At 43.2% G+C, this 268,028-nt stretch overlaps 18 protein-coding genes and 1 long non-coding RNA gene across 22 annotated transcripts; 9 read left to right on the top strand and 10 right to left on the bottom strand.

The window, feature by feature from the left end:
• Positions 1-6,313: 6,313 nt before the first annotated feature.
• Positions 6,314-8,399, bottom strand: rpe (ribulose-5-phosphate-3-epimerase). Its single transcript, XM_079277630.1, has 6 exons — positions 8,253-8,399; positions 7,815-7,894; positions 7,577-7,716; positions 7,303-7,437; positions 7,034-7,120; positions 6,314-6,940 (listed from the first exon to the last, which is right to left on the bottom strand). The coding sequence occupies exons 1-6, from the start codon at positions 8,372-8,374 to the stop codon at positions 6,818-6,820; spliced, it is 687 nt and encodes a 228-aa protein (XP_079133756.1). The 5' UTR covers positions 8,375-8,399; the 3' UTR covers positions 6,314-6,817.
• A 20,059-nt stretch (positions 8,400-28,458) lies between these two features.
• LOC306783233 (atypical chemokine receptor 3-like) lies at positions 28,459-34,268 on the bottom strand. The gene is made up of 2 exons (XM_079276802.1): positions 34,143-34,268; positions 28,459-31,415 (listed from the first exon to the last, which is right to left on the bottom strand). Exon 2 carries the CDS (start codon positions 31,344-31,346, stop codon positions 30,207-30,209), a length of 1,140 nt encoding a protein of 379 aa, XP_079132928.1. The 5' UTR covers positions 31,347-31,415; positions 34,143-34,268; the 3' UTR covers positions 28,459-30,206.
• A 10,479-nt stretch (positions 34,269-44,747) lies between these two features.
• LOC306783091 (NAD(P)H dehydrogenase [quinone] 1-like) lies at positions 44,748-46,234 on the bottom strand (the record flags this gene model as incomplete). The annotated part of the gene is made up of 6 exons (XM_079276618.1): positions 44,748-45,047; positions 45,331-45,432; positions 45,509-45,622; positions 45,700-45,830; positions 45,915-46,082; positions 46,231-46,234. The coding sequence occupies 6 exons, from the start codon at positions 46,232-46,234 to the stop codon at positions 44,748-44,750; spliced, it is 819 nt and encodes a 272-aa protein (XP_079132744.1).
• Positions 46,235-49,341: 3,107 nt separating this feature from the next.
• LOC306783089 (NAD(P)H dehydrogenase [quinone] 1-like) lies at positions 49,342-54,031 on the bottom strand (the record flags this gene model as incomplete). Its single annotated transcript, XM_079276616.1, has 6 exons — positions 49,342-49,641; positions 49,992-50,093; positions 50,176-50,289; positions 50,367-50,497; positions 50,582-50,749; positions 53,989-54,031. 6 exons carry the CDS (start codon positions 54,029-54,031, stop codon positions 49,342-49,344), a joined length of 858 nt encoding a protein of 285 aa, XP_079132742.1.
• Positions 54,032-56,082: 2,051 nt separating this feature from the next.
• Positions 56,083-56,457, top strand: LOC306783088 (helix-loop-helix protein 2-like; the record flags this gene model as incomplete). Its single annotated transcript, XM_079276615.1, has 1 exon — positions 56,083-56,457. The coding sequence occupies one exon, from the start codon at positions 56,083-56,085 to the stop codon at positions 56,455-56,457; it is 375 nt and encodes a 124-aa protein (XP_079132741.1).
• A 6,933-nt stretch (positions 56,458-63,390) lies between these two features.
• LOC306783795 (vang-like protein 1) lies at positions 63,391-81,238 on the top strand (the record flags this gene model as incomplete). Its single annotated transcript, XM_079277609.1, has 9 exons — positions 63,391-63,461; positions 64,187-64,358; positions 68,800-69,228; positions 69,608-69,783; positions 77,364-77,497; positions 78,153-78,188; positions 79,586-79,736; positions 80,383-80,617; positions 80,978-81,238. The coding sequence occupies 9 exons, from the start codon at positions 63,391-63,393 to the stop codon at positions 81,236-81,238; spliced, it is 1,665 nt and encodes a 554-aa protein (XP_079133735.1).
• Positions 81,239-83,927: 2,689 nt separating this feature from the next.
• On the bottom strand, positions 83,928-89,970 carry casq2 (calsequestrin 2). Its single transcript, XM_079276890.1, has 11 exons — positions 89,463-89,970; positions 87,618-87,702; positions 87,365-87,465; positions 87,149-87,260; positions 86,632-86,705; positions 86,428-86,558; positions 86,270-86,315; positions 86,115-86,169; positions 85,264-85,364; positions 85,099-85,173; positions 83,928-85,020 (listed from the first exon to the last, which is right to left on the bottom strand). Exons 1-11 carry the CDS (start codon positions 89,697-89,699, stop codon positions 84,748-84,750), a joined length of 1,290 nt encoding a protein of 429 aa, XP_079133016.1. The 5' UTR covers positions 89,700-89,970; the 3' UTR covers positions 83,928-84,747.
• A 1,467-nt stretch (positions 89,971-91,437) lies between these two features.
• On the bottom strand, positions 91,438-92,440 carry LOC306783255 (potassium voltage-gated channel subfamily E member 2-like; the record flags this gene model as incomplete). The annotated part of the gene is made up of 2 exons (XM_079276828.1): positions 91,438-91,770; positions 92,411-92,440. 2 exons carry the CDS (start codon positions 92,438-92,440, stop codon positions 91,438-91,440), a joined length of 363 nt encoding a protein of 120 aa, XP_079132954.1.
• A 5,194-nt stretch (positions 92,441-97,634) lies between these two features.
• On the bottom strand, positions 97,635-104,262 carry slc5a3b (solute carrier family 5 member 3b). The gene is made up of 3 exons (XM_079276555.1): positions 104,060-104,262; positions 102,236-102,291; positions 97,635-101,442 (listed from the first exon to the last, which is right to left on the bottom strand). The coding sequence occupies exon 3, from the start codon at positions 101,150-101,152 to the stop codon at positions 99,020-99,022; it is 2,133 nt and encodes a 710-aa protein (XP_079132681.1). The 5' UTR covers positions 101,153-101,442; positions 102,236-102,291; positions 104,060-104,262; the 3' UTR covers positions 97,635-99,019.
• Positions 104,263-111,083: 6,821 nt separating this feature from the next.
• dop1b (DOP1 leucine zipper like protein B) lies at positions 111,084-130,659 on the top strand. The gene is made up of 38 exons (XM_079276779.1): positions 111,084-111,137; positions 113,390-113,567; positions 113,963-114,144; positions 114,243-114,413; positions 115,101-115,290; positions 115,456-115,554; positions 115,881-116,004; positions 116,097-116,206; positions 116,918-117,029; positions 117,137-117,257; positions 117,384-117,503; positions 117,762-117,870; positions 118,214-118,450; positions 118,544-118,851; positions 118,945-119,348; positions 119,431-119,702; positions 119,792-119,944; positions 120,094-120,194; positions 120,688-120,878; positions 120,984-122,574; positions 122,871-122,970; positions 123,057-123,248; positions 123,429-123,551; positions 123,651-123,785; positions 123,906-123,961; positions 124,053-124,157; positions 124,828-124,894; positions 124,999-125,146; positions 125,859-125,941; positions 126,023-126,132; positions 126,213-126,362; positions 126,736-126,797; positions 127,326-127,454; positions 127,572-127,708; positions 127,809-127,864; positions 127,956-128,099; positions 128,234-128,366; positions 129,426-130,659. Exons 2-38 carry the CDS (start codon positions 113,430-113,432, stop codon positions 129,681-129,683), a joined length of 6,921 nt encoding a protein of 2,306 aa, XP_079132905.1. The 5' UTR covers positions 111,084-111,137; positions 113,390-113,429; the 3' UTR covers positions 129,684-130,659.
• A 1,418-nt stretch (positions 130,660-132,077) lies between these two features.
• On the top strand, positions 132,078-140,997 carry morc3a (MORC family CW-type zinc finger 3a). Its single transcript, XM_079276552.1, has 19 exons — positions 132,078-132,288; positions 133,812-133,884; positions 134,560-134,692; positions 134,868-135,085; positions 135,215-135,371; positions 135,807-135,972; positions 136,438-136,566; positions 136,656-136,775; positions 136,887-136,984; positions 137,164-137,271; positions 137,375-137,503; positions 137,761-137,835; positions 138,005-138,047; positions 138,217-138,297; positions 138,430-138,541; positions 138,624-138,693; positions 138,781-139,918; positions 140,287-140,489; positions 140,625-140,997. The coding sequence occupies exons 1-19, from the start codon at positions 132,250-132,252 to the stop codon at positions 140,800-140,802; spliced, it is 3,270 nt and encodes a 1,089-aa protein (XP_079132678.1). The 5' UTR covers positions 132,078-132,249; the 3' UTR covers positions 140,803-140,997.
• Positions 140,998-142,578: 1,581 nt separating this feature from the next.
• chaf1b (chromatin assembly factor 1, subunit B) lies at positions 142,579-150,049 on the top strand. The gene is made up of 13 exons (XM_079277616.1): positions 142,579-142,712; positions 142,863-142,995; positions 143,136-143,256; positions 144,064-144,167; positions 144,290-144,386; positions 144,518-144,602; positions 144,813-144,906; positions 145,042-145,111; positions 145,198-145,289; positions 145,394-145,553; positions 145,738-147,366; positions 148,488-148,576; positions 149,418-150,049. Exons 1-13 carry the CDS (start codon positions 142,587-142,589, stop codon positions 149,516-149,518), a joined length of 2,901 nt encoding a protein of 966 aa, XP_079133742.1. The 5' UTR covers positions 142,579-142,586; the 3' UTR covers positions 149,519-150,049.
• A 1,134-nt stretch (positions 150,050-151,183) lies between these two features.
• LOC306783020 (uncharacterized protein) lies at positions 151,184-158,118 on the top strand. 2 transcript variants are annotated; one of them, XM_079276550.1, is made up of 7 exons: positions 151,184-152,542; positions 152,803-152,870; positions 153,046-153,274; positions 154,030-155,927; positions 156,111-156,314; positions 156,932-157,062; positions 157,195-158,118. In XM_079276550.1, exons 1-6 carry the CDS (start codon positions 152,203-152,205, stop codon positions 157,034-157,036), a joined length of 2,844 nt encoding a protein of 947 aa, XP_079132676.1. In that variant the 5' UTR covers positions 151,184-152,202; the 3' UTR covers positions 157,037-157,062; positions 157,195-158,118. The 2 variants fall into 2 exon arrangements, with proteins under 2 accessions (XP_079132676.1, XP_079132675.1); XM_079276549.1 differs by having other exon boundaries at positions 156,108-156,314.
• A 15,061-nt stretch (positions 158,119-173,179) lies between these two features.
• bcl9 (BCL9 transcription coactivator) lies at positions 173,180-196,993 on the top strand. Of its 2 annotated transcripts, none has more exons than XM_079277407.1 (10): positions 173,180-173,313; positions 175,272-175,441; positions 187,366-187,815; positions 189,397-189,713; positions 190,085-190,192; positions 190,339-190,525; positions 191,272-191,368; positions 191,470-193,687; positions 194,156-194,428; positions 194,538-196,993. In XM_079277407.1, exons 3-10 carry the CDS (start codon positions 187,529-187,531, stop codon positions 195,635-195,637), a joined length of 4,587 nt encoding a protein of 1,528 aa, XP_079133533.1. In that variant the 5' UTR covers positions 173,180-173,313; positions 175,272-175,441; positions 187,366-187,528; the 3' UTR covers positions 195,638-196,993. The 2 variants fall into 2 exon arrangements, with proteins under 2 accessions (XP_079133533.1, XP_079133534.1); XM_079277408.1 differs by lacking the exon at positions 173,180-173,313 and adding an exon at positions 173,591-173,701.
• Positions 196,994-197,236: 243 nt separating this feature from the next.
• acp6 (acid phosphatase 6, lysophosphatidic) lies at positions 197,237-203,854 on the bottom strand. Its single transcript, XM_079276936.1, has 11 exons — positions 203,716-203,854; positions 202,173-202,398; positions 201,952-202,080; positions 201,156-201,286; positions 200,912-200,991; positions 200,734-200,821; positions 200,445-200,577; positions 199,834-199,934; positions 199,655-199,750; positions 199,385-199,550; positions 197,237-199,296 (listed from the first exon to the last, which is right to left on the bottom strand). Exons 2-11 carry the CDS (start codon positions 202,389-202,391, stop codon positions 199,162-199,164), a joined length of 1,278 nt encoding a protein of 425 aa, XP_079133062.1. The 5' UTR covers positions 202,392-202,398; positions 203,716-203,854; the 3' UTR covers positions 197,237-199,161.
• Positions 203,855-204,910: 1,056 nt separating this feature from the next.
• On the bottom strand, positions 204,911-207,226 carry LOC306783341 (gap junction alpha-5 protein-like; the record flags this gene model as incomplete). Its single annotated transcript, XM_079276938.1, has 1 exon — positions 204,911-207,226. One exon carries the CDS (start codon positions 207,224-207,226, stop codon positions 206,078-206,080), a length of 1,149 nt encoding a protein of 382 aa, XP_079133064.1. The 3' UTR covers positions 204,911-206,077.
• Positions 207,227-222,995: 15,769 nt separating this feature from the next.
• Positions 222,996-264,447, bottom strand: LOC306783340 (nectin-1-like). Of its 2 annotated transcripts, XR_013772291.1 has the most exons (9): positions 264,054-264,447; positions 261,849-262,178; positions 261,445-261,747; positions 258,170-258,263; positions 251,045-251,199; positions 249,755-249,857; positions 249,564-249,636; positions 249,103-249,270; positions 222,996-223,130 (listed from the first exon to the last, which is right to left on the bottom strand). XR_013772291.1 is itself a non-coding variant. In XM_079276937.1 (8 exons), exons 1-7 carry the CDS (start codon positions 264,169-264,171, stop codon positions 249,570-249,572), a joined length of 1,170 nt encoding a protein of 389 aa, XP_079133063.1. In that variant the 5' UTR covers positions 264,172-264,447; the 3' UTR covers positions 246,531-249,270; positions 249,564-249,569. The 2 variants fall into 2 exon arrangements, 1 of the variants encoding a protein (XP_079133063.1); XM_079276937.1 differs by lacking the exon at positions 222,996-223,130 and having other exon boundaries at positions 246,531-249,270.
• LOC306783087 (gap junction alpha-8 protein-like) lies at positions 232,232-233,512 on the top strand (the record flags this gene model as incomplete). The annotated part of the gene is made up of 1 exon (XM_079276614.1): positions 232,232-233,512. The coding sequence occupies exon 1, from the start codon at positions 232,241-232,243 to the stop codon at positions 233,510-233,512; it is 1,272 nt and encodes a 423-aa protein (XP_079132740.1). The 5' UTR covers positions 232,232-232,240.
• Positions 242,265-243,293, top strand: LOC306783355. Its single transcript, XR_013772292.1, has 4 exons — positions 242,265-242,392; positions 242,749-242,872; positions 242,979-243,003; positions 243,202-243,293. It is a non-coding gene; the product is annotated as an uncharacterized lncRNA (long non-coding RNA).
• Positions 264,448-268,028: the final 3,581 nt, after the last annotated feature.

Below are 268,028 nucleotides of genomic sequence, written 5' to 3'. Positions count from 1 at the left end.
CAGCTGCTTCGGCCTCTGTGTTTTAATCACATATTCCTACACGCTTAAAATCATGGAAATCATGTCGCCGCACATCATTGGGGATGTACAGCTGAACTCTGAATGGTGTTTTTTTTGGGGGGGGGGGGTTGTATTAATATTAACACCATCCATAGCTGCCTCCCAAGTTTCTTCCGAACGTGACAGTGTTGTAGCTGCGTTGTGAGGGCTGCATGTATTGGCTGTGTGCTGGCTCCAGATTTAGGTGTAACATAGTTTGTGGTGATGTTTTCAGTTCAGCCAGTGGTGCTTTATTTTCAGTGATGTATTTTTTTTTATATGACCACGGTTTGTTTATTTTTTCATTTGCTATTCAAATAGTTGCCAGCGTGGCCATTAAAAAGGGCACTTTGCTATTGTCAGTTTATTGCAATAAAATACATTCAGTGCTTCTTCCTGGTTTCCTTCCATCTATATGCGTTTTTGCATTTCTATTTGGATATTGACATTTAAATACTACCAGCATCCTTCCCACTCATCTAGTTCTGCTTTAACCATGAACTCCAGGTTAATGCCCTGCAGGCAGCAGGGTCTTTTTGAGTCGATGTTGGATTTGGACCTTTGAGCCCCTCAACGCGAGAGTTTGTGTGTGTGTGTGGGAGAGAGAAGGATTGGGTCAGCATGTCAGGGGATAAATAATGCTTAGAAGGCCTCCTGCAAGTTAACCAGGCACTTTTTTGACAACCTCACCAAATCACATCTCGCCACTCATAACTCATCCAATGCAGATGGACTTGCTCACTCTTCCTGCCTCTCTTTTAAACACACACGTAGCCACATAACTCCACAGCATTAAGCTGCAGTCTTCCACCACTCCATGGCATTCATAAACTGCTTTTTGACTCCTTCTCCCCATGAATTCATATTAACTCATGTCGATGCACGCATACCCAATGAAGCCAAGAACAAATGCTGCCAACCATTCAATAAATCACCGTGCCACAAAAGGGAAAGACTGCATTCACTGGAAGAAACATCTGTTTGATGTGTGCTCGTGGAGCTACTGGATTGTTTTCTGGGTTGTGATGCATACAGGTTCCGCTGAAGGAGCTTTTGGTAGATTCTTGACAAAACAATCTGTCCTGACTGAAACCGCTGATGTTATTGTCAGTCAGATCCGTCACAACTTCACAGGATGCAAAAAGAAATACCGAATCCTCGAGCTGTGAGCACTGTCCCACTTTCCCCGCCGATGTCTGTTCTCTGTCTCCCCATGTTCTCAAGCGCACACCCTATGAGGAAAGATCTGTTTTGCATAGAAGTAAGCAACACTCACAAATCTGTGGTCCTCGCTGATGCGGACGCAGACACCAGAGGGCACACATGGGCAGACAGTATAGTTAACGATCCAGAGCAGCAGGGCAGCAGTCAGGCAAATAGATTATGATTTATCGCCAGTGAGAGAGGAAGCGCCGACGACAATGCAAGGACAGGACACGTCGCCTCCGGCTTTCACTGTGGTGAGCTTGGATGCATGACATCAAGGACACAGAGAAGAATCCATGAAGATTGGTATCCAGATGAACAGCATGCAGGTGTGAATAGCGCTTGTGTACAAAAAAACAAGTTGGCCTGCAAACACACAATGCTCAGCATCCACTATGTATTAACAGGGTAAGTTCTTCGAGTTAAAAAGATACGGGAGGCAGGGCTACAAAATGACCGGCTTGTGGAGTGTGACTAGTCTTTTGAGGCCTGCGCGCAGCTTGTTGCACTCACCTTCGTGGGATTTCACATTGCTTTGTGTGGTATGACTCACTGTGATGTAAGTGTGAGTCAATGAGAACAGCGAGCCATCTTGTTCGTACACAAACTGTAACGTCGCATCTTGAGTAGCGCACTGGTTTGCCTCTACATGATATAAGTAAAGTAGAGAGAAACAGATGTACCACCTGTACTGATGCAAATGGAACTGCAATTTGCTCTTGATGTGTTCGCAGCAGTCGGTAATCTCGAGGGCAGTGTGATTTGTATAAATAATGCAGGGGGGGGGGGGGGGGAATCAATAGTTGTATTATGGGCATGTTAGATAAGGTTGTTCATTGGAAAAAACGTAAAAGAGTTTGGTGTTGATTATCATAGGAAGGGAATCACATGATTCACGTGGAGGACAAAACACACAAGACACCTACTGACATAAAAAGAACACAAATACTGGTGGTCCCACACATCATTCATTATTGATTAAAAACATGCACAAATGTAAACACACAAACTGATACACGCACACTGGAATATTCTCCATTCATCCATAATTGATAAACACTAAAATTGTGTGTGCACTTCCGCTGGCTCTTCATTGGTTTATTTGTTTTCGTGAGAATTTAAATGAACATTTAAATACCTGATAGGTAGGATGACCTTGCTAAAATGTACAATTTATGAGGGGAAATTTGCCAAGGCCGGTTTGTCCTGACCGCTCTCACTAAAGCTGATCTCCAGCTTGGTCAATGCATGAAGGACTTTTCACGATCTAAGAGTGGGTTTACCAGAGGAAGCTTCAGCGAACAGCAGCAGATGAAACTATCCCATAAGTAAACAGCCATGCTAACAGTGTGCTGTGGTAACAATGCTAACATTCTTATGTTTAGCAGTTATGTTTTCTACATCCACCAAATACGTGTTGTTTTTTGTGTTGTTTTGCTAATTAACACCGAGCACAAAGTCCAGCGGAGGTTGATGGGGATGAGATTGAGTTTAGCAGGTATCATAAATCAGACTATTGAACCAATCTAGATGTTGACCCGATAGTTGAGTTTAATAAACAGTTCGGGGATTAACAAAGATTCGGGTACATGATTGTTCGAAGATATCTTAGAAATCAAATAGTTGTGAAGACATTTTACTCGAAACCACAACTGTCAACATCACGGTGGTGCTGGAGGAGGAGTCAGAGAATCAAGCTTCAAAGTAACATCTACGTTATGGGGAGCGTTAATATCTGCATAGATGTTGAGATATTTAAGTCTGGAAGGAAGTGGTGGACCGACCGACATTTCCATCCCTACAGCCACGTCGTTAAGAACCTGCCTTTGATATATTGTACATCTAAGAGGATGGAGTACTGACTTTAATTACCTTGAACTCATCCTGGACCCAACGCAGAGTTGAGCTGTATAGTAAGAGATCCATACAAGCAAAGGAATAATTATCATCTGTAGGAAAAGAGAAGTTCATAGCGTCACACAGCATATGCCTTGAGGCATTTTACACAGCAGAGAAGCATGCAGCAGGGCTGATAGCTGCCCTTTGACACTGGCCCCCTTCTTTAAACCACAGCTCAGTTATCCATCATATACAGTATAGTCTGTACAGTAGGCCCTCTTGCTGCAGGGCAAAGCAAAGAGATCTTCTGTTATGTTATTCTAAGAAAGTTGTTTTTTAATTGTGAATAAGACAATAGGATGAGGCCTTTATGCATAAGTAAAGCTGGTAACAACAGCGAGCTAATCCGTGATGTGCATCTTGTTCTCCTGTGGGAAGCCAAGTAATTATGAATGAGCATGAGAGGGCGAAGCGACGTCACTAATGTGCCTTTAGTGCTGAAGATGAGGTGTGAAGTACAAAGATATAATTCTGCTATATAATGATCCCGGAGAGAGGGAAGGATGAGTCATGGAGGCAAAGAGAACACAGAAGGGAACACAAGGACCAAAATGAACGGCAGCGGGAGAAGAAATAAATAAGGGAGTAAATGTAAAAACCACGTTCCTCTGGGAAAAACAGCTCCTTCAAACAGCATATTTGGATGATTCCATTGAATATTTGACAGCTTCTTTTATACAAGGGTTCCTCATTCAGTGATTTGACGCTCATGATCGTGAATATTCCGGTATCAGAACGGTGGTGCGAAATGTCTTCTTGTGGATTTTTACACCATCTCAAACCAGGCGTAGCTGTTCCCTGTCGTGGTTGGTGTTCCTGTGAGTGAGTAGTAGCTCCTGCGGTCCATCAAGGGACCTGCTGTTTGGTGATCTGACTGCCGTCACTGTGGGGTTGTTCAACCTGCGGTACTCTGTTGAAGTATCCACACTGAGACATTCCCTCACAGCCCTGCTCTGAAGATCAAAAGCTCCACATGATGGCTGTCTGACTCATTTTTGGTCTAAAATCTTTTATGGACTTTCAAAAACTGCTCTCTCTTTCTCGCTCAATCTCTCTCTCTCTCCCCTTCCCTGTGTGTGTGTGTGTGTGTGTGTGTGTGTGTGTGTGTGTGTGTGTGTGTGTGTGTGTGTGTGTGTGTGTGTGTGTGTGTGTGTGTGTGTGCGTGCTGTGAAAGACGTCAGGATTCACACAGGCGATCGGGCGGAAAGGACAAGTGCTGATGGTTATCTGATCATTCTTCTCTCCGTCCCTGCCATCCCCAAGCTATTACTGCTTTTAAATGACAGCACCTGTGGATGTAGTTGCCATGGCACCACAGCCTCTCGCGAGTGACTTTGATGTATAAGTTAGGGCCATGTCCGTGCCTCGCACTGTATGAACACCCTCCATGCACTTGACTCTTTCATTTGTCCCCACGCTGCTCATATTTCCCTCTCTGCAGATGTAGTCTGATAATAAATCAACGAGCAGGCGCGTAAACAGCGCAAGGTGATCTGGAGAGAGAAACTGTCAATTAACTGATGATGAGACTACGACATGGCTTAAGGATGCGCGGTGCGTGTGTCGGTGCCGACTGCTGCCTCGCATTGAATTGTGTCCCTGTCTTTGCGAGGCGGCAGTGACACCGGCATACAAAACGCCTGTCATCACTTATTAGAACACGAGTCTGTCACAGGACGTTCCCTCATGGTGCCACAAACACATGTATTATTACACAAACTCCCTCGTCACATGCACAAACCCCGTGTGCGCCTCTCTAACGCATGATCGGATGAGCAACAAATGATGACATTATCTGCCATTATATGTGACGTTGAAATGAAAATACAGATTTCAGGCATCAATATTTCAACTGGTCCGTGGATTGCCTCCAGGACATATGGTGCATTATTAAGAGCGAGCTGCTTGCAGTAAGTCATGGGTGATTCTCGATGACAGAGATGAGGATGCTGCACACATGTCTGTGTTGTTTCTGGGTGTCCTCCGGAAAAAGGCTTCTATGTCTCAGTCTGGCTCAACAAATGCAATATAACATATTGATTCTTGGAAACTCACGAAATTGCATCGATTTCTATTCCAATTAAATGGTCAGTGGCAGCGCTACTGCACAAGATTCACTTGTGATGATTTTGATTGAGGAAAACGGGCAAAAGTTGTCCGACGTACTGGAGTCGGACAACACACTTAAGGTTCAAATCATTTTGCCAAACGACCCAACAGTGGCACTCATGCTGGAGCCGTTAGTGCCGCCGTTCCCACTACGGAATTGAATGCATTATAGATTACAGCTTCTGCGTTTCTAATCTAGAACTGTGTACAAATATTTGTCTATGCTTACAAATGAATAATATATGCTTACACTTTAATCAAATGATTTCTTACATTGACATGGAGCCCCCCAGGTGCTAGAGCTATGCTTTTTGTCCAGACTCGCCATCTAGTGTATGGAAAAGGAGTTAAAGTCAGTAACGCAGCTTGGTTCATGTATATTTCAAGTTATAGCCGACATTCAAGTTGTAAGTAAAATACTGAAGAGCATCATTTACTTATCATTAAAAGATCTCTGTGTAAGATCTCATTTTGCTATGTAGCTCGTAACTTTAGCTGTCAATGAAATGCAGTGGAGTAAAAAGTACAATTTCCCCCTCAAGTTCAATACTTAAGTAAATGTAGGTAGTTACTAGTTTTACATCTATTGCACTTCTGTTCATCCTGGGAGAGGAAGCACTCCTCGATAGTGTTTCCCCTGTTCAAGGTTTCTTGGGGGAGTTGTTCCTTCCCCGATGTGATGGTCCAATGACAGAGGATTTCCTCTGAGGCAAATTCGTGATATGGGGCGATATAAAAACAATTTAATTTAATCTTCTGGTTTCACTTCAGATTGTCATTCATTGTCACAGATTGTGCGCCTCCTTTTCTAAACACATTACAAGGGATATATTCTGAGGATTCTTTTTTTAAACTCAAAATATAGACTGTACCATAGGTGCACCATCACATCAGTGATAATGTGTAAATGTGTACTGCGTTTCCCAGAATGTAAACATCAGTGGGTTATTTCATTGAACAGGCCAGCAAACACTATTTTCTTTTACAATTTGGTAGTAATTCAAATTTATAAGAATCCATCACTTCATTGTCTTTTTAATTTGAAAAAGCATTTCTCTTTGAATTTACAAGTGTACAACATGTAAGCTGAGCAGTTTAGCAAGTTGTGAATGGTTCATTTCAACCAAACTGCAAAAGATGGAAGTCAGAAAATGACTCGCGAAACTGAAGATTTTCTAAACACAGTGCTCCTTGGACCATTTTATTTCCATAATATCAATTTAAAACAGTGTCAAACTATATTCTAGAATGCTTACATATGTGAAAGAAGCATAACCTCAGCTCCGGTCTTCAAATGGATGTCCCGCATGCTGAGATGAGACTCGAATTCAGTTAACTGTTCAGAGAGGCGACTGTGGTCGGACAGGATGGAATTCAAAATGTTTTGTAGAGGCACGGTGCAGCGTCACTCACATCGAAGTGATTTGGATTAGGCCATCAGTGCCCTGCTCTGACCCTATAACCCCTGACCTCAACCCCAGAAATGTTTGTTTTGAGTCTGTTCCCCTGGCTGTCGTGTTGTATTGCTGGGATGGGCTGGTAGCTTCGTCACAAGGAGGACACCTCAGCGGTCCAGCGAACGTTTCTGGATTGCTTCAGCCACCACGGTGCGCAGGAGAGCGATGACAGAGCGAGGGTCGTCGCTGCCCACGACAGCGCTGCCTGACACGATCATGTTGGCTCCTGCCTGCAGCAGAAATGAGCGCAAATTTACTTTAAAACAAACCACACAAAACTGGATCGGAATTTTAGGTGAGCGATATGTGCTTGAATCCCTTACCTCTGCACACTTGTGAATAGTGTCAGGGCCGACTCCTCCGTCTACTTCAATGTCTAATGACGGGAACTGACTCCTCAACCAGCTCACCTGGACACACGCACAGAAATAACACAAAGAGCTTGAAACATGCATAACACCATATCTACAACACAATTATAAAAATTGACAGTGCTACAGTTTAAATCAAAAACATCCTATGGACTAAATGTATGTTGGTGTGGTGTGGATGGTTCCTGTTTTTCCTTCCTCTGCCTGTGGTTTGACTTTACCTTGGGCATCATGTCCTCCATGAACTTCTGGCCTCCAAAGCCAGGTTCAACAGTCATGACCAGAGCCATGTCGATCTGGTTAGCCCAAGGTGCTAGCTCTTCAACAGTAGTCCCAGGCTTCAAGGCCAAACCCACCTACAAAGCTCACACAGCGTTAGTATGACGACATAGAAAATACAGTCGCCTGAGCACTTTTGTATGTAGCTGATCAATGCTAATATTTCAACATGCAGCACTGATGCTAATGCCTCATTCTGCAGAGTGATGTTCTCACCTTCATGCCACTCTCTCTGATCTCTTTGATGAGGTTACCAGGGTTGGTGGTGGACTCTATGTGGAATGTGTATTGGTTGGCTCCTGCTGCAGCCATGGGCTTCACCCACTGCTCGGGCCGAGACACCATCATGTGCATGTCTGCAACATGATCACTGTCACAATACTGCACAAGGCACAGCAGATGCATTCAGGATTCAGTTCAATGGGGTTGTTAGGTTAAAGTAAGTCTCGCTCACCAAAGAAAGGGTCTTGGCCTACTGACTTCCTTAGGCACTCTACCATGGGATGTCCAAATGTGAGGTTGGGGACAAAGTGCCTTAAAAGGGAAACAAAAGCAGATGTGATGAAATCCTCTCGTCTTGCGTGAACAGTTGCAAACAAACGCAGAGGTGAAGAGGAAGGTAGCTAAACAATGACGAAAGCAGGAGGAGGAAGTATGTTGCAAGACATTATAATGTTTGACACCATGAGGGTTTGAAAGCCTCATTATCGACAGAGTTAAGCCATTTAAATCCAGTTCCATAAATATTGGCTTTCCCGGCTTAACTTCTTGGCAAGCTAGTTTAGCTTGTTGGTGTTAGCCAACTTTAGCTCTCACGCACTGAACTTCCAATCGGCTCGCTAGTTAGCGTGCTAGCTTGTCTTAACTAACGTTAACCAACTGACAAACCAACCCGTCCATAACATCGAGGTGCAGGTAATCTGCCCCGCAGTCCATCATCCGCACGCACTCGCTGCCCAGACAGGACAGGTCGCTGCTCAGGATGGACGGACCGATCTTCGCACTGTAAGCCATGCTGTTGCTGCTGTTACTGTCTGCATGCAGCCAGCCAGCGAACACCAGGTAACAACATGAAGCACAACTTCCGCTGATGCCCTTCAAAATAAAACAAAGGAATAAGGGTAAAAAGGAAACAGGAACAAAGTAAATAATTCAAGTTTTGCTTTGTCAATACATTTGCAGCTACTATCTTTCAGGTCAAACAAGTCATCATTCTAAAATTACTTTAATCAAATATAATTTTTCTTGCTGTGTCGAATAGTTATTTTATATGCAATACATCCTCACTTCCGGTTTTACACTAGTGTCAGTTGTTAACTTGATGCACCTGTGGTGTCAAACTTCCGCCTTCAAAATAGACGTTTCCCCCTTCTTGGCTCTAGATGGCGCAAAGCTCATATGGGCAAGGAACTGTCACAACAAGAAGTTATGTGAACACAACCTAAAAACCAAACAGGGTTCTTTGTTGGGTAATACAGGACACTGTTTGGTCATAACCAGTGTATTGTATCATGTGGAACACATTAACAAGGCCTAATGTGGGACACACCGTTTGCGTAATGGTGTAAAAGGCATAAATTGCCAAACCCTTTGAATCCCTTCAAATTATCCCAACATACCCTTTGCTTCTATTTTCTCTCTGTATTTGGCCACATGGTTTCACAATTTAACGTCTCTCTGAGATTTCACAGATTTCTTGTCGACCTTCAATTTGTCTCTCTCTGCTGTCCCATCACTGTAAATATAAGTTACATGTGAGTATGACCGGATAGATATAGTTTGATGGCCCCTTAGAAGAAACTTTTTGTCAAGCTTGGTGCTGCAAGGACACAGGCATTCAATGATATAAAGTTGTCTGTGCTTTAGAAAAATTGATTTTATTGAATCAAGCCGTCGGCTGGATGGGGAGCAGGTTAGCCTGCAAAATCACTATTGTCTGCCAGATACCTGTAATGAAGAAAGAAAAGGTCAGTAGCACTCGTACCTTTGGAAAAGCCTTCATTGTCCCACGTTACCTGACACCAACTTAGAAATGAACAAACGACAAAACAGACAAAACAAGCCAATAGGTTTCCATGAAAACTAAATCTTACTGCAGGTGTATAAAATGTTTGGAAACAAAACACTTCAGTCGTGAATAATTCAATTGAATAAATAAAATCTCATATTATTTGCGCGTTTATCTCCTACAGTTTGGTGTCTCTATAACTCGTCAGGGTTCAGTACTGGCACATTTATATGTATATATTCTTCTTGATTTGATTTATTTGTCATCATCATCTTGCCACTGAAATGGTATGATTCTTTTCAGATGGGATGTGTAAGTTGTTGTGATTTATAAGAAGCAGATGGCTGAGGTCTTAAAAAGCCTCTGCAGCGCACTGCTCAGCCGACAAAGAGCCACACTCTATTTCCAGATTGGCTAAACAGAATCTGACATTTACGAGTTTTACCCACTGTTTGCATTTACTGCAGCAATGATGGAAACACTGGTGGCACGGTGTACGCTGGCAGACAGGAAGATGATATATTAAATTTTTGAGTCGGGCTGATGTAGAGTAAGATGGCTTCATAAAGACCTGGGGCCTCCAGAGTCTCAGAGGAAGGTAGTAAAACAGCTTCTGGCTTTGACAGTCATTTTGTGGACCAGTGCCTGCAAGGGTTTTTTATCCCATAAGTCTGTTCATGCAGTCTGTCCATTCCAGTCCTTCATGGTGTCTTGAGAGCAGAGTTGATGTGGGAGTCCAAGGAAGATTCACTGCAGCTCAATAAGTGACAATTATCTTTTTAACTAAGACAATAACACAAGGTTGATTTATGGCACTTATCTGGTTGATGTATTTCTGCTTTGTCTTTAAGAGGGTTCATTCTTTCTCTTGCAGCTGACACAAAGACACATTCTTCACGTTTACCGTAAACAGGTCCAAGACCAAGCACATCACTTAAGTCTATAGGCCTCTGCTCACTGGAGGTCCCCATTAAAGACACCTTCTTTGGTTAAGTGCAGCTCAGGAATGTGACTTTCGGGATGCTGTCAAGCTGTTCTTTATTGGTCATTGTTGACATATTCATCTTAACAACACTCCAGAATAACCAGTGCTACCAGTACTGTACTCCATTACTGCTTTAAAGATGATTCACAGCCTTAAGTTGTCGATTGAGCTTTAAGACTTGCTTTTCTGTAATACCATCTCATCTTACTGGGCGTAGAGTGGGCCCCTCCACATTTAATGGCTGAAACTTACAGAATTTATTTGGATGATCAAAATGCACTGTACATATTCCACTTCTTCGTGGCCTGTATGGTCTGTATGGTCTGTATGGTCTGTATGGCCTGCGGTCCTCGTTACATGCATTCCTGCATCTCAGCCATCTGTGAAGACAATTTAAAAATATATTTGGTTGAAAAGTTGAAGACTAATCAATTCCATTCCCGGCTGCTAAATTGGTGTGTGTTCATTTTTATATGAGCTAGTCGTTGCCAGTTTCTAATTAATGTGTTTTTTTCGGTCAGACTATTCTTTAATTAAATTAATATTTGTTTTTCAGAGTGTTCACACAAGGTTTTACTCTTTCTCTAAGGTGGCATATGGCTTCATCAGCACTTTCAAATGTGTCCCTGCAGGTTAAGATTTAGCCGTTGCAGGTAGCTAATTAACAGCCATACAGCAGCGTGAATTAAACATGTTTGAACTTGTTTAACGGTCTTTTGAAGTGCATAATTTACCGACTACGAATTAATTAACCGGTAAACCAACGGCGAGCTCAGTTCCAATGAACAACCCACTGAAAATCAGCCTCCTACATTACAATTGCTAATCTGCAGGGGAAATGGTATGCTAATTCCACGTAGAAGAGAATTCCTGTGTGTACGCTTTAAGTGCACTTCAAGACATGCACATTTGCTTGGAACAATATGTGAGCTGTAACCTTTAATGAACTGGGTTTATGTGACCTTTAACCTTTGTTATAGAAGGCAGGAACAGGAAGTGAGACTGTTTTTCCTCTGACGTGGTTAATTATCAAGGACTTGGTACAGCTCCAAACTTTCATGTATTATCGTGATTGAAACCTTCCTGCAGCTTCCTCCCAGCAGTTGACTCTAGACTCCTGAGCAAACAGATAGCGATACACTAGTTTCTTGTGATGGTCGGAAGGAACGTGTGGAACATGTGTCCTTGCAGCCTCTCCCTTCCTGGGCTTTATGCCGCTCTGTCGGGGTCCATAACTGTAAAGGGAAGGGTGGGGTGGGTGCTGCCTCCCTTCGCTAGGTTAATGCTCCCAATCAAGTTTGTTTTCCTGCAAAAGGGTGCTCTTTAGATGTTGTAGAAGGCCTTCATATTATGATGATGCACTCGCAGGGAATGCAGTAGCTACAAAGACTCGCTGTGGGCCCCAGACCTGTAATCATTAACCACATTGAACTCAGACTTTGGATACAGGAAAACAAAGTCTTTATTTGTGCTGCTTGACCTGTGATTGCAGGATTTATTTTCGTGTTTATCACACCATTAGAATGTAAGAAATTTAAATCAGCGAAATGGTCCTTCAACATTCATGTGCTTAGATGTTGTCTTGCTACATGTCCAAATCTGTTAGTGTCATCAAAAATAGTTAGCTTTGGCCATTAGCATTTAATCAATTTATGTCACGGTGCGTATTCTCTGACATGACCTCAACTGTATGTACCCTGACCACAGAACACTTCAGAGCAGGAGTGGTCAGCATACAACAGTAATTGCATGTGAAAACGCCCTCTAGGGAGAAATGGACCTTTCCAAATGTCATAATTTAGTGCTTTATGGTTGACAAAGTGTCACTTGAAAGGGCCAGAAATGTGACCACGGGGGCACCGGTGACATTTCAAAATGACAACATGAGCTTGTGAAGAATTAAAATAAGATTTATTCGGAATTTGTTTTTTGTGATTTAATAGCAGTAGCCCCCGAGTAGGTTTATGGGAGCGAAGCTTTCCTCCCGACTTCATAAAACATCTAATCCACCTGATTTAATCTTTAATATTTGAAGATTGTGGATGTGAGGAGGCTGCTGAGAAAACACAGCAGGGTTTTAATATTTTCTCACAACATGAACTCTTAGAGTACAGGAGTTTGCTTTATGAAAACAGAAAATCCAGTTCTAATTAAATTGCCCAATGAGATCACACAGAGAGAGTTGTATTGATCATCTATTTTATTATTACTTTATTTTCTTCAAACTGGTGTAATCCTGAATTGCTTTAAACTTTAAACTTGTTTTTAGATAGCTAGTATCAGCCAAACAAAATCTAAAGTTTCTCTGATGCTTTTTTTTTTTGCTTTAATATATTCAAACACATATACACAGACGTGATATACAGTCATACATTCTTACAAAGCTAAACCAAACCTGGAAACAAACGAGATCATTTGTCCAAACTCTTCAGAGAGCAGCCTGGTCGATATCCATGTGCAGGCTGAACTGTGAATCATAAGGATTCCCTCATCTGCTGGGAAGAGTGAACGCGCTGTCAGTGCTAAGAACACAACACAAACATCAGCTGCACAGCATTACTCAGCTGTGGAAAAAAAATAACATTTTGCAAACTCTTTGGCACTGAGCATTGATCGCATTTGGAAATAACTTTATTTTGAAATAAAATAAGTGAGAAATATCACCATCACATGTTCCAAGTGGAAATCGGAACCCTGACCCCATCTGGTGTTTCCAACAGCTGTTGGACCCACCGTCGAGAGTGCTTCAGAGTCGAGCAGTATCAAGAAATTCTCCAAAATCCTTCTCCTCAGTGAAGAGGCGTTTAGGGATTTCAACACCAGGACGCTGGTATCTGGGATGCACACAGATGCAGTTACTTACATAGAAGTTGAACAAACAAAATAACTCTTTGTGACATTCACTCTTCCTGGCTTTGACACAGTTAAATAGCAAAGCAGTTGCTGACAAAATCAGACAATTTTACAATACTTGAAGATCAAATAAATAGTTACACAGGATTGTCATTACTGATGATGAACACAACTAAAAGCTCAAACCTCCTACAGCTCATTAAATGTATTCATCATTTGTTAAATATGCCAGTGTGTGTCTGTGTGTAATCATTTATCACAACAATGTTCTGCATGTTGGGGTAGCATCGTAATCCACAAGTGAGTGAGTAAATGCAGATGTATTGGTTGTGCAGCTAAAAGGCGGGTGTATAAGGAAGTCTGAAAAAATCCAGGAAAAATCCTGCAGGTCCCCAAAAAATATGCTGTAAAGTAGCTGATAATGAACCTCACTCTTTCTAATCCTGTTGTTTTGTGGTGCATTTTTCTGAGATGACAGATGACTCACCATACGAGGATAACGGGGTATTTCTGATGCATCAAATGCTTCGGCACTTCAGTCATTTTTCAAAATAAAAGGGCAGTGGCTTTCTCTCCAGATTCACCTTTGTATGTTATAATCTTTAATTAATCAGGTACTCTCTTTAAGATCAAGATCTCTTTTGAAAGAGAAGCCTTGGTATAGCAACAACACAAAAGTCAACAAAGAAAATCCACGTCATTCCAAAAACACTCAAGGCTCAATATTTTGAAATGCAATCAAGCCACAGCTTGCATGTGAGTTATTGTGTACTCTCTTTGTTTGCACAGAAGGACAGTTATTGCAAATGTCAGAAAATAACTCTGACATTTGCAATGCTCTGGAGACACACAGACCTACGAGAGCACTTCACCGATCCGACCATCTGAGAGTTTTCATTCAGGCTTTAGGTATCCTTTCAGGTATTTTTTGCTTGTGGTATTCTGCTTGTTCCTGCTGCTTGGCTACATTAAAGCCTAATATTGACTTTAGGGATGTGTTTTTGTTTGGCATGGGAACGCTTCAGGCTTCGGCTGGTGCTGGCCTCTTTGAGTGGCTTTCTACATGGTTCTGGCAGATCGCCAGCATGAGAAGCAGCTAATAATGGACTCCGCTATACAGTAACGCAAATACTGCTCTGCTCATCAGATGAGAGGAGATGGAGTGGAAAGAAACAGCTTTATTGGTACAAGCCACTGTAATTTGGGTTCGGGTACTGCTTATGCATTGCATTAAATGTGACACAGTTACAGTGTTATCCACAGTGGTATCCATCAATGGCAAAGAAAAGAGTTCAACAGATTTCAGAGATAAATAGAGCATTTAACCTGTCCCCTGATAGTTTCCTAAAGCCGGAGCAGCTCCAACGAGGAAGGTACTTATGTTTTATCGTCTTTACCAGGAAACACCCCACGGCATTGAGAGAGAAGAAGAGAACACAGAAAATATGGATCACAATTGAGGAGCAAGGATCAATGGGCCCTCCGCCAACAGATTTCACGAGCTACTCCATCAACGGGAATGGAGGCCCGATAGGGAGTTGTGCAGCACACAAAGTAAACCACAAATCCACACCAGCCATGACAAATCTTTTTCTCACTAATTTAGAAACTATTTGAGAGATAAATAGAAACGCTGGCAGTATTGAATGTGATCCACCCAGCAATAAAGTACAGCAATGGAACAAATCAATGTTGTTGTTCAGGCTGTGACAGTGTGTTCCCTCACTGGGTTATGTAAGGCCTAGCACTGGGGAGCTGAAAACCTGTTAGCTTGCTTTATTGTTTATTCTACTCAGAATTGGACCATCCTTCACTAAATGATCATCATGCTGCATTGAAGAAGACTTGGAACTAGTGATTGAGACCATAAACTCATGTTTACAATGTTTGTTGAGGTACTAAGTCAAGTGCAAAGTAAGGTCATTTTCTCGTAGACTTCTCGTAGACAGAATGCAAGTTTTAGGCACTTCCACATTCATTTGCTTCACTTTTCAGACCCAGAGGTTGCCACCTGGATGCAACCAACAGCTTAGCTTAGCTTAGCATGAAGACTGGAAACCGGGGGAAACAGCAGGCCTGCCTCTCTTTCCAGAGGTAACAGAATTTGCCATCCAGCACTTCTAAAGCTCACTAATTTGCTCTCATTATGTTCCATTTGTCTCTAACTAACTCTCTAACCATCTGCAAGAAAGTATATTTCCCAAAATGTCAAACTATTATCCTATATAAATTAAAGGTAGACGTGCCAAATTTGCATTATAATATGTAGCACTAATATTATTCATGTTTGAACTTAAAGGCCTGGAATATTCCAAATGGAATAAAGTTTGTTATCTAAAGAAATACGTTTGAGGAAGATACTTTTTTTGCTGTCTTAAATTAGACGATAAAATCCATTATTTTAATTTTGTTCTGATGTTTCTACATATGTCAACATAATCTTGTTACAAGACCACACACATTCTGTGATGATTCATTAAAAGCTTGATCGCTGTAAACAAACAACATTCATGAGTTTAAGTTTTTAATCTAACAATGCGATAAAGCTGAAAACAAACACAATGTGCTGATGTGTCTGCAGCTAGCAGCAGCAACAGCAGCAATAACAACCTGCTTGGGATGGCCAAGGCTTATCTCACTGCGTATCTGTAGTTGTCATGACAGTCATGTAGATTGCACTTGTGCATTCCTGTGGTATTAAGACACTAGTGCATCCCTGGTAGGAATTTCCCCTGGCCCGCTCTCTGTTGTTTCTGCTGTGTCCCTGCCCTGCTTCTGGAGGTGAGGGAAAGTTCAACCACACCAAATCTGGAATCTGAAAGGGCATCTTTATTTTTATTTTGAGAGTTTCTCTGCACTATTTAAGGCAAACATTCCACCTCACTGTGAGATTCTAAGACTTAAGATTTATTCGGGCAGGTTCCTTAATTCCTAATGAAAGTTTAAATAATGTGTGTGTGTGTGTGTTTTTCAGTGTGCCTCCATGTGTGGATGTGTTTCACGGTGTACTCAGATCCATATCAAATCCTCTGTAGAACAACCCATAATGTTCAACAAACCCATGAATACATAAAGGAATAGGATGATTGTTGCAATGATTATGCTAGTGACCGGTGGGAGGATCACATTACTTGCAGACAAAGGATACGAGACACCCGTGAACAGCATCTTAAAATAAGACCAGAAAAACAAGAAGTGATTCATGTCATTGCCTTGGCAACATCCCAGTGTTCTGCGGAGGAAGTTTTGTTTTTTTTAGCAGCAGCAGCAGTTTGATGCCATGAGGGTTTGCAGCTTATAGTGGACACTGGGACATTTCCTCTCTTTGCTTAACAACTTTCCTGCTCTCTGTGCAGACAAATTGATTCATTTGATAACAAAAGATAAAACGATCTTTAAAGCTGCTATGAGGAATATTTCTTCCAATAACAAAGGATTAAATGAGGATGTGTACTGTGAATGTGTACTGTGAAAGGTGTCGCTTGTGACAAACCGGCATGCGACTTTACTTTTGTGGTTCACTCTCACTGTGTGAATCTCGTGCTTACATTCATCAGGTGTCCAGATGCATAACTCCAATTGAATGCTAATATTTCTCCGTGTCTCCTGAATGTGTAAAAAGGCTGCTATCTAAAAGGTGATCAAATATCAGTGAAATGTCAGTGAACTGTCAGCAGCTTGTATCCGCTGCACCCAAGTAGCCAAAATATTATTAAGGGATTTAACAATGCCAAGACAGCTGTCCAGGTATTGGCAGATGGCACAAATCAAGGAATATACATTTCACATGTGAAATCCTCTGTGAGGCCTGCACGTGTGGCCATGGCTTTATCCTGCTCCAGAGGCCTATTCAGCTTATTTTCACAGTTCTGCTTCTGTTTCTATTTTTTCAGTATTGTGTCCCAGCAGAACGACCACCGCCAGCACCACCATTCCTTGACACCACTTCCATCACCACAGCATTCAAGTGAAGACCCATTTATAGCTGCAACTGTCACTTCCTGACTCGACTCTGACTCATGATGGAAAACTACACCAACTAAATCATGATGTAACCACGCAAAAATGTACTCATCCTCAACAGTGACGTTTATGTGATAAATTCTTATTCGTAAAACCATGATACTCGTATTTTACTGCTCAGAGGAGGGAGTTTTTCTTCAAGCAGCATATGGCAGGAGCTTGCTGACTCCCTGACTGTAAATTAAATGAGGTAATACTGAAAACATAATCGTGCCTTATTCCTGAACCAAAACTGTCAACCACTTTATCTCACCGTCACCATGCTGACACCGAAACAGGGACACTCTTAGATACAATCATCCACCCATCCATTTTCTTCTTAACAAACCCTGGAAGAGAAATAAGAGACAGAACCCGAACACAATGTTGTAAAAGACTTGGTTGAAAGGGGAGAGCTGGCCTGGTAAGTGAACATGGCTGCATTTTACTGACTGGTTTCATCTTGGCTGTGGGCTTGATGGGCGCTATTATTCCCTAGAATGCTCTCTAACAATTTTACAGCACAACAAAGAACATGGTGAACCACAAGAACAGTAAATCAACATTGTAAAATGTTCACGCCGATGAAGCAAACAGAAAATCAATAGAAGAGTATATGTACTAAATACATTTTGGTTAATATAAACTTAAGTTTGTCCTTCAGAGCAAATCGGATCTTTAAAACAAAAACGTTCATGACGATATTAAGAGAAACCGAGGCTGTTTTCTCAGCAAGATAAGACCATGCACTTTGCCATTTGAGAAGAACCACGTCATGGGAATAGGATGAGGAAAGAGGGACCCAATGTACACTGAAGCACACTCAGCGTCTCATGACTGACGCTAATGGAAGAGCAGAGTTGATAATGTTTCTCAGGACTGTATGTCATGAACACCGTTACCTCTGTACTTGCATTCTCATTTCTTTCAGTCGCTACACCTCAGCTTGTGAATGAAGCAGGCTAAAGATGTTGCATGGAAGCACACATCTTCATTGAGCTATTTGCTTCAACATCGTTAAGCCCACCCGAGGCTTTCACTGAGCCTGCACGTTGGCATGACATGCACGGGTGCACACTGCACATTTGTAGCCGCATGTGCTTAGAAACATCTGTTGAACAGAAGTCTTGATTCATGTGTTCAGAATTTGAAAGAAGGGGACTGAACCTTTGATATCTGTATATCTGTGTTTCCATTACGCGGCCACCTACTCAGCACTATTTATACACAGCACTGCAAACATAATCCGCTCAGCGGGAGAAGCAGGAGGAGGGTAAGAGCCTGGCGAGAATGGGTGGAAAGTCGTGAAAAAAGGAGGATTTAATTAAGAATGTTGATTAAGGATTGAAAATAATCACTCAGCGGAATGACAGAGAGGGAGTTGAAGTGTTAGTAGAGCTTGGAGCAATGTAAAAGGGCACCTGTGTGCGCGGTCGTGGGTGACCTGTGTTTTATGTGTGTTTGCATTTGTCCATCCCCAGAGGAAGGTCTGTGTGTGACCAGTCTGTGGCCTGGTGTGGATCAGGTTCGCTGCCTGTGTGTGTCCCTGCCATGGACCCCCTCTGGTGGGCCGAGGTGATGGATGATGCCTGGAAGCTCCGGAGCTGCCGAGTGTTCTTATGAGTGCCTGTCTGAGCAGCTACCAGACATATATGGATGATAGATGCTTTTTGAGTTTGTGTGCATGTGTGGATAAGTTCAGGTGTGAATGAGTGACAGGTTACGGATGGCTGTTGTGTTCCGGGTGTTATTCTAGCATTATTGATTACACGGTGACAGGTATGTGAAGGGAAGCTATTTAATACTGTAGCAGAGAGTGGTGAAACACACACCTACGCACGCCTCCTCCCAAAAACTTGTGTTTGTTCAAATCCCCCACTTCTCCTATAGAATTACAACCCATATACCAAGTGGAAGGCTAGGATGGAGAGCCCAGTTTGGGTTGCAGCCTTTACTTGTGACATATTGACCTCAATGAAAATGTTCATCCATCAATCTACAACACAGTCCGGAGTTTACAGACCAGACTAAAAATCACCTGTTGAAATACGTGCATGATGGAAGGTGATACTCCTGCATAAAGCTTAACAATTAGCCATTGTTTTATACAGGTCTTGACCATTGTTTTATTGATATTCTTCCTCTTCTTCTGTACAGCCCAGTCTAGAAGAATTGAAGAATATTTGGTAACTTTTAAGAAGTAACTTCAAACCCATCTGAGAGCAATGTTGAAACTAGCCTTATAGTTGTGAGGTTATACTCTCAGGCACAGCGGCCCTTTGAGCTAAATGCTAACATCTAAATGCTACAGATAAAAGATGAACATGGTTAATTATCTTATTTTGCACCTGTACGTTTTGAAGTTTGAATCTGTATTTGGATTGTTGTCCAGTGTGTAAGATTGGCGTGCCTGTTGCATGTGATCACGTTAAGACCTCCAACTGAAAGTGCACAAAAATAAATAATGTTCCTCAGTATTTTTCCTTCCTTTCATGTTCTTTGACTTCTTTCAAAGGGTCTTCATTTTAATTGAGGGAGTTCCCACTTAAATTAGAAAATCTGGCACAAAGGACTTACATTCCATCTTTTGCTCACTCCACCTCTCCTGTCATCTTTCTGCCATTTGTTGGCCCAAAGCCCAAAATGATAGTTCTTTGATTTTCCAGGTAACTATGGTAACTTAATTGGACACTGCTGCGAATGATCAAATGATCATTTTGTTTCATGAGACAAGATGCTACAAAAGAATCTCCGCCGCAGTGTTGTTTTTCCATGTCTTCCATGCCGTTGAGTGAATCTCTTTCCTGTACTCTGCTGCCGATGCTAATGATTACTTTTGAGCAAACATTGAACTTGTTGATCCACTGCACCTCATTTCTGGACAATCACCAAATTAAACATACACAGTGAAAAAAGGAGGTCTTTATACTGTACATAGAATCAATCTGAGTTACCACCACTTCAGATCAATGGCCTAAAGTGGTGCTAGGTGGTGCTAATTGCTACATTGTGTATTTTAACATTTCAAAATCTTTGTTTTTGACAAACAACTAAATAGCTGCAGCTGTGACAACATGACGACTTGAAGACAATAAAACTGGAAGTAATTGATACATGAGAGCGACTCAAAACCACTGCCGGGATGAAAAGGGGACAGAAGAGGACAAACTGTTCACAACTAAAGGCCAGAGGGGAAATACAATCCGTGGCATGTTTTCATTTTGTCAATTGTGAGGGTGAATGTTGAGATTTGGTGTCACACACACAGACATTGGGCGTGTCAGCTCTCAGCTTCCCCGCCCAAAATACCCTCATCCACACCCGGAAACTACAACTTCCTCCCCCATTCATCTCGCTGTGATTTTGTTTTATTTCTCACGAGCTGTTTTACAAACTCACTTGTCAAGCCACACAAAAGTTTGTTGAGCACTCTGAAACCAAGCTTAGGAAAACAGTGGCAAGGAAACTCTCCTTTGTATACACAGAGAAGGATTTCAGAAACCTCAATCAGAAAGGTTTTGGGGTTATTGTATTGAGGCCAACTGCAACAAACCTCGTCCACAATGAGATACATCAGTTTGACTTTCAGGTTCAAAGATGGTTTGAATTGGAAACAGTCAAATGCAATTCATCTTGTTTGTGTGGGTGTTTGTTCTGCACGCTCATTATGAATTCCTTCTTACATCAGGGTAGAGTGAACCTGCAACCAAGGCAGCATGATGGAAGAAGAGTTGAGTGAGTTCCAGGGAAGCAGTTGACGTTTCACGCCTACGGGGGGGGGGGGGGGGGAGTAAGTAAGTGGGGTGTTATGGAGGATGACGAGTACCTCTTGTTAAAGCCAACATGCTATCGGTGATTGCTGAATGACAGACATTCGTTTTCACCTCGGGGTGTGAATTGTGTGTGTGTTATGGTGAGAGAAACTCCCTGAAAACTGATACCGTGGAGAACTCTATCTGTCCTGCTATCCAGAAAAGAAGAAAAATAAAGCGGAGGAGAGAGTCAGAGATGCTTTCTCTTCATTGACAGACAGACATAGACGCTGACACATCAGTGGTGACAATAATTGTTGATACTCACTGCCAACATTTAGTATGTAGTGTTAGAGTCTGTGACCAACAATGTGAATTGCCGATGGGTAATGTGTTGGATAAATGCAATTTAACCACAACTCCAGCTGTAATGTTTAAACACAAAAAGGTTTTGTTTGTTTAGTAAGAACATATTAATTTCCCACACATTATATCTGCTCTTACAATACAATACCCATTTGTAGAAAAGCATGAATCAATCTTTTTATGGTTATCTTTAGGCAAACGTTCTTGGTTAAAGTTAGGGAAAGATCATCTTAGATCTTGAAATAGTCAAATGTAATTTGAAATTCAGAGCACTACTAGGGCAGCAAACAACTATTATCAATGGAAAGATTTAGTCTACCTGAGCGGAGAATAAAGCCGCTCTCCCTCTCTGTGTGTTGCTTCTCTGTGCTTTGTTTACATAGCCGGGCTGGCCGGTTGTGCATTATAGTGCACGTGAGTCTCTGATGTGCCCCGCTGGACAGCGAATGGTCGCTACTCTGCACTGCCTCCGGTTCCCCCTCAGGTAAACACTGTTAGCACTGTTAGCAGCTAGCCGCCAGTTCAGCCGTCTCCATGTTGAGAGCAGTGTGGAGGCAATAAATATCCTCTGAGTTCAGTGTAGAGAACCTTCAATAAAAATGCTTCTGTCATTAGTCACCTTTCACACAGTGTTCTGCGCACATTGCTGCACCCAAGCAGCGCGCTCCACCCATGCTTTGCTCACCACAGCAAAAAGCTGTTGTGACCCCGTGCAAGCCATTGAAAATAATGGGTGTCAGAGTGCAGTGGTGTCGCCTTTTGTGTGAAAGGCCCTTAAGGCTTCCCACACTAGAATAAAAAATAACATAGTCCGGGCAGAAATGATGTTTCCCTATACGTAAATTGAGAAAACAAATTCATAGGAGGCATGTATTGTTATTGCTATAGACCGTTGGCAAGAGGTTATTTTTGTATGAACTGAAAATCACTGTCACGAAGCATTGTACAAGAATAGTGTATGCTCAGCCCTATGACCCTGTAATGGAGTCAGCAGGTGTAGAGAATGAGCATATACAGTCAAATTACAATTATTAATTCATGCCATCTCTTTTTCTTTGTTTCCCTCATGATTTCGTTGGGAGCATGCTGACCGGGGGATATTGCTTTACATGGAGTAATCACTTTCAGAATTCCCAGGTTCTGATGACATTTAATAATTTCCAGGCAAAACCCGAATGAGATGAATTACATCTTTGGCAACGTGCAGTATGCTCTGTGCAATTTTGTATGCTATGGTGAATAAGAAGGCGTTGGCATGTGTTCAAATTGTGCATCAGTGATGGTAATGAGAATATCAGAAGGGAGAAATACAGAATTTCTATTGCGTGTGCTGCATTCATTTGTGAAGGTAAAGCCAGCTAATTCTAGTTTTGGGGATTTCCATGTTTTGATCTTAGGTGTAGAGTTTCATGCTGCATTGTTGAACAAAGCCTATTTTTCAGGACACATCTTGTGAATGTGGCATGTCTTGGAAAGAAGGAAGACTGAGGAGGCAACTGAAAGTTTATGAAGCTTATTAAACTGGGTGCTGGTGCAGTGATGTCACGTTGGCTTGACTGGGACGCCCTGCTTCGGTTTGAGTAAACAGGCTTGTTTTTTCAGCCGAATGCCAGAGTCTGACCCCAGACAGGAACCAAAGGAGGACATTCATCTGCTCAAACACCATCACAGACAAAACATCACACGCAGCCAAAAGCTGTTTTTTTGGTCACTTTAGAGGAGCACATAAATCCTACTTTTGATTCGAGTTGTCCCTGTTATGACACTCTGTTGAGATGAAAGTGTGTCAACAGTTTCATTCTATCATTCTCCCCCAGGAACCAAAATAAGCTATCATTACCTCCAGCCAGTCTCAAAGTGCTCTGGGTAAGTCATTCATTATCCCTCTGCGGGAAAGGAGTGATTTGACAGAGTGATACACTATGATACACATAACCAGACTGTGTACTAGAGCAAGAGTTGTGAACACATCATAGCTCTTTGGGTGTAGTGTAGGTTCTCTGTGTAATGATGTTATGTCTATAATCCATTCTCATTATCCACACTAGAAACATAAAATACTTAATATGAAAAGATAAGAAGACCGATTAGTTGAATAAACAATGGCTGAATATAAGTAAAGTGATACTTCCACATGAAGTTATAATCGACGCCCTCCTGACTCCAAACACATTACTGGTTGCTTATAAAATGTATGACAGATATTTTAACAATAATTCAGGCAAATGGTCTACATGGATTTGTGTGCCTTCATACGCCGTAAAGCAGCTGCCTTCTCTTCTTTGACACGTCATCGAAGTTTCGTCAGCGGCTCTGACACAAGCGTGCTGCTGAGCTGATGGAGTGGAGGGTGAACTTAAAGTTGCACATCAGGCTGAGCTCTTAAAAGCCGACAGGATGGTGATGTCTAAACACCGGATCCGTAGCTTGGGCACGGAGTGCGGTATAAATCAGGCCCCCGAAATATCAAGCCATCACAGCCATATGTGTCCGGGCCTATACAGTTACATTTGTGGATCTGGAAGAGATTAGAGCTTTCACTCTAACAATAAGCGTAGGATGGTTTATGAAGGGCTGAGCCTTATCGGGCATGTGGTGGAACAGGAGAGAACGTCACACGCCATTATCCATTGTACATGTGAAGCTCATTTTGGTGCACTCTGTCTGATCTGTTTTTGACTTTAAATAAGACAGTCCACAGCCAACCCACTATGATGGATATTTTAGCCCTCTGACTATAAGAAACATATACTCAGCTTTTATGTTTTTTAATCAATCAAAGTTATGTTTTATAAATGGATTGCTCAGGTGAAACTTCATTGTATCATTGTACAAACGCCATATTATCTTTAAAGCGGCACTAATCTACATATAATATGTTTGTAACATCTGTGGAAAAAATGACTGTATAATGTGCAAGTGATGAACCAACTCAATTGTTAGTTATTGCCAAACTCAGCCACCAAGTGTCCTTCTCGAGTTTGTTTGCCATGAAAAGAGTTTCGATTTTCTTTGCCCTTCATGAGATAACCTTCTTTGATGTTTCCACACCAAAACAAATGATGCAAGAGGAATGTTGCTTTTGGTGCTAGCACTAATGCAGATCAGATATCTCAGAGACAGACAGCTCAAAACCTGGATAAATAAAACGTAAACTCGATGGCAAAATACCAATAAACATAAGTGAAGAAATGTGTTGTTTTTTTTAAATCCCCTTCTTAGTCATTCAGCTGTAGAACGTTTTGCTCTGTTTCTCTTTGTCTGAAACAGAAAATATATTGTGCCTGGTTCATTTGCTCTAAAAGACCCGAACTGTATCACCATTAGTCCTGAACACAGCAGCATCTCTGTTTCTCTTGATGTGTTCCAGTGCACACAAAGAATCTGCTGTAAACGTAATGTTATCAGGCCCTGAGCTTGGAAGGTTAAATAAGCCGTGACTTTGTAAATTGACATGTGCCGTCACTTTTGTTTGATCCAAACTCAGGATGGTCTTTCAACTCAAATTTCTCATTTCCCCTTTGACTGAACATCTGTCTGACATCTGGCCGTCGCACTTGTCCTCCTCTCCTGACGGGAGTGGAGTCATGAAGTGCTTAACTAACCCTATCCTCTGACTTTTTTTTTATATTCACACCAAAAACTCCCTCTGAGCAAAAGCAGCTGCTGCCTTCCTCTTCATTTATAATTCAAGACCCATTATTCGCCATGCATGAGTCCTCATGTGGAATTCCTGCCAGACCGAGCGAAACAAGTAAAGACTTGATTGGGAATTGAACTTATTGTAAATGCTTGGAAATGGACCAGAAATAATTACAACTACACATGCATGCAGAGTATGTGTAAATATAGCCTGCAATGTGAGTTGCAGGCTATATTGATTTTATATATTTGATTGTTGCTCCGTACATGTTGAAAGTGTGCTCCTCAAGTAGATAACATAAAAAGTCCAGTTGCTCTAAATTACTCTCCACCTACCCGCTCCCTGTTACATCATTCATTAATGTTATCTCTACTCAGCATAAGGTAGAGATTATCATTGTGCTGTAAAACAACACTAATCGACTTCATCTCTGGCCCATTTCCTACGCTTTTTACATCAAACTAAAACAGATAGCCCCATTTAGAAAGCACTGTAACTCGTGCACGAAAAGCCAGGACTGAGCTGGATGTTGGATGATTTCAATATCTGGTTTGGTACCACTGAGCTTTTATGAATCTCTCAAAATCTTTCCTTGTACAAATTTATATTTCCGTATGCCTTCCAGGTAGTGACAACAGAAAACAGTAAGGACTGCGAAGCTTTCAGAGTTCGCACCTGTGCAGCCAGTTTTAGATTTTACACCAAGTGGAGTGTTTGGGTTTGAGTAGAAGATTGGCTCCTAAGTGTGTTTGACACGTTGTGTATAAGCAACTCATAACGGGAACAGAGGAGAATCATAAGTGGCAAACTGTAAAAGGAAGCGAGGCACTTTACAGCATTATGTGCGTGCCAAGTAAATCACACCCGTTCAGTCGCGGAGCAGCAGAAGTGTGTGTTACACGTTCACCCTGTGAGTATTCAGACGTGCCTGCAGCACCTGAGCATCTATGGGTGGAAAAGTTTGAAATCATGGTCTGATGTCAAGATATAATTAAAACTGCTATTGACTCCCGTCTAAACCTGCATCTTCAGTGTGTGTGTGTACCGTCTGTATGTAGCCGATATAACCACCGCTTTAGGGTGTTTGTATTCTCGTAGCATGAAAAATTAAACAAGTGCTGTCTGAGGCTGCATGGATTACCCATTGGAAGCTGGCAAAATGCTCCAAGGACCCAGACTCTCAAGGGCCCCAAAGCCCTTAGGTTGGCAATTATTTTGTGGTACCTTGATCTATTGATTAATACAAACTGGAATGAGGTGGGTTCAAAAGGGGAACTCTATTCATTTTACAAGTCTGTTTAAACATCCTAGGGAGTGCTACTGAATATTTGGGAACATTTGCAGCCTTTCGGTGGCTCCAGGGAGCTGCTCAAAAGCTGATATTGGAGTTGTCAGTTGGGGCTACAGAATACAGGTTTGAAAATGAGGTGGAGGTGTTGAGTTAATGAGAAGTGAGTTGACCAGACCTCTGTATGCCGCTCCTCATCTCTGCTTGAGGCTATAGCCGCTCGCGGCTACATTAGCATAACACACCCAAATCTCTGGCGGAAATGTCGGCAGTTGACGGATTTGTATTGTCGGTAAAGTAAGCACCAGGTTTTTGACAAGGAAGAAGAACGTGTGGGGAAAAACAACAACAACGATATCTGGTTGTTCTGCATTGCTGCTTTCGTCATATAGAGGGGCTGTCTCATACATTTAATTACATTCACTAGCTTAGGGCCCCACCTCGGCCGGCGACTTGGTCGGTCGGAGCGTTTTAGGGATGATTGGTGGAGGGTAGCCTGGGTGAAGCGCTTTGGGGAAAGGCTAGGTTAAGGGTCCACTGCGGCTCCCGGGCCTTGCAGACCCCCCCCCCCCCCCCCCCCGGTCCATGTGGGACAGTGGTGACTGTGGAGGAAGATGGCCTTCAGGGAGTGGTTTAAAGAGAGGGAGGGAGGGTGGGGTGCGAAAGCGTGGCAGGCCGAGCTTTAGTGGCCGTGGGTATTTGTAGGGTGTGGCCGGAAGTGGGCCAGTGGAGGTGTGGCCCTGCTCCTGAAATTCAGCTAAGATTTATCTCCAATTATTATTTAAATTATGCTTGCATGGTTCACATTCTTAAATATTCTTACATTTTAATTTTATCAACTCAAAACGTAAGGGGAACAACGAGTAGGCTTCACGGGGGCTCAGCTCACTTCTTGCCTGGGGCCTCCTTGTAATCCTGCCCTCACTTTGTCAAACCCAAAACAATCTGCATTCCACTGACTACAAAGTTGTTTCATTTGCACATGTCATCTTGTTGGTGAGTTAGTTGGTGGAGGTTCAGTGACCTGGAGAAAGCCATCAGCAGGCTGCAACATCAGGAAGAGATTGAACGGGTTTCCGGTCAAACGAGTATGTCTTGTGAGGGGGAAATAAGAAAGGAGAGGAAGTGACCGGTTGCGGCCGAGATGATCGCCGCACACCAGGAGTGCTGTGAGATCAAGGCAGTTTCACACGGGAGAAGGAAGGTTTCATCAGCAGATCAATCAATTGGTTTGACCTTTGTGAATCCCCGCACAGCTTCCTCATCAGATTAGCCAGCGACACTCCTGGCCTGCCTGCAGCAGTGGTTCAGCAAAGAGGAGGCCGGAGCTGCCCTCTCTCAACAATGCTAACCATCAACACATCCTGTCAGCAAGACTATCTCAAGGGCACCACAGCTGGTGACGTGTGCAGATAGTGAAATAGGAGGCCAAAACTCTGGGGAAATGTAGGTAAGAGGTGAAAAATAAGGAGAAGAAGAAGGCGGTGTATGCATGTCAAAAGTGTTTTCAGACTTTAGTGTGATAAGGCAGACATTTTTAATTTGTATTTTACGAGGAGGACACAAAATGTATCTATTTCCTCAGGATAGGAAGGAACACTGGATTGAGCTGCAGCTACACTCAGGGGCAAAACAAAACAAAAGATAGTTGACCTTGGTTAGGGAGATCTCCCAGGGAGATCACCACATCCCTCCGCCCAGACATAGTGGTGTGGTCCTTCGCCACCAAGGTGGTCTTTCTCATTGAGCTCATCCTCCCATAGAAGGAGAGGGGGGGGAGGCTGCCTGAAGACGCTGAAGGATTCACAAATGGCAGTTGATTGCAAGGAGGCATTGTGGATTGCCGTCACTAATCCTGAGTATAACAGTGGCAGGGTGGTGTCCATCCCACAGGACAGTAGGTCAAGCACTGGGGTTAACGGAGGAAAACACTGATGGATGAGTTTGTTTGTTTGTTATTCAGTGCTTCAAATGACATGGCAGTAAAAAATGGCAGTAAAAGCATTTCCAAAACCAATGTCATTGGAGCTTCTCAGTTGAAACCCTTTATTTTAGGAATCTCGGGGCATGATTGTTAAATTGTAAGCTTAATTTGACAAGAGCCAAAGAAACTGAGACACGGAGGAAAACATTTTCTCTGTATTTAATTTAATATATAACAAAACACATGTTACACATTACAATACCAAAAGAATGCCTCTGTTCTTCTCGACGCATGTTCGTGTCCCCACTCTTTTCTGATTGCAAAATGAAATCTTCTCAGTGTAAAAGCATGTGTAACCAATCACATGACACAATGTGCTCTATGTCAGCGCATCAAAGGAATATGTTGCTTCCTCCAACAGACAGTGAGTAAACTGTATAACTGTATAATATTTATGATACATAAAACGTCATTTCTGGGAGTCAAGCTGTGGCACACAAACACACATACACACACACACAACTCTAAAGTAAATATGCTTTTTTTGTTCTTTGGTCCCTAATAAACACCTGGTTGTTACACACCACAGCTGCTGCTTACATAAAGGTAGTTAGGCTATTATTTTGTGTTATTTGGTCATAAAGTGTTCAGCCATCTGTGGCCTGTGTGCTGGCACAGCAGGATTAACACCACATGGATGTGCACATGTGCCACAATTAGCACTGATGCAAAATATAGCAACCATACAGTATTGTACATAATACTGTACGTTTCAGAATACAAAAGGAGCTACATCTATCTGCTCTTGAAGCGCAGTAGTCCCAGTTGAAGCATCCAGACACTGGAAATATTTAGAACCAAAAGAAAACAGACAAGTTAAGGATTTGCCGTGTATGTAACGTGCAAGAGCTCATATTTTGATGTTTCTTTGCTTTCTCGCAGAGAGAGTAGCATTAGATGAGAGGGTCGATACAGTGCCACTCTTATGTCTGTGCGCCAAATAGAAAGCTAAAGCCAGCATGAGATTTCCTCAGCTCAGCTTGCCACAAAGACTGAAAGACAACAGAGAGTCACTACCTCCAGCAAAGAAATAGTCCAGCACATAACCCTCCCCCGAGCGTTGCTTTTAGTACGAATCAAACAAACAAATATAACATGTTAATTGGTCAACTTTGGAGGTGCTGGTAAGAAATTCTTGGGATTTGTTTTTTCCTTCGGACTGAGCCGGGCGAGCTGTTTCCACTGTTTCTAGTTCTTATACTAAGCTAAGCTTAACAGCAGCTGGCTGTAGCTTCATTTAGTGCACGGACATCTACATTTCCTACACGTCGAATTATTCCTCGAACGATGCAACTCAGAACACACATGGATTAGATCATTTACAAACCTTAGTTGCGGGGAAATGAATTTCAGTTTTTTTGTGTCTGAAGGATTCAACTGATGTGACATGAGGTTATGATTAACAGAGACAGCAGCCAGTCAGCTCGACTAAAATGATGAAGCAGCGTTGCATGAAGTGGAGAACTGAGCATCCATCAGGGTGTGATGTCTTTGATTTACAGGAGGGATGCAAAACATTTAAAATGTACAGAATATAAATACAAATTTATATAAAAAAAAGATTAACAATATTACTCTGCTGATAGTATCGGTATTCAATGCCTGTCAGATTATACACACACACAAACACACACGCACACACACACACACACACACACAGTACAATCCTACATCAACAGTACAAGCAATGATTTTACACATTTACGGCCAGTGTATTGGCTTTACAAATGAGTGACAATGGGTGAAATATATGCTTTCAGTATCAGCTGTTATAATAAAACTGCTTTGTAAGTGCTTTGAAATTGATCCATCAGCGTTGATATTAGCCTGTCTTCAAGCTTTTCTACATGACTCAAGCAGATTTCTGTACAAAGGATGCTGTCTGTGAACAGATCCTGATAAGAACAAATCAGTTGTAACATACGCATATATTGCATTTGTAGTCATTTGGATTTTCAAACCATCTCAGATCTGTGGTGGGTTGTCTACAGCTACAGCAGAGTACTCAGTCTCAGACATGTTGGAAGTATCAATGAGGCGTGCCAAACCCGTCCTCGTGGAGTATTTAAAGATGAAGGCCTTCATGAGGTCATAGCGGTAGTTTCTGTTAATGAAGTTGTAGAGGATGGGGTTGAAACAGCAGTGGAGCAAGGACAGGCACTGGGTGAGGTGCAAGGCCACGTAGATCACATTCTCCAGGCCACAGGTCAGAGGCACCAGGCCCAGCTGAGACAGGGAATCAACCAGGAGGACGCCATGGTAGGGCCCCCAGCAGCCCAGAAACACCACAATGTAGGCCAGGATCACCCTGCGGCTCACACGACGCTCTTGCTCCACTGTGGAAGATGATGAAGAAGAAGAGGAGGAGCGAGAAAAAGCGCGGGCTAGCAGCACGTAAAACACTGCAATGACGGGGAAGGGGAGCGCAAAGCCCAGCAGGATGAAGCTCAGCTGCACGCCCACCATCCACTCCCTGGGGTTTCCCTCTGGGTACACAGGCCTGCACAGTATGGTGTCCCCATGCGTTGCCTTCACAGTGCGCAGGAAGTAGGTGTCTGGTATGGAGGCGACCAGAGCAAGAAGCCACACCCCTACACACACTCCGCTGCGGATTAGCTTCCTGCGTGCGCCTCTCTCGTGGTCCCCGTGCTTCGTCACAGTCAGGTAGCGGTCCACGCTCATGCAGGCCAGGAAGAAGATGCTGCCGAAGAGGTTGACAGAGAACAGCAGGTGTGTGAGTTTACACGCTACCTCACCTAAGGGCCAGTGGCCGTGCTGGGCCAGCGAGCTCACCCACACGGGCAGAGTGGCGCACACACATAGGTCTGCCACTGCCAGGTGGGTGATGTACATGTGTGTCTCGTGGCGAGGGGTGGAGTCTCTTTGGGCACGAATGTTTACCCAGAGGACCAGAGCGTTAGCAGCAAGACCGACGATGAAGATAAACGTGTAGAGGACACACATGGAGTAGAGCAGAGCGTTGCGGTTGAAAGCCGTGGCACACACCGTTGCATCCACACTCGATATGTTGCTAAAGGCTTCGGAGAAGTTGAGGTCCCCCAACGACTCCCACAGGTCCTCCAGCTCACTGGTGCTCAGACTCATTTTTCAGCACTGGGAGACGACCACAGACCACTGGGAGGGAATACACAGCACTTCTGACTGGGATGGATCCTGTAAAAACAAGACGAAATGCTACCTTCTGTTATCATGTTTAAGAAGCAATTTTCTGTTCATAAAGCATGGCTCATTTTCCCGTTGTGGACTCAAAGTGCATGAGCTAATAAAACATAAAGCCTGGTGTGCCACCAGATCCTGAGGAATCTTAATGCGGTTAACTTGTCAAAATACTGCTTTCATGAGTTAATAGAAGCTCTCTGCCGTGTCAAAAACATATTAGTTCCCTGTGATTGATGTGCAGTCAGGGGGCAGTACAATAAATGTTTACATTAGCTCCGCTAGCACATAGTGCAGATTAGACATGAGGAAGTGGGTTCGAGAAATCCAAACACGGTGTATTTCCGGAGCGTTCCGGGCATTCCGAGATAAAGCATTGGTCAGGGTGGGAAACCTGATGCCATGTTTTCCTTTAACATGCTTGTTATAGCAAGAAATAAATCTGATGTTTCTCTTCTGCTCGTCAAGGAGAGGGTGAGAGAGGAGCTGTCACCACCCAGATGATCAAAGAGAAGACTGCCTATAACCTTGAATACGTCATTTTACTACATCTGAGTCTGATAACTGAAGAACACATGCACACAATTTCAAATACAGGATACATTAAATCTATGAGTAAGATGACTGAAGCAATATGCAAGATCACAGAGGTCTGGCATGATTGCTTTGAGCCTAAAGGACCACTGAAACCCTGACGTTTCTGCTGTGATGTCTTTCTTAGCTCCCCTAACTGGCAGCCTGCCACAGTGTGAAAGATCAGAGGTGAGAGGTAGTAGATCAAAACCAGAACACGAGAGGCTTAACCCCGCTGTTGCCCCTGAATGACTTGTACGCCCACGGAGTGAATTGTGTGCAGAAATCAGCGGGAGTCTCGACGCCTGCAAAATGGTCCATCCAGGGTTAAAACGAGGGTCACCGACCACTGGGTGACACAGCACGGCGGAAAACAGTGAAATGTGACCGCTGCACACATCTGCCTTTGTAGGAGACGTGTGCTGCACGCAGGATAATCGGCACAAAGTGTGTGATAAAAGAAAAAGGTAAAGTAAAAATGCTCACAAGGACACCTGGAACTTATTAAGATGTGCAGCTGTCTAGCGTGTGTTATGTCTGATTTTGTTATATGTTATCAGTTCACTTTTGTATTTACATTTAGTGCTACTTTATACGTCTACTCCGCTGCCTTTCAGGGGCAAATGTACTTTTTAAACCACAACATGTATTTGACAGCTACATTTGCTTTGCAGGTTAAAAAATGTTGTATATACAAAACATAATAATCTTCTTGTAGAATATGGTAAAATGACACATATTGAAATACCCAAAAGTACTATATGCACAGTGTAAAAAAGAGCTCCACCAGCTGCAACATCAAAATGAATATTTTTTTAATATTGAGTTGGACTGCTGTAAAGGAATATTAGATTTGTATGAGTTTAGAGTCACTGGATTAGCCCCAAACATACGCATCTGGTTTTTGATCCATTAAAATTGAACTGCAATATAGATTACATACATGTGATGGAAGATATTTGTCACCCACTCCTAACATTGGAACAATGAAGAATTTGAATTTGACTGCATCCATTTGATTAAAAAAAACTGCATTTGTTTTTCAATGCAGGACCTTTTTCTGTAATGGATTATTCAGCTCATTTTTCACATACTTAATAAATGAGTATTGCTACCTCGGCTTAGTAACGGCTCTCCCACTGCTTTTGATAAAGCACTTTCTCAAGAAATGTCAGAAATCTGACATTTAATTCCACTTTCAATTATTTTGCGACACTGGAAAGTGCTTTTCATTCCAATAGAGGGATTTTCTATGCTGAGATAATCCCTCACAATGGCCTCTGTCTAATTCCCTGATATTATATGGAAAATACCTGGAGGTGCCAGGTAGCCCCAGAGGCTTCAAGCTAATTAACCTCTTAACACCCACACCGTCAGATAACAGAGACGGCACATGTAGCCCATGATCTCTCTCTCTCTCTCTCTCTCTCTCTCTCTCTCTCTCTCTCTCTCTCTCTCTCTCTCTCTCTCTCTCTCTCTCTCTCTCTCGCTCTCTCCTCTTTTCAGCTCGACAGCATCCAGTTACAAATTAGCTGAAAACGTCTTTTGTTCCTCAATACACAGAAAATAAAAGCAATGGAAGGCGATTTTCATGTGCTAATGCTGCCGACATGAATGGATGGTGCAGGTGCAACGTGGTTGTCAGACGTTTCTCCAGGCTTTAGTTTGGAGGGATACAATCTTTGCATTTGGGTTTTCGCGTATAGAGTTGCCTTGTGCGTCATTACGAGATTGCTGTTGACGGCGAACACATACAATGTCATTGTTGCCATTGTTGATTTATATCAGGCTGGAAACGAACTCTTATCAGATGCAGCTTAGTATACAGTAGCCTCAATCCGCGGTTGAGCGTCGAGGCAAATAAACAGCGGAGGTACGCTGGGAAGATGGAGAACTACAAAAAAAGTCACTTAAATGTGATAAATGATGGTATATTACTATTCATTTCAATAACAAAATTGAGCATCTATGTTTATGTCTGTAATAATATGAGTCAATACAGTTATTGAATGGAAACAAATGAAGTATATTTGTATGTATGCAGTACGCACAGATGATCGTAGGTATCGAGCATCTCTGGGGGTATTTTTTTAAGTGTTAGAAAGCCGAGAAACCACCTGTACTGTAAATGAGCTCATATAGGCAGCTTACCCGTTTTGATTCCTGATCCCTCGCTGAAATCTTCTCTTCTGAAGAACAGATTTGTTTTTGTTTAGCTTTGGTGCTGAGGGGAAACTTCAACTCCACTGGGGTAATCGTGTGTGCGCTACCCTCCGCGTCCTTCAATGAATATGAGCCTGTTCCTTGTTCTGCACTTGCTGAAACTCAGAGGAGAAACGCCTCCAAGGCTGGTCCTAGCTGCTTTGCGTATTGACATGGCATCGCTTCGGACCTTCAATAAACAGCAAGCAGTCTGGCGAGTTTCGGCCAAGAAGGAAATAAAAAAGAGCACGTGGAATTTCCTGTTTACAACTCTCCTGAAATACAACTTAAAACCACATTTTCACATTGCTGAACAGTATGTGTTTCTTACTTCATGCAAGTGTTTTTATGGAATGCAAAAATATGCAAAAATTTGACCATTTTAGGAAAAAGCTACAAAGTGAGAAAAATGCAACAACCTAATATTGTGCAAATTTAGAAAACATTTTAAATGACACTCACCTGTTTAGATGCTTCACAAATGTTCTGCAGCAGTGGTCTTTTAAAACCAGGTGTATTATGATGTACTCGCTACAGGCACACACAATAAAAGATTTAAAGAGTTTCATTTCATCATGCTACACGTTTTAATCTGGCATGCATACATTATCATTCCTTTTAAATGTATGGCATAATATTTTTTATTATTACTGATTTATTAATTGAAATCATGCACTGGAGTGCTTTGTGTCTGTTGTGATATCTTTTGTTAAAATTTAGTGACTGATTGGTAAAATGTAACTGTATATTTCCATATTCCAGTGTTATACTGTATGCAGGTCTATGCTGTATAATTCATGTAAAGCATGAAATCAGTAGAAAGGGGGCTATAATCATGTTATGATGTATTGAGACACTGTACATTTTACCTCAAAGCTTATAGCTTTATAAATTGCATAGGATTTATATTATGATCGAGCAACTGCTATAAAATAATTTCAAGCTTTGAACCACAATATATGTGATAAATGCATCATAAATATGATGCACAATACACATTAACCATATTCAACCATATTACAAGGGCACCTCCTTGTGCCCCGCCCCAGTTACCGAAATATGAAACCAGAGATGCAGACAGACAGTAAACCACATCTGTTTTCTGCTTCCGCCCAAAACCACCAAACAGGTTAAACCCAACACCAAGCCCTACCGAGATGACGGAAAAGACACCCTGAATAACGAACTACACCAACAGCTATATTCAGGTTTGAGTCTATATGTTAATCCCATGACAGTCTGTGTTATTTAGAATCATTTTGACCAAATTAAGGGGTTAATGTGGTATATATTTTTTTACTTATTTTATTGATGCAATACTTGTCTTGAAACTATGAACAACAACATCAGCTGCTGAAGACTTTTTGTTTTATTGTCGTTTGAGCCTTATTCAGTCTCATTTCAGACACATCCTCTGGAAGCAGCACAATGCATTGTGGGAGGCTCGTGTGTTTACTGAAAGTCGTTGAAAGCTCACCTGCAACTCTGGTGGCCTCACAGCTGCTCCAGGGCAATTAACCCCAAGTTCAATACAAAGACAGAATCACAAAAGGAAGGCCCGGTGGAATTTATAAAAATATACACATTCATATGTTTGATTTGTTGATAATATACTTTGATCGAACTCATACGTGAAAGTAACTATTTTGATGTCATGTACAATGATTGAAGTTTTGACTTGCAGGTACAGTATTTTCCAGCATGTTTTCATAGGAAAACTATATTGTGTACTCGTACAGCTCACCCCACTGAAGTTTATTATGACTGCATGCCCTGTATTCAGTGATGAAATGCAGCCAGCGGGCCATACTCTGACCTCATTAAAGAGCTGAGTATGAAGTCAGTTTCAATGAGGCTTTAAAGAGAGCTCCCACTACGCACGCATACCCATTGTCCTCTATATCAGGAGCATCAGGGGGGATTTGTAAGCCTTTCTGATAAGCATCCGTAGCGCTGTAGACCGCTGCCAACCTCTGTTCTGCAGTTCTCATTCACAGGGAGGCCGGACTGGGAACAGCAGGGGTGTGTGTGTGTCTGTGTGTGTGTGTGTGTGTTGTCTGGGTCTGTGTATGTGTATGTGTGTGTGTGTGTTGTAGAAAAGGCCAGCCGGCCACCATACACCTTCTGGTAGTATATCTTCTTAGTAAGGAATCTAGTTAGAATTGGAGGAAACAGGATAACTCAGAAGCATTTCGAATTATGCAATAGATCTATAAAAAACATGAACATACGACAATAATTAAACATCAAATAATCTTTCAACTCCAAACACCGTCACACTTCTGCCTGAATCTGTTCAAAGTAAATTTTCATTAGAAATCGTATGCGACATACTTTATATTCTTGATCATTCTTATTGCTTAAATGTTTTGGTTTTGTGGCGTTTTTTTACCGGTTCACTATCATCGCTCTAATCAGAGCTGTTTCCAGAAGCAGCAGGCAGCTGTTTTCAGTTAAACAGCTCTAATAAATTCATGCTACCTGCAGCTCTGAGCAGCAGATAAAGACTGGCCTAAAGAGACAGAGTTTCTTTTCCACAGTTTGTGGAGAATAAAAACAGAGCGAAAAGAGAGATCTGTTGGCCAGAAACATGACTCCAAATGAATGACAATGTCTCTCTGTGTCTGCTGGATGTGTAGGCAAATGTTTGCTGAAACGTTCGCCAGTGCAACTTAAAAGGTCAAAGGTTAATGTTGATTTGACAGCTTGTTTCCCGAAAATTGCCCCCCCCCCAAAAAACAAACAAACAATTAATGCAGGTTCTATCATTTAAATTACATTTTCAATACTGTAATTCTACTACTTGTGTCCAAGTTGTACATTGACACCTACAGTTTTGCTCTACATGTGTTCCTGCTCAAAACAACATCCAGAGTTTTATTTGTCAAACATTGGAACATTGGAGAGTGCATTTCAACAGTATGGCCCCTTTCAACTAGTCCTGCAGGACCAAGGCCAAGTTCGTCATACACATTTTCACACTGAGGACAAACAGAACGATAAGAAGATAAGGAGATGGAAAAGGGTCGGTGACTGCAAGAGAGGAGAAAGGGTGCAAAGACGTAAAACAATTAAGAGAGGGGGATGGGGCTGTGGGAGAAAAGTTGAGGAACACAGAGGAAGAAAGATTGAGAGTTATTCCCAATGACTGCCGTTTCTATTGTAGTCTAGCCCTGCGTCACGGTGGGGGGTCTGACAGACGCATTCTATTTTGTTGCAAATCTCCATTCAGAGGGTCCTTCCCAACCTCATTCTCAACCACATCTTTACCATCTTTACTGTCGCCCTCCCTCCCGCTCTGAGGCGCCCTCTTGCGTTTCTCTACTCCCTCACATTCCTCCTTATCCCTTGCTCTTCTAACCTCACTCATCTTTCACTTAATTACAATAATATATTATAATTATATAATTATCTTTTAGTTGGATGAGGGCCTGTGTGAGTGAAGCTGAAAGCAGTGCTCACAAGGAGAGGATGGAGCTTGTGATGGAGTGTCTGACAACCAGGAAGTGAAATAAATTCAAAGGACAAAAGACTGGCAGCTACTTGTTCCGTTGGGCTTTGTCTTGGTGTTTCTGAGCCAGTGTTTTGTCACTGTAGATTTTCTACGAGCTTGTGATGAGGTGATCTTTTGTTTCTCTGAGGAATATGTTCATGCAGGTGCATGTTTGGCAGAAAGAGCGCTTCCATGTCGGGGAATGTAGTAACCAAGGCATTCCTCACATTGACAGAGCATCCCTCACACTAACAATGTCAGTGAAACCTGAGAACTGCTCAAATGTCAAACACGAAAAGAAGTGAGAATATACCAAGAAGCTTTGTGTTAAACAGGAATGTGAAATAAAATATTTCTTAAACCAGATCTTTTGGCCACATGGGGGCAAAATAAACAAGGTGTACTGACATATCACCAGCTTTTAAATTGATATGGCGAACTATGGTGAAACAAATTTAAGTCCAATATTCACTCTCCATTAAGATCAGCGTTGTTTGTTCAATACCAACTCCTAAAGGGAAATATCGGACATTGCTAAATGATGCACTATGTTCAGCTAGTTGCTGTGTCTTTCTGCCGTTTGGTGCTGTGCGGGTAGCAGTGGGCTTTTAAGATTTGCAACACCTTTGTAATCATTTGATCCATGGTTATCAACCAAGAGTCTACAGCCATGCTAAGAGCTCTGTGAGGCTGTAGTGAAGCCTAATGCTAACATTAGCATGCTAACATGCTCACAAGGCGGGACCCCTGATTGCCACCGGGTATTTCGTACACTAGAGGCACGAGATGAAAAGTCAGGGAATTCAGATTTCTGTTCAATAAAGATCTAAAGTCAACCTCACTGTGGCGCTCGAGGAAAATTCAGGGAATCACTAAAAATCAGGATACATTAGCCGTTTCCATTCAATTGTCAATTTTAACTTTTGAAATGTTTTAACAAAAGAAATGTGCGTTTCCATCAACTGTGGCTGGTATGTAAACTCAGCTACAGCATAGTTTGGTCAGAAGTTGGCAGCATAGGTTATGCATGACTGTAATCCGCCTGTTTTAACAGAGTAGAAGAAGTAGAGGTTGCAGATCGTAAATAAAACAAGTCGCCTTGGTCATCTAATCCATCTATGGGAGAAAAATGGTGAGAGGTCTTCAGGAATTTGTTTCAGTTGGGCAAGTTTCAATTGTTCTTTAATGTTTGCACATTATGGAAATATCCAGGAAGACACAGTCAACAGAAACGGCACATAAGTGATGTGAGTTAAATGTCGTTGGTCAGACTTTATTTGGCAAAGGCATTTCCATAATCCGTTAAGTGCATCAACTACTTTTTGACAAAGTAAAAAAGAAAACTCAACCGTATTTCACTCACAACCACAACTGTCAACTTCATGGTAGTGCTGAAGTATTCATCCATTGGTGATCTTGAACAGTTATAGCAATCCAGAGATATTCCAGTCTGGACCAATGTGGTGGACTGACCGACAGATATTGCCATCCCCAAAAATATTTCTCCCGCTGCCTTGCAGAGCTCCATCTCTCTTTGCTCTTTTCTTTTCCCCTTCTGTTTCGCTGACTGCACTGAATCTGCCAGTGGATTCATGCTTAGCTGTTGACCATGACCGGCTGTGTCTCATACAGTCCATTAACTTCAGTTCACCCCCACCCGTTCAGCACTCTTGCACACAAAAACACACCATATTCATGCTGACAGGTCATTGGGATTATATAAAATGGGTAAAAGATGAAGAAACATCTTGCTCCAGGGGACAGTGAGTGTCCACTATGGATGACAGAATCTGTCCACAGGCTGCACGAGAAGGTGTCCATCTCATTGTGTTCCCTGGGGGCTGTAGCGCTAATCTAGTAATCCTATCCTGACAATCCTGATGTATGCTTCACAACATGCTGCCTGTCCATGCTACTGACATGGAGTTCATAGATAAGGTGGCTAACTTTCACCCCTATTGTCCTGTCACGCTAAATGAAAAATGGACCATCAGCACTTCTGGAATGTGTTTTGGAAGAGCCTGCAGCCACGGCTTCACCGTCTACATTACCTTTAGGTGTTGCCTTGCTAGCCCATGGCGAGTGTTGATGCACTGTCACTGGGATCAAGTTCATGGTTTCACTTGAGCTTGAAGGTTTGCATCGATGGTAAACAAGCCGGTTTAACGTAGACAAAGTGACGTTCCATTTGCAAACAAGGAATGTCAAGTTTTATAAGAGCGTGAGCACTGAGGGGGAAACTAAACACTGCAGGCTTTATTGGACATAAACACGACTCCACACCACTCAAACAAGATGAAGGAATAAATGATGTAGATAAACAGCAGAATGAAGCATGTCTCACTTTAATGGGAAAATATCTAAATGGCGATACACTGTAAATATCATGTCCTTTAGAACTGACCCTGCGGCAAAAAGTGATCAAAATCAACAGAGCAACATGTGATGGAAAATTACCTCAAGCCATGTTTCTCTATCCTGGGTGGTTCCCATTCACGGTTTTCCCATCGATTGCATACACTTACACACAAATACGCGAATGTGGCACTTCAGGGGGATTACGAGCAGGATGTGGCAACCCAGGCAGCATCTGGAGTTGAGCCCTGCGTGCCTGGAGCTCCGAGTGAGGGGCACTCGCTTTCCCATTCATCTAGTCTTTCCTCATCGTCTCATCTGTAACCCTGAACTTCAGCTACATCTATTACTCACAGACAAAAACATAACAGGCCATTTGTAGTCTTTCATTGTTCATACCGATGTGTGACAGTGGGAGGAATATCCAAAGGAGATGCATGAAACAAAAGCCAGAAAGAAGATTGGATCGGAGGTAGCAGGGGAAGAGGAGTCAACATGGGGAGCAGGGGATCAATCAGAAGTGAGGTACAGGATGTGCTGTGGTCACCATGTGTCTGTTTCTCCTCTCCCTAGGCTGTGGAGATAGCAGAGATCTGCTTCTCATTACAATATAGAAAAGGATTTAGAGAGGGGCATAATGGCTGACTTCAGTCTTAACCCTGTCACTCTGAAGCCCCAAACCACCAAGAGCCTTCCCCGAACCTCCCAGCCACACGCAAGCCTCGTAAATACAAAGCAGCTTTGCTCGCTCACGTCATCTTTCCCAGCACCAGGCACTCCATACTTCAGATCCTGAATGGAGGCCAAATAGCCTGATGTCCGTTCATTCATCAAAACCACGATGGCAGGCCTTCCGTGTGAGTGTTAGTGAAGTAGAACAGCGTTTACTGGCTTGCCGGGGCCCTGTCACTGCCAGGCGGGCGGAGTGAAGTGCGCGTCAGGAGCCTGATTTGTCAAGTCACGTTTATTTATAGAGCACATATAAAAAACAACAAACGTTGACCAAAGTGCTTTACAAAATCGATCATGTCTTTGTGATGATAATTAAGATGCTAACGGAGATAGATGGGTCTTAGGATGGTGATAAAGGCATCAATGGAGGGGGAAGATCATCGTTAGTGGCAAGCTATTCCTCAATTCATGGCCAACAAGTGAAAATGCTTATTTGTTAGCAGATTATTTCTATTGCAGATGATTTGTGAAAGTGTTTTCTTGTATTCTTGTATGGGGTGAAATACATTCCGTTTCCCCAGAGGAATACATCTCCAGTGAACGTTCAAATCCCTAATGAGCAAAAGATCTGTGCAAAGTCCCATTGTGATAAAGGTTTCCTGTGCATTTCCACAGTGGTGAGAGGAGAGGACGAACACAAAAGAAGGATGGAGATGAGAATGAAAAGGCCAAGGCATGAAAGACACATCCTGCAGAGGTTCATAAAAAGAGGAAGGAGGCGGTGATTGTTATTATTTTTTCCCCCGTGTTTTTCTATCCTTTTTTGGACCTTGTGTAAAGAGCTCCTTGGCTCTATTCGTGGTCGTGTTCCTCCACAGCTGTTTTAGTCCACCCTTTTTTATCATTTTATCTCACCAGCTGTTCAGGCTGTGATCGCCAACATAGGGCCGTGGGAGATTTATCTTTGATTCACACACACACACACACACACATTTTCCCATACTCCTGCAAGTAGTTTAAACTCTGAATTTATGAGAAAACAAAAACTAAATCGCTAAAAGATATGTTGTATAATGTCTCAGGTAAGTTACTCCCTGAAGTAAAACTATTTAAAAAATGTTTCAGGAATGAAAATGTAAAGAGGTGTTTTATTGGACTATCAATCTTTTCATCTTTCTCCTTAACAAAGATTGTGGGAACTTATCTACAAAGCATATGCCGCGAGAATAACTTGATTTAAGAGGCTACTCTAATTGGTTTGGGGGATGATTGTGCTCAGATGTCAGAGTGAATTCCTTGGTTTCGTAATGATGAGAGAACGTACAATGGGCACTCTGTGATACGAAAAAAGGGTAAAGGTAAAGGGGGGCAGTTAGAACTTCAGTTACGCATAAAGGGAAACGCGAGTGTAGTTCTTCATTAAAAAAAAAGAAAAACCTTTCCTGCTGCCAATCTAACTGCCTTGAACTGTGTCTCACTTTCCTCACGTGCACATATGGGTTCACTCTCTCACCCACTCTCATGCGCACTCACACAGCAGGCAAAGTTCAACAAGCTGTTTCGTTGAGTTATAATTGATTGGATTTTAATGCAGCCTCTGAAAGAGTGAGAGCATGGTTGATGTAAATTATTTGCCTCATTTCTCAGTTTAGCTCGCTTTCTCCTGCACTTTTTCATCTCTCTCTCTCCCTCACACACACACACTCTCTCTCTCTCTCTCTCTCTCTCTCTCTCTCTCTCTCTCTCTCTCTCTCTCTCTCTGTAGTGTTTAATGGCTGGCCTGTTGTTAACACTATGACATCTGGTGCAAACACAGGGACCCATTTACGGCCGATAATCAAAACACCCAAAAGTCAACGTAGAATAATCAGTCACATCTGGCCCCGCACGGCCAACATCAGGTTGAAGGAATAATGCCGTTATGCATATGATTTTCATATCTGGATTTTAAACTTTATTACAGTCTTTGAAAGGAATAGTTTGACATTTTGTGAAAAAAAAAAAAATTTTCTTTCTTGCCAAGAGTTAGAGGAGAAGATGCCTGAACGGTAGCCGAAATATTAAGCAACCGTTGGCTTAGATATTTTTAGAGCGGGCTAGTTTTTCCCCCGTTTCCAGTTTTAGATATTCTCATCTAAAGGTGCTTTTCGTCTTGGAGCAACTCATCTTTAAAGTTGGATTAAGATTAAAGATTGTTAACACAAATATCCAGGTCCACTCAACCTGAAGGCTTAGCCTGAATTACATAACTATTTTTTTTTTTATCTGAATGAACGTGTGTAGCTTTCAGTGTAGCAGGACTGCTTTTCCGGTGACTCTGTTCCGTATCTGGTTTAAAACGGTGCCCACTTCCTCCCATTGAACCGGACAAAAATGGCCTTCTCTGCAGCCAGGGTGGGAGAACTGGGATGGACAATGGGAAAGCCGGATGGACAGCAGATCAGAGACTGTGGTAAAAGCCTAACATACATAAACACTCAATGCCCCAAAACCCAGCAATACAAACACAAACTATGGTTTTCTGTCTGGGTCAATGATGCATAAAGCAAACTCCAAACACGTCATACTGACAATAAAAGGGATGTGTAGATGTGTAGATCCACAGATGCAGAGTTTGTGTTTTAATTATGAGGATGAAGCTAATTGCTGCATCTTGAGTCATACGTTTCAAACACTTCACACTTGAAAGCATGATTTAACCGCGCTGTTGTCTGGACTTCTCTCATGTGGGACCAGAGTGTTCAGCTGAAAGGGCTCAGCACAATATGAAATGTCTTATTTTGGTTACTGGCTAACTCAAGATCACTGAATTTGTTCTGCTTTTTGACAGCAAAATAAGGAAAAGATCTTAACACGGCTCAACTGCAGGGACAGGTGATTATGAAATGGGACCCAACTGAACACAAACAAACATAGTGACCTTATGAAACCTCAGCTGTGCAATATGCACACTGCTGAGTTTCTGCATGTCACAGGCTGTGGTCTGGACATCAGAGTGCAAGGCCATTTCCTTAAGTGTGTTCCCCCTCCCCTCCCCGATCTCATTTCCTCCATACCCAAACAAAAGCTGCTTCTCTGGGAAAAGTGCTCGGCCACTTGTGTAGAGCTCAAACCTGTTTGCAGACTCTTGTCGTCAGCATGTCTGTATACAAGGTACAGAGCACTTCAGCCAGACTGTATCCGAGACGATTGATTCAAAATATGCAGTCCAAAACAAAAGTGCAGAGGGGACCCAATGCACACCCAAATCAAACTTTCCACAGGAATCTGCAAGACATTAAGCTTTGTTGCATGTGCAGCACTAATAGTGTTCATCACTATCCTCTAGCTTTGATCTGGCTTTTTGGTTGGAGAGGTTTCCCCAGTTGGGTTCCCACTGACAGGAGAAATTATTTTAATCATGTTTCAGATGAACTTCAGCTGGAAACTTGTTCCCATCAAACAAGTCAGAGGGGAAAGAAACAGGGCGTTTCTCCCCAGAGGCCCATCAAGAGAGCAACCAGGCACTATAAAAGACTGAAATGCAGAATTGTCACACAACTAAAAAGTATAGGGCGATTGGTTTAAAATAGTTTACAAGGGGAGGATTTGATTGAGCCAACATGAGGTCAAGAGCTGGGACACAACCGAAATCATAATCTTGTGCCCAATAAGAGCGACTCGATCGTAAAACGGTTAAGAGAAGATCCCAGCAGGAGCTTGATGGACATCATGGCCCAATTACAATTTGTTGAGAAAATGGCCCATAAACACTTCTGGTTGCCAGAGTAACAGTTAGTGCAGCACCATTAAAGCTGACAACCGAGTGGTGAATCACTTTGCAAGATGGAAAAACTGGCACGCAAGAGTCCTTTACATTATTTATTGGCTCTGCCACTTGTACATTTAAAGAAAACCCAGTACAAGAACCCTGCCCTTCATATTTGAACCATGACATTGTATATGCACCAACAACTCATGTAATAGACACCAATATAAGTCAAGTCAGCCTTTATTTTTCTGTCATGCAAGGAAATACAGAAGGGCCAATGTCTTCAGACCCCAGCCTTCATCTGGTTGTTGGGTGGTAGTGACTTTCCCAGGTGGGTCCCGACCGTCAGTCCATACTCCTCGGTGGCATTTTCCTCATGGACCTCAGGCTTCAGCTGGAAACCCTTCTCCCCATCAAAGCAGTCCATGGGAGTGAAGGAAAGTGGTTTTTCGCCCAGGACACCTTGCAGTCGGGTACGCCAGCCCTCCAGCATGGTGCTGCGCTCCTCAGAGGGAACGTGAGACGGAGCCCAGAAGATCTGAGGAGCAAGAACCTGGAAGCCACAGTAGTGCAGGATGCCATTCTGGAGAGACACACGCACGATTTAGTGGTAGCCATCAGTACAGTTAGTACTGATTGTCACCTCTAGCATCTGTGTTAGATTTGTCCCTTCTGGGCTACAGTATAAACAAAGGAAACTCAAAGGCCCAACTATCTTTAGATATGAAGGTCTCAAACTATTTAGTTTGAAGTTATTATAGACAGAAAAACAAAAAAAGAATTATATATGGTCCATGCAATTAAACTCCCAAATCCTACACTCTGGATCTTTAATGCCGAGTTGAAGCAATATTCTGATTCAGTACCTGTAGTGGCCACAGTGTGACATTCATGTCTCCATTAATACCATCTGCACTAAACATGGACTCAGGAGACCCAGTGGTGAAGGACAGCATTGCTCTCTTGTACTGTGCAGAAAGAAATAGAAAAACAGATGAAACAGTTTCAGACTAGTAATGCAAACTACTTGATTTGAGCCTTTACCTTGAAGATTCCCTGGCTGTATCTCTTTTCTTCAGAGTAGGCATAACCCAGTGTGAGCACCCGGTCGATCCAGCCCTTCATGATGGCAGGAACAGTGAACCAGTACATGGGGAACTGAGAAGTAAGGCAAAGTGTTAGCTTTGAGCAAAGAGAAGCTTAACGAACAAGCATTACTGTCACCAAGCCTCTACCTGAAAGATGATGAGGTCCGCCTCAGTGAGTTTGCGTTGTTCCTCAGTGATTTCAGCACACAGTTTTCCTTCCTCCCATGCCAGTTTGGTCTCCTCTGCATAACGGAAGTGATCGGCATTCTTGACTTCTCCTGCAGAGACAAACACATTAATTTTAATTCTGAAGTTCAATTAAAAGCTAAACGTCTTCTAATGCCAGGGAGATATTGATGTACCGGTGATGTCTTCAGCAGTAGCAGTGGCTTTAAACTTCATGGCGTACAGGTCCGATCCTTCTACTGTGCAGCCCTGACCTGCTAAAACCGCCACAGCAGCATCTTTGGCTGCAGCGTTGAATGAGCCAGTGCTCTGGTGGGCATACACGATAAACACTTTCTTCGCAGCTAAACCAACGATTAGAGATCAGAAATGAGCACACATCAGATCAGAAATCTCACAAATGAAACATTACAGTTCATGAGATCCAACATTACTCAGAACACGACACATAAATCCCTCAGCAAATACAAGAACACATAGTTCATAACTCACCCATTCTGAATACAGATGTCAGCTGCAACTTCACAGACCGCTACTGTGTCGAATGAGAGAGCAGGTCAGTCTAGAACAACAGTCAAGATGCTGTTTTATACACCACAAGACTCAACACACAGCCTCCTCACAGGTGCTGTCAATCAGCAATCAAGGTCATCAACCAATCACCTGGCATCTCTCAGAACTCTCATCAGCAACATATCTTTTATTGAGCCTGGACAGCAATTTTAAATGAGTGGAATTTATGAACCACTAAAAGCCAAGAAATATGGAGGTTTTCATCAGTGAAACTAGCTACAGATTTAGCCTGTTTTAAACACAGGACAAACATACAATAATACTCTTCGACATACATCTTCTACTTCAAGGCAGTGTGTGTTTTCCCCATTTCAGCCTATCAGAAAGAGACGGAGCGTAGGTTTGTTAATGTCTTTGTTTTTGTGTCTTTTACACGGTAACCGTGTGGATATTTGAGAGCGTGCATGTCTGCCTTTGTCTGTCTGTGTTTAAGATGTTTAAAAATTGTGTGCCAGTCCTGATGTCTTCGAACCACATGAAGCAGATGTGGCTCAGTGATCCTCTCACTCTACTGTTTCCAGCTCTGTTATCCTTAACATTACTTTCCTCTAAAGAAAAAGTTGCCTGCGGTGGAGCGCACCCACCAATGTTGCCCCGTTAAAAAAAAAAGACTCAGCGATGGATATCAAAGGCATGAGCTGGCACACATCTGGGACCAAAATCAGCCCTGAGTTTCAACCACTTTGAGGATGAGGGGTTAATGGACAACTGCTACATATTAGCATATAGCGTCCATGCGTCCATGCGTGCAAGCATGCCGCATGAGTGAGACATATGGATACTCATTGTCAGCTGACTTTCTTCCCATTGTCTCTCATTTTTCTGTCTTATTGAAATTTAGGTGTAAGGGTTGGTAGGTGTTTGCCACATCAATGGAGGCATTTTTTTCAAACATAACATTTTGAAGCATTCTGAATTTTTAAGAGGCCTTCTCATTTTGTCTCTGTGGCTTCTCTATTTTTTGTTTTACCATCACCACACTAGTTGAGTTTAATATTGAACATCCGGCCGTATTCTCTCTGTTGTGACGGGAAGGGATAATGTCATTTTGCCATGAGGTTTGTTTTCAAGGTTTGCGATCTGTCGAGCAACATGATCCCAGAGCTATTTGTCGCAACATTGCATGAAGTATTCCCAAGTATGTTTCAAACTTTCTGTTTGTGTGTCAGCTATTTGGTGTGTGCTACTAAAGGTTTGACAGAACATCTGCAGCCCACCTTTTTAGGCTGGCGTTTGAGTAAAAACCCATGTCCTAGACCTGATCTTAAAATATGTTTTAATTTTTATTATTTTATTATTTTATTTATTATTTTTTTTTATTTTTTATTCTGTGTATGTAATTTATAGACCCTTGGGTCACTTTGTGGTTTTTTATGCTTTTAAATTTCTGCTGTCATGTCTGTGAAAAGCGCTCTATAAATAAATTTCATTTCATTTCATTTAGCAGCTCCTTCACACAAAACCACAACAATCGCAGCTATAGAGTACGTAGGGACATTAAAAAGGTGCATTCACATACTGGCTTTTAGCTTGTTTATAATTATGATAAATGCTGGGTAATGACTTGAAAATGTAGCCTACAGTGCCATCTCATGGCCAATGTGAGAAAATACAATTATTTGATCCTTTATATATGTGGACACATTTTAAACAGAATGCTTATATGTACTGCACCTTCGGATATGTTGCAACAGTACGCAGATGCTACGGAAGGAAAATAATACATTGTTTATCGTAACATTGACAAGGACAACACTAACATGCCCACAGAGGGATTTCCAATGGCCTACCAGGGGCCTAATGGGTCAAGAGGCCCCTTTGCCAGTGTCCGTTGTGACTCTTGTGAACATTTGTTGATGGAAATACACTGGGCTCATTCAAAAGTAGGGATATCCCATTCTTGTCTTTTTTGTTCCTCATCTGGAGAGTCCTTTCATACTAAGAATCTAAGTTGAGTAAGGATACCACATCTGATCCAGTTTGCATTTTCATTGTTTTTGTTCAAGCAGCTGCTTTATGCAGACTTAAGATGCCAAAGACCTATATCAAAATACATTCAAATATTGTAGGCAGAACAGACGTATAACTGAACAGAAATAAGCATAACAGGTTTCCTGAGATGGTTCTTTTCCAAAAGTTTGTACAGCATCCTAGTTTCTTGCGTAACACCATGTGAGAATGGTTCTCTTCATCTTCAGCATGGACAGAACACTGAACTTGAAGTGCAGCATTTGGTTGACCTGAAATAAGTCACTGAAAAGATGCAAGGTGGCGATGGGGTGCATGCCGAGTGCCTTCGTGGCATCTGTGCCGAGGAGCCTTTTGAAAGTCAATCCATTTTCCTACTAGAGGGTAACTGTGCCCAGTATCATTTCCCAGAAAGAGATTGATTTGATGCAGTTTATTGTTTTGTCAGTTTTTGAATATCTGCCAGAGCTTGAGGGGGAAAGTGAGCAATAGCTATCCAGATGGTGAGTCATGAATTGTGGCAGTTTATTGGCAGAGCACAATCGTTGTAAAAGTATGCAAACTGCAGCCTTTAACAGCTTAATGTCACCGATGTAATCACGCGAATGACCAAATGTAAACAGAGCACCGGGATTTACTGCGATACTTCTGGCGCACTCTCAGCACTGCTGCCTGACAGGGTTACAAATTAAAAAGGCATTCAAGTTGTTCAGCAGCTGGAGGAAGATCGTGCAGAGACCAAAGAGTTTTTGAAATACATACCAGGCATTTGTCAGGTAACTATCACTCAGTGAAAAAACAGAAATCTGCTTTCATCAGAAATTCTAAAGACAGATTTTTATCACTTTGCAAGGTGGAAAACCTGGCACTAAAGAGTCCTTTACATAATTTCTTGACTCTGCCACTTTTATATGCAAAGAAAACCCAGTACAAGAACCCGGCCCTTCATATTTGAACCATGACATTGTATATGCATCAAAAACTCATGTAATAGACGCCAATATAAGTCAAGTCAGCCTTTATTTTTCTGTCATGCGAGGAAATACAGAAGGGCCAATGTCTTCAGACCCCAGCCTTCATCTGGTTGTTGGGTGGTAGTGACTTTCCCAGGTGGGTCCCGACCGTCAGTCCATACTCCTCAGTGGCATTTTCCTCATGGACCTCAGGCTTCAGCTGGAAACCCTTCTCCCCATCAAAGCAGTCCATGGGAGTGAAGGAAAGTGGTTTTTCGCCCAGGACACCTTGCAGTCGGGTACGCCAGCCCTCCAGCATGGTGCTGCGCTCCTCAGAGGGAACGTGAGACGGAGCCCAGAAGATCTGAGGAGCAAGAACCTGGAAGCCACAGTAGTGCAGGATGCCATTCTGGAGAGAGAGAGAGAAACTGGTTGAAGTAAAATGTTACGTTGAACTCCTCATTTATTTTTGCATACAAAAACAAAACAACAAAGGGTTGATTTAGGGGTAACCATCAGTAAAGTTACAAATTGCAACCTGTAGGATCGGTGTTAGATTTGTCCCTTCTGGGCTACAGTATAAACAAAGAACTCAAAGGCCCGACTCCCTCTTGAGATATGAAGGTCTCATTCTACACGAGCCAAAACAATTTAGTTTTAGATTATAGACGAATAAAACATCAGGATTAATATATACACAGACAAATCCTACACTCTGGATCTTTAATGCAGAGTTGAAGCAATATTCTGATTCAGTACCTGTAGTGGCCACAGTGTGACATTCATGTCTCCATTAATACCATCTGCACTAAACATGGACTCAGGAGACCCAGTGGTGAAGGACAGCATTGCTTTCTTGTCCTGTGCAGAAAGAAAGCAAGTTAGAAAAACAGATGTAACAGTTTCAGACTAGTAATGCAAACCACTTTATTTGAGCCTTTACCTTGAAGATTCCCTGGCTGTATCTCTTTTCTTCAGAGTAGGCATAACCCAGTGTGAGCACCCGGTCGATCCAGCCCTTCATGATGGCAGGAACAGTGAACCAGTACATGGGGAACTGAGAAGTAAGGCAAAGTGTTAGCTTTGAGCAAAGAGAAGCTTAACGAACGAGCATTACTGTCACCAAGCCTCTACCTGAAAGATGATGAGGTCCGCCTCAGTGAGTTTGCGTTGTTCCTCAGTGATTTCAGCACACAGTTTTCCTTCCTCCCATGCCAGTTTGGTCTCCTCTGCATAACGGAAGTGATCGGCATTCTTGACTTCTCCTGCCGAGACAAACACATTAATTTTAATTCTGAAGTTCAATTAAAAGCTAAACGTCTTCTAATGCCAGGGAGATATTGATGTACCGGTGATGTCCTCAGCAGTAGCAGTGGCTTTAAACTTCATGGCGTACAGGTCCGATACTACCACTGTGCAGCCCTGACCTGCTAAAACTTCCACAGCAGCATCTTTGGCTGCAGCGTTGAATGAGCCAGTGCTCTGGTGGGCATACACGATAAACACTTTCTTCGCAGCTAAACCAACGATTAGAGATCAGAAATGAGCACACATCAGATCAGAAATCTCACAAATTAAACATTACAGTTCATGAGATCCAACATTACTCAGAACACGACACATAAATCCCTCAGCAAATACAAGAACACATAGTTGATAACGCACCCATTCTGAATACAGATATCAGCTGCAACTTCACAGCTCGCTACTGTGTCGAATGAGAGAGCAGGTCAGTCTAGAACAACAGTCAAGATGCTGTTTTATACACCACAAGACTCAACGCACAGCCTCCTCACAGGTGCTGTCAATCAGCAATCAAGGTCATCAACCAATCACCTGGCATCTCTCAGAACTCTCATCAGCAACATATCTTTTATTGAGCCTGGACAGCATTTTTAAATGAGTGGAATTTATGAACCACTAAAAGTCAAGAAATATGGAGGTTTTCATCAGTGAAACCAGCTACAGATTTTGCCTGTTTTAAACACAGGACAAACATACAATAGTACTCTTAGACATACATCTTCTACTTCAAGGCAGTGTGTGTTTTCCCCATTTCAGCCTATCAGAAAGAGACGGAGTGTAGGCTTGTTAATGTCTTTCAGAAAATATCACTCTCCTTGACCCCATTTTCAATGTTAACACCAGCCCTGAAGCCGAGACATATCACCTGAAACTCAGAAATTGTACTTGCCTCTCAACAACAGTTCATAATCACAAGTTAAATTGTGTGTGACTTAGATTGAATTACAAAAAAAGAACTCCCATGAAATGACCTTTCTTGAGTAAAGTGGTTACACAGTATGTACTAGTCCAGCAGAGAGCAGCATGCACCAGCAAGTGTCATGTTGTATCACCCGCAGCCAGGAAATCATCATTTCTCATGACATTGGCATGGTAGCAGGTGCGCCATTGTTCGATTTGAAGGTGTAATAAAAATGTGTGATTCTCAGCGATACAATACTAGTGGAAGTAGACTATGGATGGAGTATAATTGGATCACAGTTCCTGCCAGGGGACAAACTTTATGTTGCTGTAACTTCAGTTTTCTTTTGACTTTCAGTGAAACTGGATGCTCACAAAAATGCTCACAAGCAAGTGTGTGTCACTTTTATGCATCATAAAAACACTGCATGTATCTAATCATTTGCAACTTTTAATTGTAGATTGCTTTAACATCACATTATAAGTGGGCTGATTCATCCGCGTTGAACTGTTTCATATTCTGACTGAAGAGAACAGAAAGTAATAAGAGGCCTCTTTATGTTTTGGTTCCTAATGAATTGAAAACATCTGAGCCTGCTTGTACAAAACAAGTTATGCAACATCAGGCATAGCGTACAGATCTCAAGATGGATTATTCTCATTTTCTGTTAATGTTCATGCAACAAATAGCCATGTGATCGGTGGAAACCTGTGAAATCTCCAATGAAAGAGTTCTCAAAATAATATAGTAAATTAAAATAAATTGGGAAAAAACTGATCAAAACATTTTCTTTCCATATCAAGGGATTCAACAATGAAATCCTTGAGAGGAAAGTGCAGTGTAGACTCACCTTCAGTTCCACTTTTGGATGAATGTTAACGTCACACAATACTTTCCTTATTACTGTGGATGCTTTCAGGTCAGCGGCAAAATCACTTTCATAAAACGATATTCCCGTACATCTTGCATCTGGCCTGACTTGTGACCAGGTATATTAATCAGTTTGCCTTTAATACATGGTATGCTAGCTGCTTTCCATTAAAAAAAAAAGAAGCTAAATATTATAATCCCATATTCCTCATGCTCACTTTTTCTTCTCTTCTGTCCTCGTCGGTATAATAAGTCACTTATAATATTTTGTCAGCCAAGGAGGGTTTCCTGAGCACAAGCCCCTGAAGGCAACGTGGTGAAGTGATGTTCACTGAACTGTGACAGCGTCTAGCAGCAAAACACGGAGTTGCATCGTTAACAGAGTGGACGACAGACAGACCTTGTGCATATCTATTTAATGTCACAGCAGAGGCATGCACCGAGATACGAGCCACTGCTTCCAGAGTAAACTCTCTGACTGAATGAAAGTCTCCCTCTTTATCGTTAACATGTCTTACGCCTCTCCACTGTCCATTAACTGCCCCTGAGGAGTTAGAAACAGGTGTCCTCTGTAATGTCTCTTACTGAATTGGCGGAAGATAACACTTCAATTTTAACTCACATAAAACCTCATGCAGGCATTTCCCTGCTATTCTCAGGTGTGAAACAAATCCATCTACTTTTCCATTTAAGCTTCTCTACAATCAATTATATTTTGTAAATGGTCTTTTTTCTGCCTCATCCTGCTCCTCTGGGAAGCGCTTCCTCTTAATTTACAGTTGGGAATTTTGTGCTCAGGCCTAATAAAACAAACAGAACTAAGTGCCTGGTTGGAAGTAAAACTTTATGAAAACTTGCTACGGTCGTTTGTTATGTTGTCAACAAACAGAACGGCAGGATACAACTCCATTTAAATTACAGCACAGCTCTTACCTTTACTTTACCTTTGCAAAGTGCATGGCACAAACTTGGTACGACGTCATTCAATTTCCTTGAAAGAACAACTCTATTTAAACCATGTAAATATGTATTAATCATTCATTTCGTGTATTATTTGAAATTGTATTATTTACGTGTGTTGTATGCTTGCCTGTAGACAACGTGCACAATGGTTAGCTGACGAAAATAAAGTGTTTCTGCAAACTGCAATCATTTATTTGACCTGCTAGTTGAATCGTAGACTACAGTATCGTACCTCTCCTTACCTTCCGTACCTTTAATGTGTTGCCATGAACAGCACATCATCACCCTGTTCACCCAATTGAAACATTGGCCATTATGTGTTTTCCTCTTCCAATCAGATGCCTTTAATTTTAGTCCTGTATTCCCAACTGACACACAGTCTAGGGCTGAAACTATTCAATTAGTCAATATGAACTGCTTATTAACTGATTATTAATTGAGGCAAACATGATTTAACATTCCTGTCTCCGGCTTTTTAAATACAGGGATTTGTTGCCTTTCTTTGTTTTGTATCATTGTTCAATGAGTACCTTTTTTCATCCTTGATTAGACAAAACAAACTCATGATGTGCATTTATTTGTTATTCTTTTATTTTTTCAATGGATCACCCAAATAATCAACAGTGTAAATATTTGTTTGCAGTTTGCTAAATGTGTCTGATGTGTCTCATCTTACTTCAGTGCTGAATGAGAAAAGATGATGTGCTTTAAGCTCACCTCTCTCCTCCTCCAGCCTCTTCCTCCTGACTGCTGTAGCCATGGTGATGAAGCTGATTGATTAGATGTCATCTGATTCCAAATCAGCAGAAACAATATATGACAGCAGATGGTAACCAGACAGATTGGAGAGCTGAGGGAGGGAGGGGTAGAATTAAGATTAAACTACGTCAGCTTGTTTGCATGCACAAATGTGTTGGTTACACAAGAGGGTTGCATCTGGCAAACGGACATGAAAGAAGGTAAAAGTAATGAAACTTAATGTACGCAAACACAAACAGTTGGTCAACACAAACGTTTTCACCACTAAATTACAGTCATCTAGATTAGATGATTAAATCCACAATGAGGTTCGTGCACAAAACCAAACTTCCTATATGTTGCATTCTCCTGAATAACGGCATGAGAGCGGGGTTGGTTGGGACAGAGGGATATTGTATTTTCAAGCAAGTTAGAAAGCAACTATGCCTATTTTATTCAGCATGTTCATAGTCAGCATCAGCCTCTTCACTTCTAACCTTAAGACAATTTGACCATCAATTTTGTGTTCATCATTTTGAACTCTACAGGGTGTAAGTACATTTTTGGCTCATTTGTTCCATTTCTTCTTCCATACATTACTTCTATTTGTATTTATGCTACATACAAAGACATATTGTTGGAAAGCTTATTTTATGATCTATCACTTGATGCTCATGTTAGCTGTCCGATTTTTTGTTGCTCATAAAAAACATTGTTTTCAGACTATTAGCGGGACGTTGTTTTCCTAACGTTCACAGAACGTTTTATTTCCCAACCATCTGCACAGGGGTCTTCACCCCTGTGCAGATGGTTGGGAAATAAAACGTGAATAAAACGCCCTTTAGTGATTCATTCACAACTATTATGTTGTGATTAGGACTGACATTTTCCTCCAAGAGATAAGGTGGTCAATAACAAAATGCCAGAACCTCAGTACCAGCCTACGAGTAACTGAACCACAATATCAGAATTTATTCTTCTGTGGTGCAAATAGGTTGTAATAAAAAGCACCAAACTGAGTCGCCTTTATTAAACTCGGTTCCCATTTTCTTGCTTGGATACATGAGCTGTTTTGATATACAGCCCTCATACCCTCACCCTCCTTCTCCAAAACCCTCTAATCAGCACTGGGCCCATTGTGATTGTGATATCTTGCGCACAACCAGGCGAGGTTGGATGGGAGAAACAGGCAGATATTTTACTGAAGGATGAGATGTGCGCCTGACAATATGACGGACAGGGAGGAGGACAGGAGGGACTGCGGAGTTTTTTTTCACCCACGCACTGTTACCAGCATTTTCACTCGACTCAACATCATAAAAAACTAAATAAAAACAGCATGGAGGCTGGTGAGGAGATCACTTTACGTGTTGCTGCTGCACTGACTCTTTATTGGGTTAGCGATGCTGCTTTAATATGTGAGACTCTTGAATCAGTTGGCTCTGTTGTTTTTGAATGTGCAGTAAGTTAAAATGGCATGTATACTGCACTTCTACAAAACCTTTGCTCTGCAGCGCAGTTTCAGAGGTTTGAGCTGTTCTTAATATCGGCTCAGCTGATCTCATTAGCTTACTAAATGGCTTTATAAGTCGCGTTTGATTTTGCAGTCTCGATATTGTTTCAGCACCTCGGACAGCGCTGGTCTCTGCAAGCAAATGTGCAGTCCTCCACTAGGGGACACCACCAGTCCCTCATATTTCAGGGTCCTTTGTCTCTTATCTCTAGCCAAGTTTTACAATTTGACTGTAACAATATCATAAGAATAATATAATTATATTGTTGATTATAGTTTGTAGGTAATCTGAATCTAGTAGTTTAATGTATGTTTTGGAATTGTAGTTAATGTAGAAATGGAAATAATCAAATAAATTCGTACCGTACCTCAAAATTGACGAAGAGCACGAGAGTTTTTGTGTATGAAATACCGCCCCATGCCTAATATGTGGACATTGTATTTGTCTCAGTTCCTGACTATTAGTCGTTGAAACAGAACATCATCCAATCATCCCTAGATGTAATTTCTACTGACTTCTACTATTTTCTTCAGGATAATTCCAATGTGAGGACAGAAGCATGATCCTCAGTCCTGGCCGGCCCGAGTCCGACCCGTCCTGGGGACAAACGGACACGGTGACCCTTCTGGACACTTTCAATGCGCAGTGTGGTTCCGTGCCAGCCGAACTCGACGATGGTAATGGCAAGGCGCGCTCCGTGCACGTGCCCGCCCTCAGCAGGGAGGAGAAGAGGCGGAAGAGGCGCGCGACGGCTAAGTATCGATCTGCGCACGCCACCAGAGAGCGCGTCCGCGTCGTGGCCTTCAACGTGGCCTTTGCAGAACTGAGACAGCTGCTCCCAACGCTCCCACCAGACAAGAAGTTGTCCAAGATTGAGATCCTGCGACTTGCGATTTGTTACATCTCCTACCTTAACCACGTGCTGGATGTTTAGGAGGACCAACAGGAGGATGGAGTGAGACAGGATGACTGTTCACACCACAGATGAAGGATTTCTGTAGATTGATACCCGTAGATATGGGGAATGATGGGGTTATAAGGTCATATTAAACTAATGGCACGCTGTAGTAGACTGTCATGCATCTTAATTATGGTAACATCACATGAGTAATTCATCATAGGAAATAGTTGCCGGACTGCAGGCTTACTGTCATCAACAGGATGAAAAGAATGGACATATTTTGAAAGGTGCTGTATATTATATTGTTGTCGCCAAACTACTGAAACATTGCAACGCTTGACTTCAAATTTGTTGCCAGTTAAGTGACTTTTCTGTGTGCACTAATTTATAAATATATTTATTTCAGTTACACAAAAGATATTCTACTGGACGTTTGTATAAAATATAAAAGAAACATTTTAGATGCTGTTTTTCCCCGTTACCTTTCAATATTTCTGACCAAAGAAGTTTCTTATTTGAAGGCCTTACTATTAGATTTCATCTTACGACGTGTCTTCTGAAAGCTTTTTATGTTGTAGCTCTATTCATTTCAAGTAAAGCCATGAAGGGACGCTATTACAGCTGTTCTTCTACCACATGGGTGAGGTCTTGGTTTTTGTTGGGGTTTCTCTCCCTCTGGATGCGGCAGGTGTTTCTCCAGACAAACCAAAACAACCATACCACAACCATCTGTCTCCTTCCTCTCTGGGGACACACACACAGGTGGACATACATACAAATGATTGAGTAAAGTGAACGTATACCAAGACAAGAGAGAAAGAAGTGGTAACTCTTTGCTCAATGTTTTGGGATGAATGCCAACATGATTTGATTAAGGCTTGGATTTTTCTAACTTTAGCCCAGAATATCAAAGCAAAACAGTCTGTTAGACTGTTATTTGAGATTATTCTGAGTGTTTTTTACATTATGCCCTGGCTTTGCAAATTCCCAAAATACAGCTTTTATGTTTTCTTATGAGATCAGGCCGTGGATACAAACTCTTGCACGTCCCTTTGACTTTTCTCTCCATTAGTCAGAAGCCGTCTGTGCTCCCTCTCTCATCCCTTTATGTGAGTCTCTGGTGTAATGTGGCCCGAGGGGCTTGAGGTATTGTTCATGTCCATTCCAGCAGTACGAGTGACAGCCCTTTGTCTGAACACTGCACAGTTCACACACTACACACTTGGACTACACACTGCATACAATAGGTATGTTGGGAGGCGAGGGGGACAGACCAAGCCTAACATCAGATTTTAAGATAGATGAGGCAGTGGAAGCTGTACAGGCCATACATAGATGGTTATTTATATTCTGTAGTTTTTGCCAAAGTGGGTCGAATACTAAAACTAGGCAAGAACTATAAGCTATTTAAGTCTGCATACAGCTCTAACACACGACACAGACTGTTTGGAAGGAGCAGCACTGCCCTCTGATGGAGATAGGGGGAGATTTAACTGTTACAAGTTCATATTCTATTCTGAACAGGCCTTAAAATGTTTTGATGATATTCAAAATTATAGCTATTTGTGTTTGGTTTATGCCTTGAGCCATTGAAACCCCTGCTTTATTTGCTTTTAGCTGTTCTGGACCTTTCGGTCATATCACATGAGATTCATCAGCAGATGGAGTTCAGTTGTCATGAGATTGTAGTTGTTCAAATTGTTCATGTTAGCTAGTTATAAGTAAAATAAGAAATCAAAGTATTTTTTTTCAGTGTACTTTACTGAAAAGTCCATCCTCAGCGTATGTGAACTGTGGTTTCATCTTACCACATTAAACTTTATTGGACCACATTGGCCTCCAGTAGATGCGATCATCTAAATCAGAGTTTAGGTTCAGTACAGTGAAACTGCTCCCCTTCAGCAGATAAATGACCCTTTAGAGTCAAACATTGTGCACACATCATTCTGCACAGTGAAGCTCAAACATCAAAGAGAAGTAACACATTTTTGAATGGAGGGTGATTTAAAAAAATGTCACCACATGCACTAACTTCCTGCTAAGTCTCTCGTAAAGGACGACCTCTTGTGGGCTACAGCTGAAAATACAGATTTTAGTGCACTTGAAGTGTGTTGCACCTCCATGCTGCTGCCTCCCTCTCTGGTACTGATAACCACAATGGCCAGGACCGTGTGAGGGAGCTGCCCTGTCAGTGCGGTACAGCAGCAGCGCAGGAGCGCAGGAGCGCAGGAGCGCCAGATTCTTACCGGAACACTGATACCGAGACGCACGGCAGGAATATGGCACACGTCTGAGACCGTAAAAAAAGGTAGGTAAACGAATTGATTGTCGCGACGCTGCCGTTCATTTCACTGGGTATATCCTTGCCAAACGCCTGAGACACACGCAACCCCTCGCAGGAATTACTGATGAAGTTCAATGATGCCGTCGTGGGGGAAAAAATGGTTTCCTTCTCATCAGACAGCCTTTAGTCCTCCTTACCCATATTTATGTTGAGCCAACATCGCAGGCTACATGTGCCTTTCATTTAGACACTGCCCAGTGCCTCCAACGCATCAGGAGCCAACATAACCAATGTGCTCGTTTATAATCTGCTGTGGTTAATGGTGTTCAGAATGTGACTGAAACCAGATCTGTTGTAAACCGAAACCGCATCTGTGTAATAGAAGAAGTAACATCACATCCTTAGCTCTCCCTTTCAGACCCAGGAGCCTGTAACATAAAGGGCGTATTAAGCTTCCGCTGCAGGGTGATGGTGTGTATCGCCATCACCAGCAGCTGCCCGAAGAGCACACTGTGCACAGCTGGATGAGGCGTTACTATGACTGAAGCCGCCTCACGTGCCTCCTCTGACACCGTCGGCGCTGTCTCTCCCAGTATCTCAGAGTCATGATGCTGCAGTGAAACTGTGCTGCACCTGCAGCCATTTATTATTGATCAAGTGCTGATGGGTCCTGAGCAGAGAGGCATACGGGCACGTTGAGGTATGGGAACCCCTTGAATAGGTGACTCATCTCATGGAAGCCATTCTTGCCATGAACGATCAAAAGAAAGTGTTGTCAGCAAGGCTTTTGTCATTGCTCTCTTTTGAACCATGTTTTTTTTTCTTTTTTCTGGCCGGCAGGGCAGACTGCCACAAGTGTAATGAGAAGAGGAGCTATACCTTTAGGCTACTCAGGAGTGTTAGGATCCAGCAAAAGCTTGGCTAGCACGCTGTAACGCATGGTGCATTTTAGAGCAGTGTACAGAAGTGTATTAGGCACAAAAGCACTTTTCTTTGGGTAGGAATGTACTGAGTTATCTCTCTCACCGCCTCACTCCCTCTCCTTCTACTGTACTTTTATTTAGTTCCACATGAGCAGACCAGGGGGGGACTAAGTTTGCATTCCAGAGTACTGTGTCAGCTCTTAACGTTCTCCTTTTACTGTGATGTGCGTGTGTGTGTGTGTGTGTGTGTGTGTGTGTGTGTGTTTGTGTAAGAACAGCAGGGTGGGAGTGGCTGAGACTCTCTCCAGTCACTCAAAGGTCACAGGTTTGCTCTCTTCACATATCTGACGAATACCTTTGTGCCAAGAATCAAATGTCAGAGTCGTACAGCAAACAATGGAAGGGAAATACCAACGAAATAAGTTCCTAATGACATCATATGTCCCGTCGGTGAGGCCCACACAATCATTTCCATGGGACTTTCATGTCTCCGGATCTTTGGCTCCGTTTGTGTGATTTTAGTCAGTTAACAGCGATGTGTGTTAACCAGCAGCTGTTCCTCTGGGTTATCCGAAGTCCATGGAGGGATTGGAGATTGTTATCACTATAAATAACACTGGCACACACTGTGTCCCATTGTTTGATTTGAAAGAGGTCTTACCCAGCTTACTTGACTGTGTTGCTCACATGTGTGTGTGTGTGTGTGTGTTTTATTTGCCACTTTCAAAGAACGTGTTTTACTCCACTAAAATAATATTCAGCTGAAAGGATTTGTCAAAATGTCAACAATTGCGTGACTTTTTTTTGTCTAACGTGACAGTAAATTGAGTACTGTTGGTTGGACAAGCTGTCCCCTTGTGCTCCGTCACTATAAATGACATTGTATGGTTACCAGTTAATAACAACGAATAAATGAAAAAGGAAATAAACGAACACAGCAGACTGCGCCGGCTGCTGCATCTGCAGATTATGGCATAATGCCACCAGTGCAGGGCGCACTGGAAGGAAGGCACGAGGGCTAATGGGTGTGAAGGAGGGCACAGATGCCATGGTAACCAGGCCTCATCATGTGCTCCAGATGAGCTACGAGGCTGATCTGTGCCGTTTAGGGTGCCAGCATTGCATCGGGTATTTAATGAAATCTCAAATTCCACACCTCTCTTTCTCTGCCCGTTTTGGAGGCCAAAGTCCGTGAGACCAAGAACAATAAACAAAATAATCTGTCATTTCTATGTGTTATTATTCATCGATGAGTTGGATCAGTGGGGAAAATGCCACAAAAAAACGAATCTTTTAGATGTTACCGGTCTCCCCGTGGACTCCCACGCATATTTGTTGCAATAGTGCAGTCTGATTCTCTCTTTAGGATTGAAATTAAAAACCAGTCCATTCCACCACATGTGTCTGTACCTCTGAGCCTATGTAGTTACAGTAGCCCCCACTGTGCAACAGTCTCCATCCACTAAACAAACACATTAATGAGTGTTCGTTTTACATTAGTGTCACTCTCTGCCCTCGTGAACCTTTTCTCGGTGCAGCCAACCAGAATGGTCTGCAGCGAAGCAGCAACTACGCCTCAATAGAGAATCTCCTCACAGAGGACCACTGCTGGACCGCACATTGTTATGCTTTATTCATAGTTATCCGTTGGTTTGTAACTGATAGTTTTTCTTACCCCGTGGCTGCGATTTTCCACATGGCCTGGTTCACTATGGCTCTTCGGGCTCGTCTCGCGGATGAGTGGCTTCTCAGAGGATCATCCTGGCCCACATACCACTGCCACACGCTCAGAGATCAGCACTCAGGGGGTTAACGGCTTTTATTGAAATCATTGCCTTATTCATTTAACCATATGGGCGCTGGCTGCGATGAGAGGCCATTGTTTGCTCTTTGTGCCCTCTCACTGTGCCACCACCCCCCCCCCCTCCACCCTCACTCTCTCATAGACGCATAACACAAATTTACTTTGATTGATTATTGCTCCTAGATGGGGCCTCCTGCCTCCGGTGTTGCCACGGCAACAGCGGACGCTCCAGATGTGGGATGGAGATGAGAGATGTGACTTTCCTCTGTCGAAACTCGGGTTTGCTTTTTTTTAAATTGATGCTGCGACATCAGCTTTGATGTTGTGAGTGGTATGTTCAAGTGGAATATTGTATGGAAGTCCTGCATACGCAGCTCTGCCTTGTTCAGCATATGCTCCCCTGCTTTCAATCGCATACGCGTCCGTACCAGTGGAAACCGATGCTCTATTCAGTGAAACTATATTTGTTTTGTCACCGCACCATCATTTGCTAATTCTAGCTTTTGTCTGGCACATGTAATCCGGACAATGGTCAAAATAATTTATGCATTGCGTGACAGTCCTTAATGGAAAATCAGTGGTTCCTCGTGTGCACCGTCCACATTTCCCATGATGGGTTATGGAAAGAGAGGAAAAAACGTTCAACCTCAACTGTGTCATCTTAATGGAAATCAGCTAAAATTGCAGCTACATTTTTCTAACCATCATCTTATTTTCAGAGCATGAGCTCCATGGATTCACATACTAATATGCTGAATGGGCTGTTTTTACTCTTTATATTCACTATTAGCTACAGAGACGACAAATAGCCTGTAAATGACTGGGGGGGCGGGGGAGGGTCAGTAAAATGAGACTGGGCTGGAGATGGTGATTGGCACATGATTATGGAGACAGACATTAGATTGAGGTCTAAATGAATGGTCGTGCATGGTGAAGCCCTGAGACAGCCTCATGCATCACACAGCAGGCATTCAGGCCCAGGAAGTGAGTCTGAGCCTCGTAATGACTTGAACAGGAACGACAGAATGGAGAGTTATAGTTCACATATACTGAGAATTTATTATTCGGAAAAAGGACAACATTTTGTTTATGCTTTCAGCAGGGCCATATAGCTACAGTATTATATTATATTATATATAAGGGTTATATCCTTGTTTTATTTATTCATCTAGTTATTTTCTGGTGGATTTATTGTATTTATTTGACTATTCTACAATACACTAAGATTACTTGTCATTCTGAAACTCTCCATTTTCTCCCTAAAGCTCTTGCAGTATGTTTGTCGGATTATGATGTCATTGTTTATTTAATCTATATTTAACCAGGAAGTCTCCCGAGATGCGTTATTTCTTGACCTGGTCAAAATGGCATCATTAAGACACACACACAAAACACACACACACCCACACACACACACACACACACACTTGAGTTGCGAGGCATGAGGGAGCGAGCTCGGCTGTATAAAACAGCTACATTCTTCATAAGACATGTTGTGAATGTGGCATTTGAATGCCTGGTTTTGCCTGTTTCCAAATAAAGTTTGTCTTGTAAATGATTCTAAAGTTCCCAGTGTGAATAGTACAAGCATGTAGTTTTTGAAGTTCAGAACAGATTCTGAAGACCTGTCGTTCTGCTCTCATTTAAAATGCATTGAATGAGTATCAGTACAAGCCCGTATGGCCTGGCTGACACATTTAATCCATTGTTTGTTGAACATTGCAAGTTTTGATGCAAGCCTCACACCCTCTATCTCTCCATCTCGCAGGTCAATGTGGCTACTAACGCAGCTATCCGGGGTAGTTGTCAGTCGCTGTGGATTCCTGAGGCCCGTCTCTATAGCAACCCATTCCTCCTCCTGAGCGTTGCTGCCAACTCACCCTCTCTGCTACACAACAATCACTCCCCCCCGACCCCACCCCCCTGGCCAATTGCCGGCTCTGAACCGCGTTGGAATGGACACTGAGTCGACCCACTCGGGCTACTCCTATCACTCCAGCCGCTCGGGGAGATCAAACCGACATGGGTATGTCTCCTGTCTGGCCGCCTTTCCATCTGACTGTCTTCTTCTCCACTGTATCCATCTACCTCCCCCTGCCTGTTACATGGGTTTCTGCTAAATCACAAGCTGACTCTCTCACAGCATGCTTTTGCTACATTGTATTGCATGTAATTACTTTAGGCTTTGTTGTGTTTGTCTTCAGTTCGGTTGTGTTGTGTTGGTTGAAGCCAAATGAATGTGACTGAGAGAGAGAGAGACAGAAAAGTAACGAGCTGGAGATTGAGACAGACAGAGCTTGTGGATTAGGGTCGTCACAGCTGAGTGAATCGAACCTATTTCACAAATTCACAAGGTCTATCCCGCAAATGAGAGAATCATTCGATTCCTGTGCTGTCCATTCCTCAGTATTTCTCTCTATCCCTTTCCACCAGCTTTCTGTTTTGTGTGTGTATTTGTGTATTTTCGCTTGTATGCATGAATTTAGACCTGAATAATGAGTTGATTCATATTTTTTGATCGATAAAAAAATGGATGTGCAGATATTTGAATGATTGATTCTTTTGGTCATATTAAGCAAACATTTGGTGGTTCGAGCTTTGTAAGGATTGTTGTTATGGACAAAACGATTAATCAAGGAAATAATCTCCAGATGTATCAATAATAAGTATATAAGCACATGAGAATATGTTTGAATGATCTTAACTTCCTGCGTCTATATATTCCTCTTGTGTTTGTTTCTTCAACTCCAGCGATCGAAGCCGCGAGCGGCACAAGGCCAGCGGCAGTAAAGACAGCGTTCGCTCTGAGAGGTCCGTGGTCATCAACCCCCCTGACTCGCCCTCCCAGGACTCCCCCGTTCACAACGGAGAGCCGCTGCCAGGAGAACCCACACCGACAGCAGATGAGGGAGATGAGGCCCAGGTATTCTACATGGAAGTGTACCACAACACTGATCACGCATCAAAATAGAGCTGTTTCTTTTAGAGAAGTCATTTAATCCTTCAGAAAAAATCAGAAGGCCCAGTCATCCATCTACACTATGAACTCGGCACCGTGATGGTGGCCATTATTTAAAGTAGTTGTTATTTTGAGTTTGATAAGAAGATCAACTAGACCTTTTTAGCTTAGCTCAAAGACTGGAAACAGGAGGAAACTAGCTAGCCTGGCTCCATCCAAGAGGAAAAAAATAAATCCTCATACCAGCACCTACAAAACCCACTAATGATTTCTTGTTCATAATCTGCACAGTTGTAGTTTTACAGGGGGTTATGTGCCAGACGTTTTCTTTTGCCACGAGCTGGACTTCCTGGAGTCACTGTGAGATTTCTTGGCACAACCCACAATAAAACAGCAACTTGCTTGTAGTTACATTTCAGCTTTTTTGTGCGTATTAAACAAACAGAATACAACATGTTGATTAGTGAGCTTTAGAGGCACTTGTAGGTGATGTAGGACAGAGCCAGGCCTTTTCCAGTTTGTATGGGAAGCTAACTGTCTCCCGACTCTCTTCTCATCTAACTAAGGCTTATGTCCTCATTCCTTTAAAAGAAAATAAGCAAGTACATTACAATGAAAGTTGAAGAAAACTGGATGAGAAGCAAAAAACAACAACCAAATGTAGGGAAAAGTAGTTATTGCTCTTTGGAAAGAACTCTGCCTTGGGCTACCTTCGCTGACCTACTTGAAATCTACAGTAAAAAGAGAGCATTTTGTCATTGTGTGTGTGCTGTTGGTTTGTGTGTAAGAGAAACAAGGAGAAAATGCGTGTGTGTATGTGGAGAAGCTGAGGTCTGAAGCTGCCTGGAATAGTATAGCAACAGAGTATTATTTAATGTGATTACAATATGGACATGCCTTCAGCCAGACTTTCTGAATTTTGGAGAGGTCTGACCTATTTTGCCGTCTCTGCTCTTGCATTCCCTTCCGGCTGGGCAGCCACATTCCACGATGTCATGTGATTGTCAGCTTGTAGCTTACGTCCATTGTCCGCAGTGTAAGGTAATCTGCCATTGTATTGCATTAGCCCTTCAGACAAATATGTCCAAATGGCACAGCGGCAGCGCCATCATTTCCACCGCCAAAGTCCGCCCTAGCCAGTGCTTTTTTTTGGGGGGCAGCTCTGTTCGATGGCAGAGCCGCTGTAACACTAACAGGCTCCAGTGCAGAGAGACATTCTCACAGACTGAGCTTAGCTTTAGCACACAGCCAAACGCCACTTTGAGGAAAGCTGATATGAATAATCCTCCGCATGTTTACACGGATGCCTATGACATAAGGATACGGTCTTGGACCACAGCTTCTGTGTGTGTGTGTGTGTGTGTGTGTGTGCGTGTGTGTGTGTGTCTGTGTGTGTGTGTGTGTGTGTGTGTGTGTGAGTCATAGCGAGAGCAACAAGGCTGTCACTGTGACTGTCCATGCTGCTTTGTGAGACGTTGTGACTTTTTGCCAGAAGGCAGTGAATTCAAATCACAACGTTAGCTCTAGAAATACCAAAGCGTATGGGGAGAAGCACGCGCTTTTGTTTTTGTCATACTTTGCTTCTTTGTCCTTTTCAATGATTAGCTATACGCACACACCTACTCATAGCTACTACGCGTGCAGCTTTTTATGTAATAAAGAAATCACACAGCGTCACTAATACGCTCGCAAACACACCAATGTGTAAATGTCATTTTGACCTCCGCAACTGGGGCTCTGCTGTTGTGTTTTGTAGCGGGCAGACTGTTTGGTGTGTGTGTTTTTGTGTGTGAGTCTGTGTGAACGGTGATAATCAGTATGTTGTTGTGTTGTTGTGCTTTGGGCCGGTGGAACAGGCCTAACCATGATCCATATTCACCCTCTGCCAGATGAAAGGACTGCCAAGCTCTCTCCTCTGTAACCCGTCTCTGTTTCACTCTCTCTCAGTTACTCTTTCTCCTCGCTTTGCTGTACGAAGAGATCAGGCCTGATTAGTGAAGCGTTAATCTTTGGGGATTAATCCGCTGAGACTTAATGGCTGGTTTTAACAGTGTATTAGCTCGGTAAGTGATACACTGTTTCTCTCACGAGAGGAGACATGAGCATGAAAGCTTGTCCGTATTAAACAGTGTCACAGTAGCAAAAGTGCTGGTGTTGCCACTAGCACTGACAATGACTCTTTTCTATTCAAGCGTCTTGAATAACCGTGTCAGTGAGCCAGCAATGCACAACAGCGGGATGTTCATTTTATTATTTACACCGGTGCTTTTCCTACTGTGACGTGTCAAAGTGACTTCCTTGAAAAAACCCTATTGCACTTAGTTTAGCCCACGGCACCAAACCAGGTGTCAATTTCTGTGTCATTTTTGTAAAATACAGGAAAATAAAATAAGCAATCAGCCGGGAAAAAGCAAATCTGTGCCTCAGAGCTGACATCTGGTGCTGAGCGACACAAACATTCTGGTTTCTCTGTTGACTCTCAGCTTCTCTTGAGCTCTATAATCACCCCCACTGTGTTTAAGTACAGACAAACTCAAGGTTTAGTCACTTATATGCATATTGTTCTGCTTATGTTGTCAGACAACCGAACAGGTACACAGTTCTGATCTGATATTGGGTCATTAATACAACCCGTTAAAACAACAAAAAATAATTCCAGCTCCAATCAGAGAGTCCAATAGCAACGTGTCCACATTATTACATGCAGCAGGAGCTTTATTGAGTTTTATTTTATTGTAAAATCGAGCGAAAAAGACAAATTAAGCCCACTTTGCTTAATCTAACAGTATCAACAGCGTCAACTGAGCAAACTTTATCTGCTGATGATATTTCATGCAGTCAAAAGCAGCTCCAGAACAGATGAATAAGTGGACCTGAAGTGGAGATTGTCGAGTCAACTGTTGTTTCCACTGTTAAGAATGAACTGTCAAGCTTAGTGGGATATTGTTTTTATATTCCCACTTGTTCCCTTGGACCCTGGTAAAAGACAGAGTGAAAGAGGTGAGATGTGAGAGGACTATAAATGAGATTGGCTACTAAACGGAGTTGACACTGCACTTACATAGCCGACCTCTGGCCTCACACATTAGTCTGGTAGGCAGATACCCAGAATGAAATGCTGCTTCTGGATCCTCCCCCACCTTAAACCACTGCCGCCCTCCCTCTCCTCCTCTCCTCCTCTCCTCCTCTCATGCTCATTCATCTTCTGGCTCCTGTTGGCATCCCCTCCTCCAGCACGGCGGGCGGAGTTAATTAGCTGTGAACAGCAATGGATGACAGAATTCATATTTATGCACCATGTGCATCATGCTGCATTTTCCTGATTGGAAATATGCAAACGCCATGTCAATTCCATATGTTTCACATTCCACATATAGCAGCAGGGTTCACTTAATCTGCAATAGTTATATTAACTTCTTAATAGGCACAATTTACAGGGGAATACACACTCTAGACCGGTGAGATTCAATGCGACCGTCTTCTGTCTGCAGCTTGTCTGGTTTCCCAGCAGCTTGATCAGGCCCATATGGCTCTCGATTTGGGCTGTGCAGACTGTTTGATGTGATAGGTGTGTGTCTGTTCAGCTTCTCTTTTTTTCAAGCCCTCTTCCCTGCCCCTGCAGCTGCTGTTCCTGTCATTGGTTGTAGTTGGAGAGATGTACAATGCAGTGACACTCTGGGGAACAATGAATGGCTAATTACCTGCATTAATGACAGGCACGCAAAAAGAGAAATGCTTCTTTAGAGCAGACTTGTCATGAATTTATACTCCCTGTCACTCTTTCTTGGAAATGTTTATGGAGAAAATGACCCTGCTGGCTAAAAGAAAAAGATGACTCTAATTTGCAATGATGGGCCTGGAAAGCTTCAGCTTCTGTGTGTGTGTGTGTGTGTGTGTGTGTGTGTGTACACGCATATGTTGGCATCTTCTTGCCAACGTGAACGCTACAGCCCTCCCCAACCTGTCATTTTACATTACTTCAAAGGGACTTTGAAGGCCTGTCATAATGAGGCAAAACTCCAAGAAAATGAAACATCTCTAAGTGGCATGAAGGATGTGCTGTGGGAACGGTGCATAAAGTCCATGATTGCTCGTGCATAGACCGGAGTAAGATAGGATAATGGAGGAATTGTTGCATGTCAGACACAGGTTTATATTTTTATCAGTTCATTTGCCAGTTTCTCACTCTGCTTTGTCTATTTTGTCAGGGGGCATATTTTAAAATGACAAAGAAACACATCTCTCTTGCCTTTAGGGGTATTTAGGAATGCAGATAGTTTTGGTTGCCGTTGCCCGTGCTATAAGATATCTCTCTGAGATTTTCCTCCCTACCCCAATACCTCTAAATATACATCCATTGCTTGTAACATAGGCTTCCTTGGCCTTTGTTTCTTTCCTCCCTCAGGATGATAACTGGGGGGAAACCACCACCGCAGTGACAGGCACCTCAGAGCTGAGTATTTCCCAGGAGGAAGTGGTCGGACTTGGGAAGGAAATGTATGATCGGACCGAAAGCTTCCGACGTTATCTTCCCCTGGCTGTGGGCTCATGTGTGGGGCTGCTGGTGCTGGCCACTCCCCTGGCCTTCCTGCTTCTTCCGGCTGTAATGTGGCCGGACAGGCTGCAGGCTTGTGGCGCAGCCTGTGAGGGCCTATTCCTCTCCATCGCCTTCAAGCTCCTCATCCTCCTCATGGCCATGTGGGCCTTGTTTCTCAAGCCGGGCCGTGCAAGCCTGCCCAGAGTGTGTGTGTACCGCGCCTTCCTCACCACACTCACACTCCTGCTCACCATGTCTTATTGGCTCTTCTATGGGGTCCGAATCCTTGATGCACAGGTGGGTCACAAAGTGTGCCATTAGAGCAATAGAAGTATTTATATGGCTTCAAAGATAATAAGTGCGCTCTATCATTTAGTCACAAATATGTGCCTAATGTTAGTCCTTCAAGGTAAGTGGGAAATTGATGTTGAAGGGGTTAATGTTAGGCTTTTATTGTTGAGGCTCATGCATCAGAGCTGTTTGGTTATCTGACAATAATCGGACTTGGTTTGATTATTCATTTGTGGTATTTTATTCGTCTCTAACTTGTCGTTGCTGCCAATCTTGCTGTTGAAAACAAGATGCTTAATTTTAAATGGAGGTGGAATACGATGACAGAATTGTTTTTCATCCTGCAGTAAATGTTTTCAGTAAACCGGTCATGTGGTCTAAGCAGGACGAGGACTACCATGGGATCGTCCAGTTTGCTGTGTCCCTCGTGGACTCCCAGCTGTTTGTCCACTACCTGGCCGTGGTGCTGCTGGAGCTCCGCCACCTCCAGCCCTGCTACAGCGCGTCTGTCATGCGCTCCACAGACGGAGAGACACGTCAATACAACATAGGACAGCTTAGGTACGTCTATAGTTCCAAATGAAACAGGAGGATTGAAGAAGAATATATGAATACGAGCATATCAGAGTTGTACATTTGAATATGACCCATCCGTACAGTACACATTTAGACACACACACACGGGCACTTGGTCACAGTCATACACTGTTGAGGTGTAACTTTCAAGGTTGAAACCTTGAAAGGAGGCAGAAGCAGACTTAGGATACATTTTGTATTAATAGTGTTGTGGAAGAATTTTACCTCACAACAAGAGAGAAGGCCGGAGCACATGTGTCCGGCTGCCTTGTGCCGTCGTCACACGCTACAATAATAACTACCAAAACTGGTTTACAATTATAAGGAATTTAATTCCACTGATGTAAGCACGATTACAGTTATACATTGGAGTATGTACTCCTATGACATATTAAAACAATAAAACCCCATTTGCAAAAAACTCTACTCAGCTCCTCAGATATAAAAAACACGTCTGTTCTCTGCGAGCATCCAGGTGAGAGAGAAAAAGACTTCAATTAAACCTCCCACCCCTGTTTGACACACCTCCCCTTCCGTCTATCTCAATTGCTATTGGCTACCTTCCAGAAGTGTATTCTGCAACTTGGCAGAAGCTTCATGCTTCTGCATGTTTATGTTTATGCTTATGCTTATCTTAATTATGCATTCTCAAAACCCTTATGATTATGACTAACTATGAATTATTAATTATGAATTATTAAACACTTTTATTATATCTTCTAACTACAGTTTTTTACTCAAATTTCTTACAATTCCCCCCTAACTCACAGTTCACTGTGAGTTAGCTACTCAAATGTAGTTAGTTATTCAAATGTCCCTGGAGACCTCCCCCCTACTCAATCCAGGGAGAGGCTTCCTATCTATCTAAACAGAGGCAAACAATTCATGCACACAGATATCAATTCAAGTATTTCTGTTCAGTTCGTTTCAAGATAGAGTGCGTTGGAAGTCACTGCCTTCCACGTCTTGGGGCTGGCAGGATCAGGATACAGCCTGTAGGCTAGAGAACACATACTGAGAAGCCTTGACTGTTCTTTCACACGTGACAAAATTACATTTCTTAATCTTTTCACCCTAAAATCCCTTTATAACCCAATTAAACAAAAAATGTAATCTCCAAATACTCATCCAAAACAATCCGTCTATTTTCCAAACTTCCAACATCTCACTGGATGTTTTAGAAGTCCATCTGGATGGTCAGGAACCGCTCGTGAAGTCCCTCTGGTGGCCTCATCTAGACTGTGGCCATCAGAAGCTCCAATTCGTCCTCATCCTCGTCACATAACTGGTTGCCTGGACTGGTGTCTGGCTCATCGGTGAAGCAACAAACCCCTGTAGAGGTCCACGGATGCACGGGAACCCCCATCCACAGACAACTAGGCGGTCTATGATGACAGCACACAGAATAATTACGATTGCCAAAAATGTATGTTTTCACTGGCTAAGCATACTTCCCAACCAGTCGGTGAACGGATTCGTGACACCAGAGTTGTCTGCTAGCTCTTGGCTGAGTGCTGTCAGTCCCTCCAGAGCCCTGGTCACCGATCCATCAGGAGCTGTGTTATTTGGAATGAAAGTACAGCACGCAGACCCAAACATCTGGCACACGCCACTTTTCTCTGCTAAATCATATCTAATGCCATTCTGTTCTGCAAGGTCATTAAACTAGTCTTCGCCAGCTGTGCATGCAGTCCTGATATGGCGTCACTGGTGAAGTTTACTAAACGCTGTTGGTTATAGTAAATGTAGTTGATCCAATCGACATTTTTATTAATCATCACCCTCTGAGAGAAAACAGATTCTAAATCTGCTGCTATTTGATTTCTGGCTTGAAAGTCATTAGACACCCCCCTTGGCAGTCTTATGACATCTTATGTACACTTGGTCATCAAAAGCTCCCTTCGGGCCGCCGGCATCTCTTTTGGATCTTCTGTTAGCATGTGGGCGTGGAGAGATGAGTTCTCCATAAGTTGCATCAGTGACAGGCAGGATATAGAATGACAATACAAGTTGCATCAACGCACCTGTCCAATCTTTAGGCAGGATTGGATGTATGGTTCTTCCTCCACACCACCACCATAAATCAGCTCTAGGTGCTGTCTGTCTTAACACACTGTTATATAGATAGTCGCTAGCGTTGTGACTGTGGCTACAATTTGCAATAATACTACCTACATTGGGCCCCATAGCTGTATCTGAGACTATACAATCAAATGGACCCTCTGTAACCTTGAACAGAGGTGGGGTATTATATTATACAGGTGGGTAATCTCAGACAAGTGTGTTGGAGGGGCAAAGTGTCATCAGTAAACAGAGTTAAAATACAACTAATTCAGGACTTAGGAGTCTGAATCTTGAAGGAACTGGTGTTGCTAGGGGTCTAGATCCTAAACCCACAATACAATCTGTACTACTGGCTTGAAGCCGTATATTGTACCCACCATAAATTCCCATCTGCCATTCCAGTTTCCACCCCTTACCTCATTCTCTGCGTCAGTCGTATGTCGAACCTGGTCTTTTTACAGGCTTAACAATAATCCTAATGAGCCCTTGTGGGGCAGGACTATCAGTAGCCTTTCCCTGTACTACGTAAAGTCCTCAGTCAGTCAATTTAGGTAAGTCTTAAAGGATTACATCTACCCACCCCCTTTGTACACATCACAGGCATAATATGATAACAGCTTCCCATACTTATGTGTGGCAGGCCCACACTCGTCAGTTATGATGCACACGGTTTTGGTCATCCACCCGTAGATGTGTTCATACCTGGGACCGGAAACGACTTCACAGAAGTCGAACTGGACCGTTGATGTTGTACCTTCTTTGAACATAAGAGTGAGAGTTACATTTTCATAGGTGAGTGTCGTCAGAGAAGCCTCTCTACGTGGTCTAAGATCGGTTTGATTAGCTACTGAGGCTAAATGTCGAATCCTGATGTAGTCATGCATGTGATCTGGTTCCTGTCTGTGGTTAATTCCACATACTAAGAGGGAAGCTACTGAAATCAGGAAGAAAGCAACTACAGACTTCCATAACCTACTGAAGCTAGAGTCTCCCAATGGAAGGCCTCGCTTAAACTGTGGGGGAAACGTCATTGTCAGTACTGTCTAAACCCTCTTTTGAGGTGTCTTTAACTTCAAATTTTCCTGTCTGATGTTCACTCCTGTCTCTGCGAGTGTCACACTCGTTACCTTCGCTGCTGCACAGTGAGTGAGGTTGCCAATACTACCTCCCATGGACCGGTCCACCTTGGTTCACTCCACCTGCGCTCATGGACTCTTATCCACACCAGACTGCCTGGTGACACATCAGCCTGCTTCCTTTCGTCAGCTGCTGCTTCTGCGTTTGTCACCTGAGGAAACAACACTCGGCTCATGTTAGTTAGAGCTCCCGTATATTTCTCAATTTCTAGAGTTAGCAAGTCTAGTTGTGGTTTATCATGACGTTATTAAATCTCAAAATTTGTGAGTAGCACCTTTACTGAAAACGATTCTAAATGTGGATCTACAAAAAACGTTTGACACCTTACCATAAATGTTTGACACCTTACCATATCCCCCCTTCACCTCGATATCTCTGCTGTAAGGGATCACATGGCAACCATCTATGTATCTTGCTATACACTGAACCTCCTCATGGTCCTGGTGACAGCATGGGCATCTGTTGATGTCTCATGGGAGGAGGTCCAGCTGGACCTGGTCGTAGGTGCTGCTGATGTTGTGGTGGGAACGGAGCATGTTGTGGTGCTGCATTGATCGGTCCTCCTGCTCTTTTATGAGGGCAATCCCTCACCCAATGACCTTCTCTCCCACATACGTAGCACACTCCTTTACTTACAAGACCCCCACGCCCCCCTTTATCGTTACCTCTCCCTCTGTTGGATGCACCACTTCTGCATCGTGGTGGGGGCTGATTGTACACCACCGTGGGGGCTGGTACTGCTGGATTTTGTTGCTGCTGGGCTTCTGCTGCTATCATCTGTTTCTTGGCCTGAACTTTTCTATTTAATTCTCTGTCGACCTCTGCTACTTGCAGTTTCAGCAGTCGCCGCTGCATTCTCTCTATGTCTTCCTGTCCTTTTGTCTTCTCAGTTAGCTGTCGCTGGTTGTAGTGAGTTAGGTGTTTCCTCCACATGGCATCTTTCATGTTGCTCAAGCCTACTACTTCTCCCAGCGCTGTCCGTACCGGTGGAGGCAGGCCCATCTGCACAGTGTGTCGCCATACTACAGTGGTGGCTTCATTGCCGTCATGTCTCCCCCCTGTTGCCCTCTGCCACTCTTCTTCAGCTCTCCTCAGGTACTGATGGGTTTCTTCTTCTGGTTTTATCTTCAGTCCCGAAAGAGAGTTCGTTTTTGTTTTTTTGGCCCAGATTCTCCGCATTGCTGACCAGAAAACACCTCGAAAGTTGTCAAATGGGGTTTCATCCCCCCTGTTGGTCGTTCCTGTACTTACCTCCAAAATGTTCAATTTGGCTGTTCCTTCGGTGTGGATCATCACGGCACGGATGTCTCCCAATGCCAATTTATCAGCTGCTGTGAGTTTTTCAAAGACACGGATCCACGGATTGGCTCCACCTGCCAGCGGTGGCAACGCCTTTTCCAGTGCGTCCATGTCTCGATGTCCCCATGGCACAAACTCAGCTTGTCCGTTGGATTTTACCAGCTCTCCTACTTCCTTACTCTGCTTCTTTAATGTAAACATTATGCAGCCTAGGAGTATTCAAATGTGTGTATTAAATGTGCATGCTTGTCATCACATGAATCAAAGTCAACTCACCCTCTGTGCTGTATGGCGTGTGGCCGCTGACTCCAAAACTGGGATCCGCTGCTCCACTTCCCAGATCTGGACCCACTCAGCCACGCACCTTGACTAAAACGAACACAGAACTGCCAAAAGTTCAGCAGTAAATGTTAGCATACGTCTGTAGTGTAAGAGAGGTCAACGATCTCTCAAATATGTTGCGCCGTCTGTGTCAAAATTGATTCTTAGGAACTGTGTAAATTAGTAAATGTACCAAAATTAGTCAATACTGGATATGTGAAGGAATCTCGAATCCAAAATTGAAGCTAGAATTCCGAAATCAAACTCAACATCTAAATCAGAATCACAATCACAATCCAGTTCCAAATCAGAATTCGAAAGGTTTAAAATTGGAAGTAAAATGAAATTAAAAAACAATGAATAATTAATCAATTAAATATTAAATTCAACTTTAAAATCAATAACTGTGTTCAAAGATATTCAATCAGAGATACCAATGCAAGTCAAACTGTTGAACTGCACTTACACTCTGGTCTGCACAAGAACGAGTCACAATTAAGTTCAAGAATTGAAGAACAACTGTAATCATTAATCTTTGTTAAAATGCTGAATTAAAACCAAAGTCAACGACTAAAGTTATAATGCTTAATTAAAACTAAGGTCAGGATATAAGCTCACAGCTCTTAGACAATGAATCTTTAATTGTTTTTAAATCTCCTTTTCTTTTGCCTTATGTTTTGATGCTTTTAATGGTTTTATGTGAAGCACTTTGAAATGTGCCATACAAATAAACTTGCCTTGCCGTCTGCGCCGAACCGGAAGTTGTTCTGCGCCAAACCGGAAGTTGTCATGAAACCGGCTTTTTTGTAACAGATATGCTAACCGCTATGCTAACGACAAAAACGGAGCTTCGAATAAAGCGTACGCACACCCAAGTATCACCAAAATCCCACACTTTAATTCCACTCATACGCCTTCTGTCTCCTCTCTCAATCCAGCCGTTATTTTATTTTATAAGCACTTATTTTACATACAGGGTACCGCAACGCCGGAGCTACACGTAGCTAGCGTTAGCTCCTCACAGCGCGGTCATGCAATATCAATCATTTTAAACGTATTTCCACGCTGCTAAAACACAGACTAGTCACACGTATTATTGGACTTATTTAGTCATCATTTTAAACGTATTTCCACGCTGCTAAAACACAGACTAGTCACACGTATTATCGGACTTATCGTCCGGTTTTTTCCTTAAACCCTCTGGTTTAACCAGACCCTACGATCGTCGTATATAACCCTTCACCCAGTGTGTTCTCACAATCGTATCGCCAACACGGCAACCACGCACATGACAAGACACAATTGTTACCGGACTTATTTATCTTTTACCCACCCGAACGTCCTTTAATATCTTGCATTCAAACGCCTCCCAGCACCCCGCGGCAATCTTACCTTTTGCAGACTCGATTCCCGGCAGCAGTGCCTGGTTGCTTCCAAAGCTACCGAAGCTGTCCTGGCTCACCAGCTCCTTCTTGTCAGTGTCTTTATTCCATTTTGAACCACACCATCCAAAACTCAAACTCTAGGTAAGGCCGGCGAGGTAATCCGCGGACATCGGGCTCTTACCTATACCGAGCAGTGTTGGTCCGCCACTCCCAAAGAACACGCAGTTCGGCCTATCAGGGCTGCCGCCCATCAACGCTTATCGATTCAGCGCTCCCAGTCCTCGCAGTTTACCAAACGCTCTGAATCTCAGTATTCACTGAACTAGTCCCCTCTCTTCAGACTGCAAATCATAGCTTACCTCAGTGGAACGAGGCCTCCCTCGTGGAACATGGCCACCGGCAACGTAGCGTTAGCCGTTAGCAGCGCTTAGCCAAGCAGAGATTCCCCTAAGGTTCCTAATAGCTAACTCACAGATTTCATGAAACGGCTCTGCCGACCGATATTGTGGGCCCAGGATTGTCTGCTTGACTAATGCCGCCGTCAGCACACACAGCGAGGCCGGCAAGACTGTCCCATCTGGGGTTCGCCAAATTTGTTGTGGAAGAATTTTACCTCACAACAAGAGAGAAGGCCGGAGCACATGTGTCCGGCTGCCTTGTGCCGTCGTCACACGCTACAATAATAACTACCAAAACTGGTTTACAATTATAAGGAATTTAATTCCACTGATGTAAGCACGATTACAGTTATACATTGGAGTATGTACTCCTATGACATATTAAAACAATAAAACCCCATTTGCAAAAAACTCTACTCAGCTCCTCAGATATAAAAAACACGTCTGTTCTCTGCGAGCATCCAGGTGAGAGAGAAAAAGACTTCAATTAAACCTCCCACCCCTGTTTGACACACCTCCCCTTCCGTCTATCTCAATTGCTATTGGCTACCTTCCAGAAGTGTATTCTGCAACTTGGCAGAAGCTTCATGCTTCTGCATGTTTATGTTTATGCTTATGCTTATCTTAATTATGCATTCTCAAAACCCTTATGATTATGACTAACTATGAATTATTAATTATGAATTATTAAACACTTTTATTATATCTTCTAACTACAGTTTTTTACTCAAATTTCTTACAATAGCTTCCAACAACGCAAACCGGAACTCACACATCGACAAGTCGTGAACACATCCGACAGTGTTATACAAGTGCAATGCTAACTCTTTAAAATGAAGCAACAATATAATAACACAGAGATCTGTATCAGGCTTCATCAGGCTAAAAACAAGTCGTGATGTAAATTGTATTTCTTGTGTGTTCGAGTTCACCCTCTCCATCTCTTTTTCATCTCGTGCAGCATTCAAAAGGCTGCTCTGTCCATTTTGGAGTATTACTACCGAGACTTCCCGCTCCATAACCCAGCCCTTCTCTCTGCCTCCAAACACCGGGCTGCCAAACACCTGGCCGGGTTGAAGGTCTACAACGTGGATGGTGAGTCGCCTCATATTTTCAAATAAGTCCCCTCTATATTTTTATAGGAGTTCTGTTGATGTCCTTCTCAGTGTTTCATTGGTTCCCACATGGTAACAATCAGTGGCACCTGCTGACCAGCAGCACCAAAAGACGAAATAGGGGGAAAGCATGAATCATAACTTTTCTAACAATATTGCATATTGTGGAATAAGAAGGTTTGAAATATACAGCAAGTGAGGACGTCGCCAGTCGTTTCTATTTGCACAAAGAAACTATCCTGAGCCTGACTGACGAGTTAGCGGAAGTACTTGGCCCTGCCACACAAGCCACATCTCAGCTCTGCTACAGGGCCGCACTGTGTCGAGATCTTATGTTTCGTTTTGTTACGCTCTTCACTGAATTCAAATCGTCCTTGGAACATTGTTTTCTGCTGGAGGGAAGCGAGCCGAGCGGTTTGTTGTGGCTACTCTGTCACAGCAAATAAGTCTTACTTCAAATAGTCACGAGCCAGACAGTTTTGTGACATCTATCTGAAGTCTGACTGTGCGTTGGATCTAAGCCACAGTCAAAGTCTTCTCTTTGTATATCCAGTCCCTGTTTTACTACAGCTTCCGCTCCTTCTGCTTTCCTCTTGTGATCTTTCCTTTTCCATCTCCATCTCTTTCATGAGCAGCTTTTAAAAACAAACTGAGAAAATACCTTTTGGACCGTAAGTACAGACAACGTCACTCTACCCAGCACTTTATCACAGGAAGCCACTCATTTCACGGTTCAGTTCCCTCCACTTCCTTCACTACACTCTGAAGCCTCCGTCCCTGACATAATGTATATATTGCATCCGCGGCAAGCACTCCTACTACACACACACACACACACACACACTCAGACACACACAAACTCCAACTGTGACGCTGTCCCCGCACCCACATACGCACACCTTGTAATGTCACACATTGCACTCTTTCCCCTCCCTCGACACAGCACAGTGGACTTGATGATCTATGGCAGGGATGCAGTACCCCCCCCCCCCCCCCCCCCCCGATCAAAGTGCAGCGGAGAGGCCTCTAGGGGGCCGTGGAATTTCAGGCCTTAAATAATTCATCAGAGGAGCGCTCATTCCTCACATACTCCCACATCTCTCCTTCCTCCCACTCAGCCCGTCTCCAGCTCGACTCGCTCTCACTTTCTCTCCCCCCCCCCTTCTTTCTTTTCATTTTGCTTCAACCCCCACCCACCCACCCCGCTCTTTCTTATTCACTCAAAGTCGCTCTGCTCATAGCATTAATATGTATGCCAGGAACTTAAAGAGTTTTGTGCTTACCCATATTTTCAATGGACAATATTTACAATTCTTCCTGTTCAAATGTTTTCACTGCATTCTTTCCACAGTATGTGCTAGACTAGTTTGTCATCCATGTTTTCTTTCAGCATCTCTTTCTCACCTGCACACACACACATACTATAAACGCACGTATGCAGATCATATTATTAATGATTTATATCCTTACCTGACCTGCAGCGCTTACTCTCTATAACCTCCCCCAAACTGTTCTGATCTTCATTAATTAACCAGACCTTACTCCCCCACTATAAAACCCCAGGAACCCTCATGTACTAATGTACAAGCTCCATTAGCTTCATGGGTTTGTCACACTAACCAGTGAATTCACAGATCAGACGAGAACTATGGCGTTTGAAGTGTAAAATAATGAATATTTAATCGACACTGTAATATAAAGGTTTCTGCGTCAGAGAAACGTAGAGGCTTCCAGTGGAATTTTCCTCTTTTCTCAGTACTATAATTAACATTCTCTGTGACTGAGACACATGATTTGGCAGGATGCCCCAGATACGTAACAAACACTCTTTTCAAATATTTTGTCCAACCTATACAATAGAGATAACACTGAAGAGGCTGATTCATAGTTGTTGGACATCTCCAATGATGTGTAAGAGCTGAGCTACCCACCCATCTGACCTTTCCTGTCTCCGCAATTCAGTTGGAGATACAGCCCATTAATCAGAGACTCCGGTGGGGTAAGGTGCTATTTTCTCCTGCTCAAACTAGTATAACCAATTTGCCTCTGTCCTCCCCTTTCGGTGCAGCCCCGGGGAGCACTGCAGGAGCGCAGCCTGGTAATGGGAATCAGTCACGAGCCATGGTTACAGCTGCCCCCAAACGCAAAGACAGCGCCCACAATGAGCTGTACTACGAAGAGGCTGACTACGAGAGAAGAGTCCGTAAACGTAGAGCCAGGTGAGCCACAGGGAACAAATGTCTTCATGTGGGGGGGCAGCTTCCTGATCCAGAGACTCCGTCAGACATGAATGAATGAATTTTATTTCTATAGCGCTTTTCACAGACAGTAGTATCACAAAGTGCTTAACAGAGCAGACATTTAAAAGCATAAAAAACACAATGTGACCCAAGGGTCAAGGGTCGGTGCAAGCATGCAGCTCGGTACGTAAATGCGATCGGTCTGGATGCACATCTTGTTTAGCCTCCTTTAAGGATGGCATCACAATGTTTTTACATCTGTCTTAAAGCAATAGTCAGGGAAAACAAAGACACATTGTGACCTGCCAGTTTAAAGTTGTTGTCGAGATTCTTCAACTGTCAGATTACTCTTTAAAAATATGTTTTTCCTCTTATCGCAAAAGCAGTTAAGAGTTAAAACTCTTGTACGACATGCAAGTAAAACGTGTACATATAAATATCCAGTCCCAACTTTATGCCTCTTCAATGTATGCTCATGCATTGCATGGCATTCTAAAATGTACAAGTAAGAAGCGAGCATTCATCAGACTCACGTTTGTGACGATAGCGAAATGTTTTGGCTCTTTTTTTACAACAGTCCTGTCAAGTAATAAAGCTGCAAGGAACATTGTTCCCTCTTTGTCAGGCTGGTGGTGGCTGTGGAGGAGGCCTTCACACATGTCCGGCGGATGAAGAAAGAGGACGTGCATGCAACACCGTCTGACATCATGGATGTGCGTGAAGCAGCTCTGGCTATATTTCCCTCCATGGCCCGGGCCCTGCAGAAGTACCTCCGCACCACCAGGAGGCAGCACTCCCACAGCATGGAGAGCATCCAGAAGCACCTCGCTTTCTGCCTCGTCAACAACATGAGTCCTAAGGTGAGTTTGGCTTTGAACATCTCTCGAGATAACTGAAATATTTTAATGTCAGAATACAATGTGCTGTTAATATTTCAAGCCACAGACGTACATGTTTAATGAACAGGATGTAAAGGATAATCCCAGATTAGTACAATTTGGATCTTCTTTGCATAGTTCTGGAAATCATGTCCATCAGGCATGACAAACACATGTTGCCATGTATTTCCAGATCTCAACAATTAATATAGTATTTTGATGTTGTTTTTGCAATTAGAAATGGTGCTCAAAAGTATGCAAATGCAGAAATATAATTTAAATGTCCTTCACAAAGCGATTTTCTTGGTGAACATGTGTGGTTGGCTGTGTCTGTGTGTCCAGGCCTTCCTTGAGGCCTACCTGGCCCCTGGTCCGACCCTGCAGTACGGCCCCGAGCGCTGGATGGCTGACCAGTGGACGTTGGTCAGCGAGGCTTCTGTCACCGGCGGCATAAAGGAGGGGTCAGAGTTCCTACTGAAGTGTCTTGACTTTAGCTTGGCCGTAACCATCAAGGGCATCCCGTACATTCGACTGACCGAGGAGTACGTCGACCTCAAGTCTCACAAGTTTATACTGCTGCTCCAATCAGAAACCTCGGTTTAACACAGCGGACCAGTGCTGCTGATCTGGACTTACGGGACTGTTACAATTTTTTGAAGGGAATTTTTCAAAAATAACATTTTGTACTGTTTTTTTGTTTTTTTACTGATGTGTATGTAATTTGCTCACATAGAGTATCTTCGTGTCCTTGTCTGTGTCCCGGTCGACATGAAAGCAGTAAAAGATAGAAAATGGGAGAGAATATCCTTGGATTTCTTTGTCCTGACGTTTTGCAGAACACAGTTCAGGTATTCCTCTATGCACGACAGATGATCTTCACAGATGTTCGACCTTGTAATTTGCATGTGCCAGTGTGAGCCTTCATGGGGGGGGGGGGCATGATTTAGAAGGAGTGTGTTTGATTTAGGAAGAAAAGACGTGTGTGTATTGACTGTAGTGTACACTTGGAAATCTGTCTCGACCTGTCTCTTCTTTCTCCTTAGCGTCACTATAGTGACTGGGATATTTGATATAACCCGCAACCATTTTCACCAAAATGTTTCAGTCTCAGCATTATTTAAATGTCCCGTATTACAGATGTATGTACAGTATTTATATGTGAATATACTTTATCTCTCCAGACTTTTTATATCAAAATGTTGCATTGCTTGAATGATTTGTTTTTGTACCTTGTCAAAGTTCTTTTACCTTGTCTGTATTTGTGGCGATAAATAGACTGTAAATAGATGAAGACATGTTTGTAAATGTCAAAATCACTGGAATTTCTCGGACTGAATGCCAACCACAGTACAGCTGAACATAGATGGTCTAGGGAATAGATTGTCAACAAACACATGTGACTTCTTGTTATGTATGTACAGTTAAGTGTGTGTATACACTGAACTGTTTGTAGGCTCGTAGAGAGATGTTTGCACGGCTTTGAGATTCATGTGGTTGACCTTTAATATCTTGTCTCAAAACTGGCCTCTTTGTGCTGTTTCATTTCAACACATATCCCCCTTTTTTCATCTTAATTCATCATGAGGTGTGTTATTACAGCACCATCCACATAATATAAATCCTGCTGCATAAAACAATGCATAACCTGAAGGATTATTACTTCAGCAATTTCAAAAGATTCAGGACATTGAGAGATTTAAGTCTCTCCAAATGTCTCACCAAAATGAATAGTCACTTATCATGCAGGCAAATGTTTATATCAAGTGTAAATTAACTCGACCCAGCGTCAGTGTTTCTGCTTCCAGTATTTTGTCTCAGTGGCACACAGCTGCCACCTATCTACAGCTACTGGAACAGCAACACTGTCCTGAGCATCAATTCAATTTGTGTGAGTGTTTGATCTGTATTTTTAAAAGCCTTTGTATTTATGGGGGCCCGGTACGTTGTTCCATTTATACCCACACAAGTGTTACTGTGGTCACTGACGGTATAGTTTTGTTTCGGCTTTTAGAGTGTTGATGGTTGCAAATAGTTCTTGACTACACATGTGCCTCATTTATAGTTAGGATCTGCTCAGCATACATGTGCAGTCGAGTGTGTGTGTGTGTGTGTGTGTGTGTGTGTGTGTGTGTGTGTGTGTGTGTGTGTGTGTGTGTGTGTGTGTGTGTGTGTGTGTGTGTGTGTGTGAGAGAGAGAGAATGAGAAAGAAAGGGAACATAAAGAAGGAAAGAGGTTGCTTTTCCAAATGCTTTGTCCTCATCTTCTTTTATACAACGGAACATGTAAAATCACAGGAGCTGTGTCAAAGTCACATTTGTAAGAAAAATAAATATTTGTATCAACCTTTTCAAGGCATTTGACTGCTGTGTTTTTATGTAATGATTAAGTGTGTCACTTGGTATCCTTTATTGCTGCCTTTATTCGCCTTTCTAGTTGTATTTGTGATTGCCTGCTTTTGTTTTCTTGACAGTGTCTGCTGCACACTGGCCGTTGTTATCGACGGGCAGTTTATTGGAGTCTTGATTGCTCTCCAGACAACTAGGCAATGATGTGAACGTTATCTATTGTGGGTGGATATGCATCATAGGCTGTGATTAGTTCATGTAGCTTATGGTGGTGCAGCATGAGATTATTAGCAGTAATTACATTTGGGAATGGACGACTGTATTTCACCAGTTGAGCTGCTCATGGTGTTCATGCTACCGGCTTAATGCCCTTATTATGTTCTCCTTTATTGCTTCTCCACTATGTGTGTATTGCTTCTATATTTAATGAAAAAATGTGCGTGTGATGTTAACCACCAGTACAATAAAGGTGCACGAATATTTCCTGGTGGCACAGCGCAGCATCTATAGATGGATGGATGTATATCAAGAAACCTCCCCAGTTGTTTTACATTGTGTTTTTTCTCATTGTGTACACAAAGGGATCCAAGAAGAGAGCAAAGTAAAAGTGCAGGAATGTAAGAGAGGAAGAGAAACGAGAGGGATTAGCAGCGTCAATCCAGCGGTGTGATGACATCTCCCTGTGCAGCTGCTGCCTTCCTCATTAATTCAGGTGAGAAATAAAGGACAGAGGAAGTAGTGAGAGATGAAAGAAGAGATAAGATGTTTGCTGTTGTAAATGGACACTTGGCATGTGGTTTTACAATTTTAAAGCTGTAACCCCCCCCCCCCCCCCCCCGGACAGAAAACACACCAAAGAAAAAACATACATTGGATCTTAATTGTATTACCTGCAAGGAGGATGGTGAATATAAGCAAACGGGAACACAAACACATCTTTACCACCCAATTTGGTTTATTGACACGAAGGTAAAAGAGCTACAAGAATGTAATTCAACAGATTATAAATCAAAGAAATTACGTTTTGAAGTGCTGCTCTATGATGGAAGAAGTACACGGATCCTTTACTGAAGTGAAATTGCCAATACAATAAAGTAAAGATGCTCCATTTTAAATAAAAGTCCTGCATTCAACATTTCATGAAGTACAGAATTATTATAAGTTACTATTAAAACAGCTTTTTCTGACATTACATAGAGCGGTTTTTGTAGGGTCACAAACCAAAAAGATTTGGAACCTTCATTTTGAACAATACACCCCTACAAATAGAAGCATACAAGTACTGTATTAAAGTACATATACTTAGTTACTTTCCGTCGTTGGTGCTGCTTTAGTTTTAGTCTACTTGCTGTTCCACAGTTGGAGTAAGTCAGTGATGTTTCTCTTGAGGCTTGAGTTTTTCACAATGTAGAGAAGAAATGAATTAGATAGATGACAGATGGTTGACATCGACAGGCCTTTATTATTAGCAGTTATTTATCGATGACTTGGTGATTTTCATGTGTAATGTGAGGTAATGTCTGATCCGGTATACATCCAGTATACAAAACCCATTCCAGGCTTATTTACATGTAGTTCAAAAATCTTTTTTCATCTTATTTCATCAAACATTTTTGGATATTAAATAGATGTATTGTTATTATTATTATAAATAATTATATTGTTTGTCTTGTTTACAGTACAGTCGTTTGTCTGAGATTCATGTTAAACTTTAATCCTGAAGAAAAAAAACAGAAGAGTCAACATTTACTAGGATGAAGCTATGGATTACTCATCATCATCATCGTCATCGTCATCATCGTCATCATCATCGTCGTCATCATCATCATCGTCATCATCGTCATCATCATCGTCGTCATCCTCCTCCTCACCATCTTCGTCATCTTCGTCATCTTCATCATCGTCGTCATCTTCGTCGTTGTCGTCGTCATCATCCTCAGTGTTGACTTTGCCAGAGAGCACATCCTCAATCCAGTCCTCCAGCTCCTGTGCGGTGGGCAGATCCTCCTCGTCGTCCATCTCCATCCACACGCTGTCGGCCTGTCGCAGACAGAGAGGTCAAAGTCAGCACAACAGTCCTGTCACGTCAGCCAGGACGTCAGGTCGTCAGGGACTCACATCTGTAACGTTGATAACTCCAATCTGTGGTCGGAACAGGTCCACCTTGAAGGTCTTCTCCCAGTAGGGGATCAGCTGAAGGGGGTCACCGACAAAAAAAGAGATCACATTAGACCTGCAGCGTGTCCTTTATATATCCATGTTTTGTTTGTTTTGACAGCTCACCAGGGGAAAGTCATCAGGATCAATCCAGACGATGCTGAGCTCAGGTAGGTGGGTGTTGTCTCTCGCAACTTCCTTCAGGATGTCCAAGAACTCAAAACCATCTGGAAGCAATTTCACACAAAATCAATTGATACAAAGCTCTGCTGCCTTCAGTAAGTGTTTACTTGGACCAGAAGGAGAGATCAACCAATATCAAGAAACAATTAGACATTTAGGGAAAGATTCTTCATTCCTTTTTTAGTTTGAGCTAAATGATGAGATTGACACCACTCGTAAGTGTCTGTAAGTTAAATATAAAGATAAAACCAGCTGCCAGTTAGCTTAGCTTAGCATAAAGACTGGAAACAGAGGGAAACAGCTAGCCTGCTTTGTCCGAAGGTAACACAATCTGCCTATAAAGCTCACTGATAAACACTTTATATCTTGTTTGTTTTATTTGTTCAAAAAGAAGAAGTGTAAACCCAACACATGAATTGTGGCTGTCTATATATTGTCTTTCTCCCTGGTTCCAGTCTTTATGCTAAGCTAAGCTATCTCCATGATGGCTCAATATTCATATCATACAAACATGATAATGGTATCGATCGCCAAGTAAGTGAATAACTTTGCTTTTTAACTATTGCTATAACCCTTAAGTTGTATGTCAGTTTCTGTCTTAATAATTACATTTTCTTACATTTTCTTACATTTTTTATCTTCTTGTTTGAAAATGTTTTAATTGCTTTCAATCTATTTTACAAATTATTTTGTCTTTCATCTGGTTTATTATTTTATCTCATTACATTTTGATCATTGCTGTAAAACTCCAGTGTCTAAATCAAATAGTTTTACAGCATGTAGCATGCACTTACCAGGGTCTTCCTCCTCTGCAAAAGCCACGATGTGGATGCCCTTAACGTCATCCTCCTGAGGAGAAGAAGACAAATATAAGTTATTTATGTCATGTTATTGAAAACTAAATTCTAAAGTTTTTAACGTTATCTTCAGCCGGACAAACATCACTCACCCAGGTCTCAAACATATCTTCTGCACGCAGCTTTCTCAGAGTTGGTCTGATGGCACAGAAAACACATCGAATGTTAAAGTATGTGTTCATAGACCTTAAGAAAGAAGTTGGTTACATAAATACACGTTTGTCTGAGTATTTAATTCAACGTTGTTTACCGTCTGTGTTCGGTGATGAATTTCACCAGATCCTCCTCAGAGTGAGGCTTGCCCGGGATGGTGACTGGCTCCTCCATGAAGGGTTCATAGAAATCCACCCCATTCAACTTTAGGGTTAGCTCCTTGGCCACCTGAGGCAAAAAAAGACGGATCCCTCAATACTAATAATGCATCCAGTTATTTGTTTATTTGTGTGTTACTTACAGATTTCTCAAATGTGGCAAAGAACTTGATGTAGGGCTGGAACTGCTCTGCAGCTTCTTTAAATGCGTCATAGTCTGTGGATGAAACAGAACAGGGACAAAGGAGTCATTGCGAGTACACTGTGTTCTTTGATTTTATTATGTTGTGAACATCGGGGCTTTCCTAGTCACACATATGTTCTTTGGCTGTTGTATACATGACGTATGCACATTAGGGAGCGGAAATAGATGAACTTTGACCGGTCACAAGGGATGTGGCTCCAGCCCATCACCGCAAGTAAACTACTCCAGACTCAGTTCTCCCATAGCGCGTGAGATGGAAGCAGGCAGTGACAGCTGTGTGATAAAAATGGATCTGTAAATCCGTGAAGATAAGGGGGTTAAAATGCACTCATTATGAAGGGCATGAGCCACAGAGAGCCCATCGCAAACCCAGCTAACAAGAGCTGTGTTCAGACATAAAAAACAACGTACATTTTACGAACATATCATTCATGCCAACAGGCTCACACACTCACGCTCAGAGTCCTCGCTCTTGAAGAAACCAATGAGGCGGATGTCTTCCTCCATCCTATCAAAGGCTCTCAGCTCCAGAGCATTATCTATCACCTCCACGGGCTCCTCCAACAGCTAGAGACATACAGACAGAGACATACAGACAGAGAAGTAAGCTGGTAACTTTTTTTAAAGTCTGGTGTTGACTGGTGCTAGTAGCTAAGAGTCAGTCTACTCACATCCAACAAGAATTCCACCAGAATGTTTGCAGAGAGCAAGCCGTCAAACTCAATCACCCGATCGGCCTTGAATACATACACGCTGCCCTCCTCCTCCAGGCCTGTGATTGAAGGAAATTACATATCAATACATACATTTAAAGAGTGTTCCTAAAGTTATTTGGCCCTTCATTAAATCTGTGATAAAGACAATCGTCTCTCAGGACTTGCAAATATCAGTCGGATAGAGATTATGTTCTGTTTATATACCCACCCAGTTTCTTTGCCACTTTTGCATCTTTGTGCGAGTCAACCATTCCAAACCCAATGTCCTTCTCCTCCATAACCTGAGCTGCAAGCTGCAGCCAAAAGAAAGAGAGCATGAAGGAATAAACGGTAAGAACAGGACTGAACACATAAGATGTAAAGAAACAAGACAAACCAAAATCGATTGATTTTGGATTTGGAGTTCTGAGAACAAAATCGCAGTTTAGTTGAAATATTCATGGACAACAGAAATGAATGGTAGTGTGACTGCAGTGTTAGGTAATGTCTAACGGAGAAAAAAATAATACCAAAGTTGGTAATATGACAGAGGTACTCAAGCTGACCAGGGGCCACGGAGACACAATTACATCATCGTTCATGCTGCCTGGATCTAAATATAGCCAAAACTACAGTAATTGTTCTGTCAATTGTTCTGTACAGTTGAGTACAGTAGGTTAGAAAACGGAGATTCTATTTCCATACATCATTTTTTACAAAAATAGAGCAAGCATATTTAAAGTATGTATGTGGTCTTCAATGCACAGGGAAAAGCTCAAGTCGTATTAAGTTAAAGATTTAAGATGAAGGAGAGTTTTGCACAAAGACTCTCATGCACACGTGTGAGCATGCGGACAATGATATTCTATAACCTGCCATCAGTTTCAAGCCATTCCACTGACAGTTGGTGGTGGCAAGGTGCAAACAAGCGTAGCAATGCACCAACATCGGCAGTGAAGGGGAACATTTCTAGTAAGCAAACATGGATGTAAACAATGCTACCATTTATGTGTTTACAAGGAAACTCCCCAGGGCACCTTTTAAAGGAACAGTGTGTAGCACTTAGGGGGATCTATTGGCAGAAATGGAATATAATACTATTAAGCTTTTCATTTTCTTCCTGTGTTTTTAACACCTTAGAATGAGCGCTACCTACATACATGTGTCATCTTCAAGGTAGCAACAGCAGCAACCAGATCTTACACATGTTGTAAGGCTGCAAAACCTTCTGTGTGTAGATATTTGGAACAAATTAGCAAATATGTAATATCAACTTCAACTGTGACATGAGGGAATGACTGTACAGTAACATGGCCAACCTGTGCTATGTCAAAGAAACGGTGCTAATATCAGGACTGTGCGACTGGGCTCAGGTTACCCTCAACAGACCAGAGAGAACTACCAGTAACCCTCAGCCATGTGTAACATGAGACAGGACACAGTGCACACTGTTTCCTTCTGTACGGGATTCAACCAAAGAGATTCGTTTAATCTCTCAATTCGTAGCCAGTTGGTTGGCTGAGGCTGAATACAAAATAACTTCAAGTTATTTTTGCTTTGACTACCAAAGTCGACAGAAATACCTCAATAGAGGAGAAGTTAGTTATGTCCTTCACGTGTATTGCTCTGAAACGACATGAGCTCTTGGCCTATTTCTGCCAACAGAGGAAAATCAGAGTGATATAATTGTAAGAGATCGAAGCACACATTGAATTAAAGCAACAGAGGTAACCTTAAGTGACAGCTCTGCATCTCACTGGACTAATGTGCACCCATAGAGTATATGCTATACTCGTTGACCTTGAAAAAGCTCACACATACACATTAAGATGGAGTTTTGTATCTTACTAGTTGGCTGTCTGATTATTGGGGCAGTGCACTCGAAGTCTGTTGTACGGGTCCTTTCCCTCATATCACTGGCTACACAACAAACCATATTTTTTCCATTCGATTTCTGTCGTTTGTTAGCAACAACTATCTTTTTCTTTTTTGATCACTGCTTATCTCCCTTCTCCTTAAATGTGGCCCTGCACCTCTTCTCTAACCGCTTTGTTTTCCTCTTCTAATACGTTACCTCCAGCACCAACTCAGTCATCTTGTGTTGCTTTTGCCGCTCCTTGCTGTCTGATATGGGCCCGTGGTAGAACATGCATACCATGGTGTGCTTCTTCAAGGCTTTCTTGTAATTCTTGTCATTGATGTCTAGGACACGGTCTTTCCCGTCATACTGTGGGAACTCAAGGCCCTTTGCAGCCGAGGCCAAAGGCACGAGGCTCAGGCAAGGGAGCAAGAACAAGCAGAGGGAGAGCATGGTCCAGAGCAACCACACACCCCAGAAAGTCTGGTGGAGTTTGGTTTTAGATACACAGTATAAAAACTGCCCGATCGAAAAGGTCACCCGAGCCCTGTGAATAGGGAAACGTAGGAAAAGCTACAGTAAGTTTCGGAGGTAAAAGTTGGTCCGTCAATCGCAGTTCTCAAGCATCCCAAGATGTGCAGACGAATCCAAGTTCTTCAAACATCTTCAAGAACGGGCAACTGTTTCTCCCCCTGTGATCTCTCCTTCACGCCTTCTCTCTGCAGACACAAACACGAAAGAGGAGCACTGTGAGGTACTGGTGGTGGGGGGGGGGGGGGGTGGATACCATACATAGCTGCACTCCTCTACCACTACTTGTGCAGGACAGGCCCATTTTTAGGAGACCAGTTGTTTGAATGCTAAAAATAAAGCAGCAAGTGAGAAAGAGAGATAGCACGGGGGGGTTTAATAGTGAGTAGTTCTTGCTCCCAGTGATGTCGGTGATGTGGGAGGGGTTCAGTTATTTCAAGGCGTTTAATTCCGTGAGAACCTGTTTAGAGCATAAAATAATGGTGTATTTTAAGTACCGGTAACAGCTTATGAGACAATCTGCCAACAGGCGTGCAATAGACAACTCAAATAATCTGTGTGCTTGTTGTGCAGATGTGGTCCCATGACTTTAGCATGTGCAATGTGCAATCTGACCATGACCTGAATGTATTCGTATCAATATATAACAGCATATTAGTTTGATTCGTGTTTTTTTTAGTCAGAATTCAATGTGCCTTCTGGAGTTTTCACCAGTTTTCCCCATTTTGCTCTTCACAAACCTACACATTGACTGTACTCTTAAAGTGTATATGTAATCTTTACATTCACCATTATTACACTCTTGACAAAGCCGCAGCAGCTGCATCTATTTCTGCCGACCTCTTTAGTCCTCTTCATCACCACCCTCAAGTGTAATCGTTCTCTCTGGCTGCTTAGGGAGGAGCCTTGTCTGCCCTCTGCAGGCGGAAACCAAGTATGACCTGCTGAAGTTTAAGAGTCTTATGCAGTGATTCTCATCCAGAGGTACTTGTATCCGAGCAGGTATTTTCCACAGTTACCAGGGAATATATGGAAGTGTTATGGAGCAGCTCAGCTTTTGGGTGAATAACACAATATTGTAATTTTGCAAAAAAAATAAACACACAAATAGGATGAATTGGTGTCAGGCCTTTTCACAGCAGACATGTTGTCGAAGCAGTAAAATAACAGGTGTTTTCACGAATAACATTGAAGTGGTTCTGATCTATTTAAGTTTCACAGAAAGTCATGACAGCGTGACAGCAAGCCAGCATTTTTTATTTCATTATTTCCGGGTCACCATGATTTGCATGAACATATTGTAACAACATATATATTTATATAGTAACCAGTGTTGAATAACATTCTCCTCAAAATCAAATAAAATGAACACATTTGTCAGTGACGTGATACTTGACTTCATCTGACAGGGCTGTGACAAAACTGTCCGAATGCATTATTGATGTTAATGGATTAAATATCTAGAGGACTAAAAAGCAAAACCCCCAGTTAGATACACAATATCTATTAAACCGTATTACACTGATTACAAATTTGACCAGCATGAGCAAAATTCACTGAAAAAGAAACAATGTTAGACCACTGTTGTGAAAACCGGTTATGCTGCAACTGTTACTGATGATAATGATAATCTGCTGTGGGCTGAGCGTCTTTGCTTGCATTATCTAGCTGCAAAGTTGGTGACAAAGTCGCCCTGTTGTATCTGAGCAGTCCAGTCCTCCTTGATGTATTGGTGGTAGGGGTCATTAGAGTGCTCTCTCCTCTTGGATTTCACCGTGCTTACCAGGATGGCCACAACAATGAAGGCAAACAGGCCAATCATCACCACCAGGTACCAGATGACATTCTTGAAGTTCTCCTCAGCCAGAGTCTTGTCCAAAGCGTTGGCTGCAGCCGTCATGTTACGCCTCCAGTTGTCCAGGTAATTACCTAAAGCACTGGTCAGGGACACCTCCAGGTGAAGGGTCAGGTTGGAAAAAGCAGATGCACTCATCTAGAGGGAAAACAAAGGATGGTTTTCAATTCCACTTGTCTATTAAGTAAATTGAGTATGTCGTATATTCAGAAGGTAGACTTGTGCATACTCATTTCACTGGAAAAAGTCTAAAAGGAAGTGTTTTGCATTTAGGAGGATCTATTGGCGAAATTGGAATATAATATGATGAATTATGTTAATCACTTGATATTTACATCTACATACGGAGCAGGTCCTCTTTACAGAGTCGGCTGCCATGTTTCTACAGTAGCTCACACAGACAAATCTAACGCCGGCTCTATAGGGCCATTCACGTCTTTTGCATCGGCCACCGTTCTCTTACATGCGTGGCAAAACTGAGTTGTAATTTAGTGACAGGAGAAGAATTGCTGCAAAGCACATTTACATTTGAAGTCCAATAAGGAACATCAGCTATGGTCCAGAAATCAGTTCTGTGACAGGAAATGTGATTCTTTAAAGCAGCATGCTAGAATAGAGCTCTGAAAATAGCCAAATCATCAGTGTCCAAACTGATATTTCACTGCTTCAAAGTAATATAAAGAGCACGAGAAACAGGTTCAGCAGCCTACAGTCGTTTTATCATTTAAACTAAACAGAAATTAAGACTATGGTATCTTTGCAGCTTTACTGTACTTACCTTCTGCCAGGTTTTCAACGGCTGAATCATGAAATTGGTCGCGCCGGACACCTTGGAGTGCAAATGGAACAAAGCAAAGAGGCGCTGAGAGAGAGCACAGCTGGTCACAGGGAGACGCAAAGTCTTCAGCTCAGTAACACACCACTGCTCACTCTTTGTTTACTTTTTTTATCTTTTCTCCTTGGCTGAACAGTGGGTTTGAGTGTGTGTGTGTGGGGGGGGGGGGGGTGACCTTGAAAATGTAAGGCATACAAATTGTAAAAGTTATTATAACCTCACACACACACACACTCAGCAGGAAATGGAAAAAATCCAAGATTGACCCAACTGTGTGTGTGTGTGTGTGTGTGTGTGTGTGTGTGTGTGTGTGTGTGTGTGTGTGTGTGTGTGTGTGTGTGTGTGTGTGTGTGTAATTCCTCATCTGCACACACGGTAGAAGCTCCCTACAAGGGGGACATTGACTGCAAGGCGATAGTAATTTCACTGTATCTCCCCAGATGGCAGCAAAATGCAGCAGATTTTCGACTCGTATTCACACGCACTTCCTTTTCCTCCTATTCTGTAAATAGTGAAAGTGCACTATTTGATTAAATGAGGAATTGAACTGGGTTCTGAAGTAAACTACGCCATTAGTGTCAGTCACAAAGCAGCACGCTGAAGTCATTCAAGATCCATTGTGTTGCTCAAGGATACTTCAACGTGTTATCTGTTTGCTGATTAGAATGCTTGAAAGTGTGTCTTGTGTTTGAGAAGGAGGTGTGTCTCCTCCCCAGAGTCACACTGCCAGAGCAGATGACTCGCACCACTTCTGGTTCAGTCCTGGATCATTTGTTTTGCAATGCAGGGTCAGCGGATGGACGCCACAAAGACACACGAGGTGCACTACACAGAAAAGTGGAGCTAGAAATGAGTTTGTAAACAACTTGCGATAGAGTGCTGCAGGAATAAGTCCTAAAACCCAGAAATTAGTCAGCAATGGTTCCCCTATCAACCCATATTCTCCAAAGTGTATAGTGCCAGCTATCTGCGCCCGCTTGGCCTTCTCGATAGTTTCCATCAGCTCTTTCATTTCCTTTTTCACTTATTGCACAGACAAACCATAAGGTCACAGAGTGATTTATCAGCACATTTAACCCAGTACACTTTTATACTCAGTTTTGCTGTTTCTCTGTGGTGGTTTCTCTTCATGACAAGGCCTTGGATCTTCTTTTGGAGGAGAAGGATCAGGTATTTGTGACATACAGCTCAAATAATCAATGACCAGCTCTGGCTCTTCCTCCTTTTCCTCTGGCTCTCCTGTAGTGGAATGGGCAAGAAACACAAAGACACATGAGGTGCACTACACGGAAAAGTGGAGCTGGAAATGAGTTTGTAAAAAACTTGCAATAGAGTGCTGCAGGAATGAGTCCTAAAACCCAGAAATGAGTCGGCAATGGTTCCCTTGTCTCGATGTTGATGGGTTTTTGGTTAGACGCCTGGAATAAGTGTTTGTGTTTGAGCTTACAAGGGTGTAGTCCAACCCTCACGGCAATGTGGTAAAGATGAATGTGGGAAAACAGTTGTTTTGGTCGCTGGAAATGATTTGAGCTTTAATAAGTTAATCATTATTTAACTACCTAACTAGATTAGCCTTGGACAAAAACAGAGGCACACTGGCGGACATGATTAACATGGAAAGAGCACAACTGGCTGGATTAAACATCAGGGGTCAGAGACGGACCAGGACAGCAACAGAAACCCAAAGGCAGGAGAGACCAGTGCCATTTCATTCATTTCATGCGTTAAGCGTCGATGTGTGTATGTGTGTGCTTGTAATCATTGGAGTTATGTCATTCACAAAGCGTAAACATTGACCAGCGTACTGTGAGTCACAGGAGTCAGCATATAAACAGGTGAAAATAAAAATGATTGGTTGAAAGTTAGAATGACCATTGACTTCCTGTTTAATCACGTTCAATTGTCTCAGTACAGTCTGGGTGTCTGGTAGGTCTGTACAATGACTTCTTTTGTATTGATTGGTGGTGCCCTGGTGTATGATGTGTATTAAAACAGCATGGGTTACTCTTAATGGTTGCCAGTAAAGTAAACAGGGCTAGCCTTCATATTTTAATAATTCATGTTTTGCATAAAGTTGGAGCAGTAGGTTATTCAATGTTCCTTTTGATAATCAGTTACCATTAGCATTATTATGACTTATGGCATCAGCAGTTTACTCTTGACACTCCAGCAGCCGTGCTGTTCATTTGTTAATAGTCAATGTTGTCATCGGTCGGTTTGACCCAGACAAGAAAAGGCCTCGTGTACGTTTCATTGATTCTCCTTCATTATGTCGAGGCCTTGACACAGTTTTTCCGCTGTTATTACGAAGGGAGGCAAATATTTCCTTTTGCCGTTGAAGTTCTGTTCCACGGATTAATGCCATAATACCAGGCATGCCGACACAGTTTAGTCGGGGCTGTGCATTGGGAATGACAGGAATTTGATTGTGGTGTATTTGACAGGTTGTCACCCCAATAAGAAGGAATAACAGAGACATTACTCCTAATATGGCTAAATAGCTAAAAGGAAAAGCAAAATGACATTTGATGTGCGGTGAAAACAAACAAGCAAACTGATTTTTATACGCGAAATGTATTTTGCGACAACTTGCTAATACTAGCAGACAAACTCGCAGAAATCTGTCACTGTCATTTCAGTTGCAGTATGGACTCAATGACCATGATTCCATTATTTAATCGTAATGATACTCTTGAGATCATTAGTACCGTAATTCTATACAAAACAAATTCAATTGTATACAGTCAGGCTCACTCATACTACACGTCAACGTTTGCTGATCGAGCTAATGATTTTCCTAGATGCAAAGTGCTGAAGCTCTGGAAACTTGAGAACATCTTCTGCATTTCGTCTACAGACCATGAGGTCAGCAGCCATCTCTGTGCAAATGAAAGGCAATGCAGGTTTTCCTTTCACAAGGCTTCAAGAAGTGAGATCACTAGCTCCTATAGCATATGCAAGTATGCTAATCATAAAATGACCTAAAGAAGATGGAGGTTGGATCTTAAAAACATGCAGCCTGTTCTGTACATTTTGTGGAACCTGGTAAATGACTGGTAAAGAAAATAATGGATTTCAGCTGAGCTGCATGTCCATGTGCACACTGCACACCCTTGGATGCACAGAAAAGCGTATTACCATTGTAACCCTGACACAAAAACAAAAGGGAATAACTGTGTTTCAAATGCAGATATACTTACAAGAGCCCTTAACTGACCTTTCGGGGTAAAGTATTTGGTTTTGGTTTGGTTCCAAAATATTCATTAACGCAACAAGTCATGTGGGCGCGCAGGGGCATGTTTGCAGGCTCAGGCAGCCATGCCTGAATGATTTTCATGTGCTGAGTTGAACCTCTCTGGCAGCTTTAAATCTTACCAGAATTGAAAGACTTCAACCCGACCAGCTGCATCCTGATCCATTTGATTAATATGCCTCGGTATGCCTTTAACTTGTTGGAAGCAGTTGACAGCATGTCAGGAAGTGCTGCCTTCGATGATCAGTTCAGGGCATCAACAAACTATGTTTTACATCCCCTGCCAAAAGATCACCACAATAAAAGATTCCAAACAGCTATAATTCGCAAACTGAATTTAGAACTGACATGGATTACCAATAGGATGCAAGTGAAACACAAAAATAGACAATGAACAAAGCATGGCATTGATGCCAGTACTTTTCCACAAGGACAATATCATGAGAGGGGTCGCCAAAGCGGGTAAAATACGTGGAATGATAAGCGACAAAGGAAACTCAATTTTGTTTGAATCTTACAGCGATGTCAAACTCAAAGTGTGTAAAATAACAACAACACAAGAGAGCTGAGCTCCTGGCCTGCAGTTTTTATTCAATAAGAGGGGAAACACAAGCACAGGTTTTGGTGGACAGGTATCTATTAGATGATTGTTTACCTGAGAGATATCCACCTGCACAATGTAACTAAACAGTGGTGGAAGAAGTATTCAGTGTCATTTATTTAAGTGAAAGTACTTTGATGATCCTCTGACTTTTCCTTCAGCACCGCTAGCAGTTTGACACTTTTACTTCAATATCTCAACCACTATTTCATGGACTGATGCAACATCTGGTGCAGATATCCAGGGTGCCCAGAGGACGAATTGACTTTTGTGATGAACTGACTTTACCCCTAGCAACACCAGTAGGTCAAAGTTTCCACTAATCCTGTGAAATATTTTTGTCCGGGCAACTGTGATACAAACATTTAGCAAATGTCTGATAAACTGACTTATTCAGCTGCCTTGGTCAAGGTTGCCAAGGTCCATTCTGTCAGGAAAAGTATTTCTCAATTTGCTCCCATAACTGCAGCCCACACACACTCACCTTTAGATGTGCGCGCTACATTTTACTTTGTTGCAATGGGGAGTCATAGAACATCAGCGACATGACATTTCAAGGTCTTTCAATGCAACAACGGTGTTGGTTGTGTCACTCTCAAAAACAGTGTACTCGTCAACACATTATCTAACCATATGAATCACTGTGCTTTCTAACAAGTACAGCGTTACATCTTAAAGTACATGTTTGTAGGTTAACTTTCAACCCACTCGTTACAGAGGTGTAATGTTTGGTCGACTGAGGATAGAGGAATGTATGGAGCTAAACTGGTAAGAAGTAGATTTATAAACCACCGGCTTTTTGATTGGCTGAATATTGTGTGAAGAAGCCTGGATCCATCCAATGCTCTTTTGGCTCTAAGATTAATAACGTTGTGCTGGGGTTTATGTAACCCCGGTCAACAACAGAAAAACCTAAAACACTGAATGATTGTTACAGCCCACGCCCAGTATGAATTCCTTCCCACCTCTTTAGAGTTTTGAAGACATCTCAATCATCATGTAAAGGAAGAAGTTGCAGAATATCAAATAATGAATGCAGTTATACAGGAGTTGTAATGAGATTACTTCGAGGCAGCTGATAATCACAAGATCAATCATGAATATTTCAGGTGTTGTAATATTTTTTTAGTACAGCACAAGTCAACAAATCACCTGATTTGAGAAGAAATTTTAAAATATATATATATATATATATATATTTAAATGCACTTACGATATATTAGCCAGTGTTTCAAGAAAGTAAATTCTCCAACTGTTCCTCTCATTTTTGTTCTGTCGCAACATAAATAATGAATACACTTTCTTTTTGCCTCCACAGGAATTTTATTTAAGTCTCTAAAATATAAAATCCATAAAGATAACAATGTATATTCTCTCAGAGAGAAATAAATCATATTAAAGCACTTTCCCCATACATCAAATCATCACTCAATCCCCCTAATCCTAATGCACTGCCCCGACTAATTTCAGGAAGGAAAACTGACTTTATTTTTTTTTCATTTTAGCATTGCATACTAAGACACATTTGGTAAAAGAGGTTCATGAAAGGTGAGCTTGAAACAAGTTACAACAATTAATTGCACCGCAGTGTGCTAAAGGTACATTGACACACAGTAGAGACACAACAGATGGTGATCCAATGAGCCCTGAATTGTATTATACACAATGTTAACATAATATAACAGACTCAACACATTTGAACAATGTGAACCATACAATGAGATATTCATAATGTATAAATGGATACTGAATCAGTATTGGAAGTGGCTTATTGTTATGATAGAAGTTAGAATATTTCTTCTTAAGAAGAAAATAAATATAAATTGAAAAAGCCTAACAATTTCTAATATTGTGCTTCTTCTCTTAATTCCCTGTGCTGCAAAACATGTACATATTGTAAGTAACAGATATTTACTGGAAGCTTGGCAATACCCCCAGTCGGTTAAATCAAACCACATAATGGTCGTATGTAATAGCAGCAGAGGTTCTTGGCACTTAACTCATTTTACATACTTCGTAATTGTCCACTTTACAAACAGAGGGTAAGATATCATTTCTACCTATTGTCTTCAGCAAAACAACATGGATATGTATCAGGTCTTTTGCTGATAAACATGAATTGACAGTCGGGGGAACAATAAAAATATATCAAATACTTTTTTACTGAAATAATGCTGTGACAATTTAGCGTTCAGCGGCAAAAACTTGAACAAAACCGTAAAGGCTTCTCGAACCTAAAATCGTTTTTTGACTGACTACAGACATACAGGTGCGACACCAGCAACTAAGCCTACTGTCGCCATCAACTAAAATAGAAAAACAATGCATAAATCACAGAAAAAAAACAAGTGCATATGTCAAATAAGGCAAGTATCAAATTCACGTAGAAGTACAAAAAAAACAATTCTAACCCTAACCCTAAATGTAATACAAGCGCTGTACAAAAAGGATAAACACCAGCCGAAATAATAAGCTTCACAGTCATGAAGGAGCACAATTGTTTTCCCGTGTCAAAGTTGGATACATTTTTAAAAAAACCGAATTAGTGTAATCTCAGAATAGATCCTTGTTAGAGAGCTACAAAAGACAACTGTATTACAGGCAGAGCTTCTCAAATCTTTGAAAACGCAACTGTTCGTTTCCACCTCAATATAAAAAACATCCACACCGGTTCCCATTGGTTCAGTGCAGAGTTCAACTACAGCGAGAAGAAAACATACATGAAGATGGCCAAACAAACGTTGATAAACAGACCCACGTTGAGGAGAGTTTTGATTCGAGGCGGCTCGTACAGCCTCTTTGCAATGGCTCTTGCATCCTCCGGCACAACGTCTTGCTTAGAGCTCTGTGCTCCCTCCTTGTATCCCCAAAACCATTGCAGGAAACGCCTGCACCTGCGGGTCTTCCCACTAACATGGCAGCTTTCCTTTCTGATCATCTCACTCCTTGCACTACCAGATTGTTCTGGGGTTGTGGCGAGAGGAGATGTTTCCGTACTAGGGGTTTCTGGGTCACAGTCCGTGGATGGGATCAGGGGTATGACATGTGTCCCATCCAAACACTTCTCCTCTCTGACATCTAGAGGCAGTTCTTCCTGGAGACTTCCGTCTGCACTACAATGGATCTTTTCAGTCAGCCTGTAAGTGTCCTTCCTGTCCTCTGTGGGAACCTTTTTAATGTTGCGGACCCCCCAGAATGTGGTGGTACGAACATGCTCCTCATCTAGTGGAGCGGTGCAGAGGCTGACCACCACCGCCACAAACCCAGTAATCCAGAACAGCCCAGTGGCAACATACATGTAGTGAATCTTAACGATGAAGGCAGGTCTATCGTCTGGCTGGTCACAGCGAGGCTGGCGGTAGATAAAAGCTAGGATCAGTCGCGCGACACCGAGTGTGAAACCTGTCATCCCGCCGCAAAATGCACCTTTCTCATTGCACCGTTTCCAGAACACCCCCAACAGGAAAAGGGCAGCAATTGGTGGAGTGAGGTAGCCAGCAACTTCCTGGATGTAGAGGTATGTCTGTCCACCTTGCATTTCAATAATAACAGGGACCCAGGCAATGCTGATTACCACCATGATCACGACAAACAAGCGGCCCGTGATCAGCAGCTCGCGCTGAGAAGCCTTCGGTCGAGCAGTTTTGTATATGTCCAGTGTGAAGATGGTGCTCGCGCTGTTAAAGATCGAGTCGAGATCACTCATCAACGCGGCGATCATGACTGCCATCATCAAACCCCTGAGTCCCATGGGCATCACTGCCATGACCAGGCGTGGGTAGGCAAGGTTTGAGCAGCCGGCGTGAGAACCACACACAGACATGCAGTGCTCTGGCCCAATGCAGGCGAGCTCGTCCGCAAACAAGATGCGGGAGATCATTCCAGGAATGACTATTAGAAACATGGGAAGGATCTTGAGAAATCCAGCCATGAGCGTAGCGCCCTTAGCGTGAACAACGTTCTTTGCCGCAAGTACTCTCTGGACAATGACCTGGTCTGCACACCAGTACCAAATAGATGCGGGGGTCTGGCCAAGAAGGAAGCCCGGCCATGGGATGTCTTCATCCAGGGGACCTCGAAGGAGCTGCAGCGCATTTGGTTTCGGATCAATACGGCAGGAAGGAGAATAGGTGAAGTTTCCGGCGGCCATTATTGCAGTAACATTTGGAACTGCCAGCATGTACTTAGTTCTGACACCTTCTAGCCCACCAACTTTAATGAGGCTAAGGATGCTTAAGGTTAGGGCTCCACCAATCATCAACACTGCCTGAAGGGAATCCGTGTAGAGTACTGCCACCAATCCGCCAGTGACAGTGAGCAGTGCAGTCATACTAATGAGCAGGAAAATAGACAGATACAAGTTCCAACCCAGGGACTCTTGAATGAAGAGAGCTCCAGCGAATAAGTCCACAGACAGCTTGGTAAAAATATATAGCAATAAAGACAAGAAAGCGAAGTAAACCTTTAGCCTGTTGCCACCGAAGCGTTTCGACAGGTACTCCGGCATGGTGAAGACTCCCGAGTGTATATACACGGGGACAAACACCCAGCCAAGCAGCTGCAGAAGTAGAAGCGCGTTAAATTCCCATGCTCCAACAGCAAAGCCACTTGCTGCGCCTGACCCAGCCAGGCCTATGAAGTGTTCACTGCCAATGTTGCTGACGAAGAGTGACGCACCCACCACTATCCACGTCATGGAGCGTCCAGCCAGGAAGTAGCCACTCACGGTGCTGCGATTGGCTTTACGCATGGCAAAAAACCCAATGGCTAGCACCAGGACAAAATACAAGGCTACCACTGCTATGTCCACTGTCTCCATTCCAGGACCCATTGTCACCGATTAACCTAAAAGTAAACTCTTGGAAGTAGAGCTCACAACTTTACAAATTCTGATTGAAAAAATGAATACAAAATAGTGAGTTATTGATTTATCGGTTTAAAATCGGAGGAATGGAAATGCTTTGTTTTGGTTTGCTGTCTGGAAGCTGTGGTATCCACCGGTAGGTCAAAATCCCTAAGTGTGCTTCGGAGGGGTTTATCCAACGGCACTGTGGTGATTGCTCTAGTTTTGGAAGACGACGCTGTATGCCTCTGGTCTACAAAAGCCTAGAGTTCAAATGTCTGAAAAACAGCAAAGAGAAAGTAAAAAAACCTTCATTAGAGCGGTAATTTCAGAAGAGTAAAACACCAAACAGCCTCTCTGAAAACAGGATAAAAACACAAAGTAAGGTTTAGAAATGACGTCAAAGTCAAACTGAACATCATATCACAATCAGTAACATCATTTGATCCAATGAAAAGGTAAAATAGGGCATTGCGCTCCATAAAATGCATGAAGATTTTACAAAATGCAGGTTGTACTTCACTCAGTTTTGCAGTTGCAGTAAATTTCCATGTTGGTTTAGCCTGCCTGTGACTTTCTTCCCTAATCTTTTTAACATAAAGATCTCAAGGTTGTGAAGACGTGAGAGAAAGCTTAATAACACCATGCAAGAAATCAGCAGGAGTCAAGAAGGAAACAGATATGTAGCCAAAGACTATGCCGTTCTTACATTACATAACATGTGACCTGACTTATATCATCTTCTAAAATCTTGCAATTCTTTAAGATAACAAACATGCCTGTGTGTAAGTAGTCTTTAGCCTTTTTTATATAAATGATAAAGACTACCTTATAATATTAATTATTATTATTGATGCAGTAACACGTAAGATGCATTATAATGTTATAGCTTTGTAATTCAAATTCAACAGATATGTATAGTTAACGGTGAGATTGATCAAATGAAATCCATAAATCCATTGCGGTAGCAGCCGTCCATGCACGGTAGAAAGAAACCCCGTAAATTCCTCCTCACAGGCTGTATGCATAGCCCTCCGTCTCAATAAAAAGAAGTCTTTGTCTTCATCTTACCATGTCACCATCAAGGGCTGCACTCCATGTGTTCACCGAAAACTGTCCAGGAGACTCTAAAACACAGCAATGTCATTCAATAGATTAATATATTTGCTCAATTATAATATGTGATTCAAACATGTTGATCATTACATATTATCACAGATTTATCTTGCCGTCAGAGAGCTCTTTCAGCCGTCGAACTGAACTGAAACGTGTTGATGCATGCCCTATTCAAAGCCCCCAGGCCGCGTGATTATGAATCCCACTGCTTTTCTTGGCAAGCTGTGTAGCTGGTTGAGGCAGAGACGATTGGGTAACGTTAAGCATTGCCCTCGAGGGGGTTAGGGTCAGGATGGTCCGGACATAGCATCCGAACTAACCAGGTTACCTGTAACACGGCGGGCATGGACGCCTGGCCAATCCTAGCGCTTGAATGCCACGCTGGGGAGTAACAGCAAAATCAAACAATGGCACCTTGTTTGAGGCATGCCTCAGCAGCTACTGACTAACTGTGGCAGTTGTCGCTCCCTGAGTTTGCCACCGACTTGCCACGGCTCGATTCCTTTAGAATCTAGAATTACGTCAGAGAAGTTATTTCACATGACGCTCTCCAAAAAAATGTATGTGGACAGCTTAACCAAAGCCTTTCACCAATAATGGAGTCTCTTGCATCTTCATTCTTAACACGGGCAGTTTAAAACCAGTGTTTCACATGTTCAGAGACCATGCCGATTATTAAAAGTGGCAATGTGCAGTGCCACTGAGACAAAGTACACAACGTACCCACTCACATCTGAAATGAAGGCACAGAAAATAAACAATCGAAGAGCCCAATATGATCAGAATCCTAAAACTTGTATTCACCGACCAACAGTGATGTTAACAGAGAGGAAAAGAGCTGAAACAAGTGGCTTTAATAACCACAGATAAAGTCCCTGCACACTAATTCTTCTTTTTAGAAGATGAGAGGAATATAATACCGTGGTTTTCTTGGTTGACATCACTTCACACCTGAATGAACTGAATTTTAAGCTGCAGGACAATTCCCTTTTCTAAAATATAAGTACCATATTTTAAGATGCACGTTTTTCAAAAGATTTCTGTTATGTAATGTATTCTTATATGCATCCCTTATTTGACATGTATTTATTGTTAAGAGTATTTATTATTTAGAATTCATCCAGTTCAATTTGAAAACTGATGATAAATATTGTTTAGATATTATTCAATTGAAATTTCTTTATTCTAAATTTGAAAGACCGACGTCAACACAACAGCTAGGCTACTTCAACATATGGAACTAAATCATAGCGCAAGTTACACATCATTGTGATGTTCCGGATCTTTGCACGAGGACATTCTCTCGTTGAACATTCATTGAATTCGTCGAGCGTAGACCGACATGTACTGACATGTAACCGCTGTTCTCCGAATCTGCTTCCTCCTAACTGTGGGCGTACCGACTGCCCTCTACTGTAGGACACCACGGACTGCAGAATAAGACCCCACTTCAAAACAACCGAACCACTCCCGGAACCATTGCAGGTCAATCAATGGCTGACGCTATAACCTCAACCGTGTCGGACAGTTTCTGCAATTTTTGCGTGAACAGTTTCCGTCTAGACACGGGCGTAAATATAGGCCAGATGTCTCACCAGACGTATTTGTACGTACGCAGACAAGCAATGGTACATTCACCGTCGCTACAGCAAACACAGCTTCACAGCTTTTACACTGACACATGATCACGTATTTTAAAATGCATAGGTAACGCTAGTCGTTACAGTCAGACTCACTCCATTGTGTTGAACTCGGATAAATACGGAAGACGTACGCTACCTTGTTTAGCTCCCGCTAGCACCGAGCATGTACTACAATGACTCTCCATGCTGCAGAAGGTATATGTGAGTTAAGCAGTGACTCCTTCCTGGCTGTCCGTCTGCCCACAGGATAGGATCGTTTGACGTGCACGGTCCGTTTTCTCAGAACCCCAAAACCCCCAAAACAAATGATGTCTTCTTCTGCTCCTCGTGCGCACTCGTTCAGACCACATCCCACACGTGAAAACATGTGGATCACACACCCATGAGGCGTTTCGGTGCAACAAAAGCGGAGAATTGCCCAATCTATTTATTCGATCTGCATGTTGACAGACTAAGCAACAACAAAGAAAAGATGACAGTGCCCACTGAACACACCCACCTTCCACAACTTGCTTTAGTTAGGTACGAGAATTTACGACAGGTTTAATTTACTAAAGTTAATCAATTACTTCTGTACATTGAATACAACTGGTGGGGATTAAACAATGGCAGCTCTTCTGAACAGTATAGTATTTCACTGGAAATGAAGATGCCATTTCTAATCTGGGACAATCTTTTCTGAATTTCTGAAGCCTCCCTAAAACAGAATTTCAACCTGTATGCCAATTACAATTCCCAGTTGAGATAGAGAGGTAATGCACACTTATATTTGTTTTATTTATTACATATCATATATTGAAAACACACATGTATTGTTTTACAACACAAACAAAGCTACAGTATTCTTTGGAATATAGTACACATCGTATGACATAAAATGTGGGAGATAATACAAATCTCCAATACTGCAATTGAGAAAGCAACACCTCTATTAGTATTACTACCTAATAAGGATTTAGCATAACGAAACATAACACAACATGACAATAACACTGTAGTAATACACATATTTGTTGTAGTCATTAGCCATATATCCTAAGATTTATAATAATGTCAATTTAGCTTTATTTTAAACACATGAGCCTCAGCAGTCACATCCGTGTCAGCCCTGTGGTTATTTCTGCTCAGATATTTAACAAAACCATATGGCCACTTAACATAGCCAATACCTTATTCTATTTCTGGAAAAGTCTCTTTAATTGAGGACACATTTTCCCCAATCCAGCATGTAAATATGTATATGCTACATTAAAAAGTGTTGCACTTGTGCCATAACAATGATGTCTTCTAAAAGACAAAGAACTAATAGCACACAAAACAGGAGCTGATTGACTTTAGTAGCACATTGACGCACACAAAAACAGAGTTAATTAAAAAAAAAACTCTGCTGGCTTTGCCATGTTCTCAACTTACACTTGCAGGTAAAATGGGCAAGCATCATAGCAAGCCTTGGAGTGTAGCCTCCAGACAAATCAATCCAGACAGCAAGTGAGCTTACAACCCTGTCTAGGTCAAAGGGCTCCTCCAGGTCATCAACTTAAACATGCACGCCATTCTTACTCATGGATGACAACTGTGACACAGAGCAACCAGACAGCTTAATGACACAAGAGCTGTGAAGCACAGTGCGGCCTCTCCTCCTGATCAAGGCTGAAGTCGAGTCCCACAAGTGCGGAACTCAACAATTGTCTTCATTGTCATGATGAAGAAGAAACAAGTGCTGCGAGGTGAGCTTGTAGGACATTAGGAGCTTATTTTAATTAATATTAACATTACTATTCTAACTGCCTGTCTGTCTTACTGTTTAAGTGTAAAAGAAAATGTGCTTGTTCTGTTGTCAAAAGTCTGGTCAAAAGTACCAGACAGTGGAAAGTACTTGCGAACCAAACCTTTGACTTCTTGACCCCTCCTTTACATGCTCACCATGAGAAGGAGACACAGAAAGATTATTTAAGCATTTGCAATCCGTCACAAAGACATCTCTGCCATTTCTTCTTCAGTGATACACAATTCCACCACACTAGCTTTTAGCTGCGGCAAGCTGCTCCCTCGGTCGGTTTTACAAAAACTTCCCCACCCTTTGGCGGTTAAGTGTGGGTGTGAAGACGTGTGTTTGTGTTCATGCCAATTGACAAAAGGGGTGTGGTGGGGTTGACTGATAATACAAAGTTGCATAACTTTCCTTTGTTGTAGACTCTTGTTGGAAGCTTCCAGGAGGCAACCTCTGGTTCAGAAAACTGGAGGCAATGGCAATGTGTTTTCGTATTACATTTTTAACCCTTTTACGGTGTGTGTTTTGGTTCATGTAAGTTCACTGTAACCATTTTGATTTCCTTAAAATATCTTATTTAGCCTTGGGTAGTATTTGATTGCAAAAAGCCAAGATGGCAACGGCCAAAATGCAGAACCCGAGGCTTCAAAATGGCAGTCCACAAACCAATGGGTGATTACTTTCCCTTCATTGCACTCAGCAGAGTTCCTTTTTCATGAGTGATGCTTTGACCCGCCCCCTTATAACAAAAAAAAATGGCAAAACACCATCAACAGCGCTGTCTCCAACATGGACAGACACACATACGCCCGCTGCTGGAACATTATGATTGGTTACAGAAAACAGTGTTCAATTCCCGGATTGGTTGTGACGAACTATCACATGTTACATTTTAAGGTAGCTGAAATAAATTACCACATCAGCACGTATTTGCATTGGCTCCATTGATACATTGTTTGTTCTATCTGCTTATCTACTTATTCACTCACAATGTTTACACAGCTCTAAAGGGCAACATGTTTTAAAATGCTCTGCTCTGTCAAACTGTCTTCTGTCCTCTTCCATCTTACAGCTAAAAACAGAACTGAACAACAAAGCTTTGATTATTCCCTCATACCATTAATGTGTATTGTTTATGAGGTTGTGTGTGTGTGTGTGTGTGTGTGTGTGTGTGTGTGTGTGTGTGTGTGTGTGTGTGTGTGTGTGTGTGCGTGTTTGCACAGCCATCATTGTGAGGACGATGTGTGTGTGTGTGTGTGTGTGTGTGTGAATGAATTGAGTGCATGCACGCATGTGTGGTTGCAGCTTCTGCAAATATGCGCTTGTTATATCAAGATGCAGCATCGTAAAAAGTATTTTTCTTTTTGACAGAACTTACTCAGCCACATATTTCTTCGGGAACTTAAAAATGTAAGATAATGATTGCTGTGCTCTTGCTCTCATGTCACATTGTAGTCGATGCTATGTGCACAAATATTTCCTCTACTTCAAAGATAATGGGAAAGAGGAAATGGGAGAAGGGGAGAATGGGATGATAAGTCTAAGATTATGTTTACCATTGTATTATTTTTCTGTAAAATGGGGTCTTGATTCTCATCGGTAACCATCAATTGCATTTTCTATGGCTGTGACTTCTACTCAGTAGTGTTTGCCCCCAATGGCATGGTTGAAACCCACTGTGGCGCACCAGTCTTAATAAGTTTATCAATGAATGTATGCTGTCGAGGAGCAATGAAATCAAATAGCAATTGAACTGACTCTGCAAAAGCTGGACAATCTTCTACATTTTCATTTAAGAAAAAAAATATTATCTTTAACAGGATCCTTTTATTACTCCAAATAGAAATGGCATGATATTAACCCTGAGTTTTTTTTTGTACATGCATTAATCATGCAAAATTCCAGGTGAGTTGATCGATCATGTTGCTGTGGAGTCACCTGCATGCAACAGAATTTTGAAGGATCTCTTGGAAGTTTATTTGTGCCAATGTAATCTGGATTTTGTTGAAATTACACAGTGCATTTAAGAATCATGGTAGTGTTGTCAAGGAGGATGAGATATCACTTTAACTAATCGGAAAAAAGGGGAGAAAAACAACTATCTCAGAGGTTACAATAAACTCATTGAATTCCCCTCGATTTTATAGCTAGACTATCTTTGAGTTACCTGAATTCACAAACACAAACCCTGAATTTCCAAACCAGCAACATTTGTGACAAATAGTCCAGTAACGACATCATTTTGGGCAAAAAGGCCATATGCCTCCAAGAATTTATTTGAATCAGTTGTAGAAAATCAGAAGACTTTGTAATTCTAAAAACAAACTCAAATCAAATGTTCTATTCAGATGTTTTTAGTTTTTTAGCCCATCAGCCTTCCAATATTGTTACTGGAATCATTAAATCCTTTTTTATGGCATTTTCAGACAGACAAGACTGAAAACATGAACTTGTAGGTGAAAGTTAAAATAATCAATGGAAAGACGAAATAAAAGTATTATAAATAGTTACAACAGGTGAAACACATGTTGGAAAGTGATTGTGTTTTAGTTGGGAAGGCATTCGTGGAATGAATTAAAATTGTCAGAAGTTTTATCAACTGGCCTGTAGAAATGTCCCCATATGCCCCGTTTGTACAGTTCATTATTAAACAGGAAACTAACGAACACTAGTTTCCTCTTGTCACTTTGATTACACTCAACCTTGTGAAAGGGAACAGTGAAATACTGTAATGTAAGCTTATCAAAAGAAAACATCTCATACCAATTATTAGTACTGGTGCTAGTGTAGCTAAGTATAATGGACTTTTTAAAATGTACACAGAAAAACCAAGTAGTGGCACATTTTGAAGTTAAAGATGAAAGGCAAACACTGCTCACTAAAAATAGCTTGTTCTCAAATGGAACTTGTGGTCTGATCTTTGTTTGACTTCAGTCCTGTCTAACAATGTTGTCACAAGAGAAGATTGACCAGTGTTGGTCAGTTCATAATTGCCTATGTTGTACAAATACAATAGGGCAGGCCATACCAGTTGGAAATAGTGCAGTCAACGATACAAGTGTTTATTTAAAACATAGTCCCAGATTGCAATCTTTAAAATGATTCATTGCTGTTGATACTTTGAACATTAAGCACTACGTGGCCACATTGTCTTTTGACAGTTCTGGTACAGGCACGTTAAAATAATGCCGGAGCTCCACCTAGAGACGTAAACATGTATTTGACAGTCCTTGTGTGTACATGCAAAATGACATATGACTAACAACGTTATAACCAAAACCTCTGGTGAAAATTAAAAAATTTGACATTCAAATAAATTTTGTCATGATGACATTGTTATTAAGAACTAACCAGGAAAGCCAAACGAGTCCTAGAGTATTTGACAGGGACAACATGGTCATTCATTATGAGATGAGAGTGTAAGATATTGTGACAAATAATGTTCAGTCTTTCACTGAAATTAAAACTAAAAATACTGATACTTGTGTTTGATAGGTCAGATATCTGAGAGCAGGAATATCACATTTTAAATATAACTTGACATTTACAGTTAATTTCAAATTGGGAAGAACATAACTTTTAAAATGGATAATATATGCAGACATGTTGCCTTGTTGTAGCAGGAAAAAACAGATCAGGTGCAACTAATAACATTTATAAATGATCTTTCTTTGACTTGTTTAAATGTCTGCAATGAGAAAAGTTCTAAGAATCCTGACAGATGACAAAGAACATGAGAAAGAGTTGTTGCTTTCAAGGTGCAGAAAGAGTTCATATTCAAATCAGAATCAATTTAGCCAAAAAAAACAATAGAAGAAGAAATCAAGAGAGTTTTACAGTTTTTCTCATTAACTTTGGCTCATTTTTTGAAACAGTCTTAGAGTTTTCTAAACTGTACGTGCAATTATCACAACTGCTCCATGGTACATCACAGCTCCATTGCATCTCTGCAAATGGTACTAACTCACCCAAAAGATTTCATCCATATGCCTCAAAGGTGTCAGTAAATTGGCCATTGCCAAAAAAACATTGTCAGAATGTTTAGATTTGCACCATAGCAGTAAACCTGGAAATATTTATTTTACAAAGTTTTTTGCACTGTTTTTGTTGACACTGACCACTATATATTGCAAGCATGTTTAACTAGCTGAAGGCTATTGTGTATCTCACTGAGCTAAGGGAAAAGTTTACTGGGAAAAGTCAATACTGTACAATGCTAGTTCACAGAAAAGGGATTTGCACATTTATATGTGAACAGTAAATTAATTTGTGTAGTAATGTTTAACATATACTGCAAACAGAATATTCACCTTGAGCTTTCATGAAAAGTCATAGACGGTGAAAATCTATGCCAAAAAAATGCAACAATAAAAAAACAGCAATAGTTCAGTAAAAAAACTAAACAAATTGTACTTTCAGAAAGCCACGTGCAAGTTGTTATTGTGCAAAATGTGATCAAATGCGCATACTCTTTTGCACACCTAAACACAGTTTGTTTCAATTAATGAATGAACATGAACAACAAACTCAGTTTTCAGGGATTTTAAGTTATTGTTTTGAAAGAAATATTTCGAATTCAATTCGAAGAAAATTAGCCGAAGCGAAGGAAAAAAACTGTAAAATTAGTTAACTTATATCTGTTTCAATCTACATTATTAGAGATACCAGTATCAGCCCCCAAATATTGGTGTCTGCTTTTCATGCGATGGTCAACGCATGCTGTGAAAAAAGCACGTATGGAACTGATAAACCCAATTTTATATATTCCTCAAAAAATAACCCCATAATTACATATTTCACAACAAAACTGGTCAATATTAAGACATTATTTTTGTTTTATTTGCAGGGACAACAAATAAACGACAAAAATAAATGAAGTTATGGCTTAGGCTGTGTTTTGAGGTTGCAGTGTAGTGTGCTTGTCATGCAAGTATCTGACGTAAAGGTGAGAGGATTGTAAACACTGCACATCCTGGATTATACCAAAGCCTGAGGGGAAGTGCACGGTGGTGTCCATGTCTCAATTTTAAAACTGTACGTAGAGAAACTGGTTTATTTTTTGCTCCGGGCGAGAAAACAAAATAAAATTTGAGTGAATTCACTTTCTGGCGACGGTTTAAAGACAAACATCTCATCTATTGGGATGGTCCCCCTCCCCGCCACACCCCTTCTCTACCAGGAAGTGAACCTTTCCGTCCGCCTTCGGCTCTGAATCAGCTGAGTTTGACGATTCCGCCCCGCTGTGGCTGTCGCTTCGTGGTACTCTTGGGATGTTTAGTAACACACTCATTCATCCGTGGCACAAACAACAGGTCTACCACCTCGTTTCTTTGAGCTACGTACGCGTGGAGGATGCACCATGATGACCGGGCTGTCGCGTCTTTGAGTCGGACTGCTCTGAAGCGAGGGTGCCTCGGCGCATCTTGGGCTTGTTTGTTAGTTGGTGAGTCATTGATGCACCTGGTAGCTAACGTTAGCTAATTGTTGTTTACGGGGGTTGAACGAACGGTACATGGTGTCTTAACATAACCAGAATAACATATTATTTCTTCAGGAAACGCTGATGTTTAAATATTGCGTTAACGTTGCGTTGTTTTATTTGCTAGCTAGCAATATCTTATATATATTCCCCTAGTTTCAATTAATAGTATTGACGAAAATGTGCATATATGCCAGCTGCAAACATACATTTTTATATTTCACTAACTGTAAATATATCTTCCTTGTTTCCTAGTCTTGAAAGCAGCGATATTATGATGCAGTCTGAAGTCGTGCAGTTGCATAATACCCTCAACTCTAGTGATGCTGCAGTATATTCACAAGCTGCAGCAGCCAACTGTCATTTGATTTGAGCCACAGTTGATGTTGTCTTCTCCATCTGCCATGTCGCAGCGAGCAGCGTCACATTGAAGTCTGTGGGGGTGTCAGTCAGGTGACAGTCTACAGCGGGGCTCGTTGTGTGCCATAGTGCGTGGGTCCACCCTCAACGCACACACACTCCTACCCAACAACAGCTTGTAGAAATGTTTTTTTATTGCACTTTTACAATGAGGAAGTGAGAACGTGCATTTAGTTATGCTTGGCCCACACGATTTCCCTAACCCTAATGATCAATAATCCATTTAAGGCAGGCGTATTCACACCACACACTATTTCATGTACTGTTTATTCTGGTGTTATTACAGCTTTTCATCAGAAAAAATATCCTTTTCAAGCTGTGTATTGGTTTGGCTTTAGTACGAGAGTGTTGTTAGTACACAAAATGATTTTGAGAATCCCCGATGAGGTGTAGGTCTACCTGCTGACAATGTTTAAGGCTGATGAGAACTGAAACAATCTTGAGTCTTCGTCCCTCTTCATCACTTGGACATTCAATTTTCACTCTTATTTTTTTCCTACAAGAAATGAACCCACCTCCTCGTGTGACTTATTCCTGAAGGTCAAGATCTTAGTTGGCTTTTTTCACTTTTTATTTTCATTGTTGATTAACTGCAACATATTCGTTGTTTTACATATATTTATTACATATTTTAGTCAGTAAAATGTGAAAAATGGCTACTACAAGTTAACAGAGACTTAAGTGACGTCTTCACATTGCACATTATTTTGATTATTTTGATTGAGCAACAAAGAACTCTGTGTTCAGTTTTTTGGGGTCATTTTTCAACTTAAACCAACAAATGTTGGGTATTTGTATTTCATAAATGACTCTTGATGATTAATCATCAATTGAATTTCCATTGACTAATATTAATATTAGCTTTCTGTCAAGAGTTTGATACTTTCACCACGAATACAAAGTCACCCTGCACGTGTTGGTGGGTTTGTCCACGATGGTAAAGCTCCTCTCAGCTCAGGGAGTCCAGATGTCTGTGCTCCTCTAATCCTGCCTCTACTCCCCGACCCATCTCTCGATGTAGCTGAATTCAAAATCTACGACATGCACGTACACGCACACACCAGCGCCTTTGCCATGTTCTTGAAAGTGAGAAAGCTACTCTTTCTAGATCATGTATTTACTGTTGGACACTTTGTTGTGTTTTATGTTGCCTAAAATGAGATAATTTTTAAAGCCAAACAGCAGACAAAGGTAACATATGCTAGTGAACATAGTGGAGCTTTTAGCTGCTAAAGTGCCAGACAGGAGTTTGTGGAGATCAATATAGCGAGAGTGAATATTGGACTTGTATTCATCAGGTGGCCAGAAACACAGCTCAGAGTCAATGCTAATGTTGCTCTGCTGGATGTGTGCCACAACAACACCATAAGTTGATCGTATGTCAATGTTGCCCCCAAAGAGGCCAAAAAAACCCTGTAAACGGTACTTTAAATGTCACCGTGAAGACGAGAGAGAAACAAACTGTATCCCTCTGTCGCTTCGTGCCCAGTCCATAACTTGTTTTTCTCTGGAAGTGCGTGCATGACCGCACAGTTTGTGTTATCAGGAACTCCTCCCTCCTCAGACTGAGAGACAGGTCAGTCAGATAAACACTGACCGGTCATGAATGAGGACATTTGTAGTTTACGAGCCTTTATCGGTACAGAGCTAATTGGCTAATTCTATTAGAGGCAGCGGGACATCCAAGAGGCTGCAGACAGACTGATAATATCGCAGCGCTGATTGTTCTTGTGAGTTTGATAAACTTACTCTCTTGCCAATAAATAACCCTCTCGTTTGTTTCCCCTCTCCCCCAGAAATATTGTGCTGAACATGCTGGGATCAGACTGATGTATCATGGATCCTGATGAGTTGGAACTGCAGACTGACTACCGCTATCGTAGCTACGCAGCGGTCATCGAGAAGGCGCTGCGGAACTTTGAGTCTTCGAGTGAGTGGGCAGATCTGATCTCCTCCTTGGGCAAGCTCAATAAGGTACGTTATGTTGTGCTTGATGCCTGAGAAATACTGTAACATCTTCATCTGGATGCTCTTATAAAACGATAGAACTTTGGTCTATTTTTAATGGTGATTGATCTCAATTCACTGAAGCATTTGCAGGGTTATTTTGTCGTCATTTTGCGGGCGTCAACTTCACAGCTTGTGAGTTTCAGTTCTCTGTAAATATGAGGAAGTTCTTCTCTCTCTCTCTCTCTCTCTCTCTCTCTCTCTCTCTCTCTCTCTCTCTCTCTCTCTCTCTCACCCTTATTGCTCGAGTCTTCAAGCTATTTGTTTTGGGTAATACATATGTCACTTTTTTTTTCCCCCTTGCAGAGCATGTGTTTACTTTTGGAGTGTCAACCCAGTTTTTTGTTGTCTCTTTCGTTCAGGCCCTGCAGAGTAACCTTCGCTACTCCCTCCTGCCCAAGAGGCTGATCATAGGGAAGCGTCTCGCCCAGTGCCTGCACCCGGCTCTGCCCAGCGGAGTACACCTCAAGGCTTTGGAGACCTACGAGGTCATTTTTAAAATCATTGGAACAAAATGGCTGGCCAAGGATCTCTTTATTTACAGGTAAAGATGAATCTGTTACTGGTTTAAAGAGAGCGCTAGCCTGATTATGTGTGCAGCTTTTGACGTTATAACTTGTGTGTGTGTTTTTTGGTTTTCAGCTCAGGATTGTTCCCACTCTTGGGCCATGCAGCCATGGCAGTGAGGCCTATGCTGCTGACACTGTACGAGCGTTACTATCTCCCACTGCAGAGGGCTCTGCTGCCCAGTCTTCAGGCCTTCATAACAGGACTGCTGCCAGGGCTGGAAGAGGGATTGGAGGTTTACGACAGGTACATAGCGCATACTGTTTTGTCAGAAGAAATGTTCTCAAGCTGTTCTTCTATTCTCATTTATAAATTTAAAGGATACGTCTGACAATATTCATATTTCTCTTATTGTCAACAAATCCCATGAAAAGACTGAAACATATAATTAATTGATGCCTATTACAAACATATAGTCTCTGTAGCTAAAGCCTTATTCATCTGTGCTATAAGGCTCCATTGCTGTCTAAAAATAATTGAAAACTCATCAAATACCCCCACCGTTGTTCCTTCATTTTGATGAACATGGGCACTGTAGTTTATATTGAGTCAACCCCACGTACACGATCCTGCTATTGTAAATACTTTTTTCTCTTTTAATGAAAGTATACATGAGTGAGTCACTACAGAATCCTCAGCTTGTGGGCTGAGAGCCACAGACGAGGTTGGGAAGTGGGAAAGTATTAATTTTCTCAAGTTTTTGTTGACGGCCTTTTTTTTTATGGCAAACGAGCAATCCTTCTAACGGGAGCTGCTTGCTGTGCCTTTAGGCACGTCTGTACTGAAACAACAGAGGGATTTTATCAGAATTGATCAGTGTGACATCACCAACCAAAGTCAGCCTGCCTCTCGGAAATATAGATTTATTAGTGGATGTATTGTTGGAACACATGTCAATGGGTTGTCTCTATTTTGTCATCTCTCTCTATCCAGGACCGATGCCTTGCTGCTCAAGTTGTCACTGCTGGTGGGTCAGCAGGTGTTCTATGGTGCGCTGTGGGGCAGCATGCTGGTTACCACCATGGTGCGACTGCCTGCCTCGGTCTTTATAGTCACACATTTTGACTGCAAGGCTTCTCTGCGCCAGCAAATGCACATGCTAGGCTACGACCACCGACTGGTGGTGAGTGTCTGTGTTTGTCTTACTTCACATTTGATAATTATGGGGATATTTTTGTCACTTTGACATATTTCAGTCTTGTTTCAATGTAGTTCAGCAATCTGCTCCACCAACATCTTCTGTCATCTGTCTAAACTTCTGAGCGTCTCGGCTTCTGTGTGTCTTCAGATGAAGTCGGTGTGTCTTTCTCTGCAAGATTCAAATGTTCTGGTGCAGAGGAACATGCTTGAAATCCTGCTCTACTTTTTCCCCTTTGCTGCGTGCCTGGTGGGTACACACAAAAACACACTCACTTCCTGTTTTCCGGGACAACATCTTTGGTTCCATGTGATCAAAGTAAAATGCAAAAATCATTCGATTCAGATTATTGAGGGGGGGGAAAAGGAATTAATCTGTAATTACAATGATATATATATATATATATATCTGTGACTGCTGCTTGAAACTATTGAGAATTATTTTTTGTGAGTTGTCTCCAATAATCCTTTTGTTTACCTTCTTTTCCATTAAGCATACCAACTGTCCTGTCATCGCTCTCCTGTTCTTTCTTGTTGTTCCTCGGGCAAATGTTCCTCTGTGTGTTGTTGGTTTAGGACCCAGCGGAGGCCAGTATTGCCATGAGTGGTAAAGACATGACAACAATGGTATCTGCAGCCACACTTACACTTCTCCGTAGAGACATGTCCCTCAACAGACGCCTCTATGCCTGGCTGCTAGGTGCTGATCATTGAAGTACATTTCAGTAATGGATGACCCACTCAGTTTCCCAGTTAATTCAGTACTGTTTGTCTCTGTGTGTGTGTTGTCAGGGATAGACAAAAAAGGAGGGATGGTGGCACCACATCCCACCCGCTCCACCACCACAGAGGAGCACAACTCCTTTTACTTCAGCACATACTCAAGAGATTTCCTTGTGCCGGTAACTCACTCAAAGCACACACAAAACCTAAAAATACATACATATAGGTTTATTTTTAGTACAACCTGATTCGTCAATGTTGTTAACATTTTATCATCATACACTTACTCATTTTCTTGGTGAGAGTTAGATGAGAAGATCGATGCCGTTATCGCGTTTGTACAGTAATTATAAAGCTACAGCCAGTAGCAGGTTAGCTTAGCTTAGCAGAATAACTGGAAACAGGGAGAAACGGCTTTCCTGGCTCTGTCCAAAGAAAGCAAAATCCATCTATAAGTACCTCTTAAGCTCATGCGTTAAGACTTTATATATTGTTTGTTTAACGCATCAACAAGTGTGAAAATGAGACCGGTTGTGGTGTCATGGGGGTTTATGTTTGTCACTATTTCCTGGTCGGGAGCAGTGACTTATCTTGTTGTCGCATTGAGGTTCCAGGCCACCAGAGGAAGACTCCAGGAAGTGACTTGACTTGACTTTTATCTAACTCTCTACAAAGAAAGTGAAGAAACATATTCCCCAAAATGAAACTAACAAAATGTCTAAACTAATATATTCCTCTAACGATGAACAGAGTACATTCAGCTTGGACAGTATTTTAGCAGAAGCACAATACATCAAATCTTGGGTCAGGTGTGTCTGTTCGAAACGTGTACCAATGTATCTTTTTCACCTGTTTCTCTGATTCTCATTTGTTTGTTTCTGTGACTTCAGGCTCTGATTAACATCCTACGACAGCAGGATGTGGAGCGCGACCCTGAGAGTGTGATTGGGTACCTCAGGCCCTTTCGCATCATCATCAGTCTGCTGGATAAACCGGAGATAGGTAGGCAGCACGGAGCCCTGCAGCACACAAACACGTGGAAATGCTGAATTAATTGATCCGCCACTCTGAGCGTGTTTCACTGGGATCATGACAACGTCTCTGCACAGGTCCAGTGGTCTTGAGCAGTGTGTTGTTGGAGGTGGTCCGAGCCTTCTACAGCTACTGTCGAGAGATGCTGGGGGAGGAAAACATCGCCAGCTCAGGTCTCTCAGGCAACCAGCTAGCCAGGTAAAGAGCGATAGATGACAGGAAAGATGCAAGGATGTTAATTGTTGATCTGAACATGTGACAAAATTGCAACTGACAGATATGAGACAAAAAAAAATATGCTTTTCTTTTTGTTTTCTGAAACAGTACAATAAAAGAGAATAAAAATGCAGCGGAGATCATAAAGACGGTGAATATGCTCGTGACCTCCATGGACAAAGAATACCTGTGGGAGTACGTGACCCGACACTTCTGCACTTCTCTCAGGTATGCCAGGAATGACTGTGACATGGAGTCCTTATTTATGCCGACATGCAAGATTATCGGGAACAGTCAGCATTAACACAGTGAACAATATTGTCTCAATAATGTGAAAGAAAGCCAATGGCTGAATTGAATACATTGTTTCCGTGCAAAGTAAGCATTGTCAAGAACATAAACGAAATGTGCGTGCTTTCTTTCTTTACCCTCGAACATCAACCAACAATGATGGCTTGTTTTTAATTCTCCTCCTTTACCCAATAGTGACAAAGATGACCCGCCAACACCTCCTCGACAGGAGCGCCATCACCCTGCTCCGTCTGTCACAGAGATGTCCAATCTCGTCATTTTCCTGCTTGACATTCTCCCTCTGGTAAACGACTTACATGCACACCTTGACTTCCCTATTGTGAAACTAAATTGATGCAGTGAATCGTGCAAATAATAAAATAAGTGTTTTGCCAGAAAACATCATTTGGAAAATTCCAACAAATACAACAAAAGTAGACAAATTGAAAAGCAAATTGTTATTATTTTGACAAAATAGAGAAAAATTATGAGCTTTTACTTGGTTCACCATTTTTGCACCTCCTGGTACTCAGTTACAGTAAAGTCAAAGCAAGTATTATCTTTCATTCAGCGTTGAAGTCTGACTCATACACACACATTTGTATACACTAACAGTGTGTTTTACCTGTGTGTTTGTTGTCCCACAGGAGCTTCATGCTGACATCCAGTCCCAGTTCCTCCCGGAGATGTTGGGCACCATGCTGGGGACCCTGCACAGCCACATGGACTTTGTTAGCCTGGAAGATGTCACACAGGGTCTACGTGCATGCTTCAAGGTGCTGAGCAAGATCCAGATGCCTGTAGCTGATATGGACATTGAGGCAGGGGCACAGACAAATGACATCAAGTTACAGTCACCGGAGGAGGAAAGCAAAAATACTCGGGTTAGGCATTTCACTGTCTGTGCCAATGTGGTTTATTTTTCATTTATGTTGTTGATGTTTTGACTGTGATCATATAAATTATACCCTATCTAGGATATAGAGAAGGAGGGAGAGAAAGATGGCACTGTTGGTGAGTTTAATGGTGACTGTGGAGATGAAGAGATGAACAGAGATGGAGGAGACGAGGCAGAGCTTGCAGATGGTGTTTACCCAACAACACTCAGGTCTGAAGACAGCGGACTGGGCATCAGCGCCTCAGCTTCAGAGCAGCATCTCCCACCGGGGAGGAGGGAGGAGGAGACTGGAATTTCCAAAGAAGGCGAAGGAGTGTGGAGGAAGGGAGGCAGTGTAGACACCATGAGCCGGTGTCTGCAGGACATCCTGGCCTTCATAACCACAAGGTGAACTAATGAGCAATCATCAGGTTAACCATAACCTACATGGACTTCTTTTATAAAGTGTGATTTCTAATTATTTTCACTTCTATGTTATAGACACCTGCTGGTGCAGGTGGAGGATGTTTGGGGACCGGAAGAAAGACCCCAGCCTGACCTAACTGTGGCTTCTGTGGAAGAGAAGACATTGTTGGCGGGCATCGGGAGACATGCAATTAAAGACAAACTGACTGAAATGTTCACTCCACACAAACTTAAATACCGCCCTACATCTGACGCCCAGCTCTTAGCAGCCCCCACAGAGAAGGAAAAGGAGCGTAGGCATTTAGGGTGTGTGGACTGGGCGGCTGACTACATGCCCCGTGGCAGGGCAGAGATCTCTGAGGCCTGTCGACAGGCTTTCACCGCCACCTGCCACCTTCTGCTGGAGGGTACCACTTTCCCTGTCTACCTCAGTGAAGAGCAAACTCTGGTTCTCCACACGGACATGTTTGACCACACAGGTCAGCACATAGATAGTTGTTCATCGAGCTGAGTTATTGCTACTGTCCGCTGCATACTTTTTTACGTGTTGGTTTTCCACAGATCGTGACGTCGACAGCTTGCCAGTGTGGTTGAGGTCCTTGATGACACTGTGCTGCCTGTCCAGGGACTACAACATCCAGCACACTGCAGTGTCCACCTTGTTGGAACTCATCAACCACTCACAGTCCCTAGCGCTGGTCATCCAGGACAAGCACAGACGCTACCAAAGATCTGACTCTAACCCTCTGAGTGGGCGGCTGCAGATGGTCACCGTGCCCCCCATCTACCCTGCTCTGCTTCATGCCATAGAGGAAGGCACAGATTTCTATCAGGTCAGGTTATTAAAGGGAAAATATTGCTGTAACTCAGAGCTGTAGTGGAAATGCAGTATTCATTCATTTTCCTTTCTGCTGTGACTCAGAGGGTGTCCCAGGTACTGTGGAACCAGCTGGACACAGAGCGGAGAGAGCAGCACATTTCCTGTGTGGAACTCTTTTACAGGCTTCATTGTTTGGCTCCATCGGCATCCATCTGTGAAGACATCATCTGCCAGGCGCTGCAGCACAAAGACAAGGTGTGTAATAGGCCTGCACACACGCTGAACACATTTGAATGTTCTCCCATCATGTGTCAGTTTATTTGCCACACACAAACAGAGCAACTAGAAAATGTGACAAGTTAAGCAAAACAGCCAAATGTTTGCGTTGTGTTTGTCTGCCCCAGGCCGTCAGGCTGGAAGCACTACACCGCTTCACAGTTCTATGGCACCTGACCCGGGAGAGCCACACCAACAGGACCATGTCTCCCAATCACTCCTTCGATCGGTTAGTACCTAGTTGAAAAGTGCTGACAAATGGAGGGTAGTGTCTTTATTCATGTGTATCACTGTGTCTCTGTAATTCTACTGTATATTCTGTCTCAGTACTAGTCTTCTGTAGCTTACAACATCAACATATGTGTCAGTGCTCCTCTGATAGTGGATGAACCTGCTACACAAGGAGGCATTAGTGTCTGTGCAAAGATGCAAAGTGAGAACTTCATGCAAATGTCCAACAGCGTGCGGAGTGAAACAATTGCACTTGTGTCACAACAAATCTGCAGCAGTTTAAAAACTGCCCAAATGCCTGCTCTGAATACGTACAATTTGAATAAAATGTGAATAACATGTTTGAAAACTGCAGATTGAGTGAAATCTGAGACATCGCCTCCTTCTTTGTATTATTCCTATTAGACTGATGAAGGTGTGAGTTTCTCTTTGTGTCGGGATCCTTTTATTTACCAAATCGGACTGTTGAAATGTGTGCGTGTCTCTCTCAGGACTCTGTGTGTGGTGGTGGACAGTCTGAGCTGTACAGATGGCTCAATAAGTGCAGCAGCTCAGTGCTGGCTCGTCAGGGCTCTTTCCCTCAATGACGTGATGCGGGTGCTGGAGCCTATTCTGTTGTTGCTGCTTCACCCGTCCACTCAGCGCTGCTCCATCCAGAGCATCAAGCAAAATCTCACTGCTGGTAAGTGCTTTTGTCAGCGTAATTTGCAAATGCTGTGTAAGTTCAAATTCCTATTAGATGAACTACTTTGGTTTGGCTGTATATGTGTTTTGTTTTTTCTTAAAGGTAACCTGAAGGTTCTAAGCCACAGAAGCCGAAGCTCCACCAAAACCTCCAGGACATCTGCGGATTCCACGTCAACCGAGGTCACCACCTTAAATCTCATGAACATTGTGGACCGGAAATCCCTGTGGGCAGAGTTGGACGATGGCTCAGAGTTGGTCAAACCACCGGACACTTTAGTGATGTCTAGGAGTGAGAGTGAAGAGACTGAGGAAGAGCAGGAGGAGGAGGAGGAGGAGGAAGAGGAGGCTGAGAGTGAACACACCGAGTCAGCTGACACAAGTGGTGCCCAGGTGTCCACTGAGAGCTCGGGCTCTGTCCCCTACCGCAGCATTGAGGAAGGAGGTGTGGTCAACGGCCTGCGGAGGGCCGAGTCCGAGCACACGCAGGCCTCTGATTCACTGTCGAGTGAGGATGAGGAGGATTTAGAGCTGGAGGCCATGGCCAGGTCTCGCCTGTTAAAACAGGAGCGAAAGAAGAGAGAGGCCATCGACTCTCTGTTCCGCCATGTGCTTCTTTACCCTGTGGCAGGCGGCTGGCGCCATCTGATCCAAGGCTTGGCACTGCTGGACAGCCTGCTGCGAAGCAGTGCTGAATGCCATCTGGTGAATGCCCTCTCCTACACTTCTCTGGACACGAGCTCTGCTGCACATTTAAACCTGGTGTCGAACCTCCTGCAGCGCCACCAACAGGCTCAGGATGGTCAGGGCTTCTACGGCTGCCTGCTCTCCCCTTCCTCCTCTCCCTCAGTGCCCCCATCCTTGCTCATTGAGCTGCTGGTGTCCTTGTGCCTGCGATTCCTGCGCTCTCATTACCCTTCCTATCTGAACCTGGGTCCCCTTGACCTGCAGGGGAACAGGGAGGTTCAGGTGAAGAGTGTGGCGGTGCTGACCCGGATTGTGAACCAGCTTGGCTGCATGGCGCGTGGACAAGAGGGCAATGGGGCCGGCATGGAGCCCATCCGCAGAATCCTCTCAGGATGTAAAGTGCAACAATATGCTCTGCTGACACTTTCTGCATCCATGTACGTCAGCCAGAGGGTAATGGACAAGGGACCATCCAATGGTGTGGAGCTGCTGGAGGAGCAGGGAGGCCTGTCTGAGGAGAGTCTGGTGACTCTCGGAGCAGGAGGCGGACAGCAGCAGTACCCCTTACAAATGGAACTATTGAGACTCCTCAAGGGTCTCATCGTCCTGGAGTCCCATCTGGGGCCTGGTGGTGCCGTCTCTGCAGCTGTGTCGAGTGGAGCATCTGGGCAGCCCGGGGAGCCTCGCGAATCCCCGACTGCCACCACCCCGCTTGCACGCGAATGGCAAACTGCATTTCTTTTCCAGCAGTCGATCAACGCAGCCCAATACGTCCAGAGCCACCCCATCACAGCCCAAGGAATGTTTGTTTCTGCCGCGGCCAGGGCTCTGCAGCCGCAGTACGGCTATGCCATGCACCCCCACTGGGTGTCCCTGTTGTGCTCCTCTCTGCCGTACTTGGGCCGCTCGTTAGGCATCGTTGTGGCTCCGCTCATCAGTCAGATCTGCAGGAACTTGGACGAGCTGGTCAAACTTTACGAGCACGATGGAGGAAAGACGAATCAGAGGTAGACGGAGCACCTCCGAAAAACAGATCTCGCTGACATAGTTTTGTACGCTGTTATGATAATATCGTCCTTTTTTATTTTGTTTTATTTCCAACTTCACAAGCACAATATAAAACGGTACAAAGACACACTGCGTCGTTCGACAATAGTTTTTGTAATTCAAGAAGTTAAGCAGTGTTATTAGTGATATGTGCCAGTGTGTGTCATGGCTGCAATCTAATTTGATATCATCTCAAGTTTACAGTGAGGACACGATTGTGCTTTTAATTTCATATATGTTTCTGTCATCTGATCAGCCTGAGTGGTAGGAGGGAAAACATTGCTCCTGACTACCCTCTGACTCTGCTAGAAGGCCTGACCACCATTACACACTATTGTCTACTGGACAACAAGAAGGTGAGGAACGAAGCACGCACAGATATTTACCTCTCATCTGTATGAGAATGTACAAACCCATTTTGCTCTCTCTTTCTCTCCGTTAGTCCGTGGTTGCCTGTGATCCTGTGGATGTCCGTAATGCACGCAACGCTGTGATTGAGGCACTACCGCACGTGCTCAGTAGCATGGCATTGTTATGGGGCGTGGTCATGAGGGAAGAGTTTCAGAGGCGGGCATCGGACGCCACCCAGAGCAGAAGACACAATTCTGCCTCTGTCTACTTTAAAAGCACCAAGGTGTGTAGTGTGCTACTGACGTGCATATTGTCTTTGTTTGTTTTATGCCAACACAAATGTATGGAATAATAGATCTGTGTTGGTTATATCCTGCACTCACACATCTTCTCCTTTTTTTTTTTTAGCCATGTGCATGTGTTATAATGGAAAATGTCATCTATTCACGGTGTGCATGTTTAGATCTTACGGCAGCGGATACTGGAGTTCCTGGTCCCTCTAACTGGGCCGTATGGGATTCAGCTCATGGCTTCGCTGGGAGCAGTGTGGAGCAGCAGAAGGAGTAAAAGGAGACATAAAAACAAAGTAAGAACTGCAGCGTTTATGGAAACTGAGAAAGGACAGTCGCGTCTACCTCACTGAAAGGCTGTAGAGCGGCTTGCATTCATCACTTGTCTTCTTTAGGTTTTACCAGTGGCCAGTGAGTCTCGTCTGACCATTGTGGCTCTGGTGAAATCACTGCACACCTTGCAGACAGATGCAGTCCTACAATTGGTCAAGGAGGTGGTGAAAAAACCACATCAGATCAAAGGAGAACAGGTACAGAAACATACACGCATACATACACGCACAGCTGCTCGAAACATGTATTCTGGAGGTTTCTGAGGTCAATTTCCCCAAATGTTCTACCATTTTTTACTGTATTATTCTCTCCATCAGAAGTCAACCCTAGTAGATATCCCCATGTTACAGTTCAGCTACGCCTATATCCAGAGGTAAGTAGGAAATACAGTGCGAGTCTCCACCTCAGGTTTGATAAGACCATTCTACAAATTGTATTCATAATATATATTGAAATCTGTGTAGCATTTCAGCTCAGACTCTGCAGGACAACGTGGCTCCTCTCCTCAGTTTGTTGCGGGAGTCTGTTCAGCTCAACCTGGCTCCGCCTGGACACTTCTTGTTGCTGGGGTCAGTTTTTAACACATTCACTTCCTGTTCAAGGTTTACGGTTCATTTGTTCGTTGTCATTGTACAATACAGGGTTGCACAACCAAATGCAATTGCAGTCAACGAACAAAACAAAAACAGTCGTGCATTACTGTGGCTCGCCCAATCAGTAATCTCTTTTAAATCACTTCTTAAAACCTATTTTTACAGACTGGCTTTTATGTGATGTCGTTGCTTTACTGCTTTATTTTTATTTGTTGATTTTACAATCTATCTATTATTCTATCTATTTTATTTTTATCGTATCGATTGTTTGTTTGTTTTTTCATTCCATCTATTATACCGTTATATCCGGGTTATTATTTCCTTGCTTTTGCTGCTTTGTCTGTCAAAGCACTTTGTAAACTCTGTTTTTAAAAGAGCTATAAATAAAGTTGTTATTATTTATAATTTTTTAGGAATTTGCTTCAGAGGATATGTAAACAGCAGCGACAACTACTCTGATTAGTAGTAGTAGTTCTATTGTATTACAGAATACTCTCGCACAGACAGTATCGGGGCCTCCAATGCACTGCAGTCTATGCATTGACAATAATTGGCCTGCTATCTGTATTCGCTCAAACATGTTTGTTAACATTTGCCGGTTTTCTTTTGGAAAATCTGATCCTCATCAACGGTTTCTGTCTTGCAGAATACTCAATGACATTGTCAATAGGCTCCCTAACCTGGACAATAAAAAGGACACGAGAGATCTGCAGGTATGCTGCATGTTGTGTTGTGCTAGCTGTGATTTGAAATAGCGAGGCAGTGCATGTGAGATGCTGTGCCCATGATTGATTGATGGCGACATTATCGTATGCAGGAGGTGACTCAGCGGATCCTCGAGGCGGTGGGTGGGATCGCGGGGGCGTCTCTGGAGCAGACCAGTTGGCTCAGTCGCAGCCTTGAAGTCAAAGTTCAGCCGCAGGTGTGCCCTGAAGCAGACGAACTTGATGACACGGAGTTCGATGGTAACTTTTCATATCTTTGACACACACGTGCAGACAATGACCATTGACCTCATATGCGATTCCCATCCACTGGTTGAGGATATGAACCCAGCGGATCAATATGGTGCTCTGGCAGATAGATTATGGAGTTCACAAATCAATACTTAAAGGGATAGTTCTGATTTTTTTTTTTTTATCCGGGTTGTGTGAGGTACTCATCCATAGTCAGCCATCTACTGTAGGTAATACACTATCAGCAGGCAGGAGTACCAGCACTGTTATCCATCATGTCTAACTGACCTATCAGGCTGTCCTTTAAATAATAGGAGTTGTCTTTGCTCCGCAGCTGATACAAGGGATTCTTTCTTTATGGTATCCCTTAAAAACAACCTCCCTAGATAGAGCGTCCGCTCATTCACGGTTGAGTCATTATTTCTTCAGAACATGTGGTCAGCCGACAGGATGAGTTCAAAGAAAAGACAGTTACTGCATTTAAACAGTGCTTTTGTACAACACTCTGAGTAAGAATGTATTCTCCAAGTGCACCCTTTAAACCCCAAAGTAACACAAGGTGTGTAAATATTGTAGGTATAGCGCACGGGTCATACAACCCGTATGGGGCTCGAATTTGCATTTCTATCCTAATTGTCACCTGATTGCATATGCACACGTTGCTCACTCCCAGAATTATTACACGCTTGGTAACTCTGTATTCTCTTTACATCCTTGTCAGAGTCAGTGGCTCAAGCTAGCACCATGGTTTCCTCTTCGGCTCCCTCCATTTACAGCGTCCAAGCTCTTGTACTCCTGGCTGAGGTAGGTTTTATTTATGGTGAGAGAATGAATGAGAGACTCTTTGTGCGTTTGTATTGTTTGACACGTTCTCTCACTGTGTAGGTCTTGGCACCACTTCTGGACATGGTGTACCGCAGTGATGAGAAGGACAAAGCGGTTCCTCTCATTTCTCGCCTCACGTACTATGTTTTCCCTTACCTGAAGAACCACAGGTAACTAGTGTGCAGCACTGACAGCTTTGGTCTGTTTGGTCTCAGTGGACTTCCTTTCACTTGTGCTTTCTTCCCGCTAGTGCCTACAACATGCCCAGCTTTGAAGCGGGTTCTCAGCTGCTGAGCAGTCTGAGTGGGTATGCCTATACCAAAAGGGCCTGGAGGAAAGAGGTCTTTGAGCTCTTCATGGACCCCCTCTTCTTCACTATGGATGTCTCCTGTGCTCTCAGGTTAGGATGGTTATTTGTTAGAAACACACACACACACACACACACAGAGGACTCATAATAACTATAAGTGACATAAACATTAATTCAATTAGAAGACAATTACACAAAATTGTAAAACATTGAAGTGTATATATGTGCAAAGATATGAGTCATCCACTAATTGGAAGATCGGCAGTTTGATCCCCGGCTCTTCCGCATATGGAAGTTTCCTTCAGCCTGCCATGTATGAATGAATGGGTGAATATTGAAATGATCGTGCTGCGTATTTATAAAGTATTTTGTCTGTTCGGTGTATTTAATATTATGACACATTTAAATTGGAGATCATCGATTTCGAATGTCCTTTTCTTGACCTGCTCTTTGTTCTCTATAGTTGGAAATCCATTGTTGACCACCTGCTGACTCATGAGAAGACCATGTTTAAAGACCTCATGAGTGAGTACAGCTTCTAGGAGATGTATTGCTGTAAAGATACAATTGTAATCTAAAGGTGAGACCTAATCTGTGACACAAAAGGTACTTTTTTACTGTTCATGTCTACTATAGATCATAAAATGGCAGGGAACAGATACATAGCAATCTGGGAACCCATCAACTGTTGGCCTGACAGCAGATAAGCTTGAGAGAGTTGAGAGATGACCACCGGACTGTTTCACAAGCAGCCAGTTCAAACTCATCAGACGATAGCTGATGAGTTTGTTTTTTAGATTTCGGCCATACGTTCAGCCTCCGCACAGACTGTTTACCTGCATTCAACAAACGCCTGCTCAAACATGATCGGTCAATGCTACAGAGACTACAAAGGGGAAACCACAACGCTTCCAACACCAAAATCTTGTCCCGTTGCCTATAAATTCAGAATCTGTTTACAATGTCACTTCTGGAAGTAGTGTGTCAAATTGAAACGAAAGATACATTTTTGATTATTCTCTGTTTTCAAACCTGTATTTGTTTGTCCTGTAGGCATGCAGAGCGGCTCCCTGAAACTGTTTACGAATGTGAACCAGAAAGCCATGCTGCTGAAGCGCCAGGCGTTCGCCATGTTCAGTGGAGAACTCGACCAGTATCATCAGTATCTGCCCCTCATTCAAGGTGCAGTTACTGGATATTTGTATTGATTTTATGTAAATCTGTTTAAGTAAGTGGTAGAAACAGACATTGAAATTGACTGTTCTTTCGCAATTATAAAATGTCCTTCCCTCCTTTCAGAGCGTCTCAATGAGGCATTGCGTATGAACCCCAGTCCGAGTGTTTCGGCCCAGATGTTCCTGATGTTTCGTGTTCTCCTGTTGCGGATTTCATCCCAGCACCTCACATCTCTTTGGCCAATCATGGTCACAGAACTGGTAGGGTCCCATCTTCTGAGAGCCTGGCTGTATACACACGAGTATCTATTTTGTTTATTGTTAACGGAAACTTATTTTTCAACCTGTTTTTATTGTTCAGATTCGCATATTTGCTCGTCTGGAGAAGGCTATGCAGTTAGATAAAGATGTCTCAAAGTGAGATGATTATTTTATTCACAAATTCATATATTATTGACGCTCTGTTGACTCTCTCTCACTTTAAATACTTCTCTTGTGTACCACCTAGGCTGGCTAAAGTGGTGCGGGGAGCCCAGGAGCAGATCAGACCAGTGAATTTCTCTCAGACAGAGTTGGACATGTACCTGTCAGGCTGCAAGTTTCTGGACGCCTCCGTGGCTTTCCCTCCAGAGAAGATGCCACTCTTTCAGATGTAAGAAGCTCAGAACAAAAGGACTTAAATACATGCTAGCACACGTCTTTGTTTAACTTGTGGTGTTAGTTGTTTTTGTCAGTGGACTATTTCCTATCTTACCTATTCTGTGTAACTATCTGTTCTATGTACAGGTATCGGTGGGCATTTGTCCCTGAGGTGGACGTGAACCGCTACAGCGGCCCAGATACTTCGCTGATAGAGGGCGAGCAGGAATGCACACCCCATGTTGTCAGAGTACTGGAGAGGATACAGCAGCGATATGGGGTAAGATAACACCTCTTAACAAGTCTTATACACATTTATAGTGAATTTGAACTGCATGAACTCACACATGAATGAAAACGATAGACAGAGAGAGAGAACACCTTGAAAGAGGACTTGACTGCAGCGTCTGGCTGGTATCATCAATCTCTGACGAGTGACTGTAAAACAAAGAAAATAAAAACTTTAGAAACAAAATGTTCTGAACTTCTGGAAAGTTCCATGACATCCAGGATAAACACACTTAAAAGAAGCTTTGGGTGCCTCACATGTGTTAACATATCAGTGCAAGTCTTTACAAAAAGCTAATCCAACAATACCATACAGCTTAAATGAACAGACGTGCCTTTGTGATGAGCTGATTACGTTCGGTGAAGAAATGAAGCTAAGACAATGGCCCACAACGTTACATCTTAACACTGTATATGGTGATTAACTTTATTTATGTCAACGTAACTTGCTATGCTGTTAGCTGGCTAACCTTTCTAAGGCTAATTGAGCTCGAGCTAGCTAACCTTACAGAGCTAACGTTAGCTCCGCCAATATTACCAGCCTGATGTAACGAAACAGAGTGAAACATTATCTGAGATGTTAACAGTTCAATAATCATGACGACAGAACAATACCTGGAGACTTTGAATTTCATGGCTGTTGCTCAGAATGATGAACTGAAGCTGTTTTGTCCAAAGTCACGTTCACGAGCAGTCGGTCACGTCTTGTCACTCAAAAATGACTTTTAGGCAATAAGCAGTTTGAATAATAAAAATATTCTATTGTAATTACAGACGCATTAACCTACAATAAGCCAGTACGATGTAGATGGGTTGTGATTCACTGAACTTGTACAGAGAAGCGTCTTTCCACCGCTTCACAGAAAATACTGTTATCATTGAAATTGTGTCATTTTAATTTATATTCTAGTGTCTGTGATAAACTCCAGCCCAAACTGAACACCCTTAATATTGTCTTCCAAATGAACATACAAAGTCACATTCATTCAAGTTGTGTTTTGTGAATGACCACATCTGGTTCTGATGATGAAGTCCTGTCTTGATATTCCAGACTCTGAATGAGCTGAGTGAGGAATCCTCCACAGAGCACTTGGAGTTCCCCCTCCTCACCCAACGCTCACTGTCCTCCATCACCCAGCTGTGGCCTTTCCTTCGCACCCTTTGCTGCTCCTTCCAGAGCCCTCCTCCCGACAGCCATTCTGTGCCCCACCTCCCCGTAGCAGACTACCCAGCAGCCAGTGCAGACACGGTCCTGAAGAGGCTGGAGCAGATCACTGAAGAGGAGTTCCTGGACTCCATGGAGAGTTAGAACTCAAGCTTGAAGCTTTTAATGGAATAAGTCCTCTTCCCGAGCTCTTTGACTTGCAGCCATACAATTGGAAGACTTCAAATAGGCACAGCCGGTGTATCGTGAACTAGAAAGGGAATGTTTAGGAATTCAGTTTTTTAATGTTTTAACTTGATCTCTACATCCATATGTGTACCTCTGAGGTGCTCTCACACTGACTCTGTATTGGAAAAGCCAAGGGACTTTTGTTGTCGTTATTTCAGTGGGTGTTTTGGTTATCTGAAAGAAAGAAAAAAAATTATAGAAGTATTAATTACAAAGTACTATGAAATTCTTGTTTCTCTCTCAAGCACAAGTATCATCTCGGTTGAAAAATATTTACACATTTGGATTGCATCAGTGTCTACACTCTCATTTTATATGCTTTTAGTTATAATATCTTCTAATTAGGCGCCATGCACTTTCTAATAATATAAGTTCCAGTCAATATTTTAAAGTTTGTCAACAAATAGAAGATTCCTGTGAAGAACCTCATTAAGTATTGTTGATGTGATCTTTTGACTTTTACATAACCCCCTTCTGGTGACTCTAAGAATGTAGAATCTACTGTATATGGCTGCTGTTGGTACGTTCTCTTTAATTGTTAGTGGATACATCATTATGGGACCTCGCAACCCTTTGGCTAAGATTGACGTTAAGAGTTGTATGAGTAAGTTACTGAATGTGATTTGTGTACACCTTGAAAATTCATATTCTTTGGTGTACTCTGCTAAAATACATGCTTGCCATTTCTGGTGTTCAAGGGAAATCAGTTTTTACAACTGCCTGTTGTCTTTCTTTTCTTTTTCCACAATGCTGAATGCTTACGTAATTTATTTTGGATATTTAAAGGACCATGTCATGTTTTATGAATTAACAGAAGGCAAGGCAAGTTTATTTGTATATCACATTTCAACAACAAGGTAATTCAAAGTGCTTCACATAAAACCATTAAAAGCATCAAAACATAAGGCAAAAGAAAAGGAGATTTAAAAACAATTAAGAACATTCATTAAAACATTAGAAGAGTAAAACAGAAAGAAGACTCATTAAAAATAAATATTAAGCTTAAATACTGTGTTTTTACTTTACAGCTTCAGCTGCTTGTTTCTCTGCGTTTGTATTGAATACACATTGAATGGAATTGGCGTTTCTATCCCCAATCCCTCCTGCCCACATGCTGAAGTGTCCGTGGGCGAGACACCGAACACTGAACCCTCCTGCCTTACATGTAGTTACCATTTTACCGACAGGTAAAGCGTTGCCTTTCATGCACATCATTCAGACAAAATTCAAAGTCACATCACTGCACACATCAGAACCTTTTTGACCATGTGGCTCAATGACGACCACCGGCAGAAACATGTATTTTCCATAATAAAGCTGTTCACCATACAACAAATGTTGCAACGATATGAAAACCCCCAGGAAGAGCTGGAGGACGTAGTTACAGGGACGTTTGGGACTACACTGCGTAAAAAAAACGTGCATCTTGCAGATTAGTAAAGTTACAACTGTAACAAACTCACACGTAACTGATATGAACGAATAATACACAGGGACTCTTTCAATCTGTGTGTGAGAATAGTTCTCACCAAAAAACTGTAAAGAACGTATTGCTTGTACCGCTAATGACTTTTAGTCAAGTGTTGTAATTTATAAAGGTAGCGCTATTAATTTGGACAACATTAAACCAGAAGTGATCCTATTAGCAAATGTATTATTAAAAATAACAATTACAATGCATATTAGTTGAATTCAGAATAAAACGGAGCACACAATGTGAAGCGAATTGACGCAACGAGCAGATGAGAACGGAAGTGGCATTTTGACAAAACTTTTTTTTACATTTAGTCTCATATTGTAGTGTACAATTTGACAATAAAGGAGAGCGAGTACAATCGCTGCCTCTAATTTGGGCCTCCCACCCATGACTCTGTCTGACCTCTCAACCTTCTCCATCCTCTCCTTCTCCACCTCCCTCATTCCAGCGCCCCACACCTGTACCGTAACACCACGAATAGACTGAGCCAGCAGGAAGAACGCTGGGCTTTGAATCACATTTGACAGTGTCCACACGCTGGAATTACAATGTTCAAGCTTGTCAAGTGATGCCATGGGGCCCAACATTGCCTTTTCCCACAGACTTAAACAGGGAAAGAGACGCCTGTAACTCAATGGATAATATTTGAGGATTTAAATCATTGGATCCCAATAGTTGTAAAATGCACGCTTAGCCAAAATCCAATTTTCTTTCCACGGTTCATGTGAACGAGTCAGGGGAAATGGTTTGGTATGGACTGTAACTGCGCATGCGTCGTACCCCACAGCTGTCCCCGCCTTCATTTAACAGGCCTAGTTGGCATGGATGCGGAAGATCGCCGGAAGATCCGTTTAATTGCGCTGTTGACAAACTTTTTTTTTAAATTGACATACCACCGAGCAACTTTTTTAGAAATGAGTGAGGAAGAGACAAGAATCGAAACCTAAGGCGCGCCTTGCTTTGCACTTTGTAACCTCTCCTACCGACAACCGTGTTTACTGAAAGATGGCGGCACAGACAGACCGCGGTGTCCTGTACAGTACGGTGAGGAGAATAGACTCTTTATTTATATTTTCACATTTAACGTTATCATATGTGGTCAACTAACTGCGGCTATATCTTACGTGATCAGTGGGGTTAAATATACCGTCCGCGCGCTGTTTCAAATGCCCTGTTGACAGAAAGTAGAGCGTGTATTTACGTTATGGCTTATTTATAAATATATACGTCAGACTCTCTACCATAACAGTTTAAACTCTATCTAATACAGCGATCTATGGTTGCAAACATTGGTGCGTCAGCATAAAACGGTACTCTGTGCACACATGTGATTGCTCGTAGCAGTAATGTCTGCCTGTAAATCAATTCACAAACGTCAATCGAGCTGTATTTTTCAAATATTACAGATGCAGAGTTCCCAATCATTTAGTCCTTTCACAGTTTAGGTCCCTCTATTTTTGTTTAATTACACCGTGGGACATCACGTGTGCTTCATTACCCTGCAGTAAATAATTCATACAAGTCAAGTATTGTTCAATATGATATTGATTTACTGCAAAATAAACATTGTGCATGTGGTCTGAGCTGGTCCATGGAGCACCTAACTTCATCCTGCAATACATTCTCTATTATGCCATTTGTTTACACACTCCTAAAGTTTCTATCCCTCTCTTTAACTCCCTTATGTCTAAACCCCATTTATCTTATTCAGTGTTTGTCTGACCTTCATGCAAAATGAATGGTGCTACTTATATTCTTCAGTACTTGCCTCCCATTCTCTTATCTAAGACACCGTATTCATTGCAGTGAGCACATTTGTGAAAACAAAATACAGTTTCACTTGAGTTGTATCAGCACAGACTACATAAGACATGTGCTGGTATGTATAAAGCCATTCATCGTGAAAGTATTTGTGGGGGCCTCCTCTGACAAAGATCCACTCTCCTTCTCTCTCTTCCCACTTTTCCTGTTTCATTCTGTGTCACTACAAAAACACACAATACATAGATTTGCATGTCAATCCCACAATCCTCGTTCTGTTTGAAAGTAACACGCATTACGTACCGCATTTCTGGCAGTGCCCATCTGCAAGCCTGTGTAAGGCAGCCAGGCTTCCGCTCATGCGTGTTCATATCCAAAACCCAAAATTAGAAACCGAATCTCAGCAAACAGATCGTTGTATATTTGGGTCCAGCCTCTCAAAGGCCTTCCTGACACGTGGCGTGAGTGCCACAGGTCTGTAGTCATGGAGTGTGCCCAGACATCCTTTCTTTGGCAGTGGAACAATCTGAGAAGTCTTCTGTAGATTGGGCACCTTCATCAACCTTAATGAAAGATTCGATTAGACTCCTGCAAGCTGCCCAGCACACGCTATGAGAACTTTGTTGGTTCGGAGTCTTGTTAAGGCCACAACTTCTGGACACACCTTTCGTCTACAGGGGGCCGTCAAAATCAACACAAAATGAAAGTTCCTTGTAATAGCTTAGGGGCTGATGACAGTGATTGAATTTGAATAGAAATAAGGCCACTTTGATGTAGGCTAACTATTCTGTACCTCTTCCTTGCAGCTTTGTCCCAAGTTTCTTCACACAAACTCCACCAGCCACACCTGGTCCTTCAGCGCCATAGCTGAGCTCATAGGTGAGTCACATGGTTGTGTGTGCAAGTGAAATCGGCTGCTTTACATGAGTTCCTATTTTACTACACAGTCATGGCCCCAGTTGATTTGCATGATTGGGTGTCTTGGATGACACAAACAATGATAATCCTATTTAGCGAATTAAACTAGCAGCAGTGAAAAACAGTGTAACGGTCTAATACCGTACGATATAGTTCTGTCTTTTCACATGTTTTCACCAAATATTTTCTCTGATGTTATTTTAGCCGGACTTTAATGTATGTGGAGGAATTAAGTTAAATAAAATGTCCCTTGACTTGCCTATTTCTGATTATAATTAAACATTTACTGCCTGCTTGAGTCACCTCTCTCACTGGTATGTGAAAGCTTTTGAATCGCTATGAGGTCATGAAATATGGTATCAGAAGAGCGCAGCGGCTCAACTGTAGTTCAAATCTTAAGTTTACCACGATACAAATCTCAACTAATTGTAGAAAAACATGAATATGTGCTGCATATACTAGATTTCCGTAGCAGGTAGTGCTCCACCTATTATACAGTATGTGTGCAATAACAACAGCGATGCTCCTTGTAAGCAGTCGCTTAAAAGTCACACGCGGAGTAGTGTGCACTTTAAATGCTCGAGGTTGAGATTGTTATGTGAATTGAATTTGCTCCTGAATTGTTTCTTTTAACAGACAATGCCTACGATCCAGATGTCAGTGCCAAACAGTTCTGGATTGATAAGATTGTGGTCCAAGGACAAGAATGCCTCAGCTTCATGGATAATGGAAACGGTCTGGATCAAGAAACACTGCATAAGATGCTCAGGTACTGTCACTTGGTACTTTATTTAGAAAATGTGTGATGGCCCACTGGACATTGACATTGCGCTGCCAACAATGGCATCCATAATGACCTTTTACAGGTGAATGTTGTCCATGATGCTGCATTGAGGTGTGTGTGTGTGTACTCACTGAATGATATATCCGTGTTCCCCCTCTAGCTTTGGGTACAGTGACAAGATTCCTATAAAGGGTGTGAAGCCGATTGGTATGTATGGCAACGGTTTCAAGTCTGGATCCATGCGTCTTGGCAAGGACGCCATCGTGTTTTCGAAGTCGGAGAGGGCTTCGTGCGTTGGGATGCTCTCTCAAACCTACCTGACAGAGACTGGTGCTGACCAAATAAGTGTGCCTATTGTGTGCTTTGAACAGAGCGAGCATATCCTTCATCTACTGCATTAAGACATGCTTTAGAGAAGCACATTTTCTCTCAATCCTACACCCCGACTGTCGTATTTTCTATTTCTCCTTATTTTTCATTGCAAGTTGTCCTTAACTTTGGCTTTACTCAGAGTAAGAGAGGAGTACAAAGCCAGCCTGCAGGACATCCTGCGCTATTCCCCTTTCAAGACACAGGAAGATTTGCTTCTTGAGATCAATGCCATCAGTTCCAACTGGTCCACAAATAAAACCGGCACACGGATCATCATCTGGAATCTCCGCAGGTCTGTCTGTAGCTCCCACATACAAACAGGAACCAGGTGCTAATGCCTGTATGTGCCTCAGATTTGTACAACGATCAGATAAAGAAGATATCTTGACACCCTAACTACTAACCGTTGAACTCTCAGGATGTCGTTCCTACAGCAAACTAACACGAACACAATTACAGTTGGAGGTAATAAGCAGCATTCAGCTACATGTGTGCATCAAACTGTAAAAAAATGTTTGTTGCTCGTTGTCCTCTCCGGCTTTTAGGCCGCGCTTCCAACAAACAGGGCGGTTGTTAAACTTGGTTATCAATAATCAATAACACCAGTGTTGCATTTGATTGTTTGTTACTGATGGGCTCTTTTCCGGTGATTCAAGAATAATCAATGTTAGCCTTTAGGGAGCCCAGATAATCCGAAGACTGTCAGACATGTTTATGTTTTCAACAGGACACCGCCTAGAATGACGGAGTTTGATTTTGAGAAGGATCGTTACGATATCCGAATTCCATCCGACGTCTACGAGGAAATGAATGACGCTCAACATCCAGACAGGGTGACAGGGATGAGTGACAGGGTCACGTCACACATCCCTGAGAGTTTATACTCACTGCGGGTAAGGAGCAGTAATGTGTACGTCTTCAAACAGTTGTTAGTGATTGAGTTGTACCTCAGCCTTCATTGCATATGCCTTATCCACACACAGTCACAAATTCTGTAATGTTAAGTGTACAAAGCATCAAAATTGAGGCCAATCCTGGTCCAATATGCAACTTACACGAGAGTCATGTGCCGACTTTAAGCCTCCAGGTCACAAATAATAAGTAGGAGACATCTTGCGTCCAGCAGTTGAACTTTTGGATTCACAGATTCTGTATTATTCAAATAGGAGATTTAAGACTTTTTAACCAAGTGATTTCACTTTGTTTAAAAACCATATCAGGCACATCTTAAAACATGCGTTGTTGAAGCTGAGCCAGCTGTTTTAGTGGAGTCCATATAATTTATAGGTAATCTGTTGATATCACTTTCCATTTGCATGAGTGAATGTTTGATAATCGTTTTTTCTTACTGGATGCAGGCCTATTGCAGTATTCTGTACCTGAAGCCAAGGATGCAGATCATCATTCGTGGTCAAAAGGTGAAATCGCAGCTCATTGCCAAGAGTCTTGCCTTCGTCGAGAAGGACCACTACAAGCCCACTTTCCTGGTATCCTTTCATCGCAGAGTATCGATAAATGTGTTCGATTCGGGACATTTGGTATGTGCGCAGGAGGTTTTCCTTAAGTATTATTTCAGACCAAACGTATTCCTATTACTTTTGGCTATAACACCAAAAGTAAAGACCAGTATGGCATTATGATGTATCACAAGAACCGGCTCATCAAAGCCTACGAACGTGTGGGCTGCCAGCTCAAGGTGAGATGTGTTGTGTTTTGATGAGTGTGCTTGTTTAGTACACATATCATCAAGGGTTTTTATGAATTTTATTAACCAGTGTTCGTGTTTCTGAAATGTTGCCTTCTGTAGGCCAACAACAAAGGTGTTGGGGTCATTGGGGTCATAGAGTGTTACTTTCTGGAACCGACCCACAACAAACAGAGCTTTGATGAAACGGATAAGTACAGGTAATGGCACCAATGGCAAATTCTTATTTTGATCACATCAGTCTGATTAAGGTTTCAGTGAGTTTCAGCTTGAACCTTGAACCTTGCACACAAACCATATTTTTATAGTGTCAAATCCTGTTACTGGATTATGTCTCAGCACGGGGTCAGTAATGCAGAAGTCTGGTTTCTTGGTACAGGAAAACTATGACCAATCTGGGGACCAAACTGGAGGAGTACTGGAATGAAATGTGCCACAAGAGAAAAAAAGAGGAACCAAACGCCACCACACCGATGGAAGATACCATGTTAGTAGATTTTGCAGTGACTGACATCATGTATTCTACACGCATATATGTCTAACCATGTTGACTTCCTACAAAAAAAACTGGTCTGTTCCTATGTCCTCAGGAAGCGCCCGGATCAGAACTGGGTGCAGTGTGATGAGTGTTTGCGCTGGCGCAAACTCCCGGATGGGATCGACCGCAACAAGCTGCCAGAGCAATGGTACTGCCATAAGAACCCTGACCCTCAGTTCAGGTAACTACAGCGTTATCAAAACACCTGTTGCAACAACTGTAATCTCCTGTGATGAAATGAACCAATTCAAAATGGAAATGCAAATCTGTTTTTGTAAAAAAAAGAAATGACAAACTATACTTTGGAAAAATATTTCTAGGTCTACAATATATTCGTTACTGTTACTCGATCTAAAATGGCACAAAAAATAGTTTAACCCAAACGCAGCTCAAGACTCCCTGGATCTTTTCAGTCTCTTATCTATTTTACCCTCCCAGGAGCTGCCAGGTGGAGGAGGAGCCTGAGGACTCTGATGATGAGCAACCTTCATACCGCAAGACCTATAAACAACAGTGAGTCCCATTTCAGTTCAAGACACTGCCACAACTTTTGCCCCCAAATGTAATTGAATATTTCGACTCGATAAGAAATGCATGTTTTGTATTAATACTAATACTTAAACTGAGCATAATAAATGAAGGGACTTGCCTTACGTTACCCCTGTGGTTATTTTTTTTACAGAGAGAAGGAAGACCGGAGGATTCAAGAGCAGAAAATACAAAAGGTAAAAAAACACTTTCTATACTGTAAATCACCTGCCGTTTCTCTGCATGCTTTCGATTTTTCTGCACGATTTAGAATAAACAGTTATTTTTCTGATAGTTAGGTTTCTGATTCCAAAAAAAGGTTGACACGTGACTAACCGTGTGTTTTGGGAATTTTCATTTTTCTAGTTGGAGGAGGCTAGAAAGCGCCGGGAAGAACAACGTCTGGATAATCTCGTCAAGCAAAAAGTGGCCCGTGGACGTCTGCAGGTACGACAATTATTCTTATTGTTGTGTCTATATTTGTCTGTATGAGTTGATTTAGTGGCAAGTGAGTTTCCCCATTGGGAATTAGTAAAGCTTTCTAGTCTAATCCTCCTATTTTGTTGTGCTTGTTGACAGGCTGCCTATTTCCCCTCCACCCCCATTACCCCAAGGAGTAGGTTTAACACTGTAACACCACAAGGGGGTGCTGAATCCTCTCCATTTAGGTCCCCTGCCCTGTTACAAGCTGGTAAGAACAAGTGCTCTTCGTGTGTGTGTGAAAGACAGAGAATGGTTATGAAATTTTAAAAGTCTCTTTTATTTTTCTCTAGCTTGCAGCCCCTCCAGTAGCAGTGGTCTTCCAGTTATTTCTAATGTATGCTCACTGTCAACAGCCCCCGGGTATGATGTTGTGGTGTTTGTGAGCTTGAATATATCCATTTGAGTTTGTTTTAGATGCATATTTATTGTGCTTTGTGTGCATTGCAGGAGGAAAAGAACACATCCTGCTGGTCCACAAACAACGCCCAAAATACCCAAAATCAATGGCAACGTGGATACATCCACATTAGTGGAAGTGAGCCCACAGAGCTCCCCTTCACTGCTCATTGATAATGATGATGATGATGATGATGATGATGATGATGATGATGATGATGATACTGATGATGACATTTTCATCGTGGAAATCACCAGTACCCCCAAGCCAAAAAATCCAGGCTTTGATTTGACTCTAGTGAAGATGGAGCAAGAGCAAAGTGATGCTGACGTCTGCATGCTTTTGGAGTGCAGCGATGCTGTGGGTGACGCCCCGGAGACGAATGTTGCAGGAACAGGCCCTTCAGGGTCCGCAGCTGTGGGAACCAGGCCGTCCCCGGCACCCCCTGCAGGGGTGGCCAGCAGCACCACCCAGACAGAAGGACCCAAAGTGAAGAGGGAAGAGGAGGTCAAAATAGAAACTGAAGGGAAGGAGAGAGCCGGGCAGAGTTCATCCACTAAGAGTGGTAGAGAACAGGGTTCACATGTGGACATCGGTGTCTGCACTGTTGAGCAAAGCTTAATGAAGCATGAGAACAGTGGAGACACTCGCAGTGCCGAGCAAGGAAACCAGACCTTGCAGAACGGAGAGACGCATCACCTGGATAGCGACAACGTTGCGGGACCTCCCTGTGCGAATGCCTGTGGTGAGAAAGACTCTCCACTTCCGTACCCCAGTCTCACTGAGGTACAGGACCAGCAGGACCAGCTCCTAGAGCTGATGCAGGCTACAGCTGTGGAGAGAGACTCTTTTCAAGAGCAGGTCCATCAACTTACCTGCCAACTGCAAGACATGCAGGGCCGACTGCAGGAGCTGTCTCAGATCAATGTGAAGAAGGAGTGTTCTCACCAGGCCAGCCAGACGGAGGAAACTGAAGGGGCAAAGGACTACAAAGCTCTGTTTGAGAGGGCCAAACAGAAAGTCGATGAACTGATTCGGGACAAAGAGCTTTCACTGACGGCTACTGAGACCAAGCCTAGTGCTGCCCAATGTGAAGAAAGGGACATTGATGAAATTGCACTGCAAGTTGACAGTCTGATGCGAGACCTGGATGAAAGAACAAAGGAGAGGGATGAACTGCGCACACAGGTCAGCGTTCTCGCTGTGTTTAGAGCTAGAAGTTCAAGACCGGTGATGCTCTTTATTTTTCTTCTTGCCAACAAATGCCATAAAAAGACCACAGCCAACAGCTTTCAAGTCTGGTTCCTCTGGACAGCCTCGCACATATATACCCAACAAATACTTTTCAAATCCAAACATGAATCTGACTGCACTTTATTTATAGGTAGTAATCATAAAGAATGAGTTGTGTAAGGTTGTGTGGATATATATTATTATTGTCTTTTGCATAATTTACTCTCTAAATATACACCTTTTTTTATTTCATTACGTTGACCTGCTTACCCTTCCTCCTTTTATTCCTTTTCTTTTCTCCTGGGGATCTGCTACGCCACCAGTTGGACCGTCTGGAGGACGAAAGGGAAAACCTGGTGTCCGAGTATGAAGACTTCAGGTTGAGCCAGCCGCAGGAGAGGGCAAATGCTCAAGGAGGAAGTAAAGCTCCACACAGAACCACTGATTCTCTGGTACAAAGGGATCCAGAGGAAGCAGGCGCGGCAGCGATGTCCGGCACAAATTCAAGCTCTGATGCATCAAGCAGGTTGGACTCTCCTTTCACGTTGAATGAATTGTAACTGTTTATTATTATCGCTATTTGAAAAAAACATCGAGGAACTCGGCAACCCAGAAAAACAATGACGTAAATCACATTTCCGCTTTTCTCTCCTCCCTTCAGTTTGATCGAGCTGAGGCACAACATCGGGCGTCTTCTCGTCTCGGCCTTCGTGCCGACTCTGGACCCGGGACAAGTGAATTATGAGTGCAATGTAATTGATGAGATCCTCGAACAGGTTCTTTCTAATGAGGAGGCCATTGCACGGGTGCGGCAGAGCTACAGCCCAATAAATGACTAAGCAACTCCTCGGATCCTGGAATGAAGAACCATATTTTACCTGTAAATATTAACTACAGAATTTTATAATCATGGGCGATGAACTTGTATTTAGTTGAAGGTGTTTTCTTATTAATATACAGTAAATTCAACATTATGAGCTGCTTTGCACTCTTTCTTTGTCTCAACAGATGAAAACTGCTATAAAATAAATATATGTCAATACAACCACAGTGTACATTAATACATGTTTTATATTCACTTTGCTGATCAGATTTTGTTTCACAATGAAAGCTAACGGTTTTCTCTTTGATTTGAATTGAAGCATATTTGATATGTTTTCTATACAATATATAGTAAAGTAGCATAAAATGGAAATACTCGACTACTAAATACAGTACAGTACTTGAGTAAATGTGCTTAGTTTCCTTACATCACTGACCGTGATAGAGGACTCAATCAGCATTTTGTACTTGCAGGCTAGAGGGGATTCCTCTTCATACAGCAACTATAGGTGTCAGGTTTTGACAGGTTTGTAAATCACAATGTGTGACGAGGAGATTTTTGGAGCTTTATTTATTCAGGAAGGCTCATCTCTTTATTTTGCGAGAGAGCAAATTAAATGTATTCAAGATTACAAGTTGAAAAGACACACAAAGCAACCATCACACACACAGACGCACTAAAACATTTGTGCTGATTTTAGATGTCATTGTACGTTTTCATGTAACTCACTGGTGAGTCTGACCTTTGTCTTGGGTAATAAATCACATGACATCTCAATATCCTTTGTAATAAAATACCAGCTTCCTAGTTCAATAAGACTTTGGAAGGGCTCAGAATAAAATACACAGTGTGGGTTGACATGCGGAAGAACACATTTCCATCAAATTGAACCGAAAACTGAAATTACTTTATTCATTTTATATTTTTTTCAGTCTAATAACTCACATGATACCGTCAGCTTAATAAGAATGGCATAAACTATATTAAAGGTTAATATGTGAAAACTGTTTTGTTTAATGTACTTGATTTATGAATAGAATATTCCCCATAGAAAAGATAGATAGATGCACAATATATACAATGAAATAGAATAATATTAAATTAACTAAACAACAAACAGAGTAACTATGTTATAGTTTTGCTTTATACTTTGTAACCATAATTAAACACTTTCTAAAGATCAATGTATCTGTTTTACAAGAGAACATGAACTAAAGTGGACCGTGAGGGATTTTACACGTTAGTAATGCATCCATGCTAAAGACAGACAGGCACCTCCTCTTCCGGGTTTTCGTCCAATCACTGCACTCTACTCGGCCGGAAGTTTGGAACGAATTGTACGCGGGAAATTACTAAACTCTTCAGCTGGTCAACAGTGGAGGTAAGAGACTGAAATATACCGTACTTCGAGAGAACTTCATGTCCAAGAATAAACACATATGAGTCGGTTGTGTTTGTTAGCTAACCATAACTCATGTAGTTAGAGTTACATGTTTACCCGGTTTTGTCATTTGTAACGCTAGCCATTCTTTATCCCAGCAAACCCGCTAAATGTATTGCTAACGGTGTTAGCTAGTTGTAGCATTAGCTTTCAGTGAGTTTTTGGCCAAGTACGTCGTTAAGTCCAATTATTTTCTATCGTAACTTGCCACACGGGCTCCATATAGTCCCAGCATGAGGAGCTAACAGTTTGCGTTACGTTAGCTGCTAGCTAACGCCAGTCCATTGGAAACCGTCAGTAGGCACGTTATCACATTTATGTGCTTTTTCCCCTCCCGAGGTCAGTGTTGGATATTAAAGATGAAGGTGGTAACGTGTGAGATCGCATGGCATAACAAGGAGCCGGTCTACAGTCTGGACTTCCAGCACGGCTCAGACGGACGCATTCATCGGCTGGCCACAGCTGGAGTGGACACTACAGTCAGAGTGAGTGGAGATGGTGTTAATGAACCAACAGTGTTGTATGAAAATATGTATGTCAGACCAAAGAAATAATAGTTTACGTTCAGCTGTATAAGGTCACAGCTGATTTACAGAGTGCCTGCTTAATGACTCTTTGCCCTGATGTGGATGCAGCTGTGGCGGGTGGACAGCGGCCCCGATGGGAAGGCGGTGGTGGAGTTTCTGTCTAATCTGGCTCGACACACCAAGGCTGTCAATGTAGTGCGCTTTAGCCCCAACGGAGAGCTGCTGGCCTCAGGAGGAGATGGTAGGTCACACTTAGTAGTAGTACACGTATACTAGATGAAATATGTCAGTATCTGAAATGCACTGATGATGTTAATCTCAAAACAGAACAGATATTTACAAATACAATGACTGTTAGTAATGTTTTTTTATCTGGTACAGATGCAGCAATTCTGCTGTGGAAGCTCAACGACTCAAAGGAGCCTGAGCCGGCCCCCATGTTCCAGGAGGAAGAAGATGCTCAGCTGAACAAGGAGAGCTGGTCTGTGGTCAAGACTTTAAGGTACACAACTCTCAAAAGCAATTCAGTAACGCTGCGTTGTGGCAAACACAAGTTTACGATACGTACACGTTTTGTTCAGGAAGATAATCTTCACAAATGAAAACCACTTTCACTTTTTGAAGCGTGAATGCCATCGGCGGAGGTAAAATGCTAATGTTAGCCTTTAAGAGAACTACACCCCGGCTGCATGAGCGCAGGTATAAACATAAAAGAGGCTTTGAAGGCGTGATGACATTTTGTCTCATTTAGCTACTTGTTAGCAACCGCCTTTTTTAAGACATGTAAAAGCTCTTAAGCTTGTTCTAACCACAGACCTTATTTCATGCAGCTAACCCAGAAACCATTTAAAATGTACCATCTGTTTGATATGAATGTGTTGCAATACTGTGGTTACAGAACAACATTTCTTCGGTAACACTTTATAATAACTACACACTATGAAGCATTAGTTAAGTATGAGTAAACACTTAATTCATAATTTATAAAGCATTGTTCCTACATTAATAATTCATTAGTATGCAGTTCATAACAGTTATAAATGTTTTATTCTTGATTAATAAGCCCGTCTATTATGTGCTTCATTATTGTGTTTTCATACTTTATAAATGATAGATTCCCCATTTGTAAATGAAGTATTATATATTTTACAAACCAATTGGGTTATGAACTGCATACTAATTTATTATTAATGTAGGAACAATGGTTTATAAATGATGACTTAAGTGTTTACTCATACTTAACTAATGCTTCATAGTGTGTAGTTATTATAAAGTGTTACCCATTTCTTCTTATTGAATTTGTCTTCAGGGGACACATAGAGGACGTGTATGACGTCTGCTGGACCCGGGATGGGAACATGATGGTGTCTGGCTCTGTTGATAACACGGCTATTATGTGGGACATCAACAAAGGTTTGTTCGGACTCAGATATGTGCATTCCATTCAGTTTCATCTGTTATACTTGTATTTTAGTCATATGAATCCACAGCATACTGTAAAGTATGTAAGATAATATCTTGTTTTTTGTGTTCAGGACAGAAGCTGTGCATCCTGAATGACCACAAGAGCTACGTGCAGGGGGTGACCTGGGATCCTCTGGGGCAATACGTAGCCACTCTCAGCTGTGACAGGTAGAACAACAGAGATTCAGACAACCTGGTCATCCCGCATGGCCCCATGATGGATCTAATCTTCATTAAATGAAAGTGTTTGCCGTTGCTTAGCTTCATACTTAAGATGTCTGTGTTTTCCTCCCCTTCAGAGTGATGCGTGTGTACAACACTCACACCAAAAAGAAAGCCTTCTGTATCAGTAAAATGAGCCCTGGGCCACTTGCAGAGGGAGAGGTCAGTAGAATGTTTGTATGTAGTTCTGATTGAAATAATCATTTTTTGAGGTTTCTGAAAAAATAATTCTTTTGACCAAGACATACTTGTCTTCTTTATGTGGTCTTAAATTATGAATTTACTCTGTAATATCTTCAGTGATCTGCTGCCAAGTGAGTGAGTCATGTGACACACACACACTCAGTGCTGCATTTCTCTTTGTCGTTGCAGGTCAAGCCGTACAGAATGTTCCACGATGACAGCATGAGGTCGTTTTTCCGACGGCTTTCCTTCACACCTGATGGGTCTTTCTTGTTAGCCCCAGGTGCATAATCATCCTGCTCAAAGTGTGGCTTTTAGCTGCCATTTATCTGGTAACATTTGATTGTTGTAATGTCCTAATTAAGGTAATTTATATCAACTAATTTCCGCCTTCCGTTGGCGCCCTTTGTGACCGTAGCTGGATGTGTGGAGCTTGGCGAGAACATCATAAATACCACCTACATCTTTTCCAGGAAGAGCCTCAAGAGGTAACTTTTTGTTGCATTTTTTTTTTTTTTTCCGAGTCATTTTTGGCGGTAGTAATTCCACTAACTGATGTACAACTGTGTTTTAGGCCTATTGCCCACTTGCCGTGTCCGACTAAAGCTACGCTGGCTGTGCGCTGCTGCCCCGTCTACTTTGAACTGAGGACCAAGACGGACGAAGGCAAGAACAAACGCCCCATTAGTCAACAGACAACAACGATAATGAAGCCCTCCCCCCTTTTTTAAATTGTCTACACCGTTTGTTTTACCGTTTCTCCTCTACAGACGGTTCGGTTCAGGTTCTTCCCAACGTATTCCAGCTGCCGTACCGCATGGTGTTTGCTGTGGCGTCCGAGGACTCCATCTTCTTGTATGACACGCAGCAGACCATTCCGTTCGGCCTGGTTTCCAACATCCACTACCACACACTCAGCGATCTTACATGGTGAACTATTCTATCGTCTTCTTCTGTAGCGCTTTCTCGGGCTACGAATAGTCCTCATTCGTAGGAATAAATTGTGGAGGATATCGTAGACCTAAGTGCTAATAGTTCTATTTCTCTATATATTTTGAACCATATGTTTTGGCCTTCCGCCTACTGACACGATTTTGTATCGTATCACCTTTAGGTCCCGAGACGGTTCCTTCCTGGCAGTGTCCTCCACAGACGGCTACTGCTCCTTCCTGTCCTTCTCTCCGGGGGAGTTGGGCACTCCCCTGAAGGAGCCCCCCACCCTGGAGGTCTTTGTCCCAAGCACTGGTGTGGAGAAAAGGGGCAAGAAGGCCTCAGCGGCCAGGACCTCGTCTCCTTTGACCCAAACACCAAGCTCAGCACAGACTCCCACATCCCAAACCGGCCTCGGCAAAGATGTCCCCTCTGTCACCCCCCCAGAGGAGAAGAGGAGCACCCCGAGTGCCAAGTCTAAATCTCAGCCCCGTAGGATCACCCTGAACACCCTGGAGGGCTGGGGGAAGCCCTCCGCCGCTAAAACCACCGCTCCTCCTTCAGCACCTCACACCCCGACGTCTGCAAGCAGCAGCGCTCCCTCTACTCCCCAACCCTGTGTCGCCCCTCTCACCCCCACCACCTCCTCCACAACACAGCCATGCATCGCCCTGCTCACCCCCACCACCTCCTCCACAACACAGCCATGCATCGCCCCGCTCACCCCCACCACCTCCTCCATAACACAGCCATGCATCGCCCCTCTCACCACCTCCTCCACGACACAGCCATGCATCGCCCCGCTCACCCCCACCACCTCCTCCACAACACAGCCATGCATCGCCCCGCTCACCCCCACCACCTCCTCCATAACACAGCCATGCATCGCCCCTCTCACCACCTCCTCCACGACACAGCCATGCATCGCCCCGCTCACCCCCACCACCTCCTCCACAACACAGCCATGCATCGCCCTGCTCACCCCCACCACCTCCTCCACAACACAGCCATGCATCGCCCCGCTCACCCCCACCACCTCCTCCATAACACAGCCATGCATCGCCCCTCTCACCACCTCCTCCACAACACAGCCATGCATCGCCCCGCTCACCCCCAACACCTCCTCCACAACACAGCCATGCATCGCCCCTCTCACCACCTCCTCCACGACACAGCCATGCATCGCCCCTCTCACCCCCTCCACCTCCTCCACGACACAGCCATGCATCGCCCCTCTCACCCCCTCCACCTCCTCCACGACACAGCCATGCATCGCCCCTCTCACCACCTCCTCCACGACACAGCCATGCATCGCCCCTCTCACCCCCACCACCTCCTCCATAACACAGCCACGCATCGCCCCTCTCACCCCCTCCACCTCCTCCACGACACAGCCACGCATCGCCCCCCTCACTCCCTCCACCTCCTCCACGACACAGCCACGCATCGCCCCTCTCACCCCCTCCACCTCCTCCACGACACAGCCACGCATCGCCCCTCTCACTCCCTCCACCTCCTCCACGACACAGCCACGCATCGCCCCTCTCACCACCTCCTCCACGACACAGCCATGCATCGCCCCTCTCACCCCCACCACCTCCTCCATAACACAGCCACGCATCGCCCCTCTCACTCCCTCCACCTCCTCCACGACACAGCCACGCATCGCCCCTCTCACTCCCTCCATCTCCTCCACGACACAGCCACGCATCGCCCCCCTCACTCCCTCCACCCCAAAAGCCCTCAAGAGTGGTAATAGTGCTGGCTCCACCACTCCCAAGGGTGCAACCACCCCAAAGGGGCCGACCCCACGGTAATGCGAAAGTACAGCTATGTTTAATTCTGTGAAAGTGAATTATTTATTACCGTATATATTAAGGGTTGACCTTTGTACATGCACAGCTATGCTGCGATTGTCGGCAGGTAGACTTCCACCATTGTGTAGTAGGACTGCAACTTATGATTTTTACATGATTGACGAATCATTTAATAATATATTTCAGCAAACAATGCGAAATAGACATCACTATTTCTTAGGCCCCAAGATGGCGTCTTCAAACTGCTTGTTTTGTTCAAAATCTTTGATCTATGTGCGACTTCACTGCCAATCAATGAATCGTCTAAGCACGAGTGCACAGCATACTTTCTCTGTATGTATTGTTTGTTGATATGTTTTCAACAATTGTGTCAGTATTCACGGGGATGTTTTTGTCCGTTTCCGTCGCTCACACATTTAGATACGTCTGCACACTGCCCAAAAGCACTCAAGTCATTTGTGTGATTTAATTGATCACACGGGAGAATTAATGTCATTTATTTTCTGAACCAGCAATATCTTCCTAAACGTTTTCATCCACTCCGGGTATTTAAAACTGTAGATGGTGTGATGGATGCAGGAGCGGCCTCATGCGGGACTGCATTTGGTTATTTATGGAAATACTTGAACTATTCAAATGTGTGTTGAATGGCGTCAGACTGAGGAAGTAACACACAGAGCACACTGCGTCCACCTCCCTCCCCCGACAGATTAACGTAACTACCGGTAAGCTGATTATCTCCACAGATCCGGTTTAAAGGAGTACTAAACGCAAGAAGGCGCTGCGATATTCAGAATGTGTTTTTAAAAAAGCAGGAAAAATATAAATTGCCGTAATGGGCTTGCGATGTTTTTGTCTGCACTGGCAGTGAGAACAAAGCCTGTCTGGTACGAGGGATCCGTTGGACCCCCCACTGACTCTAAAAACAATAATCACTGACAGACAGCGTTAGACAATGGCAGGTCTGCACATGCTTTAGTGTTTGCCTTGTATCTGTAGCTTGGAGTGTTTGCATTTCGCCTGAATCAGAGGAGCAAACTGATTAACGGTGTAGAAGAGAACAAGTTATTGTCACATCTTGTGTGTTTTCTCATGCTTTCATCCTTTTTCTTTACAGGAGAGTATCTCTGACTCCCATTGCATCCCGGTCTCCAGCTATTAGCTCACTCTTCCGCACTCCCTCCTCCACCGAGAAGGCCAAACATGGTTAGTGAGTGCAACTGCTTCCTGGTGACCTTCATGTTGCAAATATCACAAAAGACACAAAATAATATGAGACTGCTCAATAATCCATCCACCTTCATAGACGCCCTCACAGTCTGATGTCTGTGTTGCGATGTATCGGCCCAACGTTGTTTCTCCTGATGCTGATTCCTCAACGCAGGATATAGTCATTCATCAGGGAAGAATCGGATCAATACAGATCACACTTATATGATTTCTGCTCTTTGAATATATTTCTATATCTTGGAAGAAAAGCAGGATCTTAAAAACTCTTAATTTAAATAATATTACAGTTTAGATTTGGTTTTGACCAACGATTTCTGATAACTCAAACCCGTTGGTTCAGAGGTCAAACTGAAACATTGGTAATTGGTCCTTAATTGCGCAGGAAAGTTGTTTTTCTATGGCAAGCACAGTAGGTCAAAGTTGAACCAGGGATCGGGTCTGTGAACTGTAATCAGTGTTTACAGCGAGCATAAAACCTCCCATTCACTTTTGTTTTCTTTTTGGGATAAATCTGGCTAACCTGGGGGTTCGTTAAGTTATAGTTGTGTCCTGACTTCAACATTTTCATTACCAGTGTGTTAACTAGTCAGTTGATCTGCTACATGAAAGAATACAATGAATGAATGAATGAATTTTATTTATATCGCGCTTTTCACAGATACTAGTATCACAAAGTGCTTAACAGAGCAGACATTTAAAAGCATAAAAAACACAATGCGACCCTAGGGTCAATAAATGATCTACACAGAAGACAGACGGAACCAGGCTACCATGTGCACCGCTGCCGTCACTGATCCGTTCACTTTTATTCCTGCAGAACGTCCTTCGCCTCCCTCTGATCCAGTGTGCCAGCCTCCAGAGTCCAAACGGCCGAAGACCAGTGAGCCCCCCGTGAAGACCAGTGCCACCCAGACCTAGTGTCTGATAGGAACATTGTGGTGCTGTGATATCGGCCCATGCAGCAGAGGGTGACCGTTACAGAAGCGACAAAACCACTGCGGCTCCTCGTGGATGCGACGCCATCGTGCAACAGCATTGCGTGTGTGTGTAGATGCGGTCTGTCGGTGAAGCTTTAACCCCACATAATGTTGTCGTTATACAACAAACCGCATTGCAGTAAGTGTCCTTGAATTAATGCTTATTTTAGTCTTCGGTGTGTTTTTGTATCATACAGTAAACCGGTAATTTTACTGTATTTGATTTACATTTAGATGCTTATGTGTGGTTGCATCAGAGGAAAGGTTTATCTAATTATTTTTCAGAAACATGTGGTTGTGAAACTAAAACAGCTTGAAACCTGAAGAAGAAAAAACACAAGCGCCTCCAGGTTTAGTGGCTTGTGAGAGCTTTGAATACACAACCTGAGTCTTAATTTGATACAGACTGGGCCGGCAACTTCAGTGTAAAGTTCAACATTTGTCTTTTTGTCATATTGCCCAATAAAGGATGTTTCATATAAAGTGAGTGTTTGAGTGGTTTGTAGAAAATAACTGCTTTCTTAGCTACAAGCAGCTGACTGTTGTGTTGTCTATGAGGGAAACCGTCATTAATGAGCTGTTTTTGCACTCTGCCTAAACTTGAGCCATCTTTACACAATCCTTGTGAGAACCAGGCTGATGAACAGAATAATACTGACTGTCAGCAAACAAATAATGCTGCAATGTTTGCTGAGAAGATGAACAGCCATGACATTAAGGCTATTTGTCAAGACTGGCCAGGATTTTTATTTCTTATTCTGAGGTTGGACGATTTTGACTAAGCCAACAAGATCTATACTTTTTCCTTTCTTGGATTTTATGTAAATGAATTATTGAGTTAACTGTTAATGTCTACATGAAGGTCTAAATACTGCCCGGAAAAACTGGTGATTAAATAATGAATATCTCTTTATTGCCTCAACAATAAGTAATTTTAAACATAACATACACCATATTCAATTCATGAAATGAAAGTCAATGTTACTCTAGATCACTTCAAACGCTGAATAAAAAATGCTGTTCAACAACAGTATTCAATAACCTTTTTTTAAACGCCACAATTCATTATTGAACATGCATTGTTTTGGTGTTGACATATAGGCGAATGGGTGATGCATTCATTTGATACAGATGTTTTAATTTTCTGTTTTATGTGAAATATTGGGGACAACTCGGAGTTAGATTTTGTGTTGAAAGTTGTGTGAAAACTGAGCCAAAGTAATTGTAAAATGAAAACTATTTTCAATATTTGTAACTGATTTAAGATGGTAGTGACTACAATTTAAAATCTGAGATCATTAGATGCCGTTTGTTCTTGCTTAATAACGTCAGGTCAATTTAGGAAGATAAAAGCTGGACACATTTAATTTAAGAGTACCTGCGTGTCAGAGGAGAGGGAAATACATTAATCATAGATATTTATCTTGATTGTGCAGCAAGTGAAGCAAATACTAGTTTACTGGCGTGTGTGAACAACCTACCTTGCTGCAACGGGAAGAAACTAACATGAGTGTCAGCTCTGTCAGCCAATCACATGTCGTCTGCTAGAATCTCTTTAACGCTTCTGCTAATGGCCTTTGTGTGAAGGCGGGGAGGACTCGTCTCGGTTAGGCTGCTGATTACCAACAAACAGAAGGTTACGAGTTTAAGAAATTGGGAAATTGGACCGCCAGCCTGTCTTTGCGGCACCGGGAGTGGCGCTAACTGTGTTGGATGTCCAACCGGAGCTTGTTGTGTCGCTTTTGAGCGGAACCCCGGTGGTGATTTCGCAACATTTCGGGGGCTTATGCCGAGACAACCCCTCGCGTTCAGGTCGTTTCAAGTGGCGATGCTGAGCCGATAGCTGCGTCATCATGTTGCTTCCGACTCGAGTTGCCGAAAAGAAATCTCAAGTTAACGCCAGCGGTGAGGCTGCCCGCCGTCATCCCGCCGGAGGCCACTCCCGACCCCTGAGATAGATGGAAGACGAGCTGCTTTTGTGCGGCTCACGGTGAAACCCGGTCTTACGGTGTCGCTGTGAAACTGGTGACTTACGTTACATCACTTGGCGCGATATATATATATATATACTGCGTTTATTACCTGACGTTTACAATCGGGGATGGACGCCCATTGATGTTGCGTCGCGTTAGAAAAAAAGCGCAATTTTTACAAAATAATATGACTAACCTCTGAAAGTTGAACTGGATGCGTATTTTAGGGATGTTAGCCACAACTGTTTGGAGAGTGAGAAGTGATGCTCACACTGACAGTTAGGGTGCGTTACGAAGCAGGACCCTCTAGTGAAATGCTGCTCACTCCCACCTGGTGGGGACTTTCTTCGTTAGCGCCAGTGGAGGAAAATTTGCTTTTGTAAGCAATGAGAGACGTGGTGGTGCATTTGAGCTAACAGGCTAATTTGTAGCCGTCCACCGGGTTATGTCAGCCTGTGAGCGGGGTGTATAGTTGCCACTTATTGTTGGGGTCGGTGGTCTGTTGTCTGCTGTCACCGTATCCACGTGGACTTTGTTTCAGGTCGGCGGTGTAAAGTTTGGCGGTGTAACATTACCGGGTGTTTGAGAGGGGGCAGGTGCGGTCCTTCTAAAGTTAAATATAGATCACAATATAAAATAATATACATAAAAAATGGCCGGCGACTGCACCCACACCAGTGCCCGTTACGCGAACGCAGAGACTGTTTGTTCGTCCAAGCCGTGGTCGGACGGAGCCGGAACCGGAGGGATGGAGTCCGCCGGGAACTCTGAGGGGCGTGGACTTCCCGCACGGTGGTCGCCCAACTTCGAGACGATAGACGGGCTGTTGTACCGCAAGAAGCTGGAAAGGGGCTTCGTCAACTACCGGGAGGTTTTGGACGAGGATCGGAGACCCGAGGCCCTCTCCACCTTTCACCGGCGGAGGCTCGGTCAGCGCCACCTCTCCCTGGAGGAGACTTATAAATGCGTGGCTGAAAACTACTGGTGGGAAGGTATGGACTTCCGGCTTTACGTCTGACATAACAGGAACACAGTATGTTGTTCCTGACTCTGAACACCAGCTTCTTATCCGTTATCTTATCTAGAGACTGTTTGTATTGTTCAGGAGTGAATGGCATTTAAAACACCAGTGATTAACTCAATCAAAGATTTAGACATGCACTCACGCATAAATGACATCTTTTCTACATTTCCTCTTGAAGCTCTCACTAGCTTGGACCAGTTAATATTGTTGTCTGTATTCTCTTCACAGGGATGTATTTCCAGATCAGAGATTTTGTCCTGGGCTGTGTAGAATGCCAGCGCACCAAGAAAACAGAGGTATGTAATAAGATCCTGTATTAATTTTAATCATCAAACTTTTAGTCTTTTTCCTAATTTGTCTGCATCTCACACTTCTGAGTTTACACTCTCATTCTCACTTAGTCGTGCTCTCACACTCGGATGTCTCACACATTGTATTCCTATCATGATGCCGCTCTTATCTGCCTCTCAGGAGCCGGGTGGCAGAAGATGTGTCACGAAGACGATGGAGTCACACAGCGGCGACATGCTGAGCAAGCTGAGGAGTCAGCGGGAGGCGGGGCTGTTCTGTGACATTACGCTGCGGACCAACGGGAGGTCCTTCTCGGCCCACAGAGCCGTCCTGGCGGCCGTCAGCGATCACTTCCAGGAAGTCTTTACGGAAATGGACTCGAGCATGAAGGCAGACATAGATCTAACCGGTAAGATTTGAGGTCCAAACTGACAAAACACTGCTGCTTGAGTTCTCATTGGCCCCAGACGTACCCCCCCAAAAAGATGCATTTGAGTGTTCTTCTTTAACTTCTCAGTCAAGTTCATCACCAGGAAGTGTTCATCACTGTTCCTCAAGATACTACACTGTTATCAATTCATCTCCAGAGTGTTTGATCTGCGTTTTCTCTGTGAAATGCCACGAAATAATGAGAATTAGTTACCTAGAGCCCGATGTGACATTCAAAGATATTAAGTTACCATCATACTCATACTTACACTTGAGAAGCTGGTACCAGGCAACGTTTGGCATTTTTGCTTGGAAATTGTTCGATGATCAAAATAGTTGCAGATTCATACATACATACAATGGTCATTCAGGCAACAGCAGGCTGTACTTCTCCGCTGTATTTAATGTCCTTTTGAAGCGGTTCCGGCTTGTCGGTTCTTTATGTTTTAATTCGATCAAGAAATTCGGAGTTGGAGGGTCCAGACCCTGAATTGGGACACAACCATCGTCTGTCTTCTTCATTACGCATGTCTTTGATGTGTGCCGTCAGACAGCAGAAGTGGCCTTGATTAAAGCCGTTGTTATATTGTCTCTCCACCATCATGTTTACACTCTGCTCCCACTCTGCCTGCTGCCTCTCTGATCCTCTGTTTGCACAGTCACTTTCATCTTACTCCCTGATTGACCACGGTGCAGCATGTATAATTTTAAGGCTCCCCTTTTTTTTTCCTCCAGGTTTTGGCGAGGACAGCCTTCTGTCTCTGCTGGAGTTCTCCTACTCCTCCACTCTGTGCGTTCGCCAGCAGGACCTACCCGAAGTCATCGCCATGGCCCGCCACTTGGGCATGTGGCCCGCGGTGGAAGCCTGCTCCGCCCTCATGAAGGAGCAGGAGCAGAAACGCCATCCTCGCAAGGACTTCGCCTCAGCCTGTTGCTGCCAGCAGAGAGAAGGCAAAAGGAAAAGGCTTTTTGGATCGGAGAACCATGTGAACAACTGCTTCAGTCGAATGCTGGGTGCATCCGATGAGTCTTCAGAAGGAAGTCCGAGGCGAAACTTGTGTAGGACGCCGAAGGCCCAAGGCCACAACGGTCTCCCTCTTAGCCCCTCGCACAGGATGAAGCTCATGGACTTCAAATCTCCCTCACTCAAGAAAGCCACCACGCCTCGACACACCGACCCGCAGAATTACTCGCGCATGTCGCCACCGAACACCCGTCTCCTCCGCTCTACTCCCGGGGCTGCCAAAGAGGTTCTGAGGTTGCTGCCCGTGCCGGAGAGCCCTCGGCGAAACCGAAAAGCTCACTCTATCGCCCAGCTCTCCTGCACCTCCATGACGAGGGTTAAGAAGGTCGCTGCGCGCAGCCCCGTGAGGGTAAAGCAGGAAGTGGAGGAGGTCGGAGAGGATGAACAGGATAACGCGAGGGCACAGGAGAAGTACGAGCTGATGAATGTTCTCGGGTTGCAGAGGACCGCCCTCCTCCCCAGACCTGAAGATCTGATTGGCTGGAGACAGAAGAAACGCCTGAGGAAGCTGAAGGCGAACAACTATTCACTGACAAATCGGCGGAAACCATGCCCCACCTCCCCGGGACTCCCTTACGGGGCTTTGACACTGTCCCTTCCCCTCTGTAACCCCGTTAACACCCACCTCCTCAACAAGTCAGGGAAGACCAGGCCCGTGAGTTTGGTCAGCAAAGAGCAGATGACGGCGAAGAGGCCAAAGGCCGTCCCGCGACACATCCCTCCAAGTGACAGGAGCATGCGGAGTCAAGGTGTGTTGCCAGACATGTTCCAGCCTGCATGCAGGGCTCCCTTTGGTGGGAGGGACCTCAGGCGGTCGGTGAGGAAGGGCGACGGCGCCCGCCTTCCTGCCCGGCCACCACGGCAACGCAGCACCAAGAAAACGCTCGTGAGAAACGCGGTCAGGATCAAATCGGAGCCGACTGAATACTCCGTCTCAGGTTTCCCTCTGTCATCCAACAAATCGCTGCCTTCACACAGGACACAAGCCAAGAATCAGGTCCCCGTAGAGACGGTCAGAACGCCGCGTTACAACAGCAGCCGACCGGCACCGAAGGCCAAGCTTAGGCGGGGCTCCACGGCGGAGGTGGAGAAGACGACGCGCAGAGAGGAGGGCAGGAAGATCGGGGCCATGGATAACGAACCCGGCGGGCTCCAGTTTTCGGAGCGAACACCTCCGGCGTCCCTCTACAGCCACCCTCTGTACAAAGTCATCAAAGAGGAGCCCGCAGACCCCGTGCCAGTGGGAGGACCTTTCCCCGAGCCTCCCTCGTCAGACCTAGGCAAGCGCCAGAGCAAGCCCCCCATCAAACTACTGGACTCTGGCTTTCTTTTCAGCTTCTGCCGGCCCGCGGGGGGGCCGATGGCGTGCCTGAAGAAAGAGGAGGAGAGCGTGGATATCTGCCTGACGCGCTCCGTGTCACAAGTTGGGGAGAAATTTGGAGCGGAGGAGTCCCCCCACAGGGCGCTGAGAGCCAGAGGGCCGACCCCGCTGCCCGCGGTGAAGAAGGAGAGGAGCGTGAGCCAAAGCAGGGCTCACAGACCCCGGCAAAACTCCCGACACAGCACTCCTCACCTGGCCAAACCTGTCGGGTCAAAGGCCAAGCCAAAGGTAGATGAAAGGGAGGGCAGTGGTTTATTTTGGGATCATAAAGCATCCAGGGGGAAAAAAACAGTTAAGGGGGAACGATGCAGAAAATGTCACCTTCTACCTTTTTGATTTTGCATGTATATGATGTATCTTGCGTCTACCAAATGTGCTTCAATCCCTTCGTTTCTCCTGCATCACCAGCAGCAAGGTAATCTCCCTCCGAGCAGCAGGAGCTGCGTCACGCCGGACGCTGTCCGTCGGGCGAGGCTGAAGCGGCTCCGAGGGCCTCGTAGTCAAGTCCCAAAAGTGGCCCACACCTGTGTGCAGTGCCCGGCCTCCTACAAGGACTGTGACGCTCTAATCATGCATCGCCTCAGGCACATCGAGGGCAAGCACTGGCCATGTCTGGTAAGACCGTAACCTGGAATCACACGACTCTATAAGGGGTTGAAAATCATGACCTGAAGCGCCAACAACCTGCAGGTTTTAACCCCGCCCAGCATTGTACCATTTAGAGTGAAATCCAGCTGTGTGGTGAGATTCAAGACGGGTACGCCTCATCTGAAGTGGGTGCTCTGCTAGTTGATTGGTTGTGATAAAAGTGCTGACTTTTGCAACTCTGTGTGCGAGTACATTTACTCAAGTAATGTACTTGAGTACAATTATGAAGTACTTGACTTTAGTATTTGCCTTTTTATGCCAATTTATACTTGTTGTACTCTAATACATTTTAGAGAAATATGTTGTAGTTTTTAACCTCACTACTACCTCACAGCTATAGTTACTTTGAAGAACATTTTTTAAGCTTGTTGGGAACTTTGGGCACACGTGCCACCAATGACACTAACCAAGGGCATACTAGCAATAGTGTGCAAGATAGATGTATACCACTATGTATATCTGTATGGTAAATAACAAGCTGGCGACGGTTAGCTTAGCACAAAGCCGCCCCATGTGTAGCCTCAGTATAACGTCTCCGTTCGTGTTCATGCCGTTAACCCGCCGTCCTCCCCTCTGCTGCGTAGCTCTGCAGTAAGACGTTCTTTCGACTGAGGAACGTACGGAACCACATCCGCACCCACGACCCCAAGTTGTACAAATGTCGGAGCTGCATTGCTGCCGGTTCCTGAGGGTCTGCTCCAGCAGCGAGACTGAGGTGAGTGAACAGTTGACACCTTTCGAGGCTGAGCTTGCGCTTAACTCGCCTCGCTCATCGGTGGTCTTTGTTGGAGCTGTCTAACAAGTGATTTTCTTTTTTGTGTCTGTTTCTGAACACTATGTCTTCCAGGATGAAGGCTTTCGCTGTGTGACACCAGCGACCCGGCTGACGCCAGAGGCACATGACGATCAGCAGCTTGTAAATAATGCATCTGTCACACACGAGCACAAACGGGCTGTGGAAAAGGCATAATTACTCCGATTCTAATCATTGCTGGCGATCGCTAATGTTAATTAAATAACCAAACCGAGGCTGCTGGTCCTGTTTGGGTTAAACTTGAACATTACACTCAGGGGGTGGGGAATGTCGTGCCGCGGTATAATGTGATCTAACGTCACGGTTGTGTATAAAATGAAATGTAAAGTGATTGTTATAACTATTACTGCTACGTATTATTATTTTTATATGTATAGATGCATCTGGAGTGCACTTATGTCATAGCTTACGTTGTAAACCTAAGAAGCGGTGATGGTTTTGGAGTCGGCGGTGGGAAAACTTGAAGTGACGAAAGAGCTGGAGGGAATACTTGAAGTGGGCGGGGTCCTAGGAGTGAGACGGCCCTTTGGGCGCTTCAGTGGGTGTTTGTCCTCTTGGTGTGCTAACCAGTCTGTCCCCTCCTTACGTATTTATCTCTCATCGTCTCTCGTGGTCGGGGGTTTGACTCCGGGCCGGTATGGTGACACCACTGCATGTGTATTCGCAGGCCGTTTGTGGTCCGCTGTCTTTTCTAAGGCTGCCAATTTTGAAAAAGGGAAATGTGTGTGTCGTTTTTAATGTGAATTTCTGGCTAGTAATCAACACAGCTGTGTCATTACAGATGTTTTATTGATCTCTTCCACTTTGATCCAAGAAAAAGACACTTGTCGTCTTGTTCTACTAAAAGAAATTCCCCTCCTACTGAATGATGGTCACATTAAGAGATATTTAAAAATTTTAGAAATAAATGAGCTGTCTATTGCTATCTGTTAAAAGACTCAATAAATTGTTGCCTTTTACATCTTGTTGTTCTGGCTTTAATTACATGTTTTATTACTGTAACTGAAGGGAACAAAGGACGGTGTAGCCAGTGTGACACAATTCTTGACTTATTACATTTGTATTATTCTAACCATAGAAACAAACTATGTAGAGATTGTATTTCTATTGCCAAAAAATACTCTTAAATTGAAACGAGTAGTGCTGCTATTAGTCTATTATGATAATTAATTGGTTTCAAGCAAAAATGCAAAACATGTGGTTCCAGCCTCTCAAATGGGCGTATTTGCTGCTTTTCATTGTCTTAATATTAAAGTCAATTTGTTTGGACAAAACGAGCCACAAGAAGGTGTCTGTTGAGCTGAAGGAAATGCTTCATCATTTTAAAAACCAAACGATTACTTGAGAAAAGGTCTAGCACATTAATAGATCATGAAAATAATTATTTCAGGAGATATTTTTTAACCTGGAGAGAAACTATTTCCATCTACAATATTAACGATCTTGTCGTGCAAACCTGCTCCCGTTACAAAGTGGTGGTGATAACGAGGCACTGGATTGTTTGATAAATCTGCAATGGGTTCAGCTCTGAACATTTATCCGGTCAGGAGGAGAAGGAGGAGGAGTTCTGTCTGTGGACGTCGTGATCCAGGAGGAATGAGGAAGAGCTTTAGGCGTGAATCACACATCTTTGCATCCTCTCTGACTGATCCACCCGCAGCATAAATGAAGGTTGTTGTGTTATCACGTGTGCAGCAAGACGAGCTGAAGTACAGACTTGTGTTAAACCAATTTAAGAAGAACCCGTGATGAGCTGTCTGACTGCGTTTAGTCGTTACACCGAGAAGCTGGAACACAAAATGTACAATGACGGGTCGGAGCAGCTAATATGTGGATACAGAGACAGTCATCAGTTTCATAATTTTTGAAAAGTATCGTTAAATTAGGCATTTTGAGTTCAGTAAGGCAATCAATACATACAACATATGGAAATAAAACATCAAATGTGTGAAAATAAGGCTTTTGAAATGAATACATTAAATACACTGGGATTCCGCATATATTAATGAATTTGTGGGAAAGTACGTATGATGTGCAGCATGATACACTCACCAGCCACTTTATTAGGCACACCTGTTCAATTGCTTGTTAACACAAATAGCTAATCAGCCAATCACATGGCAGCAACTCAATGCATTTAGGCCTCTAGACGCGGTGAAGACGACTCGCTGAAGTTCAAAGCGAGCATCAGAGCGGGGAAGAACGGGGATTTGAGTGACTTTGAATGTGGCATGGTTGTTGTTGCCAGACGGGCTGGTCCGAGTGTTTCAAAAACTGCTGATCTACTGGGATTTTCACGCTCAACCATCTCTAGGGTTCACAGAGACTGGTCCGAAAAAGAGAAAATATCCAGTGAGCGGCAGTTGTGTGGATTAAAATTGCTCGTTGATGTCAGAGGAGAATGGACAGAGTGGTTCGAGGTGATAGAAAGGCAACAGTAACTCAAATAACCACTCGTTACAACCGAGGTCTGCAGAACACCATCTCTCAACGCACAACACGTGGAACCTTGAAGCAGACGGGCTCCAGCAGCAGAAGACCACACCGGGGGCCACTCCTGTCAGATAAGAACAGGAAACTGAGGCTGCAATTCACACAGGCTCACCAACACTGGACAATAGAAGATTGGAAAAACGTTACCTGGTCTGATGAGCCTCGAATTTCAGCTGCGACTTTCAGATGGTAGGGGCAGAATTTGGCGTAAACAACATGAAAGCATGGATCCATCCTGCCTTGTATCAATGGTTCAGGCTGCTGGTGGGGGGGGGGTTATTTTCTTGGCACACTTTGAGCCTCTTAGTATCAATTGAGCATCGTTTAAATGCCACGGCCTTCCTGAGTATTGTTGCTGGCCATGTCCATCTCTTTAGGACCACAGTGGACCCATCTCCTGATGGCTACTTCCAGCAGGATAATGCACCGTGTCACAAGGCTCAAATCATCTCAAACTGGCTTCTTGAACATGATGAGTTCACTGTACTCCAATGGCCTCCACGGTCACCACATCTCAATCCAATAGAGCAGATTGGGATGTGGTGGAACGGGAGATTCGCATCATGGATGTGCAGCCGACAAATCTGCAGCAACTGCGTGATGCTATCACGTCAATATGGAGCAAAATCTCTGAGGATTGTTTCCAACACCAAAAGGGGCTCCAACCCGGTACTAGCAAGGTGTAGCTAATAAAGTGGCCCATGAGTGTACATCAAATGTATTAAACTAGCAGATGTAAATCACACAGCTGGTGGCTCTGTAAATAAATGTAAAAACCCCATGTTGTTCAATGTACCTGCTTCAGGCCGGTGATACGTATACAAGGAATACCTGCCAATGGTTTAAGTTGGGTTGTATTTGTGGATGTGAGAATGTATTCACACATTTCTCTCCCTCTATTTCCACCCTGCTTTGAGCTCAGCGCTGAGGACACATGTTGAAACTTCATCAGTGTCTTTTGAGGCAAGCTGCTGAAACCCAAACTGCTCTGCAGCTGAATCTAGCTCTCACAAGCTGCCAAAGATACGCGTCAAAAGAGAATATTTCAGCAAAGAAATCTCTCTGACGTATTTGCTGTAATGAGAACGCTCGTCAAACCCGAGGAAGCAGGGACTTCTTTGTTCACTCTGCAAAAATCATTCACATTTCACATTTCTCTCTCCTTTGAGTGCATCACTTCCCATTTCTTTGATTATTCAGGTTTCACTGCCAATGCATCCCTCACCAAAACCCCAAAACATGATTGTTTTTCTATCGTATCTCTGACTGAGGTGAACGAACAGCCCTTTTGCTGTTATAATGCACATGGTTTTTGAACTGGCGCTTATCTAATGACCTCTCTTTGGTGTTGCTTCTTTAAACCATCAGTACCTAAACCTGACACTAGATGACAGCCTGCACTAGCGGATAACAACGGCTGCTTGGTAACGATCAGAGTAAAATGCAATCCATATGAACCCCTACCTCTGGAGTGGTGTGTCTGAGAGAGAGGGGCACGTGTAAAAACAACAAGTTGACTCGAAGGGCTCGAAGGATGTGATCATTTTTCGAGTGGAAACCCTTCCACGACTTCTGGCTAAGTGTACAAATAGGAATTACCTTCATGTTCTTCCATTTCATTATCCATAAAAGTGGGCATCACACTGATAATCATAAAAACACAGAAAAAGGTTAAATGATTGTGGTTTAAACACTTTTGACTCTCATAGGGTCAACGTGAGAGACATTGTAGCTGAATAAACTTGTCTGTGATTTCAGGAAGTGATAGTCGTCGTGTGAGAACGCCCTTATTTGATGATGACTAATAATATTGTGTAGGTGTTTTCAAAAAATGAACTTAAAAGGTCAAAAAGAAGATATGTTGAGGTCAACCCCAAAATACTATTAGCCTGAGTATCTGTTGCAGCTCACCACAGAGTAAAACGCTGTGCCTTCACACTGCAGCAGTATTCAGGGGCCTCAGTCTACTTTTTCAGACTCATAACCAAGAGGGCTTACTTAGGTTACCCTTGTCCCACCAGCGACTGCATATGTGGGCTTATGTGAGTTTAGGGAGCCATGGAGAGTACGCCCAGGAACAGCTGACAATTTATGCTAGTGGGGCCCCCACATTCTCAGAGAGAGAGAGAAGAGGGGGGAGGGAGGAATAGGGGAGATGAGGAAAAATAAGGGAGGGAGTGGGGGGGGTGGAGAGGGTGGAAAGAGTAAGAAGTAGGGAGCACAGCAGACCTGGATTGAAGGGGTGAGAGAAAGAGAGAAAGAGGGAGAGGGAGGCTGTCTTGTTTGTAGCTTGTCAGCAATTGCTTGAGACAAGCTTCCCCTCCATGTGTGAAAGCTACTTGGCAGGAATGCTTGGGCTGTACCAAGTGTAGCCAGGCGAGAGGGGGGTTCCACGAGAGTTACAGACCCGGATTGAGGAGCCAATGTGTGGCTGAAGTAATCCTTCGGCGGTGGCGGCTCTTTGATGTTGTATCTTTGTGGATGTGTGTGTGTGTGCGTAGTGAGAGGGAGGGAGTGGTGTGTGGGTGTGAATGGGGCTGGAGAGAGTGTTCTCTATGGATATGCGCTCTCTCTCCCCGGCAGCAACAAAAGAGAGGGAATGAGACACCCCCCCCCAGCTCTCAAGAGAAAGAAAGCAAAAAAAAAGGAAAAGAAGATGATGAAACCTGAAGTGGTCCTGCAGTGTGAATTGCGTGTGTGTGAGCACACACACACGCACACACACACACGGATGCTCATGTTTGCATCAACATATTTGTGTGTGTCTGCATGCATGCCAGTGTGAATAGCTTCTCCAATTTAATCTGTACTAACAATCTGTGTGATCCTGTCTGTGCTATTCATGTGTGTGTGTGTGTGTGTGTGTGTGTGTGTGTGTGTGTGTGTGTGTGTGTGTGTGTTGAGCCCAGTCTGTGGGTGGGTTTCTTTCTGCATTCAATTGTCTCTGTGTGTTTGAGTGTGGTCATGTTATGTGTTTTCTCCCCAGTAGAGGCTGTTATTGTCCTAAGAATGTGTGTGTGTGTGTGTGTGTGTGTGTGTGTGTGTGTGTGTGTGTGTGTGTGTGTGTGTGTGTGCACTTGTGCATGGGGTCAATCTCCAGTAGCCTGTTGCTTTCTGCTTCTGACTGCTCTCAGCTCTTCATCAGGAGGAATGCAGACTGAGATGGATTCCTGCAGGATTCCTCTTCTCTGGCTTCCTTATTCCCACTGCTGCCGCTGAATAAACACACACACACACACACACACACACACACACATTTCTGATGCTTCTCTGACACAAAGAGGAATATTTTACAATCTGAACTGACTGGTATTGATGACGAACACACATCGAGCAGTTGGCTTCTTTTCTTCCCAAAAACTTTCTACTCTAAATAACTGAACTACACTCTCCTCCTCATCTCCTCCCATTTTCTTCCCTTTCACCCCCCATCTCTCTCTCTCTCTCTCTCTCTCTCGCTCTCTCTCTCTCTCTCTCTCTCTCTCTCTCTCTCTCTCTCTCTCTCTCTCTCTCTCTCTCTCTCTCTCTCTCTCGCTCTCTCTCTGCTGTTGGCAGTCACAGGGTTTTATTTCCACACTCATCCTTTGTGTGTGGAAAAGCAGTAAAGTTTGAGAACGTCCAGTCAGCAGCAACAGCAGGCTGCCGAAAGGGCAGCAGCCTCTATGTTACACAAGGAACTGAAAGCTCCTCTCATCCCTTCACCCCTGCTCATCATCTGTTTCCAGGGCTTGTGGTAAAAAAAAAGAAGAAGAAGAAAAGAGGCCAAGAAACGGGATGCAATTTTAAATGAATTAGGCCGTGAATAATTTTCAGGATGTCAAAATGTATTGGGGTGAAGGCGTTTATGTAATTGGAGCACTTGGTTCACTGGTGTACAGCTTAAGAGAGGCAATTCTTTATTGGGACTGGAACACACCGCACACACACAAGCAACCCTTAATGAATGCACACACACATTCGTGGACTCACATGTTTGATTTGTGCACGTATGTGTTGGTTCACACCCACGCTCACACCTGAGTGATGCGGTTGATGAACGCGACAGTGCTGACCTCATTTACATGTCTCTCATGAGGAGGTGTAGAATGGAGGGGACAAGGCAGAAAGAAGAGAGGAGAGAGTAGACAAAGGGAGAAGGAGAGATGGTGAGAGAGAAAGACGAGAGGAGGTAGAGGAAAGATGAGAGGAATGGAGAAAAAAAGAGGAGAGAAGGAGAAGAAAGAAGAGAAGAAGAAAGGGGATTTGATGAGATACGGAGAGAGGTGAGGAAAGGAGAAGAGAGAAAAAGAGGGTAGAGGAACGAAGAGAGTGAGTGGAGAAGCGAGGATAGCAGAGGGGAGAAGGGGAGAGGAGAGAGGTTACTGAGGTGATGATAAAGGAAGAGTTGTGCAATGTGACGTGAAATGAAGGGGAGGAAAGGCTGAGATGTGAGGAGAGGTGAGGTCAGGAAAGGAGAGAGGAGAAGATGAAAAGAAGCAGAGTAACATAAAAATGAAGGGGAGGAAAGGCAAAAGGAAGAGGGAGGGAGGGAGGGATACGGAAATAAGACAGGGAAAGAGGAAGAGTGGGGGGGCGTTTGGGGAGGAGAAAAAGATGGGGAGTAAAAGGATACATGAAAGAGGGAAAGTTGAAAGGTAAAGGGGGCAGAGAAATGAATGAAGGCTGTGGTGGAGGAAGGCAGGGATGGAGAGAGGGAGGGAGGCTGGCGGAGGAGGGAGGGAGGGAGCGAAGGGAGAGGGAGGAGGGTTGATCTCTGGGGTTTGAAGCACATTAGTATTCATGGGGAAGAGGAGGCCACAGACAGCAGAGAAACAGAGGGACCAGGCTGAGAGCTACACACTCACTCACACACAAACACACTCACGCATCCCTCTGTGTAGCCTACGTGCCCACACACACAGAGCGTATGTATTGTGTGGATTTAGACGCTACGGAGGGCCTAATCATTCCTCGCGCTGAAAGCAGAGAGAATTGCGCTCCATCTTGTCTTAATATCTCCGGGTCGCACACAAATAATGTGCACACGAAATCTGGCAATCCTCCCCAGGGATGATTTAGCGGTTGAGGCCTCCCGAAACCACACGCACCCCCGCTGGCCTCGGATCGAATCCCGCTTCAGAAGCGTCTCTCCTGTGTTTTCACCGTTCGCGTTCCCCTTCCTCCCTGCTGTTCTGTCAATAAGAGCAGAACACACTGCGGGGCCATGGATTTGCTTTGCTTTTTCCTTTTAAGAAAAGAGGGCCCCCGAACAGCTACTGTGTACACCTTGCAGAAGCGGCGAGAGGAGCGAAGGAGTGCAGGTGACTCATTTCACTGGGGGAGAGGAGGGCTGGGCTGAGCCGAGCTCTGGGGGAAAGGGAGGAAGACAGAACAGATTCCTATCGTGGTGGAGGCCACTGACGGTGGCAGGAGGAGAGCAGAGAGAGAGAGAGAGAGGAGGTGGAAGGAGAAACGGCAACACTCTCCGGGTGTTCTATTCTTAGTCTCTTCTCCTCAGACTTTGGGTGTATGTGTGTGTGTGTGTGTGTGTGTGTGTGTGTGTGTGTGTGTGCGTGAGCATGTGTGGGCAGGCAGGTGGTGTACAGCTGACAGTTGATTTGCTGTGACACCAGACACACTGGCTGCCTTGGACTCCCATGGCCTAGATATCAGAGTCTCCTGGAAGCCCCTCACACTCTATTTCACACACACACACACACACCACACATACATGGACACACACACAAACACACACATCATGTGCACAAACTCATCTGTGTCACTCTCTTTATTTCTCCTTTTGCCCCCCCCCCCCTTTCTCTCTCTCTCTCTCTTCACATATCACTGTCTGATTGGCAAGCAGGTGGGCTGAATGTCCTTAAGGGTTCAGGAAAAAGAAGAAGCAAAATCTGGCCTGGTAATAACACCAACAGCAAGGCAGCAGGCAAGAAGAGCCAGAGAAAGAAAAGGGAGCTTGAGACAGAGGAGGAGAGAAATTGTGACAAGAGAGAGAGACAAATAGAGTGAGAGAGAGAGAGAGAGAGAGAGAAAAAGGGAACGAGAGGAGTGATAGAGTGCAGGGCGCCGATAGAGAGAGAGATGGAGGAGAAGAGATCCCATCATGTAAACAGTCTGAAGCACCGCATAGAGATGGAGGAGGCTGTTGCCATGGCGGCAGAGGCTGCATCCTTTTGTTAAATATGTCACTCAGGGGGAATCAGGGCTAATGAGGAAGGACTTTGCGCCTGCGCGTGCGTGTGTGAGTGCCCGTGTTTAGTCGATGTGTATCTGGGCAACACGGTCTGCTGGTATTCTTACCAGTACTGGTGGTATTATGGTCCTCACCTCAGGAAAATAAGAAATATGTAAAAGATGATGGTGGAGGAAGAAAAAAACAGTTGAGAGCGGAGGGATGAGTGGGGAATTAAAAATAGAGAGCTGAAGTCAAGCAGTGGTTTCAGCCCGTGTAGAGAAATGGCAATGTCATTGGTGAGAAGGGCGGCGAGGCAGTGAACTATGATGAATGTGTGTGTGTGTGTGTGTGTGTGTGTGTGTGTGTGTGTGTGTGTGTGTGTGTGTGTGTGTCAGCGTGGCCGAGTGAACTCTATTGAGACTTAGGCAAGTGATGCGTGTGTGTGGTTTGGCGTGTCGCTGTGATGCGTAGGTGGTTTGTTCTCTGTGCTCTTCATCTCGCTGCAAATTAGTGAAGAATCAAAGGGAAACAGGTTTCATTTAATCCTACCCTCTCTTTTTCTCTTTTCCCTCTCTTGTCTCTTCGTCCTCGGCAAACAGCCTTGAGCCTCCCACCGAGTGAATGCAGACATCTGCCTGCACTTTCTCTCTCTCTATCTCTCTCTCTCTCTCTCTCTCTCTCTCTCTCTCTCTCTCTCTCTCTCTCTAACTATTTTTCTATCTTGAAAACATGCACACTCTCACACACACACACACACACACACATACACACACACATACACACGGGGTATTTGTTTTGCTGTCAGCGCCGTCATCAAAGAGAGTGAGAGAGATCTTCGCGCCGTTCTTCCATTCTACCCCATTTCCCTCTCCCCGCATGTTTTTCCCTTCTGTTCCCCTCTACCGGCTCCCCCTTTTTCCTGATCTTCCCCTCTTTTTCCTCTCTTCCTCTGTCTTTATAGACAGGGATAAATAATTTGATCTGGAGGGTTTTGAAATTCCACTACTCTGAGAGGCGTGACGTTAATCTTTTATGATCTGCTCTCTCATTCTCCCTCTCCCTTTCTCTTCCATTCCTTTTTCTCCTTATCGCTCTAACAGACCCTCCCTCCCTCCCTCCCCCCCCCCCCCCCCACCCCTCCTGCCTTTCCCCCAGCCCGTCCTTGCAGTATTCTAATGATTCATATTTCACATCCACTGCCTTTTCATTTAGCCTGTCTACACCGCTTCAGGGACAGCTACTCACGATCTTAATTGACTGAGGAGATAGAGGGGCTGGGAGGGTGGCAGAGGTAGAGCCACCATCCAACCCCCCACTGTACACAATCAAACGCAGATGAGAATGAAACAGAGGGAGACTCAAGAACATATACACTCTCCCCACCAGCCACGCAGTTGAACAAAAACACTCCGATGCATTGGGCAGGCATGCAGATTTGCACGCTGTGGTAATTAAGTCGTCGATTTTTCTTAGGGTCAAGGGAGTGACGCAGGAGAGCAGGGCAGAAATGATGATGTGAAGGAAAGGATGCTCAGATGAGGAGAAGCGAGAGGACTCACTCCCTCCCTTTCTCACCTCTCTCTCTCCATCTCTGCCTCTCTCCTCCTCTCACTGTCTCTGTATCCCCACCCTCCCACCCCCAGCCCATCTCTCTGTCTGTCTGTGGCTCTCTTTGATCTCAGCCTCTGTCCCACACTGCATATTAAGATGCCCGGGCCCCTGTTTGGTATTCTGAGGCGGGCACCAGGATGCCAGTCTCCATATCCTCTCCTCGCTTCTCTCTGAAAGAGAGCAAAAACCCCTCTGTCTGTCTCAAGATGCTTATCCCACTAAATGGGTCTGAAATAGCTGGAGAACAGGGCGGGGGAGCGGTGGTGGCGGCAGGGTAGAGAAGAAGAGATGCATGGAGGGGGAGAGGGCTGTAAGGGGAAGTATTAGACACATCACAGACGGGTGGTGGGGGAAGAGGTGGAGGGGGGGGGGAGTGGGAAGGGAAGCGTGGTAAGGGAAGGAGAAGCAGAGTGATGGGGCTGATTTTAGCTGGGAGGATAATTAAACGCGATTATCACAATGGCCCAGTAATAAAGCTAGCTTGTACATAGAGAAGCCAGCCCTCCCGTGTTTGCCTCACTAATAACAGGGAGGAAGGGAGGGAGAGGACAGGAGAGGGAAGCACAGATTAATAGGGGGAGGAAGAGCAAGAGAAACGGAGAGAGAAAGACAGAGAGGCATGGAGGGGAAGAGAGGGAGCGAGACGGTAAAATAGGCAAACAGAATTAGAATGGGAGAGTGAGTGGGAGAGTTTAGTGGTGGGGTGATTTCTCAGTGTTTGGGATTAGCATGACTCTCACCCACACCCTCTATCTCTCTCTCTCTCTCTCTCTCCATATATCTCCCTTTTTCTTTCTCTCCTTCTCCATCTATAAGCCCTGGGGATGGCACAGCTTTAGTTAAACTGCTCTATTAAACGGCGCCTGCTGAGAAAATCAAATTATAACTTCCTTTAATCAGCGAGTATCAGTGGCCCACACAGGAGCAGCCGGCTCTGACAGCACAGAGAGAGAGAGAGAGAGAGAGAGAGGGAGACTGTGACTGGAGACCTGAGGGAGGCCGATATGAACCTGTCTCCCGTCTGCTTTGGTTCCCATGGCAACAAGATAGAGTGAGGGGGAATATGGGTTGTGGAATGTCTGCATCTATCGTTTCCTCTCTGTAAGCATTCATACACAAAGATAGGCGAGAGGAAGAGAACGTACGCTCAGCGAGCCAGGGCGTCCTTCTGTTTGGGTGGTGTTTGAAGGTGGGTGCACACACTCACAGCTATTGTCATCTATGTGTCCCCGATGTCTGCCTGAGAGACACAAGTATATTTACTCAGGTACTGTGCCTGAGTACGATTATTGAGGTACTGTACTTGAGTACTCCCATTTTCTGTTACTTTCTACTTCTACTTCACTACATTCAAAGGAAGATGTTGTGCACTTTACTCCACCACATTTATTCTACCATGTTGGTTACTTTCAGATAAAGATGTTAGATTATATGATCAGATTATAAAACATGCAAAGCATTTTTATATATTAAATCAGTGGTTTGCAACCATTTTTGGCTTGTGACCTCTAGCAAACAACTGTGTTTACTTGGGGCCCCCTTGTTACAGTTCCAACAGTTTTATTACTAAATTGCATCTCCAATAATGTGGTGCAGACAAATGCCATTTATGAATCTTGACAAGACCCGCCCCGCATAGCACGGCGAGCCAATCCTAGCGCTTGAGTTCTACGCAGGGCGGGTCTTGTCAAGAAAAGTGTGATTCACTAACGCAGCTATTGAAGCAAGCGAACAAACTGGATCGTAGAGATTAGCCTACATAAAAAAAAGAAACAAGTAGTTAAACATTAACGGACATCTGTCTGTGGTCCGTGTGCAGCTGGGTTATCCAGGCAGCGAGTATCGGGCTGGCCACGGCTGGTAACTACCTCTGTAACAACCAGTGTGACAGAAATATGTGACAGAAAGTTTGACTCTAAATTGACACAATTTATGAACGCGATTACTCTATGATGTTGCATTGAACAAATACTGACGTTTAAATCGATCAGGCCTATACTCAAGAACTCAAGTAAGGTTACTTATGCCCATCCCTGGCAGCTAGCTATCTATCTTATCTAATAGAAGCCAGTTAGTGCCGCAGTCACTCGTGATTATTGAATCACAAGATCGGATATTTTGGTGCAAAACATCGGTGAACATTTTAGTAATACGTTTATTATCAACAACTTCCAACATGTTCTCATTGTGTCAATAGTAGCATTATGTTTTCTACAAAACACATCTGTTGTTGCAAATTCGTTGGATATAAAATTCTAAGAGATAGGGTTATTAGCAGTTACAGACAAGAGAAGTTCTCCCCTTAACTGTTCGAGGCCCAAAGAGGTCTTGAACAAACAGCCTTTTCTTCTTTCCTTCTTTTTAACCACGACCCCACAGATTTAACTTGTGACCCTTTGGACGGGCCCAACCCCTAGGTTGAGAACCACTGGACTAAACCAGCAAACAGTGTGTTCCAGAATGTTACAAACACATTGATGCATAATATATCAGTCTGCATGTTTACTTTAAGTATATTTAGCGAATAACACTTCATTTTAAATGCAGGACTTTTCCTTTTTTCCCTTTTTTTCTTTTTCCTTTTACTGAATTAAAGGACCTGATGACTGTTCCACCACGGGATCTGAGCTCACTTCCGGCCTCAGCCGTATATGTGTAACAGACTCGTGCAATCATAAATCCTTCTCGTTAGGAGGCGATCTAATCACTCTCGCCTCTGATTAGTCATTAACAGTCCAGTTGGTGAAATGGTGAGACGCAGGTGGGTGGGCAACTGCTTAGATCTCCGGGGTCTGCCTTGACTCGTTAATGATCGGTTAATTAACATTGTTTTAGTCCTCCGGCTTGTTTACACTCACCTGCCACGGGGAAGTCAGAAAACACTGCTGCAGGGGACAGTAAACACGGGGGGGGGGGGGGGGGGGGGGGGGAGGAGAGAGACTGGAGGGTAGAAAGGGAGGAAATGATGTTGAAATGCAATAGAGTGAGATCAGCCAAGTGGTAGCATCTCGGTGCATCAACCATCATTAAGGATCTGCAGGGCAGTGCTTGTCTCTGTTACTCATAGCAACACTGCATACCATGATAATAGGCTGACTGGTGATTGGTCAGGCTGCCACACTCTGGCAAGTGACCTCACTGCTGCGTGAGTGAGCTCACTGTCTCAGTATTTTGATAACCCAGCCGGTCCTGGCGTTCTACGCAGCACCGCCACCAAACCCGTTAATGAACAAACTGTAGCCTGTTGTTGGCCCACACAGGGGGCCCCTAAAGATACAGTACACGCAAACCCACCCGGCATCCTAGTTTTCCTCCAGCCACTGGTCTGTGGCCAGGTGTTTTACTGTAATTTGTTAATATTCTACATGTTACCTCGTCAGAGCCACTGTCTGTACCAATAAAATGTATCGCACCTCCAACCCCACCACCTGGCCCCTCCTCTCTGTGTCTACAGTGTGTCTCTCCACAGCATAAGACTGTTTATCGAAGCTTTAAATAATGCAGATGGTAATATGATGAGTGAACAGTCAATGTTGGTGTCCTGCTTAAACACACACACACACACACACAGATGATGCACACACCCCCACACATGCAGGCAGACAGATGAGCAAACACAACCACACATAGCACTCCCATTCGCAATCAATAGGATTCCGTTTTTCTCCAGTTGTTTTAATGTAACACTGGGCAGAATTCGGATTTTGTTTTCCCGTGCCCAAAGTATTCTGGGTCGGTCATGCCAGAGAGATTCAGGGCTGGAGAGCCAGAACATCGACCTGAAGAGCTTTGCTAGTGTGCATGTCTAATGCAACCCAGTCTGGGAATACTGCCAGTCTACTGTTACTCCACCAGTGGGGTTTATCACATGCAGACACACACACACATGCCCACACCCACACACAGAGAACCAGAGAGAGAGAGGGAGTGTAAGACAGAGAGAGAAACAGGGCTTTGTGGCGTGTCACTGATCTCGGCTAGCATGCACGAACATGTCCAACGTAGCCATGGCCTGCTTGTCAAAAGTCACAAATATGCGGCTCTCATCCTATTATTTTGTGTCCTACGTACCGTGTGTCATCCCACAATGCTCACTGTCGTAAAAAAGGCCCCCGCGTTGCTGATGCCCGACAGCCATGTACGTTATCTGCAGAGACATGAGGGATGTGAACACACCAAACAAGTTTGTCAAACCAACCAACGAACTAACCAGGATAACAAAGACTCAAAGAACTCATGAAAGAGCTTGTTAAGTAATACTTATGTAAGATTTCAAGTTAAATATTCAAAGGATCAAGCGGTGCCAGCTACAATGAGTATTTGTTGGGTTATAGTCGTCTTTGACGTCTATAGCTGGTCTTGGATTTTGGATGCATTGGTGTGACAAAACAAGCTATTTAAATAGCTTTGGGAAATTGCGAGGATCATTTTATTGTCTGGAATGTTATTGACCAAGGGAGAGAAAAGAATTTGCTTGTTTAGTTGGTGAGGAAAATAACCGTCGGTTGCAGCCTTAAATCATGGTTGACATTGAGCACAAAACATGCAACCCAAACCACTTTTAGCATGATTGGGAGCAAAAGAAACCCTGTTGCAAACTTACATGTTGTGATGCAACTCCTCTCAAAAAGTCAAAAGATATATTACACTCTCCTTGTGCAGCTAGTCTATTCACGCATAAAACCGAGCCCCTCTCCCTCAAACAGCCTCTTGAAGAAGAATCTCTCAGTTTGAAAATACATCTTCACTTTGAGAGTCTGAATCAGTTCTCAGAGAACACACACACGTATACTATCACAAGCCTCAGAGGAAGAGTGAAACATTAAAAACATGCAATGCGAGATTGGTCCTTCTCAATATTTAATCAAGATACATTTCAAATCTAACCCAAATGTATAATCATGACAACTGGGGATTGAATGAATTCGTGCTTAATTGCACACAATATTAGCTGGCCTGAATGTGTGTGTGTGTTGTAGCCAGACTTTATTGTATTTGTCAAAGGTAGATCAGTATATGTTTTCATGCTGTTAGATACTTAATCACAACACTTTTAAAACTGGAAGTAAAAGTGTGAGCTTTACAAATGAAAACACAAGTCACAAACTGGGGGTGGAGTTTGAAGTACATGGCCATTTGCCAGGTAGGGAGGATCAATGAAAGGATGGTTGCATTGTGGGAAATGTAGGATTAAGGGCTTTTGGAACCTATACTGTGGGGCAAAGAAAAACTGGACACTGCGACCTTTGCTGCTTTGATTTTTGCTTCTTGGAAAATGCCCATCACAAATTCATAAGTACAGGTGACATTTCATCTGTGTTGACAAACAGTCCAAACCTTAAGGTATCACATGAAATGATAAGACAAGGAAATCATCAACTTTAAGAAAAATAATTGTCATGTGGGAACTTCCTCAAGTTTGATTCTTATAACTAATGCAAAGTTATTTGATGGGAAGTTTGATATCTCCACAAAGACAATGGTGCAACTCCGCAAATAACAATTGCAATTTTTTTTAAACTACAGTATACGTATGTAGTCCTCTGCGTATTCGTATGTTAGTCTACAGTGTTTACCGTGTAACATGGAGTGGACGTCTCGCTGCTGTCCGACACTAACGTTCTCACTGGCACACAGACCTGACCTAGAATTGCTACTTAGAATTCGGGCTAAACCATCGCGCTGGAACGGGGGGGAGAGACGACAGGAAATCTTGACTGGGATGTAATGGAGTAGGACCAATGGAAAGCTCCGGCGAAAGGGGGGAGACATATTTCTATTTTATAATGTTGTTCCCGTGATAATGTTGTGATTTGATTTGTGCACGGTATGAATCCGTCGTTCGAGGAAAAACGGGATTTAAGATAACATTCCAGGTGAGTCTTCCTTTTCGTCAAATTCAGGTGGAAAGTGTCGGTTCCACAGCTCAGCCTCCTGGCAACGGGCACACGCGGGTCCTCCTCCCGGGGACATCTCACTCTGGTATCCGTTCTTCCCTGCCTCTGTCCCCGAAGGCTGGCTAGCGAACCCACGTCGTGTCTGGTCTGGCAGACAGTGAGCATCCTTTCCACCGTAAATGCCGATTCCCCCCCCTGCGCACCAAAAGCGGATTATTCAGGATGTTTTCAGCATGGTGTAAAAGCCGCGGAGAAATATTGGTTTTTACCCCATTATACCGGAGGACCGCCCGTGCTTCGTGAAAATGAAAAAAGGATACAATGCAGCATGCATGTTGTGCATTCTTCGGGACGTACCACACCGCTGGTATTGTATTTCCTTCATTACAAATGTGCTTGATATGATTTATAAACGCGTAGCGACATTATAGGCCTCGGCTGCTTGATTGTGTCGGCCAGCCCTATCATCTGCCGAGCGATTTAATTGTTACATTGCTATCGGAGCTAGCAGAACTTGAAAATGAATGTTTGCATAAGGAGGGCCTGAATTGTTTTATTGGCGGACAAAGCCATGAAAGGAATCTCATTTTGTGTTTGATTTTTTTTCCTCTCTGTGTGTGTGTGTGTCTGAGAGCTTGTGGCCGACGTCGTTGTTCTCGCTCTCAGCCGCCGTCCAGTGCCTCCCTCTTCGGGGAAGACTTTGTTTGCGCTGGCCGACGCTCCATGAATGCAAGTGCTGAAGTCCTCCCTTCCCCCCCACTTCTCTGGCGAAACAGGAACAACTTCTTTTCGGAAAAAAAAAAAAGTTCCTGGAGTTTCAAGCGCCATGGAATTACTTTGTCCGCCAAGAGTTGTCCAGTGAGGCGCTGAGATTTCAGGGGGGGGGGGGGGGAAGTCTAGTCTGTGCAGTGCTTTACGGTTTATTTGCAGAGTTTTAGGTTCGTAGATGTCCCTGTGTGTATTTTAGGACGACTTCCTCGAGGAGGCCTGTTTGTGAGTAACTTGTGTGTCTTTGTGCTGTGTTGCTTTGGTAAGACCAAGAGAGCAAAACATGGCAAAGAATGTGTTGACTCTTTTAGTTTTTACCAATTTTATTCTTTAGCTTCAATTTTTTTTGGAATTGACTTGCGAGTGAACAGAATCCACAGGTCCTATAGTGTGAAAATGTTTAGTAAATGACACCTGATGGCAAACAGATGATAGTAAGTGTCCCTAAAGTCATTTCTTTTTTCCTTTTAATAAAACATTTAGCATGCACTCAAAAATGAACTTGTGGTAAAGGTGTATTCTGCATCATTTTGCCTCTATGCTGTGGGTTTTTTTCAGTGGCTTTTGCGCTTTGTTGCAGTTTGCATTCTAGTCCTGTAGCTGTTATCCAGAGCGGCCCCCTGAGTTAGCAGGTAGGGGCCCCCGGTGTCTCGTCCGAGGGCCGTCGTAAGGCTTACCTGCCAGTGGCTGACATTGCAGCTGTTCCGGTTGGTCTCTTCAATTGCTGGGCAGACACTGCTGTCTTCCACAGAGTTGCATCTGTTGCACAGCCTTTAACGCTACGTTTTTATATTCATCTCCACTTCTACTCTATTTTCTTTTGAAAATATCGAGGTGTCTCCTTTTCACTCCCACGATGGATATTTGGAGTGAAGTCCTCTTTGATGCGAAGACGCGAGGAAGCTCTCGGTAGAGCATCATACGCTGTTTTGTCGTCCCTCATGTGCACAGCGGTCGATAACTGAAGTATAAATGGGTGTCCGGGTTAAAACAAGGCGACTAGACACTGCTGCTGTGAGCCCCTAATGACCTACGCTTTGCGCCGGTCGTGTTTGCTACATGTTGGTCTTGTCAACACGACTTGACAGGAGACTTGAGTGCTTTTCCATGCCATGTTTCTTGTTTTGCGTTTCACCCGATGAGCAGAGTTGTCTCCTCTCTGTTTCCAGGTGTGAATGACTTGTGGCTGTAAGGCGTCGTGAGTGGGCCAGGTTCCTGCACAGCCTCGGTAGCCTGACTGCTGGGAGGAGTCAAGTGGAGAGCAGACATCCGTGCCCAGGGGACCTGAGGCCTGGTTCTCCATATGAGGCCCTGCTGAAAGGGCAGGGGGGCTTCTGAGGTAACCCAGCTCAACTCTTGCGCTTCCTTTTTTTTCTTCTTTTTTTTCTCACTTTTATCACAGAGTTTCTTTCATACAAACACACCGACCCTGTTCTCAAAAGCGCACACCCATGACAGACGGCACATAAATGCTGTTCTCTCATCCCCATTTTTTCGTTGCTTTAGTTCTTATAACCAAAGGTCGAAGGCTGATTTTATAATAACCGTAGTTTGGAACGGAAGAAAGCCGATAGCCACGAATCTGGCGATGCTGCGGCCTTGAGTGAGCATTGTTGGAATATGTTCTATTTCTTTACTGTTCTGTGGCCTTTGACCCGCCGGTAGTACTTCTGAGAAAATGAACTGATATGACATGAGGACCACTTGTCAGCTTGCTGTAAAATCAGCTGTTCCCCGGGACGGCAACGTTTTAGCCCACATTTTCTAATGTTATTACCAGAACGATACATTTTTGCATAATATCTAAATATCTAAATAATAATAACTAAAACAGAATTTAAAGTCTGTCGTGCATTTTATAGCTGGAGTGCACTGAGTGCCAGCGATAGTTTGTAAAACCGCCTAGCTTCACCAAACCGATAAGTGTGTGTGTACGACAGTCAGTGCCTGATGCAAAATGACTGATTAATCACGTCTGAAATCTCTATTTACCATTTCACACTAGAGTGAACTGAGTTTTTATCACAAAGGGAGTAGTGAACGAGTGAACAAGGCAGTGATTTTGGACACAGCCACACCATGTGTAGCAGAATGAAAGGGGACTGAAATATATCCGTCCGCCATGTTTTCTACTGTAACAGTTCACACATCTTCCCCGCTATCGTGTTTTTAAAACGGAGACAAACTTTTCTTACGAGCGGGTGCCATAACTCGTTAGCGTAACACCGCTCTGACGAGCGCAGGCTCCCCCCCTGACATCCGTCACCATCTCTTCGCCGTGTGCCCGTGGATGTGCCCACGTTGACGGCGGCGGTCTGATGAGAGAGGCCTTGAATATGAAGCGGTGGCTCCTGTACAGCCGCTCTCCGTGCTCGGAGGGGGGGGGGAGAATGACCTCACCGCTTCGGTCTGTCAGTGCGATGTTTGGTCTCACTCTCACATCTGCGCACGCTGAGGACACAACACGCGGTCAGGGCCGCTCTTCCTGAGAACGCCGTCCGCACTGTTTATTTATCTGCTATCTAATCCCAACGCGTGTCAACCAAAAACCACAGTGAGGTGAAGGGCGCAGGGAAATGGATATTGATGTAAAGCGGCAGAGGATTTATTCTTCTCTCCTCTTGTGTGTGTCGGCCTCTCGTGTTTCCATGCATTTGTTTGCTTCATGGGTTTTCTAATTAAAACTCGCACCGCGCTCGTGTTGTGTATGACGTGGAGGGAGAGTCCGTCTCTCTCCGTTGCCTTATTATGACATCTTTTTTTTTGGGTACCGGTTTGTACCTAAACTAAGTAGTCTACATTCAGCAAGTGTATACTAGTGCTTGGTGTTTTGAGTAATGATTTAAGGAGTTTAGTTCATCAGCTGACCGACTCCTGCAGTAATCGGGCATCCATTGTACAGTAACTGTGTGGTATTCCCCAGGGAGCAGGAAAAGTACTGTTTGCTTTGTAACCATCGAGGGTTTGAACTAGGGCTGGGCGATATGGCCTAAAAATAAAATCTCCGATTTTTTTACAAAAAATCCGATTCACGATTTAAATCGATTTTTTCCCCCACAAATTTTTGCAGATGACAGAAGCTGTTGAAAACAATTTTTTATTTTATTTTGTGATGATTTTCCCTCGTAGGTTGATAAAAATAAAGTGCAAACAAAACCTGAACATTGTAGAAAGGTGCCTGTAGTATACAAAAAGTATTTGGTCACTCTTTTGTTTGCCTGAATCATTTAAATATAAAATTAAATTAAAGATAACATTAAATGGCATTAAATAGTAGCCTTCCATTGTAAACAACTGTGCAAATGTAACTTTTGACAGTAAGCTTTTCTAACTGAATACACTGATACAAACACAGCATGAAATAAAATGTATGTGACCCTTTACCATTCACATTTTCAAAAGTCCAACATCTGATCTAACATCAACATAACATATTGTGCACAGTAAATAAGTGCATGTAAACAAAATCAAGTGCATTCACAACATAACCAACAGTATTAAACAGTAGTGCATGTTTTTTCTAAATATTTTTTGCCAGGAAGACAGCGTCGCTTGTGCTCCCGCGGTCCTGCTCCCTCCGCAACACTTCTCCCACTCGGCGGCATGCCTCTGTTTGAGGCTGTTTGTTCTGTGTCAGATGACACGAACCCGAACCATTTCCAGACCACGGAAGACACATTCTTCCCTCTCTTAAGAACGAGAGCTTCACTGCTGGCCGCCATTGTTTTCGTTTGTAAACAATGCGCGCGCACTCAACTACGGGAACCCAACGGGGGGAGGGGTGGGGGCGATTTTCTCGATTTTCAATAAAACACATCGCCTTAAAGCACACATTCGAATTAATCGATTAAATCGATTTATCGCCCAGCCCTAGTTTGAACGTTAACATTTGACTCGTTTGGCAGTTTAGAGTGATGTTAAAATATTGCTGTGACTTTACTGAACTACTGTGAATAAAATACAATTATGTCCAGTTTACTTTGGCGGCAGGACATGAAAATATGTAAGTATATGTAAGAAACGCAGACGGAGAATTCACAAACTATTCACAGAGGGAACTTTCTCCCTCTTTTGTTTTGCAAAATGTGTATTCGTTTCCCTGTTCCACGAAAGACTGGCTGAACATATTGACGAGTTGATTTCTGTTTATTGATTTATTGATTGCTGCAAATATTATCCATTTTCCCTGCAAATAGTCGAAATAGGCAGTTTTTACGTTTCTTTAAATTAGGCTAAATAGTGATCTTATCTAATACATTAAATCAGCATTGTTATGTATATATACAGCATCTGTATTAAATGAAATGGACAGATTTGACAAATCCACATTAAATTCAGTTTCTATCACCGTTAGTATAAAATTGTGACCAGCCAGTTTTATAACGCTTCTAAACACCAAATAGTTAAAATCACTGGAGTTGCGTTGGTTCTCCGTCTCAGCCAATATCTTGATTTCAGGTATTAGAATTAGAATGCAGAGAGCGAAAAAGGGGAATCCCTAATAAATCATAAATGTACAGCACTTGTCAAGGACCAAGCTTCACATTGCAGAAGCAACACAGGACCAAACACAATAAGATCAAATGGGAGACGATACAGTACAATGTGATTACATTTAGAAGGCATACCCATGGATAGACGATGGATGGATATTATGGTTACATTTAAGTAACACAAAGTCTTCAATAAGTAAAGCCATGTTTTTTAGGGCCATGGACACCAGTTCTTTAAAACCCAAACTAGTGTTGAATGCTTTAGAATAGATCAAATGACAGAAATATCTATTACTTCATTTACAGCCGTGCCGTGCAAAATGTTCAGCGGGGCGACCAATAAGTGCGGCAGTTGTTTTCTTTAGTTATTCATCTGTCCAAGATTGAGCAGTCATGACTTCGACATGTTGTAAAGATACATTATTATAATAATAAAGGAAGTTGGCTGCTGGACGTCCTTTTAAACCAAATCTTTTAGGACTCTAAGGACTCCTTTAGTAGTAAGTCTTCACAGCTTAGTGTGCCTTTCCCCAAATAGTTACAGCTATAAATATTAATCTGTTTTTTTCCTACGAGCTGTATTTCATATCTCTTGGTGTAGGCGGAGGTCTCCGTCTGTGTGGATGTGCGGTCGGATAGCTGCCCGTAGCGGATCCTCCGGGACGTGTCTGGCTGAGTCAGAGTGTACCTATAATTCTGCTTTCGTGTTTCTCTGCTGTGCTTGACAGCTACTGCACCGACACGCTGCTCCTCCCGCCCTGAGGGGAGGGGGTCCTCTCACACCGCGCTGCTCTCAGGTGGAACCTCAGGGGCTACGGTGACCCTCGGTCACCCCAACTATCTAAAGCTAAGAGCTGCCGGATCGGCTGGTTAGCCTGCTGTAACCAGCCGAGGTTGAGGGCGCAAACTGCAGTCAAGCTGGAGTGTTTTGAATTGAGATTTTGGCTACAACGCCTCCTGGGATTTTCTGTTGCACTCGCCATTAGTTTGAACACAAGATTTCCGATTTTCTGCCATTTGTCAACGTACCATGAAACTGTGCATGGGACACAACTCAAGGATTGATTTGAAATCAATTTGCTTATTTTACAAACCAGCGGCGAGCATCCATCAACAGTGTTCTTTGACGACACTGCCGGTGTAAAGTGAGAGGAAGCTTCTGGTACGTTCTAGTCCTTTATTTTCCTGATATGTAATGCTGTACTTTGCAGAAAGTCACATTAGTTTGTGAGGAAAGAAACCCAAAGCGTTACAGATTACAGTATGCAGCAGTGGTTTATTTATAAACGAGACTGCTACAAACGGTTAAATTAGTTTATATCAGATTTTACGATTCTAGCTTTGCAGCCATTTTGCCAGCGGTTTGTTGACACCTCTGTCGTTCTGTTTGCTAAGAGAACTGACTGCCTGAAGCCGACGCAAACGCTGTTTCCCACTCACCTGCACGTAATAACAGTGATCAATATGATGCGAACAAGCCACAAACTACACGTAGTTTTCTTCGTAAATCAGCAGGGAACTCCCAAAAGCATACAATATTGATCCCTAAGGCACTAACGCTAACAAGCTAACATCTGTTGTGATTCCTCGAGTGCTCCAATTCTGTTGTTTTTGGTGTTTTCTGGTTTGCTTTTTAAATATTTGATTATGTAGAGCAGATCCCCTCCTTTCTGCTTCTGCAGAGTTTAGTCCTGGATGGTGTTGAGCTGCCTGTTGGTTGTTTAACTGCAATAGTTAATAGCCGACTTTCCAAACAGTGCCACACCAAAGATTTAACCTGCTTAGATCTCATATTCATCCTCCATGTTTGTGGTTTTTGCTTGTTTTCTAGTCATTTGAACCATCGCCTTATGCTCATAAACAAAAGGAAGTTTATATATTTTCTTTGCCTTTCAAACACCTCGAACGTAATGAAAAACAATCATATTTCTCAAAACACACAGAGCCTAAATGTATATTCTAGTCATAATTGCGATACAAAAATTGTTACATTCCCCTCCAGCCACCATTGCGTGTCTTGAGAGCAGCTTTTAGAACCATACAGCCGTACACGAGGTGTGACTGACAACATCCTCGCCTCCTTCACTGAGAAGATTAGGTGTTGAGAGTAAATTCAATGCGTCTCTGATTAATGGGCAGATTGCATTTTTTTCAGCCACTTAATCTTGGGTTACACTGGCACTACAGTGTATACTTTCTACATTATTATGTGGGTAATAGCTGGGCAGACACGTCTTGTTCCAGAGCAGTTCATAGTTTCAGAGGCACGCAAGCTCAGACTCATGGGAGCAGCAGCTGCCATAAACTCGTACAGCAGTTTGCACTGCATCTCAGCCACTTTTAGGACGGCTAACTACTGCCGCATGTGGGTGTTTCCATGTGCAACAGTATGAGTATGTGCATGTATATTGCTCTGTGCCTGTATATCTAATTTGGCAGGTCTTAGCCAGTGTGTTTAAAATTCCACGGGAATGACACACACACACATGCAAACTGGGGTAATTCAGGGACACAATCGGGCTCATATTCTCGCCAAAGTGCTAATTTTGTTGTACGATGGGAGAAGTATAGTCTGTAGTTTTCTGCTTTGACTGAAACGCGTCTCTGCTTGTTTGATGTCATGCCAGGTCAGTGGCGTCGACTGAACGAGGTCTGACGGGTTGAGAAGTCGCTTTCTTTAATGATTTAATGTGCAAAAAAAGTCCTTAAAATGTCTTTCTATTCTTGCCTAATGCTCTTAGTGCTATAAACGGTGCTTTTTCTCAGTGTTTGTTGTATTGACGGCTGCTTCTAATGTGGGTATTTGATGTTTCTGTGCTTGTTTGTTGTGAGGTTCCGTATCAACGCATTGCCACTACGTGTAATATAATGTTGCAGATAGAGCCTTTTTGACCATGAGCCTCCTTTTACGCGTTCCCTCAATGGTCTGCTTGGGGCCTGGCCGTTGGGATTTCCCACAATGCATTTAGCCACAGGGAGACGTCCTCCCAGCATGAACAAGGGAGGAATTTGGCCCGAGTGTGGTAGCGACCGTCGTGATGGAGGGAGGGAGTCACGGACCAGAGAGCATGGTCAAGGGAAGGGAGGAAAGGAGGGGTCTGCACAGAGGGCAGCAGACTTTCTGTTTGGCTGCTCATTTAATCACCAATCGGAGAAAAGAGAGTCTCAGCTCAGGCGAACCTGAGGTAAACCTACCTCAACCTAATGTGCATAAAATAATATTAAAAAAGGACTTAACTCTGAGGATCTAGTTCTCGCTACTGCTGCCATGGTCTGCTATACTAACAGTTTGAGATGCAAAGTTGTAATGTAAGAAATACCTGAATGTGCCTGAATAAAGAAGAAATCTGGCCGCCTCAGGACTGCACACATTGCATAGGTTTTTATCTTCAGAGGTCTGCTTCAGCTCTGTTCAGGATTTTTCATTCTGGCTTTTATTGCTCTCATATCCGCTACTAGCGCAGAAGAGAATTTAATGTTATTTTCCACTCAATTGTCTGAAATTGACCAAGCAGCCTAGTGTGTTTTATGTTTACGCTTTTGCAGAGTCCAAAAGTTGCAATATACACTATACTGTTTGTCTAATACAATCCAAAGTAAATGTGTTTTTTTTAACCTATTTTACCGTTACAATTTTGGCAACAGTCATTGTACTCTAAGCATTTGATACTGGTAAGTGTTTGATAATGGCACGCCCCTTAATTTGAACCCACGCTTGTCTTGTTGGATAAATAATGGCACATTGTTGCCGGTTTGTCAGTCTCTTTGTCTTGTATCGAGTAGAAAGGTGTGTGTGTGTGTGTGTGTGTGAGTGAGCAAGACACACCCACTTAGCCAGAGATCCAGAGACGCCGGGCAGATGGACAGAGATGGAAGTGCAGGGTGAAGTGTGTGAGACGGAGATCAGAGCAGGCCGGAGTGCTGAGTGCCAGTCCTGCTGTTGGCGCTGGCTGCCACACATGGCACGGTGCCCAGGCTACGCCAACAGATGTGTCACCAGTGAGTCAGCTGTGTGTGTGTTTCAGTGTTTCAGACACAGACACCCACCCGCACACTCTGTGAAGAGAGCGACTTGTGTAATAACCCCCACTCCTCCCCCTCCTCCTGCTACGGGTGAATCAGTATCCCACCCTCTTCCTACCCTTCTGCTTTCATTGCCACTTCCATCATTGTGATGGACACTGCTCTGCTTCTGTCACCGTGATATGATTTGACAGAATGTGACATTACACACATGTCGCCTCCCCGGGGATGGAGGGGCCTCGTCTGCAGACCACAGGAAAGGATGAACCGAGGGAGCGGGAGTCGTCGTACAAAGGCAGGACAGACAGACAGACCAGCAGAGAGACAGCTGGCACTAGCAGTGAGGGGTAAAGACTAAAACACTCATGGAAGGAAAAAAGCTGGGTGGAGACGGATGGAGATATGTAGCTATTGTACTTCGGGAGTTTGGAGACTGCAGAAATGTTCATTGTAAATATTTCTGTGGCTTGCAGCGCAGTCCTACTGTATGTGAGGGTTGTTCATGTGTGGCAGCCCTTGTTCCCGTCATGGTAGACGCATTTTGTCAAATGTTCACTCTGTCTTTAGTTCACAGCTCTATCTTTAGTGCAACTTAGCATTGCTAACATTCTGTAAGAACCAAGCGTGAGCCCGTGACTGCTGACTTGCAGGGTGCGGCATGTTGCTCTCAGGGAGCCACCGCAACAGGTGACCGTACAGGTGTTTCCTCAGCCAGGTCACTGTGGGATGGCCGACCACTCTTGCACGTTTTGTACTTTCTTAAAGTAGAGTTAATACTGTTTGTCCTGTATGTGGTTAGTTACTGCTTCACTAGTAGCCAGACAGGTATGTGTGGGAACTAGTTGTGTTCGAGGTAGAGCAAAGAGATCTTGTGAAACTACTTACCAAGCTGCCGTCCGTCATGTTGTAGAAACCAGCAAGAGCAAGCATGACTTGAAAGTGAAAAACCTAGCTCAGTGATGCAAACTATTTCCCTTCAGCATGTCCCTTCAGGCCCAAAATGATTATTATGAACATTGACATATCATGAATGTAAACAACAAACATAGCTTTTGTTGGTAGTCATAGCTTTCAAGCTAGCAAAACGTTATAAAAAATCACTTCAGTGACTGGTTGCTGGGGTACAACCAGTCTTGATGATTTGACTCTCTAAATAAAAGCAAAATATTTTAGTTGTCGATTCTTTATTTATGACGTTTCAGTTCTCAGACCCTCTTCAGGTTAAATTAATGATTCATATCACAAAAGCAAGCGCACATCGTCGTACCTCGTGGGAAGACTTGATTGTTGTCTCGTGCTTTTAATCCTATTACAAATGCTTTTTTTTTTTTTTTCTGCTTCGCTTTGACTTGAGACTTCATACGGTGGTGATGTGATTTTAATTCATATTGGGTCCATGTAAGTTATAGAAAGAGACTGAAAGGCTTTTCTGTTTTGAGAGAGCTGGCCGATGCTTCTTCAGACTGCACGGTTCCTTGCCGATGAGCGCTGCATTCTTGCAGAAAAAAACCAGAGGAGAGGTGGAAATAATGTGTCTGATGTTTGCTTAAACAAATAATGGACTCAAGAAATTGTCGAGATGGAGGCTGAGCAGACGGGGAGCACGTAGAGGAGCTAGAGAGCGAGAGCAATACTCCATTGTGACTGAACTGCAAAATAGGATTTGCATAAATAAGGCTGAAACAGCAGGCCTTTTTACAGCCAGCAGCAGGGCTGAGATGAGGGAAGAGTGTGTGTGTGTGTGTGTGTTTTGACTTGTGTGTTTTCCCCCCTATCTTTTTCAAATAATGCCTTTGTAGTATTGTTGGGTGAAAAATTCAACCCAGGGGACTGGGTTGGCAACAAGGTCTAGGTTTCTTTTCCTCTTATTTACACACCTTTTACCCTCAGAGGAATTTGGGTGACGTAGCAGGGAAGGTCTACACTGCGCTCAGCCGGCGTACGATGGCTGTTACATAAGCAAGAAATTAAATGCTCCCTTTTAGTGCCACCCGCATTCGAAAAACCCAAACCTAATTGACTTTAACTATTTTCTGCCCTCTCTTCATGTGGAACCTCGTATTTATATCAGAGGCAGGAAGCTCATCTTTATAGCCTCATTATACTGTTTTCCCATTGACTTGCATTCACGGCAGCTCTCCGTGTGTGCTGTGATAGACAGTTCAGCGTCTTTACTGGAGATAGAGAGGGAAAAATCTCTATGATTGCCTCGACGGTGTTTTGTTGTGCGTGGTGGGCTGCAGTGTGCACGCCTGATGTGTGTGTGAGTCTGTGTGCGTTCCTTGTGACAGTCATGTCAGCAAGCTCCCCAATTAGTGTCTTGTTAGCTTGCGATTGGAGGGAGCGGGTGATTGACGGGTCATGCTGTTTGCGTCAGTATACGTGTGCATGCTCACATTGCGCACATTTGTGTATGATTAGGGTTTAGGTTTAGATAACGCCCCTCGACGGCACACGTTGCCAGTTGGGGCTGGCCCCTCATCCAAACACAGCATGCTGGAAACTCACCTTTCTTTTTTTTAAACTGACCCTATACACCCAATGCCACTATGCTTCAAACAAAGTGCTTTTCAGATGGTCAAACGGAATCTAAAACCGCTCCTCTCTGTCTCATGATGGAACAGGAAAAAGAGGATTTCGTTGACGATTTTTTGCAAATAGCTGAATTCAAAAATCCAACATTCCCGCTTACTTCATGCAGGGATTGGCCGGGTGTGCAGAGCTGGAACAGTAAGCAGGATTTGAATTTCTCCCTCAAGCTCTCCATTTAAACATATATATATATTTTTGAATGTACGAATGAGGGAAACGCATTAAATGAAGACATTAAGTTTAAAAGTTTGTGTCCATATCGCCATATTTGAGCAATTCTTGCCCGTCTCTATGACAGCAGTCTTTTTGTCCAAACCTTTTAATGTAGCCGTTTGGAATATCTCTGCACATTGTTGTTCTCAGACGTGATTGGACAGCATGTGGTATGAACGAGTCTTATTTAAGCATACCACGGCCTTTAAGCACACCTAGCACCCACGCTCACCGATGTCCTTATTAAAAACAAAACTCTAATCACTTGTTTATTAGCTCTTTTTGCCCACACTGTCCTGTTTTGTCCTGGATGTTATTATTGACTGTTTTGGTTCAGAGCAGTTGTCTGGCAGGTCTTGTCACTGTGACTTACCCGAGTCAGTCATTACAGTCAACAGAAAAATCAAATGGCATCTCAGTTTTCTGCCACTTCCTGCTTTCGTCCTCTCACACACATTCTCTGACTTCCCATATTTGAAAGTCTGCTCTAACAAAACTCCAGCAACGACGACTGATGGGACACGAGCAGACAGTCTGTTTTACTGTCGCCGTCAAATAATTTAGACGCAAAGTTTAAACTGTGACGACTATAGTTTGAGCCAAAGCACTTGTGTGACATTCCGGTCAATTTCTGTGTGCTGTGTATCATCACCACTGCAGAATAACTCTCACAGAAAATATAATTTCCACAGTTGTGTATCAAAGCATGTTGTGTTGCAAAAATATAAACATGTCATGTCACCATAATAGAGGTCTTTCAAGCTGTTCCGTTGTAAACGCGCGAATCGCAAGTTCGGCAGTCATTAATCTGCCCATGGCTCCTCTGAAACGCCCACTCCTGTACCACAGAGTGTGTTAAGGTTGAAAGGTTCGTCTAATCAGTGTAATTTGGACACACAAGGCTCCTCTGTCCCTGTGGAGAAGCCGGCCTCTGCTCGCGTGCAGTAGTGATATGTGGGCCCTGCTGGTTGTAAATCACTTCCCCCTCAGACCGGCGAGTGACGAGTGTTGCTGCTGTAGCAGGAGTCAAGTGTATTTGTCTGGTTCGCAGTGACCCCTCCCCCCCCCCCCCCAAACACTCCACCTCCTTCTCCCCAGGGGGAACTCTGGAGCCAGTTACAATGTTGAGTGTTTTTGGAAGAGCTCCTAAATATTTTCAGGATGACAATGTAATCTGACTGACTGTGCTGCTCCCTCGAACAGGATTCTCATGCAACTCTCGTACCAAACGCACACAAAGAGAAACGCACGGCGGTTAGTTTGGACCAGTATACTGTTCTCCCACTCCATCACCACACTTCACTGTTTGCTGCACTTAGTACTTATAAAGGTAACGTGATACAGTAGCATCAAAGGCTAACCTGACTGATATTGGGGTTTTGGATGTGTTTGGGCTAATACCAGGATTGATATTTAAGAGTTTTTATCGATCTAGCTCCATGAAACTCAATGTAGTGTTGAAGGCTATGTTACAAACGCATCGGTTTTTTGTTTCTTTTTGCCAAAATATGGTCCAATACACAGATTCAGTTTGTGCCATTAGCTGTTGCAGTTGGTCCCTTGTCATTCTAAGCACACAGAGGTAGATGGAGATATTACTGTTTCTGTTCATACTGTGCAAATAGCATTGACCCTCTGAGACCCATGTGTAACATTGTATCAACCCAAAAATATCTGATATTATTTATTATTATTATTATTAACTCCCATGCTTTCACTCTTGCAACATGTGGAAAATGTGAATCCATTGCTGATGACATGAATTAAAGCTAAACGACGACACTACGAAAGAACAATGACCAACTTTTAACAACCACCTTTCAAGTCTACAGAAGTAGATTGGTAGTAAAAAGATATTGGGTGGTGTGTCACTTTAAGTCTGTTCAGACTGTGGCCCTCTTTTCCACTTTTGTTAACTGTTCCTTTTCCTCTCTCTCAACAGTGTGCCCAAGGGCCGTTGAAAGCCCCCTTGGGGGAGTTTCATAAATACACAACGAGCAAGAAAAGACTTCTGGACTATTGTTATCATCTCTACACACTTTCTCTCACACACACACTTACATTCTCGCGCACAAACCACCCACACAGACCAGGACATAGAGAGAATGTTGGAGGTCCAAGAGGAGAGGCCAGCGGCGGCAGGTACAGCAGCGACACACTTCAACAAGAAGGAGCGAGGGAAGAAGGAGCGAGAGGAGGCCAAGGACGGTCGGGGGAACCTCTCCAACATCGGGAATCCCGCGCCCGGCTCCAGGAACGTGCGCGCAAAAGCGCCGCTCACGCACACCGGCAGTCCTCACCAGCTCATCACTCCACCCTGTTCCGTAGTCCTGGGAGCCCCATCAATGCACTCCAATAGGCTGAAGAACTCCCCGTCCACCAACACGCAGAGGTGAGTGGACGCACACTGTGCGTGTGTGTGTGTGTGGTCCTGATGATTGTTTTACCAGCCCAATCAGCCAAACACCGATATGAATGTTGATTATGCATTTAATCCAGACTTTCTATGAACAGCTGCACAACTAGCAGAATTTAAAAAATGATAACGCACTATGTTAAACAGATGATTTTTATGGCTGCATAACATTGTTGTGACACTTAATCACATTTTTTTTTTTTTTTATCCTCTGCGTTGTCGTTTTGTACTTCTAACAGCTCGATGACTGAAGTACTCAGTCGTGTCTTTCCACATCAATAACATAAAGTACGCTTTACTGGGCGAGCGCCGGCTTCTGTCCAGTAAATAAACCTGTTGCAAGTGATCATCTCCCATAATTGAAAGATAAATAAACATTAGCTGTCAGTGTTTATTCACAGTTTGGAGCAGAGAACAAATACAAACACTCATCCCTCTGTTCAGAACAGAATGAAGTGAAAGAAACCGGTCTCTGTAGAACAGCGACTCACAGAGGCTACTTGTAATGTACGGAACCATTTTCTGTAAAAATAAATATATATTTTGTGCCGTCAGGCCAAGAGCAGATGCCAAGTTAAGCCGCTTTTTGGCTGATATGATTGGTTGCAGAGTGATTGGTGCTTCCCTCATGCCGGTTTTGGTTCACTCGTATCTGAACCGTTGCAAGGTGCACATTATGTAGCAAAGGCTGTAAAGCGGCATTTGTTGTCATACTTTATAAATCCCTATGGGGAAATATGAGCCATCCCAACTATTAAAGTAAAGTAAGCGAGCAACCGTCTCTAAAGCCGGCGGCTTGGTCTGTGGCGGGAGGCTCCATGTTGCTGAACATGTGTTTGATGTTGTGGTGTTGGTGTATACATGCTATGTGAACCGTAGTGAAACTGAGTTTTAGTTAACACAAACCTGAGCATGTCACTTTGGCCGTACCTGTGCTGCTTAGCAAGCAGGTGTAGGTCGGGTGTAATGCAGATCCAAGATCAGCTTCTGCCCATCATTCTTTAAACCGGCAAGGTCTTGGTGCATGCTCCAGAGCTGTTCTAGGGTCAGGGAGTACACTGAGGTTGGAAGTTTTCCCTGCTGACTCATGGTTCTGGAGCCTCTGGAAACAGCTGTCTGGACTGCCAAGATTCTGTGTGTCTGTGTGAACGTACAGACAGTGTGATCAGCTGCAACGGTGCTTTTTGGACATGTTTGCATTTGGTTCATGCTACTGGTACGTGTGTGTGTGTGTGCACATTAGGGAGAGAGAGACACAGATTAGGGTGTGGTAAGGGAGTTCTCTTCCAGTTGGATGTGTCTGAACTGAACTGCTCTCAGAACTGTAAGCAGCAGTCATTTATAGATGGCTTGTGTCTCTACTGTCTGTTCCTTCAGGTTTAACTGTGCACAAGGCATTTCAAATACCAATAGCTTAATATAGAGCTCATAGATATCCATACCAAATGCAATAATGGCATTGTGTTTACCAATTCTAAAACAAAAAAAGTTGTCCTTTCTGTCTCCTCTATTACTTTAATTATGTGTGATCGTTTTCTCCCTCCTCTTGTCCGTCAGCCCTAAACCTAAGACGGAGGCCATGGTACGCTCCCCTCCCGTCATGTCCCCCTCCGCTGCCACCCAGATAGACTCTAAAATGCCCAATCAGGGCAAACCGGGGAGCACTGGCAGCCAATCACAGCCCTCACCCTGCGACCCCAAGACCCTGGGCTCCAAAGGGGCTCAGAATGTGACCGGGGGGGGCATGGGGCTGAAGAACGGCCAGGGCCTGACATCGGGCCCGAGCTCCAAGGTCAAAGTCAAACGGGATCGAAGCGCCTCGGTGGAGTCGTTTGAGCAGCCAGAAGGTGGCACACCCACCAGTGAGGAGAAAGGTAAGTAGCAACCACCGTGGCCCAGTACGCATTATAGTGGCAGTCAATTCAAATCTGAGACTATGTTAAATGGTTTTATTCTCACCAGAATGGTAAAACAGTTGAACTAAGGCAGTCAGGCAAAGGTTGATGAGTTACTTGACGACGTCTTTAGTAGCTATCCTTTCACGCTTTGTTGCCAAACCGGTGACACTGCATGACTTTATTTTGAAAAGTGCTGCACGTAGAGATATTTATGTTCTCATTGTCTAGAGAAGGCAACAGTTGGACATCTTTAAAAATATACTTTCCAGTCACTCGCACAGATAAACCGAAGCCCACTGACGGTTGTGTGTGTGTGTGTGTGTGTGCGTGCGCGTGTGTGTGTACAGACAGTAGCAGGGTGAAGAGGATGTGTGTGGCAGAGAGGAGGCAGCCGTACAGTGGAGCTGACTGGTGCTCTGGGGGAGAAAGTGACGAAGATGACAAAGGATTCTTCAGTAAGTGTGTTAACGTGTTCATTCGAGCATTCTTAGAAGTCCCTCTGCTGATCAACTTGACTCATGGCAGCTCCTCCGTAGAACTACATTACCCATAGGCCTGCGCTGGTCTTAAAGCCGCGGTCCTCCCTCTTGTCTCTCTGCAGACTGTAACTCCAGTGACGCGAAGCCCCAGGACTCCGTCTCACATTCTACCTCCAATGCCGGACTCGGTCGCTCCTCCACACCTTCCCACAATACACTGGGAGGCCAGGGCTCGACAACGGAACCTGCCAGTGGCCAGAAACCAGGCACAAAACTTGTTTATGTCTTCACCACGGAGATGGCCAACAAGTAAGGAAGCTAAGAGTTACCATTCATGTGTGTCACGGCTTGTTTCTTCCATTAAATTGCAGCTCAGAAACGGTTCTCTCTAGCCATATTTTGCCACTTAATTCTTACATTTTGAGTGCACATATTACATGTGTACATGTATGTGTAGCGTATGCACTGTTTTTGTTACGTTTGGTGATTCATTTTACAGTTAAAACTTATCTCCACACGTTTTATATATATGAATGTGTTTATACAGGCCAATTAAATCATCTCAATACTTTGAACCTCCTTTTTTTTCGCGCAAGCAAAACACCCACAGACAGTGAAACCCTTTGAGGAAGTTTAGTTCAAAATGAAATGGGATTACCAACAATGTCAATTGCCTGAAGGTTATCTCTGTGCCCCTGTCATCAGTGGTGGTTGTTGTCTTTGATGTTTGTGTGTATGGCACTAAGATACTTGCTTCTCTTCCTTCCTCCAACGTTCCCGGCCTAAATCCATTGTGTGTATCAAGCATGTGTGTTTCTCAGTGGGAGCGTACACTTAGATGAACACTCTGTTGGGAATTGGAGATCAAAGATGTGGATGCTCAGTGGAAGTTTGTGTGTGTGTGAAATAGTTAGCTTAGTCTGTTGACCTTGGCTTTACCTTCGTAGTCTCATTTAGTGCTCATTCATCCAGCTCACTTCAAATGGACCCGTACACACACGCAAACGTATTGTGTCTGATGACGGATATCTGACTGTCTGCCTTCTCGTCCACAGGGCAGCTGATGCGGTTCTAACTGGCCATACAGAAAACATCATTGCCTTCCACATGAAAAACATCTCCAGCAGCAAGGACAAAGCTCACCTCCTCCTGGTAAAGACTCTCTTTAACGCACATGTATGCACGTTTATACACCAACATCTCGCATGAGAGTGTCTATAACTTAATCCTTTTTCTGTCACTTTCTGCTAAAGAATAATGCAGCAAGCGCCCTTCGGAATGACTCCAAGCCTCCCCAGCAGCCCCCGTCCCATGCTCAAGATCAGAGCCACCAGCCTGGATCCAAGCCGTCCTTACCGGGCATGGCAGAGCCGACCACACCCCAGCCTTCAAACCAAGGGAGCCAATCTGGTGTTCTTCCGCAAGAAGGGTCGTCCTCTGCAGGCATGGAATCCAAAAATCTTCCCGGCAGTAGCCCCAGCAACGCTATTGCTGCAGTTGACCAGGCCCCTGTCACCCAACCTGAAGCAGGCCTCGACCCTCCAACAGCAGTTGAGGGAGGGCAGGGTGGAGGCTCTGGTGGAGCGGGTCTGACACCCCAGCAGCAGCAACAGCAGCAGCAGCTGGCCCAGGAGCTGTTGAACATGGAGGCCAACACAGAGGGTCTGTCCCAAGAACAGTTGGAGCATCGCCAGCGCTCCCTACAGACCTTGCGAGATATTCAGCGCATGCTTTTCCCTGATGACCGTGATGCCCCACAAGCTGGGCCCCCACAGTCCCACGGTGGACCCCACGATGGCGGCCCTGATGGTGCACCCCGAAGGTCTGAGCAGGGCCCCTTACAGGCCATGATGGCACAGTCTCAGAGTCTCGGACCACCAGGTGGGCCAGGAGGACCTCGCCCACAAGGTCCACCCTTTGGCCCACCCCATGGTCCACCGCATGGTCCCCCCCACGGCCCCAGGGATATGCCCCCGTTTCCACAAGATGAAATGGGTGCACACATGGGGGGTCCAGGGGGCTGTGGAGACGGAGATCAGATGACTCCAGAACAGGTGGCTTGGTTGAAGCTACAGCAGGAGTTTTATGAAGATAAGAGGAAGAAACAAGAAATGCAGCACCGGCCACTTCCTCCAGACATGATGATGCACCCCCACGGTCCACGCGGCATGATGCGAGGCCCCCCGCCTCCATACCAGATGGGCCCAGGAGAGATGTGGGGAGGACCAGGTGGTCCACCAGAGCACTACCAGGAGCGCATGGCCATGGGCCCTGGACCCGGCCCCGGCCCTAGGGGTATGCCCCCACATATGCAGAGAATGCCTGGCTTCTCTGGTATGATGAATCCTGAGATGGAGGGGCCACCAAGGCCCGGAATGGGCTGGCCTGACGACATGCCTCCCCGTATGGGAGATGCACGAGGCTTCCCTGGAGGACCTGGGGGGATGTTTGGTGGTCCAGGGGGTCGTGGTGAGCGTTTTCCAAATCCTCAGTCAGTCCAAGAAGCAATGTTCCACCAAGGTATGGGTGGAGAGAAGAGCGTCCCTCCAGGGATGATGATGGACATGCAAAGGATGATGGGGCACCAAAGAGGTGGAATGGAACCTGGTAATGGCATGGGCATGTTTCCCAGAATGCCCGGTGATGGTCCGATGAGTCCGTCTTCTAGGCTCCAGGGGATGGGGGGAAGGGAAATGGGACCTGAGTTTGGCATGGGGCCTGGCCCTGGGCCAGGACCTCATATGCACCCTGCCAAGCTACGAGATCCCTCCATGAATATGAGTCCCGAGGAGATCATGAGAATGAGAGGAGGTGGAGGACCTCCAATGGAGAACATGGGTCCACAAGGCCGGCCCATGCAGGGTCCACCCTTCCCTGAGCAGTCACAACCAGGAGACTTTCCTATGGGGCCTGGGCGGCCCTTCCCAGGGGGTCCGGGAGGATTGAGGGGTCCGCATGTAGACCAAGCCTTTGGTCCAGAGCACAGATCTACACCAACAGGAGGCAATGGCCGTATTAACCACCTCCCCCCTGCCGGTGGTCCTTCACAAATTCAGAGGGGCCGCAAGCCAGCCGATCTGAATGTCCAAGCAGGAGGGGGAAACTCTCCCAGTATCAACCCGCTCAAGTCCCCTCCTCTGAGGCAAGTGCAGTCCCCCATGATGGGCTCTCCCTCTGGAAACCTTAAATCCCCTCAGACGCCGTCCCAGCTGGCTGGCATGCTCAGTGGTCCCACAGGCCCCAGTGCCCCTCCACCTCCCCCAGCTTCAGCACCAATGAAATCCCCCCACTCCATGATGGGATCAGCTGGTGCCTCTCCTGTTCACATGAGGTCTCCTTCTCTTCCAAACCCCTCTCCAGGATGGGCATCCTCACCAAAGCCACCCATGCAGAGTCCCGGAGTACCACCTCAGGGTGGCAAACCTCCCCTCGGTATCACCTCACCAAACATGATGGGTGCCATGGAGCAAGGTACGAGTCTCTTTCATCCGTTTCCTGTTAAGCAGCACCTGTTTCTTCTTCTTACTTCATCGTTAATATAGATTTTATTCCCCATCTCTTTTCAGTGCATCTTTATTAAATGTAATATTGTAACAGTTAATATTGGGATGTCTTCTGTAAATGGTTTGGAGTTTATTTTTATTATCTAGAATATCTGTCAGAATTAGTCTACAATACTGAAAATGCAAATAAAGAGATGTGGAGGCTATTTATTAAGTGCATCTCTTTAAGTCGCCACATCTGTATGAGGGGTGGGGTTGGGTGGGTTATGGTCCAGTGGCTCCCTCTTGTGGCCACAGAATTAAATCTCACTGAGCCTGAAGGATCAAATACTATTGCTACGTTATCATTACTGATAAAAAAAACAATCTCAAGCCTCCACTGCTAAGATTGATCATCTCTGTCACATCTGTTCTTTCTCACCATGCCCTCCGCTAGGTGGTAACGGCCCTCCCTCAGCCCCGCCTTCATCAGGGGCTCCATCTGGCCCCATGTCCCTACCAGGCAACGTTCAGTCTGGCAGTCCGTACGCCATCCCCCCTGAGCCAACTCTATCCCAGAACCCTCTCTCGATCATGATGTCACGCATGTCCAAGTTTGCAATGCCCAGCTCCACCCCACTCTACCATGATGCCATAAAGACTGTCGCCAGCTCTGACGACGACTCGCCCCCAGCTCGCTCCCCGAACCTGCCTTCAGTAAACAATAACGGTAAAACATCTGAAATGTCTTTTTCTTTGTTGTCGGATTCTAACTTTCAATTGCACCCACCTTAGTGCATGTGTAGAATACATAATCACTTTTTGTCGTGCATTTGCAGGTATGGCAATGAATCACCAAGTCAACCCACGTATGATGGGACCTGGAAATGCTGGACCCATGTCTGCCCTCAGCCCTCTGGGCATGAATCCAATGGCGTCCCAGCCCCTCTCCCATGGCATGCCCCCACAGATGCCCTCTCCCAATGCTCCTAATATGGGCCCAGGCATGATGCCTCATGGCATGATGATACCGCCAAACCCCCAGGACCCTGGTATGGGAAACCCCCAAATGATGTCCCAGGGACGCATGGGTTACCCTCACAGAGGCCAGGGATACCCCCTCACCCAGTCCCCTTCCCAGCAGGGCCCTTTCTCCCCGCACAACGGTCCTGGTCCCCAAGGTTTCCCTGGCCATCCCATGGGCTTCCAGGGAGAAGGGCCTATGGGAGGACGGATGGGGAACATGCCTCACGGAGGAGGGGTTGATGGGGGCATGTGCAAGCCCAATAACCCCGGAGGGCCGGAGTTCAACAACATGCAAGGTGGATTCAGTGATGCGGACCTTCATGAGGTGATGAGGCCGGGAGCATCTGGCATTCCCGAATTTGACCTGTCCAGGATAATCCCGTCAGAAAAGCCCAGTCAGACTCTGTCTTACTTCCCCCGAGGTGGGGGAGACAACCCTGGACACCCTGGGCACCCTGGACATCCTGGGCACCCTGGACACCCCGGGCACCCTGGACACCCTGGACAGAAACCACCACACCCCTCCGGCTTCCCCATGCAGGGCATGATGAGCGATGGTCCACCGAGGATGGGGATGTCCATGCAGGGGATGGGGGGGATGCCAGGGGGGCCCGGCGGGGGAATGGGCCCCCAAGACATGCCAATGGGCAACCCTGGTCACAACCCGATGCGGCCCCCAGGATTCATGGGCCAAGGCATGATGGGCCCCCAGCACCGGATGATGTCTCCTGGGGGTCCAGGAGGGATGATGCAGGGGAGACAAATGGCCCACCCAGGCCCCGGTGGCTCACCTAACATGATGATGTCACTGCAGGGCATGGGCGGCCCTCCACAGCAGACAATGATGATGGGGGGTCAGATGAGGCCACGTGACATGGACATGGGGTTCAGTCCGGGCCCTGGAATGTTCTGATCCTACAGAAACCTTGTATGTAGAATGTTCTTGGACAATACACAAGGATGGAATAAAGGTGATGGTGTGCTCAGAAAACTCTGATGAACTTGAGTAAAGGAAGTATAATACAGGAGAGGATGTACCCGGAAACGAACAGAACGGAGCTAACCAGTCACCGAGTAATGTCCTGTGGGAACTATTCCAATGGAGACTCGGGACAGGCCCAGATTGGAGTACTTTTGCCACAAGAACATTTGATTTTGACTCATGAACTTCAGAATGTATGGGATTGTTGTGCATCAATTTTGCAAAAACTGTTCTTGTGTTTTTTTGATTATCTGACTATAAAGATGACTTTCAACATCAAAGAGGAATCAACGTAACTCAAAATCAGCGTGGAGATGCTACAGTATATGTCTACTTTTTTCAAAAAAAACAAATGTCATGAAAGTGGTATGGAACAAGAGAAAGGAATAAGAAGAATTTGTGCTTTGTGAAGACTTTAGTGGAACTCCATCTTGTCTCTCGCTCCATTGTTTTGACTGTTTCTGTACAGTATATACGTGAGTGCGTGCGTGTGCTTGACAGACTGTATGTTTGTGTGGTATGTATGTGTCTGTATGTATAGGCATTCTATCAGTGACCTCTCAACTCCTCCTACCCAACTTTCATTGGGGGAGGAACGCCCCCTAAAAATACTGTACTGTTTACCATGGGTGGGCTATTCGAATTTTAGTCTATTTTAATTTCCTTTGTAACTCCAGTGTATAACAAACCAAACTATGACCTCATTAAGATAATAGTATTATTAAAAAAGCACAAACATGGACCGTCTGCAGAAAGCGTCTTCTTTCTACCATTGAGAGCAACACAGTGAGGGTCCTGGCAGCTTTGCAGCACAACGATAACCCCGGTCCAGATGAACATTGGACTCTGTGCTCCAAAACTTTCAGGACTCAACGTTGGCCAGCGTGAATAACACCGCTAATACCCAGATGTGCTTTGTGTGTTCTTGTCCCCGTTTTTTGCTTTTGACTCTCTTGTTGACTCTGGGTAATAATCATTCCCACAGCAATAATCTCCCCCAATGGTCAGCAGAATGGGACAGGAGTGGCTGCATGCCACAGCAGGTATGCCAGGTATCATAGAACTAGAGTTAGGTAGATCTGGTACAATTTTTAGAAAGGCAGGTGTGGCGTCCAGAGGGAGACACGCGGAAATGTAAACACGTACTGATAAACCATCCAGCTGACTTCCTCTCTTTTCTCTATTGTATAAGCTTGTCATGTGTTTCTCCATTGGCTTTGGTGCAGAACAGCCTCCCAGGGCTGTGGTGATGGACTACAAATAAAAGATATTGTTTTGGTACATACATGTTGTCTATGGAGTGTGTGTGTGTGCGCGCTCGTGTACAGGTCCACATGGCTCTTGACTATTCACGTCTTGTCAGTCATGTGGATCAGGTGGTGTCTTTCATTCTACACGTCAAACCAGTTTACCAAAAAATGAGCTCGAAGGCAAGGCAAGGCAAGTTTATTTGTATAGCACATTTCAACAACAAGGTAATTCAAAGTGCTTCACATAAAACCATTAAAAGCATCAAAACATAAGGCAAAAGAAAAGGAGATTTAAAAACAATTAAAGAAACGGTGTAAGAAATAAAATTCAGTAGTAAAATGCAGGAAATTGATAAATATATGAATTGAATGTGGTTCAATTAAAGGCAGCAGCAAACAGAAAAGTCTTCAATCTTGATTTAAATGAGCTGAGGGTCTCAGCAGACCTGCAGCTTTCTGGGACTTTGTTCCAGATATGTGGAGCAGAAAAACTGAACGCTGCTTCTCCATGTTTAGTTCTGACTCTGGGAACAGAAAGTAGACCGGTCCCAGACGACCTGAGGGGTCGGGATGGTTCATAAGGTAGCAGCAGATCAGAGATGTATTTTGGCCCTAAACCATTCAGTGCTTTGTAAACCAACAGCAGGATTTTAAAGTCAATTCTTTGTTGGACAGGAAGCCAGTGCAAAGACCTCAGAACTGGAGTGATGTGATCCACCCTCCTGGTCTTAGTGAGGACTCGAGCTGCAGCGTTCTGAATCAGCTGCAGCTTTCTGACGGACCTTTTACAGAGACCTGTAAACACACCGTTACAGTAGTCCAGTCTGCTGAAGATAAATGCGTGGACAAGTTTTTCCAAATCCTGTTGAGACATAAGTCCTCTAATCCTTGATATATTCTTCAGGTGATAGTAGGCTGATTTTGTAATTGTCTTGATATGGCTGTTCAGGTTGAGGTCTGAATCCATAACTACACCTAGATTTCTGGCTTGGTTTGTGGGTTTTAACATCAGTGACTGAAGCTGAGCGGTGATTTTCAATTGTTCGTCCTTGGTACCAAAAACAATTACTTCTGTTTTACTTCGAATTACTTCGAACAAAGAGAGCAAGTCATACAGAGCAGCAGGATTGCCAAGTCGACATTTCACCATGAGGTATTCAGCAAGAGCTGCTTTCGGAGGACACCACACTTACAAAATAGGTGCAAGCACGTTGATGCATTTGAACTCCACTAAACTAGTTGTGCTTTAGTAATCCCTGTTTTAAAGTTTTACTTGGCTGGTAGGAATAGTACAAAAAGAGACTTAATATTGATTTGAAATCTTTATGAGTCACCAATGCAAACCTTTGTATTTTAAACAGCAGCTCACAGGACAATCCCGCTGATGAGGTACAATGCGTGTTATTGTAACACAGGTCTATATAATGGGCAGGTATTCATGTATACATTATACTTTGGTCTGATGGTGCCAACAAATCCCCACAAGAAGGCAACCTAAAGTTTCAATCTTAACACATACCGTAGCAGAATTATCACATTTCTGCAGATTCTACATGGTTATGAGGACATTCGCTAATGTTCAGTCCCCGAACATTAGATCCAGTGCATGGCCTGATCAGTGTCTCTTGACGAATGAAATGATTGAATGTGAAAGATTTGATTGTGAACACAACCAAATTGGCTGAACAATTGCATCAGCAGTCAGATTACGGCACTGGTGCCACATTATCCTAAAACAAGTATCTCCGCAAATGAAAGTATGTATTTGTCATCTGCTTTTAAAGTTTAGAAACGGGGCCAGAGGTTTCGTTGACCATAAGAAAAACACGGAGCCTTCATCATCCAGACACACAGGTTAATTGCATACAAACAGACACAGATATGCCAGAAGTATCCGATATCACGTCAACACTGTTTGGCTAAACTATTCTGCGCTTGTCTATACTTGTCAATAAGCCATAACAATTAAATCCATCTACCTAAACGGACCATTTTACTGCCTTGCTTACATGAAGAGGAGGAACTATGAAATAAGAGTGATGTAAACTAATGCTGTAATCCAGGACTTGCATACAAAGCTTTCCCTGGTGACGGTGGCTGGATGGCGTGAGAGAGGAGGCTGTAGAAGAAACAGAAACATGATGTGTGGTTACTGTCGGCGTGTAACGTCACGGATAGCACTGCGGTGAGACGTGAGTTAACGGTTCAGGGTTCGGTCAGGCTCTCTGTGCTGTTACAAAGTGAGTGGTAGGCTTCAGCGCTCAGGGAGTACGCTGAGAGGACCTGCTTGAACTCCTCCAGGGGGCAGTAGACTCCACTACAACCCGGTATGAGTTGATCCTAGGAAGAGATAACCAACTCAAAGTAAAACACAAAAATAAACATGCAAAAGCGTCTCAAATGAACAGACACATTGTCATCCCCCTACCTGGCCTATGTAGGACACTTTAACGAAGGGCTTCTTGGTCTCCTGGTGTTGGTGCAGCTCCATAGTGATATCGGCAGCAAATGGTGGCCACCTCATGTCAAAGATGCCCAGAGCCATCAAACATGGGATCAAAGTGGTATCATGTGCGGAGTACAAAAATAGCTTCCTGATGGAGAGAGAATATTATCAGTGGAGCATTTAAAAGACCAGACATAATGAAGTTTGTGCAAAAAGAATAATAATGGGTGAGTCCATCCAGAGGGGTCCCACCTGTCTGGCTCTGGTAAGGTGCCCTCAAGTTTCTTCTCAATGTTGGTTAAGAACAAGTGCAGCAGGGGTCCCACACACAGCTGCAAGTTCTCCGTGCTAAAAACAGAGCAGGAGAATTAAACTGAGAACAAATAGTCGACATAAACATAAAAAAAAGCCCCTCCTCTGTTTGATCTAACCTGCTGTTGTGTCCATACACGTGGCAGATCATGTCCACAGCTCTCTGCTCCACTGTGTTCCTCCAGGTGTCCAGCTCTGATGGGCAGGCCAGGCCGTGCGCCTGTTAATGTGCAGAGACTCGACACAGTCAGTGTCACTGAGCAACACAAGCCTCATAAGGAAAACCAAGACGGCTGAAGATTTGCCACTTTTTTTTTTTTTTTTTTTTTACAGGGGCCACCATCTTGGTTATGAGATATTTTCGACAGGTTTGCCCGTCATCATAGTTATTTTCCAAAATGGTGTCTATTGTGGGCAACTCACAATATAGAAGGTGTCAGTATTGAGCCGTGAGGGTAAAGTAGTCGTAGCTTTTAGGGTAGGGCTGTAGTATTTGGTTTAAACAGTATTTGGGGGAAACAAATTCACATCATGCTGCATCTGTTATTTTTAACTTGCTAGAATGTCAAGAAACTTGATGAACTCTGTCGTGGAATTTTTTATTTTGCATAACTAGCAGCTTTGCCAGGTGGCCGCCTCCAGCCAGGTCCTCTCAATAATCCTACGTTGTTCTGATAGCGTGTGGTGAGACCGAATAAAAGTCACAGGAATCATGATGCGGCGGTGTCACCTCTCTGGCGACCATGTCGTCCCTAATGAGGATGAAGTCGATGTGCTGGTGAGCGGCGATGCCCAGCGCGCTGTAGATGCTCTGCAGGTCTGCTGCAATGTCTGGCAGAGTGGACGACTCTGCCCAGCGGTGGCTGCACAGAACACACACAGCGTCAGCCACGAAACACAAGACGCACCGTGACAACCTGTCAGAGGCATCGCAACTCTGGATTCCAGTTTTTTTGGGGGGGAGGGTAGCGAGTGCAAAGGAGGCTGTGAGGCCTGCTATGAAAATGTACTTTACATACCTGGCAAGGATTTTGAGCAGCTTGCATCCCCGGTAGTTAGGATACAGGGTTTCAGATGCTGCCTCCGTTGTTAATATGGGGACAATTTCTTTACAGAACAGAAGATTACAAAAAAAACAGATTCGATGAGATCCAGAAAGGAATAACAACATCGTGCACATGTGGCTTTCTAAACTACCTGTTTGTTTTTGCAGGAAGAGCCCGGCTACCAGGCACTTGGCAGATTCAATGGTCCTCAAGATGTTTGTGGAGCGCACACTAAAAATGGAAAAAAATAAAAACACAGGTCATGGAAGGCGGCCAACTTTAAAAAAAGTAAAGCATTTAGGGCTGATGTCCTTTGTACTGCGCTTATAAGCACAATGTATCAAAACTGTCGCGTGCAGGAAAAGTGCAAGTGGCTGTTGCTATCCAACACTTACTAGACCTCAGCTGTGCTAAAGGTGGAGCTGAGGAAATGGGTCTCCTCAACGTATCTCCTCCGTAGCTTCTCGCCCAGCTCATACAGCTGCTGCATGCCCAATGTGGTCAGCTGACCGGGGAACGTGCCACCCTGCCAATGGCGACAAAACAGGATCCGGTTATACTCACACATGTGGCCTAACAAACACAAACACACGCAGGAATCCAGAGTGAATGTGGTACGAGGATGGCGGGAGTCCATTGTTGTGGGGATTTGGTTTTCTAAGCTAAATCCAGCGCAGTAAACCTCTTTAGCGAAGCAGCTAACTCAGCGCAGGAAACTCTCATCTCTACGGACAGAGGCTGGCAAACACATCTCGCCGGGAAGCTGTACACGCAGTTCAGCAGCATTACAGAGAGCTGTTGAATGAATGAAGCCGCTTTCACGTCATCTGTAAGGCTTTGTAATGAGTCCTAGAGGCCACTAGAGGGGGGGAGCTTTCTCAATCCACAAGGAGCTTCACATCTATGAAGCAAAAGAACATCTAAATATACAGAGATCAAATAACATTAAACACCAGGCCTTTGCCACGGCATGAATAAACTTGGCAAAGCAGAAAAAGCCCAGTAAAGGTTCAACTGTGCCAGATTGCTCAACGTCAGAGGCGCTGTTCCAGTTACGACATGTTTAAATGTCTGCTCCTCCTCTAAAGTATCATCACACAAAGCCGAGAACCGACTGAACAAGATGCTGCACCTGAATTTGTTCCTTCTGTTCTTATCTGACCACATTCGATCACCACAAAGCACACCTACCTTCAGGACGTTTTGACGATAGCTGTCTTCTACAGGAGCCGGGGGTCTCGGGCCCCCGTGAAGATCTGTCACTTCATAGTTAATGTGGGTGTGTGCCGGAGGCTCCAAGAGTTTCGGCACCCACTGGACCTGGACCCAACAAAGACTTGTTATACAGAGATCATTTTTTTAATGTACACGGGCACTTAACGAGTCGAGGAAACACAGAAAAAGAGTTCTACCTCCATCACGCCAGGTATTGACTTTAGCGGCGTTCGAGCACCATGTCGGAACAGGACTTGGACCAATTTGAGTTCGTAGGGAGAACTAGGATTTGTATCAGCGGAGGTGCAACTGGAAGCCACCTGGTCCGACTCAGCTCGCTTCTGTGACCACAGCATTGCACCGAAAGCCACCGACACTGAACCAAAAACACCTGCTTTGGTCCAAAGATTCCTCATGGCCTAGCTGTGAAACAAGGTAGCTGAATTAACTACACACGCATTCTATGTGCATCTACTATATATACGCTGCATTAAACAAGGTTTACACTTGTTTTTCACCATGTTTTAAGTATTTAAATGTTGTATAAATCAAGCTCTGTCCCCAATCCCTCTGTAAAAACCTTCAGAATATAGACAAGAATGACGAGGAGATTTCTGGCTTAAAGTATTAAAAAAAACTAATTTCAAGAAAACAGCGTTTAAAGATATGTATTGTATATTTTGCAATACACTACAAGTGAATAGGATAAATAATTCACATCACTGTAAAACCTCCCCAGATAATTACTTACATTAAGACACTTAATTTTTGGATTACAAGTTTTCTCAAATTGTATGTTTAAATATGCAAATGAGGCATTATCTTATGCCAACTTTTGGTGAATTTAGGAGAAATAGATGCCTACAAATATAATGAAGATAATTGTGGATAAGAAATAACATTTATTTTTAACACTTGAAGGCACACAGTATATATAATAACAGGTGGTACTAACTTTGTTGTAACGTTATACCAATACACGCTGTTTTTTAATATCAAATACAATGTCATATCCACCTACCTCATGTATTTTCAACCTGTTGCATTAACCATTCGTATTTACTGCTCAAGTGCACACTGTTGTCTTACGATCTACAAAAGTTACGTTGTCGTGTGTGTGTGTGTGTGTATATATATATATATATATATATATATATATATATATATATATATATATATATATATATATATATATATATATATATATATATATATAACACAAACACATTGGGTACTTACAGCGGATGTTACGTAACTTCCTTACAAAAGGAGGACGTTAAGTTGTATAACTACATGCATAACTAGAATAATTGCATAAAATAGCAGCAGATATACTGTTTGTTTGGAAATGCTCATCACATTTTCTCAAATGTTAGCTATGCTGTGAGCTAACGTTATACTATGTGTTATGGACGAACCTGTAACATGTAACATCCCCTCAAGTCCAACGATGCCGTGGATGAAACGATCAGCTCTAACGCTTCTCTTCATATTCACACGTCAACTAGCTAGATCATGAGAATTCACACTGTCTCTTGCTGCCCATCAAACATTGCTTAAGTCGTTTCAATATGAACCCCGTTGCTACTAGAAGCACGTGAAGAAAACACGTTTCCACGCACGGCTAGCTAGTTTCACCACAGCATGAGGTCTGACCTCTCCACACTCCAGCTAACTGCACCATGACAACGAAGCTCACTCTTGTGAGTTAGCCAACTAAGCTAACAGCTAGCTACTTACTTTATGAAACGAAGATCTTTTGCTCCTCTCGACAGCAAATACAACACTCGGTAAAAAAACAGATTATCTTGACATGAAGCAACTCTTCCCACCGCTTCAAGTCAATGACATGTCAGGAACTGTAGGGTGGCAAATGCCGATGGACGTTGAAAGTGAAGGTGATAGCGATGTGGACAGAACTACATTTCCCAGTATCCACAATGGGATCTTTCCTCTTCTTATTTCTTAAAAGGTAGAAAAGATGCATCAAAGCGCGCTAACGCCATCTTCAGGTGTGTCTGCACGCCATTTGATTGCGCCTGAAAGTTTCTAATCCCAAACAAAGACAAAGAATATTTTCATTATGAAGATAAGAACCAGAAAATATAAAACTATTAATTTACAATTTTATTTGACTTTATCATTATAAGCTTTTAAATTATTCGTCATATAATTTAGTTTGGTACAGTAATAATAACAAATGTGTTACATGTGAAAGCTGCTTTGGGAGTAATGGCTTTTGAACTTTATCATTTTTAATTTGATCCTCCCTTATTACAGCAGTGTGAAGTCATCACTCTGGCTGCTGCTCTAAAATATAAGCTCTTTATAGCATGATCTTATTCAATGATAATAAGATCCGGGTAACTTTGCAGAGGTGAATCTGATCGGCAACAAACAAATAAAATGGCAGCATCTACTGTAGCTTTGCTTTCGACTCAGACCAAGTTGCATATTCGGGCTCAGCTTCCTGGCAGTGATGGCGAGACAGTCTTTGTTTGTGTAAATACTGCACATCCCCTGCAGTCTGTCCCCTGCAGGTCCTTTCTGGTGAGAACAGACTGGAAAATGCAAGTGGTGATAGGATACTGATCTAACAATGCAGGAAACCCTTCATATATGTTTGCTGTTCAACACCATCTTGTTTATTTCCACTTATCATTTAGTCCATAGCATTTCTGTATCAACCACAAGATTTTCTGAGCTCAGTGTTATTCAGTGTGCGTTTAATATATCACTAACATCTAACACACATGTTTCATCAAGATCAAAGAAGTACTTTAACGTTGAACATTATTCACACACCTTGAGGACAACAGAGCAGAATGTACAGTTGATGATTCATTTGTTTGTGATGAGTGAGTGATGACATTTATTCCATAAAAGTCTGCGTGAAAGAACCAAAAAACAAACAAAAAAGGATTCCTGTGTTTTTATAAGAATGTTTGCTGTGTAGGATAAACATAAACAACCTGTACAATGATTCTGCAAGACACCGGAAATGAAATAACATACATTCAAAGGTATCAACTGAAACATACATTGCATAGGGACAAATTCACGATTTACAACAATGGCTCCAGGACAGAAACTAAAAAGCACAAGTGCAATGCTGCCACCCAGTGGCTGGGTCTCCTCATAACAGCATCCGAGCAGGACCTCTTCTTTTTCTTTTCTCTTCAATCCCTCTGGATAAGGAATGTCATAAAACGGGTTACATTCTGCACACAAGACTCCTGTCAAATATATAACTAATGAATACAGTTGTATTCACACCTCTTTTTTAGATTGTACAGTGACTATTCTTGAGATACATTTGATGTTTGCTGACCTGTGTCGTGCAAATCAGCTGAGGAAGTCAACACATGGCTTCATCTAAATTTACAGTCTTTGCAATGGCTTTTTGAAAAATCTGTATAAAAAACACGTCATGGTAAAGAGATTTATTTTCACACTTGTTAAGGCACTTTACCTTGATTCACTGCATATGCGCTGCATAAAAACATCGAATTCATATACCGGCAAGCTTCACAGTTTATTGCATATTAAATCCCTGTTTCCTCTAAATCGCTCATCTCTCATTTATTTTTTTGCAGTGGCAGAACAAAACTATTGTAATTCATTGACGAGATTTGAGCCGTATTTAGCTTTCTAAAGAAATGGTTTGTCATCTCACACCAAGCATCACGTCGTTTTCACGTACATGTCTTTTTTTTAAAATCTCACTTCGTTTTTGGCTGTTAACTGTTTTACTAAAACATAAATGTGCAAAAGTCAGGTATCACACCTGTTACCCTGTTCACATTTAGAATTTTTTTTTCTTTTGCAGTTTGTTTTTTCGAGCTCTGGGACAGTTTGGGTCACAAACACTATCTGCTGACAGAGCTCACACATGTCAAGTTCACAGAGTCCACTTACAGATCTCACTGTCTCTTTCTAAAGGGAACATTTAGTCCATCCTCTATGATCAAGTGTTTGGCTTCAATGCCAGAGTTTGCATAATTAGCCTCACGCTTTGACCTCTTCACTCAGTAATAACACTCAGACTCCTCTTTGGGTCGTTCTAAACTCATCTTTCTGTCCCTTCTCTTTGGTGGTGAGTCTATACTGCCAGGTCATCCTGGCGAGCCCGGCTGCTGGTACCACTGGTCTTGCTCAGGCGGCGTTTGTCCTTACTGTAGCTGGAGTGCAGCAGCGCCGATGGGGAGCAGCTGTTGGGCAGCTCTGTGGGCACTTGGTCGTATCTCATAGCCGTGAAGTCTTCCTCATCCTCTAGGTTGTTGCAGCTGTGATGGCGCTCTGTGGCCAAGTTGACTGAGTTCTGCTGCAGCGCCATCCTGTTGTTGAAGGGATGAGATGCCATAGAGGCCATGGGGTTCATGGAGCTAGGAGCTGCCAGGCAATGGCTGAAGTCGGGAGGCGGGGTGCAGGAGACCGAGGGCCGAGGTGGGCTGTTGGGCTCCAAGGCCGCGGACACGGCCACCGTCACAGTTCTGTGGTTGCTCTTCTGCATCCTCCTGTTGTGTAAACACCTCCTGGCGCTCTTCCAGCTAAGGTGGTAGAGCTCCAGCGCAGAGAGCAGCAGAGACACACTGGCCACCACCAGCATGAAGATGATGAAGACGTTCTTCTCTGTGGGCCGGGACATGTAGCAGTTGACGGGGTTGGGGCAGGGCCAAGCCTTGCACAGGTACATTGCCCTGAGGAACACCCCATAGATCATGTACTGCACCACGATAAATGTCACCTCCATCACTGTGCGGATCATGATGCTCAGGATGTAAGTCTGCAGCAGCGCTCCTCTCAGGCGAATACGGCCAGTCCCATCAGATGCCATTCTTCCGCTCACCTTCTGCTGAAGGTATTGCTTCTCCCCCTCCAGGTCTCCTCCGCCCTCCCCTCTCTCCTCCCTCTGGTCCTGCTCCATCCTCCGCAGCTTCTCCTCCCTGCGCACAATGTGCATGGCGTGGCCCATGTAGATGAGGGATGGTGTGGAGACAAAAACAATCTGCAGCACCCAGTAGCGGATGTGAGCGATGGGGAAGGCGTTGTCATAGCACACGTTGGTGCAACCGGGCTGCTTAGTGTCGCACAGGAAATCGCTCTGCTCGTCACCCCAGGACGACTCGGCTGCCGTGCCCAGCACCAGGATGCGAAAGATGAAGAGGACGGTGAGCCAGACCTTCCCGACCGAGGTAGAGTGTTCCTGGACCTCCTCTAGGAAATTCCCCAGGAGACTCCAGTCCCCCATCACTGCTCACAGGCCGAACACGCACCTGAGACACAAAGACTGGAGCGGGAGGAGAGAAAGTGCGAGAAGAGGGTGCACTAGAGGTGAAAAGGTGAAGTCACTGAGGGGGAGAGTCGGAGGATGAGCTGAGCAGAGAGGAGGGTAAAAAAGGGAGAAAGGAGAATATCAGTCATAGACAGATAGGTCCTCTATGTTGCTGCAGATGAAATGACTTTGAGTGTTTGTGGGGCATCATAAAAATAGCTTCTCTGCCTGTGAATTGCTTGAGTACTGGATATCGTGGCATGAGAACAACCATTTTCTCATGAGCTAGAGAGAGAGGGGGGCAGAGGAAGTTCGGGAGTCATTGAAAAGTAAATAATGAGGTTGTTTAAGAAAAATTACTGAATAAATATATTATGTGTGGGTTTACATTCCCCGTGTCCATTTCCAAATTATGTATGACAGACAGACAGAGCGTAACAGGCCACCACAGGGCAAGTCAAAGCTAGGAGACTTTGTCCTTTCAATGCTGTGACCCGGCCTGAGCCGCACGGTCTCTATCTTGCCTGTGGCCCATGACCAGCAGACTGCACTCACGACGACACCAGCTTTAATGTCCCCTGTCCTCTCTGCGATAATGAAAACCTCCTACGCGCTGCTTTCTGGATCTATCTGAGAGCGTCGATCAGATCGCTCCATCTTTCCAATGTGTGTGTGTGCGCGCTTTCACCTGCAGCATTAGTGGGAGTTTGGGTAAGACCCAAACATGGCAGCGACAGGCTGGCGAGCCTCAGCCAAGAATTACCCTGTAAGGCAGTAGACCAGACAGCTTTATGAGTGCAATAACTGACCCCCATCACTGAGGGGTTAAGAAAACCCATCAAACTCCATTGAAGAGGGACCTCTGACATCTAAATGCATTATGTGCCTTTGCCTGCTGTCAACTCTTACTTTAGCAATTAGAGATCAAAGCCAGATTCATCATAACACACTGTTACGACGGCTGAAGGTAACAGTTTGACGGGTTTTTCCAACACGTCACACATCTGAAGCTACTGCCCTTCCATGGCAAGATTACAGAAAACATAGTAAACATTCCTCAAACGCTGTGTTAAGACAAACTGTTATTTAAATGGTGTGCCATGTTGGATATACAGTATAATCGCGACAATCACAGTGTGTGAAAAAAGCCAAACACAGATTTAAATATTCTCTCTTACCACTTCTCAAGTGTTATCCATAAGCAGTTGCTTCCATAAGCAGTTCCTCCCATTGTATCGTGCACTGTGCAGGGCTTTGACTTGCCTCACTGACACTGGCAGTATTATGTGTGAGAGATAGATGATCTAAATGACCCTCAGTCTGTCTCCCCCTCCCTCCGTGTCTCTATGAAGTATATATATGGCAATAAGATGGAAAATCAGAGCATTGTTCTCTTTATCTGTGAAGCATGGAGAGGCGGGATACAAAACACCCCCATCAGAATGTGGGAGAGGAAATGTTCAATCTCTGTCCATTGACAAGGCTGATAGGCCAATACATAGCATGGGAAAGTTTATCGTCTGACACTTGTTTTCCAGCATGCACCTAATTCCCGCTGAGGTCTGACTGGTCACAGTTGGAGACCAGTGGGATTGTCCCACTCAGGGGACTGGCTTAAAGCCCTCCTCGGATGAAGCTGATGATCTTTGCTGGAAGTAAATCACAAACAGGCAGAGAGCTGGAGGAGGAAGGGAGTGAGAGTCCTGCCAGCACAATAGCAGGAGGAACAGCCATGTTCTTATCAGCTAACACTGACAACAGGCTTTCCTCACCCGTGCAGACCCTGTTAACAACAATACATCTCCGCCTGGACGAATTTAAAGTTAACCTTTGTGATACTATCACATGCTTTTGAATCTGTATCATGATGGCTATTCACTTGGCATCACGTACGACACTCTGTAATGAAAATCCAAGTGATCTATGTGGGAGACAACAAACCTACGACTACAATGTGTTTATCTGCCATCTATTCCTGGAGTGGTAAAATGTGAAAACTTGAATAGAGGTGAGGGTTTACTGATCTGTTACTGGGGTGCTACAATGATGTTCACATCCTTTAGCAGCTATATCACTATGTAAGCATTTTACATACAATAACAAGTAATTTGCTCAAAATATACTCAAGTAAATGTATACGTATCAACAGTGAATCTACTACTTTTGGGACCCTTTAAAGTGTGTTGTTGTTAAAGTATTGGATTACCGTCACTGATGCATTCAAATGTAAGTTTTCATGTGGTAACTGGTCAACTTTATGCATGTAGAGTTGGCCACAGACTATAAGAAGTGACGCGTGGACTCGAGTTGAACCCTTTAGTGCGACATTTTGGCCGTCACCATCTGGGTTTTTGGCCTGCGCCATCTTGTTTTTCACATAACCAGAGGTGACATGAAAGGGTGGCGAATAAACAACGTTGAAATATCAAGGTTGACCAGCTTTACAAAGCAATTATCATGGTAATGAACTAAGCCCAGCCTCCAACACTGTATCCAGTTCTCTTTGTACATCCATGTTCGAAAACCGGAGGTTGCTGCCTGTTTGGTTATCTTAGTCTGAAATCAAGACTTCGGGTTCAGTGAGCTCCGTAGCGATGTAGGCTACTTGAGCATTTTTAGCTCAAAGCGGTGCTGTAGCTAAGCCAACATGCTAACATGCTCACATTGACAATGCTAATATGCTAACGTTTAACAGGTAGCTATAATGTTTAGGCTACAATGTTGATCATCTTAGTTTAGTGTGTGAGCGGGCTAACATTTGCTTATCATCTCTTAGCAGGCTGATGGGAATGTCGTACGTTTTGAAGGTATTTGGTCATAAACCAAAATATTAGAAATTAGAAAAAACACACATTTTGCATGGATGACAAATGAATGGACCACTGAAGTTATACAATTCACCCCAAGTTGAACATGAATGTCTGTACCAATTGACATGGCCCATCCATCCAAGAGTCAAACATTTCTTTGAAAACCATGCCAACCTTATGGTGAAGCTGAATGAACACCAAAGTCAGCAGGATTCATCCTCTGGGAACCAAAAATGCCGACACAAAATTCCATTGCAATTCATTCAACAGCAGTTAAGATATTTTAGCCTGGACCAGAGTTGTGGACTGAGCACGAGAAATGTCCACAACCAAATAACCTCCGCTGCAAAATACATTGAGTTGAGAGGAAGTAAACCATTTCTCTCTCAAATTTAGAGAAGTAGAAACACAGTCACAAGTGATATAAAGTGAAAATAAGGAACCAGGACCTGAACACTGTATTTAAATAGTTACTCTCCACCATTGGTAGTACTGTGGTTTGTCATCTGTAAACATACATACAAGAATCCACAATAATAATATAATACTACATATGATATATGATAATAATATAGTCGACAAAGTGGTGCTTAGGTCAACTGGGGTAAGGCTACATTGTTATCGTCTCTGTCTCCTTCCCTCGACTGCTTCTTCCTGTCCTCAGAGGAAGCAATCTCAAACATTATGATTTCCGAAGGACAAAAGGAACAAGGTGTTAAACGGAGTGGGAGGCGGAGAGGTTACAGCCGAGACGGTCCAGTCAATTTCTCTTCTTTATTAAAGAGCACCTTTTGCTGTTGGTTGTCTATCATACCTGTGGTCCTGTTGTTCCTCTGGCAATAAGCATGGATTTACTGGAACACATTGTGCCCTTTGCTGAGTGGTCTGGGTCGCCTGTAGACCATCATGGCTGTCATATTTGTTGATAATCGCCGTGGCAGAGTAATGGAAATTCTGGTTATAAGTTATTCAAAGCGGTGAACTGCGCAAATGGGGTATTATGCACCTGTGAGTTATTTTCTGTCTGACATTATATCTGAGTCTCCTTGTGCCTTTGTGTGTTCTGCACAGAGGAAGTATGCTGTTGAGTTAAAATATTTCCATGGAAACAAAGTGTTCGAGAGATATTATGACAAACTGAGCATGAAAGTCGACTCTGTAGCCAAGAACTGCAGTCATTTCACCACTTTAGTGTCATCTCAAACTAACTAAATGTGTACCGGTATTTATATTTCAAGTCAGATGTGCATGCTGTTATTCAGCTAGTCTGGACAGCAGCCAGGCAGCTCAGAGAAGAGAGAAATAGCAGCTATTAAACTGCATCACTGCGAAATGACGGCTGCTGCTGTGACTCGCCGCGGAGCAACAGGAATAAATGATGTGTGTTTGTCTCCCCCTGCAACAGAACAATAAATCCTTTGGTGTGTTGGAGCAGCCACAGTGTTGCCTTAGAGGGCAGTGACTGCGCTTGAAGAATCAGGACTGGCAGTGACTCAGGCTGGAGAAACCCCCTGGACAGAATGGAGGTTTTATAGGATCATTAAGCCATGTTTTTATTGCTGTACGGTGGCACATGGAGCAATGATTTCAGATTTATGTCTCTCACAGAATCATTGAGTGTTTTTTTATTTTTATAATTCAGTCATAACATAAGAGTGCAGAGAGAGACACTATTTCTCGGTTCTAGGTTGTCGTTTTTAACACTCAGGATAGAAAAACGTATTCTCAGACCGAATAAAAAACTGCTGATGATGAAATTTCTCTTTTCGAATTGAGTTGATGAGTTTAAAAGCTGAACTCTGCCAACAGTAGCTGGTCCCCCTCAGCCTGCAGTGTATCCACAGGCCAGAAACAACAGGGGGCAGGGTTGATTCAAACAGTCCATCAGTGACCTTTCAGCACTAAGCCGTGTTTGACAGACTCTGCATCCTCATAGAGGACCAGGATACACTGCCTCCTCTGCACTGTCCTCATAAACACACGGACAATTAGATGGCGGGGCATACATTTTCTTGGCCAGCTTCCCTTTAATTGGGGATGTTTAGAACAACATCAGTGCAGGAAAGTATTTACACGGCGTTGTGCATTAGGTACAATAGTGTTATTATGAGTGTCCGAGAGGATTTGCTGGAGATGAAGTGAATGCTTTTAGCAATCTCCCAAACAATCTCTAAACGCCGGCTTAAAAAACCCATTCCGTGACAAACGAATGAAATTGTTTTCAGTAGAAAGTATAACTCATTTATCTCCGAGGAAAATGTCTACAGTATTTGACATATTCTAGACCAGAGAGACACATTTGGCCACACAGGCTCACACTGGAGGGGCCTGAAGTTAGATACTAAAAGCTAAATTTGGTCGGCTGGCCTCGGGAGATTCTCGTGTAGGACAACTTTAGAACCACACGAAACCGATTGTTTGTTACAGATAAGAAACAAATGGTGTATTTGGACTTCGTGGCTGTATTATCTCTGCTGTGAGTGGATTACAATAAATGAATAGTCTTGAGAAATCTATTACCTGAGACATTCGTGTTGAGGTGTATTTTGTTAAACACCGCTAATGTCGCAATACCACCCCTCATGCCGGGAGTTTGATCCCTGTTAATGCTCTGGGTCCGGGAGATTGTTTTTTTGTTTCATTATTTCAAAATAAAAACTCACATTAATTGTGATTTTACTGCATCTCTGCTGAGGTGTTTATTTGACTGCACTGAAAAGACTAAAGCAGTTGTAGAATTTGCCAACTCAGTAGTAATGGCCGAGAAAATGGCCATACTGGAATATGCTATTTGTCGCATACTCTCTACTGTTATAGCTTTCAAACTACCTTATTCCTATTGTCTCATTGAAATATTGTTCAGATCCGGGAACTACTTAACCTTAGATATTCCATATGTACGCATAAACCTCCTATAGTTTCAGGTATTATGGACCTTTCAAATGGAATGAAATGTAAACATCCCTCAAGCGACATTCGTCAATTTCCCTTCGTGAGATGTTAAAACTTTATGATCTGAAGTTTTTTTTTTATCTCTCTTGAAATAGTTATTTTGTTTTATTTCTCACTTAATTGGTTATCTGACAGTTGTCTCTCTTGTATGCAGGTTGTGTGGTTGTCTGGCTAAATAAATGTTTTGTTGTTCCAATTTCTCTCATGAAAAAGATACTCCCCAATAAAACAACGCCACTGACGTAGATAAACTCTACATTTCAGCTCTTATTAAATGACCCCAAACAAAAAGCCCCTGCCAGGAGCTCTGTAACCAAAATATCTTTGCAGTGTTGTGACAGCTCAGCAACGTTTCAGTGGAACAGCGACAGCAGAGTAAGAGACAAAACATCAGACCTACCACACAACTGCTCTGGGCGAACACATTTAATCAGAGGTTGCATCAGTCTCAGCTGACATCAACAAACCCGACATACAGGATGCCAAACATACCCGGGATTCAGTTATTGTTATTTTCACTCTCCAGTTGATTGAAGCAGCTTCATGAGGTTATCTAGGATATAGTGGAGTGATTGATGGAAATATATATTTTTGAATTCGACAAAGTTCAAGCTTAAACGTGTCACAGCTCTTAAACTTGACCATAAGGGTGGATCCCAGTATGTATTGCACCAGCTGTTTAGCTGCAGGACTTCAGTGGTGGTGTGCGTATCTCTCCCATGTGTGCTGGGTTTACGAGCAAAGATGAGCATGTTTAAGTTTAGGGGTGAGTTAGGGATCCGATGCGGGATGAGGGGGAGAATGCTTCCCATTCATGTGAGTCACCTGTTTGTCACCGCTTTCGGGCCGGCATGGATCCAGGCTGCCATATATCAGTCTCACTAGCAGAAACCGGCGGGCCGATGTGCTGCCTGCTACCTTACATGGCTGTTTGGCTCTTCATCTGCCCACTACTGTACACAGACCCACAGCCCTGTTATGATCTATTGTTTAGCTGCATATGGCATTATACTGGAGCCCTCAGGCCAGACAGCTGCAAGGTGTTTCATGGAGGAAAATTCAGACTAACACTCTCCCGACTGAAACTCCGGGATAGCTGCTATTTCTAGAGGGTGACAGATTAAGTGCCTGGCTTGTTGTGATTTTTTTAAATTTAGATTTCTTTTATTTAGATCTTTATAATAGATGATGTAAAATAATTATTAGTCATGGACACCATATCATTTGATAAGTGAGCCTGTAATCTGTTATCTTCTGTTGTGAGGAATCTTTTCTCAAATTGTACCTGTTGTTTAGCTTGTTGTTTTTGATTCCTCTGAAATATAAAGTCTTTTTTATGACTCTGCGGATTCACCCTGATGTCACAGAGCTGGTTCAGTTTCAGTGATGACATGTCTTTAGTTTAAAAAACAACACAGACACAGACTGAATTTACTTTGTCTTTGATTTGTTATGGAAACTGATTTTTGGAATTTTTGTAATCTTGTCTAGAATCATTTGTTGAGTTCATTGCATCCGTTTTCTGAAGGCTATATATGGAGAGTAATTAAACAAATTCACCCAACCACTGTACAGTTCTGAGGTACTTCCACTTTATCTTAGTATTTTAAGTTTTTGCTACTTTTTTACTTGTACTCCACAGCATATCAGTTGGAAATATTGTGCTTTTAACCATACTATATTTATTTAATAGCTATAGTTACTTGTTACTTTTGAGGTTAAGATATTAAAAAACCCGTTGTTGCATTGGTAATAATAATCCAGTGATATAATATACAAACAACACTGACCGAGGCCATATTACCTGCATACTATACTTTTACTTTTGTACTTATTGCTGATAATATTCTTCCACTACTTCAACATTTTCATTGACACTGTGATATTGATACTTTTGCTTTAGTAAAGATTGTAAATACTTCTTCCATCATTGGTTTATACAATTTAAAACAACTTTATCAGTGTGTGGCTTTCACACCTTACGTGTTTATTTTCCTTCAGTTCTCTTTATCCATTTTCCAGCATTCATTTACATTTTGGCCTACTGGTAAAAACATTTTTTGCTCACACATTTTGGAATGAACAACTTTTGCTCTTGAGACAACACAACAAACAACTCCTCAAAGTGTTCAAAAAAAGGCCCTATGTTTTAAGGTCTCCAGTGCTGCACTTTGTTTGAATATATTTGTCTCTTGAGAGTTATGAGCAGAGAGGATGGAGAGAGAGAGAGAGAGATGAAAAGGAGTAAGAGCGAGTAAGGCAACAGCTGTACCTGCCGTGGAGGTCAGGGACTCGAACGAACACCAGGCTTCCCATTCCATCTCTTTCTCGCAGATTTCCTCGCTAAGAGTCCACTGCTGTAGTGTTGTAGTATAGGATGCTCACAGTGTTTATCTAAATGTCTGCATCTTTCACCTGAGTAAGAGTTGTAGCTTTGTGATAACTTGATGGCTTACCTGCTCTTCTGCTGTAGTCTGGAAGGCTGTTTTTCTGATCAAGTAGCGGCTCTCTATCCGTCCTCTGATGAGACAAGTCTTCCTTGAACTCCGTGGACAAATGGCAGGTGATGATGCAGAGATGAGCAGACGGCCACAGACTCAGTGCGATGTTGGGACAGCCTTCTTCTTCTTGTGAATTCCAACAGGATCTGGCTCTCGTTGACGGCGTCTGAGCTGAGTGTCGACCCAACACCAAACTGTTAGTCCACTCAAGGGGCAAGAGAAGAAAAGCAGGGGCATCACAAGAGTGATTCCCCCAACGGCCCTCCCTTCTGTCTCTCCTCCTCCATCTCCTCCTCCCCCCCCCTCACCCCCACCTTTTATTCTTACATCCCTGGTGCTCTATTTTTTGCTGGGAAGCATTCTTCGGCAACGGGGAAGGGAAGTGGAATTGTTTTCTGGGATCAATAGCGATTCCACTCAGAGTAAACTTCCAGAGTGCTCTTATTTACTGCGTGGTCCTTCAGGTTTACAGCGCTGTTGTCTTTGCTGTGTTCAGTGACAGGCATGGCAAAATTCCTATAATGCAAGATTTTGATACAAATATAAAATATAAAAAATAATATTAATGCAAAGACAAACTGATACAGAATGGGATGAATCTCTTAAAAATGTGTTTTTAGCTTTATTTTGGAGACCTAAAAATCCCCCCAATCTGGATTTCCCCACGCTAAAAATAAAGCAGTAGAAACAGAAGAAACAGTCATAGAGTCAGGTGTCGGAGCCACGAGATCTGAAGCCATCTGCTAAAGTTTGGGATGAGAGTCACAGACAAAACTCAAAGAGCTCATCCTTCTCCTCGTTCCGTCCTTCCCCCTCGTTTTCTCGTGTGCCGTAGGGGTGTGAGTTTTAACCCGGGCCAATCTCTCTGCAACGCAGCCTGCCTGCAGATACATAGGCTACTGCATTATATAAAGGGGATCTTTTAGGTTAGCTTTATCCTTGCTGAAGGGCCAATGTGCAGTCAAATGGCTTTAATTATGTGGCGAGGGCACAGGATGGGCACTCACACATGGACAAAGAATTCTAATGTACATTTACAAATGATATCACTGTAATGCCACATTGCATCGTTCTTTGATTTGACCATTGTTACATCTGTCTTCTGCTTATGGTGTGTCAACTTCAATCTCTGGACTTCCCTCCTATTCCTATATTAAAGTTTTGACTTTCAAGGAATAGTCTTGGTGAGAGAGGAATGTTACCACTCGCATGCTTGTCTGGTGAATTTGGAAGAAGCTGGTTAGCTTAGCATAGCTAATGTGTTTGGAAACTAATCCAAACCACAATGTTTACCGAATTTTAACCAAGTTGTTTTTGTGGCTAAACCTAACCAAACCTTCACTGTAGTGGTGTAAGATCAGGAAATGGTTTCATTTCTGGAACAGCTGTCTTGTCAATGTTGGTGTCAGATCAAGAAAATGAAAGACATATCTCACTGTTTATGTTGAAGGCTCTTTGGGTTTTTGAGAGGGAGTCAAGTGAGCTGTTTCTTCCTGTTTCCAGTCTCTGTGCTAAGCTAAGCTAATCGACTTCTGGAGGTAAATGGTATGTAATGAATGTATGGTGTCGTTTTTTTGCATGTAATTATCAGCAAAAAAGTGAATAAGTGCATTACCCAAAATGAATCCCAAACCATTCCTTTAAAGTAGTCAATGATGTGCTTGCTCTTTACTAAATTTTTCTTCCTCCTGCTGATGTAATGGTTTGCTCAGTGATCTGAATGGCTAAATTCCCCTCTCTAACCACTGGGCCTTTGACCACGTAACAGAGAACATGTTTTAGCCTGTATAAATAGCAGGAGAAACCAAACCAACCAGGATCTCATGACCAGCTCTGTCAGATCTCTGGCCAGGAACTATCTCCCTGCTACATCTGTATCCCTACTTTCTTGCTCTTAAAAGACAAAATGAAGCCTCTTTGTGAAGACCGTGTCAGAGTGCTCCGTCGACATGAACTAATGCTCAAACACCCTTTTCCGTCTTGAAAAGGTTGCCAGGCGTTGGTAAGAATTGCCAGTGATTTCCGAGTTTCCTTAAACACAAGCCCGTGGCATGGAGCACCTAACATCCTCTCAGTCAGCGGCACCGTTTAATGGAGTGTTTGAAGGGATGGAAAAGCTGTTACTAATTCCTAATTACATAGCCTTCCTCAGTTGAAAGTCCGCGCTGACGTTTCCATTGTGTTGCTCATCAAACTGGATTTGGAAGTGGAACTCCATTCACACAGAGGAACAGCATGAAGTGATTCGTAACAAAGAAGTGATGTTCCATGACTTCACGTAATCTCAGCACTTACAGCTTCTCGGCGATGCCAGAATGAGGTCTGATGAATGTGTGTTTGTGTGTGTGTTACGGACAACTCAAGAAAGAGGGACAACTGCACGTGTTTGTGTTTGCCCCTGTGTGATGTGTACTTGATGGAAAAAGCCCACACTGCCAGGATGCATTAGTGTAACCCACGCCACCCGCCCACCAGCCTGACCCCTGCCTGCTATTCTGCTCCTGATACAAACTCATTTCAGTCCAGGCCTGATGGACATGTGCTTCTGAACGGCCATCCCAACCTCATGTAAACCCTGCGACTCATCTAATCCAGGAGAGACACAATCTTTTTTTTTTTTAGCTGAGGTGAACACATATTCGCTCGTGGACGTCAACACAAACTAAGTCACTGACAGGCCTGACCCACAGCACTAGCATGTTGTCGTAGCAGACTTCCTGTCAATCCGACACATTTACTGTACTTTGCGTTGACTGTCGACATGTGGTCATGAGTCAAAAACATCCTGTTTCTGTCTCTGTCTTCCCTCATATGTTCTTTTGAGTTTTATTAATATACATATATCTTTTTTTACATCTTCTTTTCTTTTATTCTTTTGCACAATTGTCCTCTTGTTAACATTTTCCTTGTTAAATCTTTTGCATAAATGAAATGCTGATGCTCGCTTGTGTGGGAAAAAAGAAGAAACAACGTAGATCAGAATACATTAATTTCTTGCAGAAGCTTTCAAGTCTGGTTTTCTTTTCGTTTTTAAACTTTGCTTTCATTAAAATGAATTCAAGTGATAATTCTCAAGCACCGAGGTGATCACTTTCTTACTTTCTAAATCGAACGCCTCTATGCATTTCATTGGTGGATATCTTCCTAGAGCACAGTTTGCCTCTGAATCAACATCTCTAGAGGACAGGCCGACCACATGTAAACTACAAAGCATCTATAATAATTTACTTACAACTTTTAAACATTTTAAACTGTTGACTAATAGATTCCTGGAACGTGAACAAAGTGTTTGAGGTGTCTTCTTAAAACATTCGGAGGGGTAAGGCTGGTGGTGTTCTATATTTCTCCATACTTTTAAACTTACCATGTCTGTGAACTTGGCTCTGAATAAAATGGGTTCAGGGCCAAGGGAAGTATTTTCAGCTCTGCGTGTAGTCACCCAGCGCTACAGTGTGCCTCCATTGATATGTTTCAGAACAACAATAGAGTTCTACGACACAGAGGAATAAGGCTTTGACTACACCGGCAATAATTGTTAGTGCGATCAATTAAATGTCAATTTAATGTCAGTAGTATTGAACTGGTGAACAGTTTTTTGAAGATATCTCTGGTCAGCACAGGACTAGTGACACAAACTGTATGAGTGTCTATTTGGTTTAAGTGTAAAAGAACATACAGCACCATCAATCCCTTCTCTCTTCTCATCAACATATTTACCATTCATGCCCGGTTATTAATAAAACCAGTGCTGACAAGCCGACCCAGAGAAGCGAGCCTGTGTTCATGGGCAACAATTGAATATTCGTGCTGGTTGCTTATTATAAAGTGACAAAGCTTACAAAACAGGTGAGGGATTGTGTGTCAGGCCATCTGGTTCCAACACTGTCTACATATTTAGACTGATGCTATTCTGACCAGCTCATCTTTGACCCTGCCGCTGATGGAAAGGCGGTCCCAGACTGGAAGCATTGATGATGACGAGCTTATGAAGGCATATATGGGCCACACGTGCATTACTGTGTATGACCCACATAATGCCAGGATAATATCTGGATATTCAACCTGCCGATTTTCCCCCGATCTGCGGCTTTTGTCAGCGATCTCCAAAAACTGTAAACTCAGCATTAGAAAGGCTTTAGTACAGTGCAACTCTAGAAAACACGAGTGTGGTTGGTCTCCAGGTCACCACAGAAACTCAAACATGGTTGCATGGCTAATCTAAAGTTTCAGTATTCGGTATTATGTTATATATATGTTTTAATGCCCAGATTCCTATTTGTTTTACAGCGTTGAGCTTACTCTGCTTACTCCAGAGGCTCAGTATAAGGCTGAGGTCTGTCCCTGCCAACCATCAACAGTGATGAATGAATTCCATTGAGCCGCATCAGTTTCGAGGTCTTGGTATTGTGCGTGCTGACTCACTGTCACAGCTTATTGGGACACATCAGAGCCATTCTTGATTTTAGTTAGAACCTCCTGCACATTTCTTACTGTGACAAGTCAAAATGTCTGCTGTGAAAAGAACCTGTTGGCCCCAAATATCCAGTATCGGTCGGGCTGTAGATAAAACCTATTCATGTTTTTATTCCAACCGTTTTCATAAGGTTACTGTGTTTCTTTGTGCAGGGTCAGTAACCGACGGTTTAACAAACTGAAGGCAAACAAAAGCTTGCACGTTCCTCCTTCGCCCTACTAAGAGCAAGGTCATCACGATATGGAGAGTGCCAGAGGAAACATGGACTCTTACTGCCATACTCCCCCCCCCCCCCCCACCCGTCACCACCGTGGAGTTACAGCATCCCAGTGTGCAGCAGCGGAGAAGGAGCGACCTAAACAAATGCAGGAAGAGGGATATCTACAAGACCCTTCACCCAAGACAACCAACTAACTCAGACATGAGGACAGACGGGTCATGTGTGCCCGTGTGTGTGTGTGTGAACAGATTGACTTTGTCCAGCGCTTATGTTTTATGTGTGTACGATGATTGAAGACAGACATGGGGGGTATGTGTGTTTATGTGCCCGCCATACATCCCTGAAAACAAACAGTGAATGAAAGGACGGTATTGTTCATCAGGTCCAGCAGACGTGCGACATGCAGCCAGCGGCCAAGGGCAACGAAAAAGCCATTCATGGCTCTCAAAGAGCCTCTTCCTCCTCACTGAACCTTTGACTGGAGTTATTCTAAATCAAATTAATACAAGTCCAGGATTTACAGACGATTTGAGAAATTGAATAAAATCATGAATGGTTGTTTTTTTTATTTTTAATGGGAGCTTGCCATGTCTTATACACGATACTATGGCAATGTTTTATGACTTCCTGTTGGTCCAGGTCATTGTTAAAGTGACTCTGCTTCATTTGAGGAAGCAACGTTAAATTATAAATCATTTCTCTCACCCACTGAACGTGTGTGAGAAACTCCTTTGGGTGTTCGCCAGTGGATGGTTGACCGTGTGTGTGCCGGCACTCCTATCCGTAGATAACATTGTGTTGGGCGGCTGGCTGACTTTGGGGACCTGGAGGCATGAAATCACCCTGTGTCGGGCCATGTGTTCCCCCGATAGTGACAAGGAGGGTGTTAACCTTCACTGAAATCTACCTCCAGGCCTTCAGGCAGCTCTTCCTGTCCTGAGCGACATGTGTTCCCTCTCACACTGCATTTCTCAGGAACCTTGGTCACCCTTCAGGCAGCTAAATACCAAATAAAAAATTCCTTTCATCCTCCTTTTGTTTTGTTTGCTCACATGTTTACAAGTCTGTTAACACCGGACTTCTTTCCAGAGCCATGTGTTCTGCGAATCAATGAGTCATGAAGCTCATCACATTAAAGCACCATACAACTTAAAATCTTAACTATTTTATGCAAAGGGTCACTTATCGAGAGTCCATTCACTGTGGGCCTCCATTGGACCATATTCCACCCAACAATATGTACAGTGGCTAACGGTGAGAGATTTTTTCTATCCTATCTGAATTCTGCTGTGAATAACACGAGAACAACTGTCCTGCTTGTTTGTTCGTTCCCAGCTGATAAAAAGAGTCGCTGGATGAAACACTTTTCGATAAAATAACTTTACATTTGTTCATGGAACATAGCTAAGTTACCTCGATAGCCAAGGTAACGGCTATGTTTCTTGACCTGCACAATTATCTTTTAAACATTATACATTATAACATTATACATAACATTTTAAACCTTCACAAGTTGGTGGAGACAAAAGCAGAGATCCAACTGAAGACTATACTGTCTGCTGCATGTTTAAACAAATAAACAACTTGCTAACAAGTGCACCATATCAACTTACAAAGGTGAAGATATGTCAGAGTGTTTACAGCATGCTTCTATGGCTCCCACGTTTACATCATAAATAAAGAACACATCAACTTCCATGCAGTCAAACAACCTTCTATAACTAAGAAGGTACGGCTGCATTCCGGGTTCTCCATCCTTCCTTTCTTTCTTTTTTTTAATCGTGTGTATCTTTATTTCTTGTGGCATTTCTTGAAGTTTAACTTTTTATGCAATAAAAAAATAGAAATAGGCATTTTTTGTCAGTGATAATGGACTGAAGCTACTCTTAGTAATTAGGTGAAATTACCCACGTACTGAAGAAAAGTATTTCCATGTTTGGTAGCATTTCTCATACAGCTTAATTGCTAACACTTAGCAACTCTCTCCAGCCTCATCTAACCTTCATCTGTCGACTGAATGACTCTGTAAATGGGATCATACTTGTTTTAACCAACATAAGGTTTAGCACCACACGCTACCAGTCCCAGCTGTGGCGACATTGGTACAGCTGTCTCTTTGTAAGGCGTTGCTAGGCCTATGCACTTTTATTGTTTGTGTCTGTCTTTTTATGTATCTGTCTGTATGGACCCCGAGTCTGAAATAAAATCTATCTATCTATCTATCTATCTATCTATCTATCTATCTATCTATCTATCTATCTATCTATCTATCTATCTATCTATCTATCTATCTATCTATCTATCTATCTATCTATCTATCTATCTATCTATCTATCTATCTATCTATCTATCTATCTATCTATCTATCTATCTATCTATCTATCTATCTATCTATCTATCTATCTATCTATCTATCTATCTATCTATCTATCTATCTATCTATCTATCTATCTATCTATCTATCTATCTATCTATCTATCTATCTATCTATCTATCTGTCTGTCTATCTAACCTGACCATAATTGACCATCAGGTAACTAGACAATAAAATCAAGGTATGAGGTGCTAAAAAACTAACTATCCCCACAACAGTTCTGAATCGCTTACTTTCTTACTTGCTACGCACACAACCAGTACATTTTTCTTTGATGAGGTCATCTCACAACTGCTGATGTGAGGCACACGGGATTTCATCAGCCTCATGTGTGTCAAGACACCATGGGGAAGTTAAACGCTCATATACACGTTGGTGTATTTCAATGATGTATCACCCCTTAGTTTATTAGGAGCATTCTTGGATCATACAGGGGGAAATCCACCACATTCATCACATCATATCATATAGTCCAGTGGTTTTACCTTTGAGGAAAATGCATGAGTCATGAAACTTCCAGGAATTCACTTGATATGCTGATTTGTCAAGCTGTGGGAAAGTGGGAACGACAAAGAAAACATAGAAACAAACAATGTTGATTTACAGGAATCCAAGAGAGGTGGTCATTGAACTTCCTGCCTGTCTACAACCATCATCTCAATCCTTCACTAGTCATCCCGAACTTCACTCTCTCTCTCGTCCAGCCTCTTGTATCCAGGCAGCACTTACATCCTCCCTCCATTAACGCCTCACGTCTGCCCTCCACCCAGCCCTTCTCCATTGTGTGCACATCGCTTCTCCTCTCCCTCATGGTGCCTGGCGTTACACAGAGAGGAAGCTGCCCTTCCACTTCCTTCTTCACTGGTGAGAACAATTCATGCCTTGTGTCTCACCCCGTCTCTCTCTCTCTCTCTCTCTCTCTCTCTCTCTCTCTCTCTCTCTCTCTCTCTCTCTCTCTCTCTCTCTCTCTCTCTCTTAAACCCAGACGACATGAAGCTGCCAGGTTACTTGGTTTCCTGACGCAGGGTCTAGTCTTGTAAAAATGTAGAGTAATTTATTTAAAGGTCTTTATCCGTGTGTGACATAGCACATATACATCCACTAGGGCTCCGGAAGAGACAAAATAGTTCTGGGAAAGTGTACAAAAATTGTAAAATACAGCGTCTTTCTTCAATATTAAGATGTGTGAGACCAGCATGTTCGTAGAGGTGTTGTTGGCCCTATTTTGATCTATAAAGCTGTCTTGGGGCATACACAAACTAATGAATAAACTAATAACTTTAATCTCCGGTATTTATAGAGCACTTATGAAGTTACTTAGGGAATTAAGTTCCTTTACAAAATGACTGGCTAAACATGTATAAAGAATTATTAAAATAAGAGTAAGTTCAAAATGAAAGTGGAGGAAAAAAGTGAATTTAAGTTTCACTAAGTGAAAGCTGAGTTTTTGGGTGAGTCACTCTGGTCTTGCCTCAACTCTAGCATGATAGAGAGTAATACGTTTGGTAATGTAACCAGCAATGCTGTATAAGAAGTAATACAATTTTAAAATCTGCTCTAAAATGAACTGTACAGTGTTTAAAACAGGTGTTATGTGAGCGGTTAAGGGTCCCTCATCCCTGACGAGGCCCTACGAAATAATCTAAAACGCATTTTAAGACACTGATGGAAAATGTGCTTGTAAGTGCCACCAAATCCCAAAATGTCCTCACATAGTGAGCTGGGCATCACATTTGAGGTGAAAGGTGCACGATCATAAATATTGTGGTAGTAACAAATATCATGTCTGAAAAACACACTCTCTTTCATTGCTCTTTCCTGAGTGTAATGTAAAGCCTCGCAACTGACACATAACGCAACTCAGAAGTCCGCAAACTACGACTGATGTCAGACATCAGCCGTCAAACTGAACAAATGTATTGTTTCCAGGTTTGAGATGCATCACGTCATTATCAAGAGGGACCCGACAAATCATCACATTGAGTGCTGGACGAGTCACTGAACATGTCAATGAGTGACAGACAAAACAACAGCGCAAAAACATACAGCGAAACCTCCCAAAAAATAAATGAATCACTCAGTTCAGTTCAACCAAAGAGGCCCAAATAGTTAAACTCCCCAGTATTTTACAAGACAAATCCCTTTTTTATGCTCTCTTATTTTTACTAACGGATATAAAAGTATAAAAGTACATTATTTAATAACAAATAATTGGAATCTTAAATTCAGGACCACAAAATCAGGTTCTTTAATGTACCTTTTCCCCCATAATAATAATAATAACGAGATGCAGATACTGGTTAAACTCTTTAAAAGAATGTGGTGGTCTCAATTGATGGGGCAGCTAGTCTTGCTTACAGCCTCACAGACATAATCAAGCTTCCCTGGAGAATCATCCCAAGCATTTGAGACGTGAACACGAGACTCAAGCACCCGAAACCAACGCACAAGACAATAGTGGCCCTTTTAAACAACAGACCCCCCCCCCAGACACAGGAGGTGGTGTGCGCTGGTGTTGTAACAGGACATGGAAGGGGAAACCTTAAGCACAAATGCAGGTAGTGAGTCCAAACAGTCCAATCTTCTCACCATTTAAACACACCGCTCTCTTTTGTAATCGTACCAGCGATCAATCTGTATTTAACTCTCCTACAAACTCTCGTACAATAGCCGGTGAAAAATATTTATGGAGGGACAAACTTTAATTTATGAAGAAAACCACTTTTCCTTCATAATGACGCATTTGACTTTATTAGCTCTCAAACTTGTATGTATGTGAGTGTTTTTGTGCACCGGTTCCCGTAGTAAAGTTTAACAGGCCTGCACTTCCAAGCTCCAAACTGTGTGAACAGTTCAGCACAGGAGGGACAGTGGCCTGGACCAAATTCAACAAATGTGACCTCTGGAACACAATGATCAAACCCAAGTCCAGCTGGGTAGCAAGAACAGATGTGACACATGTAGTGTGTGTGTGTGTGTGTGTGTGTGTGTGTGTGTGTATGCATTCATTTAGCTCGTATGTGTGTCTGAGCATGTATTTAAACTCATTCTGACTGACTGGCGTAGCTTTCTGTCTCAGTCTTATCAATCTTCTCACCAGCTTCCGTTGGCTAATACTGAAGCGAGTGGCCGCAGTGTCACCGATGTTTACTCAGTAAAGTTTGGATGCCTTTGAGAATAGTTTCAAAACTTTCTCACCATCGCAGGAAAGAAACGTTTGCCTGGTTCTCAGAGGAAATGAGAAATTGCCGGAGAAGAATGTTCACACTTGTGAAAGGGAGAGAGAACGGCCTGTGTAAAAGTGGTCGTATAACAAAGTAAGCTGCTTGGTAAATTGTTGGTATCTTGACGTCTAATAGCTCGATTCAAAACAAAGGGAAGTTGCTCGAAACGGATGACTCATGAAAAAAAATGAAAAAACTTCGGAGGAGAAAAAACGAGGGCTTTGTCACTGCGGCAGTAGGTCACTAATACACAAAGAGAAACGATGGCACACACATATAGGCACAAATATGTATGGATGTTTGCACACTGAATAAACAAAGGTTTAGAAACAAGTGGATCTCTGTCTTTAAGCGTAAGCCTCGTGCCATTGAGGTCTTAGTTTTGTGCAATGTCATGGGACAGCGCTGCCACCAGGTCACGTCGTATCTGTGAAGGGCATCGCTGATACCGTCTCTTTTAACCCGCTGTGAATGCCTCCTTTCTGTGAATGTCAAACTGACGCAGACAATTAAAACAGTGAGTGAGGAAAAAGCAGGAAACGTCGTGAGCGTGGAGACATGAGGTTTATCTTCAAAATGCTGCGTGGACATCTCAATTTCAAACACTATTGTTCAATACAAATACGTTTGATGGTTTTATTCAAATAACAACCTGCCCAGCACAAGATGTTGAGAGAGTAAAAGTTGTTTCTTTTCATCAAATATTCAGTACAAGTCTCAATTCACAGAGATTCATTAAGAGCAGATAGCAGTTCCTTAATTGCACCCGCTAATTATGAGGCACAACTGAATATATAATGGTGTCGTCCATATTGAGACGATTGTTAGTTGTGGTATTTTCATGGCATTGATAAGCTATAAGAAAATGTAGAGCAATGTTATTCTTTAACGACTGCTTTATTTGAGGGTGCACTGCGAAAGGCCGAGTGGTATCGCTGTCAGCTAAAAATGCTGAGGTCATAAAATACAGCAGTCTTCATGCATTACACACTTTAAACTTGATTTGAATAATCTATTGAAGATGATAGTGGGCGGAATCCTTTAGTCAATAGAGGACTTATAACCAGCAGATTTGCGCCCGTTCACCAATCAAGTGGAGGTTCAGACCCTTCAAGCTATTATTTTGAGACCTGTCAGAATGAGAGTTAATATAAGTTAGTGGTAAGCATTAGATTACTGAAGTCAGAGTGATTCCCCCGCCTTCCATTCAAGTTTGTATCCACTCTCATCCTTTGAGCAGAGGGCAGAGCCCACGTTGAACACTATCAACTGCAACTGGATGCAAATATACCATATATGGAACTTCTCTTTCAAAAGGTGCCATATGAATAAAGTTTGCTTGCTTGCAGTTTAGAACGGCCGGTCCCCCCCCCCCCCCCCTGCTGCAGTCCTTGTTGCTGATAACTCCCACTGTTGTCCCGAGATGAGTTCAGATGGAACGAGACAGACCAACCATGTGCAGCAACAAAGACATGATGTGGCCAAACCTGAAGCACCGCTGCAGAGGATTGAATCCAGAACCCTCAAATGATCAGAAACTGCCTTACCTTCAGTATAAATCAAGAATATGCATCTGTTCGCACGAGGACATCGTTGCTGCTCATTATTTGGCCCATGATTAGTGCGAAAACACACTCATCCTGAAAGGTGTTTTTCCTCAGGGAGCGATGCGAGATGTTCATTGTGTGAGAGGTTACAACAGGGAGGCCAAACCAAAACCACGTGTCAGAATCACATAATGCGTATTGTTCAACGCAATATGTGTCTTAAATTGCATGGCATCGATAAGGTCGTTACAGCAGTAAGATATCAGTTACTTCCTGACTCTCAAAGGCCCCGCGAGCAGGAAGCGTGTGGTACCAGCGCCGTAGGCAGATTGCAACACGATATGTTTGTTAGCGTGTTAGCATTCTGATTAACCGCCAGTTGGTTCCCTGCTTCGGCGGTCTAATCTGGCCTCACGCCTCACTGCACCTGCTCAATAGAGTCCGCACCCTGCATCATGACATCATGTCTTTATGTGAAATCCCGGTGCCATTCACGGGCCCACCATAGGGCTTAGCATGCAAGCGTCCACTATACCAACACACAGCTCTTTAAAGGGAGTCCCCTGCTCCCCCAGCTCAGTGGATACACCCTGATGCCTCCACAGAGCTCTGAACATGGCTTCTATCCTCCGACCCATCGGGCTGAGCCCATGTGCCATCCAGGGCCCATGAGGAGAGCGAGTATTTGGGCTTTTTGTTGAGGACATTTTTATATGAGAAGATATCACTGCTCCTGGATATATGGAGACTAGTTCTAGCTATCCAGTCAGCTAACATACACACTGATGTATCTGGATGTCATTCAGAGGGAAACTGTAACAAACTATTTGGGCACGTTTAACAACATAGTGCCTCACACTTGCTCTAAGATTACATCATCCATTTGTGAAAAGCTGCGGGATCAGTGAAGCTCAGTGTGGAGGCCAAATCTGCCGCTAACCAACAGATCAGAGAGCAGACATCAAGAGGTGGACTTTCCAGTTCACCAGCCCAGTGATGCCACCTAGGACAGGGAACGCTATTGGTTGAGAGACGGTGAGGGTTGGCTGTAATAAGATGGGCAGAGTGGAGATACGACCATATAAGGAGTGATGACCTCTTTTGATTGATGATTGTTGATTTTGACCATTGATACATGTGGCCTGTAGGAGGTCACCTCCATTGTCCATATGAGGAATTGATTAAAATATGTTGAATAATTAAAAGATGCTGTATTTCTTTCATTACCCTTTTCATTTATGATTTGAAAAATGTCACTATTTTGTGCAGATGGACAAAAAAAATATATATATTTTGCTTAATTTTTTAATTTCTAATAAAAGGTCAAATACAAACATGTTGAATTTATGTATTATATATGCGTTTTTGATAGTTCCACCCAAGAAATATCCGCATTGAAGGAAAATCTGACTTCAAAGAAAACCGCATTGTTCAAACTTCATCGCGTCCTGGGAATATGAAACAATCGTGGAACCTGGAAATTAGATTGTGCAAAAGGGAAATGAGTTGTGTGACCGTAAACAAACTGTTTCAGACTGCCTCGTAATTGTTTTGTTCCTTCCTTTAAATTTGGTGCATCAGCGGTTTCCCGGGAGAGGGTTTTGAACAATTTGGATAAGGGGCCAACAGAAGCTTTCTTCAAATAAACTTAGCCAAACATGTGGTTTATGATGAAAGTATTAAGCAATGGCAGTGTTATGCTGGCATAAAGAAATGACATCATTCTGAGGTTCTGCATTTCAACACGGTCTGTAGTATTCCAATGTATGAAACAACATCCTGTTCCCTATGTGCAGATAGGCTGATAGTTTAATATAAAAACATATGGACATGGGAAAATGTTTGTTTAACGACAATAAAGCAACATTTTTAAAACCATCAACAAAATTTGCTTAGAAATGTGGCCGAGCAGAAATGTTCCCATTTTAACAAACAAACCACAACAAATATGATATTTAGCAGTGATTTGTTTTCAATGAGGCCGATGAACGGGTGCATGCACTTGAGCTCGATTTTGTATCAACAAAATATAATTAATTTAAGCAATTGTTAACACAACTTAATAACAAAGATGAATATTATAATTGTTTTAATAAATAAATACATATTTTGTTTGAATTAATACTTGATTTTATTATGATGAATATGATAAAAAAAACAAAGAACAGTTACAGCATACTATAAGAATAGCATTGCCATACGTGTGTGTGTTTAAGTAATATATTTAAATCAGGTCAAAGATGCCATCATGAAGCTGATATGAATCAAATCGACTGAGTCAGAATCCAAGAAGACAAGTTTGTCATCGTTCATTTTGTCCCAAACATTTTCCCTTGTAGTGAGGATATTAGTTGCCTTTGTGCAAACCTGGAGATAGTTTCAGAATTCCAGGTATTTAAAGAGTCCTCTTTAGGCTCTTTGGTAGCTTTTCCTCTGTTCAAACATCTGTGGAGGGATTCAGAGATCAAAGACTGCTGCTGAATGTTTTTCTACTCTGAGCCGGGAAAGTTTGACTAACCTCCATAATAGAGACATTTCAGCGTGCGCTTTCGCTCAATGGTTCGCATTCTTGACATTCCAGTGCGTCCAAGTGACACAGATATGATGATACACAAACACACAATCCAGATGCAACAACTGCACTGTTGAAATGAGAAGTACATGCGTTTTGTACCAGTGAAAGATCACAACAAAGAAGTTAAAAAACACTCACAAATAAAATGTGTCAATGTGATTTTCAGAAAAAAGAAGAAGAAAAAGAAGCATTTTAAACAAAGGTTTGGCCCCGAATCACATGTTGTATCTCATTTCTAGCTGCACAGTTAAGAAGTGGTATTCTTCCTTTGATTCGAAAATATTAACAAGGAATTATGTGAGTGTTTCCTCGTGAAAAGATTAAAAAAAGAAAAGAAAATTGCATTGTTTAATTTTAATTAATTAACTAACTTTGTCTGAAAAACCTGGAAAGGAAGCGAAGACAGACCTTTTCATGAGTATTACTCTGATTTCTGCAATGTTATTGCAGCAGATGTTTTTGTCAGTGGTCTATGAGTAATGTTGGCGATATGAACAGAAATGTGATTGAAAATGATTCTAATAGTTTTTATTTTACATCGTTGGTAATATTGTGGCGTATATGACATTCTGAATCTGTCTTATAGGAATTTCTGAAAACTAAAATTTCTAATTTCTATGACCGAATTTTATCAATTAAATTAATTAGGGAAAAAATGACCCCCTCCTGTAAAACTAAATCTGAAAATAATTGTAAAGGCTCAACATTAGAGCATCTATCTTATTTAAACCCAAAGTTGACATTAACCTGCTGCTGCTGTTTATGCTGCTGAATAGCTGCATAAACAACAATGTCCATCATTAATGCAGGAGGACATGAACTCTCCTTCATCTCTCTGCTCTAATGTGTGGCAGTGCAGCTGGAGGCACATCAGCTGCTGTTATTGTTTCATCGACTGTATCTGATGTCTTTGCACTGGCTTCCTGTCCAACAAAGAATTTACTTTAAAATCCTGCTGTTGGTTTACAAAGCACTGAATGGTTTAGGGCCAAAATACATCTCTGATCTGCTGCTACCTTATGAACCATCCCGACCCCTCAGGTCGTCTGGGACCGGTCTACTTTCTGTTCCCAGAGTCAGAACTAAACATGGAGAAGCAGCGTTCAGTTTTTCTGCTCCACATATCTGGAACAAAGTCCCAGAAAGCTGCAGGTCTGCTGAGACCCTCAGCTCATTTAAATCAAGATAGAAGACTTTTCTGTTTGCTGCTGCCTTTAATTGAACCACATTCAATTAATATATTAATCAATTTCCTTCATTTCTGCATTTTACTACTGAATTTTATTTCTTACACTGTTCTTAATTGCTTTTAAATCTCCTTATGTTTTGATGCTTTTAATGGTTTTATGTGAAGCACTTTGAATTACCTTGTTGTTGAGATGTGCTATACAAATAAACTTGCCTTGCCTTGCTTCTACGTACATATATGTGTGAGGACATTGCATGCATGGAGCTGGCGTGCTCTGCTGTGGACTCGGTGCCCCGGCCGCACAGTGTCCATGTTGGTGTGGGAGCCTGAGGCCTGCTCCCATACATCCCCGCTCTGGCTCTGTTGATCCTATTGTCTCCTGCGTCACCACACGTCGCCCGGCAAATAAAGGCCGTCTGGCTCCAAGCTTAAATATTGCAGCAAACTAAAAACCAACCATCAGAGCCGATTCATTCACATCTGCTCAGTGGGGCGACAAGGACGGGGCTTTAGGTGGGAAAGAGGGCAGAAAAAAGTTCACTTTTCCCTGCCGGGTGCCAAGAGAACGGGACAGGACTCAACTTCGCGGGAGCCGCAGCTGTGGCAAGTTGCCCATTTGATTACATTTAACCTATATCATACATTACAGAAGAAGGGACTATTTGTTACTTATTGATCTCTCTTTATTATTTTTAAATTGGGAATTTTTTTATCACATTTTTTTCAAGAGCAAGAGCAAGATATTTTTTGGTTTACATCACTCTTAATGTTCGACAAAGTTCATTTTGTTAACATCTAGAACAAGCAGCCGTCTAACCGACAATACCTTGCTAAACATTTTATATTTAATATATTGATCTAACATGTTTTATCTCATTTCATTGGGAATAAAATGGACTCCAAAACTACTCTTTAGAAGTTTTTAAATTCTTTATGTTTTCGAATAGAATCGCGTGTGGTGGCATGAGATTATGGTTTGGATTTATTTTTTGACATTTCTTACTTTTTGGCCCTCTCTAATCTCCTCCCCCTGTCTGTCCTGCCTACCCCACCCTCCCTGTCTGTTCGCACCCTCTGTGTCTCTTCCTACCCCACCCTTCATTCTGCAGTGCTACGGACCGATCATGGGTGACTGGAGCTTTCTGGGTAATATTTTAGAGGAAGTTAACGAGCATTCTACGGTGATCGGCCGGGTGTGGCTCACGGTGCTCTTCATCTTCCGTATCCTCATCCTGGGCACGGCGGCGGAGTTTGTGTGGGGCGATGAGCAGTCTGACTATGTCTGCAACACACAGCAGCCGGGGTGTGAAAACGTGTGCTACGATGAGGCCTTCCCCATCTCCCACATCCGTCTGTGGGTGCTGCAGATCATCTTTGTGTCCACACCGTCTCTGGTGTACGTGGGTCACGCTGTGCATCATGTGCACATGGAGGAGAAACGCAAGGAGCGCGAGGATGCAGAACTCAGCCGGCAGCAGGAGCTGAGTGAGGAGCGTCTCCCCCTGGCACCCGACCAGGGAAGTGTCCGCACCACTAAGGAGACCAGCACAAAGGGGAGCAAGAAGTTCAGGCTGGAGGGTACCCTGCTGAGGACCTACATCTGCCACATCATCTTCAAAACACTGTTTGAGGTGGGCTTCGTGGTGGGACAGTACTTCCTGTATGGCTTCCGCATCCTGCCGCTGTACAAATGCAGCCGCTGGCCCTGCCCCAACACGGTGGACTGTTTTGTGTCTCGTCCCACGGAGAAGACCGTCTTCATCATCTTTATGTTGGCTGTGGCCTGCGTCTCACTCTTCCTCAACTTTGTGGAGATCAGTCACCTGGGCCTGAAGAAGATTCGCTTTGTCTTTCGTAAGCCGGCCCCTGCCCCGGGCGAGGGCTCGGCCCCCCTGCCGCTGCAAGGAAAGAACCTGCCCACCCTGGCTATGCCCACCCTGGCTATGCCCTCCCTTCAAAGAGCGAAAGGCTACAAGCTGCTGGAGGAGGAGAAAGCTCCCATAGCCCAGCTCTACCCGCTTACTGAGGTGGGCATGGAGGCTGGCAGAGGGGCCCCGCCCTTCCCGGGGCTGGAAGAGAAGGTGGAGGAGGTGCTGCCTATGGGGGACATCTCTAAGGTGTATGACGAGACTCTGCCCTCCTACGCCCAGACCACTGAGACAGCGGGGGTAACGTTACACGAGGAGGCCGAGGAGGTGCAGCCGGCAGAGGTGGAAGCAGAGAGAGCAGAGAAGGTTGTGGATGAGGATCTGGAGGTAGAGGAGGCTGTGAACGGGGAGGGGGTTACTCCAGCAGAGGCAAGGATGGAGGCCACGGATACGATAGAAGACACCAGACCGCTGAGCCGACTGAGCAAAGCCAGCAGCAGGGCCAGGTCAGACGATCTCAACATATGAACCTGTGAGAGAGAGAGAGAGAGCACGTGTACACCTGCACACAGCAAATGTTCAACACAAGAGAGAGCACGCACACAAACACACACACCTAACTCAAGACAACACACACTCTCGAACAGGCAGGTTCAACAACAATGGATGAAAAACAAAATCAACAGGGATAGATTCAAACCTTTAGGACACAGGCTACAATTCTACAAAGAGGCAAAAATCTGCGTGTTTGTGATCAAATGAAATATAAAGTAGAGGTTAAAGAGGGGAGGAGTAGGTTTTTTTATTAAGCGTGTTCTTATATTTAAAAATGTGGAAAGGACACATGCAGGGGGGGAAATGTTTTTACTTGATGAAAATTCAAATGTTCAATTTTTAGAAACATCTTTTTCTATTGAAAGAGTTTTAATCATATACGATGGAGGATTAGACATTTGTACATGGGGTTTGAGTAGATAGGGGAAAGAGTTATACTTGTGTGTCTTCAAATCAGTATTTTCGCTGCAGTTAGGCAGTGACTTTCATTCCCATTCAGACAGTGACACACTGCAAATGCAGCATGTGGCTTCACACGGCACGGGTGAGACTGCTCTCGCATACACAAAATCACACGATTAAGTGCCGGTACATTTAGAGATGTACTGCTCTTTGAGAAGAGGAAGAAAATTCCATTTTCAGGTTAAGAAGAGCATACTTTTTTTTCCTTCTTTTTTTTTTTTTTGCACATTCAGAGGTTTAGACTCTGTGCAAGGCCTTCAACCCTCATAACACCTCATCTATGCATCCATATACACAGGATTCTTTCAAGTGAAGAGAGATGTGCATAAATTTCAGAGCATATCTCTCCTTTTCATGTTTATATTCCAGGCAGCACAGCCAGAACTGAGTTAGTGAGGAAAAACAAACAAAAAAAAGACCACATGTTGAATGTCTTTTTCAATGTGATTGTATATCTCTTCATTTTAGATGCCTGTTTTGTAGCCTTTAAGTAGAACTGTGTTCTTTGGCAGAGAGCTCATTTTGCCCTATCAGAGAACGAACTATAGTAGTGACCTCAGGCCAAATCCTCTCTTTTCGTGCTGTACAAACAGGCGTCCGGGCGATAAAGATCATGCACCATCAGCACAAAGTATTGTTGGAGGCCAGACAATAAAAGAAACCGTGCCCATCAATGAAAACAAGCATCCTTGACCTGGCTGTGAAAAAAAATCTTTCTACTTGATTTCATGTGACCATAGCAGGTCCTTACCCCGCAAGAAAATAACAATACTCATGGAATGCTTTCAAATTTAAAGAGAAACAAACAACTAGGGGTGACTCCCGCTGTACATAACGCCCCATCCCATGTCTGATAATGTACATAATGTGCAGAGCAGCTGTTTTCAGTTATTTCACTGTCAAGAGGAATCACACAAGTTACATAATTGTGATTACAGAATTGAGTTAATCCCACAAACTCCATAAAGACAAAATTCCCACGCTGTGGAATCATGCATTTATTTGAGTAAAGATGAATTTCTTTGCGACTACTTAGCAAGAATTTCAATACAAAGCACATTAAGTCTATGCCTTAGGTTTCTCACGAATCTTCCTCTCGCATTCTCTGGCTTTGTTTATTGAAACAGCTGCCACTGTATGATTTCCTGTGCCTTATCTGTATTTGTAAATTCTCAACTGTTGTAAGATTGCAGCAAGTGCTTATATTGCTCTGGGACCTATGTGAATTTGATGTTTTATTTGACATTATTATTTTCTCGAGTTTTATTTTGTATGCGTCCCCTCAGCACGCTCATTAATCCCCAAACACCCACACCAGACATACAAACTGTCTCTATTATGCAGCGCAGATGGTTGAATAACACGTTTTTTAAAAGTATAAACCTGATAATTGAATGATGTTAAGGAGATATTACGGCATAAAGTTGCATGTTTGCAGACATGAACACTGTCACTTACGCTCATACTTGTGCCTTTTTGTGCACAGACACACATACACTCGCCTCACAGTGTTGGTTTTGGTGGCATGATCAAATGGCTCGAGGGAAACTCAGAGAGAAGGCAGCTGTGACCCCTTTGTGACCCCCAGCCATCCCATCGCCTCCGATAATCCAATGTTGTGGAATCTGAATAAAAAAGAGCCTTCCCTAAATCACTAAATTGTTGAACACATTTAAGCATTTAACAGTGTTATAGTTTAAGTATGATGCTGGTCCTTGTGTGCATTGATATGACTGGTAATGTTTTTCTATTTTAAGTCTGTTGCATTGCCTGTATGTTTGTAAGAAGACATGATTAATCTTTGGAAAGAACAAAAAAAACAACATTTTTACTAACTTGTAGTCTTCTTTGCTGATAGATGTGTGGCAGTATCTTCTTTTGGAATGTGAACCAATGCAATAAAAAGTCACACGTGGTCAAGAAGTGTTGTCTCAGTGTTTCTCTGCTAAGCACACGCACACACAGATAGTAAAACTGTAGCTCTCAACTGTATTATTATTATTATTACAAGGTTAAAGTTCAAAAGTGAAATCATTAAGGTCCACAATGCCGTGTGTTTAGATAACTGACAGAAACGTCAAACTAATACAACATTAAAAGGGGGTTTGAACAGTGGCTAAACTTAGCTAAGAGTGGTAGGAATATATTTTCGACATTTGCATTTCCATACAACTCTGTGGCATTTGATTCAACACAAACTTTTCTGACACACACACACACACAATCCATATTTTTCAGGTGGCCAAAAGTCTGTAGCGTTTGTCCCTTTTCATGCAGAGTAACTAGTAAACTATACTATACTTCTTTTGTATGCTACTTTATAGACGTACCTAGATCTTTTAGTTACGGTACTTACAATAACACATCTTAGAAATACTCTGTTACAAGGAAAAGCAAAAAGCAATTACTCAAGTAAAAGTACAAGGAATTAGCATCATGATGTACTTGAAGTACCAAAAGTAAAAGTACTCACTGAGCAAAACAGCCCATTTCAAAATAATGTAAATTATATTACAGGAAAATAAGTGATGCATTGATCTGTAAGCATCACTAATGTTTCAGGTAAACGTGGGGCTAATTACTTTTTATACTTTTTAATAAATTGTGGATTTCACCCCAAGAATCAATAAAAAGTTGAATCTTAACCTATAAAAATGCATCATAATTTATTTGCTGATTACATTTTGAATAAACTTCATGTGCGAAGTAATAAGTAACTAAAGCCTTCAGATAAATGTAGTGGAGTGGAAAATACAGCAACTATTAGAATAAGATAGAAAATAGAAATACTCAAGTGAAGTACCTTTCTAATTGTACTTAAGTGCAGTACTTGAGTAACTGTACCGAGTTTAAATGTTGCTATTAACATCTTTTGCCATCATATTCACACCTATAGATTTACATTTGACCTAATCTGCATGTTTTTGGACTGTGGGAGGAAACTAATGTTAATACAGGGAGACCATGCAAACTCCACTGTGGAAGTATTACACTCATGCAATCTCCAAATCATTCAGTGCATAGGGTTTTACTTTACTCAGAAAATATAGAAAATAGGGTTTATTCAAATAGAGTTAGGATTGATTCTGGAGGACTGATGGCAGGTTGAGAGGATTATGAATAAATCACCACCATGGGGCAGTATTGTACAAGGCATTTTTATTCCTGGACCCATTCTTTCTCTCTTCTATCAAATGTTGGTTTGAACAAGGTTAAAAAGTGCAGATCTCACGGACAAAATAGGAACTGAGCTTGTATTTATGTGCGTGGCTGGATGAGTTTGTTATTATTTAAAATGTGGTCATGTGGAAAAAGTTTGTGACCCTGCAGCCAACGGTCAAGCCAAACTAAGAACCGCCCACTGGCAGGAGCAAACTATCTAACTGTACAGCTAAACCGTACAGTAAAATGTGTCTGAAAACATTTGAGGAGAGAAATAGGCAATGCTGTAACATAACAATCGATTCGACAGCTGCGTTAGAGACTCCTCGTCTCTGGTTGGTTGTTATTCTGTAGGTTGTTATCTTGTAAATGCTATTAGGAGCGCTACAAGTGCATCAAAGAGCAAGTTCAATTTAGATCATGTGAAGACAAACATGCCAGAAATTGTTCATGTTCATAATCAAGGATAATGCAAACCTCTGTATTGTTTCATTTAGACCCGATACTTGATAATATTATGTTTTTGTATGTCCATCCCTTACACTCCCTTTGTGGAGTGGGCGGGTGGAAATCACCTGCTTCTGAACGTGGCCAAGACCAGAGAGATGGTGGTCGAGTTCAGGAGGAAGACGACGGCTCCACAACCGCTGAGAGTTCTGGGAGAGGATGTGGACATGGTGGAGGAGTACAAGTTCCTGGGTGTCTCCATCAACAACAGACTGAACTGGAAGGTCTGCTGGGGGAGCAGCATTGGAGCCGGAGACACTAAGAGACTTAACAAACTGGTTAAGAAGGCCGGCTCCATCATTGGCTGCAAACTGGACAATCTGGAAAAGGTGGTGGAGAGGAGGATACTGAAGGAACTATCATCCATATTGGATAACCCGGCCCACCCTCTCCACTACCTACTGCAGGGACAGAGGAGCAATTTCTCCAACAGACTGATCCAGCTCTGCTGCACAAGGACAGATACAGGAGATCATTCCTGCCCTCTGCAATAAGACTGTACAGTAAATCATCTCTGACCAAATCAATCGCACAACTATAACCACTGTTACTTTTATTTGTTTTGTTAAATATTTGCACTACTGTTTAGCTAGTTCATTTAATATTAATCTATTTCATTGTATATGTTGTGCATTTTTATATTTTATATTTTTCACGCTGTTACTTTGATTGCTTTACATCAGGGATTCCCAAAGTGTGGTGCGCGCACCCCTGGGGGTGCGCGAGCTGCCTCTAGGGGGTGCGCGAGAGGAAAAGTGTAATGGGGTCTGATGGTGTATTAATATTAAATATAAAAAAAAATGTAATTTTAATTTAAAAAGTGGGATTTTTCACAAAATAAAAACATGAATCATAAAAATCCCCTTTGTAAGATTTAAAATTAAAAACGTACAATTTAATAAATGCACTTGAGCTCTTTCCGGCAGTCTTGCCGCCTGCCGCCAGTCGTACACACTAGCCAGCCTAGCTTGTGCAGCTAACGTCAGCTAACAGCGAACTTCATTCATTCAGCAACATTCATTTAAATATGCTAAACTGGCTGAAATCGGGGAAACTGTCAGGTGGGACATCTGAAGCTATCAGTCGTAAAAGAGGAGAGGGAGGGTGAGAGAGAGAGAGAGAGAGAGAGAGGAATCGGAGGCGAGGGGAACGGAGAGGTGCGTTGGGGAGACCGGGAGAAGAAATCGAACGGGAGTCAGAGGAAGATGATGGAGGAGACCGAAAAGGAGGAAGGGACAGCACAGACAAATCGGGAGCACATCGGCCCATCGCGGAGTCAAGGTGAAAAAAGAGGAAACGAGAGTGAGCATCAGACTGGGAAAAAAAGAGGAAATATGATGAAAAGTATGTGTGTCTGGGCTTCACTTGGATTGGCAACGCAGATTCCCCAAAGCCACAGTGCGTGGTGTGCAGTGAGGTTCTGGCGAACAGTCTGAAGCTCTTATTTACGTCGCCACCTGAACACCAAGCATGCCAGTGCAAGTCAAAAGCCCCTTACATTCTTTATATCGAAATTGGAGGAGTTACAAAACAGCCAAAAACAACTGGAGTCTCATTCATGTGTTGGTCTATAAATGACGCACTACGGGCTTCATATCTGGTTACAGAATAGCGAGAAAGGGGCTACCGCACACAATCGCCGAAGACGTGAGCTTGCCAGCTGCCAGAGAGATGGTGGAATGTATGATTGGGGAGAAAGAAGCGAACAAGTTGTGCATGATCCCGGTGTCCAACAACACTGTGTCGCGCCGCATCGATGCTTTGTCCGAAGACATCCTGGCTTCATTAGTCGCTCATTAATTGTAAATTAAATGTGATAATCTGCCTCTGAGCCTGTGCGTGTGTGCTCGCATCCGTATTGCTCTTTAAAAGTGACGCCTTGTGTCACTGAAAGTTATTGAAACTTTGTTGCAGTGTTTCAGGGCGTTTTCACACCTTCAGTTCGTTTGCTTTGTTCCGATTCAGGGATTAATATGATACAATGTTGCAGTTGCTCCTTTGTTCGGTTTGTGTTCACACTGCAACATTTAACAGCGGACTAAATCTTGAAACAAACGCCACGCGCGAGCAAACTCTCATTGGTCAGATTTCTATGCGGCTATAAATAGGCTCTGTTGCTTTTTAAATTTATTTTTATTCAGGGGGGGGGGGCTTTTGCGGACCCCCTGCAGTACCTCCGCGGACCCCCTAGGGGTAGCGGACCCCCTGTTGAAGACCTCTGCTGTACAGTGTATTCGTATGGGTATTGGAATGCACAGCAAGAATATCGCCTGACATCAGTGACTCAGACAGGCTTCGAGTTTCCACAAGCCAGACGTTTAAGGGGTTGTGGGGAAACAAGGAATGCCGACAGGCCCACTGAGATGAGTTGCTGCAATCTACTTGTGGAATTGTGTGTGTCTGCTTGTGCATAATTGTGATGTGGCTCATGAGAGCAGTGCAGCTGTTAGGACTTGGTCTGACTAGTTGGCCACACCGAAGCTTAAGAAAAAAGTTCAGTTAGGAAGACTGTACTTTGCATGCTTAGAACTGTAGCAAGTTTCTCAAACATATGAAGCTTAAGTTCAGTCAGGCAGACTCCACTTTTACATTCCCAGGCCTGTTTATTTCTCATATCTGTCATTCACTCCTCTCTCGCATGCTCACTCATATTTTCCTTGCCGTCATTGTTTGGGTCTCTTCTATCCAATAGCACAGTGACACAGTTACATCGTCAGCCTATCATCTCGCTGCAGTCTCCTTTTAAGTATGTCTCTCTATGTTTAGTATTTTCATGTTGCTGTTACGCGCCCCTCCACCTCTCCATTTTGCAGCTTCATCAGATTCATCAACTCATCATTCTATCATTTTTTTGGGACATATTTTTGGGACTACAGATGAAATATAGCCTTTTGGCTGACTCTGGCACATTTGCAGAAATGTTTTTATTAATGTGCACTGTCCCGTTCAAATAAACCAAAAAATAAATCAGCCTCATCCGCCACCACCACCAGTGTCTGGACTCCATGGGGGGATTTATCTTGCTGCTGCTCAGGGCAGATGCCCCTCGATTGAAAATCTCCCTGTAGAGTCCAACAGTTTCTGCCAAAATGAAGATGTAAAGTCGAGTTTACATTCAATTTCAGGATTATACTTGGAATTAGTTGTCAGTGTTGATATTTTGTGCATATTCAAACATGACAAAGAAAAAGAAAACATGCAATTTGATCCAAGGCCTCTCCAACTCAGGAGCAGTACATTACATGGTGAGCTACATTTCTGCAATATACTGTCTTCAACAAACACCTTGATGAAAAGCTCACAGCACGCTCTGCAACCTCACAGACACACAAAAAAAAAGCACAATACTCATATGGCCACAGACCCTCATCACAACATTCACTTCCTGTATGGAAACCATTTCTTGAGTGTCTGTGGGTGGGAGAGCTGGCCAGTTTAATCTTCACACACATGGTTCACTTCTCCAATGTCATACGCAGACATTAGCTTTTACTCCTTTCTGTTTGCCACAGTAACATTAATAGAAAGCTGCGGTTTAGACTTAAGGAACTTACATCGAAACAGAACAGCAGATGCAGGTACTCACTACCGGTAAGTAAGTGTGGTTATATTTATCATACTGTATCTGGGTTTGGAAAGGATCTGATACTCTTTACGATTCTTATTAGCACTCTCATTCATGATTCAAGAATCGCATGTTTGCATAGTTGATCTTGTGACATATTTTTTGTGTTACTTTCATTTTGTTAGTCTGCGAGTTATGGTTATATCTGCTTATTTTGACTGGGACACTTGGAGAGAAGACTTTATCTCAGTGAGATCTTTTCTGGTTAAACAAAGTGTAAATAACATTTTTTATATTAAATCATGATGTTTACAATGAAATGATCTTTGTGTCTAGGAGGGATGGAGGATTTCCGTAATTATTTGGGCATTTACTGGATGTTTTCTGTGATATGTTGCATGTTCTGGATTTTCTCACCAGCAGGTAAAATTTATTTACAACACCTTTACTCTGACAATGAATATGAGCTGATAGTTTGACAATTTGGGAAATACGTTTATTCTCTTTCTTGCCAACAGTTAGATGAGAAGATTGAACGAGAAGCTTGAATTTTTTTTTTAATTAAACAATCAGGATGTAAGTTGTTAGTGAGTATAAGGAGAGCTTGGATTTTGTTACCTTCAGTCAGAGTCAGACTAGCAGTTCACCACTGCTTCCTGCCTTTATACTAAGCTAAGCTAAGCAGGTGCTGGCTGTAGCTTCAAATTTAACAGACATGTTACGAGAGTGGCATCAATCTTCTCATCCTGGCAAGAAAACAAAGAAAGATTTCCCCAAAACTATTGCTTTAACTGTAGTATGAAGTGTAATGTTTGCTACAGTGAAAATTTAATCTAAAATTGATGTTTCCAACACAGAAGGAAACACCATGTCAGGGGTGGTTGGCAGTACAGTGATCCTGCCCTGTAAGAACGAGTCAAACAGCACGTTCCATCAGCTGACATGGAAAAGGAACGGGAGTAACCTGTTCACCTTCAGCCCAAAGATACCCTTATACAGATATAAAGAAGCTCGCCGCCTGAACATGACTATGAGGGAACGCGAACTGTACCCACTGGTCATTGAGAGTGTCCAAAAGTCTCATACAGGAAACTACACCTGTGAGGTCAACACGGACAGAAGAACTCAAGAGCGGAAGTGGGAGCTAATAATTGCAGGTGAGCTAATCAGTCCTGGATGAAACATAAGTAATCCCTGTGGCAACAGCTAAGGAAATAGGAAGTAAAAAGGAACAGAGTGAATGTGGGGTTATTAAAGACAACAGAGCCATCCGTTTCTGTGCTACTGTTTCTATACCTGCATGAACACACACACACACACAAGGTGGACAATCTACAGAGTAAAGACAGATTAAATATTAGCACCTGCATTTAGAGATGCCACAGGACATGCATGCTCTACCTCAACTTCCTTTATGAAACACTGATCTCCCACATACAAACTATATAGATGACTCTGAGCTTAATTGCATAGTACACTTATGGTGAGTTTAATTCTGTTTTGTTTTTTTCAGACCCAGAGCTTAAGAAAGCTGGAAACATGCTAGTGATTGCTGTGGCATCTGTTGTTCCTTGTGTGTGTTGCCTGGTCTTTATATTGGCTTGGATCATTCTGCATAGAGTCCGCAAACGGGCAGAGTGAGTTGCATCCAGTCATTGTTTAACACGTGATTCTATGCTCATAAAGACGTATGGCTGGTGGCATTATACTGCTTGAATATTTAAAAAAATGTCTCTCTTTCAGAGATCACTCTCCCACTGCTGCAATGGTAAATATAATAATGATCAACTTGTCATTTGAGATATTCACAGTAAATTAAATAGCCAACAAAGAGAAGGACAACTCCTATTATAATATGTTCTCCAGATATACTGAGATTCAATTTAGCTACAGTTATACTACAGTTATGCTGTAAGCCAAAGTGTGCTATTTTTTATTTTTGTTCTTTCCTTTTTTTTCTCAACAGCAAGCGAAAGACGAAGATATTTATGAAAACTGTCTGGAAATTGAAGCTCGTCAATGACGTGGCTACAATCAGCCTCAGCGTTATAAACCCAGGACTCGCTGATATCAAGTGCAGTACAACAATCTAAAAGGCAAGGGAGTATTGGAAGTGGGTACATGTGTGAAACTGCTCATTTCATATCAACCATCTTTTCTGGAATACAGACAAATCTAAAAATAGCATTTTTCACATTCTCTGTCCAAGTTACTTTCACTCTCGATAATACATTTCTTCAAATTTGGCACAAACGTCCACTTGGACTCAAAGAGGAAGTGATTCGACTTGAGGGGTATAAGGTCACTGTCACCCTACAAAGAGTAAGCCTGTCATCAGTGACTCATTGGAAAGACATGCTTAGAGTTTCCACAACAACAAGCCAGACTGTTAAGGGGTTGCGGGTGAGTTGAGTAAGTGTGCACTCAGAAAACCCCCCCATAGCAATTATGTGCTCTCATGGAATTAGGCGTGTCAGCTCGTGTTGTGATGTGGCTCATGAGTGCATCTGTTTGGACAAAACTGGTGCATTTCAGAAGTTATATGTTCTCCACTATGGGTGACAGAAAACAAACTTGAGAGAAACTAAGTGTCTAACATAGTCTAAATGAAATAGTCACTAAATTACTAAACAAAGTTAGTCACTAAATTAGAAATAGTCTAAATGAAAATGCAAACTGCCATTTCTCCTTTTCATTTCATATGAGCGGACCTGATGAAATCTCAAATTCAAATGCTCAGGTTGCATTTTCAAGGTGTACAGTTTCTGCCAAAATGAAGATGCAAAGTCCATTTTACATTCAATTTCAGGATTGTACTTGTACGGATTCTTTGTGCATTTTCAAAAAAAAAAGAGAAAACATGAAATATGATCCAAGGCCTCTCACACTCAGGTCATATAGAGCAGTACAATAAATACATGGAGCTACATGTCTGCAACATATTTGTCATGATCTTGGTTTTGGTTTAGTTTGTTTCCTGTTTTATTTTGAAGTTCCCTTCCTCTTGTGTTCTGTGTTTGTTTGACTTCCTGTCTTTGTGGTCTCCCCTCCTTTTTTTCTGTGCAGCGCCTGTGTTTGTCATGTCTCCTTCTGTTTCCTAAGTTATGCCTTCTTGTTTTGTCATCTGTCAGTATTTCTTTATTTTGTGTTACTTACCTCTCCTCTCATTTCAGGTCACTTCACTTCCACCCTTTGTGTGTTTTCCCGCCACTGTGATTGTCTGCCCCCCCGCCGTTTTGATGTCTCAGATTATGGACTAAAAATAAACATATCCCACACAAATTCCATTTAGTGTGCAACGCCCTTTGAGTGCAGTGATGGCAACATGTCATTATAAGACCTTTGGTTGAGATTTTGATTATAGGCCTACTGGTTTAGGGTATAATCATAAGTGAAATGGAATATTTTTGTGTTCAAAGTCAGTCATTCAAATTTGAAATGTAATCCCAGTAAAGGGTACACTGCTGCTGCAAGTCACTCATTCAGTCCATCGGTGAATACAAACAACGGAAACTGTTGACAAAATGATTGATAAGGATGCTACAAAGATGGAGAGAACTGGGGACCAGCTAAGCCTCAACAGCTCAAGAGGATTTCAAGCAGAGCTCAGATTCTTTGTGAACGTTTGTGAATAATGGTAGTTAAAAGGAAAGAGGTTTGCGGGCGGCGTCTTAGGTTTCGGGAAATCCCCACCCACCACTGAAGTGACTGGTCAAATCACAAATAGTCCAGTAGTTCCACATAGAAAACTGCATTGCTGAGTGTGGCTTGACAGAGTGTACAGAAATAAATGGTTTCTGAAATAGGAAGAATAAACAAAAGAAAAAACATTAAACCCAATCATTGTAAGGAATGATATGGCATGCGCCTCTATGCTTAGCAGGGCCACAAGGTGGAACCATTGAGGCCACAATGGTGACATCTACCTACACTAAATCCTCTCATTACAGGGAGTAGCTAACCATTAACAGCTATTCACCATCAATACATTTAGTGATACAACCCACAGGCAGGACACCAAGACTACAGACTGTGACTATAACAAATACTAACAGACTTAATATGATTTCAGCAACACATTAAGTTTATAAACGAGTAATGACCAAACAGAGGCACATTGAATGTAGTGACAGTAGATCAGGCTCCACACAGGTGGAAGCTAACACATAATTGCTTGTTAAGTGAGCCTAATTAGCATGACCAGCAGTAACAGAAATTAAACTGAACAAGAATCCCCAAAACAGGGATGAATACTGTACATACACCATAGCAATATGTAACTTAATGTACTTACAGTTCAATGGACGCACGCAACAGTCGAACAAAGGCAGTAACACCTATTCAGGGGTTAATTGGCCTAACTACTAGAACTCAGAAAAAACTCTTGTGGCCTTTATTAACTACTGGGGCGACGGAACATACCACTCTTAGAGGGGAGTTGGAATAGTCCAAGTGGTGTGGCCTTTATAACAGTAGCTTTAAGGGGTACTCCAGTCATGTGGTATTGCACTCACAAGAAACAGATAATAAAAAAAAACAGGCAAAAAGCAGTCGAGGCAAAGATATCCTGACTCAGTGTCTCAAGTGTGGACCAAACGTCAAACTAAAACACACCCACGAGGTGAAAACATCTCCTCGAGCCATCTTCAGGGTTGTGCAATTTACATCCTGCCGTTGGTTTCTAATGTTTATCTGATTGACATGCAATGTTTCAAGTAACGCACCAGTGTTTCAATAAGGCGTTAAAGAGGACGAATGCCAGCAAGTAAACAGAAATGTAGAGGTAGAAATGAGCATGTATAGAATGCAGGAATTAAAAACCAAGAAAAAATGGTTGAAGTGAGTGATTGTAGTGACTACAATAAGTCTTTTAATGTTATGCGAGTATTGTATAAAGACAAACTTGAAAAAACCTGCATCTATATGCATCTATAGTGTGTGTGTGTAATAAATGTGTTGTGATCACTGTTTGTTCACAAGCCTTAAATAAATAATCAAAGCGGAAAATTCTATTTTTTCCTCTTAAGTTTGAAGTCACATTCACAAGACAGACAAAGTGGGAGCTGAATAAAACTATTACTTCCTGTCATAACACATTTTTGTTTCCATGGGACTGGGCTTATGACAGCTGCTACTTCCATCCACATGGTCATAACTGAGTCAGGAAGCTTTGTTTTTACTGTGGCTGTTTATTCGTTCAGTCATCCTGAACACTGTGAGTGTACAGTTCTAGCACTGCTTGACTGACCATATATGTGTACACACTGTAACTATAGAAATAATGGAGGCTTCTGTAATGTTTATTTAGCTTTAATTCGTGCACAGGAAAGAAGAATGACAAGTTGAACCCCGCAACAAAAGACATCATTTAAAAACAAACTGTGAAACAATCGCAACAAAACAAATTTTAGATCAGTGTGAGAACTACTGCTTTCACTAACTACTACAACAGTAACTTCAATTCAAAATAAAACACATAAAACATTACAGCACCTCTAAACTATTAAAAATCCCAAAATATAAGTACAGAGGATGTTATGGACCGGGATACCGTTTTTAGTGTTTTGGCTGAGTCCGATTTCAGCCGTCTTTATTCAAACCTTATACCGCTGGAGAAATGCAGCAGGGCCCTCCAGAAAGGTAAAAATGGAAGGAGTGACAATATGGACGATATTAAATAGTTGCTGCCTCCTTGGTTCACGCTGGTTCGGACTAAGCAGCCTCCATGTTTTTATTTTATTACCTGCAAAAGTATAGGCACAACTCGACTACCCTATCTTGTGGCTGGGCGTTAGTAGCACATTTATTGCTTTAATGGACATTTACCATCAACACTGATCAACAAAAAAAGGGGCAGAATTTTCCCTTTGAAAAAAATAAATGTTTACCATGAACAGTAACAAAAACTGTGAAATGTTACCTCAACGTGACTAGAGCAAAAAAAATAAATAGATATGTTTGGTTCAGGGAGAATTGGCTTGATAGTAACTGATTGAGTACAAAGATAATATTACTTTTTCACCCCGAATAATCATTTTTAGCCATGCTAGCACCATGGCTTAAGGGTTTGCCAGTCGAACACCCTAAACAGCAGCATATTAACATTGGCATCATGTTAGCATACTTTCATTGGCATTAAGTCAGTGGCGGGCCGTGCATTTTATACCTGGGCCTTCACTGTTGTCCTACAGCTGAAACACAGCTACGGTTATTATTTGTTTAGTGTAAAAATGAAGCAAACACCTATAGATACACTATCTGCCGAGAGTGCGTCTCCTCTCTGCTCTGACTGCAGCTGGGACTGAAGCGCGAGGCTTCTGTGGGCGGCGGCGGCGGAGGGGCTCACGGCAGCACCCGCTGCTCGTTTACGACAGTGCAGAACGTACGTGCTTTAACGTCAAAACACCACAAAAGTCTCCAACAACACCAGAACAAGTCGCCAGATTTGTCACTAGTAGCTTTTGACAAAAAAAAGTAGCCATGAGGGTTTGGAAAGTCGCCAGATTTAGCAAGAAAGTCGCCAAGTTGCCAACACAGGCACCTCTACGGTTCTCCCAACTAAATCCTCAATAAACTCCAATATGTTCAGAACTCTGCCGCTCAACTGCTCACTTCCACCCGCCGCTATGAGCACATCACCCCGGTCCTTCGCAACCTCCACTGGCTCCCGGTCAAATACAGAATAGACTTCAAATTATTACTCACGACCTACAAAGCCCTAAACAACCCGGCAGAATTTCCCCTTTGAAAAAAATAAATGTTTACCATAAACAGTAACAGAAACGGTGAAATGTTACCTAAAGGCGACTAGAGCAAACACACACACACACACACACACAGAAAAAAATGTAAGATATTTTTGGTTCAGGTAGAATTGGCTTGACAGTAACTGATTGATCACAAATTTAATATTACTTTTTCACCCCGAATAATCATTTTTAGCCATGCTAGCACCATTAACAGATTGCCAGTCAAACACCCTAAACAGCAGCATATTAACATTGTCATCATGTTCGCATACTTGCATTAGCATTGAGCACAGGCCCACGGAGCTGCTAGCATGGCTTTAACACAGGTTTCACTGTACTGAATAAAGACTGAGCCTTGGTCTAAACATGAACATACCCGCTGTGGACCAGGATGAGTGTTCCCTTCTCTGATCAGTTAAGTTGTTGACATACAGAAACAAAAACAGATAATTTGGAGATGGAGATGAAGCGCAACTTTTTAAATGATAGAAAAATCGTTTTGCAGTGTTTGTAACATAGAGCTTCATTTAGACTTTCACCAAAGTTGAATATGTCATAAAATACTTTTGCTGACTTTTGAGTTCAATCTGTTTTTCATATAACCGCAGAGATCAAAATACGACCGAGTAACACTGATGCTGGAAAGACGAAAGACGTTATTACAAATAATAACCAAAACAAAGAACCATGTGAGATAAGTGATGACTCAGATACACTCCTTTAGAAGGAATTCCAAAATAGAGTAAAGCTACTGACTAATGCGTGTCCTCTGTAAAGAGATTTCAGCAGTGAAAGGTTATAGTGTCACTGTAAAGATTGTAGGGACAATATTTTGAGACACACCTGCAAAAATATCACCACAGCAAGTGGTGCCAGGCGGCACAAGTGCCTTAAGCTTGCATTTTTTCTAATGGCCATCAGCGGGCAACTCCCCTGGTTGCAAAACTAAGTCAGATTGTATGAAAGTATATGAGGAAATCACCCTTCTTCTCACTTTATTTAATGCCCGTAAACATGATATTGTTTCAGTCTCTAGTTTCAAGTCTTCTTTATGGTGTTCTTTTTGTAAATGATGTTTCCATGATTTGATGTCACTTTTGCTTGACAACTGTACTTACAGTTTTCAATCTTCAATCTTCATTTTGTTACTTCTGTTGCATGGCATTCAATGGCATCATTGGTATTAGCAGTAGATGTTGTCTTGTAGAGCTGCATCTGTTCAGTCACCAGCTGCTTCAGGAATGTTAGCGGGCTGCACAGTAAGCAAACTGTCTTCCAGCTTGTTGCTTCCACACATACCAAAGAGACATTTGATTAAAATCATGCACTTAATTCTAAATAAGTCTGCAAAGAGTTTTAACATATCTGCTGAAAGAACATTTAAGAAAGGCACCAAAATGAAAAAACAGCTGTAATACAGTAAACGAACACTTATACAAAATAGAGATAGTTGTTGTAGTTTATATTAAGGCATTAATATAAAAAAAAAAACTGTACTAATAAGGTTAATAACTTGAGGGTAATAAAACAGAGCCTGAATGTACTCTGACAAATTAAATATTATACATTTGTCTTCTACCTCAGCTCATAGCGCTGCTGCTTCTTCTGCTGCTGCTTCTTCTTTGACCTCCCTCCACGTGTCCTCTTCTCTCCTGTCCCCAATTAACACACAATAAAGCATTTCCACAACATATAAAATATACCTTTATATACTTAGCAGTCGTACTGTATATTAAACTTAAGTGTGTGCAGTACTACTGTACTCGGTACCTTAGAAACTTCCCGGTTTTATACGAGTACCACAATGCAGCGACTCCAAAGGTGATCATGAAAAGCAAAAGACCAAATAAGGTCCAACATGCAGGGCAGGTTCCTGCAGGGAGACAGGACACAAGAACAATACAGTAACAGGAAACACTGATATACATTATAGTCAAATGTAGTTTATTCTACCCAGTTTGTGACAAGCCAGTGGCCTCTCAGCTCCTTTGAATCAGATACGGTCAGACTAGGAGCTCTGGGTTTTTAATACACAGAGAGGACATAATACCTGGTTACTGTGTGTTTCTGGCTGCTTTAATGAGCAACAATTTGTCTCTGTGATTAGTGATTTACTGATCGATGATTGATCGAATGTCCAGCTTTAAATTCCAGTGTGCAACTTGGTCATACTTCATTTTGATGTGTAGGGTAAGACTCTTAAAAGGATCATAGTATGCAGACACGTTGTAATGCATTATTTTAAATGCTTAGATATATTGTACCATACATTAATATAATGTGTAATTAACATTGTCATATGTATCTAGTATGTTTTATCCTCTTAACTCATTGGGAAATGATACATATGAAGGCTCAGTTCCATCTAGTTTCCAGCCAGGACTGTGAGGGAGCCCAACACCAGAACCCTGAGACACGCTCATCTAAATCAGTCAGTTTTAATAATATCAATAATACCAGCGCAGCTGAGCTTCTCCTGCTCCGACAAGCCAAAATGTCTGCTTTGAAAAACATCTCCCAACATCATTAACTAGTGGAAGCAGGTTCCCTGCGTTTGTGTTTCTTTTTTAAAAAACAATGTTAACCTGGAGGGGAACCAGATGGTGTCCGCTACTCTTCTGCAACATTGCTGCGGTCGGGATGCCGTTGTCAGGACTTTTAGGCAGTTTTATTGGTAGACTTAAATCATTTCCTGTGGTTCATTGGGTGGAATGTAGGTAGCGTTTCCTTCCAATTGTCCGGGTTGCTGGGTAAGCAGGCTCAAGTCGGCTTTTTCCAGCTACTGGACAGATAAAATAGGCATTCCACAGCCAAATGCGATACATATTAAATTCTCCAGTGTGTCCTGGTTTTCAAATACATGCTAGGATTCAACTCCAGGCGTTGATGTCCGAGTGTCTCCACAGGAGCCCATAGGTTTACCTATATCAATTCATTTGGCTGCAATCTCTGCAACATCCACAACAGACTCAAACACAGAAACACAGAACAGGAACAAATGCAAAGAACACACAAACACAATTGACAAAAACGTAAAGCCAAATTTAAACCTGAACTCACCAGAAGTCACATGCACATACATGTAGCTGTGTTTTGTTCCATATCGGTTAGATGCTTCACACTGGTAGAGGCCATTCAGGTCAGAGGTCATGCTCAGAAACTGTAGCGTTGCACCCTCTACTTTGACGGTAGACTGAGACATCGACTGCTCGGGTCTGAAACAGACAAACAAGGCTCAGCAGACAGCTAAATAAAGATTTACAAACATAAGTCAGAAAAATGTTGAGTTTTGCCAAATTTCAATAATTAGTTGTTAATCCCTTCTGCCTACCAGCACCTCAAAAGTTAACACGTCGTGATTTTCCAAAATGTTTAACTATTTCTTCAATTTATCATTGTGTTTTCCAACCTTACAGGCAGCATTGGTAGGAGGAGAAGGTCTGAGTGTGAAGAGCAGACTAATGATAAACTGAAAACTGTGGCTAAATATCTCATCACACATCATTATGTATTCTGACCACATGGTCCATTTGGTAGCTTTTTTAAATCACATGATCTTCATCGGCAGATGGAGTTTGCCCTTTAACAACTTCTTGTCCATTTTGGCCTAAAAGTTGAGGTTCCGAGTTCACTCTTGGCTTTGGAAACCACCGAAGCTGCTGATGAATAAAACTCTTCTTTGCTGACACAAAAATCCTATAAAGCTTTGTTTATCGTCGCGGGTGGCACCATGGGCGTGAGCCTCCATAAATGGCACGCGAGCTACGAGCACGTTTATGCTCAACAAACTGTTCGATGCAGTATTCTCCAAAACCCCAGTTCAAAAACAAAAGTACTGTTAAGAAGCAAGAAGTTCGCAAAAAGACACAAACCAACCTGCACAATACTTCGGAATTGTAATCAACTGTAAACTCATTGTTGGGGTCTGACCAAATGGCTTCAACATGTGCTGTGAACAAAGAGAATCAGGCCTTCCCTTTTTCTAGCAACGGTTTCATCCTGATTGTGGTTTGATGAGAGCAAACCTCCTCTGAAGGAATTTCACACCAGGGTGTGAATTCCCCCCCCCCCCCCCCAAAAAACTATGGTTCCTGAAGTCACCTGAATGCACCGCTGCAATCTCATTGGCCGAGAGCCAAGACAGCACCAGGACCCCTGGGGTTCAGCCACTGTTTCTACAAAACTGGGTGCATTTCACACCTCATAGCTTTTTCCCCTTCGACCTCCGTCGAGCTAGGGAGCACACAAACGCTCTCTTCGCGCCGGACTCGTCCAGGCTACAGAAGATCCAGCTCTCCCCCTCCAGCATCACGCTGCAGACGCAGCCATGAGGGCCGCGCGGCCTCATCAAACCCTCCGGCAGGAAGACAAGGCCGAACCCCCTCTCTCCGCCGATGATTACCGGGAGGAACGAAACAATGTTACCTCACCCGACGTTAACCCACAGGCCTCATCAAACCCTCCGGCAGAAAGACAAGGACGAACCCCCTCTCTCCGCCGTTGATTACCGGGAGGAACGAAACGACGTTACCTCACCCGACGTTAACCCACAGGCCTCCCCTCTGCAGCGAGGAGACCTGCATCCGCGCCAGCTCAAACGCCGCGCCGATGCCCGCCGAGCCTGCATCCGCGCCAGCTCAAACGCTGAGCCGACGCCAGCCGAGCCGACGCCAGCTGAGCCTGCGTCCACTCCAGAGCGAGTCACGCTACCGGGAGCGACCGACTCCTGAGGACCGAGCTACTCACAGTCTGCGCCCGCTTCGAGAGCCTCACTACAGAGTCAACACTCGAGGACTGATTGATTCCCATCACGGAAATGAGCCCCATCGAATGAAGCTTCTCACAGTAAGATTCATGGTATCTGGGCAGTAGCTTAGCATAGCTTAGCATTATCTTATTCATTTATGTGTTATTATTCCCGCATCCTGTTGTGTTAAATCACTGTCTTGTTACACCGCGCCATCAACGCGGACCACAGACCCCCGCTATATTGTGTATTGCCTGCTGTAACTGTCTGCATTTAGATCAGTCACTGCTAGTGAATGGGAGGTTGTGTATTATCACTGAAAGACTGAACCTATGGTGGCCGGACCTTCGTCTCGCCGACTGAGTTTCGGGGTGATAGGAAACAATGCTCTCATCTCACCGCAGTGATGAAGATCTGTTTTGTTTGGGAATTATTTTCATTTATGTTATTACACTTCGTGTGATATTCTCTCCTCATTAAATCAGCTCTGTGAGTGAAGTGTGGAAGCTCGGCTATCGTACATAACTGCCGGCAGTTCTACCGACAGCGGCACTTTGTGTACGATACGGCCTGCGATCCCCATTCTCACTACAACGCGGACCGCACACAGAGTTTGATCCATGACCCCCCTCCTCTCTCTCTCTCGCTCTCCACTCCCTCTCTCTCACTAACCTGCACACACATAGTCAGCAGCCCTTGGGTAACCCCGTTGCCCTCGAGTGCCTCACACACATATAGCTTTGAGCTAATCTAGGTACGTGCTGAACAGCCACCACGCATGAGAGACGTCACCACGTCCTAACTACGTCACTGAGCTGTTCCCTCGTCCCCCCCCCCTTTTTGCTCACACACACACACATCCTCATCCATTTTATTCATTTGACTTTAGGTATTAGACATAAAATTGTGTGATAAGCGTTTGTTGGTTGCAATATTAATTGATCTGATCATTTATTATTTTGATTTAATAAACTCTGTTATACTTCAAGGAGCAGTCGTCTGTGATTACTTGTGCATATATGTGGAATGAAACTGTATGTAGTAGCCTTGTGTACGAACTTCACTGTCACTTCAAATGTGTACTCGCACCCGACTATTGACATTACGAGTGGCCACTAATTATGAGACTTAGTTTTATCGTTTGGTTATTGGTCCCTGTTCGCAGGGTGGTGCCCCGTTGTTATTAACAATCATTAATAATTGTTACATACATTAATAATTCTATTGATGTCAAGAATTCAGTTTCTTAAATGCTGATAACCCAAACACGCTCCATTGGATCCCAACACTCATATATCATATTCATAAACGACTTAACTGCCTTTATACAAGCCCTGTAAAGAAATAAGTCCATCCATCCATTTTCCACCGCTTATCCGGGATCGGGTCACGTTACCCGCAACATGTTCCAGCTCATTCTGGGAGATCACGAGGCGTTCCCAGGCCAGCTGGGAGATGTAATCCCTCCAGCGTGTTCTGGGTCTTCCCCGGGGTCTCCTACCAGTGGGGCATGCCCGGAAAACCTCCAGTGGGAGGCGTCCAGGAGGCATCCTGATTAGATGCCCGAACCACCTCAGCTGACTCCTTTTGACACGAAGCAGTAGCGACTCAACTCCAAACTCCCTCCTGATGACCGAGCTCCTTATCCTATCTCTAAGGCTGAGCCCGGCCACCCTACAGAGGAAACTAATTTTGGCCGCTTGTAGCCACAACCTCGTTCTTTCGGTCACGACCCAGAGTTCGTGACCATAGGTGAGGGTCGGAACGTAGACCGACCAGTAAATCGAGAGCTTTGCCTTCCGGCTCAGCTCCCTCTTCACCAAGACGGTCCGGTGCAGCTCCTGCTTTACTGCTGCAGCCGCACCGATCTGCCTGTCAATCTCCCGCTCCATCTTGCTCTCACTCGTGAACAAGACCCCAAGATACTTGAACTCCTTCGCTTGAGGTAGGCACTCCGTCCCCACCTGGAGGGAGCAATCCACCGGTTTCCGGCAGAGCACCATGGCCTCAGATTTGGAGGTGCTGACTCTCATCCCAGCCGCTTCACACTCGGCTGCAAACCGCCCCAGTGAATACTGGAGGTCACGATCCGAGGAGGCCAACAGGACCACATCATCTGCAAACAGCAGAGAGGCAATCCTGAGACCCCCGAACCTGACGTTCTCCACCCCCCCGGCTGCGCCGAGACATCATGTCCATGAAAGTCACGAACAGGACCGGTGACAAAGGGCAGCCCTGGCCAACACCCACCGGGAACGTGTCTGACTTATCTGACTTATTGCCGAGAATACAGCTCCGACTGCAGTCGTGGAGACCGGATTGCCCATTGCAACGGGTCTGGCACCCCATACTACCGCAGCACCCCCCACAAAAACCCCTGAGGGACCCGATTGAAAGCCTTCTCCAAGTCCACAAAGCTCATGTAGACTGGTTGGGACTCCCAGCGAGCGTAAAGAGCTGGTCCACTGGTCCACTGTTCCACGGCCGGGACGGAATCCGTACTGCTCCTCTTGAATCCGAGGTTCGACAAACGGTCGGAGCCTCCATTCCAGCACCCTGGCATAAGCCTTCCCCGGGAGGAACAGCTCAGTGACGTGTGACGTAGTTAGCTACTGAGTAGTGTGATACCCCGATAATTTGAGCACACTCTCTGGTCCCCCTTTTTGAAAATGGGAACCACCAACCCGGTCTGCCAGTCCATGGGCACTGATCCCGACCCCCATGCGACATTGAATAGGCGTGTCAGCCAAGACATTGAATAGGCGTGTCAGCCAAGACAGCTCAACAGTGTCCAGCGCCTTCAGCATCTCAGGGCGGATCTCATCCACCGCCGGCACCTTGCCACCAAGGAGCTTTTTGACTACCGTAGCAGCTTTTTTTTTTTACCAGGACAAGATGTTCAGTTCCATTTCTTCAATGGTCCAGACCGTGAGTCTGGACTGGTGAAGGTTTATGGCCTAAGAGAGTCAACATGGGGACAGTGGAACCAGCTAATTATCCCATGTTATGCAAGCTAGATGTCAATTTTGTAAGCGAAATATACTGGACATATACAAATATTTTGGATATAGGAGTTGGAGATCAAAAACAGCTGAAAAGAAAGTGAATGATGTACTTACGATCACCTTGTGGCCAGAAATGTGACCCAAAGTCCTAAATTCATTAATTTATGATCATTACAATTTTGTAATGCTACAACACACATACAGTGTGATGATTGAAGTTTAACATTTAAATGAGAAATAGTATTAACGTATTAAGCAACAACAAAAAGTACAAAAATCAAGAAATGGCACCAAGATCTGAGGAATAAGCTAGCAATTTAATGACTGTACTACGCTATTGGCTGTGGTTACAAATTCTGATTTTGCTATGACATTACAAAATATCTTTGCTTTCTTTTTTACATTTAACAAGCTAAATGTCTATCCAAGTCTATATAATCTTTGTTTTCTTGGTGGAGCTGACTGATGACATTTTATAATATTCTATAAAAGAGGGTTGCAGTCCATGCTTCCTGTTTTAGTTTTATGCAGTGGTGGGCCGTCAGGGCCTGCAAAGCATTCTCTGCTGGCCTAAACAGAATCACAAAGTTATATCTATTTGATATTTTTTCTTAAATACACTACATGTATTATAATTTATACAAATATTTTCCCCATTATCTTATTTTCTCATTGCACAGCTACTGTCTTCCTCAGTTGCTCTGCTTCCAGTGCAGCTTGTTTTAAGTAGAGCTTTTATCCAATCAGATGTCACCTCTGTGTCTCTAGGTAAGAAGAGAGGCCCCAGGCCTGCAGACTCACAAGTGAATCCATGTGCAGTTTAAGTTAATGGGGAAGATATTGTTGATTGTCATAGTCTTCAACCAATCAGATCTTTAGTTTGATATGTTGGGCGTATTCTTTGACGTGCCAGAGCCTGCTAGCTGGCTGTTTTCTGTTACAAACAAGAATTATGGTCTGGAGAAATGGGGATTGTGTGGGGATTGTTTTCCTTACTAAGCTAGTTTAGCATAGCCTTGCAGAACATACGTGGATCAGCTGTGTTTTTGTTTTGCTTCCGGGGTCAGACGCTGACCCGAAAACTAAACAGACAGACCGGTGTCTCCATTATAAAACATTATATTTACCACAATTTAAGCTTCTGCATTTTCCAAATGCACCAGTATTATTGTTCGGTTTGTACCGAACGGTTTAATACGTATATGTGATGTAACACCCCTAGAAACAAATAACCGTAGCTGTGGCGCCATCATGAGGTTATTAGGTGGTAAGACAGCAGTCAAGGCCCAGGTATAAAATGTATTGCCCGCCACTGTTTTTTGTATAATATTTCTATTAGCAACGGCCTCACTGTAAGTCAATAAAAGCTCATAAAAGGCCGGACAGCCTGCGCTGAAGAGCTCTAAGCTGAAACCTCTAGTTCTCTGTGATAATAATTAATACATGTAAATATACCATACATTCTCAAATAGTGCCGTGTGTTTTACAGTGTTGTTTGGTGACCAGAAGAGGACAAAGAAGAAAAAATGTAATTTTACATTACAGTCATTTAGCAGACGCTTTTATCCAAAGAGACTTATAAGTGTATTCAACATTGGTATTCAAGAGAACTACTAGTCACCACAAGTCGTAAGTGCATCTCCTTTTGTAAACAAGCATCTAAGAGCATAAACCAGAGCAAAAGTACAGTGCAGGTATGAATACAACACAATACTACTATTCAGGGAATTTCAGCATTTACAAAAAAAACACAAAATGTTTTCTTACTATTATACTTCTGCGAACACCACCAGCGAGCTAAAGATTAATTCTTGACTTCACGTGTCTGACTTTCTCTCCAGAGTGCCGCCAATGTGCCAAGTCATCACACTAAGCTTTAAATAAATATAACTTTTTAAAATAAAATTTCAAAGCCATTTAAACATTTCTTTGTTGTGCGTCTTGGTTTTCTTCTGGTTTATTTGATACGGGACAGTGCACATTAATAAAAACATTTCTGCAAATGAAAACAGTATTATTATTATTGTAAGTGAGATTTAAATGAACTGCATGTTTTTAGTTCATTTAAATCTCACTTACAGAAATGGTTAGTTACTCAGCTCTGTCGGCACTAGATTGTAACTGTTTCTCTGTCTGTGTTGAACTTCCCTCGATCTGTCTGTTGTCACCTTTCTGTCTTTCTTTAAAATGCCGGTCGACCCTCATCTACCTGCATCTGCATCTGACTGATTTATGTATTTCACATCTGTATGCTTTTATGCTTTGTGCCTCTAACATGGATGTTTTTTGTGTCTGAAGCATACACATAATACAGCATGAAGAACATGTACCGGTACTCACCTTTTGTGAGAAAAGCAAACCAAACAATGTTTCAAGGTGAAAGATAAATACTGCTTTGTTTGCACTGAAACCGGTTCATTCAAGCCACTGCACCTGTTCCAGGTGAAATCTGCTTTTGGGTTGGCTTCTGTCCCACATTCAAATGAATCCTTCGCTCTTTCAACGATGTTCACTTCAATGGGTGAAACTGCAAGAGACAGGGAGAGGGAATGAGGTGTTATTGCTGCAACTGAAAAAATATTAATATACGTAACAGTATATCAGAAGAATATTGAGGATGAAGATCTCGTGTACTGATACAGTGTTGGCTTGCTTTCAAGGACACCTGGTTTGACATGTTAATTAGTTTCAAGGACATTTTGGATTAAAATACTTGGGAGGGAGGGAGGGGGGGGGGGAGATGTAGAAATATTTACAATTGACAAAGATCTTGAACACTACAGCTGTTAGAGCTCCTCAGTTAGCTGCAGTTGAGAGATTACTGGTGTCTGACTTTCTCAACACTATGACAGTGTGGTAAATCAAGGTCAAGGTGATCACACAGCGGTGCTTCAATGAGTGACAATAGACAGTTGAAACAGGATACAGGAGTCCTGCGCTGCTTTCCATTATCTCATGCATGTGCGTGTGGATCAACAGTGTTCTGTTTGCATTGAGGGATGGGCGGAGGGGGAATTCCACCAGGAACAGGAGTTGAGATATCCGTGTGAGTAAACTGCCAAAACAAGATGGCGGCATACTATTTAGGCTGCTAAACAGCTAACAGTGCACATTGGTTTTGTTACTGGCATTGCGCTGTTGTCTGTTATTGAGTTGTTGTCCTTTTTCATTCTGCCTTGTCAACCAAATTCCACCAAGTAGTCTTTTGAAAAAAAAACAAGAACAACATGTTATTCTTTTTTTTCCAATACTGTCTTTATTCTTGTTTGGTCAATGTCTTAATTGTTTTCATGTTCTTCTCTAGTGCAACAAAATAATCTAAAATTAAAAACCACTTATGAGCTTTCAGAGTTAAGTGTGACGCTTTGGTTACGTGAAAAGAGATGGAGTAAAATGAACTCAAATATCCTTGAATTATTACAATTATTATTAAATATTAGAATGCAAAGATCAATCCCCTTAAGGGCCCAAATAAATGTCCGGCGTAGGCAGGGGCAGACTGGGGGAAAAAAGTGGCCCGGGAGTTTACTGTCAGACCGGCCCACTCAATACACGGCGCGTTGCCCACTCAATGCATCGCACGTATCGACCAGTCAGTGGCCTACTTGGAAAAATACCCATACACTTATTATGGATTACAAAGAAATCATATGTTTTTTTTTTTACAGTTGGATCCACCAATTTGCCTGGATGGACACATTGAACAAAATAATACTCGCTATTGTAACACTCCAAGGTATGTATAGTTTGCTGGATGAGCAGCGCTCGTGCCTGTAGAGTCTAGTCCCATGATACCAGTCACATGCTCTAACGTGACTCCAGTTACTCACTCAGATTGTGTGACGACACGTTAACTCAGCTGACTGAAGCTCATGTGATGCCGTTGGAAAGCTAGTACGTGGACTTCTGAGTATAGATTTAATTTGTACTCTTACAGAACTGTTCCCAAAGATACACTTCTATGCTCCAAGTCTTGCAGTTATCTTAAGCCGTTTTCCCTCTTGGGTGGATTAGAGAACATTCCCCTGGTTGTGGTAGTCAAAAGAATGTTGGCGTGGACCACCACAAAATGACAAACAGTGTGTTGGGAAAAATCTAAATGACTAATTAGTGTGCGTTTAAATGATTAAAGAATGTTATACATTTAACAGAAGCTCATCTCCTCTGTAGTGTTTAAGGCCTGTGTCCGAGTGCAAACTTTCACTGACACTAGGTCTTCAGCAAATGTTTAGTCTATTAAGAAGCAGTTGATTGCCGAAAGAACACGTCAGCTGTTTGTCCTGAATAAGAATGATAACAAACTTGTAGAAAGTGAGATGAGAAAGTGACCTTTGTACTAGAACGAAGTGTCCAGATACGTAGACGCCTGTGTGAAACGCGAAATGTGTGTGTGTTACCCTGTGCCAGCCCACTGCATGTTGTTTACTTCGTATAAATACCGGAGGCTCGGAGACGGTCTTGATGTACATTCTGTATGTGAATCAACCCTGTCTCCTTCTTTGCAAAGAATAAATGTCCATTGATGAATGATTTTTACACCAGTCGCGAGTGAATTTTTCTAACACAGTGGTTATGTGTTTACCTCCGGTGAGGTCTGGTACAGTTCCCTCCAGTCTGGATCACGTGTGAAATCGAACCACTCGAAATACTGCAGCTGATTGATTTCATTTGTTGAACACATTATCAGCCTTTAATTGCTCATTTACTTCAGTGAAGTGACGAAGAGTTCGGTTGTAACGTTAGAGTATCCTGCATCACGGATCAAAAAGTGAACTGCAGTCAATGAACAGCACAGCAACACACCCACCAAGTATGAAATGAACGGCTCTCAGGGTATGCAAAGGACTTTCCCACACACATACAGACAAGCCATTATTTGCTTCATAGCCAGATTAGATAATAGGTGTTTTAGTTTCGGCCTTCTATTATGAAAATAGACCTTAGCATGTTTATCTCAAGGATCTTAACTTCGCTCCAGAGACCCCAGCCAAACATTCCAGCCCAGCTACTGTATGGCTGTGCTAAATGTGCTGTGTTGTTAGCTGGCTCACAAGCCAGCCAGCAAGAGAACTAGCGAGCTTATAATACTGCCTACGCTTCCACTTCGCTGGATCAATGACCTGAGAAAGCATTTTGCTCTGTCACTTCCTGGCCTGACCATGCACTGTCTTTATTCTGTCCTCATCTTTGTCCTGACCCTTGTCTTTCTTGCCCTGCTTAGAAACATGAAGAAACAGTATTGCAAAGTAAGAAAACCACGAGACAAGGGGAGAGGTCATAACAGGGATCTTACAACTAAAACTGGTGATTATCCTTAAGAGTTCACAGATGTTTTGTACACACAATTACAGACAGAAGGCTCTCTTCCTCTGTAACTTTCATTTAACTTTTTTTCTGCTTTTACTGCCGTAGTGATATTTCATTGTCCCTGAATAATGAAAAGACGATTGTATTCTATTATTATAGAAGTATTAGTGAATGAGTCTGCTCTAGTCTCTGTCCATTCAGAGAATAGCTTTGAGCACCTTCAGCCACAGCAGAGCCCCAATCAGCCTAAACAGCTGAGAACACAAGTGGGAGTGAAACACCGTCTTTATCCACTGTTCAAACAATTAAATCGATGTAATAACTGAGAAACTCTTAGATACACAATGATAAAATGAACAGGAATGATCAACTACATAAGTAAGTGATATTTGTATACTCACAGTAGATCTGTATGGTGAAGGGCAGGCTTTCTTCTTTCGACATGGCTGCACCGCCGATGACACACTTGACCAAGTGATGGTTGATTTCTCTGGTAGGAACTCCAAACAGCGTGCTGACTGTGGTCGTCGTACTGTTGGCATGCTGGGTGACGTTGTTTGTTGTCCTCACTTTTTCTCCCACAGTACCAGTGAGCCATTGCACCTTTGCAGGAGGCTTGGAACCAGCAGCCATGCAAGTCACGAGGGAAACCTCTTCATCACCCAAAGTAGGACGATTATCCTTCAGGCTTGTGACCGGAGGCACTAGGAGAGTAACAGTGAATAAGAGAAGTCAACATGCGAGCATGAAGGTCAACACTATTCTCTATCTCACACACACACACGTTTAATACAATGCATCATACCAAGGATGTTTAGATGTATCCCAGTCTGGACATTTCCGCTGGGGAACAAAGTGAAGATGCACGTGTAGGTGGCTTCATCCGTCAATGTAATATTGGACAACCGTAGAGATCCATTGCTGCCCTTAAAGTTCCCAATAAATTCAAATCGTGTATCAGGTACATTGATAAATAGTGGTCCAGTAGCAGGCAAGATTGTAAGGAAATTGTCAGTCTGTGGTTCCTTCCGCCATGATATCTGGGTGACGGGCTCCTTAGCGTGGATGAGTTTGCAGGGTAAGATGGTCGTCCCTCCTAGCACCACGGTCAAGTTTCCGCCAATCACCTGGACAGCTGTAAGGTGCAGAAAATCTCATCAGGCAAATATACATTACATTGTGGTTCAGAGCATATGGAAGTATTCACATCAGCCCTGAGCAGAGTATCTGACAAGCACGCTGGCTTTGAGTTTAGAGCAGAGGGGGAATTTAAGGCTTTCGCAAAATAATGATGTTTTGGAAACTTAGGCGTAGTTTAGGCGTACTCTAAACAGTGTAATGTTCACATTCATCTCAATGACACCACTCTGGCACAGCAGAGGAGTGACGCTGAACATGGCTGAACTTGTCCCGTAACGCAATGCCACACCATTAGTGGTGTCACGGATCACGGTTCGGATCAGCCCTCGCGGTTCGGATCAGCCCTCGCGGTTCGGATCACTTGTGAACCGCAGAGCAAAGTCCCCGAATATCAATGCAGAGTGTCAGTGAACAGATATGAAGCAGTAGTGTGTTCACGTGAAAGGAGCAGGTTAGAAGCATTTAACAGTGAAGTCATGGCGAGCGGAGGAACTTGAGAAGCCGCGGCGTCATTTCACACTTCAGTGTGAAGCTGTTCCAGACCTCTATGAGAAGGAAAAGACTGCAGAGACTGCTTTCACCACGGCGGAGTGATTCTTAGTCCGGCGCTGTAGACACGCCCCCTCTGTGAGAGTCACACAGACACACACCTGGTTCAGGTGCTGACAGAAGCATCAGAGTGAAGCTAGACAGGCCCAATAATATTCCAGTCACCACAGAAAGGTCGACCCTCTCCCCAGACAATGGAGATATTCTCATCTTTTTGAAAATAATATTACAGTAATGTAACATTATTGTGTATTTGAATGGCATAACCTGACAGGAAGTAAACAGAGACCCAAGTTGTTGCCGAGCAGTTCAGTTCAGTGTAAACAGTGGAAGCTAGCTCACTGGCTGTTTCTTTCTTTCAATATTGATGAAAGGACGAGGATATCAGAATTAAGTATTCTTGAATGTTTCATTTTTATTTATTTATTTCATTTTGTTTCAAATTGGACATCTTCAATAAGCTTGTTTTCATGTAAGACTATAGCCCAAAGTTCTTTGCTTTAAGTGTTCTTGAAGTTCTTTAATAAATGGAAAGCAGTTATATTTGTTTCCTCCCCTTTTCTTTGTTGATCCGAAAAATGATCCGAACCGTGACTCCTGAACCGTGATCCGAACCGAACCGTGAGGTTTGTGATCCGTGACACCCCTACACACCATCCTTCAACAGACTTTACTGTCCAATAAATTAACGTCAGCAAACATTAGACGAATAATTTGTACGTTGCACTCTTGAGTTTGTGATTGTGGAGACAAAGGATGATAGGTACGGTGGCCCTGAGGGTCAAAACACGTCTATTCAGATAACACGACGACATTTCACAAAACACTACATTTCAGAAAACACAACAGCAAAAACTATTTAATTAAGTTGAGACTGAAAACAGAAAAGGTAGATATGTATTGGGACAAGATTCCATATTGCTGATTGGACGCACCGTCTATCTATTGTCGATGGAAATAACAGCAGCTGTTGCAATACAAAGTCGGAAGAGTGCAAATACAAATAGTATTATATAAATAATATACATTACTTTGTGGTTACAACAAACAGAAGTAGTTTTGTCTGTTTGCTGTTTCACTGCGTTATTCTTTTTATTCCCACAGGTTTTTTAACGAGTCAAACCTTTTGTTTAGCTCAACAATTATGCAGTTATTCTTCTGCCTTTGAACAAATTCGCATAATATTTCTGTCGTCGCCTCTGATTTGTATTTTTCTATTGTCTTTATTGACATGTCTCTTCTAAATGTGTTATGTCATGCAAGGCTAATTTTAGCGTTTCAGTTCTTAAAGAAAAAGAAGCATTTTGCCTCGACGACATACCTTCCACATCTGTGCTCAGGATGAACGTGAACACCAGTAAAAGCATCGTGGTACTTCTGAAGAAACACGTTATCCATAGCGTATATTTAAAGTTAAATAGAGAATGTGCGCGCTCCATCCATCAAAGATGGCTCGTTCGAGGCTGCGCTCTGCCTGCAAAATAACGAGATCACACGCAGCAGCTGCGCGCAGCTAGTTCCAACTGTTTACATGAGCGAATGGATTCCACGAAAACACAGTCAGCCAAGCTGGTCCGTACGATTAGAGTTTTATCGTTTAACGGAAAATACAGAAACACCATGGTTTTTTTTCGTTTTCCGTTTTAAACCAAAAACGGAAAAGCACATCCTTTTCAGGTGTTTGTTGCCTGAATACCAAAATACGAGAGCACCAAAGAAACAACGAGGCCGAGCCGATTTGCGTTTTTGTAAATCCCCTTTTTTCTTTTGAAGAGCGACACCAGGTGACCGGAAGTAAGACTATTTCAAAATAAGATTGTTTTGAAAAAAATAAACCAGGACTGGCAACAGTATTGTGAGCAGGAGATAAAAGGGAGACACCTTTATTCCTTTCAAAGCAGAGTGGGTAGTACAGTAAAGAGAGGGAGGAACAGCTTGTTGGCCATATCTGAATAGACTTCTATTCATCTTTGGGAAGCATCCAACATGGAGCAGTGCCAACACTTTCCCTCTCTGTCTCCTCAGCAGGATCATTTGTAGTGAATGTCACACAGAGCTCCTATCAGGCAGAGCAGAACCACAACATCACGCTGGAATGGCCGTTCTCATCCAGAACAAACCCTCAACTCCCATTTTATCTTCTGTGAACTGTGAACTGTTCTCAGGCCCTTCGTCCTGTTTCATCTACATGAAGGGGTCGAGGTCCCAGAGCCTCAGCATGGACAGTTTGCAGGACGAGTTCACTTTGACAAAGACGTCCTCATAGAAGGACGACTCAGACTTTACATGTCCAGACTCAGGACTGATGACTCTGGTGTTTACGTGTGTGTGGAGTGAGTACAGGTTATGGTGGGAGATCAAGGACATGTCACCTCAATGTCACATGAGTTGATTCAGTAAACGTTTCTCATCAGGCTCAATCGGATACTTCCTGGATAAAAAAAGAACCTGATTATTGTGGACTTCCTCAGTCGTCACACTTCCTTCTTACAGGATCTGTGAATTATGTTGCAGTTTAATATGTTGTGGTGGACATTTAGTTTTAATCATCAAAGGAATGGGCACATTATAAATCAACTCTATCATGGATTATTATGGCTTTAACTACCCATAGCCAAGTAGTTGAAATCATCCCCAGCTTCATCCCAGCTAACGTTGTTTAACAAGTCATTCGTCTCCGATCGTTGATTGGTTTGGACGTCTAGATTTACTATCAAACCCATTATGAATTAAATTTGTGTGGTTTCTCACTGAGAAGCTATTTTTTTAATGTGGTGGTTACAGAAATAACCATACACAGCTCTTTATCTGAGCCTCAGTGTTGTTCTGTTTCTAATTCAGAAATGCAAACGCATGAGTCAAAGGCGTCCAGTTTAATGTCCAGTTACTAAAAGTGACCACACATCTTCCAGCCAATCACAATCCAGATGTGTCAGTGGGCAGAGTTTCACTTTTTTAAGAATCACACTGACTACAAACTGACCTTTTTATTATTTTGGTATCGGAACCATAATGCACAACGAAGACTTTTAACAATGTATTGTTGTCCTCGACTTCCACTGGGTGTGATGGTCAGCCTCTTGTTTTGTTTTTCTAACAAAAACAGAACTGATTGACAATCACTTCCCTCTCAGCTTTTATATTTATTCTGTGTTGAAAACATTTTGTACAAATGAACCCTGATAGTTCTGTTTATTCTGCTGCTGTTGGCCTTTAAAGATCAAAACATGGACTTCCACGTTTTTTTTTTAATGTTGTATTTAACATGAATTAACTTGTTGATTATGAATCGTAATGAGATGAACAAAGTATTGAGATCCAGATTTGGCTTTCAGAAGGAGTCTGATAGAAAGATATTACAAAGAAGCTGTTTGTAATAATAATTTAATTGCTGGAAAAAACGTACCTTCTCGAATTCTGTGAATTATTATGTGCATATATTTCCTCCTTGAGTCCTTGTTGTTAATTTGCAACATATGCTGTACATGTTCCATATTCGTCTTGATTTAAGTTAATTTCTTTATTAAATTATTAAAAAATAAGATTGTCTCAAAGTTTTTTAAGTGAAATGGTTGCATCTCCACACCACCATTTTTTGTCTACGAATTAAAAGCCAGAAATAAAGGACAGTTTAGCTTTAAATTCCATAATAAGTTCACATTTTAAGTTCCTAAATTGTACAAAGGAGTCATTGTTGTTACCTTTTTTTCTCCACTTGGTGAAACTAACGGCTCAATAGAATACAGCCGGATATTTGAACCAGTTAGACTGTTTTAATAATGGAGATGGAATGTGTGTTCAAACAGAAATAACTCAATTTACTTTTAAACTAACTTTAGTTGTGTGACAACGATTTATGTTAAAAACGACGTTTTTCCTCATGGCAATGAGCCCTCCTTCTGTTTTGCACAGCGAGTAAACCAAAAGTGTCTGGAACCAATGGTCCAGATTAAAACCAGACAGAAACAGAGCAAGTGTCTGGCAGTAGGCTCGTTCCAGATGAGCTGCTTCTTGCCTGGAACGTGGACGACAGCTGCAGCAGCAACAGGGGCGTTGAAAAGAAACTGCAGTCAAATCAGACAGACAACTAAACACTGTTGTTACTTCCTGGAAATTTTTTTTCGAAAACATGACACAATATGTCTTGGCATTAATTTAAAAATCTAAGTTTTGGTTTAACATAACTGTTCAGATTCTTACTTTTTAGATGAGTCAGTGACCTATAAACCCAATGCCTTTAAAAAACCTTATTCTAATAAGAATAACATTTTCAGTTATATGATTACATTAATGATATTTCACATTTCCATACCGATAAAGCTATTCAAATATGTAATTAGTATGATTTTAGATGATATACGCCAGGTTGTGATAATTACATATTTTATATTGCTGTGTTCAATAAAGACAATAACAAAAGTAAAAAGGCCATTTGAAAGTACTGGAAAAAAATCAGTACTGCATACGATTTTATCTTTGCATATATTTTCAAGGCCTTGTTTGCTGTTTTGAGCCGCTTTGCGGAAAAGAAGGTCTGAATTTATGTTATAACTGAACAGTTGGCAAAAAAACCCTGAAAATAATCCTCACTGGAGGTTTCAACCCAGCAGTCAATGTCAAATGACACACTTTTTTATGAATCATAGACAATTCTAATATGGCTCAAACCCCTGATTTCAATTCAATAATTGAACCTATTGTTGAAAGAAATCCAAATATTTGATCAATAATTGAAACTTTCAAATGAAAATGTTTTTTTGTAAAAACAACATACAGGTCCACAGAATGGCCTTGCTGAGAGCTGAAAAAGGCTTTTGTCCATTGTTAATAAAAGTCAAAAAGCAATCAAATTAAATTTAATACTGCCTCAAAGTGACCCATATTTATAGCTCCAGTGAAGAGTCATCTTACTCAGACAGTGCTCATGGTTTATTCACAACCCGCAACTTCCCTGATGCCTGTATTTACTGGTGTCTACCAGAATAACATGAACCAAGTGGAGACTCAGTGCACACAGCTTGACTATAGAAACAGGCAGGTAGGCACGAGCGGGGTCGGTTTTGTATGGACACCAAATTACCTTAAATAGTAATGAAAATAATTTGTTCACTGAACAGATTCAGGTGTTTGCTAACAAAGTTCTTTAGAGCCCAAACCAAAGGTAAAAAAGGCACAATTGTATTGCATATACAAGGAGTGCATTTCCCCATAATTCTGCCTATCTGGGACGGTTGGGACACCATGTTCTGGGCTTCCAAAATATCATTTGAATTGAAACATTTGCTGTCTAAACTTG

Source organism: Melanostigma gelatinosum (genome assembly GCF_949748355.1).
Source record: "Melanostigma gelatinosum genome assembly, chromosome: 10".
Classification (NCBI taxonomy): domain Eukaryota; kingdom Metazoa; phylum Chordata; class Actinopteri; order Perciformes; family Zoarcidae; genus Melanostigma; species Melanostigma gelatinosum.
The sequence above is the reverse complement of the archived record's forward strand: the minus strand, read 5'-3'. Positions and strand labels throughout refer to the sequence as shown.

What these genes read in the sequence shown, in the direction of transcription:
- rpe (XM_079277630.1), bottom strand. Translation starts at nt 8,374, where the DNA reads ATGGCTTACAGTGCGAAGATCGGTCCGTCCATCCTGAGCAGCGACCTG. An exon ending in TCAGAGAGAGTGGCATGAAG is followed by an intron (nt 7,438 to 7,576) that starts GTGAGAACATCA and finishes TGAGCTTTGTAG; the next exon opens with GTGGGTTTGGCCTTGAAGCC. An exon ending in CTATTCACAAGTGTGCAGAG is followed by an intron (nt 6,941 to 7,033) that starts GTAAGGGATTCA and finishes TTTCTGCTGCAG; the next exon opens with GCAGGAGCCAACATGATCGT.
- LOC306783233 (XM_079276802.1), bottom strand. Translation starts at nt 31,346, where the DNA reads ATGAGTCTGAGCACCAGTGAGCTGGAGGACCTGTGGGAGTCGTTGGGG.
- casq2 (XM_079276890.1), bottom strand. Translation starts at nt 89,699, where the DNA reads ATGCTCTCCCTCTGCTTGTTCTTGCTCCCTTGCCTGAGCCTCGTGCCT. An exon ending in TGCAGAGGAGGAAGACCCTG is followed by an intron (nt 85,365 to 86,114) that starts GTAAGTGCATGC and finishes AATTGCTTCCAG; the next exon opens with ATGGTTTTGAGTTCTTGGAC. An exon ending in GAGTTATCAACGTTACAGAT is followed by an intron (nt 85,021 to 85,098) that starts GTGAGTCCCTGA and finishes TGTCTGCGACAG; the next exon opens with GCCGACAGCGTGTGGATGGA.
- slc5a3b (XM_079276555.1), bottom strand. Translation starts at nt 101,152, where the DNA reads ATGGGTCCTGGAATGGAGACAGTGGACATAGCAGTGGTAGCCTTGTAT.
- dop1b (XM_079276779.1), top strand. Translation starts at nt 113,430, where the DNA reads ATGGATCCTGATGAGTTGGAACTGCAGACTGACTACCGCTATCGTAGC. An exon ending in CCTTACCTGAAGAACCACAG is followed by an intron (nt 126,133 to 126,212) that starts GTAACTAGTGTG and finishes TCTTCCCGCTAG; the next exon opens with TGCCTACAACATGCCCAGCT. An exon ending in CAATCATGGTCACAGAACTG is followed by an intron (nt 127,709 to 127,808) that starts GTAGGGTCCCAT and finishes TTTATTGTTCAG; the next exon opens with ATTCGCATATTTGCTCGTCT.
- morc3a (XM_079276552.1), top strand. Translation starts at nt 132,250, where the DNA reads ATGGCGGCACAGACAGACCGCGGTGTCCTGTACAGTACG. An exon ending in ATCATCTGGAATCTCCGCAG is followed by an intron (nt 135,372 to 135,806) that starts GTCTGTCTGTAG and finishes TGTTTTCAACAG; the next exon opens with GACACCGCCTAGAATGACGG. An exon ending in AACCCTGACCCTCAGTTCAG is followed by an intron (nt 137,504 to 137,760) that starts GTAACTACAGCG and finishes TTACCCTCCCAG; the next exon opens with GAGCTGCCAGGTGGAGGAGG.
- chaf1b (XM_079277616.1), top strand. Translation starts at nt 142,587, where the DNA reads ATGAAGGTGGTAACGTGTGAGATCGCATGGCATAACAAGGAGCCGGTC. An exon ending in GCTGGCCTCAGGAGGAGATG is followed by an intron (nt 142,996 to 143,135) that starts GTAGGTCACACT and finishes TATCTGGTACAG; the next exon opens with ATGCAGCAATTCTGCTGTGG. An exon ending in CCAAAGGGGCCGACCCCACG is followed by an intron (nt 147,367 to 148,487) that starts GTAATGCGAAAG and finishes TTTTCTTTACAG; the next exon opens with GAGAGTATCTCTGACTCCCA.
- LOC306783020 (XM_079276549.1), top strand. Translation starts at nt 152,203, where the DNA reads ATGGCCGGCGACTGCACCCACACCAGTGCCCGTTACGCGAACGCAGAG. An exon ending in AGCGCACCAAGAAAACAGAG is followed by an intron (nt 152,871 to 153,045) that starts GTATGTAATAAG and finishes TCTGCCTCTCAG; the next exon opens with GAGCCGGGTGGCAGAAGATG. An exon ending in GGTCAAAGGCCAAGCCAAAG is followed by an intron (nt 155,928 to 156,107) that starts GTAGATGAAAGG and finishes CTGCATCACCAG; the next exon opens with CAGCAAGGTAATCTCCCTCC.
- bcl9 (XM_079277407.1), top strand. Translation starts at nt 187,529, where the DNA reads ATGTTGGAGGTCCAAGAGGAGAGGCCAGCGGCGGCAGGTACAGCAGCG. An exon ending in ACCACGGAGATGGCCAACAA is followed by an intron (nt 190,526 to 191,271) that starts GTAAGGAAGCTA and finishes TCTCGTCCACAG; the next exon opens with GGCAGCTGATGCGGTTCTAA. An exon ending in ACAAAGCTCACCTCCTCCTG is followed by an intron (nt 191,369 to 191,469) that starts GTAAAGACTCTC and finishes TTTCTGCTAAAG; the next exon opens with AATAATGCAGCAAGCGCCCT.
- acp6 (XM_079276936.1), bottom strand. Translation starts at nt 202,391, where the DNA reads ATGAGGAATCTTTGGACCAAAGCAGGTGTTTTTGGTTCAGTGTCGGTG. An exon ending in CTTCCTGCAAAAACAAACAG is followed by an intron (nt 200,822 to 200,911) that starts GTAGTTTAGAAA and finishes TGTTCTGTAAAG; the next exon opens with AAATTGTCCCCATATTAACA. An exon ending in AAGTGTCCTACATAGGCCAG is followed by an intron (nt 199,297 to 199,384) that starts GTAGGGGGATGA and finishes ATCTCTTCCTAG; the next exon opens with GATCAACTCATACCGGGTTG.
- LOC306783340 (XM_079276937.1), bottom strand. Translation starts at nt 264,171, where the DNA reads ATGGAGCGCGCACATTCTCTATTTAACTTTAAATATACGCTATGGATA. An exon ending in CTTCACCATACAGATCTACT is followed by an intron (nt 258,264 to 261,444) that starts GTGAGTATACAA and finishes TGTCTCTTGCAG; the next exon opens with TTTCACCCATTGAAGTGAAC. An exon ending in GTATGTGCATGTGACTTCTG is followed by an intron (nt 249,858 to 251,044) that starts GTGAGTTCAGGT and finishes GTCTCCCTGCAG; the next exon opens with GAACCTGCCCTGCATGTTGG.